Here is a 288358-nt window from a genome sequence, read left to right as displayed (position 1 = left end):
CCTTGCCTGCTGGGTTGAGGATGTGACAATGGTATGCACCCCATTGAGGCAGCACCCGGCACCGGAGATGGTGTTGGATTGACAGTATCCAGGCTCATGGGGACATGGATTGCTGGGAGGGAGTGAGGGCCTGAGATGCATAATCTTACGGACTCTCCCCCCTCCCTCCTTTGGATTGTGTATTAGAGCCAGCAGAGCTGTGAATGCTACACAGAAGATAAATAAAGGAATTCGAAGTTCAACAAAATTTCCACAGAGTCCAGAAAAAGGAAGTAAAGGGGAAGGAAGCCCCAACAGCAAGGAGAGGGAAGAAAGAAAGAGGAATAAAGGCTGTTGCTGTTATAAGATTTGGGTTGACAATGATGGTATAGCAATACAAGAAATACAATGAAAAATGTCTGAGCAGCAGAACAAAGTAATCAATCCTAGGCACTATGCATAAACATTAATTTGTTTACAGAACAACTAAAGCTGACTTAAAATGCCATATTAGATGTGCTTTCACTATTAACTCTATCAATTAAGTATACAAAAGTAGGGAGGTTATACTTCAGTTGTACATGAGCCTTGGTGAGGCCATGTCTTGAGTACTGTGTGCAGTATTGGTGTTTTTATTTAAGGAAAGATGTAATTGCATTGGAAGCAGTTCAGAGAAGGTTTCCTGGACCAATATCAGGAATGGGCAGGTTATCTTACAGGGAAAGGGTGGAGAGGTTAGGTTTGTATCCAGTGGAGTTTAGAAGAGTAAGAGGTGACTTGATCAAAACCTTTAAGACCCTAAGGTGTATTGACAGGGTAGATGTGGAAAGGATCCTTCCGCTTGTCAGAAAATCTAAAATTAGTGGTTGCTCATTTAAGACAGAGATGAGGATTTTTTTTTCTTCCAGAGGGATGTAAGTCTCTGGAACTCTCTTCCACAAAAGACAGGGGAAGCAGAGTTGTTGAACATTTTTAAGACGGAGCTAATAAAATTCTTGATTAACAAGGGGATAAAAGGGAGTAGGGGGTTGGGCAGGAATGTGTGATTGAGGTTACATTCAGATCAGCCATGAATGGCGGAGCAGGCTCGAAGGGTCGAGTAGCCTACTTCTGTTCCTAATTTGTGTGTTTGTACATATGTACACCAAATTGCATTAAGTTATCAGTAACCTGCTACTGTTCCTGGCCAGGTGGTCAAGGTTTCAGTAGGGGAACATGTGGCAAATAGTGACCACAATTCTGTTTACTTTAGGATAGTAATGGAAAAGGGTGAGTGTTGTCCTAAGGGTAGGGTGCTAAATTGGGAAAAGGCTAGCTATAGCCGGATTAGGCAGGAATTGGTGGCCATTGATTGGGAGAGGATGTTCGAGTGTAAGTCCACGTCTGGTATGTGGGAGTCTTTTAAGGGACATCTGATAAGACTGCAGGACAGACATGTGCCTGTAAAAAGGAAGGATAGGAAAGGCAGGGTTAGAGAGCTGTAGATAACCAGGGATATTGAGGACTTGATCAGAAAGAAAAGAGAGGCACACATTAGGTCCAGGCAACTGAGAACAGAGAGAGCTCTGGAGGAATACACAGAGAGTAGGAAAGAACTCAAGCAGGGATTTAGAAGAGCGAAAAGAGGTCATGAAATGGTCTTGGCAGATAAGATTAAGGATAATCCAAAGGCATTTTATTCATATGTTAGGAACAAAAGAGTTGTTTGAGAAAAAATCGGACCTCTCAGGGGCAAAGGAAGGGCATTATGTTTAGAGCCCAAGGGAATAGGGGAGATCCTGAATGAATACTTCATTCACAAAGTCAGTATTCACAAAGGAGAGGGACTTGTTGTCTGGGAGTGTCTTAGAGGGAGTTGTTGACCCATTGGAGAAAATCTCCATTACAAGGGAGGGAGTGTTAGGTTTTTTAGGGAACATTAAAACTGATAAATCCCTGGGGCCTGATGGCATTTATCCCAGACTGCTCAGGGAAACAAGAGATGGAATAGCTGGGCCTCTGATGGAAATCTTTGTCTCTTCTTTGGACACAGGTGAGGTCCCAGACGATTGGAGGATAGCAAATGTGGTACCGTTGTTTAAAAAGGATAGCAGGGATAACCTGGGTAATTATAGGCCGGTGAGCTTGACGTCAGTGGTAGGGTGGTTGTTGGAGAGGATTCTTAGGGATAGATGTATCCGCATTTAGAACAGAACAATCTCATTAGTGACAGGCAACATGGTTTTGTAAGAGGGAGGTTGTGCCTTACAAATCTGGTGGAACTTTTTTGAGGAGGTAACAAAAACGATTGATGAAGGAAGAGCCGTGGATGTCGTCTAAATGGATTTCAGTAAGGCATTTGACAAAGTCCCTCATGGCAGGTTGGTGAAAAAGGTTAAGGCTCATGGAATACTAGGACAGGTGGCTAGATGGGTTGAGAACTGGCTTGGTCACAGGAGACAGAGGGTAGCCATGGAAGGGTCTTTTTCTAGCTGGAGGTCTGTGACTAGTGGTGTTCCGCAGGGCTCTGTACTGGGACCTCTGCTATTTGTGATATATATAAATGATTTGGAAGAGGGAGTAACTGGTGTGATCAGCAAGTTTGCTGATGACTCGAAGATGGCTGGACTTGCTGATAAGTGATGAACAGTGTCGGACAATACAGCATGATATAGACAGGCTTGTAAATTGGGCGGAGAAATAGCAGATGGAATTTAATCCACATAAATGTGAGGCGATGCATTTTGGAAGAAATAATGTAGGGGGGAGTTATAGAATAAATGGTAGGACCATTAAGAGTATAGGAACACAGAGGAACCTAGGTGTGCAAGTTCACAAGTCCTTGAAGATGGCAACAAAGGTGGAGAAGATGGTGAAGAAGACAAATGGTATGCTTGCCTTTATAGGAAGGGGTATAGAGTATAAAAGCTGGCATCTAATGTTGCAGTTGTATAGAACGTTGGTTAGACCACATTTAAAGTACTGCATCCAGTTCTGGTCGCCGCACTACCGGAAGGATGTGGAGGCCTTAGAGAGAGTGCAGAGGAGGTTTACCAGGATGCAGCCTGACATGGAGGGTCTTAGCTATGAGGAGAGATTGGGCAAACTGGGGTTGTTCTCCCTGGAAAGACGGAGAATGAGGAGAGACCTAATAGAGGTGTATAAGATTATGAAGGGTATAGATAGAGTGCGCAGTGGGCAGCTTTTTCCCAGGTTGGATGAGAAAATCATGAGGGGTCATGGGCTCAAGGTGAGAGGGGCGAGGTATAACTCAGATGTTAGAGGAATGTTTTTTTACACAAGGGTTGTGGAGACCTGGAATGCACTGCCAAGTAGGGTGGTGGAGGCAGACACACTAGGGTTGTTTAAGACTTACCTAGATAGGCACATGAGCAGACTGGAGATGGAGGGATACAAAAGAATGTTCTAGTTGAAGATCAAGAGCCTCAGGACGTTCCTGGGAATTAATACATTCCTATCGGCCGTCCAACAAATTTTAAGGCTCACCTTGTCACTTACGTTGGAGCTATTGGGGATCTTCCATTAATGTCTGTATAGCCTGTTGTATGTCTATTGATATTTATTGATGTCTCCTTTTTACATCCACAGATGATTCGGTCCACCATGTTGGCCAACAAGGGGCATACACTTGGTGGATCGTGCAAGGGTTGCTCTTGGATGTTGCTTTGAGAGTTGCCTAGTGCTTCACGTCCATTAGTGTACGCTTAAACTGGACCAATTGACAGGCAACACGACAGCTCAGTGACTATCACTGTCTGCTCTGCAGTTACAGGGACCCGGGTCGGATCTCCAGCTTGGATCAATGTCTGTGGGAGTTTGCACATTCTCCCTGTGCTTGCGTGGGTTTTCTCTGGGTGCTCCGGTTTCCTCCCACATCCCAAAAACATGCTTTTTAGGCTGATTGGTGTCAATAAATTGTCCCTGAATTGGATCTCCCTTAATCTGGCACACATATAATTCCCTAAATTTGCAGCCCTTTATTGTGGAGTCCACTAGAGGTAAACAAAAACGTCGACGATCGATGAAAGACTTGAATAAGGCACTCACTGAGTGTTGAGATGGGCGGTGCGGGCTTGTAGGGCTGAAGGGCCTGTTTCCTGTGCTGTGCTTTGTTCTTTGTTCATACTCGCCATGTCATCCTAAATCTAGTTCCCTTTCCTTTAGGAGCTTCTCAACAGTCAAGGCTCCCGAAAAAGTCATCTAGGAGGAGGAGATCCATCACTCTCAAGCTCCAGAACAGAATTAATAACCTGGCTATGTTCAAGAGTGAGCTAGAAGGGGCTACACATAGTAAAACATCAGTACTGTTGAGTAGCAGCAAGAACTGATGATGAAGATAGCTCAAGACAGCTCCCTACAAGTTGTGTTCCTTTTCCAGCCGTGTTGAGCAAGACTGGAATATGGGATTCAAAGCCCCAACAATGAATATGAAACATGTACATGGCTAAAAGTAGGCAGGATTCTGTTTCTAGTCCATGTGATACTATTTCAAAGGGTATCACTCTGCAGTCACCAATAAGAGATGCTGCTGCTGTATCTTCAAGACAGGAGTCAATGCTCACAACATTTACAGCTTTTATGTTAGTTTGAACATTTGCTATGTAGACTCTTCGCTCAATCATGTGCTCTGCTTTAGAGAGGAAGACACATAAGAACATAAGAACATAAGAAATAGGAGCAGGAGTAGGCCATCCAGCCCTTCGAGCCTGCCCCGCCATTCAATAAGATCATGGCTGATCTGTCGTGGCTCAGTTCCACTTTCCCGCCCTCTCCCCATAACCCTTAATCCCCTTTCTTATCAAGAACCCATCAATCAGCTTCTTAAAAATATTTAGCGAGGCAGCCTCCACCACTTCAACGGGCAGAGAATTCCAGAGATTCACCACCCTTTGAGTGAAGAAGTTCCTCCTCAACTCCGTTCTAAACCGCCTCCCCTTTATCTTGAGGCTGTGCCCCCTAGTCCTACTGTCTTTTTTGAGTGGGAAGAGTCTCTCCACCTCTATCCTATCCATCCCATTCATCATCTTATACGTCTCAATGAGATCTCCCCTCATTCTTCTAAACTCTAACGAGTACAAGCCCAGTTTATTCAGCCTCTCCTCATAGCTCAACCCCCTCAACTCCAGTATCAGCCTAGTAAACCTCCTCTGCACTCCCTCCAAGGCCAAAATATCCTTGCGCAGGTGCGGCGCCCAAAACTGCACACAGTACTCCAGCTGCGGCCTCACCAACGCCCTATACAGCTGCAGCAAGACCTCCCTACTTTTATATTCAATCCCCCTTGCTATGAAGGCCAGCATCCCATTCGCCTTCCTGATCACCTGCTGCACCTGCAAGCTGGGTTTTTGCGACTCATGCACAAGGACCCCGAGGTCCCTCTGCACTGTCGCCTGCTGCAGTTTTTCGCCCCGTAAGTAATAGTCCTTCCTACCATTCTTCCTACCAAAGTGGACCACCTCACACTTGCCAACATTAAATTCCATTTGCCATTTCCTGGCCCATTCGCCCAGCCTATCTAGATCCTTCTGCAGACTCTCCACACCCTCCGCACAATTTGCCTTTCCCCCAATCTTGGTGTCATCAGCAAATTTCGACACCCTACACTTGGTTCCCTCCTCCAGATCATCTATATAAATGGTAAATAGCTGAGGCCCCAGCACCAACCCCTGGGGCACCCCACTAGTCACCAACCGCCAATCCGAATAGCACCCATTGACCCCCACTCTCTGTCTCCTATTTGACGACACCAATCTTGAAGAGGCAGATTGATGGAGAAAATGCATGGGAGCTTACAAGATACCATTCATCTTCTCCAGTTTGCTCTCCTGAAGATGAATGGAAATGCTGAGTGGAACAGCATATTTCCCAACGTTCAGAACATTACACAACTGCTTTTTTGCCAGCTGCTCAACCAATACTAACCATAGTGCCACAAACACAGGCCAGACTGTCCTCACTGTAAACATAGTGCTGGAGTCTGGAGATACAAGTGGGGCTCACTTCCATTGCCACTATAGCCAGGATTCTACTTTTTCATAGGGTTCCATAACCCACTGAATGAATGTTTGTGTCAAGTACTGACACTGAATCCTTTTCTGATCACTAGTAAAATTGACAAAAGTTGCCACAGTTCCAGTTGAAGCCAGCTGCAAAGTACTGCCTTATTTATTGAAACCATCTCTTGTGGTGGGATTTGAACCGGGTTTGTGGTTCATCAATTCCATGACCTAATCCACTAGAATTTTGATGAGCCCAGTAGAATTACCAGTTATTGGTCACCGCCAGTAAAATCCATTCAAAACCAGAATAAAACCAGCTCCTGCAAATTCAGGTCAGTTCAATCTTGAACTGGTCCAAACTGTATTTTCCTTCAGGGAGTGGAATACTAATCCATTGGGGAAGGAGGTCTCATTGACCCTGTTCTCTTTTGATTTCATAGACATTTTATGGGATAGGCAGAAATTCTTTCTGCTTTAAATCTCAGTGAAAACCAGATGCCAATTTTCTTTGGGGCAGTATTCTAGGTCTTGCACAATTTTACTCCCCACAGCATATTGACTGATGTCAATATTGTGTCCCCAGAACCCAAGATATTCTGAGCTATTTGCCAACTAATTAAAATCAAGCAGTTGTATACTTCACTGCATGTCTATCCGCAGAAATTTAGAGTTCAGAAGGACAACATTTAACCCATTGTGCCCATGTTGGCTCTTCACTAGGGCGATTAAAAATTAAACCCACTGACCTATATCTTCCTTCACTTTATGTAAATATAACCTGGGGTGGCACACTGGTTAGCACTGCCGCTTCACAGCCCCCAGGTGCAATTTCAACCTTGAGTGTCTGTGTGGAGTTTGCACATTCTCCCTGCCTGAAAGGGGTTCCTCCAAGTGTTTGGGTTTCCTCCCCAGTCCAAAGATGTGCAGGTTGGTTGGGTTGGCCATGCTAAATTGCCTTTAGTGTCCCAGTATGTGTCGGTTAGAATGGTTAGCCATGGGAAAAGGGGTTATGGGGATAGGGTGGGGGAGAGGGTAAGTTGCTCTGTCAGAGAGTCAGTACAGACTTGATGGACCAAATGGTCTTTTCTGAATTGTTGATAATGATTGCTATTTCTTAAATTCCTTTTTTGAAGTCCTGAAGAGATTAAATGTCTGAGGTTGAGCTGAACTTGGGCAGATAGCCTATACCTTGATGGGATAAATTGTTCTTTCATTTTGAATGCTTAGCTGTTTTCATTACTAAGATTTATCATTGGAAACATATTCTCACAGATTCAAAGAAAAACACAAATATATTGTTCCAGTGAAACTAAACTCTTGTTTTGATGAAAAGTAAAGCCCAAAACATGAATCTGGCAATTCTCTCCACAGTTGTTGCCTGAGTGTTTCCAGTATTTTCTAAGATGGATTCTTCACTCAAGACAATGATTTACTAAGAGGAGAAATTATTGCTGGATGGGGCACAAAATTGGACTACCACACTGCTTCTTTCAGAACAACTCATACTGACAGCAGCACCTGAAAGCAGTCTTGGGAATACAGTACATAATTACTAAATATTTTGATGACTAACAATAATTAACCTGTTTTTGTCAATTAGTCTGATTATCTCAAGCAACACAAGCACAGAATAGCATACATTAATAACTATATGCAGCTGGTTTACATTATCAAACTAACTGTACTGAGCAATAGCTTGTGCCAGTATTATGGAAAAACCCTAATAATACACAATTGGCACAAAATTAAACAGAACACAGGAATTAGGAGTGGGTTTAGCAATTCAACCCTTCGAGCACAGTCCTCCATTTAACATGATCATGGCTGATCTTATCCTGGTCTCAACTCCACTTTCCTGCCTGCTCCCCAAAGTCCTTTATCCTGCTTTTCATCAGAAAACATATCTAGCTGTTTCTTGAACCTGTTGATTGATTCTGGCTCCACTGCACTCTGGGGTAGTGAGTTCCACAGATTCACGATCCTCTGAGAGAGATAGTTTTTCCTCATCTCAGTTATAACCTCTCACTCTATTGGCAGAATTTTCTCAAAAAAAAGTGTCAAACTTTGCAGCGAGGTAAGTAACACGAATATACAGCACTTTGTGCAAAACAGGAGCCATCATGAGGTGTACACAGTATACTGAGAGATTTCCTGTCACTCCCCCTCCCCCCACCCAGCATGGCCCCTATCTGTGCACAAGGTTGATTTCACTGGCAAAACAATGCTGGTAAGATCACTAGAGGCAAGAAACAGGACATGAACCCAAATTTTCCTCTCTCACCCTATCTTACCAGCCTGCCACACTGATCAACCAGCATGGCAAGCCGGTATGATTGTGCTCTATATCTACAACCTCTTAATTTAGACTGTCCCACAAGGGGGAACATCCGTTCAACATCCACTTTATCAATCCCCTTAGCATTTTATATACCTCAATCAAATCCCCCCTCAGTCTTCTGAACTTAAGTGAGAACAAGCCCAAGCTATTCAACTGCTTCTCGTACGATAGCCCTTTCCTTCCTAGAATTAATCCCGTAAACCTCCTCTGAACTGGCTCCAATGCCACCACACCCTTTCTCAAGGAGCCCAAAATTGGACACAGTACTCTAAGTGTGGTCTCGCCAACGTCTATAGAATTGTAACAACACTTCTTTACTTTTAAAATCCAGTTCTTTTGCAATAAATGCTAAGATTCCATTTGCCTTTCCTGTTATATGCTGCATACCCACTTTCTGGAAATGCCTTCAAACAACCTCCATTTTATATATATATATGTATGTTTTTGTATTTGTTTATGAGAATGAAGAGTTTGGACTTTTCGATGCACAACCAAATTATCAGTGTGGAGAGTATCAAAATTATTGGCTAGAAACCAGCAAATTAATTACTTGCTAAATGAGTTGAATTTGGTCAGAAATGTTAACTTAAACACTAATTCAACTGATAACGTAATGCCATGGTGGATGGGTTGGCCAAATTCATAGTGCAAAATTTCATAGTACTATGCTGGTAGGTTTGCAGGTGGGCATGCCAATAATGTTCTTCAGGTGTCCTTCCTAATCTGGCCCTGACCTGTCCACAATTGTACTTGGGGAGGGCGAGGCTTAGTGCAGCATGCCCACTCTTGCACCAGTTGAGAGTCTGAGGTGTCAATTTATGAGGTGCTTCCTGCCTGGCCTCAATTTGAGGTTGGCAGGAGGAATTCTGGGTTGGGATGAGGAGTAAGCCCAGCAGGTGACCGTTCTCAGGACTCGAGCAGAAGTGGGGGGCCTCTCTGAAGGACTCCCTTTGCATATCAGGCACCTTCCCTCTACTGTTCCAACTCAACTCCCAACCCTAGTCTCTCCATCAAGACCCCCAGTCACCTCTCCCCACTCCTCATCTTCCCTCCTCATTGTGTCCCCCCGCCTTTCCTCACCACCACCACCACCTCCCACCAATACTAAACTGGTGCTGGACTCCAGAAACTGGGGATTGTGTGTAACCCTAGACAATAATTTTATGTGCATGGTGGACCAGAAATGGCTGCATTTCATGGACTTACATGAAATCTATCAACCAAAGCAATATTATGTTGGCCGGCCACTTAAAATGCCAGCTAGCAGGAAATGAATCTGAATGTAGTCAGCGAAGCCACGAGCATGGCAGGCGCCAGGTCCAATGCCAGCTTGAGGTTTAAAGGTAGCTGCCAGAAGCCACTGAAAAGAACAGAGGAGGCAAAGGAGGTCTGCATCATGGCAGCAGCAGCACCCGGAAGCCATTCAGGGTGGTATGGTGCGCATAGTGGCACAGTGGTTAGCACGGCTGCCTCACAGCACCAGGGACCCGAGTTCGATTTCTGGCTTGGATCACTGTCTGTGTGGAGTTTGCACATTCTCCCTGTGTCTGCATGGGTTTCCTCCAGGTGCTCCTGTCTCCTCCCACAGTCTGAAAGACGTGCTGGTCAGGTGGATTGACCCGAACAGGTGCCGGAGTGTGGCGACTAGGGGAATTTCACAGTAACTTCATTTCAGTGTTAATGTAAGCCTTACTTGTGACTAATAAAAGAAACTATAAAAACTTTAAACTTGAAGTGCATAACAAGCCCTCAGGCTAACTAATGCACCTATCCAGAGCCAACAAAGAAAACTGCCTTTGACTGGACAAACTGGAAGGACAGCTTTTTTCAAATTTAAAATGACTGGACTAACTGTAGAACCCCTGGATATCTCCTTTAGGATCCCAGTGTTCCATGGAACACAATTCAGGAAACGTTGCTCCACATCAATATATTTGAAACTATGGAAAAGAAAGAGCCTGGAAAGAACTAAAAGCTTGTTATGCGTCCGATAGAAAGGTTAAAAAGAAACCCTTTTAGTTCGTCCATAGAAACAATCCATAAAACAGAGGCAGGAAGAAAAAGAGCAACATTGATGGATGCTTTTGTTACACCAGAAAAAATAAGAGAACTTAAAGTTCACCAAATAAATGATTGATCTTAGAGGGAGAGAAGGCCGCTATAGCCTCCTCTCCCTCCACTGAGAGACCATGGGGTATAAATCTGAGCTGCCTACTGCAGGTTTCCACGTGGAATATTGTACTTTTTGCACAATCCATTCAGTGTCACCACTTTAGAATAGCAAATGCCAGACAATGCACCTGCACAGATCCAAAGACCTTGGGCTGAATTTTATGGCCATCAGCCAGTTAGTAAGGTTTTAGCAAGGAGGTACATAAAATGTGATGGGTGACTGGCTCACCACCTTTCTGTCCGTGCCAATCTATACAGCATAATACAGAATGGTGGGTAAGGTCCTCACTAGTCTGCCTGTCCTATTGAGGCTTTTAATTAGCCAAATATGGAGCTGCTACTGAGGGGCTAATTCTACCACTGCCGCCATCATACAGTAGGCTGCAGAAGGCAGATGAAAGTGGGCAGGCTGTTTTTTCAACAACTCTGGTGAAAACACAGGAAGGAAGTGGGGTTACCTCCTTTGGAGGGTGCCCTTTATGTCTCAGGGGACACACCGTTCCAAGATGATACCCCCGCTTTGTGAATTCTCCTGATTTTCAAAACCCAAACCTTCATCCTTTCCCAACCTTCCTTGAGTGCCTGATCTAGCACTGCCTAATGGACTTCGCTGAGTCCGGTATTTCAAAACAGATTCCTTAAGTTTACCCCTAAATTTGCCTTATAGTTATAGTATGTTCTGGATACAAAATTTTGTCTTGATGTGCTTGCTATCATCAAGTTTATTAACCACAAGCTTGTTCATAAAAGCACTACAGTAAAGTTTCTTGAGTAACTGGAGTATCACAGGTTGAATGCAAAAGTACCTCAGCCATTCAAAGATAAGGGATAATTTTCCAACTTTGCATTGCCAACAAGGAGTTTCACCCTGAAGAGTGCAAATTGGAAGCCGTCTCTATAATGTAATTTTGAACCATGTTTTGTTATTTGCCAGAGACACACATTTATAAAGGTAGAATATATGTAACTGGCCTTAATAATTCATCAAAGAATCATGATTAAACAGCAAGGGCTCCAGCTCTTCAGGCAGATTTCCTAGCTTATGTCAGTCAAATTTATCTTGCGGATAGGCTCATAAGATTAAATATTAATTATTTGTAAATTTGCAACAAATCAAAAGCCTCTAAAATGACAATGGGAGGAAAGTTTGATCCTTAAATGCTTTGACTATGCTGATATCCTGGGAGTAGGCAGCGCCATGGGACACCACTTACATGGTATTCCTCCATGATGTCAATGAGGAGAGTTGTGAGGGCCGTGCAGGTAGAGGCCCTTGGTGCTTTCTGCCTTGGGGAATCAACATAGTCTGAGTGGCGCACTACAAATGAATGTTCCTCCCAATAGAAGACAGATGGTAGCAGGGGAAGGGTGTTTTTCTGAATGAAGATTTGTAACCAGTGGTGTTCTGCAAGGATCAGTGCTGGGACTTCTGTTGTTTGCAATATAGAAAAGAACGTGGAAGGAAAGGTAGCTGGTCTGATTAGCAACTTTGCAGATGATGCAAAACTTTTCCCAGGGCAGAAATGACAATTACAAGGGGGCACAAGTTCAAGGTAAGAAGGGAAAGGTTCAGCAGACATGTGCAGGGTAAGTATTTTACACAGAGGATGGTGGGGGCCTGGAATGCACTGCCAAGTGAGGTGGTTGAGGCAGACAGGCTAGTGACATTTAAGACTTATCTGGATAGACACACAAATGGGGGGGGATAGAGGGCAGTTGTTCGAGATAGGACAATGTGATTGGCACAGGCTCGGTGGGCTGAAGGGCCTATTCCTGTGCCATACTGTTCATTGTTCTTTGTCACATGCTCGAAAATACTATTAGGACCAAGTGAATTTTGAAATTCTGGAACATTCTCTAAAAGCTTATCCATAAAGTGCCATTTTCTTGACCTGCAAAATTAACTTAATTTTCCCACACATTCTGCAATTAATATTGTTTGAATAATATTTGTAGTTGTACATATCAAGCTTAAGGCAGATACTGCTGAGGAATAAAATGCTTTTCAATTTTGGAACTCAGTGGGTGAAATTGGATTTGACCAGTAACACAAAACAAAATGAATCATAGGAGGAGGGGTGGGGACACTCAGAACCATTTCAGGGGGACCTGTGCTAATCACCATATTGTTTAGGGTGAGAGCTGAGTTATTCCATGCCTATTCCATTAATATGTAGAATGGGTAGATTGTGACATCAGTTAGTTGATTTGAGCCCAGCCCACCATTTTGTACTTCACCATTTCTATTAATGCTGTCTCTTAAACACACACAACTGAACATACACACGTTACCACAAAAGCACCCACAAGCATAATTTAAAGGCAACACCAGACCCCTTCCAGGTTAGTTGCTTTTGACTGTCCACTTACTCTTGCAAAATTAGTGCTAGTACCAGGCTGTTGGAGGAGTTGTGAAAAGTCAGTTAATTCAGCAGTTAAGTATTCCAGGATGTTGTGTACTTCTGAAAAGCCACTATTGCTCCCAGTCATGGAGCAAGAGTTGCAGTTCCCCTTAGACTGACATCAGAGGGAGATGCCACAGAAGCAGTAGAGAAGAAAAGCTGCTCTGAGAGGGAGGAAGCGGAAAAGGACACTTGGCAGGAGCCCTTACCCAGCGAGGCTCTTTGGAAAGTACTGCTCCTACCTGCAGTGTGTTGGTGATGTCTTGGTAGGATGTGACATCTTAAAGATGCTCATTCATTATCATTCAAGTGAGATCATCTTGATACCAAATGTAAAGGTGATCAAGCTAGGAAGAAGGTAGAAGCCTACCAAGCAAATCAGGATGTGGAAATGCTGGCATTGGACTGGGGTGGGCATAGTAACAAGTCTCATGATTCCAAATAAGCCTGTTCGACTGGTTAAAATCCAACAGGCTTATTTGGAATCACGAACTTTCGGAGGGCTGCTCCTTCCTCAGGTGAGCGGAGAGTTGGGTTCACAAACACAGCAACTGCAAGATAATGGTTGGAATGCGAAGCTTTATAAGTAATCAAGGTACAACAATGTGAGCGGAGAGAGGGATAATCACAGATTAAAGAGGTGTGAATTGTCTCAAACCAGGACAGTTAGTAGGATTTTGCAAGCCCAAGCCAAATGGTGGAGGTTACATGTAGTGTAAATGCACCCAAGATCCTGGTTGAGGCTGTCCTCATGCGAGCAGAACTTAGCTATCAGTTTTTGCTCGGTGATTCTGCATTGATGTGTGTCCTGAAGGCCACCTTGAAGAACAATTACCCGAAGTTTGGAGGCTGAATGCCCTTGACTGCTGAACTGTTCCCTGATAGTAAGGGAACACTCCTGCCTGGTGATTGCCACGCGGTTTCCATTCATCTGTTGTCATAAAGTCTGTATAGTCTTACCGATGTGCCCACGCCTCAGGACATTCTTTCCTGCAGCTTATGAACTAGACAATGTTGGCCAAGTTGAACGGATATGTACTGTGTACCTGTAGCAAATCAGGCTCAAATTTTCAATCAGCATCATACTGCTCAAGACCTTCCAATTCTGGCAGAAAAGGTTTGGATCAGAGATCAGAACCAGACAGGTATGATAACTGGAAAATACTTCAACTGAGATCTTCCTTGGTCAGAATACCCTCCAGCATCATTCAGCGGAATACATCAGCCCTAGTCTCAATGGACAAAAACTATCAACAACATGGATAGCATTCCCTGAGCCAGAAGAGATTGTCATACCTACTATACCAGAGACAAAAGAAACCAGGAGTGATACCCCTCTCTAACTTGTCTCAAAGCAGCAGGGTTCCCCTCTGCTCCAAAAAGGCTTGTGAAACCACCAAAGAGACTTTCCCTATGAGAAAGAGCCTTTGGGTTCAGAGTGTAGGGGAATTTTTGCAAAATAGTAAGGGGATCTATAGGGCGGAATTTTCAAGTCCCACTTGCCACAGGAATCATAGCGGGCAGGACATGGACCATGCAAAGGTCCATTGACCTTGGGCAGGATTTTTTGGCTTTCAGGTGAGCGTGACAGGAAAATACTGCCCACAGAGTACAAGCATACTGAGCATTGCAAACAAAGCTACATCACAGTGATGTCACTCACAGAGTGTGGATGCAGAGAAGCATCTCAGATAGCAGATCCAGCTGTATGATAATCATATTTAACTTTTGTAAACAGGTTACCTGTAAATATATGTTTTTGAACTAATAGCTCCACCTCTAGCAAGATCTCTTATCGAATAAGGGACAAAAACCCATGATTACAAACCTCTGATCTGAAATTTCCAGAATTCCATTCCAACAGTATAAATGCAACAAAGTGGAATACCTTCAACCCAAAAAATTCATCCCAAACTTCTGGGCCGAGAATATTTGAAAAACTCATCCCAAACTTCTTGGCCAAAAATATTTGAAAAACTGGGCAGACCATCAGCACTCTTCTGAGGTAATTCCAGTACAGTGGTTCTTACATGTGGAGCAAACATCAAAGATCTATGGGATTAATAGGTCATGGCACAACTCTCAACACTGAGTAAATGTTAGGCATGTGATTAGGCATCAAGAGAGAGTGAAATTGACTGTAAACATATGGGTCCTGAGCTTCTACTGGATTTTAGACAGAGTGAATAGGAATTAGGTCAGAACTATGAGATGTGAGTTGGCTAAGATAGATTGGGGAACTTAATTTAAAAACATCCATTCTGACAACTTCCAAACTCTCCCTGTTACCCACCAAGTTCCTCGTACCTTCCTCCAAGCTCACCCCTTCTAATTATTTTATTTTGTTTATTGTGTCCTTATCTGATTTTGGCTCTTGATTTCTCTGCACAGCATTTTCTTAGTTTACTTGCTGTCTTCTTCTCTTGTTCTTGATTCCCCTTGCTCTGAATCCTTACATAGGTTCCGATCCCCCTGCCATATTAGTTTTAACCCTCCCCAGCCATTCTAGGAAGAACCGCCCCCTCACACCCCAAGAACATCAATTCCAATCCTGCCCGGGATAACCTGTCCAGTTTGTACTAGTCCTGCCTCCCCCAGAACCAATCCCAATGCCCCAGGAATCTGAAGCCCTACCTCTCACTATCTTTTCAGCGATGTATTCATCCCATACATCGTGCTGTTTTATTCTGACTGGCACATGGTACTGGTAGTAATCCTAAGGTTGGACCTTTGAGGTCCTACTTTTCAGCTTGCTTCCTAGCTCCCTATATTTATCTCTTTTTTTAACCTACGTCATTTGTACCAACATGTACCACGACAACAGGCTGCTCACCCTCCCCTTCAGAGTGTCCTGTAACCACTCTGAGTCATCCTTGACCCGAGCACCAGGGAGGCAACATACCAGTTTGGAGTCTCTTTTGTGGCCACAAAAATGTCTATCTATTCCCCACACAACTGAATCCTCTATGACTATTGTATTTGTAGGTCTTTTGCTCTTCCCCTGCGCAGCAGAGTTAACCATGATGATACAAATTTGGCCACTGCTGTTATCCCCCAAGAGACCATTCCCCTCAGCAGTATTCATAAATGTACATCTGTTTTGCAGGGATATAGCCACAGGAGATTCCTGCACTGCCTGCTTAGTCCTCCTGCACTGACTGGTGGTCACCTATTCCCTTTCTACCTGTGGAGTCTGAGACTATGGTGTGACCACCTCTCTATATGTACTATGCACCTCGCAGATGTTCCACAGTCTTCCCAGCCACCACTCCAACTCTGATACTCAGGCCTCCAGGAGCTGCAACTGGGGACACTTCCTGCACACATGCTGGTCCTGGGAACTGGAAATGTTCCTGGTCTCCCACATGGATCAAGAGGAACAGACCATGGCTTGGAGCTCTCTTATCCCTTTGACTTATCCCTTTGAGTTAAATTACTCCTTTCAATATCAAAACAATATTAACTAGGGCCCTTCTTTTTTGCTTTTTGTTATTGTAGTATAGAAAAAAGGATTAAAGGTCCTTTCTTGGTTTAAACCTCTCAAGCTTGGAGAGTTATCCCCTGGCAATTTTTTTCATACTTACTTTCTCAACAGTATCATTCATTCAGCTTAGAAAGTGGTGGTGCTGAAGTTCTGCTACCAGACCAACTTCAACCTTCCCGAGTGTGGAAATCCCTCCTATTGTGCTGCAGAAGCATCATGTTCAGATTTCCCTCCCTCCAATCATTCCCCTTCTTTCCCCTCTAATCCTTGGTCACATTGTTATTCACAGTAAGAAGTCTCACAACACCAGGTTAAAGCCCAACCAGTTTAATTGATAGTAAACCCACAAGCTTTCGGGGTATGCCCCTTCGTCTGATGAAAACCGTGTTTACCCCAGTTCAATGCTGGCATCTCCACATCACATTGTTATAGTCATGGATATCTCTCTCCTACCCTTTGATGTTGCTGTCCTGATGAACCATGTAAAGCTGACCCCTCCCCGTTTTGAGATCTATAGTACTGTGACCAACATAGACACCCTCCCCATAAAATCTTTGAAAATGCACCCCTACATTATCTCATTCTCATCTACCATTTGTATGAAACTAGAAACCCCCAGGACCTGCTTGTATCAGTGACTGACCTTGCCTTGTGCACACCATACTGGACATGAATGATGGAATTGACAGGACCTACTGTTCTCTAGACTAGGACAAGGGCAATCACTCTGACCACACCCTTCTAAATTGTGGTGCAGAGGCCCTGTCTACCTCTTGTGCTCTTGCCCTGGACTGCCTGTGTTTTTGGGCCCTGAATAATTCCCCCATCCTAGTCATGTGTCTGTGTGCACTCTTCCCAGTCTGACCCCTCCCCCTCAATAATTTGTCTGTGTGCACCCTTCCCTTGCCTCCCCAGACACAGCTCTAGTCAAGCCTTTAGACTCTAGTACCTTCCCTTGTCACTCAACCTCGCAATCAAGCCTTTGCCCTCCAGCCTCTTCCCTTGCCTCTGTCTTGTCTCACATCACCCCTTGTTAAGCCTTTGCACTCCAACCACCATCTCCCTCCTTACTGTTTATATGGAATGGGGAGCTTTGGCTCTGAACCCTGCTTCTACTCCTGCTGGTCTTGCCTGTGCAGGGTAGCACAGACTCAAAGTGGTTGCAAGCACAGCACATAGAAAGATATGCAAAGATATTGCACAGCCCTGAGTGCAGTGCAGAACGCCATGCAGGTTAATGTCACTTGTATCCTGTTATGAATTATGCCAGTCTAATTAGCTGCTGGTGTGGCCTTTTGATTGGGAGTGGGAATGTGATTTTGATGAGCTGGCTTTTCAAAGAATATTCACGACATTTAAATGCGTGCAAATGTGGCTCTTGACTTGAGTGGTGGCCTACCCAATCTGCCATTAAAGTCAGGAGTGAACAACTGCAATCTATTTCTATGCCAGCGGGAGACTGTTCTTTGCACGACTGCTAAGTTTTCCATCCCACCTATCATGACACCCACCACTGGAACTGCAAAGTGCTGTCCAGACATTTTCCATCACCCCTGCCTGCCATGATTCCCATCACTGAGCAGAAAATTCCATCCGATATTTTTAAACCCATATGAGTAACTTGTAACTACAGCTACAGTCAGATTCAGTTAAGAACAGAGAGCAACTAAAGTGATGCTGAAAAATATAACAGCTCAAAAAACAACACGAGCCATTGTGTCCAATATTACTGCCGGGAGCAAACATGAAATTATTCCTTCTTTGATGTTCGTGACTGTTCTTTTTTGACTTTTGATATGAAGGACAATGTGCTCATGGAACACAACGCCTCCAAGCCAAATACTCTCCTGACTGGGAGCTATATCATCATTCCTTAACTGTCACCGGATCAAAAATCTGAACTGCCTTTCCTAATAGCATTGTGATACACCTACACTGCGTAGACTGAAGTAATTCAAGAAGTTGGCTCACCATCACCTTCTCAAAGACAAATTAGTGATGGACATTGAATACTGGTCTTGCCAGCAGCACACATATCGTGTACTGAATTTTTAAAAATGAACCATGACCGAGCTGGGATTGTTAACAGATTAAAAGTTGCCAAATAATTCAGTTTCTATGCTAATGTAGGGGAAAATAGTGTTCTAGCCAAAAGAACATTGGAAATTAAAATTTTTCGAAATTATTATTTCTTAAAGTACAAAGTAAAAACACAAAGTACAAATTATTACTATTCTCTGAAATCTGAATAACCAATAAATGAAGTCATGTCAGAACATATTTTTTATCTCAATCAGAAATTGGTTAATGTGAATGGAGAAACTGAACACACATATCAGTGAAGGTAGGTATTAATGTTCAGGGACTGCATTCAGACATGTGACTATAGAATGTTTGAAACTTGCAAATTGAAGGGCTGAATTTTAGAACACAGAGTTCATTTAATTCAGCTCCTTAGCACCTAGTTCTTGGAACTACAAATGCAGTTATGGCACCAAGACAGAGTCTGTACACACATATACACTTCTGACACTGGATGCCATTTTGGTGAGTTTGTGCACAGGGATGATAGTGAAATTATGGAAAGTAGATAATGACATCATTCAGTTTGTAATATTGACTTGACATCGAGCTGCCATCTTAGAATTCAACATTGGAGCCTACGCTGTCTCTTAAACATGTACAACTGAACATGCATTTAAGACCAGAAAAGTGCCCACCAGTGCTATTTAAAGAACATAAGAACATAAGAAATAGGAGCAGGAGTAGGCCATCGAGCCCTTCGAGCCTGCCCCGCCATTCAATAAGATCATGGCTGATCTGAAGTGGCTCAGTTCCACTTTCCCGCCTTCTCCCCATAACCCTTAATCCCCTTGCCTATCAAAAACCTATCTACCCGCATCTTAAATATATTTAGCAAGGCAGCCTCCACCATTTCAACGGGCAGAGAATTCCAGAGATTCACCACCCTTTGAGTGAAGAAGTTCCTCCTCAAATCCATTCTAAACTGCCCCCCCCCCTTATCTTGAGGCTGTGCCCTCTAGTCCTACTGTCCTTTCTGAGCAGGAAGAGCCTCTCCACCTCTATCCTATCCATCCCATTCATCATCTTATACGTCTCAATGAGATCTTCCCTCATTCTTCTAAACTCTAACGAGTACAAGCCTAGTTTATTCAGCCTCTCCTCATAGTTCAACCCCCTCAACTCCGGTATCAGCCTAGTGAACCTCCTCTGCACTCCCTCCAAGGCCAAAATATCCTTGCGTAAGTGCGGCGACCAAAACTGCACACAGTACTCCAGCTGTGGCCTCACCAGTGCCCTGTACAGTTGCAGCAAGACCTCCCTACTTTTATATTCAATCCCCCTTGCTATGAAGGCCAGCATCCCATTTGCCTTCCTGATCACCTGCTGCACCTGCAGGCTGGGTTTTTGCGACTCATGCACAAGGACCCCGAGGTCCCTCTGCACCGCAGCATGCTGCAGTTTTTCGCCATGTAAGTAGTAGTCCTTCCTACCATTATTCCTACCAAAGTGGACAACTTCACACTTGCCAACATTAAATTCCATTTGCCAGTTCCTGGCCCATTCGCCCAGCCTATCTAGATCCCTCTGCAGACTTTCCACACCCTCCGCACAATTTGCCGTTCCACCAATCTTGGTGTCATCAGCAAATTTCAACACCATACACTCGGTTCCCTCCTCCAGATCATCTATATAAATGGTAAATCGCTGAGGCCCCAGCACCGACCCCTGGGGCACTCCACTAGTCACCAACCACCAATCCGAATAGCACCCATTGACCCCCACTCTCTGCCTCCTATTTGACAGCCAATCCCCTATCCACGCTAACACCCTACGCCCAACTCCATGCCCCCTAACCTTCTGTAACAACCTCTTGTGCGGCACCTTATCAAACGCCTTCTGAAAATCAAGAAACATCATATCCACCGGTTCTCCTCTATCCACTGCCCTAGACACATCCTCATAGAATTCCAATAAATTCGTCAGACATGACTTCCCCTTAACAAAACCGTGCTGCGTCTGCTCTATCAAACAATTCTCCTCAAGATGCCTCGCTATTTTCTCCTTGATGACCGATTCAAGCATTTTTCCTACAGCAGACGTTAAACTAACCGGCCTATAATTCCCTGCCTTTTGCCTGCTACCCTTCTTAAACAACGGCGTAACATTAGCCGTTTTCCGATCTTCCGGCACTTCCCTGGAATCCAGCGAGGTTTGGAAAATAATCATCAAGGCATCCACTATCACCTCTGCCATTTCTTTCAGAACCCTTGGATGCATTCCATCCGGTCCTGGCGACTTGTCCACAGTCAGTCCCTCCAGTCTGTCGAGCACTGCCTCTCTAGTAACAATAATGTCATTCAGGCCCTCCACTCCTACCATCTTTCCATCGCTAACACCCGGCAAACTATTCACGTCCTCCTCCGTGAAGACCGAAGCAAAAAAGTTATTCAAGGCCTCAGCCATTTCCTCATCCCCCACCACTAAGTCCCCCCTCTCATCCTCTAAGGGTCCAACGTTCACCCTAGCCAGCCTCTTCTTTTTTATATATTTATAAAAACTCTTACTATCCTTTTTTATATTTAGCGCTAGCCTAGCTTCATAGTTTATCCTTCCTTTCTTTATCAACTTCTTCATCATTCTTTGTTGATGTTTGAACCTCTCCCAATCCTCTTCTCGCCCACTACTCTTAGCCACTCTAAATGCATCCGCTTTTAATTTAATACTCTCCTTTACCTCCTTCGTTATCCACGGCTGATTATCTCTCCTCCTACGATCCTTTTTAACCATCGGAATAAATTTCTGCTGAGCACCAAGAAAGATCTCTTTAAAGATCCTCCACTGTTCTTCAGCAGACCTACCTTCCAATGTGCTCCCCCAGTCAACATTCGCCAATTCCTCTTTTATCCTATTGTACTCCCCTCTGTTCAAACAAAGGACACATGTCCGGGAACCCACTTTCTCCTCCTCCATCTGCATCAGAAACTCCACCATACAATGATCACTCTTCCCAAGAGGATCCTTCACCACAAGGTCCCTAATTCTACCTGCCTCATTACATAACACCAGATCCAAAATAGCTCGCTCCCTCGTTGGCTCCAAAAGAACAATCAACTAGTTTCAGGGTTGAAGCTGTTTGATTTTAACAGCTTCTTGCTGCAATTGTAGAAGTGTGTTGTGGTTTCAGGATTGTTTAAAATTATTATATTCTACAAGATATTTACATAAGATGTTGAAAAACCTCTTTCTCACTTCAGCAGATCTCCCAGAAATGAGTGTGATTGTATGTATTCTCCTTGGACTACAGCATGACATGAAGAACACGCAAAGGCCACATAAAACAGGTCAAATTGATGGAAGTGGGAGAAGGTCTCTCAACAGAAGACCATATTCAGCTGGAGTATTCAGGGAGTAATTTTCCCATCTGAACGTCAGTGAAGAACAGTGTGTCAGGCATCAGTGTTTCAGCTGAAATCTGTCATCTTTGTAGTCACAACTGCAATCTCAGAGAAGAGTGAGGACAAAAATACCAATGGCAGTAAAGGTGATCAGGGCCAGTGGCGTAACTAGGAGGGGGGTGCAGGGGGAGTGACCCCTGAGCGCATTTTGCTGAAGTTGTGCCTTATCAATGGGGCATTCCTCACAGGCCCCTGCAGAGACACGAAGCAGAAAAGCAACCACCGTTATGCAGTCAACACCAAGCATCCCTCGCCAATGGACATCACCAGCCAAGATTGGGTAAGTACATTAAATTTTAATTACATTGCAAAGATAAAGTTAGTTTAATTAATCAGATTAGTGAATGGTTTAGTGAATGGTTTAGTGAAAATATTTAGGAATGGTTTGGTGAAAATATTTGATGCGTAATTTATAGTTTTAGTCACCACTCATTCAATACAGTGTTACACAGTATTGAATGAATGGTGACTAAAACTATAAATTACATGCCTGTATATCATCAGAGTTAACTACTCCAAAGCTGAACTAGAATCTGGCACCTTGTATCTCCCTGTTTGCATGAACATTTGATTGATTTGTCCATTTTAAGCACTGGTTATTTTGAGCTAGCTGTGTCTCAAGCATAGCCAATGAATTAATGAGTTTACGGAAGCAACATGATTGCCAGTATTGCCATGATTTCCAGTTTCTGGAGGGTACAAGTGCACACACCCTGCCATGCAGGAGCAAAGTGAGAAAGGCAATATGGATAACGAGGTTGTTCAATTTAATATATGGCATATATATTGCAAAGGCAAGTTTCAGTTGCTTTTTCATTTCATTATGAGGGTACTATATGTCTATTGTTAAGATTGCCTAGGAAGACTATCATTTTTTCTGATAAGGAAATCCATGGAGAAAAACAGTAAGAGGAAGAAACTATCTGGATGGGACAGAAAGAAAATGAAAGAAGTTGCAAATTGAGAAGAAGAATCGTCAAAATGTCAGAGATTGGAGGCCTGCTTTTCATTCGGCAAGCACATGACAGCCAGAGGTGGAACTCTCTGAAGACTTACTAGTACTTACCTTCGTCCTAGGAGCTGGCGACAGCACCCTGGCTGCTGCGGCTGCACAGGTGGTGGAAGTGGAGCCCCTAGAAGACATGACCACTTCAGCAGACTATCGTTCTGGAGACAAAGATGACACAGTAAGACTATGTGCGATCATTGACACACATATGGAATACCCAACAGATTTATACCTGTTTTGTGAAATACCTGTAACACCTGATCTAGTACATGCTCTTCTTAGGCCCTTGTCAGCCAAATCTTAAAGATAATTTTGACAGTTTTCCAAAAGATGAAGCTGGACGTCATTTCAATGCAACTTGGTACAAGAAACAAATCAAAAGTGGTTGTGAAATGGATAGGCACTGACTGATTTACACATCAAGAGCAAACACTATGCTTTGTTTTGCTTGTTGGCTTTTTGCAAATTGGTCAGATAGTTGGAGTGATCCAAAAACTAGTTGCAAGAATTTTGTTAAAGGTACACACAAAATTGAAAAACATGGACAAAATGAAAGACACAAAAAAAGCAGAGAAAATTCTTTTCCTTACCAAATTTCATTTGTTCAACAACAGAACTGTCTTGTAATGGCAAGAAGAAAAGAAAGAAAAATAGGATGATTCTAACCCGAATTATAAATGTGGTTCTTTATTTGGGAAAACAGGGATTGGCATTCCGTGGTCATCGTGAGTATCAAGGTTTAGGTTCCCCAAGTACAAATGAAGGCAGTTTTTTGGAACTTATTAAGGTGTTTGCAAAACTGATACATTACTGGAGCAACATTTATTACTGAGTGATCGAAATGCAACATATCTCAGCCCTGACATACAAAATGATCTGATACAGTCCTTATCAGCCCAGATTCTGTCAAAGATAATAGCTGAAATCAAGGTGGCTAAGTACTTTGCAATAATTGTTGACTCTACTATTGATATCGGCAGAACTGATCAATTTTCTTCATCCTTGCGATATGTAACAGTAAACAGTGATGGAGTGGAACGATTTGTACAATTCAGTGAATTACCTGCAGCAAGAGCTGAAGATCTTTTCAACATTCTTTTTCCAGCAATCAAAAACTTAGGGCTGTCAATGACTCTGTGTTACGGGCAGTCTTACGATGGAGCAAGCACCATGTCGGGTGAAATATCTGGTCTCCAAACAAAGATTAGGGAAGCTGCTCCAAATGCACTCTTTACGCACTGTGTGTACATAATTTAAATTTGGTTCCAATTGATGCAGTAAGCTCCAATATTCAATCCAAGTTGTTTTTTGGAACTCTACAAAGTATCTATACCTTTTTTTCTGGTAGTTTACCTCGTCTTTCAGTACTAAAAGAAGAACAACGCAATCATATCAAATCTTTCGCACTGACTCTAAAGAAACTTTGTGATACTAGATGGGCATCCAGAAAGATAGCAGTAGAGGCAGTCTTGCACTAGCACTAGTAGTTGCTCTTCAAAAAATTCTGGATGGTGAGATAAAAAACTCTGAAACAGCTCACTGAGGCAAATGTGCATTGGAAACGCTCAGTACTTACGAATTCTTAGTTTTTCTTATATTCTGGAGTAAAGTGCTAGATAAGGCTTTCAATTTATCTATATATTTACAAAAAAGTAGTCTAGATCTGGTAACTGTTTCTCATTTGATTCAACTTTTTCAAAAATACATGAAAAACATGCGAATTGAGTATGAATCTCAATTCAAACAGATTGACAATGAAGCAACCGAGTTGGCTCGAAAATATGATATTAATACAGAATACAAGCTGCACAGAGAACGCAAAAGAAAAAGATTCCATGAAGAAATTGCAGAGGATGAAGGAATATTTGATGCCTGAAAGAACTTCATAGTTGAATCCTACTTACTGTCCTTAGATTCTGTTATAAAAAGCATAAGTAAAAGATTTGAGCTTTTTAAAAATGTGGCTTCCAGATTTAGTGGTTTAGATCCAATTTTGACAACGCAGATAATGTGAACATATTAAAATTTTTAGCAGACACATACTCAGAAGTCATCGACAGTCAAACTGAAATCATACAAGAGTTTGTTTCATTCAAAGACACGTACAAAGAGATTATGAGCACCAGCAGTAAGGCAAATTCAAGTGTTGAGAAACTGACCATCAACAATGTACTAAAATTCATGATCTCCAATGACATGTGTTCCATTTATCCTTACCTGTCCACATTGTACCAGATTTTTCTGACCTTACCAATAACTAGCGCAGTTGCGGAATAATCCTTAGCCGGCTCCAACACATAAAGTCCTACCTTTGTTCTACAATAGGCGAGGATAGATTGTCTGGGTTAGCTTTAATCTCCATTAAAAGACAGTTGGCTACTGAGGTAGATTATAATACAGTAATAGATAACTTTGCTAGAATGAAGCCTAGATAAAAGAGGCTATTGCAGTTGCTTCATATTTTCCATATTGCTTCATTTTGTTTTCATTTTATGTTTAAAATGTAAAATAATTAAATAAAACACATGTTTTTATTTTCAGTACAAAGTAAAAACGTATAATGAATTTAAAATTATTTGGTATGTGTCATGGTGGCGGCGCCATGGTGCCTTTTCAATGTGCTTGCTCCCCATAACTTTAGAACCTGGCTATGCCTCTGATCTGGGCATAAATTTTTATACTCCTTTCAGGCTGCAGTAGACAATATTTGCAACATCTCTCAGTTTATTAACAACTACTGCATAGGACATCACAGAGGCTCTGTATTCCAAGAGTTGAATATATTTCATTCTTTCTTGAGAAATGCAGATGGAGGGAACACACGAGAATTGCAGTGTCATGGATTCCAGGCATGTCGCTTTGTAGGTATAATGTGAATATGTGAACATGAGATATACTGTAACCAAAAGGAATCCCAATCCCTGAATGTCCAGTTTATGCCACCACACAGTGAATCACGCAAGCTGATGTCCATTATCCTGGCAGCAGTCACGAGGTCTTTTTTTGATAGGAGAGGGGATTAAGGGTTATGGGGAGAGGGCGGGAAAGTGGAACTGAGCCACGACAGATCAGCCATGATCTTGTTGAATGGCGGGGCAGGCTCGAAGGGCTGGATGGCCTACTCCTGCTCCTATTTCTTATGTTCTTATGTTCTTATGTCTTAATTCTTTGGCAGTTTGCTGTGCCATCTGTATTTGGGTCATGATTACAAACCAGAGGGTGTCTCCAGGGCAATATGGACTGCCCTTTGACGAAATGGTGCATAAATTACATACACATAGACAGTATGTATACAACAAAAACCATGCTGCCAGACAGAACATGATTGAGACCATTGGGCATATAAACAATGTATCTTCAATCTGAACCACTCAGGAGGAGGATTCCAGTATTCAGCAAAGCACATGTTTAGATTCGCAGTGGTCTGCTGCATGCTGTACAATCTCACCAACATTAGGGGACAACCTTGTCACCATTTATAGAGCAACCAACTGAGGAACAGCAAGAGAAAGTAAGAAAGCAACTGACACAGCCCCTTTCTGGCTGGGCTGTCTATGAATGACACATTCACTGCAATGTAAGTACATTCAATCCCGATTTCCCATTAATCAAAAATGCCACATTTTACCTTTTCTGTTACTGAGTGTTACATCTCTACTTGACCATAAAAATACCCACCATGAAATAATATTCCAAACCACATTTCTAAATAAAACCACACCATGTTACATACAAATGTTAATTAACAACACTTTTTGCATTCCATTGTGTCTGTCTTGTTGGTGTCCTTGTTTGTCCTGGTGGCTATTACAATGGCAACAACATGGTTAGTGGATAAATTTCAAAGCTGATAATTTTCAGTGGGGAGGAATGCAGATGCTCTTTTAAGATGACACAGATCACTTCTGGCCCTCTGGGCTGACTGGCTGACATGCAACATTATGGGCACTAGCGGAGCAGCAGTGATAGGAAGACAACTGTGGTGCTCCTGAGACAGGAAAGTGGGTTCGTGGTCTGTGGAGCCTCTGCCTCTTCTCAAGGGTGGCACTTCATTAATCATTGTAATCTACTGGAGGACAGATTACTGGACTAGTGCGACACCCTCCAAGCCCCTTTGAATGCTGGTACCTGTAGCAATGAAAGCAGCATTCTGAGCTTGCACAGCAGTATGCTGGGTTTATATGAAAAGTTAGGAATTTCATGGCAGCATCCTGTTATCTAACAGAACTAAGTCAGACTTTTGATTGAGTAGTCACCATAATTCTGGGTAAGCTCCCCAATTTTGGCACCAGCCACCTAAGGTGGTGAAAACCAACTCTGACCCTCCAGTAAGACTGCATGCATGCATAGAGCTTAAAGCCCATTCCATCCAATGAGTAGTGATTGCAATGGATGCTGAGACATTGGCCATCACATACTACATTATGACGATGGGTCCACAAGTATTCCCATGGAGCTGGCCACCACTTACACATTGGAAGGAATGGGCTCAAAGCTCTTCACAAAAACTTGTACAATATTGGTGTTGTCTCCTCTAAAATGCAGGAAACACCTGTGGGTCAGTCATTTAAATATCCAATTTATTGTGCCTTTTAACGAGAAATCTGGCTTTACCAGCCAGCACACAGGTTTCCTGAGCTGTGTGGAACTCACCAGAACCAACACGATGGGAGCATAACGGAGAGTAATCAATGAAACTGACAAGTCGGAAAGATTTTAAAGACTGAAACTGCAGTCATTGTTTTACCAATGTAAAGGGCAAGTCCTCACAGCCTTGTTCCAAGGCTAATATTTCACTGCATTACGGTTGACCTGCAATTTCCTTAAAGTCACTTCACCTATTTTAGACTTTTTTCCTCTTTCATCTGTCTCTTGTCACTTCCACTCTTGACAGCCTTCACTGCAGCATAGGAGCAGCTTGTGAGTTCAATGAGCAGGCATATCAACACCAACAGCAGTAGTAACAAAACTAAAAGCACCAGCAGCAGCAGAAGCTGTCTCATTAGATAGAATCTTTTCAATGACAGGTGCAGATCAGTGTCATACACACACTTTGTGGTTGATTGGGAGACTTCTCTCTTGGTTGGGAGACCTGAAAGCCATGGCTGAGCACAGGCATGGCAAAGCCCACTGCTGTAGTGAAGGAGTTTCTGACCTGCTGCGCAACCCCTTGTGGAGAGCACATTGGTTCCATTAATGAGATGAAGGAAATTAGTATGAGTAGAGAAATTGTTTTGGGAAATTTAATGGGATTGAATTAGATAAATTTCCAGAGTCTGATAATCTTCATTCCAGACTACTTAAGGAAGTGGTCCTAGAAATAGTAGATCCATTGGTGGTCATTTTCAGAAGTTCTTTGGATTCTGAAATGGTTTTACAGATTGGAGGAGAGCTATTCAAAAAGGGAGGTAGAGAGAAAACAGGAAACTATAGAAGTGAGCCTAACATCGGTTGTAGGGAAGTTGCTAGAGTTCATTATCAAGGATTTCACAGCATAGCATTTGGAAAGCAGTGATATAATCAGACAAAGTCAACATGGATTTATGAAAGGGAAATCATACTAGACAAATCTACTGGAATTCTTTGAGGATGTAACTAGTGCAGTTGACCAGGTACAACCAGAAGATACGATTTATTTAGAATTTCAGAAGGCTTTCAACAAGATCTCATGTAGCAGATTACTATATAAAGTTAAAGCACATGGGATTGCAAGCAAGTCTCGAGATGGGTGGAAAGCTGGTTTGGCAGGCAGTGACTAGTGGGGTACTGCAGGGGCCTGTGCTAAGATCCCAACTGTTCACATTATATGTTAATGATTTGGGACAGGGAAGTAACTATATTATCTCCAAATTTGCAAATAATACAAAGTTGGGTGGGAGGGTAAGCTGTTAGGAAGATGCAAAGATGCTTCAGTGTGATTTGGACAGACTGAGTAAGTGGGCAGATGCATGGCAGATGCAGTATAACGTAGATAAATGTGAGGTTATCCACTTCAGTAACAAAAAGAGGAAGACAGATTACTATTTGAATATGCGTAAATTGAGAGAGGTGGATGCTCAACAGGACTTTGGTGTCCTCATGCATCAGTCGCTGAGAATAAGCATGCAGGTACAGCAGGCAGTAAAGAAGGCAAATAGTGTGTTGAACTTCATAGCAAGAGGATTTGAATATAGAAATAGGAATGTATTACTGCAATTGTATAGGGCATTGGTGAGGCCACACCTGGAGTGCAGTTTTGGTGTCCTTCTCTGAGGAAGAATATTCTTGATATAGAGGGAATGCAGCAAAGATTTACCATGTTGATTCCTGGGATGTTCATTAGACTTTAGAAGAGTGAGAGAGGATTTCACAGAAACTTATAAAATTCTAACAGGATTAGACAGAGTAGATTCAGAAAGAATATTCCTGGCAATGGGGGAGTCCAGAACTAGGGGTCATAGTTTGAGGATAAGGGATAAAACTTAGGACTGAGTTGAGGAGAATTTTTTTCACCCAGAGAGTGGTGAATTTGTGGAATTCAGTAGCACAGAAAGCAGTTGAGGCCAAAACGTTGTATGATTTCAAGAAGCGATTTGATATTGCACTTAGGGTTAACGGGATCAAGGGATATGAAGAGAAGATGCTATCAGAGTATTGAATTTGATGATCAGTCATGATCATTACAAATGACAGAGCAGGCTCGATGGATTAAATGGCTTCCTCCGACTTCTATTTTCTATGTATTAAAATTCTGATCCATAAATTTAAACATTTTTATAAGCAGTGATCAATACAATTTACTAACAGCATACATGCTACAACCATTATAATGGAAAACTGGAACTGATGAGCAAGACTGTATCTAATTAAGAATTCAAATGAACTAAACCAATTATATAATTAGATTAGAGCTTTTATTCACTCTAATTGTTCATAATCTGCATTAGGCTCAAGAAAATGAAAACAGTACTGCTAGTTAGTTTATGTAGCTAAATATACAATGATTGAAGACTTAGAAGCTGTTGTAATATCATCACTGTAAAATACAACAATCCCATAATTCACATCAGAGTATTATAAGGAAATCAGTTTGCATTTAAGTTTAATCATAAGGAAATGAAAAAGTTGGTTTATTTATATATAAGAGGCTTCATTTTGCATCGTTGTTGACCATCATATTTGAGGCATCACACTTCCTGATACTGAACTATCACAATTTATTTCATATAGTGAGAAATCAAGGGACAATTCTCACAAAAAAAATCTAAGTGTCAAATTTGCGTAAAAACTAAATCCCGCTTTTTTTTCAGTAGGCGTTTCAAAATGGATCTTCCACACTTTGTGCACTGCACGGTGCGCTAGCGTGAATCACATGAAAAATCAGTGGCCAATGCCTATTCCCGCCAGAGGGACTGGCAGCATAGTGCTCAGCAGGCCACTATGTATGCACCGATCTGCCAGCTCGATTGCTGGCCAACCCCAAGACCCCGCAACGCTGCTCCACTGATACCCTCCATGGCCTGATCACTGGCCCTGTCTCCCAGCCTGCCTCGAACTCTCCCCACCCGCCCAGCTCCCAATTCCCCAGCAGGCTGATCCTGTCCCTCTTCCCACACCCTGATGACCAACCCAACTGCTGGTGTAATAAGTCTTCAGAGGCAGAAGTCCCTTCACCGAAATCCCTTTATTTATAAACTCTAACTGCAGCACACATTGTGCTAGTAGTTAGCAGTCTATCTCCAGGAGTGCCAGGGAATGACACTCCCAGTTAAGTATAAGGCAAAGACTCCCTGATTGGCCCTTCAATTGGATCCTTCATCAGGGAGTTCATACTCCAATAGGTCAACCTCAATGGTTTGACTGAAGTCATTACAGCTGGCCTCTCTCACTGTCACTGGTCTCAGTGTGGAGTACCAGTGGGACCCCCCACCCCAGAGGCCCCATTCCATTAGGCCCCACCCCCATTAACTTCCATCCCCTCGATGCCCCCTGGGAATTGCCACTTTGTCCCTTGGGTGGTGCCAGAGGCTGAGGCTGACACCCCCCCTTAACCCCACCTCCTGGGGGCCTCAATGGCTCTCCCCCATCACTCCAGTGGGGTCAGGTTGCCAGCTCCACACAAATGACAAACTATTATAAACCCTGCTGGATTGAAACATTCATGGCAGGCGCGGGGGTGGGAGGCTACTGGGCCTGGAGACTTCAGTCCCGGGCCCACTAATTAAATGTATAATATTTTAAAATGCCTATTTGAACAAATTATGCAACTCTGTGCCGATTTCTGGCGTGGCGCTGACGGCACTGGAAATCCAACATTCAGAGACTCGCAGAGGCTGTGGCACCCAGCGGGGAGCGTGCTAAATGGCCTCCGCTTGAGTCTCCCAGCCTGCAGCTGCTAAAGCAGCACAAATGAAAAGGCCAAGACTGAACCAGAAAGTTGCTCAAAATATTTCTTATTTGTAACTTTCCTTTCTCACTAATTCAAAAATTATTTGGGTCCAAAATTAAGTTTTTAACATAATAAAAATAGGGTTTGAACCTATCAGAGTCAAATTGCCACTTCACTCCTAGTTACTTACCTGAAAATCCAACCGCTCCTTTTTTGCTCAATGTTCCCGCTCAGTCCAGGCAAGAACTGTGTAGAGTAGAACATTCCTGAACCCTTCAGTTGAAGGCTGGAGAATCAGAGGTAAATAAGCCATGCTCCCCTTTTTTTAAGCCACCAACTACTTAATGCAGATAGGTTTAAAGGTTCCACCACTTTCAGAGCTCAAAAAGAAGTTAAGCCAAAAGCATCCATCCCTAGGTAAAAAAAAAATCCCCCAATTCACTTAGAACTGCATTCTCAAATTCCCAAGCCTTTAGCCCTCGATTGCCACATCTCTGCAGTTACCAATCTACTCAACCAGACTGCCACAACTACTTTGAATGCTCTAGTTCCTATTAAAACCATTATCTTTCTCACCCTGGCCAATTCCTGTGTACAGCCATCAACACCATTTCCTTTCAGTCCAAGGGTCGCAGTCATGACCAAATATGGCAGACAATTGGTTCAACCCTTCACCATCAGATCATGTTGGACCTGTGAAGGTACTGCATTTTAATCATGTTTCTCTGTAGGATGTTTGTTGGCACCGTGTTGTCTGTAGTCAATGTCCTTTATTGTTACTGAAACAGTATTATTGATATCATGTTTATTTTTAATCTGGACCGATGCAGTGTTCTGTGATTTTAATGGTCCCTTGAGATTGCTGACTACAGCTTGACTTAGGGACAATTGATAGATCATATGGCTAGGGATAGCTATTTTTCACACAGCATTCCAGGTTTTAATTTCACCTTCAGAAGTGACTTGAAGCTGAGAGAGACAGCAGCATTTTTCCTCTGACTGGGGTTGGACTTTCAGTTCTCTGTGTGGCTGTTTTTGGAAGTTACCATAGATTAAGTTTACCTCTCTGAGATTTTGCTGTTTTGAGGATATACCCTTCTCGTGAAACAGCGAGCTTGGGTTTATATCCATTGTTGTTACAAACGAAAAATCCAGTATCACATGAGCATACTTATTTTTGTGCCATGTTTGAAGAAGGGTGTATGTCTGTGGGATGGTGTTTAACTTGAAACAACAAAATTAGCTTGCTATTAGGAGTTATATATACTGTGTTATGTTTAAGTCTTAGAACTGGTAAATTTATGCTATTCCTTTTTGTTATATTTTAACTGTGTTCTTAAATAAACTTTGCTTGATAAAAGCTTCCTTGTGGGTCACACAATTCATAACTGGAGTGAAACACCTTATGCTCACCAGTGCCAAAATCAAATGTAAAACTTAAGGTCTAGGCTAACTTCACAAAACATTTTGGAGACTTTGGCCTGGGTCTTAGCAAATGGCATAAATCCTGCTTGTCTGTGAAAATGACTAACTATTCCAGGATCGTCTTGAAATTCAAAGTTAGCCCCTGTCTTCCTTTCTCTATTGCAAGCTTGACTACTTAAACTCCTCTCCCTGTTATCTGCACCACAAGGAGTTCATGGGTTTCGTCATCACCAAGATCGAGACCATCCAGTCATTTGCCTCTGTCACTTTCCTTCTTTCTCCTAGCCTACCAGGCCAAACTTCCTCTAATTATCCTTTATGTCCTGTCTCTGAACACATTTTCTTTTCTAGTTTCTCTCCTGTCTCAGAAGTTGCCTTATACATGAGACACATGTCTCCTGCCCTCTTGAACCCATTCCTGCTAAACCATTGACCACTCAATTCCCCTTCTTGGCTATGATATTGGTTTACAGTGTTAAAGATTCTCCCTTCTCAGGTTCTGTTCTTCTCTTCTTCAGGTCTGCCATAATCACCCATGTTCTGAAAAAACAACCCTGACCCATTTGCCTTTGCAAACTACTGCCCCATCTCCAACCTCTTTTTCCTCTGCAATTTCTTTGAACATGTTGTCACATGCTAAACTCATGGCCATCTTTCAAGGAATCACATGCTTGAATCCCTCCAATCAGCTTTCCATCCAACTACAGTACTAAAATATTTCTTTATCAAAGTCACAAATGACAACATATGTGATTCTATCAACAGCAAACTATTTATCTCATCCTTCTTGACCTATATGCTACCTTTGACAGTTGATCACATCCTCCTTCTCCAAACATTTTCACCAAACATTCCCAGCTATGTGGGACTTCACTCACCAGGTTCTGTTCTTATGTATCTAATAATAGCCAGAAAATCACTAACAATGGTTCCTCTTCAAATTCCTGCACAAGTACCTCTGGTTTGTGGCAAGGACTTGACAATGACCACCTTCTATTGCTCATTAACTTGCTGCCCCTGAGCAACATCATCTGAAAATATGGCATTAGTTTCCACAAGTACACTGACAACACCCAATTCTAATTGACAGCTACCTCTCTCGACTAGCCCCGTCTCTAAATTGTCTGACTGTTGAGCTAATAACTTTTACTGGATGAACAGCAATTCCCTCCAAATACATATTGGGAAGGCTAAAACCATTGTCCTTGGTCCTGCCAAAACTCCATTCCCTGGAAACTAGTTGCAAATCTCTCCTAGGTTGCTCATTGAGGCTAAACCTGACTGTTCACAACCTGGATGTCATATTTGACCCCAAGGTGAATTTTAACCACATATTTGTGCCATCACCAAAACTCCATATTTTCACTTCTGTAGCATCTCTATCCCTGCTTTAGTTTTTTTGTTGAAATCCTCATTTAGACTTAACAATTCAAACATATTCCTGGTGGGCCTCCCACCTCCAACTCTCCATGAACTTGTGTTGATCCAAGACTCTGCCAACACTTCCCAACTTGCACCAAATCATATTCCACCTATTACCTCTTTGCTCACAGACATACAATGGTTTCCAGTTAAACAGATGTTGATTTTAAAATCCTTATCCTTGTTTTCAAATCCTCCATGGCCTTGTCCATTCCTATCTATGTAATCTTCTCCAGCCCTATAACCCTGTAATACCTGTGCTCCTCTAACTCCAGTCTTGAGAGCATCCCAGATTTTGATTGTTCCATCAATAGTAGCTGTGCCTTCAGCTTCTAAGGTGCTAAGCTCTGGAATTCCCTTAACTTCCCTTAACCCCTGCAACCACTGATATTTTAAATATGTATTGTTTAGTCAGTGAGAAAAACTTTTCTCAGTTTTTACTTTCATTTAGCTATCACTCTATGTCATGGTGGACAAAGCCAACTTCACAGACTAGACTCACATCTACATTGTACTACATACTTGAGCAATGAACAAGTATGGAGGAAGGGAAGGGTGACTGGGTTTCCACACCATTAAACAATATAGGTTGTTGCACAATCAAACCTGTACCAAAGAAAATTTTGTTGCCAATGCAAGTTCAATGGCAAATGATAAGCAAACGATGAAAGTTGGCAATTTCAATTGAGATGAAAATATTCTTATAAACACAGATAATTGCTGTAAGTTGAAACTTACCCTAACCATTCCTGACACAATAAGATGAATTCCTCGTGGCTGTTCACCCTGGTGCACAACGATATCACCATAATCAAAATAAAGCAGCTTTGCTCTGTACTAGAACAAGAATGATAGTTAAAAGTTAAATTTTAAATAAAGATCACCCACAAATAACAACAGTCAAAGATGGATCCAGATTCCATTATCAGTTCTAGTAGACAATAAACTTTCACACTGTATAAAGTCATAGGTGCATTTAAACATGGCACACAAATAGTCTGGGCCTCTGAGCTTGATTCTATTATCCTCCCAGCAATCACCTGAAGTAAAGTTAGGAAATGTAGAATATTGGTGTCAACCCTAAAACTGTTCAAGCCTATAACTAATCTCCACTTTGAGTGAGGTAGCAATATGTAAGATATTTCCCTGGCTCCACATGCAAACAGAGTCATCTGGACACAGCAATTATTATAAAAACAGATGGGGCCTGAGCAGGTATCTAGGCTTTCTGTCAGGCATACTTAATGAGGTTTAGTTTAGAGCCCAGAATCCAGTAAGGTTGTTAAACAGCAGATCCCTCGAGGAAACATTGTTCAGTTGACAGTTTAGGCTCTGGTCTTGCTATCAATTTCACAATGTTTGTTTACATGCATTTGTGTTTTTTGTTACTGATGCTTTAAAGGGCCTGGAGTGTTTGACACTTTTATGAGCTTGTATTAAAAATCTTTTCAATGTGTAGGAGAAAGTTATGGATAGATTTTTTTCAAAGTTTTTTTTAACCCATTCTACTGTTCAATAAGTACAGTGCTCTGCTTAGTTGGTGATATTCCATCTTCCTACTCAATCGCCTGCAGTGAAGGAACAGCTCATCTAGTTCTGTATTTATGCCTGCAGTATATTTGCACTGCTACACAAGCAGCAAAACCAACCACTCTGAGAGCTGCCAATGGGTTGTCAAGTGAAGAAAATGACCTGGAAGGTGATGGTAACATACACTGAGAATGTTCCATAGAGACCCCTGAATGCTGTCAAGAACACCAGGTTTTAATCCAACCGATTTATTTGATAGTAAACGCACAAGCTTTCGGGGTTAGTCCCTTCGTCAGGTGAATGGAGAGTTCTGGCCTCAGACAGAGCATATAAAGCACCAAGGCCGGCATACCCACACGCTGTCAAGAAGGCAGAGGACAGCAAAAACCAAACTATTGAACGGTTGACAAAAAAGTACAAAGCCAAAGTGTAGACCTGCATTAGTATTATTTGGTCATTCACTTCCACTGCGTACAATCGGGTGACAACTACTCTACGTATGTCCTAAGTTGCCATGTGAGAAGGTTTGTACTCTGAATGGCTCTCCATTGCGCAACTCGCAATGGTTTAGCAATTGTGTCAAAATAAAATTTAATTTTCTGCCACTTCATTGTGATTTTTTTTAACTTACACCTGTTGCCATTTCTGGCTTCAGTTGCATTTTTCTTATTGGAAGCAGTTTGCAAATGGTGTGACGTTAGTCTTTGGACTGAACTACTTTGCATGCCTTCAATTGATGTGTTTCTCCAATTGAAGATTGCCTTGTATACACGTGCTAAATTTGCTTGATTTCTTGATGATTGCTTTGGTTATTTTCATTGCCATCTCAACCTTTCCATTTGATGTGTATTAATGAAGAGATGAAGTATAGTGCTGAATTTCCAACCCATTATGAAGTGGCTGAACTCTTCAAACATCTTGGTCACTCACTACAATGAATGGAATGACAAAATGAATGAAGTCCACCTTTAGACATTCTACAATCTTGCTGTAGTTGCTGAGATCAGTTGGTCTAACTCCCTGTAGTTGTAATAATAATCTATGATGACAAGATAATAAGTTCATGCTAGAGTGAAGAGGTCTACTTTCAACTTCATCCATGATCTGTCTGTGATGTCATGCATCATCAGCAGCTCTCTAGCTTGCTTGGCTTCGTACTCACTACAAGCACCGCACCAGCTGATGTACTTCTTAATTTCATTTGCTCACATTTGGCTAGCAGAATATTCCTCTTGCTTTCTTCCAATTCAACTCAATTCCTGAATGGCTTGCACTTTGGTGCATTTAAGCATGTATCCTCTCATCTCCTTAGGGATAATGATCCTATTTCCTTTCTAGAGGATGCCATTGTGGGCTGTCAATTGATCTCTGAATGCCTAATATGCTCTGGTGACCACAGATCTGTCCTTGATGTTCTCAAGCCATCCTTTCATCACTACTTCTTGCAATACTTGGAGAGTAGTAACTTGTTTGGTAGCTCACCAGATCAGAGTAAGGCACTTGTTTGCCCATCAGATATATTGGCCGGAATTTTGAGTGGGCATCTACGATTATGAGCAACATCATGTCCATGAATCGAACGGCATAATCAACGTGCAGCTGAGTCTACCCAGCCATTCCCAAGAGGAGCCGATGGTGTAACTTCTGTTGGTTTTGCTGACATTGACCCACACGCACAGCTATGTCTGTATCCATGCTTGGCCATCAGGCATAGCTTCTTGTAAGCATCTTCAGTTTGGTCACTCCTGGGTAGTCATAGTGAAGTTCAACCAGGATGGGACAGTGGCCCTGGCTTGGAACAGAATATGTCATCTTCTATGGTCAACTGCTCTCTTTAACTCCAGAATGGATGTTATTTAGGCTGTAATTGCATTTTGGTTTCCCTCATCATCACCAGCTGTTTCAATTTAGTGATGACTGGATCTTTTTGTGTTCATAGTTGAATGTTATTTGCTGCCACTGGGAGGGTTCCAAAAATTCATTGTCATTACAGCTTCTTCCATTGGGTGTTGCACTTGTGAGTCTCGGCTAATAGTAGCCAACTCAAAACATCTGCATTAGCACCTCCTGGGTGGTATTCCAATTGGTAATTGTAGGTGGCCAATAATAAAGCCCACCACTGCATTTGAGCCATGCTATGGGTGGCACCGCCTTGTCCAGCTCTAGCAGCCCCAGTAGTGGCTTGTGGTCTGTGATAATGATAAATTTCTGCCCATAACAGTACTGGTGGAATTTGTTTCATATCAACTATCACTGCCAACCCTTCTTCTTTGATGTGGGCATGTTTACGTTTAATGGTAGCCAAGGTCCTGGAAACGTACGCAATTGGGCATTCCTCTCTATTTGGCCACCTATGTATCTCTACCACTCCAATGTCTTAAGGAGATCAATAATAGTTGCAGATCAATAATAGTTTTTTCCTGGGATCAAATATGCCAGAATATTCAATAAGGATACCTGTTGCTTTCCTTTATTGAAAGCCAAGGATTGATTGGAAGAATACTCCCAAGGCTGATCCTTTTTTTATAGTTGGTTTAATGGAGCCAGGGCAGAGACAAGACAAATTGCAAATTGATTGGATGATCCAAGTCGGACGAGGTGGGCTTGAGGAAGAGTTCTTGGAATGCTGTCGGGATAGTTTCCTTGAACAGTATGTGACAGAACCTACGAGGGAGCAAGCTATCTTAGATCTGGTGTTGTGTAATGAGGCAGGTAGAATTAGGGATCGTCTTGTGAGGGATCCTCTTGGGAAGAGTGATCATAGTATGGTTGAATTTTTGATGCAGATGGAGGATGAGAAAGTAGGGTCCTCTGTCCTGTGTCCTCTGTTTGAACAGAGGGGAGTATGATAGGATGAGAGTGGAATTGGCGAATGTAGATTAGGGGCGCAGATTGGTTGGTAGACAGCTGAGGAACAGTGGAGGATTTTTAAGGAGATCTTTTTCGGTACTCACCAGAAATATATTCCGATGGTAAAGAAGGGCTGTAGGAGAAAGGATAACCAGCTGTGGTTATTGAAGGAAATAAAGGAGAGTATTAAATTAAAAGCTGATGCTAAAAATAGTGGGTGATTAGAAGACTGGGAAAGATTTAAAAATCAACAAAGAATGACTAAGAAGGTGATAAAGAAAGGAAAGATAGAGTATGAAGCTAAACTAGCACTAAATATAAAAAATGACGGTAAAAATTTTTACAAATATATAAAGAAGAGGAGGCTGGCTAGAGTGAATGTTGGACCCTTGGAGGATGAGAGGGGGGATTTAGTGGTGGGCGATGAGGAAATGGCGGAGGCTTTAAATAAGTTTTTTGCCTTGGTCTTCACGGAGGAGGACACGAATAGTTTGCCGGATATTAAAGATAGAAGATGGTAGGAGTTGAGAGCCTAAATGCGATTACCGTCACTAGAGAGGTAGTGCTTGATAGACTAATGGGACTGATGGTGGACAAATCCCCAGGACTGGATGGAATGCATCCCAGGGTTCTGAAAGAAATGGCAGAGGTGATAGTGGATGCCTTAGTAATCATTTATCAAAATTCGCTGGACTCCGGGGAAGTGCTGGAAGATTGGAAAACGGCTAATGTTACGCCGCTGTTTAAAAAAGGTAACAGGCAAAAGGCAGGGAATTGTAGGCCGGTTAGTTTAACGTCTGTAGTTGGAAAAATACTAGAATCTGTCATCAAAGAAGAAATAGCGAGGACCTACAAAAGAATGGTTTGATCGAGCGGACGCAGCACGAATTCGTTAAGGGGAAGTCGTATTTGACGAACTTATTGGATTTCTATGAGGATGCGACTCATGCGGTAGACAGAGGGGAACCAGTGGATGTGGTGTTTTTAGATTTCCAAAAGGCGTTTGATAAGGTGCCTCACAAAAGGTTGCTACACAAGGTTAGGGTGCACGGAGTGGGGGTAAGGTATTAGCGTGGATAGAGGATTGGCTGTCTAATAGGAAGCAAAGAGTTGGTATCAATGGGTGCTATTCTGGTTGGCGGTTGGTGACTAGTGGAGTGCCGCAGGGATCGGTGCTGGGGCCTCAACTGTTTACCATTTATAGAGATGATCTGGAGGAGGGGGCTGAGTGTAGGGTGACAAAATTTGCTGATGACACAAAGATGAGTAGAAAAGCAAATTGCGTGGAGGGTGTGGAAAGTCTGCAGAGGGATCTGGATAGGCTGAGCGAGTGGGCGAGGACCTGGCAGATGGAGTATAATGTTAGCAAGTGTGAGGTTATCCACTTTGGCAGAAATAATAGTAGGAGGGATTATTATTTAAAAGGCAGCATGCTACGGTGCAGAGGGACCTGGGGGTCCTTGTGCACGAGTCGCTAAAACCCAGTCTGCAGGTGCAGCAGGTGATCAAGAGGGCAAATGGAATGTTGGCCTTTATAGCGAGGGGGATAGAATATAAAAGTAGGGAAGTCTTGCTGAAACTGTACAAGGTACTGGTGAGGCCGCAGCTGGAATACTGTGTGCAGTTTTGGTCGCCGCACTTGCAGAAGGATATATTGGCCTTGGAGGGAGTGCAGAGAAGGTTCACTAGGCTGATACCGGGGATGAGGGGGTTGGACTATGAAGAGAGACTAAATAGACTGGGTCTGTACTCGTTGGAGTTTAGAAGGGTAAGGGGGGATCTTATAGAGACATATAAGATAATGAAGGGGATGGATAGGGTAGAGGTAGAGAGATTCTTCCCGCTTAGAAAGGATAGCAGGACTAGAGGGCACAGCCTCAAGATAAGGGGGGGGACAGTTTAGATCAGAGTTGAGGAGGAACTTCTTCACTCAAAGGATGGTGAATCTCTGGAATTCTCTGCCTGTTGAAGTGGTGGAGGCTACCTCGCTAAATATATTTAAGTCACGGGTAGATAGGTTTCCGATGGACAAGGGAATTAAGGGTTATGGGGAGAAAGCGGGAAATTGGAATTGATCCACTTCAGATCAGCCATGATCTTATTGAATGGCGGGGCAGGCTCGAAGGGCTAGATGGCCTACTCCTGCTCCTATTTCTTATGTTCTTATGTTCTTAAAACAAGATTAGGTATAAATTTCCAGTAGTAGGTTACCAACCCCAGAAATGTCCTTAACTTCTGGACGGATGTGAGAGCCTTTGATCGCTTGCACCTTGTCCTCCAAGGGATATAGACCAGGCTTGCCTAGTTTGTAGCCCAGATAAGTCACTTAGGGGTGTGTGTGTGTGTGTGTGTGCGCTGAAATATACAATTTCCCCTTCTTAGGTGTACTCCTGCCTTGGAAAATGGATTTAGAACTTCCTCAAGGTTCTCTAGGTGTTCCTTATTTGTTTTTCCTACTATGAAGACCTCATTTAGATAGGTAGCAACCTGAGGTAGACCCTATAAAATGTTTTCCATCATTCACTGGAAGATTCAGTAAGGTGATGATACCCCAAATGGCAGTCTGGTGTACTGGTAAAGGCCATTATGACTATTAATTGTTGAATATCTCTGAATCCTCGTCTAGCTGTAATTGTAAGTAGGCATGACTCTGCAAAAAACAGTTTATCATCTGTTTAAATCCTCACAAAGGTGGGCTGTTCCTTCAGGCTTCACAATTGGTACAACTGGTGCTGCCCATTCTGCAATTGGACTGTTTTGATGATTCTATCCCTGTCGCCACTGAAATATCTCCCCAGAGGCCAGTGGCTCTTCACCAATCTTAGAATTATTTACATAATCAATAACACTTCGAAAGGTGCTTCCTCATACAGAACATAAACTCGGAGTGCCAGTAACTCTGATACTTCATGTTATATACACAGGTAGGAATCCGGGATTGGCCAATCCGTTACTGCTTTAAACAAGGAGCTTATATTCTAAGAGGTCCACCTCATGAGCCTTGTTAAAGTCATTACAGTTGGCATGGAATAGTGAGATCTTTTCAAAGCCTTACTTAACTCCTTGGGTCTGGGCATACTCAAGTTTTTTCAGTTGTTTCACTGCTACTATGCTGATAATCCAGTGTAGGAGCTGTCGTGCCCTTGATTACTCCTTTCTTTTCCAGTTCTTCTATCTTGTCTATTTAAGCTGGACTTGAGGGTAACTGGGACTCCGCTCAGTAGACCTGAATTGGCGTTACACTTTCATCTACTTCAAGATGATATTCACCATAAAGACATCCAAACCCTGTGAACACATCTTTGTACTCCTCTCGAATCCATTCAGTGGTCAATAATTTAGCGTGTTGCAACATATTGTAAATCTCTTTTGCCATGTAAAAACAAAAACAAAGAACAAAGGAAGGTCCAGCACAGAAACAGGTCAACTGGCCCTTCAAGCCTGTGCCAATCATGATGCCCTAACTAAACAAACCAAAACTCCTGCACTTACTGAGTCTGTATCCCTGTATTCCCTTCCTATTCATATACCCGTTCAGATACCTCTTAAATTTGCTGGTGGATCTGTTTCCATCACCTCCTCTGGCAGTGCGTTCTAGGCACCACCGCTCTCTGCGTGGAAAAACTCACCTCGCACATCTCCCCTAATCTTTCCCCTTCTCACATTGAACCTATGCCCGCTTGTAATTGACACTTCCACCCTGGGAAAAAGCCTCTGACTATCCACCCTATCTATGCCTCTCACAACTTTGTAGACCTCTATCAGGTCCCCCCTCAGCCTCCTTCTTTCCAGTGAAAACAATCTTAGCTTATTCAACCTCTTCTCATAGTCAACACCCTCGAGTCCTGGTGGATCTTCTTTGCATTCTCTCCAAAGCTTCTATAGCCTTCTGGTAATGTGGCAACCAGAACTGCAGGCAATACTCCAAATGTGGCCTACCAAGATTTTATATAGCTGCAACATAATTTTCCAACTCTTGTACTCAATGCCTCGACTGATGAAGGCAAGCATGTCATATACCTTCTTAATCACCTTGGCCACCACTTTTAGGCAACTGTGGATCTGCATGCCCAGATCCCTCTGCATGATTCCTCAGGGTTCTGCCATTTACAGTATAATTCACAACTAAATGTATGTGTGACAGTAAATGTGCAGGAGACATGCACACCCAGGCATACGCGCGCACACACACCCGCACACATGCAGTGTGTGAGTGTGAATTTATTGGAGAGAAGCTCAGTTTGAGTGTGAATGTACAGGAGATCCAGCTCTGTGTATGACAGCCAATGTACAGGAGACACAGCTCAGTGTGAGCGTGAACATATGGAAGACAACTCAGTTGTGAGTGTCAATGTACAGGAGACATGGCTCACCGTGTGACAGTGAATGAACAGGAACACCGCTCAGTGTGTGACAGTAAATTTTTAGGTGTCAGTGGCCAATTTACACCTAGTTTTTGGAATCTCCGTTCTCCCTTCACTCAAATTGTGATGCTTTAGTTTTTAAATTGGTTTGCAGTTGTACCCTTATGATCTCACTTGAGCTATTGTTGAATCTATATTGCCTGTGCTCTGATGTGCAGACGTGGCTCTCAATGTGATTGTTGACTCTTTGTTCGCAGACAGTGTAACCTTGGTCACCTCAACCATGGTTTGTGTGTAGGTCAGTGGATAATGATGAGCACATACTGAGATTGATTTCCCCAGTACAGAATATAGGGCTAATGGAAGGACTCAGTAGTGTTGACGAGCAGAGAGATCTCGGGGTACATGTGCATAGCTCCCTGAAAGTTGGCACCCAGGTTGATAAGGTTGTTAAGAAGGCATACGGTGTGTTAGCTTTTATTGGTAGAGGGATTGAATTTCGGAGCCGTAAGGTCATGTTACAACTGTACAAAACTCTGGTGCGGCCGCACTTGGAGTATTGCATACAGTTCTGGTTGCTGCATTGTAAGAAAGATGTGGAGGCATTGGAAAGGGTGCAGAGGAGGTTTACCAGGATGTTGCCTAGTATGGTGGGAAGGTCTTATGAGGAAAGGCTGAGGGACTTGAGGTTATTTTCATTAGAGAGAAGAAGGTTACAAGGTGACCTAATTGAGGCATACAAGATGGTCAGAGGATTGGATTGGGTGGACAGTGAGAGCCTTTTTCCTCGGATGGTGATGGCTAACACGAGGGGACATAGCTTTAAATTAAGGGGTGGTAGTTATAGGACGGATGTCAGAGGTAGGTTCTTTACTCAGAGGGTAGTAAGGTCGTGGAATGCCCTGCCTGCAGCAGTTGTGGACTCGCCAACTTTAAGGGCGTTCAAATGGTCAGTGGATAGGCATATGGATAACATTAGTTTAGGTTAGAGGGTCATTAGATTGGTCCCACTGGTCGGCGCAACATCGAAGGCCGAAGGGCCTGTGCTGCGCTGTAATGTTCTATGTTCTAAATTTGGTCTTCCATAATGCATCACCTCACATTTGTCCGGATTAAACTCCATCTGCCATTTCTGTGCCCAAGTCTCCAATTTATCTACATCCTGTTGTATCCACTGACAATCCCCGCCACGTTCAGCAACTTCACCAATCTTGGTGTCATCTGCAAATTTACTAATGAAACCATCTACATTTTCCTCCAGGTCATTTATATATATGACAAACAATAGGGATCCCTGTGGAACACCACTAACTAAAGATCTCTATTCTGAGAAATATCCTTCCACTGCTACTGTCTTCTTTAAATAAGCCAGTTCTATATTCATCTAGCCAGCCCACCCTGAATCCCATGTGATTTTAGTTTTTGTACCAGTCTGCTATGTGGGACCTTGTAAAACACCTTACTAAAGTCCATATAAACTACACCCCCCCCGCCCTTCCCTCATCAATTACCTTTGTCAAAAAACTCAATCAAGTTAGTGAGATATGGCCATCCCCGTATAAAAACATGCTGCCTGTCACTAACTAGTCAATTTTCTTCCAAATGTGCATATACGCTGTCCCTCAGTTCTTCTCCAAAAGCTTCCCCACCACTGATGTTAGGCTCATAGGGCTATAATTTTGTGGATTATCTCTGCTTCCTTTCTTAAACAAGGAAATAATATTGGCTATTCTCCAGTCCTCTGGAACCTCATCTGTGCTCAAATAGGATGTGAAGATATCTGTTAAGGCCCCAGCTATTTCTCGCCTTCCCTCCTGCAGTAACTTGGAATATATTCTATCTGGCCCTGGGGACTTGTCTATCTTAAAGCAATTTAAGATACCCAATACTTCCTCCTTCAATATATTGACATTCTCTAGAGTGTTCATACACATATCCCTGAGCTTAATATCCATCATGTCCTTCCCCTTGGTGAATACAGATACAAAGTACTCATTAAGGATCTCACCCACTTCCTATAATCCATGCATAATCAATCCAATCCAAGACTTGTTCTGGCTATTGCTATTGCTTACTGTCTATGATCAAACACTTCTGATCTTTAATCTTTAAGCCATTACAGTCCTCTTGGCATGTGTATCGTGCCATCATATAGCCTCAATCTTACTTTTAACAGCTTCAATTTTGGATTGCCAGATTGAGTCATTTCGCACAGATCTGTGAAGGTCACGATGTTGCATGACACACCAGTGTCCATCTGACACCAGGGCAAGAACTATACCACCTTGCATGCCACAGAATTGACGTGGGCGAGGGTCCAACAACGGAAATCTCCGTTGACCTCGGTGGGAATTTCCAGTCTTGCCCAAGTGAGACCATAAAATCCCACCCTTGATGTCTACTGGCTGCTCTCCTTCTGCTGCCATACTCTGAACAGTCACAAGCCATTTATCACCTATAGGCCTTATGGATCCAAACTATTGTATGCTGTACAGTGATTTGTCGGAATCTTTGACTGATATCTATCCAGTAGCCATCTATATAGGTTTGTTTTGCTACTTTCTAGCCAAATACTTGCACGTAAAATGATTTGGCTTCTTGGAGTTCAAACGATCCTATCTTTAATGAGATCATCTTTTAGTGGCCCAAATTCACAGGATTCTATGAGTTGTGTTGCTGCAGTCACATACTGATCGATAGACCCTTTATGCCTTTGACCTCTAATGTTGAATACCTTTTTTAAGTTAAACTCATTTTGTGTTCAAAATGTGTCTTCAAAGCTTTTAAAATATCTGCAGTCTGTGTTTCAGTCTGTGTTTTCTGTTCTTTGGAGAGATTTCAGATCAAATACAATTTGTAGCAGTGTTTCCCCAAAAAGTATTAAACGTGTTGTTATTCGTATTTACACCAGCTTGTTAATTGAATCTTTCACAATCTTGTAGTTTTGCCATTGCAAGTGGAAAATCTACCAGTTCTGCTGCACATCATCTTTCATTACAATAGGAGCTAGGTGAGGAAAATTGACTGCCATTTTAACTCACCCAGTGATCAATTGCTTCTTTTGTTTGTTTTTCCTTTCACGTACTTTCAGTGGTTTAAAACATTGAGCTTCTATGCAGCACATTATTCAATCTTAGCTCCATTTCTGATACCATGTTATGAGCTCAATGAGTATAGTGCTTTCTGTATTCTATTCCCATTAGTAATTAATGTAACAGAGCTGCTTCAAGTCAGTGTCCCATGGCAGAGCTCATCTGACTAAAGCAAGTCAGGTATAGCTTTCAATATATGACTATATTTCAATTCAAACAACCACTATATGTTATAGGGTTCATTGGTTCTAGAAAGTGTACAGTGGGTCAATGGACATGGAAGGACCAAAGCCTGACAAGGGCTATGTGGGGCCATAGGATATGGGTAAAATGGCAGAAATTGGTATGGGGGCACTAGGGACCATGGTGGATTGTGGAATAGCTGAAGATGACATTGGGAGTATGACGTACCATGGCGGGTGTTTGGATGATACAACTTAATATAGGGGACTTGAGGACATTTTGAAATTATCTTTTAAAAAGTACCCTCATGCAGATTCCTCACAGCAGGTGGCATGGTGGCACAGCAGTTAGTATTGCTGTCTCACAAAGCCAGGAATCTGGGTTCAATTCGGGCATTGGGTGACTGTGTGATGTTTTCATACTCTTCTTGTGTATGCATGCGTTTCCTTCGGATTCTCTTCTTTCCTTCCACAGTCCACAGATGTGCAGGTCAGGTGGATTGGCCGTGGTAAATTACTCCTTAGTGTCCGAAGATGTGTGGGTTTGATGGATTAGCCATGGTAAATCTATAGAGTTCCAGGGATAGGGTGGAGGACAGGGCCTGGATAAGATACTTTGTCAAATACATGGTGCAGACACGTTGGCCCAAATGGCCTCTTTCTGCACTACAAAGATTCTATGACTTCTCTGAGAGGCTGGTAACTCTTTAAAAAGAGTCAGCCAAGTCAGAACCATTGGATGTAGGTTTTTGACAGGAAGCAATCTGTATCCTTTACAAGCATTCCCAAAAATGAGACAGCCTGAGAGTGGGGTCATAAATCCCTGAATCAGGACCCGCTTGCCATTTCTAAATGGCACCTGAGTCAGCCTGACTCAGCAAGAAGACAGGCCTAAATGTTACATAGATTACTCATGGGTGGTCTCTTTTACAAGTTTGCCATCTATCCCCTCTACCTTTGGAAATTATACTTACTGAGGTGTGAATGGTTAGCATAATTATTTTACTGAATCAAAAAAAATTAGAACAACTGGCTGGACTAATCATATCGAATATAGTTTGACGTCAATTATACCCAGCAATTTGATATCAGCACAACGTGGGTAAATATTGGTTGAATACCACCAATTCTTTAAATGTCCAACAGGCTTTCTCTACTTTCTGAAGCATTCCTAAATAATTGTTTGATGGAATTGATCACAGTGGAAATTGAAGGATACTATCTTTGAGTATGGTCCACAGATTTATTTTCATGTTTGGCAGAAATTATACTACTTGACACACTTATTGACCTGTGTAATATTAAAAATTATCAGTAAACATGAAATACCTTAATGAATTCAATCTGTTTCTCTGAATTCTGCAGCCATGGCAAATTTTTAAGCAATTCTTCTGCAGTTGGAGGTTGTATGGAAGGCGGGAATTTCAGAAGACGCTTCATCTTTATTTCAATCATCTATTTCCCAAAAAATAGCAGGGAATAAAAAATTAGTCCAAAATTCATTGGACTTATATACGTCTATTGTCTTTCACTTCCTATATTGCTGCCATTAAAAATATTATCATACAATTTAGCATGGTGGCTATTCTTCTATGCTACCTGGTCATTCGACAAGTCAAACCAGTATCAAAATCAAATTTGTGATGGTGAACAGATCAGGAATTTTATAGATGTGTAAGTTACAGTCCTAAGTTTGTATCAGTAATGAGCTAGTCTGTGGTAACTGATATTTTGCATAACATTTTTAAAATTAATTATGATGGTACAAAGGTTACAGCTTACAATTATATACCATCTGACATTTATTATAACATCCTATTCATTTTCAAGGAGAGTGGTTGAAAGCAAACACCACAAACACCAAGTACTGAAGAAAATTGCAAAACTTAAGAATGCTTTTGAAGGTGGAGCAGATAGAATGACAGAAGTGTGAAGGAGAAAACTTCAGAACGCGGAGCTGCACCAAGTGGAAGATTGGTATCACTAATACCAGAGAAGAAGGAAGGGCTGATGAACAAGATGAGCACTAACGTGTCTTCTTAATTTCATGCTGGTGTATACAAATAGCTAGGTTTCAAATGCAAGCTAATCCATCTTCAATAATTTTCAAAATGGAAGCCAAGATTTAGGGCCCAATTTTACCATTTTGATTCTAAGTGCTGAATCTGGGAGTGTTTCAGATCCGAAGTTTAGCCCCATTCTCTGGCACCACCATATGCACTCTGCCTGAAACAAAAGCAGCGATTCTGAATCGTGCTGCAGGAGTCTGTGGGCGGGGCTTATCACGGTTGAATAAGCTCCGATTGGCACTTCCAACTGTGCGTGTGCAGTAAAAAAAATAGAAAATGGCTCCCCGTCACATCCCTCCCAGGCCTGATAATGCTTCCACCTGGCCCCCACAGACATTGCCTCAACCCACAAATAACTGTTCCCCTCATACCCTCACCACCCCGCTACCCAGACTGATCACGGCCCCCTGCCCCCTTCCTTCCCACTGATCACACGCAAAATGGCAGCGGACCCTCACCTTTCCCCCCACCGATCGCACATAGAGTGGCAACGGACCACCCCCACTCTCTCCGCCACTTGCCCACTAGAGAGCCACCTGACCTGCCTCCTTCCGCTTCACCCACCAGAGAGCCATCTGACCTGCTTCTCTCCTAACCAGAGAGCATTCTGATACACTTCCCTTCTTCCCCCTACCAGAGAGCTATCTGACCTGCCTCCCTCCTCCTACCAGAGAGCCATCCGACCTGCCTCCCTCCTCTGACCCCGTACCACAGAGCCATCTGACCTGCTCCCTCCCCTCCATCAGAGAGCGATCTGATCTGCCTCTCTTCCCCCCTCTCCCTATCACCAATCTGAGTTGCTGGAAGCTCTGAACTTACCTCCTCAGAAGCTGGACTGCCCGAATCGGACCTTTGCGGACCATGTTTGTTTCGTGCTGAATCTGAACAGGCAAATGTGGTGATAAAGGGGGAAATGCCGGTAAGTTTGGGCATCCAACTCATTAAGTCAATTTAAATACAAATGCATTTAAATTGTTGTTGCACCCGTTTTGGTCATGGTGCTGTCGGTGGCCACTTTAGGCCCATGGTAAAGGGGGAATGGGCCCAGGTGTGGTCGTGGATTGCGCTACTGACCTCATGCCCAACTTTACCAAGTTTACTTGATGGTAAAATCGGGCCCGTACAGAAAGATTAATGCCTATTGTGCAGGCATCAACTCAGTTAATGGTACTTTGATGATTAGCATTAAAGATGTTGACAAAAATAAATATATCTTCTATGAGGCTTCAGCGATTGGAAATTACCTGCTTCATGTGGAGAGTCCATGAGCAATAGTCAATACATAATGATTTACTATGTTCCAAGGAAAAATACAATTCTTAAGCCATTACCTTCTTGTTTACAACAATGTGTGCCTGCTCAGATACTGTTGCCAAACATAATCTTCAAAGAGACTAAATCAAAGGAAAAGATCGTCTAAGTGGCTTCAGATGTTTTCATGTTTCTACTTGTTTAGTGCAAGTCATTTCTGGGCAGTTTCCCTGCATTATAATGTCTCTAAAACACTCCTTTATTCAACTGTAGAATTATTGTCCTTGGTTTTAGCCTAGAGACCTGTTTTGGTGAAGAGTTGGTGCTGTTTCTGTTTGGGAAATTAGAAGAGCAGGTTGATGGTGATTGGGGGAATTTAATGGTAGGGAACACATAGAGTATATGGGGACGGGGTGCAGGTGGAGGAAATACATCTGCTCTTGCAGACCCACACGTAATACTGCTTAGTACATACCTCATGAATTTAGCCCTTCTCACCTCTTATCACCTGTTAGTTTTCTTAACATTTCAGATGATATGAACCAACAAGAGAACTGTTAAAATTAAGGCACACAGCCTAAATTTAATAACCAACCCACACTGCACGGGATGACTGGTAGCTTGCTTGTTCCCCCTCCAATAAAACTGGACATGCCCACATTTCTGCTTTAGATTTTTTGAATTTTAATCTCTGACCTGCCCCCAATCCACCTGTTTTTTGGAAATTAACATATAGCCCATAGTATCATTTTGTTACAGTCTGATTCTCCTGAAATCCAAACTGAACAATCCCTGATGTAAAAATGTCTTTCTGTTCACTTGTGTAAAAGAAAAAGCAAAGAATAAAAAAAATCTACCATTGCATTTCTAAAACTGTGCCAAGAAGGCTAAAACATTGGCTGATGCCTTGTTTTTAAACAGTCAATCTCGTTTGCAAAGATAGATTATTGCACTGTTAATGTATTTCTTTGTTGATGTATTATTTCTACCGGCAAATAAGTCTGCTTAAGAATTTAATTATAAAGACAGGCTAGTAGAAGTCCTCTTGCCTTTATTAAACTCATTTCCCATATATGAGTCACCTCTGTTCCCCTGACTTCATCCTGCACACTCAACTTCTACTAGACCTTGTGGGGAATCTTATCAAAAAATGGCAAGTTGTTAGGATCTGACTGAAAACTAATGTGTTTCTCTCCAGAGAAACAGGCAAGTTTTCTCTCCAGACCTCATGTCAATTTATCAAAAACAAACAGGGGTGGCAGGGCCCAAACATACCAGTAAAGCTGGGTGCACTGAGATTCAGGCACCATTTTTAATAGGTGCCCTGATCAGGCCAAGAAATAGCTTTTCCCGACACAGAGGTCTCAGGGGCTCCCTGCCCACACCACCCCACGATCAAAACCAGTAACCCCACCTGCAATCAAAGACAGCATCTCCCCACTTCACCCCCCCGCCCATGATCAATGGCAGCATTTTCCCCTCCGTGATCAACAGTGGCATCCCCACCCCCACAATCAAAGTCGGTATCCTGCCCTCCCAGGAATCAATGGCTGCATCTATCCCCTCTGCAATCAACAATGGCATCTCTCACCACCCCTTCCCCCCCTCAGTGATCAATGCCAGCATCACTGTCCTCCTACCCTGCAATCAATGCTAGCATCCCCCACCACCCCATTACCTTGATCAACACTGGCATCCATCTCCCCCACCGCGATCAATGCTGACATCCTCCCCACTGCAATCAAACCCCCAACAAGTCATTGCTGACATTACCTTCTCTCCACCGGCCACCTCCTGCAGGGATCACTTGCACCTACACCCTCCCCTACCCACCCACGAGCATCTAGCATCTCCTTCTCTCTCCACGCCGCTCCTCCATGAGGTTCCCACTAGGATCTGCCCTCGGCAAAGGTTGGCACTGCCCCCTGGCACAAGTTGGCACTGCCAACCACTGACAGGGAGCAGTGTCCAGGCATGTCCCTCACTTCTGGGGTCTATACTCATCTTTATGCCCCTCAAGAAATCCCCACAACAGGGTCACGTCCAGGTAAGCCTGTCGTAACCCTCACCAACATGAAGGGTGCCAGGCAAAAGGCGGGGAATTATAGGCCGGTTAGTTTAACGTCTGTGGTAGGTAAAATGTTAGAATCTGTCATTAAGGAGGAAATTGCGAGGCATCTTGAAGGGAATTGCTTGATAGAGCAGACGCAGCACCGTTTCACTGAAGGGAAGTCGTGTCTGACAAATTTACTGGAGTTCTATGAGGATGTGTCTAGGGCGGTGGATAGAGGAGAGCCGGTGGATGTGGTCTTTCTAGATTTTCAGAAGGCGTTTGACAAAGTGCCTCACAAGAGGTTATTGCAGAAGGTCGAGGGGCATGGAGTTGGGGGTAGGGTGTTAGCGTGGATAGAGGATTGGTTGTCAAATAGGAGGCAGAGAGTTGGGGTCAATGGGTGCTATTTGGATTGGCGGATGGTGACTAGTGGAGTGCCCCAGGGGTCGGTGCTGGGGCGTCAGCTTTTTACCATTTATATAGATGATCTGGAGGAGGGAACCGAGTGTAGAGTGTCGAAATTTGCTGATGACACCAAGATTGGGGGAACGGCAAATTGTGCGGAGGGTGTGGAGAGTCTACAGTAGGATCTAGATAGGCTGGGCGAATGGGCCAGGAAATGGCAAATGGAATTTAATGTTGGCAAGTGTGAGGTGGTCCACTTTGGTAGGAAGAATGGTAGGAAGGACTATTACTTACGGGGCGAAAAACTGCAGCAGGCGACGGTGCAGAGGAACCTCGGGGTCCTTGTGCATGAGTCGCAAAAACCCAGCCTGCAGGTGCAGCAGGTGGTCAGGAAGGCGAATGGGATGCTGGCCTTCATAGCGAGGGGGATTGAATATAAAAGTAGGGAGGTCTTGCTGCAGCTGTATAGGGCATTGGTGAGGCCGCAGCTGGAGTACTGTGTGCAGTTTTGGGCGCCGCACCTGCGCAAAGATATTTTGGCCTTGGAGGGAGTGCAGAGGAGGTTTACTAGGCTGATACCGGAGTTGAGGGGGTTGAGCTATGAGGAGAGGCTGAATAAACTGGGCTTGTACTCGTTAGAGTTTAGAAGAATGAGGGGAGATCTCATTGAGACGTATAAGATGATGAATGGGATGGATAGGATAGAGGTGGAAAGACTCTTCCCGCTCAAAAAAGACAGTAGGACTAGGGGGCACAGCCTCAAGATAAAAGGGGGGCGGTTTAGAACGGAGTTGAGGAGGAACTTCTTCACTCAAAGGGTGGTGAATCTCTGGAATTCTCTGCCCGTTGAAGTGGTGGAGGCTGCCTCGCTAAATATTTTTAAGACGCGGGTTGATGGGTTTTTGATAGGAGAGGGGATTAAGGGTTATGGGGAGAGGGCGGGAAAGTGGAACTGAGCAGCGACAGATCAGCCATGATCTTATTGAATGGCGGGGCAGGCTCGAAGGGCTGGATGGCCTACTCCTGCTCCTATTTCTTATGTTCTTATTATGTTCTTATGATCAATTTATGAACCTCTTGGCATCACTGATGAGTTGGAAAAATCACAGAAGGCGATCTCTATGGGGAGAATCGCATTTCCACAATTTTCTTTGAACTTCCAGCCGGCGATGCTGTTCTGACAGTAAAAATGGGCTGAAAATTGCCCTCTTTGGGTACATAAGCTTCATAAGCCGATTTATACACAATACACCAGTCTCCAACCTTTTCAATTTGCATGGAAGAAGACGAGAAGGAAAACATATACGGCATCTGCAAAAATGCATATGGAGTCAACACAGATATGCCTTGAATATCAATCTGAATGTATATAAGCATTCATAAATTTGGAGAGTGATAGTCATGAGCCTGTACAACAGTAGGTTTATATTTTCATGGGTCCATTCCTCTGTTGTTGGAATAGTAAGTTGATTTTAGCAGCACAAATGCAAGGTGTTATAGCAGGAATGTTGCCTTCCAAGGAACCAAACTCTGAAATGTCAAACGTAAAAATGCCAGTAATGCATCAAACTCTCTATTAAATTTAAGACAAAGATGAGGAGGAATTTCCTCTCTCAGATGGTAATGAATCTGTGGAATTTTTTACCACAGAGGGCTGCAGAGGCTGGGCTGTTAAGTATATTAAGGACTGAGAGAAACAGATTTTAATCAGCAAGGGTTTTGAAGATGGGTCGGGAAAGTGGAGTTGAAATTATCATATCAGATACGGTCTCATCGAATGGCAGAGCGGACTCGATGGGCCAAATGTTTCTTATGATTCTTATGATTTCATTTCAGAGAAATAGCTTTGCTAATGGCACCGAAAGAAAAAATTCAACAGGTTTCATAAGCACCATCTATGATGAAAAAAGCACTGTAATTGGCAAGACAAAGTTAGAGGTAGAGCAGGCCTGGTGCCAGCCACTACAGAATCATGACAACAATGGGCAATTGGGGATGGGCAATAAAAAATGCTAGCCCAGCGAGCTATAGCCGCATCCCATGAAATAATTTTATTTTAAATACTCTGCTTGTTGCTACCTCTCAATTTGAAAATGAAGACTTGTATCTTAGAATCCCGCAATTGCTGTAGCACTAACACCCGTCAGATATTGTGTGCACTTATCAATTTACAGTGAATGCATTAGTATCACAGAATGGTTACAGCACAGAGGAGGTCATTTGGCCCGTCATGTCTGTGTTAGCTTTTCCAAAGAACAACTGATTTCACTTCATTCCTCTATCTTTTCCTTGCAGCCTTGCATGGCTCTCCAAAGGAACAATTCACCTAGTCCTATTTCTCAGTTATCTCCCTCTAGCCATATACGTTTTTCTATTCAGCTCATAATCCCAAGGAGTTTCTGATTGTGAATCATCTTCAATGTGACAGTCATCCAGATGTACATAAGTGAACTTGTGCAGTGCAATGTGTGTAAGGATGCGTACGTTAATGCATACAAAACATGTTGGAATACATGCAATACTGTATGCATTTGTGCGTAAATAAAATTAATTATGAATATAATTGTGCAAATTAGCAGCTAATCAAAGAAGGCATGCTATCATGATGAATACAGAAAATGCTGGAAATACTGAGTAGGTCTGGCAGCATCAATGGAGAGAGAAAGAGTTAATCTGGGGAATATGGGGTGGATTGATTTTACAGACCTTCAAGAGCCAGAGGCTTGGCAGGGAATGTGACTTAATTAGGCAGAAATTGGAATTTAGATATTATGTCACTAGCGTGATCACATGTTGTGGCAGGTCAGGCCTCACACCATCCTGCAGCAGTTTCCTGTTTGTAATTCATTTGCATTTCATAAATATTCATTATATTAAATTTGTAATTATGTAATTAGTTTGTAATTATGCCCTACCTTCATGATAAAGTCAGCGACCCCCGAGGATCTCATGGCACCTGGTTCACGTTGATATAAAGGTGGCCTGCAACAGTTGGCTTTATGCATTTCTGTCTGAGGTTAGTGGTTTTTCTTGTTGAATTCTGCAGCACAAGAGAGCAGGAGAATGATAGCTTGCAAGGAGGCTCATTACTGGCAGGGATGAATCAGCAGTTCAGTAGGGGTATTGTGTGAGTTTGGAGGCGTGGAGGAATGGACTAAGAAGAATCTGGGGTCCTGGGTATGGTGGCAGGTAGTGGGAACAGTCAGTCAAGGTAAGATAATGAGAGCTTGTTACAGAAGTGTCAGTACTGTCCAGATGTGACTCCGTCTCAGGGTACTGGCTGGCTGTGCTTTGAGTTCACCTACAACATTTCAATTTTCCCTGATGAGAGTGAACATGGACATCTGCTTTACAATGTATAAAAGAGAGGCCCATCTGAATCTGCAAGTCCAGCTGTGTCCTAGAGTGGTAAGTACAGCATTGGATACTAATATTTATCTTTTATTGAGATTGAATGAAGAAATACACTTTTTCTTCCACAATAAGGATATGCCCTAACTCCCCTGCAACCATCAATTAATACCAATCATAAATCATGCCAGTACATTTAACTCTCTGACTAAACTAACCTCAACAGAGAACAATGATGCACACATTAATGAAACCAATAGGCAGAATTTTACAAGAAAAATTCTGAGTGTCCAACTAGCATGAAAATGGTAGAGTTGCAGGTCCACTTTTGGATGAGTATTTATGCCCAAACTTGTGTACATAGTACATGAAAAAAATGAGCTAGACTGTTTCTAGCTACTACAGGCAGTGGGTTGGGCTTAATTTCTCAGCCAGCAACAGAGGGAGCTATTGCACATGTGCAGATCTCTGTGTCTGCTAATGTGCAATTTCAACAGCTGACAGAGAGGGAACCAATCACCTTCTCCTGCAATGGCAGTGGTTCACAGCCGATCATGAGCCCCACACCCTGAAAATGTAAGCCTGCGAGTCAAGAGTGATCATGCCCCTCCACCTCCGTCATAGGCATAGCAGCAGCAACTCCCCAACCCCACACTTCCCAAGCCGATCTGAAACAGAGTTCGCAGTGGGCCCCAATTGGGCCATCCAGGCCTGGCCCTGCTCCCATATGCCTACCCCTACAGGCCACACCCTCTTCCAGCCCCTCTCCTATACCTCCTCCAGGCCCACCCCTGTAGGCCCTGACCCCTGACATTGTGAGATGTGGGTCCATCTCAGGACGTTGGCTTGCCGTGCTTTGAGTTCACCTACAACATTTCAATTTTTCCTGCTGAGAGTGATCATGGACATCTCCTTTACAATTTATCGAACAGAGGCCCATCTGAGTCTGCAAGTCCAGTTGTGTCCTAGAGTGGCAAGTACAACATTGGATCTTAACATGTATCTTTTATTAAGGTTGAATGTAAAAATACATCAGTTGGCAGTGGCAAGATGGGCTGGAACTGCCCAAGGGGCACCCCCTTGCCCCTTGGCCTTCCTAAGGGTTCGCAATGGTGTCTGGTTCTACCAGTAAGGCCAACACAACTGTTCGCCGTTCATGTGAAGCAGACGTTTTCCTCGTTGGAGAGAAGCTCTCCCAGTGAGGCCATATTGGGATTGGAAGGATATGGACTCCATAAGTGCATAGAGTTTATGCAGGCATTTACCTAAAGTGGTCAAATTGTCAAAACGAACTATCAACCCATTTAAAATAATCCTAAAGCTTTTTCATGTCTAGAATTCTAGATGTTAAATGGGTTACTGTCCCTATGGTCTGAATTTCCCAAAGGTCAGATGGGTATCTTCTTACGTAGCTGCATGCAGGCAGCCTGCATAGTTAGGAAAGGCCTTGTGCAAGTCTCTTGTCCAAGGTGTCTACTTTTTAATTATTTCACAGTATGAGGGTGTCATTGGCTAAATCAGCATTTATGGCCCATTCCCAACTGTCCTTCAGAAGGTGGTGGTGATTTGAACAACTGCACTCCACTTAGTGTAGGTACACCCACTGTGATGTTTGGGAGGAAATTCCAGAATTTTGACCCAGTGACAGTGAAGGAATAGGGATATATTTCCAAGTAAGGATGGTGAGTGATTTGGAGGGGAACTTGCAGGCGGTGGTGTTCCTATGCAGCTGCTGCTGTTTTTCTTTTAAGTGGTCATGCTTGAAAGGTGCTGCTAAGGAAATACAATTATGTATTTTGCCAGATTTGCTACATGTTTATTTCTTCAGCCTATTTAAAAAAAGACAAGTTTCATGAATCCTATTAAATTGGAGGGTCATGTGCAGAAGTGGCAGGCTCACATTGTGACCATAAGTCCAGCTATTAATTTGTCATTAATTTATTTCAGAAAAGACAGATTCTCAAATTGAGTCTAAAATTGGTAAATTACAGCTTTGAGACTGTAATTTAAAAAAAATGATCCAAATGCATTGTGCTGATTCTTGCTGGGCTGGGTGTGAGAGTGCATAAATAAATTCAATCTCTTACACAGAATGGGTCATAGTAACTAGGAGCAGGAGTGGGCCATTCAGCACTTTGAGCCTGCTCTGCTATTCATTTTGATCATGGCTGATCATTGAATTCAATATCCTGATTCCATTCTCCTTCCCCACCGCCACCGCCCCCCCCCCCCCCCCCCCCCACCCCCCCAAAATATCCCTTTAGCCTCAGGAGCTAATTTCTTCTTCAAATCGGACATTTTGGCCTCAACTACATTCTGTGGTATATTCGCCACCCTCTGGGTAAAGAAATTTCTCCTCACAGTTCTAAAACGATCTTCAAACTATGGTTCCTAGTTCTGGACTTTTCCACCATTGGGAACATTCTTTCTGAATCTACCCTGTCGAACCATGTTAGAATTTTATAAGTTTCTATGAGATCTCCTCTCACTCATCAAAATTCCAGTAAATATAATCCTACCTGACTTGTCTCTCCTCATCTGACAAACCTGCCATCCCAGGAATCAGCCTGATAAACTTTCGCTGCACTCCCTCAATAGCAAGGATATCCTTCCTCAGATAAAGACACCAAAGCTCCGCACATTAGAGTCATAAAAGTTTACAGCATGGAAACAGGCCCTTCAGCCCAACTTGCCCATGCCGCCCTTTTTTTAAAAACCCCTAACCTAGTCCTAATTGCCCATATTTGGCCCATATCCTTCTATACCCATCTTACCCATGTAACTGTCTAAACGTTTTTTAAAAGACAAAATTGTATCTGCCTCTACTACTACTTCTGGCAGCTTGTTCCAGACATTCACCATCCTCTGGACCCTTTTGTATCTCTCCCCTTCCACCTTAAACCTATGCCCTCTATTCCAGATGTGGGCTCACCAATGGCCTATACAAATACAGCAAAACATCACTATCCCTATATTTAAATCCTCTCGCTATGAAGGCCAGCATACTATTTGCCTTTTTACTACCTGCTATGCTTGCGTGTTACTTTCAGCATCTAATGCATGAGCTCTCCAAGGTCTCGTTGAGGGTCCATTCACACATTCTAGCCATGTTCAGAGGCAAGTCCATTAATCCATTTGATCCCTACTTTGGAACTGATTAATGACACTTGGAAATTGCACTAAAGTTTGAAAATTAATATCCTCACAGCTTGCTCTGCCTGTTTCTTACTGGCCGTGTGTCAGATGGAATCATGCAAGAGTTAAGCACCTAGAATTGATAAAGGCATAAAAAAATCAGCTTGCTCCTATTCCACTTAAGGTTCTGTATTCAGATTATAGCTATAGGAGCATTGGCTAAGCTTGTATCTCAAGAATTATTTATCAAAAAAAAATGTTCAAATGAATAAAGAACATTTAGAAATAACTTGTTTAACCTACTTATAAACCAGATCTCTGTTCATAGGGTATTTAATTTTCAACTTTTACTGCAGAATTTAAACTTGATAAAAGTCTTGGACAATTCACTTGTCAAGGAGATCTATATCCAATATAGTCATCATTGTGGATTTGGTCATGCTTTAAACATTTCTGACGCTTTTCACTGGATGCTTATTTACAATGGTGCCCAGCATTGGATGTATTTTGAACTACTCAGCACTCCAGATTTTATTTGCACTCTTTCACTCCCATCTTTAGCTTCCAAATTATCATATTCATGGCTCACCTATGTCATTGTAAAAAGTCTGACAACACCAGGTTTTAGTCCAACTGATTTATTTGATAGTAAATGCACAAGCTTTCGGGTTAGTCCCTTCGTCAGGCGAATGGAGAGTTCTGGCCCCGGACAGAGCATATAAAGCACAGACAGTTTACTGATTACTGATTAGAATGTGAATCTTTACACCTAACCTGCTGTTCAAGTCTTGAAGTGGCCGACAATGTGAGTGGAAGGAGCACTGATCACAGGTTAAAGGATGTGTATTGTCTCCAGACAGCACAGTGAGTGAGGTTTTGCAAACCCAGGCAAGTGTTGGGGGTTACAGATAGTGCGACATGAACCCAAGATCCTTGTTGAGACCGTCCTCATGTGTGTGAAACTTGGCTATCAGTCTCTGCTCAGCGACTCTGCGCTGTCGTGTGTCGTGAAGGCCACCTTGGAGAATGCTTACCCGAAGGTCAGAGGCTGAATGCCCGTGACCACTGAAGTGTTCGCCAACAGGACCTTCGGGTAAGCGTTCTCCAAGGCAGCCTTCACGACACACGACAGCGCAGAGTCGCTGAGCAGAGACTGATAGCCAAGTTTCACACACATGAGGACGGTCTCAACAAGGATCTTGGGTTCATGTCGCACTATCTGTAACCCCCAACACTTGCCTGGGTTTGCAAAACCTCACTCACTGTGCTGTCTGGAGACAATACACATCCTTTAACCTGTGATCAGTGCTCCTTCCACTCACATTGTCGGCCACTTCAAGACTTGAACAGCAGGTTAGGTGTAAAGATTCACATTCTAATCAGTAATCTGTAAACTGTGCTTTATATGCTCTGTCTGAGGCCAGAACTCTCCATTCACCTGATGAAGGGACTAACCCGAAAGCTTGTGCGTTTACTATCAAATAAATCGGTTGGACTAAAACCTGGTGTTGTCAGACTTTTCACTGTGTTTACCCCAGTCCAACGCCGGCACATCCACATCGTCACCTATGTCATCACAGAGGGCGGCATGTTGACACTGTGGTTAGCACTGCTGACTCTCAATGTCAGGGTCCCGGTTTCAAATCCCAGTTTGGGTCACTGTCTGTGTAGAGTTTGCAAATTCTCCTCGTGTCTGTGTGGGTTTCCTCCAGGTGCTCTGCTTTCCTCCAGATGTGTGATTTGGGTGGATTGCCATGTTAAATTGCCCTGGTGTCGGGGGGCTAGCTAGGGTAAGTGCATGGTGTTATAGGGTTAGGGCCTGGGTGGAATTTTGGTCAGTGCAGACTCAATAGGCTGAATGGCCTCCTTCTGCACTGTAGGATTCTATGAAAGAATCATGATCGGCACAGGCTTCGAGGGCGAAGGGCCTGTTGCTGTGCTGTACTTTTCTTTGTTCTCACTGATCTTTGCTAAAGGCAAGTGAGCCCGGATGATTGAGCACTGAGCTTACTAAAGACATGCAAGTGAACATTTATATAAATTTAATTATTCAAGCTCTCACTGAAAATGGGCGAGAGATTGACCTTGCCGGAAATCCGGTTCTGGTAAGACCATGAGAGCCGAGAATTCAGCTGCGATCCTGCTTTTATTGGCTCAGCAGATAAAATTCTGCTCAATGTAATATTTACAAGTGAAATCTAAATCTGTAAAGCATCAATGCCATCTTTATGCTCACAAAATATCTATTTTAAAAGCAATGGAGATAGGCAGGAAATTTGTGGCTGTGATGAAGAGCCTCTTTGTTTGTCCAGGAGGGTCTTTTAAAGCCTACATGTATCTGCTGCATTGTCAGCTGAAAGTGGGTTTCACCAACAAAAGCTTTCCCCAACTATATAATTTCACCTGTCTCCAGTGATCATAGCCAGCACTTTAAATTTTAATTCCAAGAGCAAAAAACAAGACAGCAGAAATGATGCCAATTTCATCAAAATTGAGTAAGTCAGAGATGTAATAGATTTTAAGCAAATGAAAGCAGGGAGGGTGGGAATAAGAACAAATCTGTGAAAGCCTGGAAGGTTGGAGAGATTAAATGACAAAATGTTTTATATTCAAAGACAGTGGAAGTAATAACTGTTGTGATTGCCTTGTGCTTGGGGAAAAGACTATATTTCTTTTTGGGAATGTCTCTTTAATTCCAAAGTGACATTGGTGAGAATTCTGAAAAAGGTGTAATTGGACATTTTGAAATTCTTTAATGGTACGAGTGCACTAGAGGCAAGGCCAACATTTGTTGCCCATTTCTAATTGCTCTTGAAAAGGTGGTGGTGAACCTCCTAGCAAGCATTTTAGTTCAGAGAAATGCCCACATGATATGAGGTTGTTATGGGTATAGAAATTAAAAAGCAAAGGGTAAACATACAGCCGTTCAGGAGATCAAATTACAACTGCTCTCAAAATCTACTGTTGCAGAACACACAGAGATAGAGGGAGCAATTCATATGAAAGTTCACATCCAACTCTCTTGCTAGAGCCTGCAAATTATCCTTTGTTACCTGTTCTAAAGCTCGAAGATATAAACATTAGTGTTGGATGGCTGGGAAAAACTTCTGTTTTACTCTTTTTTGGTGTACTTAGTTGAATGAATCTCTGTGTTCCAAAGGGTGCCTCTGGGAGATTCACACAGTATGGGGGAGGTGTGGCCTTATCCTGCTTGGGGAGGCCAGAATCAGCACACTCAGTGGGCCATTATGCAGGCGCAATCTGTCAGTGTGGAGATCGGTGCGTGTGCACTGGCGCACCCGCGCCCCCCCCCCCCCCCCCGCCCATCACCAGCCTCCCGATTTCTTCCCAGACCCCCTTCTCCTGATCGCTGGCTTTCCAACCCCACTGCCAACCATCGCTGGCCTCCCCGAACCCTACTAGCCCTCCCCCAGGCCAGCCCTAATCACCAGCCCCCCACGGCCAGCCTCAATACCCCCACACAGCCCCGATTGCCCCCTCCCATGTGCAGCCCCGACTGCTCTTCTCCCTCCCTGTCCTAATGATCCTCAATGCAGAGTGCGCAGTGAGCCCCCATCACCAATCAGCCCTGCCTGCCCAGTAGGCCCTGCCCTCTGGTGCACCTCCTGGGCATTGCCCAATGGGCAGTGCCAGGCTGGCACTGTCAAGGTACCAGGATGGCAATGCCAAGTTGGCAATGCCAAAGGGGCACCTACTTGTCTCTGTCCCCACCAGCGGGGTGATCTTTTGATGGAGACCAGCTTTAATCCCCTATGCTGGGTGCATCTTCCAGTTGGGGCAGGGCAGGGGGGTGAGGGAAGATATTAGGGAGCCTGGAGAATATCATTGCGGCCTTGCTAATCATATGGAAAGGTGAACTTTCATATGATAACCAGTCTCGTGCTTATTTTCTAGCATGAGGCTGATTACATAAAAAAGGGCCTGGGAGACTAGTGATCAGTTGGACACTGTCACAAATCCCGCTACAGACTCCGCGCTGATGTCTCTCTGCCACTGTGCTACTCAAGCAGTGCAGCAGGCTGGGAGAATCGCCCCCAGAATGTCAGTTCTGTTCTGTAGCTGGTGGTCCAGAGAAGGCACATTTATATAGAGTGTAATAGTTAAAAAAGGACAGAAAGCTGGAGACATGGAGAGCAAAGATTATGAATTGGAAAAGTTGTTTTAGTTTTTCCAGAGCCAAACAGGGTTAAGATAAACATGACTGGAGAATCTGTATCACTAAAACTGTTGTGAACCTAGCTAACTTTAGATGTGTGCTGCTTGGATGTCAACATTATCTAGGTCTTTGAGTAGAATACAGCGTTCAGTGAAAGTGACCCAAGGGCCAAATCCAGTGAGTGGGAAATACGAGAGCCTATGCTCTGGAAACTGAGTTGAAAAGACTGCACATGGCGCCACATTAGTGCTGGAAGTGATGTAGATGCTTGTGACTTTGTGAGCACATGTATCTTGCATCAACTAATTTTCTTTTAATTTATAACAGCATTAGCCTATAAATAAATGCTGAATTGTGTTGATTTTAGTTGACTTGTTACAGTAACATTTTTAAAAAGTGAAATCGCCCATTAGTTTTCTTTCTGGTGGTGTCGTGGTAATTTTTTCTTTTAAAAAGTTATTGATCTCTATGGAGTTTAATACTTTGTCCAGTATCCAAATCCAAAGACTGTAAAAATAAGTAAAATAGTATTTTCCATAATATAAACGGACAAGATTTCACATTTATGTTTGCAGTATTCAGTAAAAAAAACAAGGCTACCTTCAATGTTCAGACCTTTCTGGAGAGAACAGATTTATATCTTCGAGCTTTAGAACAGGTAACAAAGGATAATTTGCAGGCTGTAGCAAGAGAGTTGGATGTTAAAGTCAGGTGGAAGGCAGAGATCATTTCTGAATTGGCTTAGTACTTTAACGAGAAAGGAGAAAGGGGCTTTCTTGTAGGTGTTTTGATGCAAATAGGAAAAACCAAATTAGAGAAAAAAGGATAAAATTGGAAAGACGGTAAAGAAAGGAAATTAAATTAAACAAACAAGAAAGCGAAATGAAAAGCTTGAATTCAAATTACAGAGAGAAAAGAAACCAAGATGGAGGAAAGCTTAGATCTAGCAAATTGAGGGTGGCAATTAAACTTGAAAAGACTCATGAGCCAACTCCTCACACATCTCAATTGGCAACTATTCACTTAGTGCCTAAATTTATCAAGGTGTAGAAATGTACTGTGCATTATTTGAGAAATTTGCCACAAAATTGAAGTGGATTAAAGGAGATTGCACTATATCCTTGCAAAGTACTTTTGTTGGAAAAACCTGTTAAAAGGCTGAATGTTGGAAGTGGGAAAAGCAAATCTTGAATATTCATACAGCTGCAGTGTCCCCTTAGAAATACTGTCCTAGTGGTGAAACCTATGACAAACTATCCAAGCTGGTTGATGAAGTTGAAACCAACTCACAGAACTTTTCTGACTTTAATTGATTTTGTTCAGTCTGATGGCTCTATTCTCATGCACCCAGGGTGGTTTTCCCAAAAAAATGACGAAAGAGGCAAATTTGAGCTGGCACTCTACGTCTGCAAGAATGGCAGCACATGTTCAAAATCTGGAGAGCAAAATTCACGCTGGCAAGTTTCCGAGTATGATCTTAACTTACCAGCCCCTCGCCAGTGCAGTGGCCTGAAAGCTCATTTTAATACATTGGCATATCATTAGCAAGCACTCTCTTCGGGACTTCTCACCGGAATTCAGCAGGCGCCAGCGAGACATACAACAGGTCTACATAAGCATGGAGCTGGTGTTCTTCATCTCCGAAAGGGATTTCAGAGATGAGTGCTCAAGCAGCCAGCACCCTCCGTGGTATGCACTACTTAGAGGCTACCAGAGAGGACAAAAATAAGATCAATTCAGGGAAGGGGTGGGTTCCCAAAATTGCCGTTTTGGGGAGAGGGGTCAGGAGGGGTTACTGGCAGACTTCACCTTCCTTTCATGTTGGGGCACACCTTGCTTTAAAGGAGCTGTGAAGGCTGGTACGCAAGCAGCGTTTCCAGGGTTCCTGTCCATATCACAGCTGAGGGAGCTGCAAAGATGGTGGGAGGGACATAGCACTGCCATTCTCATACTCCACAAAGATGAGGCACTCAGTGAGTGTGCTGGTTCTCTCAAGCTTGGGGACATGAACAGACAAGATGGAGGCTCTGTGAGTGAATTAAGTGAAACCTAATGCTGAACATTCAAAGCAGTGACCTGGCTACACTAGTGCCTATATTCACTTGTGCCCTCTAAGTGCCTACAGTTTCTTAATCTTCCTGGCCATCCCAGTACATCAAGGTGTATCCCCAGCTGAGGTTGAGGTGGCCTGCTGATTTCTAAGCCCTTCTGCCTGAGAATACTTTGCCAGGCGTCCCCTGGGACCTGAAAGCAAGCCTAGGGGGAAGAGAGGGTCCAGGCTTGCTTTCAGGCAGCATGGATGTTTGACTGCTTTCCTCCTTGGTGTCAGGGGTTGGAGCTGTGTTGCTCAGAGAGGGGATATCAGATGGGCTGGAGATGCCCAGGGTCACCTCGCTGGAGGGCCCTGGGCTGTACACCTGCTGATCTTATTCCCTTCGGGTTCCCGGGAGCCCCTGGCTCCTGCATGGGATGGAAGGGCAGCTGGAGTGAGATCCAAAAAAACCCTGACACTGACACTCGTCGATTTCCACCACTGCCTGCACCATGCAACTGAAGCTCTACAACATGGAGCTCAATCGCTGAGCCTTGGTGTGGACATCTCCTGCCATGGAATGTATGTCCTGCACCAAGGTCTCTGCTGCAGACACTAACCTTACTAACCTTGCAGTGTTGGCCTAGGTGTGCGGCACTGATGGCATCATCTTCTTGGATAGAATGTGATGGGACTCCTCCTGTCAGCCTTGAACTCTGAGGGGAACTGCTGTCATCTCTTACTGATACTCGTGACTCTGCCTTTGCAGCTCCAGTAGCTAAGGGATGACCAGGCCCAGGAGCGTATCATCGGCAAGGGACTCAGCAGATTCCTGGGCTCATTGATTATTCACTTGAGACTTGAGGAATCACAATGTAAGTATTGAAGATTCTCATATTTCTCTGCTGCCTCCACTTCACCAGCAGCACAGGCATGCAATTCCTCCTTCCCAGCCAGGTTCAGGGTTCTCTAGCATGACTCTAGCTGACTGCACCCGCTGTGCCTGTTGTGGTTGAGTTCGTCCTGCAATGGCACAGACTGAATGTAGGTGGGAGTGTTGATATTTAAAGTGTGGCAGGTCAAGGGCTTGGGTGGGAGCTGAAGTGTGAGGAGCACAGCAGCTACTGGGGGAACATGGTGATTGTGGGAGGAAGCGGGAACCTGGTGTTGGCAAATGCCAAGGTGGCTGAGTGAGTGAAAGGGTTGGGAGTGTGAGGGGAGTATGAGGGGGTCCAGAGGAAGACCGGGGGTGGTTCACTTACTTTGACTAAGCAATCAAGGTCATTCATCATATTGTGGCACTGCTGCCCCGTTCTCTTCTGGAATGCACCTGAATTGAGCAAGGCTGTCACTGCATCCCAGGTGACGGTGGTGACTCTGCTGGAAGGCCGTCTCCTGGAGCAGGGTTAGAGTGTGTCCTGTCTCTGCTCCACTCCATCCAGCATCCTTGTGAGGGCCCCCTCCAGAAAATGCAGTGCGACCTTCTTACTTACCATCTCCTGCAGTCGTTGTAGAACAAGTGCTGTGGAGCCACTTATATGGAGCTCCCCAGTGCCTGTAGCATTAAGTTGTTGTGGAGTGGGTGAATCAAGGAAACGTGAAACTTGTGGACATTAAATTTATTGCTAATGAGGCATAATATTCGGCCTGAAAACATGCCAATGCCGTTGGTGGGAAATACTCCATTTTTTGCGCCAGAATCAACATAATCATCCCACACTTAGTGCATTGAAAGAACGCTCATGTGAAACATGCTGCTGGTTTGCAGTCCCTAGGCATGCGGTTTGCCCAAACTGGCTCAGTTGTGCAATGTTAACAAGGGGGAGCTGCATTTAAACACTCCGTCTCCAATCACAGCCAGTCATGCCAGAAGGATGGCAGTGCAGAGACAGTTTCACATTTCATGGAAGTACATCTTGCAGTACAGGAGAGGTGGGCCAGCCCTGCACCTCCAAGTGAGAAGATGATCCAAAATCAGGGAAGCAAATGCAGCTAGGGATGCAGTGACTGTGGCAGTCAGTGCCAAATCCTGACACTGAGGATGGCTGTCCAATGCCAAAAGAAAATGAACAACCTCATTTGAGCTGCAAGGGTGAGTGTCCATCTGTCACATCCTGGCATCAGTCCCATCTGTCACACCTGGAATGTCCACATCAATCCACTACCTGACATTCTGCGGCCTTCCAGCATCCAACCCCCCCCCAGCATCTTTCTCAAATCTGTCTGGCACTCCTCATCACAACACCTTCCTGTCAAGGCATGGTGCCAACAAATGCCATCTGCTTCCCCGCCCCACCCTCCCCCAGCATGCCAGTCATCAGGCTTTCAATTGTCCCGCCGGAGAAGTTAGCCCATAATAAAAGAGAGTAGAAGACTGGTACTAGGCCATCCAAGATTAGCAAGATTAAACAACTACAAGAGCGCACGCGTGGAGGCAGGCACCATAGTTAGGGATAGGGTAATTGGCACTATAAATAATTAGCATTAAAGAATTCTGCATCTCAAAATTGCAACTCCACTGTCTTTGTCCCATTTCCCACAGAGTTTACTTCCCCAACTGTACTCAGAATCTCCTACCTGCCCTCCCAAGCACCCCCAACAGTGAGAGCCATGAGACTCATAGTGACAGGCATCCTGGAATAACAACCTCGTCACTCACTGAATCCTAAGTCCTGCCAACCTAACCCCCAACCCCCAGCCACCCCCCACCCCTGCCACTTATACAGCATTGGGCCAAATGATGATACCACTGACCCTCACTCAGACATGAGCCCGCAGATCTGTGTGCAGTCAGAATACAGTCAGGAGTCAAACTTAGGCATCATCAAAGTTTGCCTCACATGAGTCATCATCACCCTCCCTAAGACCCTAAGAGTGTGTGGACAAGGGTTCTGGAAGGGTAGGCAAGGGTTCTTGGAAGGGGGGGGAATGCTGCTGCTGAAGCTGCTGGACACCAAGCCTCCTAAATCAGAGTATCTGGTGGAAATCAGGGCCTCTATGGTCCTCCTGTGTTGCTAGACCTTTGACGCCACCTGTTTTTCATTCTACGGGTCCTCCTCAGGCTCTCCCTCCACTCCCTCCTGGTCCAGCTCCTCCTCAGAGGTGTAAGCATGGTTCTCCTCCTCCAGAAAGTCTCCCCACTGGTTGTGGAGGACACATTAACAGGCTCTGCAATTGGCATCATAGACAGTCCCTCAAGGACCTCTCAGCAGCCAGTAAGAATACTTGTCACATGACCCCAACCCAGCGCTGGGCCCTGTCCTGTGCACCTCCAGTTCCACTAAACTTCCCACCAAACCCCTGCATCCCTGAAGCCCCCGCTCCATCCTGCACCATGGTAGTGACTGACTTGCCCTTTTGCATCCTGGGGGTAAGTGCTCACTGGCAATCCATGGTGCCTGGTCAAGGGACCAGTAGTGATTTGCACCCATGTGACTTCTTGCTGGAGGGGATTATGAACATTCCAGGACGGGGGGAATTATCACATGCCAAATATGGTAATGAGACTGAAATCAAGTCAAACTCATACCAATCAATCTCAAGCCCTCTCTGGGTGAGATCTGGTTTGCACTTTGGGCCCACATGGAATTTTACCCAGATCAGCGCGATTTTACGCCAGGCACAATGTGTCTGGAAAATTACAACCCCAGTGTTCCAATCACTCTTTTGATTGCAGCAAAAAAATCAATAAACTAAACAAGACTGATAAGGGAGACAAAGCATCAAAAGAAATTTCACTAACTAAATCAAAGTGTCATTACTGGGGATGATGTGCTTCCATCAGTAAATCTCCTATTCTTATGTGGTCAAAGTACTCATCTAAACAAATGCCTTGATCTGTGTATCCTGATAAGATAATTAACATGCTGGTAACAGATAGGTACTCTTGCGTTTACCAATGGAGTTGATGCAAGAAATTATAGATATTGTATATTATAGAATTATATACTGTCTGGTGACGTGGGCAAATCAATTGTTATCCTTAGAGATACAGCAGCAACACAGTTACCAAGGTGGCATGTAATATGAAGCTTTCCAAAACATTTGTTGAATAATGAAGTGTTGATGTGGAGATTTGATGGAAATTATTTACATAGAAACATAGAAAATAGGAGCAAGAATATACTATTTGGCCCTTAGAGCTTGCTCTATCATTCATCATGATCATGGGTGATCATTCAACTCAATAGCCTGATCCCACCCTGTGCATCATATCCTTTGATCCCCTTCGCCCCAAGAGCTATATCTAACCCCTTCTTGAAAACATACAATGTTCTGGCCTCAACAGCTTTCTGTGCTCATGAATTCCACAGGCTTACCACTCTCTGGTTAACGAAATTTCTCATCTTAGTCCTAAAAGATTTACCCCATATCCTGAGGCTATCACCCCTGGTTGTGGATATCCCCACCACCAGGAACATTCTTCCTGCATTTACCCTCTGTAGTCCTGCTAGAATTTTATAGGTTTCTATGAGATCCCCCCTCATTCTTCCAAACCCCAGTGAGTATAATCCTAACCGACTCAATCTTTCCTCATAAGTCAGTCGCGTATCCCAAGAATCAGTCTGGTAAATCTTCTCTACACTCCTCCTATGTCAAAAACATCGTTACTCAGATAAGGAGGCTAAAATTACACACAATATTACAGGTGTGGCCTCACCAAGGCCCTATATAATTGCAGCAAGACATTCCAGCTCCTCGTGATGAAAGCCAATGTATCATTTGTCTCCTTTACCACCTAATAAGCACCTGCATGCTTATCTTCAGCAACTGGCGTACAAGGAAACCCAAGCCTCATTGCACATTCCCCTCTCTTTATTTATAACCATCCAGATAATAATCTACCTTCCTGTTTTTGTTACCAAATACTGCATCTGCCACACATTTGCCCACTCACTCAGCTTATCCAAATCACACTGAAGCATCTTTGAATCCTCCTTACAGTTCATCCTCCAATCCAACTTTGTGTCATCTGCAAATTTGAAGATACTACACTTAGTTCCTTCATCTAAATCATTAACATACATTATAAAGAACTTGGGTCCTCGCACTGATCTCTGAAGGACCCCATTAGTCACTGCATTCAGAAAAAGACCCATTTATTCCTACTCTTTGTTTTCTGTCTGCAAGCTAGTTTTCTATCTGTCTCAACACACTATCCTCAATCTCATGCACTTCCAAGTTGCATGCTAATCTCTTAGCTGGGACTTAGTTGAAAACCTTCTGACCTTCTGAAAGTCCAAATAAACAACATTCACTGGCTTCCCCTCATCAACTCTACAAGTTACATCCTTGAAGAATTCCAGATTTGTCATGCATGATTTCCCTTTCATAAATCCATGCTAACTCTGTCTGATTCTAACACTGTTTACCATCTGTTTAGGATCTTTGAAAATGGACTCTAGAATTTCCCCCACTACTGATGTCAGGTTTACTGGTCTACAATGCCCTGTTTTCTCTTTTCCTCCCTTTTCGAATTGTGGGGTTACATTAGCTACCCTCCAATCGATAGGAATTGTCCCAAAGTCTATATGATCTTGGAAGGTGACCACCAATGCATCCACTGTTTCTAAGATCACTTCCTTGAATAGTCTGGGTGTAGATTATCAGGCCTTGGGATTTATCGGTGTTCATTACCATCAATTCTCCCAACACCATTTCTCTGCTAATTCTGATTTCCTCCATCTCACTATACCCTGTGTTCCCTAACATTTCTGATACGTTATTTGTGTCCTGCTTTGTATTCCTCGGTATATGATGAATTTAAGATGTGGTTTAGTCATTGGACTTTGTGCTGTTGGTATTTTTCCTAATTTGCAATTGAAGAGGTGGATTTTTCATTGAGAAATTACATGGCTAGGGTATGTTTTGGCTTTCTTCAATGGTTCCAGGAAAGGTCGTCAAGGCTGATGAACCTGCACTTTAACAGGAAAAGTTGAATAACTTGGAAAACCAATTACAGTTTGCGAACCTCATGTCAAAATTGATGTTTTGGGGGAAGAATTATGAAAACAGTCAAAAACTCAGCCTGCTAAATTAAAAAGGTAATTGGAGCAGTGGGCTATGGAAGTTAATAGCAGTTGGAGAAGTTTTAAAGTTGTCTGGAATAAAAATGCAAAGAAAATATCAATGTGGCAAAGCAGGTGGTAACTACTCAAAAGCAAAAGGCATGTTTGATGGAAAATGAAAAAACTGGCTGTGATCTTACCTTTTCATCACGTTGACCGATGGGTGGGGTGGGTCAGTAAGATCGTGAGAGAGCTGAGAAATCAGATTTGTGCCTGATTTCTTTCTGCTCATGATCTTACTGGCACTGAATATCTGGCAGGACCAGATCGGATGGGGGGGACTGCCACACCGCAATAGCAATCGGGGGAAGGGGAGGGATGGTAGGAAACGCTGTGCAATCTGCAACAGTGATTGGGGACATGTATGCTGCCACTCAACAACAAATCTTCAGGTGGGCAGCTACCTTGCAATAGTGATTGAAGGGACCATCTCCACTCTGCCGCAGCGATTGGGGAGGGGGGCACTGTATGCTCTGCAACAGGCAATCAGCCGGTTCATGTGTAGCCCCAGCAGGAGGGGGGCTATTTCGGCTGCAGAGCCCCACAATAGCAGGAGATGTAGGCCACGCAAGAGTCGGGGGGGTGGCTATCAGTCCAGGTGGGTGGGAGGAAATCAGCCATGGGGATGGGGGGGGCAACAATAGCATGAGGGGGGTGGGAACGATCGGCCACAGGGGCCAGCAGTAACTGGGGGAGACAATGACTATTAGATCTCTGTGTTTCCAGAACAGAAAGATCTGCACGTGCTCAGTGGCGCATTTAACTGCTATCTGTCAGCTTTCAGAAGCTTAGGCCCCTCTCCCTCTCCCTGCTGGCAAGAGCCAGGTTTGACTTCATTTTTTTGACAGAATTAGGTAAAATTTCATTTTTATCTCACCCAAAATAAAAGCGTGATTCTCTCCCTCCGACTCTCACCAACTTTTACAGATGCACCATAGGAAACATTATTTCTGGTTGTATTGCAGCTTGGTATGGCTCATGCTCTGCCCAAGAATGCAAGAAACTACAAAAGGTCGTGAATGTAGCCCAATCCATCACACAAACCAGCCTCCCATCCATTGACTCTGTTTATACTTCCCCCGCCTCAGCAAAGCAGCTAGCATAATTAAGGACCCCATGCGTCGCAGACATACTCTCTTCCACCTTCTTCCGTTGGGAAAAAGATACAAAAGTCTGTGGTCATGTACCAACTGACTAAAGAACAGCTTTTTCCCTGCTGCCATCTGAATGGACCTACTTCGCATTAGGTTGATCTTTCTCCACATCCTAGCCAAGACTGTAATACTACATTCTGCACTCTTTCATTTCCTTCTCTATGAACAAGAAAACGTCGCTAAGGAAACGACGCTAATAATATGCAATGACAATAATAAATCAAATTAAATCCTGTTTTCATGCTAATTTGGCATTGCAAACTTTCTTTGTAAGATTGCCCTTGTTGAGTCCAATGTTTACATTTATAGAAATAATGTGGATGATTCTCCCAAAAGCGCTGAATTGGTGGGAAAACTGTTCTAAATCCTGATTATTTCTCAGTTCAGTTTCTCACTCAAGTCTCCCACTCTGTGCAATGGAGAGGCGCCCCCCCCCTCCACGACCCCCCCCCCCCCCCCCACCCCCCCAACCATCTCCCCCCACAGACATTGCTAGCTTCATTCCTGGCCTGCACAACCCCCCCCCCCCCCCACCCCCCACCCCGCACCCCCCCCACCCACCACCACCACAGACATCGCTGACCTCATTGCTGGCCTCCCACTGTCTCCCCCTCCACACAAACATGATTGCCCACTTACCTCATGCCCCCATGGATCCAGATAATGCGGGTATCCAGTCCCTCCAGCCCTTGAACATTCTGTCCTCACTGCTGCCCTGCAGAGAACTGGTATTGTGCTCACATGCACTTGTGATCATTTTCCCTCTTGAATGGGAGCCTTGAGTATGGCACCCCTGCTGGACACAGCAGCCTTTTGAATAGTAGCCAATCAGCACCCCGAGGGATGCATGACACTCAACTGAATGCAGCCTTCAAAATCTCTCACAAGTATTTGTTGCCAATGGGCCCTTAACTGGGCCCATTGGCACTCCCCTAATAAGCCAAAGCTGTATATAAGCTGCAGAAATGGACCCACAGCCAGCCATGCCACAAAGATGTCTGTGCGGAAACCTGCTCCGAGATTTACAGGCGCCAACCAGGAGCATCTGCTAAATGCCATGGAGGAGAGGCGTGAGGGGATCTTCCACGGCCAGAGCCCTCACTCAAGAGGTGCAGCTGCTAAGGCATTGTGGGAGGTGTGGTGAATGCCAGGAGTCTGACACTGCGGTCTGGCAGGCAGCGCCACAAAAAAAGTACGATCTTCTGCGAGCAGCAAAGGTGAGTGAGCATCCCACTTGGAACCCCACACATGCTTGGCAACCCTGCTTAGACACCTGAAGGGCATGCATGCAACAAGTGACCCTTCCCCCAGGAACAGAATCTAACCGCTTCCCCTCACCCCTCAATGAGCCCCTTTCAGTGGTGACCCCTTTCCCAAAGTTGTCAGCACAACACCCAAGACAAAGGCATGCATTGTGCATCATGTACTGCAAGATGTTAATGTTTGCTATCCACGTTATGTTCCCACAGGAAAAGAACATCCACAATGCACAGGAAATGACACAGACTGGTAGTGATGTGCCTGACCCGTGGCAACTGACCAGCATGGAGGAGCTTGCCGTGGAGCTGGCAGGGGGTGATTAGTCGCCAACAGTCACACTGGCGTCCAGCATGCAAATGAGCAGAAGCACACCCTCAACCTAGATCCTCTTCCAAGTAAGTGCAATGCTGCATGGTTTGCTTTGCCTCCGTCCTCCTAATGTGTGTTTTTATAGCTCTGGATCCAGAGGAAGCTGATCCTTTGGGTGTTGCTGCCGCCCTTGCTGCTCTGGAGCCCCATGACCGCCAGGATGATACCTCAGAGGCAGGCACTGAGAAATCCTCAGAGGACAGCACCTCTTCACCGTCACAATGCACCAAAACAGAGACGATTGCACAATAGGTACCTTTAGTGTTGAAGCTTCTGGGTCATGAACTGGTGAGCACATCACAGCCGCTGATGCACATCAGGTGGAGGCGGGCACATGCAAGGGCTCGGGCACAAGGACATCTGCCGGAGGTCAGGATTCAGCTGTCCCCCAAGCCAGCTGCTGGGCCTCTGGGTTTGTTCCTCCCAAGGCTAGTGGAGATGCATCAGGAAACCGGGGAGTTATGGAAGGGTTACATAGAACATTACAGCGCAGAACAGGCCCTTCGGCCCACGATGTTGCGCCGACCAATTAAGAAAAAAGCAATTACCCTCTAACCTAAATCAATCCCTTTCCATCCATAGACCTATCCACGGACCTCTTAAACACCCCCAAACTAGGCGCATCTACAACTGCAGCAGGCAGGGCATTCCATTCCCCCACCACCCTCTGGGTAAAGAATCTACCTCTGACATCCGTCCTATAACTACCACCCCTTAATTTAAAGCTATGTCCCCTCGTGCTAGCTTTCTCCATCCGAGGAAAAAGGCTATCACTGTCCACCCTATCTAAACCTCTAATCATCTTGTACGTTTCAATAAGGTCCCCTCTTAGCCACCTTCTTTCCAGCGAAAACAACCCCAAATCCCTCAGTCTCTCCTCATAGGACCTTCCCTCCATACCAGGCAACATCCTGGTAAACCTCCTCTGCACCCTCTCCAATGCCTCCACATCCTTCCTATAATGTGGGGACCAGAACTGTACACAATACTCCAAGTGCGGCCGCACCAGAGTTTTGTGCAGTTGCAACATGACGTTGCGGCTCCTAAATTCAATCCCCCTACCAATAAACGCCAAGACACCGTATGCCTTCCTAACAACCTAATCGACTTGATTTCCAACTTTCAGGGATCTAGAACATAGAACATAGAACATTACAGCGCAGAACAGGCCCTTCGGCCCACGATGTTGCGCCGACCAGTTACAAAAACAATGACCCACTAGCCTATACCAATCCTTTTTCGTCCATAAACCTATCCAGAGATCTCTTAAACGCCCCCAAACTAGACGCATTTACAACTGCAGCAGGCAGGGCATTCCAATCCCTCACCACCCGCTGGGTAAAGAACCTACCCCTGACATCCGTCCTGTAGCTACCCCCCCTTAATTTAAAGCCATGCCCCCTCGTGCTAGCTTTCTCCATCCGAGGAAAAAGGCTATCACTATCCACCCTATCTAAACCTCTAATCATCTTATATGTTTCAATATGTTTCAATAAGATCCCCAATAAGATGCACATATACACCTAGATCCCTCTGTTCGTCAACACTATTCAGAGTCCTACCGTTAGCTCTATACTCTACACATCTGTTGTTCCTGCCAAAGTGAATTACCTCACACTTTTCTGCATTAAACTCCATCTGTCACCTCTCGACCCAGCTCTGCAACTTGTCCAAGTCTCTCTGTAAACTATGATACCCCACTTCACTATCAACCACACCTCCGACTTTGGTGTCATCAGCAAATTTACTAATCCATCCTTCTATACCCTCATCCAGATCATTTATAAAAATTACAATCAGCAGTGGCCCCAAAACAGATCCCTGAGGCACACCACTTGTAACCGAACTCCATGACGAATACTTTCCATCAACCACCACCCTCTGTCTTCTATCAGCTAGCCTATTCCTGATCCAATTAACTAAATCACCCTCAATCCCATACATCTGCATTTTCTGCAGAAGCCTTCCATGGTGAACCTTATCAAACGCCTTACTAAAGTCCATGGGTTGTCAGCAACCATGCTGCGACTGCATGCAAGAAACAATACTTTTCACTGTATCCCAATACATGTGACAATAATAAATCAAATCCTTCTCCCCATGTACTCTATGAACAGTATGCTTTGTCTGTATAGCTGAGAGCCTGGGCCTCCTGTTGTGCACAGCCCACATTGAAATTAATGAACTGTCCTGCCTGGGCATACAGGGCATCTGTGACTTGTTGCAGACATCTGTGCGTGGAGGCTTGGGAGAGCCCAGCTGGGTTACCACTGTGTACCTGGAATGATCTGGAGACATAGAAATTGAGGGCAGCCGTCATCTTCACATCCTGAGGGAGTAGGTGGCCGCCCCTCCCCTGAAGTGCCAGAAGTGAGAGCACAAATGTGTCACACCGGGGTTTTGGACAGGTGCAGTCGGCAATGGCACATCTCCTCTGAGAGGGCCTCGAAGGAATGTACCTTCTTGCCCTCTGCCTTCTGTGAACCCTCTCGGGAGGCTGCTCACCCACCTCCTGGTCCTCAGCGGCAGCCCCTGCCCTCCTTCCTGAAGGTCTGGTGGTGGCTGATCCTGCAGTGGTCTTTTCACTCCCACCATCTCCTCAGTCTCCGCCTCCTCCTCCTCCGCCCCTGCTGCCACCAACATGGCCAGTTCCAGATTGAGCAAACAGACATCCATCTGCACAATGGGGTTTGGAAAGAGCATAGAATGACGAGTTATTGTCATTGGCTGCATAGACCCAGCACCACCCCAATCCCTCATTTGGGCCAGAACTCCCACTTGTGGGAGCTGTAGTCCAATTAGGGTTATATGAGATTCCTATCATGACAAATGCTGGCACAGATTATGCAGGTCAGTGTGCAGCCATGGACAATGCATATCCTTGCGCCATTGCTATGTGTGCAGCTGCAGGATCCATTACAGGCATGTGTTGTTGGTCCGTGCCACATGGCGGAGTCAGATTGCAAATCAGCATCAGATGTGTGCCCAGAGACAACAGATTCCATGCAGTCCATGTCTGAACCTCTCTGCACACTGGCCTGGAGCAGCAGCTGCTAGCTGCTTTATCTGGTTAGACCTCAGTCAGCATATGGTACACTCCTCCCCGACCCCAGAACACCAGCACTCAGTCGAGTCCCTGACCACATCCAGTGGCAAGACAATGCCACTGCAAAGTGCTGTGGAGAGGGAGGGTGAGTGGGAGCCCTCAAAGCTGCCTCCCACTCTGCACTACAATGCTGTCCAGGAGGGGGTTGGGGGGGGGAAGCAGGAGCCCTCGAGGCTGCTTCCCACACTGTACTACAACGCTGCCTGGGGGAGGGAGGGTAGGTGAGTGGGACTCCCTGACGGAACCTCACCAATAGAGCTGTGGGGAAATAGAAACTCCCCGACCCCCACCTCTGCACACTAGATATCACTGGTCCATGAGCCAACACCTGAAGGCAGCAAGAGGAACGCCACCAGGCATCTCCAAGGCTTGTCTGCAACATCCCCCACGCTCCACCAGCAGCACTTATCTCCTCATGCCAGTTCAAGACGGCCACGCCTGGTTGAGACTTTTAAATACCTACTCTGATTCAAGCCAAAGTTACATTATGCCAAAGAAGTGGAAGACGCAGAGCGGAGATTGCCATGTGGATCCCGATTATGGCATGTAAAGGTGTGTAAACTCATGCAAATCAGTGGCTGGCCACTTTTCTGCTTGTTTCTAGGGGTGCTATTTTACTGTGGTTGGGAGATGTGCACAGGTCGTAAAAGCTGGCGGGGAACCCACAAAATGGCCGACACACGCACCTCCTGGCCCGACCCGCCATAAAGTTGTGGGTTGCAATGGGAGAATTGCAGCCAATATTACAGAAATGAATATGTGTTCTTGAGTGTAAATTAGAACTTCAAAAAGATGAAATTGCAACTTTTATCAAAATGTAACTGGACAAAGCTTAAATTTGGTGGGATAGGCAGAATGGGGGATATTATACGTAGCTGTAAAAGGAATATTAAGGATTATTGAACTTCCTTAACTGAGCATCAGCATAAACTCAATGAAGTTCTTAAAGGGGCTAAGAAGACTTTATTCAGCAGAAACGTGAATTGCTTGCATGAAATGAGGTGGCATCAAACATGGTTCTCTTTGAAAAGAATAAAAACTTGTCGCCAAAAGTAATCCTCAATTTATACAGGATGAAGTAAATTCAATTCTCCCTCACAACAATTTGGTTTTCTAAGCTTTCCTCTGTCCAGTTCAAATTTCCTTGTTTCGTTGTCTCTCTGGAATTCTAATTTAGGTTTTTGCATTTCTATTCCTTTCTCCTAATCTTCCACTTCTAATTCAAGTTCATCAATTTCTGTTTCTTCCTCCTTTTCTGCTCTTGGTTGGTTAAAACTTGGCCATTAATAAACTTGCCATCAGCATAGTAAATAGAGATTAGCGCCGGAAATCAACCGCCTCGCATGCCATGGAATTGGAATAGATGAAGGGTGGACAATGGAAATGTTCGTTGATATTGGGTGGGAATTTCTGATCTTGCTCGAGCAAGACCATTAAATCCCACCCAATGAGTTAAGACTTGAGTGTAAATGTTCACAGCCTGTTTTAACAGGTGAAAGTTCTGAAACTAGTCCAAAATAACCAAAGAAAGCCCTAGGGATAGTATGGTGATTGATTTTAAAGAGAAGCAAGAGAATCCAGAGGAAATGTTTTCCTAAGTCCCAGTTCATAACAGCCAGTCCCAAGACCATATGGACTGCCAACAATCAGCAGTGTCATGATAAAAGTTAATCAAACCAAAAAAAAAGCAAAATCCTTTGGAATCATCTCAAACATCATCCCATAGTCCAGATGGTGCAAAATTCTACACAGATTTTTTTCAAAAGCGACCTGTAGGACACAAAGTTCAATCAACATTTTAACCAAGGACATGGAAAAACCATAGACTATGCAGAGTGAAAAAGGAGATCTCCTATGAAGGTTGAAAAAAAGTGAATCGTCCAATCATAAAACAAGCTCTTGTTTGAAAAAGCATAAATTCAATGAAGTTCTTAAAGGGGCTAAGAAGACTTTATTCAGCAGAAACGTGAATTGCTTGCATGAAATGAGGTGGCATCAAACATGGTTCTCTTCGAAACTCTTAATTCACAGAAATTGAACTTTAAAACCTAGTTCTCATATTTGGTTGGCTTTGTTCGTTGACCTCGGGCGGGAATTTCTGACAGTGTTGGCAAAACAATGTATTTAAGTATAAAATGTGACAAAGGGAAAACATAACTTATAAGTGTGTGATAAATGAGTTGTTAAAATACTTACATTATTAAAATATGTTGTATTACAACAAGGATATAAAAAGATCCTTCTTTCAGTAAGTTCTTTTGAAGGAGGAGTGATAGAAGTTGTGCTTTGGGGAAAAGCTTGATTTTTTTATTGATAATGTTCCACCAATTCAAAAGTGTAACATGTAAGTATTTTGAAAAGGGTGTAACTGGATATCTTCAGAAGCATTTTAGTTTAGAGATATGCACGTGACCTGAGGTTGCTTTGGGAATAATAGTTAAAATACAAAAGCTAACTAGATAGCTAATTCAGAGATCAAATTACAACTTTTCTCAAAACCTATTGTTGAAGAACACAGAGACAGAAATCTTGGAGGGGGTTCAGTTCTGCCACTGCAGATTGCAAATTACGTCACATTGTGCAGGAAATGATGCAAGTGCTTGTAACTACATGAAATATATCTTTGTTGTATTGAATATTTAAAGTCAAATTTACCTTTTCATTTAAAACAGCATTAGCCTGTTAACAAATGTTTAAATTGTGTTGATTTCAATTGACACCTTATACATCAGCTTTCCTTTTGTTGGCAAAGTGGGGGTTCCTTTATTTTATAAAGTTCTTGATCTACTTGTCAACCAAAAGGAAAAGGAGAAAATCCAAACCGGCAAAAATGAAGGAAGCAAATGGGGACAGAGGATTTGAGCTAAAATTGTTGAACTCGATATGGAGTATGGAGACTGAAAAGTGAAAATTCTGAGGATCAGATTTGACTCCTTAGGCTTATATTGTGCCTCACTGGAACATTGCAGGAGGCTGAGGACAGACATCACTGACAACAAGTGGCGAATTAGGCCACCGGAAGCTAGGGTCACACATGCAGACTAAAACGAGGTATTTCTCAAGGTGGTCACCCAACCTGTGTTTTATCTCTCAAATGTGGAGGAGACTGCATTGTAAGCAGAGAATACAGTATACTAAGTTGAAAGTAGTACAGCAAAGTTGCTATTTCACTTTGAAGGTGTGTTTGGATCGTTAGGTGATGGGAAGATACAAGGTAGAGAGTGCAACTTCTGCAATTGAATGAAAAGGTGCCATGTGGTGTTTGGGTTGGCTAAGCAGTAAAATAATGTGTCACAGAGTGAAATGTTCCTTCAGAATGTGAAAAGGGCAGTGGAAGATATGTTTGATGGTGATTGGAGATTGTGCAAATTGAAGATTGTGCAAACCCAGGGGTTTTGATATCCTTCTCCCAGGACCCAAACTGCAATGTGTGGAAGCTTCTAATGAGTTGAAGGTCCAGTTTTGTGTGCTCCTCGTGCTGGAAGGTGAGGTCAAATTGAAACTCTAGCATTGTCCTGGGAGAGAGAGAAAGAGGTGAGAGTGAAGTGAAATGGATACTGTCAAGGACCTTTCCATGAAATATGCTCATGATTCTGCCATTCATAACTCCACTAGACACATCTTTTAAGTAATTGTCTTTCTTAGTTCCATTCCATTTAGCTCTGCACTATGAAATCAATCCTTTTGTCATTTAATCTCCTCATGCTACCCACCCTATCACAGACCATTATTTTATTTTTCCTCCTGCATTGCCCCCTTTAAGACCTATTACATTTCCAACTTTCTCCAGTTCAGATGAAATATTATCGTCCTGAAATATTAACTTTCTCTCTTCATAGATGTTGCCAGACTTACTAAGTATTTCCAGCATTTTCTGCTTTAATTTCAGATTTCCAGAACTTGCAGTATTATACTTCTGTATTAGGTGTACAATTTGTATGATTTATTATTAAAATTATCTAAAGATCTATAATTTTGAGTTAATAAGCAACAAGTACCATTTCTAGTTTTGATGCTTCTGCATTATCAAGAAGGCCTCCAGCCATCAAAGCGTGAATTGTGTCCCTGGCACTGTTCAGAACAGTTCGAACTGCCTGTCTAGTCTTTACTGATATTGCTATCTCTGGGTGGTCACGTTGTAGAAGACCTAAACAAATAACAAAACTATTATCTGCATATAGTTTTACAAAACATGTAACAAATAGGAAGACTGACATTTATATAGCACCTTGTATGTTCTTGTAAAGTACTTTACAATCAACTAATTTTTTTTTAAGTATAGTCACTTTCATAATATAGGAAACTTAGCAGTCAAATTGTTCCCCCAGAGATCAAAATGATAATGAAATGATCTGTTCTTTAGTAATCTCGATTGAGAATTAAATATTGGTCAGAATGCCAGGGATAAGTGCCCTATATCTTTTTGAAATTATGTCATAGGATCTTCTGCATCCACCTGAGAGAACATATGGGAACCTCAGTTTAATGACTCATTCAAAAAATGGACAGGATTGTCCCAAAATTGCGGAATGCTGGATCAGGCGAGAAAAGCCGTGCTGCTTCACAGCCCCAGGGACCAGGGTTCGATTCTGAGCTCGGGTCACTGTCTGTGTGGAGTTTGCACATTCTCCTCGTGTCTGCATGGGTTTCCTCTGGGTGCTCTGGTTTCCTCCCACAGTCCAAAGATGTGCGGGTTAGGTTGATTAGCCATGCTAAAATTGCGTCTTAGTGTCCTGAGATGTGTAGGTTAGAGGGATTAGTGGGTAAAATACGTAGGGATTTGGGAGTAGAGCCTGGGTAGGATTGTGTTCAGTGCAGACTCGATGGGCTGAATGGCTTTTTCCTGTACTGTAGGGTTTCTATGATTTCTATGAACTCACTGGTTTCAAAGATTCCTTATCATGCTTGCGCAAACAGCAGTTTGTGCCATTTCGAAGTGCAGGCAAGGATAACACAGTCAGCCGGGGGAGCAGGATCTCAACTCACCGGCAAAGCTGGGGTTCAGAGATCGGTCGCCTCCAATCTCAAAGTCAAAGGGCCCACCACCAACATTGGGATCTCCCTATCCCATGGACACAAAATAGGGAATATCCCAATTTTCATATGTAGAGGAGCAGTTCACCCCCGCCCCACCTACTGAAAGATATACTTAAAAGGGTTGTTTGATTGCTTTAAGAGATCACATGATCTGATGATGTCATTAGGGTGTGTGATGATACTGTACCTTTGAAAAATGTATTTGTGTCATGTTTCTTGTGCAGGATTCTTTTTTAGGCACCAATTTTATTTACCATTGCCACTTTGCCTACAACTAGCAGCTTACATGTCGATGTTGCAGCAGCATAATTGATCCTAACTGCTGGATGTTTGTCTCTATCTGGGCTAATGCAGTGTTGTTATTTTTGTATTTTCTCCTGGGGCTTTTGAGAGTGAGGTTTGATTATGTTGATTGACAGGAAACTTATGTGACTATGTGGGGCTATGCTCATGAAGTGACATCTTGGGATCTTTAGAGAAAAACAGCCCTCTGCCAGTTTCTTGCTTCCTCTGGAGATTGGATACTTGGACCTGCCAAAAAAACAAGTCTCTTTCTCTGAGTTCTGTTGTTTGAAAATAGATCTTTCTCTTGAGGCTGTTGCATGGGATTTAAGACATAGGTATCTTTCTATATCTCTGTCCAGAGGGGTTAAAAAGGTGAAAACCTCTCATTCACGTGAGTCTTTATGTTTTTGTACTAACTGTTTCTGAAGAAGGATGTATGTCAGGGGAGATATTGCTTAAATTGGAACTAGACAGATTGCTAGCTGTTAGGAATTATTTATTGTCATGTTCAAGTATTTCAATCGGTAAAAGTTATGCTAATTCTTTTGTCATATTTTAACTGTGTTGTTAAATAAAGTTTGTTTCAATAAAAGCTTTGTAGTGGGTTAATAGAATCCCACCTGGAGTGAAACACCTTATGCTTGCACTAATGCTAAAATCAAAAAAAGTTGGGGTCTGGGTTAACTTCACAATATACCTTGGAGTTTCTGATCTGGTCCCCAACAGATGTTTGTAGATGCTATTGTTTCACTTTCAGCTTGTACTCTGTGCAAGAAATCTGATTTTGTTATTTGAATCTATGTGTGCAAACCATAGCTTTTACTTTTTGTGTAAAATCTGCAACCCCGAACATAGTTACAAAAAGAAAATTGGAGATGAGTTGGGATTTTGTTTCATCGACGAAATCGTGAAAAGATCCTAAGTTGCAGAAAGTAATTGTTGGTCCTCACACTTTGAACATTAGAAGGCTGAGGAAAAGTCAATAACATGATTAAAGGTTAAGATACTAGTACTAGGAAGACCAAGTAAGAAAAAAAACTGTGATCTTAAAATACATTTTTTTCTGAGAATAAGGTAGTATCTGGCTGAACAGCTGGAGTCCTTTGTAAAAAAGACAACGGTCTCCAGGGTAAAAAGAGAGTACTGGGATGACAGTAATAAATTATATACTGTGGTCTCAAGTCGCTAGTGCCTGCACGAGAAATGCAAGATCCGTGTGTCCTTTCTAGGATTAGTAAATTATAATTATAAACTTGTTCCAAATTCAACTACATTATTGAAGCCATTGCATAACTTACTTTGTGTTAAACAGTTATGGGGCTGGATAACAAACTATGAGAATGCACACAAGGATGTCAAAGGTGCTTTGCAGAAATCTTAAGTTTTGGTTCATTTTAATCTGAAGCTGCTATTATTGCTTCCTTGTGATGCTTCACTTTGTGGAGAAGGGACAGTATAACACATATTATGCCTATGGGAGAAGAATGACCAGTAGGTTTTGCTTTGCATACCCTGGTGCTGAATCTAATTATGTTCAGCGAAAAAAAGAATATTGTAAATAATTTTTGGTGTATGAAGGTTTCATCATTATTTATATAATTGTCATTTCATATTATTGATTGGTCATCAACCCTAAACTACTACTTTTGGTATAAAGGCATTGTTAGCTGCTAGTCAATTGCAAAGATGGTTACTCATCTTATCAACACACTCTTATAATATAAATGATCATCGATCAGGGTACCATTCTGATGCATTATCGTGCTTACTTTTACCTTTTGGGCAGATACCACCAACTAGTTTTGCACTGGTAGATCATTTGCGTGTGGCAACTTCTCACTTGCGTGTGGCAACTTCTCAATTTCAGAGACATGCCAAAAATGATCCCATAATGGTGGAGGTGATGGATATAGTATGGAAAGAAATGAAAACTAGAACACATCATGTATGTTCTAATTTCACACCATACTTGTCAAGAAAGCCTGAGTTGACCATCCAAGGTGGGTGTCTATTGTGGGGAATCTAAGTGATCATTCCTCCTAATCTGCATGGAAGAGTTCTTGAACAACTACATGAAGGAGATCCTGGTATAATACAGATAAAGAAAATAGCATATAATTATTTTTGGTGGCTGGGTCTGAAAACTCAAATTGAAGAAAAATTGGGACAATGTCAATCTTGTGCACGAGAAAGAAGTACACCACCATTGTCTCCTTTACATCCTTGGTAGAGGTCTAAAATTCCATGGAAATGATTGCATGTAGATTTTGCTGGTCCATTTGAAGGTTAAATGTTCTTTGTTCTAATTGAACCCACTCAAAGTAGCCAGAGGTTATTATTGGGATTTACTACATCTGAACAAACCACTGAAAAACTTGACAAAAGTATTGCAAGATTTGGTAAACTGGAACAGATTTTTAACGATTGTGGTTCAGTTTACTTCAAACAAATTTGAGGACTACCTCAAGCTAAAAGATATTCAACATATTATACCTTATAATCCATCAACCAATGGATTAGCTGAAAATTTCATACAATCCTTGAACCAGTCATTAAAAGCTTCAATGCAGCAAGGTTGAGACTACCCAAAGTCCACCTGCATATTACTGTTAAAGAGAAAGTTGAGAATGTTTGATCTGTTATTACGTCCAGAAACTTCAGAGATAGTACAGCTTCAACTACAACCTCAAGTTGCTAAGCAAGAAATGAGGGCAAAGCAACGCTCATTTCAACAAGGAGACCGAGTGTTAGTAAGTAATTATGCCGCGAAACAGAAATGCGTACCAGCCATAGTTTTAGCAAAAACAAATCCAATTTCTTACAGAATTCGAACTGAAGATGAACTAGTTTGGTGACAATATGCTAACCAATTGTTGTCATCTCAAAATGATTTCACTGAATCATCTGCAGAAGTACCAATTTCTTTAATCCACACTGTTGTAAATATAATTGTGAAAGATTTAGTTGTATCTGAGTTGCCTGAAGCTTGCGTCTCTGCTGCTTTACTAAGTAGGAATGATAAAGACTTAGTTCCAATAGAACAAGTGACTACTGAAGTTCTAAGTACAGCCAAATTCCAGAACATCACATACAAAGAGAAATAGATGTCTCCTGATCGACTTTCATACCAACTGCTTATAATGACTCATGAAGCATAGTACTGTGTCTAGAATACTATTGATCCTATGCGTAATATTGTAAAAGGGTTGCATGGTTGCTTTAAGAGTTGATCAAATGATTTGATGATGATGTCATTAGGGTGTTTGCAGAGGCAGCTGTTATCCCTTAAACTTGTTCTCTGTGTAGTGCAGAACTTTCAGTAAATCTGTTGTTGTTGGTTTGAATTTACATGTGTAAACATTTTTTTGTTAAAACCCACAGCCCTCAACATCGTTAGGATAACATGATGGGTATTCATAAAGACACCAGCAAATTAAAGACACCAAAAGTCTGATGGTTAAAACAGCTAACTCTGTATCAGACTAAGGATGGTAGGAACAGCAAAGGACAGGATGCACAGAAATGGAACAAACACAGAAATTGATTGGATAGTGGCTGTTGCTATGCCTTGAACAGTCAGTGATTGAATGCTGATCCCTGTGTTTTGTATTCCTGGGAGCATTACGACCCTCTGACAGAAGCATGGCTCTCAGTATTCATTATCAAAAAGACAGAGATTGAAGCAAGACCTGGACTCAGAGACATCAGAACAAAGTTGATTGAGAGGGAATCTGATCAGTTTGCTTTGCTGGGATACTATATCTAAATCCAAGTCATGTGTTTGGACATCTTGTGAAGTTTTAATACCTTTTAAATACTTGTGTGTACGGAGTAGTTGGCCACAGCATCAGTTGACCTGAGTTTGAGGGCAACAGGAGGACATCTATCATGGCCAGAAGCAATGGCGCTAGGCTATATAATACTAAAATATATTTAAATTCATGGAAATCAGGTTCACACCAAGAAACTGATCGTGTCACGAGCGGGGGAGGGGGGTGCGGGGTTTGGTGCCTTTGGCGAGTTTTATAAGCCATAAAGGGATTTACGCCTGCAACAAACAGGCCTTGAGAATCGCGCTCAGCAATCCTGATAATAGAGCACTTTATCAATAGTCACTGTAAATAAAGTGCAAGCCCAGGTTTGTGTGTTCAAATCTCTGTAATGAAGTGTGATAGCACCTATCTCTGTAATAAGACTCAAATCCAGAACCTTCAAGTTCAGAGAGAAGAATGCTACCAACTGAGCCACAGCTGAGAACAACACATTTAATTCTACATATCTGGATCACTACACATGACAGTTAACATGCAGGAAATTAAGAAACACTGGTTAAATTTCACAAAAGTCAGTGCAAAATATTATGCTTATTTTAAAATTGTGAATCTGATCTGCTCCAAATAGAATAGAAGAGGTAAATTGTCTGGTCTTGCCTACCATGAAAATTGTTGCTGACAGTACAGAAAATTTGATGGACAATTTAAAGGTCCATTGACTTCAGGAGAGATTTTCCAGTCTTGGGACAAGTATGACTGGAAAATCCCGCTCGTAGCATTTGAGTGAATACCGGTTGGCAGTTAGCAAATAGATTTGTTGTTAGAAGACAATGTAGGGTAAGTGTTTGCATCAAAGTAATCTATATTTCGTGTAACATGAAAAATACATGGAGCAATTACATGCATCAAATGCATACATTTATTATATCCTTATTAAAGCACTCAAAATTAAGTTTATTTTTAATATAACATTTTACCAGGCTACCGTGGAAGAGCATTTGAGGAAGAGCTTCAAACTTCTCCTTATCAGCTCAAAGAATGACCTGACAAGACTTTGTGGAGCCAATTCTCCCAGCCCACTGCACTATTCGAGTAGCACAGTGGGCCAGGAGACATCAGGTGGGGCCTTTTTGTGGGCTTCCCACTGGGCATTATGCCCCCCATATGTCTCCAGGACCAAACTTTTTTGCTTGATCAGCTCTATGCCGGTAATCAGGCTGGAGCTGAATACAATATAGAAATCATGATTTCCATATGATTAGTGGGCCCAGGACTGAATTCTCCAGGCCCGCTTGCGTTCCTCCCCAATTCCAGGAGTGGTTCACTCCAGCAGGATTTACTCCTGCTCCCCACTCATGGGGAACAAGTGGCCCAACCGCACTGGAGGGAAGAGAAGTCATTGAGTCTCTCCTAGAGGTTGGCAGTATGGGAGGTGCCCATGGCAGCACCAGTCTGGCACCCTGGCAGTGCCCAAGGGGCACTTTGGAATTGCTCACTGGGCATTGGGCAGTGCCAAAGGAGCAGGGCCAAAGGGGTGGGGCCTACTGAGGTGGAACCTGTTACCATTCTGCAATTGTAGCTTTGGAACAGGGGTCAGGCTGGCCAGGGGTGGGGGACATAGGGGCTAGCATGCGGAGGTTTGAGGAGGCTAGCCATCAGGGGTTGGGAGTGTCAAAACGCCAGCAAGGGGAGAGGTTGTGGGGCTGGCCAGTGAATGCACTGGCCAGAGATCGGTTGTGGCGGCGGGGGGGGGGGGGGCTGCTTGTGGAACGACACTGCGCATGCGCAGATCAGTGCATGCTCACTCAGCTCTACGCTATGAACCTCTTGGGCAGGAATAGGCCCCGCCCCCATATTTCCACATATTCCCTGCTCCTTTGGCACTGCCCAATGCCCAGTGAGCAATTCCAAGGTGCCCCTGGGCACCACCATATTAGGGCACTCTGTGATCCATGACAGCATGGCCATGCCAGAACAAATCTCCTAAAACCTACAGAAGGTTGCAGAATGTGTCAATTCAAGTAGAGACCATCTCCCTGTGCAACTAGTAGCTTGCAGTGCCAAGCAACCTTTCTTTCCATTGACCATACAGAACTTCTGCTTTGTTTGTGAAATTTAGTCATTTGTAGGAAAGTCTGTAATCTGATCTCAAAATGCCTTCCTCTGTCCTCTTCCCTAAAGCAAAAGTTAAATGATTAACCTTGCATTTAGGTAGAAATGCTGATCGCTAAACTTGATCACAACTCTGTTTCATCTTAGAGGTAAATAGATAATTTACAACACAGCTGTTTACATATCGATATATGCAGTACCTATCAGGAAATTTGGGAGACTCAGGCTTTGGTGGCAGTGTCATTTAATCAGCAGGAAAATGGCAAAAGGAGACCTTACTACGTTCCTGCCCCTACCCTGATATGTCATTAGTGGAAAGGCCCTTTTTGCTCCAATAGCAATTAATGCCCAGTTCAGGGGCTCATCCCACCACTGGTATTAACAGAGTCAGGTGGGACCATGCAAGAGATACAAGCAAACCCTAGAATGACTGCATGTGGGTTGGGGATGGGGGAAAGGGTACTTTATTCAAAGTTATTTAATGCTAGACTGAAGCACTCAGTCTCAGGAAGAGAGTGCCACATTTTGCCATCACTCGCCTGTGCTTGGGTCCTTCCTGGACTTTAGGCCTCAGATCCTGGACCTTTGGCCTTATTGCGAGGGGGATGGAATATAAAAGCAGGGAGGTCTTGCTGCAATTGTACAGGGTACTGGTGAGGCCACAACTGGAATACTGTGTGCAATTTTGGTCCCCTTATTTGCAAAAGGATACATTGACCTTGGAGGGGATGCAGAGAAGGTTCACCAGGTTGATACCGGTGATGAGGGGGTTAGCTTATGAGGAGAGATTGAGTAGATTGGGCCTGTACTCGGAGTTTAGAAGGCTGAGGGGTGATCTTATACAGACACAAAAGATAAGGAAGAGGCTAGATAGGGTGGAGGCAGAGAGATTCTTCCACTTAGAAAGGAAACAAGAACTAGAGGACACAGCCTCAAAATAAGGGGGAGTCAGTTTAGAACAGAGTTGAGGAGGAACTTCTTCTCTCAGAGGGTAGTGAATCTCTGGAATTCTCTGCCCATTGAAGCGGTGGAGGCTACCTCGTTGAATATGTTTAAGTCACAGGTAGATAGATTTCTGATCAATAAGGGAATTAAGGGTTATGGGGAGCAGGCAGGTAAGTGGAACTGAACCACTACAAGATCAGCCATGATCTTAGTGAATAGCAGGGCAGGCTCGAGGGCTAGGGGGCCTACTCCTCTTCCTATTTCTTATGTTCTTATCAGTGTAGTGCCAGCAATTCTAGGTGCATGTGTCTTTCCTTTGGGGTCCATTGGAGTGTTAACTGCCTGAGTGACACAAGATAACAAGGAATCATGTGCTTGGGGCAATGGGAAGCAGTGGTTGCGGGGGAGGCTGGTTAATTATACTAAAATGTATTCAAACCATTAAAATGAGGGGGGCCTTCTCAAAAAAAGGGCGAAGCTAGGGTCTCTTGGCTTTCCAGCTGGAGGCTAAGACATTATCTTACATTCTGTCTTCAGGGTCTACTCATGGTGACCTCAGAGACTGCTGCTACTAATCCAAGCATACACACCTTGCATTTTTTTCTCAATAAAACAATCAAAACTTTCCTTTAATCTCAACAATCAAACTACCCAGACTCACTGTCAGGCAATTTCAGCACAGGTCACATGTATCCTTTCATTTAAAATCATAGTCCTAAATTTAAAAGATAGAATAACCTTGTAAACCTCATAGTTTTAACAACTGCACCAGAAAAAGTATGGCATGCATCAAGAAAATAAAAGGCTCAGTGTGGAAAGGAATCAGATTATCCTGGGTAGTCAATTAATCTTCTCAATTCAAAAATTGTATTCACAGTATGTTTCACCAGTGAAACTGTCTGCATAACATACTTGATCAAATTAAATGAATATCTTAGACCAGGAAAAAAAGGCAGTAATATAACTGCCAGTGGGAGGGAGCCTTTGGTATGGGTGCAGGGATAAATCCCTGAAAAGGGGTGTTGGGTCAGGAACCAGACATAATTTGACACCTTGAGTATGACCCAGACAGGGTTGCAGCTATCAAGAACATTATTAAAAAATGTAAACAGGTATGTAACTGTGAATTTAACCCTACATTCTGGCTTCTGCTAGTGGAAGAGTTTCTGGAGCTCTGTACACAATGGCGTTCAGTGAAATTGACAGGCTAGGAAGTCTTTAAACAGTGGAGTTAAAGAATTGTAGCCATGGCTGGGTCACAGGCTGCTGCTTTCAGGGCTTCTTTTAAGCCTATACTGCTAACTGGTGATTTTCCACTTGTTGGAACTCAGTACACCTGTCTTACACTTCACTCACATTGATCTGAACTTTCCTGCTGTCAGTCCTCATTACAGCATAGGACAAGCACATAGAGCTCTACCTCACATGTTTGATGAGGAACAGGACAACTCCAGCCGCTTTCTCAGTCACTTTCCACTTCATAGCACATTGGGGATAGGCACGTGAAGTAGCTTGAAGGTGAGATCTCCAATGTAAAGACCACAGAATATGTGTCTCAGGAGACTTGGATTTTCAGGACCAGAGGATCAGGAGAGCATGCTGTCCACTTGACAGTCACTGGAGGATCCCACCAGTAACACCCACCACTCACCACCCCCGACCCCCTGCACCCCCCCCATCATCCTCTCTTTTTCCTGCCCTCCTGAATAGCTTGCTGCATTTTCTGCAGGTTCCAGGGACCACACTCCAGCTGTTCACTTCCTCTGCCACATCCATGCACACAGTCTTGGACTGGCCAATTAAGGACCTTTTCCCGCTAGTACAGTAATGTTACCAGCCACATGGGGAAATTACCAAGTAAAGTCTGGTGATCTTCCAGCAGGCATGAGAGGAAGCCCTCTTATTCAGACACTCTTTGCCATGGGTGGAAATTTGATTAGACGAAATTGGAAAGAGAATTATGGGAACAGTGGGTATGGTTTGGAAAGGCGACAACGTGTTCAAGAACTTTGGGGAAGAAAGGAAAGTTGGAGATGGTGATTTTGAGCCTGCATTAGCAGTCCCTGGGAATGTTGATGCAGTTGGAAAAGAAGGCTATTCTCAAATCCAAGATTGCTTTTCTTGATTTTCTACGTCCATCACTGGTGAAGTGATGAGGTTTACATCCATAAAGGGTAAGAACCTCATTTTAATTGAATTAGCCAGTCCCCACCACATGATCCCCTATGCCATCAGTGAATATTCAAACCTCACCAACATGCTTACAACAGCTTTTTAAAAACACGATTCAGTTGAGGGGATCTCCTGGGGCATTAAGTATAGCCCCCAGGGAAAAGGGACATGATGAGGCAGTGCCCTGGCACTGTCCTTTGGCATAAGTTGGCACAGTCAGGTTGGCAGTACCAGCCTGTGCCGGGGCAGTGCCAGGAGTGGGCCCCCGGGCAGCCTCATGTGAGGGGCTCCTGTACGTGTTGGGGAGGGCTCGTACTTGTGAGAGGGGAAAGAGTGCCCATGAGACTGCGATGGTCAGAGAGGAGTTTCCCCAATGCCTACAAGATGGAGGGGAGGGGTGTTTGCAAAGAGAGTGTGTCCCAATGTCAGCATTAAGGGTGGCGGTGGGGCGGGGGGGTTGCGGGGGGGGGGGGGGGGGGGGGGTTGCTCCATCTGTCACTTATGCTGTGATGGAGGTGAAAAACTCCTGATGCTTATATGGGGGGATCTTAATGTTTAGGTAGGGAGAGGCATTTTGTTTCTGTGTTGATCAGGCTGTCTGATGAGATGTCAAAAAACATGGCAGGAAAAGCCGGCAGTGGAGCCAGAGGGGTACACCTACTATTCCCACCCAAGTTGACACTTACCCAAAAAAAGACAAAATTCTGCCCAGAATCATTAACAAGGTCAGCTAACATGAGGACCAAGGGGCAAAGTTGTTTTGTGCATGCTCCAAACTAGGAAGACTATATTGCATACGGGAAAATGTTCCACTTCTCTGGGTTATCCTTGGTTTGTCTTCAAAGAGAAGACAACATTTGATACTGACTAAAACGTCAACTATAATACCATTGGGAAGCTGGCATTTTGAAAAAAGGGGGTGCGTTCTAATTAGATGAAAATCATTTGGTTTGACATCACCTAGCATTGAAATTTTTTACAATCAAAAGTCGTGATGATGACAGTGATACTAACTGGTGATGATGTGTCACCGACTTGATAATACTAATTAATACCAGTTTTTGTAAATTGATACTAGTTAAAATTAAGGTCTTTTTAATAGCTTTGGCAGCACCAAGATAAAATTCATACAGATTACCACTGAGTGTGAAAGGATTGGGAATATGCATCAAACTTTTGAATACTTCTTGACAGTCTGGTAACAAAATGTCACTGAAACTACCACAATTTTCTTCCCTTTACCATCGTCACCATATGAAGCAGGACATATGGCTCAGTAATGAATGAATTTCCCTGCATTTCCATTCATGTATTTCCTATGAAAATCATTGCGACTGTAAAGCCTATATGACACTGCACAGCTAAGGAGAGATCAGTAGATGAAAGTTTCCATCACAGTACAATTCTGTAACACATTTTTGGTTGAAGAAATTTCCAAATTGAATTCCACAAAAAGGTGTTTGAAGTTTGACAAGGGGACTCAATTCATCTCACTTGCCTTGATGTAGTATCATGGCTGAACATTTAAGGTATCCTATATCCTCAGAGAATAAACACATTACGGCTAACCTGATAGTGGCATGCATGGACACACACAGTAAGATGGCTAACATCACTACTACCATGTTCAGGGAGTTGAATCCTCTGTTTTAGATTAACTTGATGAGACTTTCAAATGAGATTTTTATAACCATTTGTGTGGCACCAGAGATACATCCCTACTCTGATGAATATGCTCAGTATTAGGAACAGCATTGGAAAGCTGGCATATCACTTGGCATCAGTATTTTTTTGCCCCTAATCGCCTCCTTTCTCACTCTGACAGGAGCCAAAAATTCAGCCCCTTGTCTTGAGAATAATGAGTTAGATTTTACCTACTTGTTGTGCATTCTTTTGGCTTCAACCTTTATTTCTTATAAGTCCTTACCATCCTCCTCGTCAAAGGACAGAAACAATGGAATTCCATGTGCTTGCTATAAATCTGAAGCATGTTTTGCAAAGTAGTTTTATAAATGCTCAGAGATAAAATTCATACAGATTACCACTGAGTGTGAAAGGATTGGGAATCCTTTTTATGGAATTCAAGCACTGAGGACAGAAAGAAACAGGCATAGTAAGGCCATAGGAAGTATCAGGATCATTGCTGAACAGACTATTCGAATTCGTAAGTTCCATTTCTGGTGTGCAGACAATTCAGGCCAACTTCTGCAGTGCAGTTTAAGAGTTTCCAGAACTCTTATGGTTTGTTACATCTTCTATAATTTGGCCATTAGAGATAATTTGGCTTTCTAAGATCAGAAAATAAAAAGGTTCTGAAGGTAACAGTAACCGCCACCACCACCACAACACCCTCTCCCACCTCCCCCCACCGCCACCTCCGATGACAAAAGAGCTCAGGAGAGTGGAACTGTATCCAGTCAACTGTTGCGAACAGCAAATGCCATTACCAATTTCTTCCAAAGAGGGATTATGTTATTTGTATGACATAATAAAACTCTTTACCGTCTCTCTCTCTCTTGGATATCTATTCAGCAAACTGATAATAACTTTAATATCCTCTCTGAGGCGCACTGCATCTATTTGGCAGGTAGTTAACTGGCACTCTCAATCTTGGCATTGGTTCAATATGACATGAATTGTAAACAGGCATAGGTATATTCATCTTTTAATGTTAGTATGTAGCAAACCATGCATTCAATCAAGAATTATAACCCAGCCAGCTCTGTTTATTTTTCAGTCATTTTGTCATCACTCAGTGTATTCCACCAAAATATTTCAATCAATGAATATCAAAATGACAGAATTCAATTATCTTTGACATTTATTGAAAACAGTTTGAGAAAACATGAATTTGTGGCTGCTTTAATTTTTACATGAAAATTACAGCACCACTAGATATCAAATAACAATAGGATTCTTGGATGGAAATCTGCATTTCTGAGATCAAGGGGGCCATTTCCGGAGACAGGCTGAAAAAATTATTTAAATATACGGTGTACTGAATTTAAATGAAATTAGCGAGCGCGGGACGCAAAAGTTGGGGCTCACTTGCCTTTGTGGCCTTGCTGGGAGGGGTTAATTCTAGCAAGGAAAACACCCTGTCTCCATGAATGGTTGTGATGGCGTCAGCAGTGTGGAGGCCATGGAGGCCCACCCAGCAGGTTAAAGGCAAGGGGGGATGGCCCTTGGGCAGTACCAGTTTGTATCCCAGGATGGCCTACGAGGCAGTGTCAGGGGGTAGAGCCTGATGGGACAGGGCCTACAGGGGGATGAGTTGATCAGGTAAGGAGGAGGGCTTGTTGCCACTCTGCACATAATCAGTTGCGGGGGGGGAAGAACCCTGGAACCTTGCAAGCGATCGGTGGTGGGGGGGAAGGGGGTAACTGGTCTGGCCAGTGTTTGGGGGTGAAATATCTGAGGGGGGGGGGTGGACATGTGCGATTGCCCATAGGCCCCCAGACTGCTGGGGGGGTGCAGGGGAGGGGGGTGGAATATTGTGTTGAAGCCGGCAGCAGCAAAAGGGAGCAGGCAGATCTCTCTCGCAGGCTTGTCAGCTCTCTGCCAGTTCCCATTGCGCATGTGCAGCATCAGAGGCCTGCACATGTGCAATGGCTCTGTTCCGTCTGCTGCTGCTGCAGCCTTCCTAGAGAGTTAAGCTCCTCCTCCTCCCTCTAGTGGCTAGAAATAATTTAGTCCATTATTTCCTACTCTGAATGTATAAGAAATTCAATTTGGACTCACCCAAAAAAGGGATCCAAGACTCTCCCATTTTCAGGCTAGCTGGTATTTCAAGTTTTTCTCATAAAATCGCCCCCTAAGTGTGTTAGCAGGTGGTTCCAGCAGTGCCTTTCTACAGGCCAGAATGGCAGTGTCCCGTGTCAGATCCTATACTTGGAATTATGCACAGATGAGTTCCCCTCTTAACCCCTGGCAGGCTGCACAGTGCCGTATTTAAACACCAGTCCAGTGTACTCAAATCACTCTCTCCGGCCGTTCTGTAGTCACCAGGCCATATAGAATGTCAGCAACCCAAAGGAAAAGGCTAGCAGCTTCAAGAAGTCTGTTCCTTAATGAAGGTATCAAGGAGTCCTAGCAAAACTGGAATCAATGGGTATAAAGGGGCAAACTCCTTGCTAGCTGGATTCATACCTGGTACAAAGGACAATAGTTGTGATTGTGGAAGTTCAGTCACCTCAGCTCCAGGACATCTCTGCAGGAGTCTCTCAGGGTAGTATCCTCAGCCCAACAATCTTCAGCTGCTTCATCAATGATCTTCCCCATCATAAGGTCAGAAGTGGTGATATTCGCCGATGATTGCACGATGTTCAGCACTATTCATGACTCCTCAGATACTGAAGCAGTCCATGAGCAATTGCAACAAGATCTGGACAATATCCAGGCTTGGGCTGACAAGTGGCAAGTAACATTCACACCACACAAATACCAGGCAATGAACACAAGAGGCACTCTAACCACTGCCCTTTGACATTCAATGATGTTACCATCACTGGATCCCCCACTGTCAACATTCTTGGGGTCACTACTGACCAGACATTCAACTGGACTCACCATATAAACATACTGGGCTCTATTTTACCGTTTTGATTCTAAGTGCTGGACGGACTTGAAATTGGAAGTGTTTCAGATCTGACCTTCAGGCCCATTCTGAGACTCACCCATATGCACTCTGCGTGCAAAAATATCAGCAATTCCGAATCGCGCTGCACAAGCCTGTGGGTGGAGCTTAACACACCCAAAGCCCCGCAGCTCGAATTAGAGCCTTCAACTTTGTATATGCAAAAAAAAGGTAGAATGCTGTTCCCCTGTCATATCACTCCTGGCCAGATAATACCTCCTTCTGGCCCCCACAGATATTGCCTCACCCTCACATCATTACTAACCCCCTTATTGCCCTACAGCCCCACCACCCAGACTGATAGTGGCAACCCCCCTTCCCTCAATCGATCTCAGCAAGAGTGGCAGTGGACCCCCCTTCCCCTCCACTGATCTCAGGCAGAGCAGCAGTGGACTCCTATTCCCCCCATTGATCTCAGGCAGAGAAGCAGCGGATCCCCATTCCCCTCCACTGATCTCAGGCAGAGCGGTGGTGGACTCGCCTTGCCCCGCACTGATTGCAGGCAAGGTGGCAGCAGACTTCCTTCCCCTCCCACAGATCGCAGACAGAGAGACTGCCCCTCCCCCCACTGATCTCAAGCAGAATGAACCACCTCTTCCCCTCCCCTCTCCCATACCCCAGACCATCCTGCACAAAGCTGCCATCTCTTCTTGACTCCAATGGCTGTATGACACCTCCTTCTTTCTCCCCGTCCCCATTCATAGAGGCACTGATCCACCACCTCCCCTCCAACTGCCATCACCACACCTGCAAGTGCTCACTTGCCTTCCCCTCAATGCTACCAAACAAATTGCATGCAACTTGCTAAAATGCTCTGCCAAAATGCCAATAGCTGATCTGCCCTAATGAGAGGCAGCTTCATAAAAACCCTAAGGATGGACAGGCAAGCAGGCAGTGCAGGAAAAAATGACCACATGATCAGCCCCCCTCTGTTACTGAGGGTGACCTCAGGAAGCTACTGGTTGTGCCAAAGGTGAGGCGGGACATCCTCCCCACTCAAGAGCATGCAGGCTTGGGGTGCTGACGGCAATGCAGACTGGGAGGAAGTCAGTGCTCGGTTAGTACCATGGCACTGACTCCAGAACACGGAAGCAGCGCGACAAGAACGTCAATAAACCTCATCTGGGCACCTAGGGTGAGTGCTTAACCCAATCTAGCATCTTCCCCCAAATCTCCCCCAGATCCTCCCACTCTCAACACCCTGAATCTACCAGCCCCTGATCCCCAAGCAACTCCTTCCTATTCCACCCCCTGGGGCTAGCACTGTGCTTGCCCTCTAAGGGTCACCACCTGGTAGTCTGCAGGAGTCATACCATCATTTCTTTCATGGCTCCTTCTGTCTCCACAGGAGAAGACCGACCATAACACCAGAGAGGGAGAAGACAGGAGGTGGTGAGCCAGACGTCTGGGTCCTCACCCTCTTTCAAAAGTGGGCACTGGAGCTGTCCAGGAAAGAGGGGACTGGGTTGTCAGTGACAGCATGGTCAGGTTGGAGTCAAGAAGTGAATACCTGTCAATCCTCCACTCAATTTGAGGTAACGTCTCGGGGGTATGCATTCTGGGTGCGAGGAGCAAGGTTCAAAGATGTACAAGGCGTGTTTATTTGCACAGAGAGGGTGGTAGGTGCCTGGAACTCTCTGCTGGGGGTGTTGCAGAGGCAAATATGAGAGTAACCTTTAAGGGGTGTCTTTACAGCTATGTGAATGGGATGGGAATAGCGGCATATAGTCCCTGGAACAGCAGGGAGTTACAATTCAGATGGCAGCCTGGTCGCTGCAGACTTGGAGGGCCAAAGGGTCTGTTCCTGTGATCTTCCTTGTGCTTTGTCCCATGGTCAATGGAAAAATATGAATCATGTTTTTTGCATGCCAGATTCCTCTCCCTCTCTTGCACTTAACCTTGTGCCCTAGGTTGCACAGATCCGGATGCTCCAGGGCCATCTGGCATCCTGGCCCCCACTGTGGCAACCGCTCACCCTGCTCCAGACAGCTTGGACGAATTCTCGGAGGAAGCAGGTGAAGGGACCTTCGAGGGTGGCGCCTTTTTGGCATTAGCTTCTACCTGACAACTCACCATCCCAGAAACTGACACATTGGTGGGTCCAGTTAGTGGTGAGACCTCTGGGTCACTCTCTGGTGAGCACGACACATCTGATAACGTACACTGGGTGGAAGAGGGAACTTCCGAGGCCTCTGACGTGCAGGGTCCTGCCGGAGGGAGTACTCAGCTGGCCTCAGGCTACGTGCTGGACCTCTGGAAATCAATTCTCCCTCAGCTCCTGGAGATTTAGAGCCAGAGAATGCAGGATGGGCTGACCGTAACACTGGAATGACTGCGAGGCTGTTGGGAGGAATCCCAAACCTTGCAGATGGACCAGCTATTGTCTGTCTTGCATGGTTCCCAGGCAAACGTTGCGAGTGGTGTCTGCGGTAGAAAGCCTGGGGTAGGGAATCCTCACTATGATCAGTAGTCCAAGTGATGGCCGAGTCATAGGCCACAGCGGAGTCCCAGAGGGCCACAACTAAGTCACAGCGGGCTACAGATGAGGGACTGAACAGGATTCTCGAGGCTCTGTGGCCCATTACTGAGGGATTCAAGAGCTTGCAGGAGATTCAGTGGGACAGCGCTGTGACTCAGCGGGCTATGGCAGCAGCCCTTGAGAATGTAGCCCAGAGGTTCATGGCTGAGGGGCTGCTGAGTATGGCCCACTCTCAAAGGACACTAACTGCGGCCATCGATAGGCAGGCCCTGACTCAGGTCACCATTGCAGAGGGCTTGTTCACCATGGGTAGGACGCAAGTGGTCCTCCAGGATTGGCAGGGCTATGTGGCGCCGGAGCTTGTGGAGTTCACTGCAGAAGCACTGCCATCCCATGGAGAGATCCAGGGCCCACAGGAACCCCTAGGGAAGAGGAAGGGCTCGAGCCCGTGCCTGGGCCTGCCAGCCAGGAGTCTGTGGCTGTGGCTACATCTTCTGACTCCCCCCTTCCTGACACCAGGGCATCTCAGGGGCAGCGGGTTGAAGAGGATGTCATGGAAACGTCTCAGTCACCCTTAAGCTGGCCCGGACCCTCAAGGTCCAGGGCCTCCAGAGGGTGCCTGCCAAGGGTAAGGTAGGCAGCTGGCCCCCTCCACCTTCGATGCACATTCTGGGGAGAGATTGAGACTTAGTGGTAGGCCACGTAAGATTAGGAAGTTGCATTTGTACTAAGAAGGGCTGCACTAGTTACGTAGATCTTTAAGCACCTTAACATTTTCTGTTCACACAATTTTATGCTGGAACTTATTATTTAAACACCTTTATTGTTATCATTAAATGTTTTTCACCACCCACCTGTGACTAATTTGTCTCAGATTTGCCTCGAACAGGAATCCTTTTCCACTGACGATCGCCAAAGGAATGCTTCATGTTGATGTCAATTGGGGGGGCCACTCAATGTGGTGCCATTGAAAAAATGAAACCATTGGTTCTCTAGAACCCATGAGCAATTCCCTTACCTCCCCCAACCCACTTGCCTCAGGGCCCTGTATGGGGGTTTCAGAACCCTTACCCACTACACAGATGTGGGCCCAGGTGCCAGAGTGCACGGGGAGTTCAGGTAGGAGTCAGACTAGTCATCATAATGGTGCTTGGCCTGGGGTAGGGAATCCTCACTATGATTGGTAGTCCTGGCTGAGTCTAGGCAGGCCACAGCGGAGTCCCAGAGGGCCACAACTAAGTCACAGCGGGCTATAGATGAAGGATGGAACAGGTCATCACCCTTCTGCCTGCCAAAGAAACTCGTTAATGCAGCGTACCCAGGCCCACCATTCTGATGTGACGATGTTGCTGGAGATAGAAGGACCTTGAGGGGCAGGGGAAATGGAACCCACAGACATAAGCCCAGCTGAACAGGTGATCAAGGCCTCCCTAGCCACCCTCGAATGCCTCATTCAAGCTGCCAGCCCTCCAGCTCCTGGATGGTGTTGCTCAACGTGCTCTTCCTCTTCTTTCTCCTCCTCTTCCTCCTCCCCAGTGACACCTGGCTAGTCAGCCTCCACGTCTGCCTCTGCCTCCTCTAATAGGTCACCTCTGTGCTGTACCAGTTTGTGCAGCGCATAATACACCACCAAAATACAAGAAGAGATCAAAGGGCTGTATTGTAGGGCCCTGCCAGATTGGTCTAGGCATCTGAATTTTGGGGAGCCCTATGCAACTTTCCACTATCGCGCGGGTAGCTACATGGGCCTCATTATAACAGGTCTCTGCCTCAGTCACAGGACTCCACACAGGCGTCATCAGCCATGTCCAAAGCGGGTAACCCATATCATCCATGAGCCATTCCACAGCCTGGGCTCCTCCTCAAATTCCTCTGGTATGTCAGAGCTCCTGAGAATGAAGCTGTCATGCATGCTGTTAGGGTGTCTCGCGCAGAAGTGCATAATGTTCATATTGTGGTCACACACTAGTTGTACATTCAAGGAGTGGAACACCTTTTTGTTGCCTAACCTTCTTGGATTCCACAGCAGAACCTTGAGGGACACGTGGGTGCAGTCGACATAGTTGTAGGTTAGGCATCTCTGCAATGACTGCAAACTCTGCAGCCCAGGCTTCTTGATGGGCTTGGTCCAAGTTAAATTTGATGTACTGCCCAGGCTGGGCATATACAGGGCTTCCATGACCTGCTTGACACAGGTGTGCACAGCTGACTGGGAAATACCACATACATCTCCGCTAGGGGTCTGGAAGGAGCCAGTTGCCAGAGTGGCCGTCAACTGGACTGTCACTGACTCCCTACCCTGAGGTGCCAGGTGCTGCAACAGGTGGCACAGATGTTGCACTTCTTTCGGAGGAGGAGCTGTTGGCAGCACAGGGTGTCCGTCATTTCTTCAAATGACACCCGTGCACGGAACTGCCAGGGTCTCTGCTCCCTCCTTCCCCTGCAACCCGAACCCCCACCCACCCCAGATGAATGGCAGCTACCTCTTGCCTCTGGTGGTCGTCTCCCTATACCCCTGCAAGTGGTAAGGCTGGGCCTCCTTTGCCTGCAATTCTTCCTTCTGCTCTTCCTCCTCCTTAGCTCCAACAGCAAAAGAATAGCAAGATCAATCAGTTGCCACATGTAGAGGTTAAAGAACCTGTTTGCCCCTAGCCCAGCAACAGTCACTGCCCATACTGCCCATTCCCCACCCACATGTTCCCCAGAATCAAAGACCGCCATCCTGCCCACCCACGTTTCCCAGAATCACAGATGCCCCCCATTCCCCCACTCACATGCTCCCCAGAATCGTAGCTCCTTGAAAAGTTCAGAGGCTGCAACAGTGCAATTTGTAAGGGCTTTGTGCACATCCTTCAGTTGGCAGAGTGCTGAATGCACTAGGGCCCAGCAGCATCCACAAGAACTGAGGTCAGTGCTGAGACTCAGGTCCATGCTGCAAACTGGACATTGGACAGACTGCAGAGCAACAGCCCCCCACCACCCCCCCATTCCCCTCCATACACTCGCAGAGCCCCCACCGACCTGAGAGACAAAATGGCTGCAACAAAAGGACCTCCATAAGCAGTGGAGAGGTAGAGAGCCATCAGACGCTGGGCACTAATCGTCACTGATGAATTGCCCGAATCGGATTTATATGGAGCATGTCTGTTTTGTGCCGATTCCAGATTGGCAAATGCAGTGGTAAAGGGGGAAGCGCTGGTAAATTTGGGCGTACAGCCCATTAAGTCAATTGAAATGCAAGCAAATTCATTTAAATGGCCATCGTTATCATTTTGGGTGCAGCCACAATTTCAGCCATTTTCGGGTTTTGTTGAAGGGGGAACCAGCAGTGGATTGCGCAACTCACCTCACGTCCCATTTTACCAAGTTTTCGCGCCTGAAAACAGGCGCAACTCAATGGTAAAATTGGGCCCAGTGGCTACAACAGCAGGTCTGAGGCTAGGAATACTGCAGCAAGTAACTCATCTCCTGACTTTCCAAAGCCTATCAACCATCTATCTACAAGACACGGCACGGTAGCACAGTGGTTAGCACTGCTGCTTCACAGCTCCAGGGACCTGGGTTCGATTCCCGGCTCGGGTCACTGTCTGTGTGGAGTTTGCACATTCTCCTCGTGTCTGCGTGAGTTTTCTCCTGGTGCTCCGGTTTCCTCCCACAGTCCAAAGATGTGCGGGTTAGGTTGATTGGCCATGCTAAAATTGCCCCTTAGTGTCCTAGGATGCTTAAGTTAGAGGGATTAGCGGGTAAAATGTGTAGGCATATGGGGTTAGGGCCTGGGTGGGATTGTGGTCGGTGCAGATGCGATGGGCCAAAGGGTCTCTGTCTGCACTGTAGGGTTCTATGATTCTAAGACACAAATCAGGAGTGTGATGGAATACTTCCCACTTGCCTGGATGGGTGCAGTTCCAACAATACTCAAGAAGCTTGACACTATCCAGGGCAAAGCAGCCTGCTCGATTGGTTTCACATCTACAAATATCCACTCCCTCCACCACTGACACTCAATGGCAGTAGTGTATACTATCTACAAGATGCACTGCAGCAATTCACCAAAGATCCTTCGACAGCACCTTCCAAACTCACAACAACTTCCATCTATAACGACAAGGCCAGCAGATCCATAGAAACACCACCACAGGCAAGTTCCCCTCCAAGCCACTCACCGGTCTGATTTGGAAATACATTGCCATTCCTTTGCGGTCAGTGGGTCAAAATCCTGGAATTCCCTCCCTAGTGGCATTATGGATCAACCCGCAGTACGTGGACTGCAGCGGTTCAAGAAAGCAACTTGCCACCACCTTCGCAAGGGCAACTAGGGATAGGCAATAAACGCTGCCTACCACATGAATGAATAAAAAAGATTTTCAACCATCCACCCTTAGGTCCATCAGCTGCGAGACATCCATGTCCCAGTTCAACCCTATCTACTACATCTGGTGTCTTTTATGATCCCCTTCCAGTAGTGTGCTATCTCTTTGATCACTTGTTTGTGTCCTATTCATGTAGTTTTCTTGGGGTCCAGCTTCCCTCTCTTTGGTTTTCCCTCTGCCTTGCATTGTTTGTCTTATTGATCCATCTCCTTTCCCCTTTGCCTGCCATTGTGAACCCTCATCCTTCCCCCTAATTGCAAAGCCCTCCTTCCACATTGCACACCTCCCTGCCCCTTGTCTTCATACACGCCACTCTTTATCAACTGAGTTTTAGATCAATGTAATTTCACACTGGCATGACACAAGATTGGAAGGCCTGAGGGGCCAAAAGGTGGACAGCTGTTTTAATAAGCATTCATGAGATGCAAAAATGCAAATAAATGCAAATGGCATTCATGCCATCAGCCAGTGGGAAGACCAACCAACCATTAAGAAAATTGCAATGTGATTTTACACTGAAGGTTTCAGAAATTTTGGCTCTCACTAGATTAGCCACCCCTTGGTTTTGAGACAAAGAGATAACATTCCCTACAATTAAAAATAAAAAAAAGGTGAAATTTGAAAAGCTGACATATTGGACTTATTCCTTTTGGAGCAATAGATTTATTTGTAACATCCTGATTATGACAGACATAGTTGGTGTTCAGAATTAATCTTTAGCCAAGTTGTACAACCCACTGTGAGGAGGCATGTTGTCTAGTTGCTACTAGTTATAATGTTTGCAACACTTCAGCAGATCTGATTACATTTGGTGTTTCATATATGTACTGAGCTCAAATGGTTTCTGACGTGCTTGAGGAAAATGCGCTCAGAGTCCCATTTTATCGGTGTAACCAACTATTTGTCCAGCTTTAATGGACAAAAATAGCTCTCAATTACACAATGAGGTGGTATTGCTGTGGCATGTACCACATCTGTTCTTCACAGTGATAGTACAATAGCACAGTTCCATTTAGCGTTATTATCTGACTTTTATCTCAGTTCTCTCATATCTAATTGTTAGCTTTTAGCAATCAGTTCCCTACTTTCTATGATAGATGGTTAGAGATTATTATTTTAAAAGCAGTAAAATGTGCTTTTTTAACATTGCTGAACTAGCTACCAAAGTAATAGATGAACCAAGTGAATAAAAATATGTTCCAAATTGTGCAATAATCTAACAGGCTGACAGTTAAATTGTGGCCTGAAAATTGAATCCTACGTGTACTTTTATCTTATTAGAGAAATCAAAGCAACAAGGCTCCAAAAGCCAAAAGCCTCTAACACCAACAAAATAATTAAGCCTCCATGTTGGTTGCAGTTGAATTGGACTCTTTTATGAAATTTCAAACACGTGTGATGTTCATTTGATGTGAATTTCTCTGAATTTCAAAATGAAAATGAGGTTTTTTAACCTAATTCTTTAATGCACTGCTAGTGTATGATTTCAAAGGTTTTCAAATGATTTCCCTTATCTTACTTTTTTAAAACATACCATACAAACAAATGGATGATAAGAAACATTTTTAAAAAGTAATATAAAGTATAGCTGCATCAAGAGACAAAGACTTAAATTATTCAGATTTACTGTAGCAATTGCAAGCAGGGTTTTGAGAATTGGGCAAGTGGAATTGGCTACAAGCACGGCTTGTTCTGGACAACAAGTCTTCAGTACTTCATTTAGATGATTATCAGGACCCTGGGTAGTTGTAGTTTCTTCATTATTTGAGTATATCCAAGCTGTAAGTGACTTCATGGACTTTCACAGAACTGGCAGCTCATTTGTCACTGTTGGTACTTGAAGGAACCTCCACAGCTTTGCCACTCTGGCGTCCCCCTCGACACGCTCAGTGTCGTGGGTTTGGTGTAAATGGTCCTCAAAGCATACTGAACAAAATTTCAGTACTTGCCTCCATGTAGACTGGTCAGCTGCACTGTTTTCTCAAGATAGATGGTCTGAATGCAGAAAGTTATAAGGCTAATTTTTAGACTATCTTTTATCACAATGACTCTGATATCATTTGCTCAGAGATAGATCCCCAATGAAGATCTGTTGGGTATTCTATAGTTATCCATGCAGGAGACATGCCCTTCCTATCTAAGCTGAATTTTCAAGAGGTTGTTCTCCATGTTGTTTTGGCAACACAATAAAGGACATAATGGTTTTGTTCTACTATAGAATTCTTAGGCTGGACTTAAAGTTTCGGTGGTGGAAATGTTCCAGAGCTTTGCTGTGCTGCCTATAACAGACCCAGGATTCTAAGTCATGCAGCAGGCTGATAAGGACAACGGCTTGGTAGAGTTTAATGTGAATCATCAAGTTAATGCCATGCCACTTCCAGACATGATCAAGGAGATGGCTATGGTAAAACTTGCTTTCTGGGTAGGTACACAGATATTTTCATTAGTTGTATGAGAAATCAAAGTATGAGAATTTTTCTCCAACCTTGATGCTGGTGACATCAATGTGTGTGTCTATGCCTCTTAGTATATGCCTGGTACCAGCTGACACGTAATCTTGGTCTTAGAGACACTGATTTGGAAACTCAAGTTTTAGGCAAACCACAAATTTGTTCGCCTAGATGCCCTCATTGCTGCAGGCAGCCAGGGCAGTTATCTGCATACAGAAGCTGTCTTATCACTCCCTTTGTGATTGAGGTGGAGGCATGCAATTGGGACTGAAGTGCTTTCCTGTACCAAATGGTGATACCTGAAGGCATGGTCTGGTGACTTCCTTCAGCATTGTCGCAAAAAAGAGATTGATGAGTTGAGGAGCCACAATCCATCCTTGCTTGATTTGACTGTCATTCTCAACTCTTCGGTGAAAGCAGAGGCGAACAGACAAATCCAAAGTCTTTTGCTGTATCCAGTTCCTTCAGCCATTCCTTGATATTGCATGGATTGAATCAAACTGGCTAAAAACTGTTATCTGTGATGCTTGGAACCTCAGGTAAATGAACCACGAACCACAGTTTGGGATGCCCTGGGTGGGATTTTCTGGCCATGATCGACCTGAAACCAGAAGATCTCACCTGAGGTCAATGGACCTTTCCATATTCCACCCTGCACCCGTTATGATTCCCGTGGCCGGCAGGACAGGAAAATCCCCACCTCCACATCCCCTCGCTAAGATCATAACAATTTGAGAATTGAAATGCTTCCGTCAGTTCGAGCTTATAGCTGAGAAGCATCGAGCTTTTTAATGATTATTTCGTGCTTTGCGATACCTGGAATATACATATATAACCATAAAAACATGGCAAAACACAAAGGGACATCTGTCCCACTTCAATATATTAAAAAAAAGAAACATTTAAAGAAACTTGCTCCTGTAGATTTTCCTTCCCATTTAAAGTATTCTTGGGTTCAACCCTACAATATATAATGAATTTCCAGTTTAGCATTCAGTATTGTCAATTTACCCAATACAAAATACATGGGTGGCACGGTAGCACAGTAGTTAATACTGCTGCTTCACAGTGCTAGGGGCCTGGGTTTGATTCCCAGCTTGGGTCACTGTCTGTGCAGAATCTGTACATTCTCCCCATGTCTGTGTCGTGCTCCAGTTTCCTCCCCTCGTCCGAAGGACGTGCTGGTTTAGATACATTGGCCATGCTAAATTCTCCCTCAGTGTACCCAAACAGATGCAGGAGTGTGGCAATTAGGGGATTTTCACAGTAACTTCATAGCAGTGTTAATGTAAGTCTACTTGTGACACTAATAAATAAATATCAACATACTATTCTCCAATAGCAACAAAAAAAATACAGGAAACTATGTAATAAATGTGGGCTCTTAATATTAGAAGACAGATCAGAAAAATAATTAAGCCATAAGCAGTTAATCCAGTTTTAAATTTTGCTTAAAGATACATTGAGGTAAAAGATCTAATTTTGCCAGTAATATATTTTCACATCAAATACTGTTTGAAAGGACCAAAACAAATTATGTTTAAGTTGATTTAAATTAATCTATTTCCTAACTTAGTAAATTGCTGTTTCATTTCCTTTCAGTTTCTCCTTTTACCTGATTCATATATTTTGTTTAACATTAACTAATCTGTTAATCTATCATCATACCTCCTATCCATTAATGTCAGAATCTTATGACTTGTTTACTCACCCAGTTCTTTTATTGCTTCTTGATGATTCCGCTCCACAATACTCCTCAGTTGCTTAAAAAAAACAATTTGGATTCAGTATGTCAAAGTTAGTGATCTTATGATAATTTTCTTCAATGTTCTCAAATCTCCTCTCCTGAAGGTACAGATTCTTGCTGAGGTGAAACTCTCCAGGCACTGACAGCCCTTCAGTACCTCACCAGAATGATAATTCTTTATCCTTGATATTCTATCATGAATAGGAAGGCTGATCCTATCCTCACTGTCCATTTGGCAGTTAAGGCCATCAGAGTGAAACCACCCGATTTTCTCTTGACCTAGCCCAAGTGCCAAAGACAAACTGTACTGCTCCTATTAATGCCCTGGCTAAGACCAGTTAATGTAAACAAAACAAGCTCCTTTTTAACTTTTTGTAATATCACAGAATCATAGAATACAGGAAGCAATTTAATACATTTTGCCAATGCCAGCTCTTTGAAAGAGGTGTCCAACATAGTCCCACCTTTATTCCTGTAGCTCTGCAAATTAATCCACAAATACACACCCTTTGAAAGTTCTTATGGAATCTGACTCCATCTTTCAGATAAAGAACTCCAATGCATAACAAAGTTCCGTGCAGAAAAAAAATCATTTCTTCTCTGTATCTTTTGTCAATTATTTTAAATTTATGGGCAGGATTTTATGAAAAAAATTCTAAATGCCAAACGAGCATGAAAAGGCGAGAGGGAGAGAATCACAACAATTTTTTGGACGAGCTACCAGTCACAATTGTATGGCAATTAGAAAAAAAAGCTCATATATGGTTCTCACCAGTAGGGGGAGATGCAAAGTCTAATCTCGCCAGTAAAGCCTGCTGCTGAGACCTCGGGGTGCCATTGTGCTGGCGCCCTGATCTCCCAACCAAAGAGGGGGGGCAGTACCAGGTTGCCAGGCATGCTCTGCCAGACTGACACTGCCCAAAGGGCACTGACTGGCCTTGCCCTTGAGCGCCCATGGGGCTTTAATGACGTCCGGTCCCACCGGTGAGGGTATAGGGTCATAGAGTCATAGAGGTTTACAGCATGGAAACAGGCCCTTTGGCCCAACTTGCCCGTGCCACCCGTTTTTAATCTCTAAGCTAGTCCCAACTGCCCGCATTTGGTCCATATCCCTCTGTGCTCATCTTACCTATATAACTATCTAAACACTTTTTAAAAGGCAAAATTGTACCCGCCTCTACTACTACCTCTGGCAGCTTGTTTCAGACACTCACCATCCTCGATATGAAATACATTGCCCTTCTGGACCTTTCTGTATCTCTCCCCTTAAACCTATGCCCTTTAGTTTTAGACTCCTCTACCTTTGGGAAAAGATATTGACTATCTACCTGATCTATGCGCCTTAGTATTTTATAGACCTCTATAAGATCACCCCTAAGCCTCCTATGCTCCAGAGAAAAAAATCCCAGTCTATCCTTATAACTCAACCTATCAAGTCCCGATAGCATCCTAGTAAATCTTCTCTGCACTCTTTATAGTTTCATAGTATCTTTTCTATAATAGGGTGACCAGAACTGTTCACAGTATTCCAAGTGTGGTCTTACCAATGTCTTATACAACTTCAACAAGACGTTTCAACTCCTGAACTCAATGTTCTAACCAAAGCAACCAAGTATGCCGAATGCCTTCTTCGCCACTCTGTTTACCTGTGACTCCACTTTCAAAGAGCTATGAACCTATACCCCTAGATCTCTTTGTTCCATACATCTCCCCAGTTCCCTACCATTAACTGAATAAATCCTACCCTGGTTTGATCTACCAAAATGCATCAGCTCGTATTTATCTAAATTAAATGCTGCCTGCCCTTCGTCAGCCCACTGGCCCAATTGATCAAGATTCTGTTACAATCCTAGATAACCTTCTTCACTGTCCACCATGCCACCAATCTTGATGTCATCTGCAAACTTACTAAATATGCCTACTAAATTCTCACTCAAGTCATTAATACAAATGACAAATAACAGTGGATCTAGCACTGATCCCTGAGGCACACTGCTGGTCACAGGCCTCCTGAAAAACAACCTCTACATCCACCTTCTGTCTTCTGTCATCAACTAATGGATGAAATGCGAGTCTTTACAGGTAATCAAGTCTTAAAGGTACAGACAATGTGAGTGGAGATAGGGTTAAGCACATTTTAAAGAGATGTGTATTGTCTCCAGCCAAGATAGTTAGTGAGATTTTGCAAGCCCCAGGCAAGTCGTGTTACAGATAGTGTGACATGAACCCAAGATCCCGGTCGAGGCCATCCTCATCTGTGCGGAACTTGGCTATCAGGCTCTGCTCAGCGACTCTGCGTTGTCGTGTGTCATGAAGGCTGCCTTGGAGAATGCTTACCCGAAGATCAGAGGCTGAATGTCCGTGACCGCTGAAGTGTTCCCCAACAGGAAGAGAACAGTCTTGCCTGGTGATTGTCGAGCGGTGTTCATTCATCTGCTGTCGTAATGTCTGCATGGTCTCCCTAGTGTATCATGCCTCAGGATATCCTTTCCTGCAGTTTATCAGGTAGACAACGTTGGCCAAGTTGCAAGAGTATGTACCGTGTACCTGGTGGATGGTGTTCTCATGTGAGATGATGGCATCCATGTCTATGATCCGGCATGTCTTGCAAAGGTTGCTGTGGCAGGATTGTGTGGTGTTGTGGTCACTGTTCTCCTAAAGGCTGGGTAGTTTGCTGAGGACAATGGTCTGTTTGAAGTTGTGCGGTTGTTTGAAGGAAAGAAGTGGAGGTGTGGGGATGGCCTTGGTGAGATGTTCATCTTCATCAATGACAGGTTGAAGACTCCAGAGAAGATGTCGTAGCTTCTCCGCTCCGGGTAAGTACTGGACGATGCTGGCATCTCCACATCATGAGCCAGGTCCTCCCAGCTGCCGTGCAGTCCTCCCAGCAGTAGCGGCGCCGCTGAGCCTGGTCCTCCCAGCTGCAGTGCAGTCCTCCCAGCAGTAGCTACCTCACCCTAGACGCTGTGAGATTTAACCATATGCAACAATCTACCATGTGGTACCTTGTCAAAGGCCTTACTAAAGTCCATGTAGACAACATCAACTGCACTGCCCTCATCTACCTTTTTGAAACCCATTCAAAAAACTCAATCAAGTTCGTGAGACATGATTGTCCACTCACAAAGCCATGCTGACTGCCCCTAATCAGTACTTGCTTCTCTAAATGCCTGTTTCTCAAAATACCTTCTAACAACTTACACACTATAGATGTGAGATTCACCAGCCTGTAGTTCCCAGGCTTTTACCTGCAGCCTTTCTTAAACAAAGGCATAACATTTGCCACCCTCCAATCTTCAGGCACCTTACCAGTGACTGCAGGTGCAGCAGGTGGTCAGGAAGGCTAATGGGATGCTGGCCTTCATAGCAAGGGGGACTGAATATAAAAGTAGGGAGGTCTTGCTGCAGCTGTATAGGGCATTGGTGAGGCCACAGCTGGAGTACTGTGTGCAGTTTTGGGTGCCGCACTTACACAAGGATATTTTGGCCTTGGAGGGAGTGCAGAGGAGGTTCACTAGGCTGATACCGGAGTTGAGGGGGTTGAGCTATGAGAGGCTGAATAAACTAGGCTTGTACTCGTTAGAGTTTAGAAGAATGAGGGGAGATCTCATTGAGACATATAAGATGATGAATGGGATGGATAAGATAGAGGTGGAGAGACTCTTCCCGGTCAGAAAGGACAGTAGGACTAGGGGGCCCAGCCTCAAGATAAAGGGGGGGCAGTTTAGAACGGAGTTGAGGAGGAACTTCTTCACTCAAAGGGTGGTGAATCTCTGGAATTCTCTGCCTGTTGAAGTGGTGGAGGCTGCCTCGCTAAATATTTTAAAGACATGGGTTGATGGGTTTTTGATAAGCGAGGGGATTAAGGGTTATGGGGAGAGGGCGGGAATGTGGAACTGAGCCACGACAGATCAGCCATGATCTTACTGAATGGCGGGGCAGGCTCAAAGGGCTAGATGGCCTACTCCTGCTCCTATTTCCTATTTCTTATGACTATCGATGATTCAAATATCTCTGCTAGGGGACCCGCAATTTCCTCTCTCGCCTCCCACAACGTCCTGGGATACACTTCATCAGGTCCCAGGGATTTATCTACCTTGATGCACTTTAAGGCTTCAAGCACCTCCTTCTCTGTTATATGTACATTCCTCAAGACATCGCTATTTATTTCCCTAAGTTCCCTAACATCCATGTTTTTCTCAACAGTGAATACTGATGAGAAATGTTCATTTAGGATCTCACTCATTTCTTGTGGATCCACACACAGATGACCTTGTTGATCCTTAAGAGGTCCTACTTTCTTCCTGGTTACTCTTTTGCCCTTTTTGTATTTGTAGAAACTTTTTGGATTCTCCTTTGCTTTATCTGTCAAACAATCTTGGTCCCCTAATTGCCCTCCTGTTTTCTCTCTTTACTCCTGCACTCTCTATACTCTTCAAGGGATCTACAAGATCCCAGCTACCTATGCATGTCATGTGCCTCCTTATTCCTCTTGGCAAGGGCCTCAATATCCTGAATCATCCATGGTTCCCTACTTCTTCCAGCCTTACCCTTCACTTAAAGGAGAACGTGCTTACGCTGAACCAAGGTTAACACACATTTTAAAACCACCCACTTACCAGACATCCCTTTGCCTTCCCACAGACTCCCCAAACTAACTTTTGAAAGTTCCTGCCTGATACCATCAAAATTTGCCTGATCCCAATTCAGAATTTTAACTTTTAGCCAGATCTATCATTCTCCAAAATTACCTTAAAACTAATGGAATTATGATCACTGGTCCCTGGTATCATGTCTGGTCCCCACTGGTGGGGAGCATAAGGGATTCTTGCCAGTGAGGAACTCGACCAGTGAGGGGTTATGTACAATTGAGCCCAGAAGATAGCATCCGGAATTCACTAATGACATTTGTTCAGTTGGGCAGCATGGTCGGTTCAGGCTTGGAGGGCCGAAGGGCCTGTTCCTGTGCTATAATTTTCTTTGTTCTTTTTGCTCTTTTCTCATGAATATCGGCGTGAAGCCATTTCGTCAGCAATCAGCGCCAGCAAGATTGTGAGAAGCACAAAGCTGGGCGCAGTTCTGATTTTTCACCTCTCACCCTATGTTACTGCCTTACCACACTGATCAACCGGCAGGACAAGTAAGCGCAAAGTTTATTTATTAGTGTCACAAGTAAGGCTTACATGAACACTGCAATGACGTTACTGTGAATTTTCCCTAATTGCCACACTCCTGTTCGGGTCAATGCACCTAATTAGCATGTCTTTCATACTGTGGGAGGAAACCGGTGCACCAGGAGGAAACCCAGACACAGGAAAAATGTGCAAACTCCACACAGACAGTGACCCAAGCAGGGAATTAAACCCAAGTCCCTGGCACTGTGAGGCAGCCATGCTAACCACTGTGCCATCATGTTGCCCAAGCAGGTAAGACTGAGGTCAAAGGTCAGCAATCCATTTGCCAAAAGAAACTGTTTTACCTAATTTGCTCCATCAAAACTCCTCGTTATTTGGATACCAGCATTATGTCTTCCCTTAAACCCCTCTTCCCCAAGAAGCACAATCCCAACATTTCTAATTTCTTCACATAACTGAAGTACTTCATTATTATTATCATCCTGGTATATTTCTTCTGTACTCTCTCCAAAACCTCGTAAAATTGTAATGCACACAGCTGAGGCCTAACCACTAATTTGTAAAGATTAGTGATTCTCTAGTTTTTGTATTTAATACACTGAATTACAAAGAAAGTATCCAAAACATTTTCTTCATTACTTTATCAACTTGCCTTGTCCCTTTAAAGTTACGTGTCTATGCATCCTCAAATCCCACTATTATTGCACCCACCTCAAAAAAGTACCACTAAAGATTGATTACAAGTCAAAAGAAAGCCTAGTGGATGGGGATAGTGTTCCTTGATCAAAACAACTCTATTTAAAGCAGGGATTGAAAAGAGGAGAGATGGAGGGATTTAGGGAAGAATACCAGCGCCTGTGGCCCAGAGGATGAGAGGCTAAATGGAAGTGCTGAAGATGTGGAGGATACACAAAAGAGTTGGAGGAATACAAAGTTCTCATAGGATAAAGCTAAAGGAGATAACAGAGGTAAGGAGCAGTAAGAACAGGAAGGAATTTGAACACTACAATAAAATTTCAATCAAATGCTGGAAATCTGAAATAAAAACAGAAGATGCTGGAAATATTCAGCAGGCCATAGCAATATCTGTGGAGAGAAACAGAATTAATGACTGTGATTCTCCCATCGCGATCTGCAACTTTTCTGGCGGGTCACGGTGGGAAAGGCACGTTGCTGCCCTTGTTTTGGGATTTGTGCATGCGCGGGGAATAAGAACATAAGAAATAGGAGCAGGAGTAGGCCATCTAGCCCTTCAAGCCTGCCCCGCCATTCAGTAAGATCATGGCTGATCTGTCGTGGCTCAGTTCCACATTCCCGCCCTCTCCCCATAACCCTTAATCCCCTCGCTTATCAAAAACATGCATGTGCATCTCACAGAGCCAGCTAACAGTCACCGATCAAATCATGCTGGAAGCCGGCAGGAAAGCAGGTAAGTAATTTGAATCAGTTTTTAGTATGTTTTAAATGTATTTTAAATTTTAATTATCAGGAACTTAACAGTCCCGATTGAATCTCGCAGCCTGCCATGAGTACTTCAATCCAGCCGAGCTTCATGGGCACCCTGGCAATGCCAGCCTTTGCCCCCTAAAACACTGTCCAAGGGGCAAAGTGTCCATGCCCTGGGGGCACCTTGACAATGCCCATTGGGAATCGGGCAATGCCAAGGGGGCAAGTCTATTGTGGGCCTAGGGGTGATCGATGGACATGGAGGGTCCCGCTGCCACTCTGCAGACAGGATCAGTCTGGGATGGAGTGAGTGTAGCGATTGGGGTGGGGCAGGGTGGGGGGCAAGGGGGTGGTGGTATGCCGGGGGAAGGGGGGCCTGCCTCCCAAAGTGGGGGAAGGGAGAAGACTGCTGGGGTGAGGGGGAATTGCCATTGTTTGGGGGAGGGAGGGGGGCTGTACATTGGGCACTGGGTCAGGGGAGTCAGGGCTGGCCCGAAAATTTGTTGTGGGGGCTGCAATCAGGCCATGGGGGGGCGGGGAGGTAAGGCAGGACTGCTGGGGTCCTGGGCTGGCCAGCCATCGAGCTGCCAGCAAATGGGAAGACTGACAGATCAGGACCACTGTGCATGCACAGAGTTCCAGAACTGTCAGACTCTGGTGTGACTAGGCCCTGCTCCCCCTGGGTTTTTAATAATATTCACAACTACGACCGCTGCAATGCACAGAGTGGGGAGATTTGGGTGAGAAGCTGAAAACATTAAGGACCTAGAACCGTTTTCCCGCCAATTCAGTGCTTTTGGAAGAATCGCGGCCAATATTTCACGTCTGTGACCTTTAGTCAGAACTGAGAAAAGTTAAGTGATATAATAGGTTTTGAGCAAGGAATGAGTGGGACAGAATGAAAGGAAGATCTGTGATAGGGTGAAAGTCAGAAGAGATTGAATGATAGAAGAGTTAATTTACCAGGACCATAGGGAATGGTGATGTGCAAGAAAAGAAACAAAGAAACATCAGGGGATAATCATAGAAAGAGTTGGCCCATTAGAGACCAAAGTGGCAATCTTTGGGTGGAACCAAAGAATATTGGTAGAGTGTTGAATGAATACTTCACATCCGTCTTCACGCAAGAGAATGAAGATGATGGTACGGAATTCAGGGAGAGAGACAATGAAGTTCTTGAGCAAATTGACATAAGAACAAGGTACTGGAGGCGTGGGCGGCCTTAGAAGTCCATAAATCTCCAGGTCCAAATGAACTGTGCCCTCGGATGCTGTGGGAGGCAAAGGAGGAGATTGCAGGAGGACTGACCCAAATTTTCAATTCCTCTCTGGCCGTGGGAAAGGTGCCAGACAACTGGAGAACAGCTAGTTTGGTTCCACTATTTAAGAAGAGTTGTGGAGATAAACCAGGGAGCTACAGACCAGTGAGTCTCACGTCAGTGGTAGGGTAACTATTAGAGAAACTTCCAAAGGACAGTATCTATCTCCACTTGGAGAGGCAAAGCTTGATTAGGGATAGTCAGCACGGTTTCATCAGAGGGAGGTCAGGCCTAGCAAATTTGATTGAATTTTTTGAGGAGGTGACCAGGTGTATAGACAAAGATAGTTTGTATGGGTTTCAGAAAAACCTTTGACAAGGTCCCACATGGAAGGCTTATAAAGAAGATAAGTTCACATGGGATACAGGGTAATTTGATAAAGTGGAATCAAAATTGGCTCAGGTGTGGGGGACAAAGGGTGATGACAGAAGGCTGCTTTAGTGACTGGAAGCTAGTGGCACACTGCAGGGATCTGTGTTGGACCACCTATTATTCATAATTTATATAAATGGCATTGATAACTGTGTGGGAGGTAGGATTAGTAAATTTGTGGATGACACAAAAATTGGTTGGACGGTCAATAGTGAAGCGGAGTGTCTTGGCTACAAGACGATATAGACAGAATTGTCAAATGGGCAGATAAGTGGCAGATGGAGTTTAAAATGTATGTGAGGTGGTGCACTTTGGAAGGAGTAATTTTACAAGATCGACTCAATGAATGGTAGGACACTAACAAGTTCTCTGGAGCAAAGGGATGTTGGCGTGATTGTTCACAGATCTCTAAAGGCAGAAAGGCATGTTAGGAGGGTGTTGAAATAGGCATATGGGACCCTTGCCTTTATCAATCAAGGCATAGATTACAAAACTAGGGAAGTCATGTTAGAGCTGGAAAGAACTTTGGTGAGGCCACAGCTGGAGTACTGTGTGCAGTTCTAGTCGCCACATTACAGAACGGATGTGATTGCACTGGAGGGGAGCAGAGGAGATTCACCAGTATGCTGCCTGATATTATAAAGTGAGGTTGTGTAAGCTTGGGTTGTTCTCGTTGGAGCAGAGAAGATTGAGGGATGAGCTGATTGAGGCGTACAGCTTATGAGACATAGACAGAGTGGAAAAGGAGCAGTTGTTCCCCTTAGTTGAACTTCAGTCACAAGGGGCATAGGTTCAAGGTGAGGGGCAGAAGATTTAGGAGGGACGTGAGGATAAACTTTTTTACCCAGAGGATGGTGATAGTCTAGAATGCGCTGCCTGAGAGAGTGGTAGGGGCGGGTTGCCTCACATCCTTTAAAAAGTATCTGGATGAACACATGGCATATCATAACATTCAGGGCTCTGGACCAAGTCCTGGCTGATGGGATTAGGTGGGAGTTCAAGAGTGTCAGACTCCAGTCTCCAAGAGGCCGAAGAGCCTCTTCTGCGCTGTGCGGTTCTATGACTCTATGAAAAGATGTGTTTATACAGCAGGTGTGCTATGCTACTGGTGACTGAAAAAAAACTGAAACAAAGAGAACAGAACAAAATGGAGCAGAGGTCATGGTCTGAAATTGCTGAAATTCAACCATGCTGAATCCAGAAGGCAGTATGACGGCACAATGGTTAACACCAATACCTCACAGTACCAGGGACCGAGATTCAATTCTAGCCTTGGATGTCAGTGTGGAGTTTGCACGTTCTCCCCATTCCCACGTAGGTTTCCTGCTTGTGCTCCAATTTCCTCCCACAGCCCAAACATGTGCTGGTTAGATGGACTGGTCACACTAAAGAAGTGTCCCAAGATGTGTAGGCTAGATATGGCAAAGTGTGAAACTGATTAGACCAATTAGGGAGAACAAGCAGGATGACACCTCTAATGCAGCAATGTTAGAAGTCTCACAACACCAGATTAAATTCCACAGGTTTATTTGGAATCACAAGCTTTCAGAGCATTGCTCCTTCATCAGATACAACAATGAAGGATTCCCATTTAAAGGGACCCTGGTTGTAACATAATGGAAGCACTTAGTGGGTTGAAGCAGCATTAGGCAGGAAAGAGGAGAAAAAATGGTTTAAAGACACAGAAAAGATAGGCTGATAGTAAATTTAGACTTTAATTTATTAATTTAAGACTTGTGGACATCACTGGCTAGCATTTATTACCCACCCTTACTTGCCCTTGAGAATGTGTTAGTGAGCTACTTTCTTTAACCACTGCAGTCCCTGAGGTGTAGTAGGTACACCCATAATGCTGTTACAGAGGGAATCCCAGTATTTTGACCAAATACCGCTGTTACTTGACATTGATCACTGATGTTGCATCAGTGTCACCAGCACATTTTCATGAACTGTACCTTACCAAACTGAAGCGCTTATTCACCTACATTTAGCCCCAGCTCCCAGCAGCCCTGCATATTTTCCCTTTTCAGGTAAAAATCCAATCTCCCTCTGGATGCCTCAGGTGAACATGGTTTCACCACACTCTCAAACAGTGCATTCCAGATCCTAAGTATATGCTGCATTAAAAAAATTACCTCGTGTCACCAGTTAGTAAAATCTGTGCCCTCTGGTTCTAAATCCTTCCACCAATGGGGACAGTTTCTCCACCAATCTTTTCTGCTAGTGGGGGAATGTAAAACCAGGGGATATGCTTAAAATTAGAGTAATGTCATTCAGGAGAGAAGCCGGGCAACACGCACTCATGTAAAGAATGGTAAAAGCACAGTCAAAATGCAGTTGCCAGTAATTCAATTAATAATTTAGTATCTGAAGTCAGCAGATAGAAATATAAAAGGTATGAAGGGGTCTGGCACCAAGACAGATGAATGGAGTTAGAATACAGATTAACCATAATCTTACAGATTTCCAGAACAGACTTGAAGGATTGAATAGCCTACTGCAGTTCCTATGTTCCCACATTTCTGATGGCCAAACAGGACTGAAGGAAATCAGAGTCCTTTACTTTTATCTTCCTCAGTAATTCTTTCCTCCTTGAATCAAAATCCTACTCTTGGAATCACCAATTTGCTACTTTCAAACGTACCCTTCTTTTATTCTTTATAACATATTCACATCATGAACTCTAGGCCTTGTCTTTTCATCTTGATTTATGAATACAAAACTGATGTTCTCAATAGGCCCAATTTTACCATTGCATCGCCCCTGTTTTCAGGCATGAAAACATGATAAGGTCTGGCTTGAGGCCATTAACACAATCTGTGGCCATGTCCATGCAGATGCCCACTTTACCAAGGCCAATTTGCATGCATTTAAATTGAATGAATGAACTGCCTGCCTAACTTTATCAGCACTTCCCCTTTAGAACCATGTTCGCCAATCCGGAATCAGGCCAAAATGGACATGCTGAATAAAAGTCTGTTTCGGGGTGCTCCAGCTTCCAATGGCTCTCTGATTCAGATCAGGAAGAGGAGGGAGGTGGGTCAGATCATTCTCTGATGAGGGGGTGGGGGAGGAGGGAGGCCCGATAGTTCTTTGGATGGACGAGGGAGGAGGAGATGGGTCGGGTGTATCTCGGGCGGGGGGGTGGTGGGGGCAGTAAAATCTGACCCAATATATGTCAATCCATTTTTACACTCAGTCTTACTGAATTCTTTGTCAGTAATTTTTATCTGTGCAGAAAAATAAATCATAAACGTAGAAATCTGAATCTACTTAACTTTTGTTATTAATTGATCCAACATTTCAAAGTGATCTCAAATCCTTGGAATTATTTCCTATGTCATTACCTCAGAGATCACTTTTTGGTCAGAAATGTGATCAATAAGATTTCTGACATCCTCTTCTCCCACCACATATCCTTTTCCAATATCATAGCCAAAGCTTAGTTGTTTGTTAATCTGCTTGTTGAGAAGAAGTATGAAGGTTGGTATCATCATCTGAAAAACACAAATTGTGCATGGTAGATATTTTATGGAGTCAGTAATGCTGTCTATGGTGCCTGAAACATCACAATTAATCATCTTAGACAAGATTCTCTGGCCTCCAAGCCTCATGTTTCCCGTCGGTGGGAGGTGGCGTGCAGTTTGCTAGTGGTGGGATTCTGTGTTCTCCTTGCTATCAATGGATATTCCCATTGACATCACCCCACATCGGCAGGAAACTCACGGGCAGGGTTGCACTGCTGGCAGGACTGGAGAACCTTGTCAGTGTGAACAGCCAGAGAATTCTGGCCCATATTTTCAGATGTAAAGGCTTGGGCCTTCTCTATATTGCCTTACTATTGCATGTAAAATATCAATTCTGCTCAAGGTTCATTCAGATGCTAAATATGCAATTCAAGGTGCTTACAATAATGGCACTGCAGAGCCCCAGGAACTGTGCCATTACTGAATACATGTTTCCACTTAATAAACTTCTCATTCTACTCTGCAACGGCCCCCTCCTCAACACTTGGCCACCCTTAAATATCCACATTTTAAGAAGCCTTCAATAGTTAATTCATCAAGGAAAATGTATTGCCACAGCGCTTAGAAGAAAATGCCTCATAGGCAGTCAAAAGTTCTTCATCCATTTGCCCTCAGTTCTCAACGCTCTCCAGCCTTTATGTACTATTTTTCTATCTTTTAGCTAGCCTAAATATTGAAATGACTTGACTTCATATTAACATTTGCTGCAGATACACAAAATTATGTCAGCGTCACATGCATCCAATTATCTGCACCTTCATGTTATTTACTTCAGAAATGGATGTCTTACTTTTTAAGCATTTATGTAACTTCTGGATCCCTTTTTCTGTTGACTCATTTATAATGGTTAGTAATATCACAGGTCAATCGGTACAACCTACTACAAAAGCAAAACACTGTGGATTGCAGTTTGGAGGACACTAGAACCATACTAGGGAAAGTGGCATCTGTACACTGGGACAGTCTACATTCAAAACATACTGGAACTGTTGCTCTTGTGAGCCACATAACTAAGAAACACAGAGTGTTTAAAACTAAATAGTGTGGGCAAGGGATCAAACTTGGCAAGTTGGCAAAAGAGAAAGGTGTTGTTACAGCAAATGAAATAGACACATGTAGCATTCAAAACAATACAGATGAACAGAGAGAGCACATAGAAATAAATAAGTATGCTTTGATAGCCACTGAGGAGACATGGCTGCAGAATGAAATGGATTGGGACCTGAATTTGAAGGGTACAGGATATTCAGGAAGGACAGGAAATAAGGAAAAGGTGGAGACGTTAACAATGGTGCGACCACAATACAGGGGATGATGTAAATTCAGGAAACTAGGGTGTGGAAATGATTTGGGAAGAAATGAGAAATGGCAAAGACAAGAAGTCAATTGTGGAAGTTTTGTACAGGTCCCTTAACAGTAGGTGTTTGGTAGTTTGAGCATAAAGGAAGAAATAATGGAGCTTGTCAGAAAGACACAACGATAATCATGGGAGATTTTAATTTAAATATGTCAGATGCACAAAGGTAGTCTAGATGAGGAATTAATTGAATTTTGGGATAGTTTCTTAGAATAGCATGCTCTGGAACAATCAGAGCGCAGGCTATATTACAACTGGCACTGAACAACAAGAGGGAAGTAATTAATGATCTCATCGTGAAGGTGCCCCAAAGCAATCATAATATGGTTGAATTTTACATTCTGTTTAAGGGAGAGAGGATTGGGTCTGAGACTATGGATGCAATTTTCTCAAACAAATTCTATGGCCATGATCTTACCGGCTTGTCCTGCCAGTTTAATATTCTTGACACTGAATCCCTTGAGTCCCAGACACCAACGAAGGGTAGGGAAGACTGGCACAGATTGAGAATAGCAGTGGGTCCCGATGTCTACTGGGAGTGGGATGGATGACAGATCTCTCAGTACACCGGAAGCTCAGCAGGTGGCTTCACCAGCGAGATTAGGTCCCCCCCACCCCATTTGTGAGAATCGCGTCCTGGCACTTTTAGTGCTGTACTATTACTGTTGATGAATCGCAGACTCTGATCATGCAGAGACTGCAGGGCGATGTGCGTGCCATCTACACCCCTGCACATGGGGCATCCAGGTGATGGTGGCAAAGCCTACAGCCTGGGCTTCCTATTGGGCTTGGCCTATGCTGAAGTTGATGCAGTGGCCAGCCCAGGCATACAGGACTTCTGTCACCTCATGGGTGCACTTATGCATGGAGGACTGAGATGCCGCTGAGGTCTCCATTGACAGCCTGGAAGCACCCAATGACATGCAAGGTGAATGCCTTGTGACCTTCAATTCACTGGAAGTGGGTGTCCTGCTGTCCCATGAGGTCTCAAGGTCTACGAAGACCTGACTCAGGTGCCACACTGATTCATTGTTGAGCCAGAGCCTGCAGCGGCACACAGCACTTGGCAGCCTATCGAAGGACATGCAGATCCCGTACACACAAGGTTTCTGTCTCTTCAGTGTGCCACCGCCGCCACACCCCTATTCTACCGCAGCCTCTGGCCTGGGCTGGCTTTGCAGCGGCAGATGTCTCCTTCCTCTTCAGCAGTCACGGGAATCGGTTCCAATGCAAAATCCATATTTGCTCCGGCAGTTGAGGAGGAAGCAGTGGAGGCGGAGGGAAGAGGACAGATGGAGGCAGTCTGCAAGGTTATTCATCCTGGACCTCTTACTCCCTCTCAGCAACTTATGTCTACATGAATCTGGGTATTGGAAACCTGACACCATCCCCAGAGCCATGTGCCACCTCAATGGGTTGCTGACAGTTGGCACATCACCACAGCGGGCATGGGAAGCACACGGGCAGCTATGAAGGAGTCCCCATTGAGAACCTCTGAACCACAGAAATAAGTGCAGCACTTGGACATCTGGTGCACTGGCTTCCAGGAATAGCCTGCTGTTCAGCTGGACAGTGGAGAAGCATCCTCGTGACTATCGATGGCAGCACTGCAGAGTCCATGCAGCGTGAGGAGTTGTGTTGACACCTGCAGTGGTCCCTTAATTGGGGCAACAGCTGCTAGACCTGCTGCTTGTTACTGTTAGTGGGGCCTGGGAAGGAATGTTCACAATAAACCACAGAGCATGGCCAATGGACAGATGCCAGTGTGACATTTGTTGGATTGGGACTCGACCCCATGTGAAACTCCCCGGAGGTTGTTCAGTGACCTGGGGGATTGCACACAAAAGTGCTGAGCCCTGACCTGAGGACCCCAAGACTGGCATGAACTCCCTCTCCTCCCCCCAAACTGCTGCATCCATTTAGGCTCCCCACCCTGCAATAGTTGAGCCCTCCCCCATCCAAACCAGAAGTGGTTCAAAGTCTATAAAAGCAGACTTTTATACAGCAGAAAGTGATTCGTGCTGGCATGACGTCTTACCAATGTGGTGGAACCATTCAAGGACTGGGGGGGCGGGTAGCAACCATGCTGAGCTCACTAATGATACTGAAATCCAATCAAATGGACACTAATAAGCTTCATGCCCATTTTTGACACGAAGCGGTTCACGCCAAGAGAATGTGACTGGGAAGGCAGCAAACTACTTGATATTGGGAGCAAATCCAACTTTTAGCATCAGGCACTATTTTCCAGCCTCGCCACACTAACTGACAGGCAAGAAGGAGTGATAAGGTAGTGCCCGATGTGTTTAAACTTATTTAAGGAAAATAATAAGGGCATGAAAACTGGTTAAAGTAAACTGGCAAATTAGATTAAGGGATAGGTCAATAGAGATGCAGTGGCAAAATTTAAGGGGATATATCTGAATTCACAGGTTACATTCTAACAAGAAACCAAGAGGCAGACTCATCATCCATGGTTAACTAAGAAAGTTAAAGAAAGCATCAAATTTAAAGAAAAAGCATACAATTGTACAAAGACAGATGGCAGGGCAGAAGATTGTACAGAATACAAGGATCAGCAGAGGACGACTATAAGATCAATAAGGAAGGAAAAATGAGAGTACTAAAGAAAGCCAGCCAGAAATATAAAAACAGAGAGTAAGAGTTTTTATAAATATTTAAAAATGAAATGAGTTAACAAAGTGAGTGTTGGTCTTAAAGAAAGTGAGTTTGGAGAATTGATAATAGAAAACAAGGAGATGGCAGCTGAATTGAATAGGTATTTTGCATCAGTCTTCACTATAGAGGATACAAGTAACATCCCAAAAGCAGCTATAAGCTGCCATGTTGCAGGGTGGGGGGCCTGAATGGGTGCAGGGGTTCAGGCGGAAATTAGTTACCAGAGAAGTGGTACTAAGCAAATTGTGGGAGCCGTGGGCTGACAAGAGCCCAAGTCCTAATCAACTTCATCATAGGGTCTTAAAAGAAATGGCTAGTGAGATAGTTAATGCATTTGTTTTAATTTTCCAAACTCCCTACATTCAGGGAAGGTTCCATTAGATCCAAAGGTAGTCAATGTAACTCCATTATTCAAACATGGGAGACAGAAAGTGGGAAACTACAGGCCAGTTTATTTATTAGTCACAAGTAGGCTTACATTAACACTGCAATGAAGTTATTGTGAAAGTTGGCTTAATTTCTGTCATAGGAAACTTAATGGAATTCTTTGAGGAAGTAACATGTGCTGTGGATAAAGGGGAACCAGTGGATGCACTGTACTTCACTTTCCGAAATACATTTGATAAGGTACCACTGTGGGGATAACATATTGTCATGGATTGAAGATTGGTTGGCTAATAGGAAGCATAGAGTAGGTTGGGGAATCTATAACCAGGGGACACAGTCTCATAATACAGGATAGACCATTTAGGACTCAAATGAGGGAACTCTCTACCACAGTTGGCGGTTGAGGCCAAACCATTGAATGTATTCAAAAAAGAGATAACGTTTTAGATTTTAATGACATCAGGGGGTCTGGGAAGAAAGTGGGAATATGGCATTGAGACACAAGAGCAGCCATGATCATACTGAATGATGCAGCAAGCTAGAAGGGCTGAACGACCTTCTCTTATTCGTAGTTTATATAAATGGATCTTTTACAGGTTGGCAAGATGTAACAAGTAGTGAACTCAACTATTTATAACTGACATAAATGACTTAGACAAAGGGATTAAAGGGATGGTTGCTAAATTTGCTGATGACACAAAGATAGATGGGAAAGAAAGTAAGTTGTCAAGATGACACAAGGAGGTCAGAAAAAATATATAGATAGGTTGAGTAGGCAATGATCTGGAAAATGGAGTATCATGTGGGAACATGTGAAATTATCCATTTTGCAGAAAGAATACATAAAACATAGGGGGAAATTCTCCCAAAAAAATTCTCTTTCGTGTTGAATTCAAAAACTGGAGTAAATCCTGTTGGTTTTATCAACAGGATTTTCAAAATGAATCTCCCATACTCTGTACTGCAGACTGCCTCAGCGTGAATCACACTGAAATTCAGGGAATGGGGCCTATTCCCATTGGAGAGGTTGGAAGCATACTGCTGAACAGGCCCCTGCGCATGCACCAAGTCTGGCGCATTCGCAGTGGCCTTGCACTGCCAGCCTCCCAATTGCTGGCCAGGTCAATCGCTGGCCAGCCCCATGATCCCTCATCACTGGCTGTGTGGCCCTACAACGACCCCTCCACCCCCCTCCACCAAGATAATGGAAATAAAGATTTGCATTCCCTGGTCTGATGCAACTTTCTTAACAGCAAAATTATAAACAATCTGTGCACTTCACTGAACAATTGATCTTCTAAGAACATAACATAAGAACATAAGAAATAGGAGCAGGAGTAGGCCATCTAGCCCTTCGAGCCTGCCCCGCCATTCAGTAAGATCATGGCTGATCTGTCGTGGCTCAGTTCCACATTCCCGCCCTCTCCCCATAACCCTTAATCCCCTTGCCGATCAAAAACCCATCAACCCGCGTCTTAAAAATATTTAGCAAGGTAGCCTCCACCACTTCAACGGGCAGAGAATTCCAGAGATTCACCACCCTTTGAGTGAAGAAGTTCCTCCTCAACTCCGTTCTAAACCGCACCCCCTTTATCTTGAGGCTGTGCCCCCTAGTCCTACTGTCCTTTCTGAGCGGGAAGAGTCTCTCCACCTCTATCCTATCCATCCCATTCATCATTTTATACGTCTCAATGAGATCTCCCCTCATTCTTCTAAACTCTAACGAGTACAAGCCTAATTTATTCAGCCTCTCCTCATAGCTCAACCCCGGCATCAGCCTAGTAAACCTCCTCTGCACTCCCTCCAAGACCAAAATATCCTTGCGTAAGTACGGTGCCCAAAACTGCACACAGTACTCCAGCTGCGGCCTCACCAATGCCCTATACAGCTGCAGCAAGACGTCCCTACTTTTATATTCAATCCCCCTCGCTATGAAGGCCAGCATCCCATTCGCCTTCCTGATCACCTGCTGCACCTGCAAGCTGGGTTTTTGTGACTCATGCACAAGGACCCCGAGGTCCCTCTGCACCGTCGCCTGCTGCAGTTTTTCGCCACCTAAATAATAACCCTTCCTACCATTATTCCTACCAAAGTGGACCACCTCACACTTGCCAACATTAAATTCCATTTGCCATTTCCTGGCCCATTCACCCAGCCTATCTAGATCCTTCTGCAGACTCTCCACACCCTCCGCACAATTTGCCGTTCCACCAATCTTGGTGTCATCAGCAAATTTCGACACCCTACACTCGGTTCCCTCCTCCAGATCATCTATATAAATGGTAAATAGCTGAGGCCCCAGCACCGACCCCTGGGGCACTGTCAAGTATCCTTGCATAATCCTGAGAAACTATTTCCCTGGATGTTGAAAAGGAATTGTCTTTGATGCCTCATTGTTCTTCCAACTGATTGAATCTGAAGTGGCTTACCATCAGAAAATTAGATATTGCTTCATTTACGGTTTTGCTCTGCAACAGAATAAAACACTGGTAAGCTGTAGACAGCTGAGGAAGCAGTGATGGCAAGTTTCTGGCCATAGACAACTGTTCACCTTGCAAGCTTGATGTTATCTTTCGAAAATAGTTATCCCAATCAGATCACTGTTTACATTTGGTGGGATTCTCTAGCCATTCACGCCAGGAGGATTCTTTGCTCTCATTGCAATGGAAGGAAATTTGGCTGAACGCCAAATTCTCTGACCTTGTTGGCAGCAGCTGTGGGGTACAGCTGAGAATTCTGGACTCTGTATCAAACAAACTCACAAACAGCACAAAGGCCACCACTTTCAGATCTGGAAAGTGTCCAATCTACACCAAATTAATCTGGAAAGGCAAAATATCTCAAAAATTTGAACAAGAGATTAAGAAAGCCATTTTAAACTGCTACAATGAGTGGCTACCCAAGCGGTATTTTCCACCAACAGGATGCTGTTGTCAATCTAAAAACACATTCTGCCTGCCATGAAATCATATGAATTTCAATGCTGGTGTAATGCCAGGTGAGCAACCTGTGCGTCCCAGCTATTACTTGATCGGTCCAAACAGCATGTTCCCTCAGTTATTCGTAATAGGCACAACCAGCCTGCACTTGCAAAGCCCAAAACAAAATGTTTATGTTAGATGTGATTCTGTAATTGGCAGCACTCACTGAACAATCTTGAGTGTGCTAATAGTTACATTAATAACCAATTTAAGTTAATCAGTCAAGCTAATAATGTGGTTTATTCACGGTTGCCACAAGTGACATGCATTTACACACACAGACCCATTCTCTGCATATAAAAGGAATATTTGCACCTTTTTTGAATTATCCAGGAGCTTGCAAAGCCTCTAGTCTCTTCTACTTTGTTTATGGCATTGTCTCAGTCAATCACATTTAACTTACAAACCAGTCAGCATCCTTTTCCCCAGCAGTATAAATTGTTGTGATCATTTGCAATTTGGCATTTTTGCGTTTGATCTGAAGAGTGCAAGATGAAAAGCTTTCAGCAACATGCTTTTCTTTTCAGCAATATTCAAGTTCTGTATTACCAAAAGGAAGGAAACCGTGAATGTATTAACCACTTCAGCAAATCAGATTGTGATTGCTCCAAAATATCAATCACATCCGATACCAAAACTGAAATGTAAAATCTACACCTTTTGATCTCCACAACTGATATTTCCCTACTTACAATAACCTACAAGTTATCTCTGCAATATAACATTTCTTACCTTTAAAAGTCGCAGTACCCTAGCAAGACGTATCAATCTGAATATTCGGACAATACGTACTTTGTGCACGCTGTGTTCAAATAACTGGTCTATGACAATGTCAGCTGCTGCTAATATGATGATGAATATGTCAAACTGATTCCAATGGTCAAAAATATAGGCTTTCCGCACAGCAAGGGCCTGAAATCAATAAAAATACTTCTCATTCTTCAGTCATCCTCCAAAATAAACCTGTCCATGAGAAACATATTGGATCTGATTTCATTGGAAGTTCATTAGGAAAGACAAGTTCAGTCTCATCCTCATTTTTATGAAAGGTCAAACTGTACTCACGATACATTACGTAAGATATTCAATTGTGTTGGTAACCATCTGTATTGGAGCAGTTAGATCATATGCTTCAACCCCTCTTCACTTCATTCATCCATTGGTTGCTCAGAAAGCATTTGTGGCTCTGCTGACTCTCCTTCAAAGAATATATAGATATTTGTCCCTGTGCCACAGGGATCAGTGCTGGGTCTACAATTGTTTGTCATCTATATCAATGATCTGGATGATAATGTGGTAAATTGGATTAGCAAATTTGCTGATGGTACAAAGACTGGAAGTGCAGTGGACAGTGAGGAAGGTTTTCAAAGCTTGCAGAGGGATTTGGACCAGCTAGAGAAATGGGCTGAAGAATGGCAGATGGAGTTTAATGCAGACAGGTGTGAAGTATTGCACTTTGGAAGGACAAACCTAGGTAGAACATACAAGGTAAATGTTACGACACTGAAGAGTGCAGTAGAACAGAGGGATCTGGGAATACAGATACATAATTCCCTAAAAGTGGCGTCACAGGTAGATAGAGTCATAAAAAGTGCTTTCTGTACACTCGCCTTTATAAATCAAAGTATTCAATATAAGAGTTGGAATGTTATGGTGAGGTTGTATAAGACATTGGTGAGGCTGAATTTAGAGTATTGTGCGCAGTTTTGGTCACCTAATTACATGAAGGATATTAATAAGGTTGAAAGAGTGCAGAGAAGGTTTACAAGGATGTTGCCGGTTTTGAGAAACTGAGTTTCAGAGGAAGGTTGAATACATTAGGACTTTATTCCCTGAAGCATAGAAGAAGGAGGGGAGATTTGATAGAGGTGTATAAAATTATGATGGGTATAGAAAGAGTGAATGCAAGTAGACTTTTTTCACTGAGGCCAGGGGAGAAAAAAACAAGGATATGGATTAAGAGTGAAGGGGGAAAAGTTTAAAGGGAATATTAGCGGTGGGGGGTGTGCTTCTTCACACAGAGAGTGGTGGGAGTGTGGAATGAGCTGCCAGATGAAGTGGTAAATGCAGGCTCATTTAAGAGAAACTTGGACAGGTACATGGATGAGAGGGGTGTGGAGGGATATGATCCAGGTGCAGGTCAGTGGGACTAGGCAGAAAAATGGTTCGGCACAGCCAAGAAAGGCCAAAAAGGCCTGTTTCTGTGCTGTAATGTTCTATGGTTCTATGGCAGTTGACAGATAAACCCAAATGCCCGAACTGTCTCAGCGCTACTTCCTCAGTGAATTATTCAGTGATTAAGGTGCATTAATAGTTTTGGCTAATTTCTTAATACTGATCACACCGTTTACACCAAAATCCATCTCAAAATGCCTGTGTTGCCATTTCTAGTCAAGTTTGGATCCGTAAGCTAATGCTCTACGAACTCAGTATAAGAACTGGAAATTATGAAAAAGACATAGAACTGCCCAAATCCTGAGATTAGTGTCCCCAATGTAACAAGGATAATTAACAAGTTAAAAGAAGTGTCTTTGCTAATTCTAAAATACTTCACTTTGAAGCTGGAAACCTGGAGAAAATTTAACCAATATTTGGCTAAACACTGTATCTATTACATCTTGCAGTTCTAATTAAATGTCATTACCTTTAAACATTGGCGGGAACTTTTACAGGCAAAGACAACAGAATTGGAGCATTTAATCCTCAAAAGGTAAGGTCAGGTCATGATTCAGACAACCTCTTGTCAACTGCTAGTTTTCCAGGTGTTATCATCTTTTGCCAGATCCCCAAGTGATGGATGAGATCTGGTTAGGGACCAATAACATTTTGCTTAAAGTGGACAAACTTGAGATTCAAGACACTTATGAAGTAAACAAAGCCACAAAGTTTTGGAACAAACAAAAATAAACTCTGAGACTGTTTCTCCTTAACTCAATTACGTCCTATTCCTGTCCCATCTCTAGTTCCTGCCCTAAAATACTTCCTGGCACCTTCTTCCTGCCCTTCTCCATGGTTACTTACCTTTGGGATGCTTAATTGCCTACAATGCTTGTGCTAGTGACCCCTTTACCCGTCATTCTTTTTTCCCCAACTTGAAAGCATGCAAGGGCTCTCCTGGCCATGAAGAACATAAAATATCCAAACTGCGCATGCATAGCTAACTCCCTTTGTCAGGACCTGGGAGTTTCCAAAGTCCAAAGTAAGTATGGATTTCTTAACACAGTTAAGCAGGGAGCCCTGTGCAGTTGACAGCTATCTAATTGCCATATGCAAATACCCCATTAACTATTGTTTTTACCAACAATTTGCCAGAGTCATCTGGGTGAGTTTACAATGGAGAATGCTTCTTCAGGAAAAGTGACAGGCTTTGAACAGTGAAAGAGAAGAGCTCCAAACATGCCCAAGAGGGATGCTGATGCTCATGTAAAAACGTAAGGGAGGAGTAGAAGACCATATGACCGTCCAACCTTCCCCACTAGGAAATCATGTTTTATCTTAGAATCATAGAATCCTACATTGCAGGAGGCCATTTGGCCCATTAAGTCTGCAGGGACCACAATCCCACCCAGGCCCTATTCCCACAACCCCATGCATTTACCCTAGTGAGTCCTCCTGTCACTAAGGGGCAATGTTGCATTGCCAATCCACCTAATCTGCACATCTTTGACCTGTGGGAGGAAACTGGAGCACTCCCCTTCGTTTTGTTGTCAAGATTTCTTACTTGATTGCAGCAGCGGGTTTTACACCAATTCTTTACAGTCTCCCTTCCTTTGCTTGAACAGACATTCGCAACTTTGGCGCTACCGCTGCAGCTGCTTGCAGCCCCTTTCCCCAGCTAGTGGATTTCGCCTTCACGAGTGTTTTGAAATTCTTGAGCTTTTTTTCTGTTGACTCCAGTAGCAACTTATTTTGGATGGATGTGTTACTTATCCCCCACACCAGCCTCTTCCTTAATATATCAGGTATGTTCTTGTTGTGGGGGAATTAAAGTGATGGACACAAAATGGTTGCCTGGCACACAAAATGGTTACCTGAGAAGGGACATTAACAGGCACTGGCTTTTAGCACAGACAGTTACTTAGAAGTTAAAACATGCAGGATGCGAAATGCTGCAGGAAGCTGGTCAGAGCTTGAGGCACTTTGGATAAGGGCAGACCCAGGACATGAGTCTGAGGTCAGCCACAGATGGGGATATAAATACATAAACGTAACAAGATCAGCCACTGATCAGATCGAAACCAGTCATTGATAGACGACATAACTGCATAAATGTATCCATTCTATGAACGACGATATGTTAACTGTCTATGTCCGTACCTGTCTGCTTGTAACAATGTGTTAACTATCGATGTCCGTGTCTGCCTACTCAACTTGTAATGACATGTTAACTACTAATGTCTGTACAGCCTATTGTCTAAAAGGTATAAAAATGATCAACTACCAATATGTAGTTGAGAAAGTAGCTGTCAAGTTCTGCGGAGTACCAGTGCTTTCTCCTGAAGCTTCGTGTCCAAAATAAAACTCTATTGTTGAAACCTCCAAGTCTGACTCTGAAGTGGTAAATTTCCCATAACATTCCAAACTCACAACATTCTGCCAGCTTCTGTGATCTTGCCATGAAATCCATCAGAGCACTGCAAGTGGTTAGCAAGATAATCCTCTGCTTCTCTTCCTTCTCTATGCTTTAAAAAAGTAACGCATACATTTTATGTACTAACTTTGTGGCCTGGGCCTTGGCTCCTCCCTCTGCAACTGGATTCCTAATTCACAGATCACAATCAGTAAAATAGGCAATAACACCTCCTCTACGATCGTCCTCATCACCGGTGCCTCACAGGCTATGTTCTCAGTCCCCTACTATACTCCTTATACGTCCATAACTGCATGGCCAAATTCCCCTCCAATTTTCAAGTTTACTGATGACACCACTGTAGTGGGTCAGATCTCAAACAATGATGAGACAGGGTACAGGAATGAGATAGAGAGTCTGATGAACTGCTGCAACGACAAAAATCTCTCCCTCAATGTCAACAAAATAAAGGAGATTGTCAGTGACTTCAGGAAGAGTAGTGGAGACATGCCCCTGTCTACATCAATGGGGACGAAGTAGAAATAATTGAAAGCTTCAAGTTTTTAGGTGTTCAGATCATCAATAACCTGTCCTGGTCCCTCCATGCTGACACTATGGGCCCTATTTTACCATCGTGTCGTGCCCGACGGAAATGTGGTAAAGTTGGGTGTGACGCCATTAACGCAATCCGCATCCACGCAGATGGCCACTTTACCGAAACCAGGGAATGGCAGCGATCCGATTCACATCCGAAATGGGCACAATAACAATTTAAATGCATCTGCATGCATTTCAATTGAATTAATGAATTGCTCACCCAACTTTATCAGCATTTCCTCCTTTACTGCCGTGTTTGCCAATCCAGGATCATACCAAAATGAACCTGCTGAACAAAAGTCTGAAGCTCCAGCTGCTGAAGAGGCGTGTTCATTGCTTTCAATGGCTCTCTGACTCAAATCAGTGATTGGGGGCAGGAGGGAGGCAGGTCTGATCATTCTCTGGTTGGGGGTGGAGGGTTCAGGGGGTAGGAGGTGGGTCAAATGTTCTTCTGTTGGGGGGGGTATTGGTGAGGCCACACCATTCTCTGGGGGCGCCATGACTGAGTCCTGACTATTGTCTGGGGTGGGGGGGATAAGATGTATCTCTGGTGGGAGGGAGGGGAGGCCCGATCACTCACTGGTGGAGGAAGGGCAGATGGATCTCTGGTAGGAGGGGCAGGGGGGAATCTGCTGCCACTTTGTGGGCAATCAGTGGGGGGAAGGGGGGGCAGGGGTCACAATCAGTCTGTAGTCGGGCGGGGAGAAATAAGGGGGGCAGTGATGTGTGTGTGCACCATCACTCCTGCTTTTCGCTCCCAGGCCGCTTTCTGCAGCCTGGGGGTGATGTGACACAGGCGCACTTTTTCATATCTTTCCTAACTGCGCATGCGCAGTTCAGAGCTCCGATTGTTTCAGTCATGCTAAGCTTCACCCACAGTGCGAATGGGACACGAGATATTTTTTCAGACTGAGTGCGTTTGGGAGCACCTGAAAGCAGATTTTTAAGTCGGATCTGAATTAAGCCCAGATTCAGCACTTAGAATGAAAATGGTAAAATCAGGCCCTATAGTTAAGAAAGCCCACGAATGGCTCCACTTTCTCAGAAGACTTAAGGAAATTTGGCATATCAGCTATGACTTCCACCAACTTTTACAGATGCACTATAGAAAGCATTCTTTCTGGTTGTATCACAGCTTGGTATGGCTTCTGCACTGCCCGAGTCTCCAAGAAACTACAAAACATTGTGAATGTAGCCCAATCCATCACGCAAACCAGCCTCCCATCCATTGACTCTTAGCCTACACTTCCTGCTGCCTCGACAAAGCAGCCAACATAATTAAGGACCCCACACACCCCAGACATATTCTCTTCCACCTTCTTCCATCGGGAAAAAGATACAAAAGTCTGAGGTCACGTACCAACCAACTTAAGAACAGCTTCTTCCCTGTTGCCATCACACTCTTGAATGGGCCTAGCCCACATTAAGTTGATCTTTCTCTACACCCTAGCTGTGACTGTAACACTACATTCTGCACTGTCTTGTTTCCTTCTCTATGAAGGTATGCCTTGTCTGTATAACGTGCAAGAAATAATGCTTTTCACTGAATGCTAATACATGTGACAATAATAAACCCAATCAAATGGTCTTCCTAATCATGCTTCTATATATACGAGCATACACTAAGGATACTTTTATTTGGAGCATCATAGCTAGCTGAAACAAAACAGACAAGCTGCCAGCATTGACCAAAAACTGATTAGGCAGATCACTGCTCAGGGATTCTTGGGGCTTTGGCAGGGGGAGTGAAGGAAGCTGGAGGGGAAGAGAAGAAACTCTGATGGTCCCTCTGCAGAACTGAGTCAGCAAGACAATCTTCAGACAGGAATTATTGGAGGAATTAATAGATGAGGAGGCAGTGGATGAATTCATAGCTGAGCAGGAAGTGGGCAGGATTAATTTTATAGGATCAGGAGCAGCAGTCATGCTTTCTGAGCAGTTCCTTTATGGACCAGTAGACCTGTTAGGATCACTGATTTGGCCGTTCTACATTCAGTTCCACTGAATACGGCTTGGATAATGCATAGACCACCCAAGAAAGCTCAAAATTGCATTCCCGTTCTAAATATTTAAAAGGACCACATTTTACACGAGTATGGCTCTGAACAATTTTTATTGTGGTGCTGGACAGAACAAATTCAAAATCATAGTGGGTGGCTTTTGTGCAATAAGTAATTATTGCAGTGGTAATTAATTAATCTATTAATCTTTTCTCCAATCAACCAGCAGACTCCACAGCCAGGGTTCCTAAGTCCCAGGGAAGATCCAATGTTGGCAAGTTAAGTACTTGACAGGCAGTTAATTTGGTTGGGCTTTCCCCACAACCAGTGGATGACACCCCCTTTACCAACATTAAACCAATATCCTGGCGGGAAGATTTGCTAAGGCTACTGGGGAGACTTTAAGCTAGAATGGTTGGGGGGAGGGAATCAAAATGAAGTGACTGGGAGAGTGCAGGTTAGCTCGCAAATAGAGAGAGATTGTCAACAGTGTAAGCGGGAAAATAAGCAGGTGATGGAGAAGGGGAGTGCTCAGGTCCAAGGTTTGAGATGTGTCTATTTTAACGTTAGGAGTTTTGTGAACAAAGTGGATGAGCTTAGAGCATGGATCGCTGCTTGGAAATGTGATGTGGTGGCCATTACAGAGACTTGGATGACTCAGGGACAGGACTGGATACATCAAGTGCCGGGTTTCAGATGTTTCAGGAGGGACAGGGAGGGAGGCAAAAGAGGTGGGGGAGTGGGACTGTTGATCAGAGATAGTGTCATGGCTGTAGAGAAAGCGGACGCCGTGGAGGGACTGTGCGTGGAAGTTCAGAACAGGAAGGGGTCAATAACTTTACTGGGTGTTTTCTATAGGCCGCCCAATAGTAACAGGGATGTTGAGGGGCAGATAGTGAAACAGATCCTGGAGAGATGTAATAATAAGAGTTGTCGTGATTGGAGACTTTAATTTCCCAAATATCGATTGGAATCTCCCTAGGGTAAGGGGTTTAGATGGGGAAGAGTTCGTTAGGTGTGTTCAGGAGGGTTTCCTGACACAGTATGTGGATAAGCCTACAAGAGGAGAGGCTGTACTTGATTTGGCATTGGGTAATGAACCTGGACGGGTGTCAGATCTCTCAGTGGGAGAACATTTTGGGGTTGTGATCATAACTCTATCTCCTAGCATTGGAGAGAGATAGGATCAGGCAAGCTAGGAAAGTGTTTATCTGGAGTAAGGGAAATTATGAAGCCATCAGGCAGGAAATTAGAGACATAAATTGGAAGGAGGTTTTCTCAGGGAAATGTACAGAAGTAATGTGGCAGATTTTCAAGGAACGTTTGTCTGGAGTTCTGCACGACAACGTTCCAATGAGACAGGGAAGTTTTGGTAGGTTACGGGAACCGTGGTGCATGAAAGTTGTAATGAATCTAGTCAAAAAGAAAAGAAAAGCATACAAAAGGTTCAGGGAGCTCGGTAATGTTAGGGATCTAGGGGAGTCTACAACTTGTAGGAAGGAGCTTAAGAAGGAAATTAGGAGAGCCAGAAAGGGTCATGAGAAGGCGTTGGCAGGTAAGATTAAGGAAAACCCCAAGGCGTTCTACAAGTATGTGAAGATCAAAAGGATGAGGTATGAAGGAAAAGGACCTATCAAATGTGACGGTGGGAAAGTTTGTATAGAACCGGTAGAAATAGCACAGGTGCTCAATGAATACTTTACTTCAGTATTCACGGTGGAAAAGGATCTTGGTGGTTGTAGTGCAGGCTTGCGGCGGGCTGAAAAGTTTGAGTATGTTGACATTAAGAAAGAGGATATGTTGGAGCTTTTGAAAAGTATCAATTTAGATAAATCGCCAGGACCGGATGGGAGGTACCCCAGGTTACTGTGGGAGGCGAGGGAAGAGATTGCAGAGCCTCTGGCGATGATCTTTGCGTCATCGACGGAGACAGGAGAGGTTCTGGAGGATTGGACGATTGCAGACGGGGTTCCTCTATTCAAGAAAGGGAGTAGAGATAGCCCAGGAAATTATCGACTGGTGAGTCTAACCTCAGTGGTTGGTAAGTTGATGGAGAAGATCCTGAGAGACAGGATTTATGAACATTTGGAGAAGTATAGTATGATCAAAAATAGCACGGCTTTGTCAAAGGCAGATCGTGCCTTACGAGCCTGGTTGAGTTTTTTTGACATGTGACTAAACACATTGACGAAGGAAGAGTGATAGATGTGGTTTACATGGACTTCAGCAAGGCGTTCAATAAGGTCCCCCATGCGAGGCTTATTGAGAAAGTGAGGGGGCATGGGATCCAAGGGGACATTGCATTGTGGATCCAGAACTGGCAAAGAATGGTTGTAGATGGGTCTTTTTCTGCATGGAGGTCGGTCACCAGTGGCGTGCCCCAGGGATCTGTTCTGGGACCCTTGTTGTTTGTGATTTTTATAAATGACCTGGATGAGGAAGTGGAGGGATGGGTTGGTAAGTTTGCCGATGACATAAAGGTCGGAGGTGTTGTGGATAGTTTGGAGGGATGTCAGAAGTTGCAGCAAGACATAGATAGGGTGCAAAACTGGGCAGAGAAGCGGCAGATGAACTTCAACCCAGATAAGTGTGTGGCAGTTCATTTTGGCAGGTCAAATGGGATGAAGGAATATAATATTAAGGGTAAGACTCTTAGCAATGTGGAAGATCAGAAGGATCTTGGGGTCTGGGTTCATAGAACTCTCAAATTGCCTTCGCAGGTAGAGGATGTGGTTAAGAAGGCGTATGGTGTACTGGCCTTCATCAATCAAGGAATTGAGTTTAGGAGTCAGGAGATAATGCTGCAGCTGTATAAGACCCTGGTCAGACCCCACTTGGAGTACTGTGCTCAGTTCTGGTCACCTCATTACAGGAAGGACGTGAAAGCCATTGAAAGGGTGCAGAGGAGATTTACGAGGATGTTGCCTGGATTGGGTAGCATGCCTTATGAGCATAGGTTGAGAGAGCTCGGTCTTTTCTCCTTGGAGGGACAAAGGATGAGAGGTGACCTGATAGAGGTGTATAAGATGTTGAACGGTATTGATCGGGTGGATTCTCAGAGGCTTTTTCCCAGTGCTGAAATGGCTGCCACAAGAGGACACAGGTTTAGGGTGCTGGGCAGTAAATAAAGAAGAGATGTCAAGGGTAAGCTTTTCACTCGGGGGGGGCGTGGGTGCATGGAATCGGCTGCTGGCTGAGGTGGTGGAGGCAGATTCGATAGGGTCTTTTAAGAGACTTCTGGATGAGTACATGGGACTTAGTAAGATTGAGGGTTATAGGTAAGCCTAGTAGGTAGAGATATGTTTGGCACAACTCGTGGGCCGAAGGGCCTGTTTGTGCTGTAGTTTTTCCATGTTCTATGTTCTAAATCCAGCCTGTAAGAATCTGGGGGGGCTTAACAGGATAAACATGCTGAGAACATGTTTTCTCTCAATGGGGAATCCAGAACTAGGGGGCAGAGATTAAAAATCAGGTGTTTCCCATTTAAGACAGAGATGAAGAGGAATTTCATCCCTCAGAGGATAATTAATCTTAGAAAGTCTCTATCCCATAGAGCAGTGGCTACTGAGTCATTAGATACATTCAAGGTTGAGTTAGACAGAATTTTGGTCCACAAGGAATTTAAGGGTTATGGGGCAGACAGGAAAGTGAAGTTAAGCCATGATCTTATTGAGTAGCAGAGCAGGCCTGCACCTACTCCTAACGTTCTTATTTTTATGTTCCAAATTTTCATCCCACAATTGATACCTTCATTTTGTAAATTCAAAAGGAAATCACCCCTATTTATGCTAATAACCTTTAATGATTTTTTTTACTCCATTTCTGATTTTGCTATTTAAGTGTACTTCATTCTCCTAGTTTCCCAGTCCCTATCCAACGTTACTTCCTCAACCGCCACCACCAAATACAATCTTATTATCTTCTGCTGCACCTCATTCTGCATAACATGACCATCACAGTTGCCTACAGTGAACTTGGTACATAAAGCAATTTGAAAAGTTTTTAAGATGCATCAAAGTACTATATGAATGTAACATTTTCTTATATTGGCAACACAAAAATAAAAAAAAAATGAACAAAGAGGCAATGCACATTAACAGTGATCTTTTGTCTCTTGGAAAATTACAGTGAATACAAGAATTTAAAATAAATCAGATTTCAAAAATTGTTCTCTGCTAAGATGTAGGTAATGTACAATGGAACATAGTTTCACATACCTTGATAGATGCCTGAGCAACATACATTAGAAAGAAAATATAATTAGTTATCCGCAGCTCTGTCGCATGTTCTACATTCAGGACGGGAATGAGTTCCATCAAGAGTGGAAAGACGTTAAGTAGTATTATCATGTACACAACAAATTCAAATGCATTGTTGAATACCAAGCGGTAGCACAGCTTCGAAATCCGGTTCCTGTAGAAAAAAAATGCCAGATTTTGCACTTTGGGTTACCTCATACAGAATTGTGCTTCATTAGGGTGCACCATCCAATGATATACCACTATTCAAGAAAGGGGAGAGGGGTAAAACAAGAAAGAAACTACAACGTCTATCATCCTAAACGGGGAAGCTTATAGGAAACCCTACGAGGGACAAATAAATTTTTATTTGGAAAGGATTAATTGGGGATAGCCGGCATGAATTCATTAAAGGCAAATCATGTTTGATTAACATGATTAAATCTCTGATCAACAGAGATGACTGATTGAGATAATGAAGTAGATGTTGAAATGGGGCAGAATTTTCCCAGTAAAATTCCACTGTGGAAACGGGAGTCTTCCGCATTGGTCTTTTCAGCGCATCCTGCACCACAATCTTACGACACTTGATGCAATGGAAGGTCCTCCATGAGATTCATGCTGGCATGGAGGCTCCAGACAACTGACTTACCCAAAGCAGCCACAGCTGTGCACGAGTAGTAAGAGGGAGCTGCATTTAAATGCTAACAATGAATGCACAGCCAGTATCAACAGCAAAATGACGCCACATAGAGCAGCTCCATGGTTCATGGAGGAAGAGTTGGGGTGGCTGCTAGATGTTGCGGAGGAGAGGAAGGCCATCTTCTTCCCCCGAGATAGTCAATGACTTGGGGTGGGGCTGACAATGCAGCCTGGAAGTAGTGGCAGTTGCTGTGCACTGGCATGGAGGACTAGCGGCCAGTGCCAGGAGAAAATGAACTACCTCCACTGGGCAGCAAGGGTGAGTGACCATCCCATCCTGGCATCAGTCCAGTCTGTCACGTCTAGAGTGTCCTCATCGATCCATTCCCTGACACTCCACTGTCTTCCAGCACATGACACCCTATCAATTTTCTCCAACTGGGATCCTCCATCACAAGACACGTCGCATCACATGCCACCCAATTGCCCCCACCCCTAACACCATGCCCTTTCCATCCATCATACATTCAATCCCCCCGTTGTTCACACAGAAGTTGGCCCATAATTACCGGTGCAAGAGATCGAAGCTGCATCTCCTCTCTCCATTTGAGGAGCAAGCACTAGAGATTTCAGGAAAGGCTAGGGACAGAGCTGTGACTGACAAACAAGCAGAGGTGGGCTACAGAACTGAGGAACCACAAAACCTTCCTTCATGACCATTGCACTGAACCACTTCCTTTGTTGCAGGAAACGATTCAGATGAGGCCAGGCCATCAGGAGTCATTTCTGGACCCCTCCCCCACCTCGCCATGGCCCTCACTGGACCATTCCTTGGACGAAAGCTCCAAGGAATCCTCCAAGGAAAGAACCAACCAACTGACACAGGCATCACAGGCACCATCCATCAGCACAGGTACAGTCACCACAGTGGAACATGTTAGTGGTGAAGCTTCTGGGTCATGTAGAACACATGATATGTGTGATATACATCAGGTGGTGGCAGGTATGTATGAAGGTTTGAGCAGCCAAAGGTCTCCCAGAGCCAAGGAGAAGTTGGCCCCTAGTCAGGTGTGGGCCACTGGGATCAGTTCTTCTGAAACTGCTTGAAATGTAGGAGCAGTCGCGGGATTGCAGGAAGGGTTGTCAGCAACAATCCAGCAAAAGCGAGGGTGCCTGGAAGTGTCCCACAGCTTCAGGTGCAGGGTGTAGTGCCGTCACTGCATGGCACCTGGGCCAACACTGCAAGGGTGGCATCCGCAGTGGAAAGCCTGGGGAAGGAAATGGTAGCCATGGGTGGCAGGGTCCAAGACATGGTCAAGTCGCTGAAGCCACGGCTGGCAGGATGCAAGGTATGGCCAAGTCATGGAACCAATGACTAAGAGCCCCGGGAGCATGCTCGAGACACAAAGCGTCATGGATACAGGATTCGAGAGTATGGCTCAGTCACAGAAGGCCATCACTGACGGGATCCAGAGCTTGATCCAATCTCAGAAGGACATCACTGAGGACTCGGACACCACAGGGCGGACAAAGTTGGACCTCTAAAACTGGCAGAGCCACGTGACACAGAGGCTTCTGAAGCTCACTCCGGCTGTCCGGCTGTCCCCTAGAGTGTCCCAGTGGCCCACTCACACCCTGAGGAAGGAGGAGGGGCTGGAGCCCGTGCTGGGGCCTTCCACCCAGGAAATCCCGGCCTTCAACAGCCCTTCCGAATCTCCCCTTCCTGACACTGGTGCATCTCCTGGGCAACAGGCAGAACAGGGTGGCATGGCTATATCCACGTCTTTGACAAAATGTTTGCAGAATTTAGGAAAGTGCAGAATATCTTAAGCCAGAAGAGATTGTTAGCAATAATGCTTTACAGTTTATTTCATAAGAGCTTGAGGATTATCTTAAAGTAGATGGTTCCCAGAAATAAAAATCAGAGCTTATCATCCTTAACCAATGGATTCGCTGAAATATTTGGACAGTCCTTGTAGCATTCTTTAGAAGTTCAAGATGGAAAGGTTCATTATCACATTGTGTGAGTAGCTTTTTGGCATCTTAAAGAAACACAACTCATGCAACTACCCAAAGTTCACCTGCATTATTTCTTCTAAAAAGGAAGTTGAGAACTATGTTTGATTTGTTATTAGCTCCAAAAACAGAGAAAGTAGAGCATCAAAAACAATCTCAAGTTGCTGGATGAAAAGTGAGAGCAAAACAACACTCAAAAATGGGTACTAACCATAGTTTTAGCAAAAACAAATCCAATTTCTTACACAGTTCAAACTGAAGATGAATTAGTTTGGCAAAGCCAGGCTGGTCAATTGTTATCATCTCAAAATAATATCTCAGAATCATCTCCGGAAGTAACAACTTCTTTAGTGCCTCACATTGTGACTACTATTACATAAGACTTGGTTGATTCTGAGTTGCCTGATGATTGTTCCTTAGCTATTATATCACTGGAGAATAATGCAAAATTACTTTCAAGAGAAGAAGTAACGACTGAAGTTCCAAATCATACTTCTAGAGTTAAGGACAGCCAAATTCCAGAATGTATACAACCAAAGAGCAATTGATGTCCTTCTGATCGATTTTCATGTTGACTGTGTATAATGGTTAACAATACTGGGTGGGATTTTCTGGCTACCCTCACCCCAAAAACCAGAAAATCCCACCCGAGCTCAGCGCACCTTTGTGGTCTGCCCCCCCACCCCCGCCAACCCCCACCCTGCTATGATTCCTGTGGCAGGTGGGATGGGAAAATTCCCCTTATTGTGTCTGGAGTATAACTGATCCTGTGTATAACATCATAGTGATTTGTTATGACCACAGAAGTAAAGGGGGAGGGATGTTATGCATGTAAGAAGTTGCATGATCGCTTTGGAAGCTGATCATTGATTTGATGGTGATTTCATTAGGGTGTTGTAGAGGCTGCTGTTCCATGTTCAGTTTGTAATTTGTACAGGCAAGAGGTCCAAGAATAAATTGTTGTTAGTTTGAAAACCACATCTTTTCTTTTTGTTAAAACCTCTAACGTAGTTCAGACATTAGAGGATCTTTCAAAGTTAATGGGCAAAAAGTACTCAAGTGAGCGAGGTGAGTGATAGGTAAACAACCATCAAGCTCGATGGGAATAGACACACTCAGGTAAGCAAATTAAACTGAACTCTGGCAAGCCTTCCTCATCCAAAGAACAATTAAGTAAGCAGAAAGTGCTATTAACTGCTTGGACAGGAAATCAATCAGCATAAATAATTATGTTAAATGACAATCCTGAAACATTTTTTCACTCCACCTACCTCAAACTACTTGAAGTCATACATAGTCCAACCAAACTCCTTCCCTCCCTAGCGCAGCCAGTCACTAAGTAAATACGCAAACTGTGCAGCGACTGGTGAGCAAGTACTTATTGAAGAAAACTCTTGCAAGAATTAGCTGGGAATAGGTTGAGAACAATTCTAGTTGAGTTGTCAAGATTCCTTGGACAGATTGGATCACTGAAGAGATGATGGACTAAAAGAGCTGGACCAAACTTAAAGTGGGAGAAATGAACATATTTACAGAAGAAGTGGACGACAAAGCCCAGCCCATAATTGAGGATCCAGCCAATGGGGTTCCAGCTTGGGATGAGGTCTCCCAATGCAGAAGCATGCCAGTCCAAGAAAATGTTCTCCAGGGATTTACACCATATAGGCAACAATGAGTAACAACAAACATTTCATACAGAAGCTTTAATAAAAAGAATTCTGGAATTTTTATCCATATCATGTATTAAAACTTTTCAACTGGGGAAACATCTATGATAGCATTTGAAGTCAAGTTCCCAAACATTTTGGACCAGAGTAATAGATTCACAGAATCCCGACTGTGCAGAAGGAGGCCATTTGGCTCACTGCATCTGCACTGACTGTCTCAGAGCATCCTACTCAGACCTTTGTCCCATAACCCCACATATTTGCTCCACTAATCTACACATCTTTGGACTCTAAGTGACAATTTAGCATCACTAATCTATCTAACCTACACGTCTTTGGACTGTGGAAGGAAACCAACTGAACTAGAGAAAACTCATGCAACACAGGAAGAATGTGCAAACCCACACAGTTACCCAAGACTGGAAGCGAACCCAGGTCCTTGAGGCTGTGAGGCAGCAGTGCAAACCACTATGCCACCATGCCACCCAAATTGTTTTCTATGGGGTTGGTTTAAAAAGTCAGCAAATTGATGCCTTACTTCCCTTCCTACTATAAATTATTCTTCATTGGTAGTTACCACTAGAATTTTATTCACATTTAGTCAACTGGACAAATCAATTCGTGATTATAACACTTCAGCCCTCATTTCAGCTGTCTGCTAATCCTCACCCCCTTAAACATTAAATATTCTGGCATGGCATCTTTTATAAGCAGGACATATTGATTATATAGATATGGGGCCCAATTCTCCCAAATAATTTCCAATTGTGGTCTGGTGGGAAATTCTGGATGGGTCAGCGCGATTCTACTTGGAGTGAGTTGTGTCATGAATGAGATATATAGGACTAAAAACAATAGCAAGGATTGCTCCTTACGGATCTCAGAATAACGCTATAGATTGCACCCCTTCTCACCAGTAAAGACCCTCTTCTCAAATCACTGGCATCAGCCACCCTCACTAAACTCCAACCTGGAGAGCAATATCCCGCTATGGGAACACTAAAGGCCCCACTTTTTCAGGCCCTACCCTTTGACAGTGACAATCCTGGCACAACTCCCTGGCAGCCTCACAGTTCTAATCTGGCACTGCCAAACTTCAGTCAGCCAATGGGCAGTACCAGGGCACAATCCAACCTAGTCCCTGACCACATGGGGCTATAGTAGCCTCCTGGCCCCCTGGTGTGGTCATCACATCTACCCAGAGAATTTAACAGTGACTGCAAGATCCTTATTGAGGAAACCTTGCACTTCAATGCATGAGTGATGCCAACTGCTTGTATTGATTAAAACAGTTCTCCAGTAAAGGCACGCTGTTCAGGCATAAGAGGCAGAAAAAGTTCCTTTTCAAAAAAATGAACTCGTAGCATACACCTGTGCTCTCTAGGAAGCACTTTAGAGTAGAAAAACTTCCCTTTAAAAACAATGAGCTCAAACTGAGCAGCTGTGTTTTGAAGAAGCACTTCAGAGTTAGTGACCCATTATGTGCTTTATAAATAAGCAATCATAATCTGTCCCTTGCAGGGGGTTTTAAAAGTTAATGGGGCTTGATACGGAATGTAAACAAATCAAAGTTTTTGAAAGCTACGGAGAGGAGACTAACACCTACAACCTGACAGCTCCTTGAAACTGACATTGCTGAGAGGTAGTTCAAAGCTTTTAAAAGCTATAGAGAGAAGACGAACCAGACAGTTCCATCCTGGGCAGACCCTGATCTGAACCCCTCCAGCCCAGTCCAAACCTCCCTATGCTCAGCTTCCTTGAAAGACCCCTCTCTGCGCCCCAGCAGCAGATGCTTTGCCCATGAGTACCCTGTAGATGAGTGCTGAGTGATACTCACCTCTTTGCTCCCTCTTGGACTCCGTGGTATCTGGTTCCCGCTTTAGGGACCTGTAGTGATTGACGCCAGGTTGGCTTCCCACTTGGCGAATGCAGGGGAGCACACTGGGAGGCCATGGTATTCAACTTTAATCTTGCTAATGAGATTAAAATGAATGCAAATGAGTTTGGATCAAGTTGGACATGACCCTGGTCACACCAAGTGAAACAGGCTGGGGACATCAGAAACTGTTTAATGTCTGGTGCAAATCCCATTTCAGGCCTCAATCCAAATACACCGGCTCATGGGATTTGCACCTGGAGCTAACAGGGCCAGTGAATTGCCCTATGCCTCAGTTTGTAATGTCCTAAAATCGTTTGATATTCGTAAAAGTTTAACTGCACCTAAAAGGTATTTCTTCACTTACTGACTATAAAAGCATAATCCCAGATGATTTATTATTTATGTATGTTCAAAAATAAGACAAAGGGTGGGATTTTCTGGCCGTGCTTGCCCCATATCTCGCTCGAGGTCAACAGACCTTTGCATGGTCCACCCCCTCACCCCGTGATTCCCGTGGCGGGTGGGACAGGAAACTTCTGCCCAGTGTCCATGACTTCTAAAATTAGACTTAAGCATTAGGCAGAGCTACAGAATGAACATCAAAGGAAGAAAAAATATTATACTTGCTTGGATGGTTTATATTTGTCCACTTTGACATTGTACATCCAGTCTTCAAGCTTCGTTCTTATGATAACAAGAATGCCTCTAATTTCCCATTCTTTCTTGACGTCTATTACAGTCATAAATCTAAATAGAGTAGAGATTGTAACCGTTAAAAGCATTTCTCGATTACATTTTACAAAATGAATCTCAGTAAACAAGACATTTGCTTCCTCCCTGACATCTATTTGTAGAACGAAACAAAACAACAGATTATGACACAAAGATGTATTTTGCATCACATGAACAGGATAAGGAAAAATACTTGTACTTTAAGTGGTATTTTGGTTGACATTTATGTAATTCATCCTAGGTGTGTTTAGATCTGTAATTCATCCTAGGTGTGTTTAGATCAAGGCACTATATTCCTCACACAAGATGACATGTTTCTCTGGAAATATGTCTATCAGGACAATGGACCAGGAGGAAAATAGAATGTCAAGGCTTTCCTCCAAAGAAATGCCCCAAATCACTTCCACTGTGATTATCCCTTTCCTCCACTTCAGAAGGATTTTAGCTGCTGCATCCTTGTCCCAACATATGGGATTTGCTGCAGGTCAGAAATCTCGGCTGCGATTCTCTCAAAGGTGCTGAATTGGTGGGAGAACTGTTCTAACTCACGATTGTTCAGTCAATTCAGCTGCTCACCCAAATTTCCACACTCCGTGCGCTGCAGAGGGCCCAGTCGTGAATATCATTAAAAACTTGGGGATGGGGCCTATTTGCACCAAAGAGCCTGAAATTGGTAGGACGAGTGGGAACCTGCGCATGCGCACATCATTAGGAGATCACGGAAAAGACCTCCCAGCATTCAGATCACTGCCATCCAAACGCCACACACATCACTGGTCTCATCACTGGGCCCACAATCCTCCCCACAGAGATATTGCTGGCCCCACAACTCTCTCACAAACATTGCTGGCCTCATCGGTGGCCCTCACAAGCCCCCCACACACATCGCTGGCCCCCTTCAACCACAACCCCCAGAGACATCGCTGCCCCCACAACACCCCCCCCCCCCCAACAGAGACATCACTGGCCTCATCGCTGGCTCTCACAACCCTCCACAGAGACAACGCTGGCCTCGACGCTGGACCCCACAATCCCTCCACAAAGACGTCGCTGGCTTCATTGCTGGCTCACAGAAACCCCCCCCACCTCAGAAACATCGCTGGCCTCATTACTGTCCCCCCCCATCTCCCTCCACACAAAGACATGGCTACCCACTCACATCATGCCCCCATGGATCCGCATAATGTGGGTACCCAATCCCTCCATCCCTTGAACATACTGTCCTCACCGTTGCCCTGCAGAGAACTGGCACAACCCCAGCTTCTGATCATTCCCTCTCTTGATTGGAAGTCTTGAGTATTGCATCCTCCCTGAATACAGCAGCTAATCGATTAGGAGCCCTAAGTATTGCACCCCCCCCCAGACACAGCAGCAATTGAATGGCATCCAATTAGCACCTGAAAGATGAATGACACTCAACTGAATGCAGCCTTCAAAATTTCTCACAAATATTTGATGCCAATGGGCCCTTGACTGTCCACATTCAATGTATCTGCACTCCCCTAATAAGCTAGAGCTGTATATAAACTGCAGGAATGGACACACAGCCAGTCACGCCGCAAAGATGGCTGCTTGGAAACCGGCTCCCAGATTTTCAAAGGCAGACCAGGAGCACCTGCTAGATGCCGTGGAGGAGAGACGTGATCATCTGTCCCTGGCCAGGGCCCTAATCCAAGAGGTGCATTTGCCACTGCATTGTGGGAGGAGGTGGCAGAAGTGAATGCCAGGAGCCTGACACTGCGCTCTGGCAGGCAGCGCCACAAAAAAAGTACGACCTTCTGTGAGCAGCAAGGGTGAGTCAGCATCCCTCCTGGAACTGCACACATGTTTGGCATGGATCTCCAACTCTGCTTAGATACCTGAAGGGCATGCACCAAGTTATCCTTCCCCCAGGAACAGAATCTAACCCCTTCCCCTCACCTCTCAACGAGCAACCTTCAGTAGTGACCACTTTCGCTGAAACTGTCAGCACAACGCCCGAGACACAGGCACCAACTGCATCCCATGCACTGCAATGTTAATGCTTGCCACCCACCTTATGTTTCACAGGATAAGAAAAGCCGCAAAGCACAGGAGATGATACAGACTTGTGGTGACCTGTAGCAATTGAGTAGCATAGAGGAGCGTGCCATGGAGCTGGCAGGGAGTGATGGGCCATACCGAATGGTCACCGAAAGCCACGTCAGCATACAACATACAAGTGAACAGAAGCGCATCCTCAACCTTGTTCCTCCTCTAAATAAATGCAATGCTGCATGGAATGTTTTGCCTTCTTCCCCCTAATGTGAGTTATTTTTTCAGCTCTGGACCCAGAGAAGCCCAACTCTTCGGGTGTTGCTGTTATCCCTGCTGCACTGGAGTAAACCGCGCATGACCCCCTGGATGACACCTCTGAGGGAGACACTGATGAATCCTCTGAGGGCAGCAGCACTGAAGCGTTGCCAGCATGTACCACACAACCTACCAACACAGAAACAATCACCATGGTGGGTACCTTTAGTGTTGAGGCTTCTGGGTCACGATCTGGTGAGCACATCACAGCCGCTGATGCATATCGGGTGGAGGCTGGCATATCCAAGGGCCCAAGCACACAGAGGTCTGCCGGGGGCCAGGATTCAGCTGTCCCCAAGCCAGCTGCTGGGCGTCTGAATTTGTTCCTTCCAAGGCTGGTGGAAATGTATCAGGAAACCCGGGGAGTTGTGGAAGGGCTGTCAGCAACCGTGCTGCGACTGCAAGGCTGTTTAGGGGTACCGACACAGTGTGAGACCCAGGCCGTCACTGCAAGGCTGGCAACTGCAGTGGGAAGTCTTGTTCAGGAATCGATCCTCATGGGTGACAGGGTCCATCCAGGCTATCCTGGAGACATTACAGGCCACGGGTGAGTGTGTTTCCAGCATCCAGGAGGCAAAGCATTCAATGGGTATCAGAAGCATGTGGGAGACACTGCTGGCTAAGGCTGGGACTCTTGCTGGCATTCTGGGGACGCAGCAGGCCATGGCTGTGAGTTTTACAACTTAGCCCATGCTCAGAGGGCTACTGCTGGGGGACTCCAGAGCCTGGCTTACTCACCGAATGCTGTTGTGGAGGGGCTCCAGAGCTGGTCTGAGTCTCAGAGGGCCAGGGCTAAGTGATCACACATCATGGGGCAGACACATCTAGGCCTCCAGGACTAGCCAGATGACAGCAAAGGTTCAAGAGCTCAGTCCAGCTATACTGGCATCCCATGGAATGCTCCCAGGGCCTCTGGGCACCCCAAGGGAGGAGGAAGAGCTTGAGGCCATGCCAGTGTCTTCCCAAATGCCCAGAGATGTTCCGACTCCATCCTTCCTCAGACCAGGCATGTCAGGGCCAGCAAGATGAACACTGTGGCACCAAAACAGTGCCATCTGCAAGTCAGCCGGTGTCCTCCAGGTCCCAGCCATCCAGGGGACAACCGCCAAGTGTATCACAGGCAATAGGGCATGCATCACAGCTGGACACCTCCACCTCTGATGTGCATCCTGGGATGGCACCTATAAGAAGCAGCAGACAGCACAAAGTTAGAAATTTGCAGTTTAGTAGAGGGCACGGGTGAAGGTCAGCCTTAGTCAGGGTTTGGTAATCATTTACCTTAAGAGCACAATAAACTGTTAATTGCACAGCAAGGTGTAACTAATGTGTCTCTGATTCTTCCCCCCACCCACCCCACCTTGGTGTTCCCGACTCCCAAACATAGAGGTGCTGACTGCTGAGCCTTGCAGACTCAGCCCATGTTTCAGAGTGCCTGCCCTACCTTCCCCAACATCCACCAGGTCCTTGGTGCAAGTGAGCCATTGAGCCATTGCTATATGTGCAACTGCAGCATCTGTTACAGGCATGTGTTACTCGTCCGTGTCACAGAGCAGGGACAGACTGCAAATCAGCACCAGATGTGCGTCCAGTGACAGCAGATTCCAAGCAGTTTATATCTGAATCTTGGCTCCCCGGCCTGGAGCAGCAGCTGCTTCATCTGATTAGGTCTCAGTCAGCACATGGTACACTCCTCTCCCACCCCGGAACACCAGCACTCAGTCGAGTCCCTGCCCACACCCTGCAGCAAGAAATGCCACTGCAAAGTGCTGTGGAGGGGGGAGAGGAAGCGGGAGTCTATGAAGCTGTTTCCTACAGCATGCTTCAATGCTGCTTGGTGGTGGTGGTGGGGGAAGGGGGTTAGCGGGAGGACTCGATGCTGCCTCTTGCAGTGCGCTTCAGTGCTGCCCAGGAGGGCAGGGTGGGTGGGGGAAGTAGAAGCACTCAACGCTGCCTCTCATAGTGCGCTTCAGCGCTGCTCAGGGTGGGGAGAGGAATGGGGGGGGAGCAGGACTCCCAGATGGAACCTCACCAAGGGAGCTGTGAGGAAATAGAAGACCCCCCACCACCACACACACACACACACACACACACACACACACACACACACACACACACATATTACTGGTTCTGATCCAAGGGCCAACATCTGAGGCAGCAGGAGGAAGGTCATCAGGCATCTCCAGGGCCTACCTGCAACATCCCCTGCGCTCTGGTAGCAGCACTTACCACCTCATGCCAGTTCAAGGCTGCCATGCATTTAAATACCTGTTCTGATTCACACCAAAATTACATCATGCCAAAGAGGTGGGAGACACAGACATGGGTGGAGATTGCTGTGTGGATTCCAATAATGGCATGCAAAGGTGTGCAATCAGCAGCCTGCCTGTTTTCTGCGGATTCCAGATGGCGCCATTTTTCTCCGGCTAGGAGATGTGTCTGGGTCGTAGAAGTTGTCAGGGAACCCACAAAGTGGCAGACGTGCACATCTCCCGGCCTGACCTGACAGAAAAGTTGTAGGTCACAATGGGAGAATCTCGGCCCTCCTCACTAACCTTCAGTGGGAAAGAATGCCTTTCTAGAAGAGGCATTGCGGTAGATCAGAGACATTTCACTGCAAAGGTAAGTAAAGTTATCTTTAGGTTCTAGTTAACATAGAATTTTGGTAAAATGTATTTTTACAGTGTTGCTGAAAAGAAAAACCATGTTGCTGAAGCTTTTCATCTTGCACTCAGGAGAAACATAAATACACCGAATTTCAATCAGCACAATAATTTATACAATGCTGAGGCACTGCCGTAGAAAAAGCATTGGGGAACTACAAGCTCAAGTTCCTTGGCAATTTCTTGAACATATTCTTTTTGTTTGTAAAGAACATGTCCCTGCATGTGAATGCATGTCAGTTCCTTGTTATGAATTCAATTGATCATCTTAATTGTAGCTACTGGTGCAGCCAGAATTGCTCAGCAATTGTTGCAAATTACAAAATTCCACCTAACAGAAGATTTTCGTTTTGGGTGTTGCAAAAGAATGGGCTGGTGAAGTACAATCTGTTCTCTGCTTATTATGGACAATCAAAGGAACATTATGTTTGGTTCACAGTCAATTGTTGTAACATCTGACCTACTATGTACCTGGCATCACACTGATACTAAAATCCTTACTTGTTTCACATTAATTTACAGGATGTGAGCATCACAAGCTAGGCCCACACATAATTGCCCTTAAAAAAGTGGTGGTGAGCAGGCTTATTGAACCAGTGCAGTCCATGCATTGTCAGAACACCTAGCATGCTATTTGAAAGGACTTCCAGAACTCTGACCAGCAACATAATTCCAAGTCCCCAGAAGCAGTGCAACTTGGAGGGAAACTTGCAGGTGGGCATTCCCATGTATACGCTGCACTTGTCCTGCTTGGCGGCAACAGTCGCAGGTTTGGAAGCTGCTGTCGAAGAAGCCTTGGTGAGTTGTTGCAATGCATCAGTGGTAGAGAGAGTGAATGTTTATTGTGATGGATGAATTGCCAATTAAGTGGGCTGCTTGATCCTGGATGGTGTTGATGATTCTGAGACAAGTCGCAAATATTCCATCATACTCCTGTTATGTGCCTTGTAGATGCGGACAGGCTTTGGGGAATCAGAAGGTGAGTTACTCTCCACAGAATTCCCAGCCTCTAACCTGCTTTTGAAGCCACTGTATTTGTATGGCTGGTCCAGTTCAGCTTTTGGCCCATGGCAACCCTGAGGACGCTGATAGTGGTGGTTTCAGTGATGGTAATGCCATTGAATGTCATGGGGAGATGGTCTGATTCTCTCTTGTTGCAAATGGTACTTGCCTGGTACTTGTGTGGCATGAATATGACTTGCCATTTAACTGCCCAGGCCTGAATATTTGTTCAGGTCTTGCTGCATACAATCTCTTTCAGAAGCTGATGAGTCACAAATGATGCTGGACATTGTGTAATCATTCTCGAACATCCCCACTTCTGACTTTAAGATGGAGCAGAGGTCAGTGATAAAACAGCTGAAGATGACTGGGCTTAGGGTAGTACCCTGAAGAACTCCTGCAGCGATGTCCTGGGATTGCGACAATTGACCGCCAATAACCACAACTCTCTTCCTTTATTCCAGGCATGACTCCAACCAGTGGAGAGTTCTCTCCCAATTCTTCAGTGACTCCAGTTTTACTACAACTCCTTGATGCCATATCTGGTCAAATGCTGCCTTGATATCAGCAAGTTCCTTTTGCTCTTTTGTCTATGTTTGGACCAAAGCTGTAACGAGATCAAGTGCTGAGAGGCAGTAAGCAAATTATTGCTGAGTGTGTCACTTGTTGGAACCATTGACAACACTTTCCATCACTTTATTTAGTAGACTGATGGGATGGTATTGGTCAGATTGGATTTGTCCTGCTTTGTAAATGCAATACATACATGAATAATTGCTGAGTAGATGCTAGTGTTGTAGATGTACTGAAACAATTTGGCTAGAGGCATGGCTAGTTTTGGAGCACATCTTCAGAAGGCCGGAATGTTGCCAGGGCACATAGACTTTTCAGTATTCCGTGCCTTCAGCAGTTTCATGATGTCATATGGACTGAACCGAATTAACTGAAGGTTGACATTTGAGATGCTGTTCAAAACAATGGAGAGAATCCTCAATGTGAAAACAGATGTATCTGCAACAAGTAGATTGGTGATCCTCTGGAGGCCACTGAGATGGATGATCTACTTTGCATTTCTAGCTGAAGGTGGCTGCAAAGGCATCAATCTTGTTTTCATTTTGAGGTGTTGGGCTCTCCCATCAATGAGGATGGGGATATTCGTGGAACCAACTCCTTCAGTTAGTTGTTAAATTGTCCACTGGTATTCATGACTGGGTGTGGCAAGACTGTAGAGCTTGGATCTGATCTGATGGTCGTGGGATCACTTAACTCCATCTATCACAAGCTGCATCTGTTGTTTGGCATGCAGGTGGTCCTGTGTTGTAGCTTCACCAGGCTGTCATCTCATTTTTAGGCATAGTCCTGCTCCTGGCATGCCCTCTTCATTGAGCCAAGGTTGAACTCCTGATTTAATGCTAATAAAGGAATGGGGGGTTATCCTGGCTCATGAGGTTACAGTTTGTGATTGTATACAATTCTGTTGCTGCAACGAGCATATGGATGCCAAGCTTGGCATTGCTAGACCTGTTTGAAATCTATCCCATAGATGGATGAGATTAGCACAGAGGTAACGCCTTAATGTGAAGACAGATGTTGCTGAAACAAGCAGATTGGTGAGGACAAGTAAGTTGTGTCCTTCATCAGTTCCCAAACCACCTTCCGCAGATCCAGTCTAGGTCCTTTAGGACTTAGCCAACTCAGTCAATAATGGTACTATTGAATCAAACTTGGTGATGGCCACCAATGTACATTCTGTGCCCTTGTTACACTCAGTGCTTCCTCCATGTGGTGTTCATGTGAAAGTTGGAACCAGTTGTTAGCAGGTGAAGGGTCTGCTTCTGTTTTGCAGCATGGGTTAGGTGAAGGGTCTGAGTCTGTTTTGCAGTGTGAGTGTGTCCTTGAGAAAACGCAGAATGTTCCAAGTGCTGATTATGGTTGAAGGGAATCAAGATGTTTATTGCACATTGTCCTCTAAAAATATCAAGGATTCTGCACAACTATGTGTATAGGTGATAAGAATGCAAATGAAGAATTGAAATGATGCTAAATTCTACTGGTTGACAATACACATCAAACTGTAAGGTAATTGGTGCTTTAACTGGCATGTTCCCTGTCATTAGCTAAAAAGTGCAATATCTGACACTGTTCTGTAGAACTCTGTTAGAACAGCATAGTGAAATTCACTGTGTCTGTTCTCCTTGCTAGCAAGTAGTAAAAGCTTAGAAGGTAAGAGTATTCACTGTGCCTAGCTTGCTTAATACTCAACATTCAACATGGATTCATCTATTGAGGTGGGGGGAATGACATGTGGTAACCAGCCGATGCTTCCTTGTCCAAGTTTGACCTGATGCCATGAGACTTTATGGTTCCAGAGTCAAAGTTCAGGACTCCCAGGGCAACTCCCTTGTGACTGTATACCATTGGACCACCATCTCTGGTAGTGGAACAGGTCAAATGCAGGGATGGTGATGGCAGAGTCGGGGGCAACGGCTGTATGGCATGATTCCTTGAGTATGATTATGTCAAGCTGTTAATCAACTAGCTCTCACAATTTTGGCATAAACCCCCAGATGTTAGTAAGAAGGACTTTGCAGGGAAAACAGGGCTGGGGATGTCACTGTCATTCCTGTGCCTAAGTAAATGCCAAGTAGTCAGTCCAGTTTCATTAGTTTTAGACTTCATAGTGGTTTGATACAACTGAGTGACTTGCTTGGCCATGGAATGAAGAGCTTGAGATATGAGGAATGGTTGAGGACTCTGGGTCTGTACTCATTGGAGTTTAGAAGGATGAGGGGGGATCTTATTGAAACTTGCAAGAGACTGCGAGGCCTGGATAGAGTGGACGTGGAGAGGACGTTTCCGCTAGTAGGAAAAACTAGAACCAGAGGGCACAACCTCAGGCTAAAGGGAAAATCCTTTAAAGCAGAGATGAAGAGGAATTTCTTCAGCCAGAGAGTGGTGAATCTGTGGAACTCTTTGCTGCAGAAGGCTGCAGAGGCCAGGTCATTGAGTGTCTTTAAGACAAAAATAGATAGCTCGATTCTTAATTAATAAGGGGATTAGGGGTTATGGGGAAAAGGCAGGAGAATGGGGATGAGAAAAATATCAGCCATGATTGAATGGCAGAGCAGACTCAATGGGCCGAGTGGCCTAATTTTGCAATATGTCTTATGGTCTTATAAGGATTTCCTTCCGAAAGAACAATAGCAAATCAGATGTGTTCCTACAAAATCAAAAATGGTTCTGTAGCCAGCATTAGACTAACTTTTAATCTCAGATCTACTAGTTCAATATAAATTTCATCAGTTGCCATGATGGTATTTGAATCCATGTCTCTAGAGAATTAGCCTGGCACGCTGGATTACCAGTCCAATGAAATTACTGCTATATGATGGTTTGATTGGCAGAACTTTTTTTTTGGACTGAAGCAGCATTCTGTTAGTGGAAAATACCACTCATATAGTCATTGCAGTAGTCACTGCATTGTAGCGCAAAATAGCTTGCTTGCCATATGCTTACCTTGCCATTTGCTTACTCATGCAGAAATAGCATCAAAGCTATCATGTGGGATAATGACTATCCTGATTAGATCATTGTTTTTGCTGCCTGTAGTGCCAACTTCCAAATGGGCAAAAGATTGTTGCCTTCAGATCTGAAAAATGGCCAGTCTACCATTATCCTGAAAAGCAAAGTTTCTCAACATTTTGAAGAACAAGTCAAATAAGCCATGAAAAGTGTATTAGTTTTTGAGACAACACTGGCTTCTGACAATTCACTGCTTTTAGATGACCTAAATTAAAAACAGATTCATAATGAATGATTTTGGTTCACAATATAAACAGAAAATGCTAGAAAATCTCGGATCTGACAGCATCACTGAAGAGAGAACATAGCCAACATTTTGAGTCAGGCAACCTTCTGACTTGAAACATTAATTCTATTCTCTCCACAGATGCTGTCAGACTTGCTGAGATTTTCCAATACTTCATGTTTATGATTCAGATTCCAGCATCCATAGTATTTTGCCTTTAATTTAAAAAAAATTAGTTTCCTCTCTGAAGAATGACAGCTCCATTACAGATGACATAAAGGCGGCAGGAGGGAAAAAAACCCTTAAAGTGAATCCATTACAAGCTAGCAATATCAATTTCATTTGTGGAGTATAATAGAAAAGTAACATAATAGCTGATTAATTGATCATTCTATGTGGGTTTCCTCCAGGTGCTCCACTTTCCTCCCACAGTCCAAAGAATTGCAGGTTAGGTGGATTGGCCACAATAAATTGCCCTTCAATATCCAAAGATGTGCAGGTTAGGTGGATTAGCCATGATCAATGCGCGGGATTATGAGAATGAGGTTGAGGAGTGGGCATAGGTAGAATGTTCTTTCGGTGGCTTTGTACAAACTCGATAGGCCAAATGGCCTCCTTCTGCACAGTAGAGATGCTATGGATATTTTTGTTCAAATTTGTCTCTGAAACAAAGAATAATGCAAAACTAAATATTTCACCAGTACCAAGAATTTCTAGCACCATGCTCTTACCTTCCAGAATCAATAATGTTTTCAGTGATGCTAATCAATGTTCGTGCTGCCTGACGGTTAAGCATTCCAACACTATACTGCCGCCAGTAGCTGGTCTAAATGCATTAACAATTAAGAACAGAAAACCTGTTAAAAATATCTGCAGGCTAATAGTTCTGATTGCAAATATAACTTAATCAATTGATAATGCAATGTTCTCTAATTGTATGGAGAGATGCAAGCTGACACAGGAAGAATCTAGCAACAAAACAAATGACATCATGCAATGTAACCTTTTGTGCTTTTAAAACACGTATCCTGGCTTCTTCCATCATGTCATCTATCTCACGGAGAGAAGGTTCCCAGGGAATACTCTTCTCGCAGTCAGGGCAACGAGCTGTTCTTGTATTTGGCAAAAGATCATCAACATGAACCTGAGAAGTAAAAGGAGAATTTATGTTTAGCACATATTAAGATATGTTATTTACTTACAGAATATTATGGTAAAGACCAGACATTATTTAACTTACTTACATGGAATTCCTTCGCTTCCACTTGATGTCTTTTGGGTTCCGTGACAGTATGGCAGATCAACACTACAATCACTGAACATATGCTGCAACTCCCAGCCAGCACGCCTTAGCTGCAAAAGGTGCTGGAACCTGGTAGCAGTCATCCATTGCTGACAGCAAAAAATAGAGGTAAGGATACCACCAAATCTCAATCTATTCACAGAATGCTTATCCAGGTGCTGCTGGAAGTCTTAAAGCGCATCAAGGTAGATAAATTCCCAGGACCTGATGAAGTATATCCCAGGATATTGTGGGAGGCCAGGGAGGAAATTGCAGGTCCCCTAGCAGAGATATTTGAATCATTGACAGCCACAGGTGAGGTGCCTGAAGATTGGGGAGTGGCAAATGTTGTGCCTTTGTTTAAGAAGGGCTGCAGAGGAAAGCCTGGAACTATCGGCCAGTGAGCTTCACATCTGTAGTGGGTAAGTTGTTGGAAGGTATTCTGAGAGACTACAGGTATTTGGAGAGGCAAGGACTGATTAGGGACAGTCATCATGGCTTTGTGAGTGGAAAATCATGAATCACAAATCTGATTGAGTTTTTTGAAGGGATAATCAAGAAGGTAGATGAGGGCAGTGCAGATGACATTGTCTACATGGACTTTAGCAAGGCCTTTGACAAGGTACTGCATGGTAGGTTGTTGCATAATTTTAAATCTGACCGGATCCAGGGTGAGGTAGCCAAATGGATACAAAATTGGCTTGATGACAGAAGGCAGAGAGTGATTCTAGAGGGTTGTTTTTCAAACTGGAGACCTGTGACCAGTGGTGTGCCTCAGGGATCGGTGCTGGGTCCACTGTTATTTGTCATTTATATTAGTGACTTCAATGAGAATTTAGGAGGCATGGTTAGTAAGTTTGTAGATGACACCAAGATTGGTGACATGGTAGACAGTGGAGAAGGTTACCTCGGATTGCAACAGGATCTTGATCAATTGGGCCAGTAGGCTGACGAATGGCAGATGGAGTTTAATTTAGATAAATACAATGTGATACATTTTGGTAGATCGAACCAGGGCAGACTTACTCAGTTAATGGTAAGACACTGAGAAGAGTTATAGAACAAAGTAATCTAGGGGTACAGGTTCATAACTCCTTGGAAGTGTAGTCACAGGTGAATAGAGTGATGAAGAAGGCATTCGGCATGCTTGGTTCCATTAGACAGAACACTGAATACAGGAGTTGGGATGTCTTGTTTAAGTTGTACAAGACATTGGTAAGGCCATACTTGGAATACTGTGTACAGTTCTGGTCATCCTATTATAAAAGGATATTATTAAACTAGAAATAATGCAGAACAGATGTACTAGGATGCTACAGGGACTCGATGGTTTGGGTTATAAGGACAAGCTGGATAGACTGGGACATTTTTCCTGAAGCACAGAAGGCTTAGGAATGGTCTTATAGAGGTCTATAAAATAATGAGGGGCGTAGGTCAGGTATATAAGAACATAAGAACATAAGAAATAGGAGCAGGAGTAGGCCATCTAGCCCTTCGAGCCTGCCCCGCCATTCAATAAGATCATGGCTGATCTGTCGTGGCTCAGTTCCACTTTCCCGCCCTCTCCCCATAACCCTTAATCCCCTCTCTTATCAACATCTTTTCCCAAAGGTAGGGGAGTCTAAAACTAGACAGCATAGGTTTAAGGTGAGAGAGAAGAGATACAAAAGGTTCCAAAGGAGCAATTTTTTCACAGAAGGTGGTGTGTGTCTGGAACAAGCTGCCAGAGGTAGTCGCAGAGGGGGTACAATTTTATCTTTTTAAAAGCATTTAGACAATTACATGGGTAGGATGGGTATAAAGGGATATGGACTAAACACAGGCATTAGGAACTAGCTTGGTTAAAAAAACAGGGCAGCATGGACAAGTTGGGCCAAAGGGCCTGTTTCCATGCTGTAAACCTCTATGACTCTGCCATAATGGACATTACCATGACCCACAAATTTTTAAAAGTTATTCTTCAGGCAGAATTCAAGCACTTCATTTATTGCCTACTTTTTACTGCCCTCAAGAATGCAGTAATTGCCTTCTTGAATCAATATAGCATGATGCAGGGCGTTGGTTACAGTTCAATAGATTTGAAAAAGTTTTCATAGTCATATATAAGTTAACTGTAAGTCTTTATTGATCCTTACAACTATTTACAAATATACAGTAAAGGTAACAGGAACTGTCTCCATGCTTGCTGGTGCAAGACCCGTGGTTGTTGGTCCTGTGCTCTCTTACTTCACTGTGTAAGTCGCACTGAACTCAGTATCACATTGACCCTATTTGTGCCAGACCATTTTATTACACTTACACTCAAGTCTTTATCCAATGTAGTTTAAGCAATTAAAGTTTGCTTGATGACTTACATTGTTACTGCTGTCATATATTTACGTTATCATTACTATATTAGCACTATCCTATCTCCCCATTTCAAGTCTCTGAGGTTCAAAGGTTCAGACAGATTAGCGGCCTTAACTCTTTCATATCTTGTTCACATTACTGTTGGAGGAGTAAACTCTACACTGCTGTTTCTTTCTGTAGTTTTGGAGGTTGCACTGGCAGCCAGATATGTTCTCATCCATTTTATCTAATCTTTCATGCTGAACCTCACTTGACCAGTTCAATTGTTGTAATGGTGTTTGCTACCCTAATTCATGAACATTGTATTCATCTCTTGTTTCTTTCGCTTCTTACATTGTTGCTTGGGTCACGGCAACGTCCTTTGTGGCAGAGAATGAGCATTCTGTGAATAGAATGAGATACAGTGGTATCTTACCTCTATTTTTTGCTGTCAGCAATGGATGGCTGCAGCCAGGTTCCAGCACCTTTCCAGCTAAGGCATGCTGGCTGGGAGTTGTAGCATATATGTTGAGTGGTTACAGTGTTGATCTGCTGTACCATCATCAGAGCCAGAGGCTGACGGTTATCAAACGGCTAATTCTGCATTCGGATTGGAAGTTAGATGTTCACGAGAGATTCAATTAATTTTTCTGATAAAGTAAGGAATTTTAAATTTACACCGTCAGCTTCCATGCTTTTCTTTGAAACTTTTTCCTGGTGATTGTTCCTCTGCGTCTCTACTTTTGGAGTTTTCTGTTAGGTCAGACAAAATTTATTCTCGATCTTCCTGCATTTTAGTCTCTCTGTGCATTTGCTGCAAGGTCTTGGTTTTCTCTCCAAACTGTTATCATGTTGTATATTGTTGATTATGGTTCAGTAGGTTAAAGAAGTCTTTGTAGTCATAAATAAGTTAACTGCATGTCTTTGTTGACTTTTACAACTATCTACATGTTTACAAGCTAGAAGCTGTCTCTATGCTAGCTGGTACACAAGACTCTATCCAACACTAGACTGGCCCTGGGTGTAGTTCATGCTCTTACATCACTGTGTGGGTGATCTGGTACTCAGTCCCACATTAATCTTATATGTGCCATTATATTATAAAGGTTGTGAAGGTTCTCCCACAAATGCTGATAAAGTATTATTGCAACTGTACAAGGCATTGATGAGGCTGCAGCTGGAGCACTGTGCACAGTTTTGGTCCCCGTATTTGAGGAAAAATGTAGTAGCATTGGAGGCAGTTCAGAGCAGGTTCACTAGATTGATTCCAGAGATGAGGCATTTGTTGTATGAAGAGATTGAACAGTTTTGGTCTATTCTCTCTGGAATTTTGAAGAAGGAGGGGAGATCAAATTGAGGTATTCAAGGTAATAAAAGGTATGGATAAAGTAGACGTGGAGCGGATGCTTCCACTGGTACAGCATTCTCCTGTCCTGGGACAATTCTACATTGTCCTGGGTGTGTTAAGCTTCTTCAGTGGTGCTGTAATCTCCAACTCATGCTGACTTGTGCCTTTAGATGTTGAGTAGCTTTGAAAGTCATAGCATTTGTGTGGATGTTTTATTTGAATTTATCAGCGAGGTCCTCAAGGACTTGACAGTATGGGACTCAACAATGTAATGCCAATGAATGTCCAGGTAGTTGGTTAGGCTCTGTCTTGTTGGTCATGTTGTCCCTTAAAAGCAGTCAGCTGCACATACTAATAATTCCACCCTGCATGTTTAGCACAACCCTAATGCTTCATGCTCTAAATACTGGGATTGCAAGTAGACCATGTAAATACGGTCTTGCGTTACAGGATATGGTCAGTTCATTCATGCACAGCTGGGCAGAACACCGATGCCAGCAACACAACACAGAGACTGCAGGATCAGCCAGGCCTTCTTGCAATTCAAGAGGTAGCAACAAAGTACCAGGAAAGTGCAAACATTTAGCTCAAATTTGTATTGATGCAAAATGCAAGAATATGTGCCGTTTGAAGCCTGCATAAAAATAAATGTTATATTTTGAATATCATCAATTTGTGAAATACATCACGAGTATCAGAATAGTTCTGTAAAGTATAATGCAGTGCATGAGGAACATCCACAGCAAATTAACAGAGCACAGATGGTAGTTTTATAGAGACCTTAGCATGTCTGAATTAACTATGCTGGCAAATCAGATAAACATTCTGACATGGAATTTAAAGAATCTCATGTGTTTGGTGGATACATTGTTTGTAATCTTCCAAAATTCTTTATACTCTAGAAAGATCACAACAGATTACAAAACTGAAAATATAATTCCATTCAACAAAGGAGTGAGACAGAAACAGGAAATGACAGCCCAATTAAAGTATGCCATTAGGAAAATGCTAAAACCCATTATTAGGAGTGTAACAGCTGGGCATTTAGAAAATCACAAAACTATCGGGCAGAGTCAATTACATTTTTGGAAAGGGAAATCGTGTTTGACAGATTTGTTAGAGTTTTCTGAGGATGTGACAAGCAGGGTGGATAAATAGTTTCAGTGGATTTCCAAACTAGATTTGTTAAGATGTCACGTAAGAGATTATTTCACAAGGTTTATAGGACCCTTGTCAGACCCCACTTGGAGTACTGTGCGCAGTTCTGGTCGCCTCACTATAGGAAGGACGTGGAAGCTATTGAAAGGGTGTAGAGGAGATTTACAAGGATGTTGCCTGGATTGGAAGGCATGCCTTATGAAGACAGATTGAGGGAGCTGGGACTCTTCTCCCTGGAGAGACGAAGGTCGAGAGGCGACCTGATAGAGGTTTATAAGTTGTTGACAGGAATAGATAGGGTGGATTCTCAGAGGCTATTTCCCAGGGCTGAAATGGTCGCTACAAGAGGACACAGATTTAAGGTGCAGGGAAGCAAGTACAGAGGAGATGTTAGGGGTAAGTTTTTCACTCAGAGGGTGGTGAGTGGATGGAATCGGCTGCTGTCGGCGGTGGTGGAGGTGAACTCACTGGGGTCTTTTAAAAGACTTCTGGATGAGTATATGAGATCTAATGGGATTGGGGGTTATAGATAGGTCTATGGCTTAGTAGGTATAGAAGTGATCGGCGCAACTTGTGGGCCGAAGGGCCTGTTTGTGCTGTAGTGTTCTATGTTCTATGATACTAGCATGAATAGAGGATTGACGAACTAATAGTAAGCAAAGAGTCAGGATAAAAGGGTTATTTTCAGGTTGGCAAAATGTGACTAGTGGAGTGCTACAGAGATCTGTTTTGAAGCCTCAACTAATTACAAATTATAGATAGGAAAGCAACTTCTGAGAAGGATTTAAAGGCCCTATTTTACCATTTTCATTGGAAGTGGTGGGCGGTCTTGAAACTGGGAGTGTTTCAGATCTGACTTTTAGACCCGTTCTAAGGTGCTCCCATACACATTCTGCCTGCAAAAAATATCTGCGATTGCGAATCATGCTGTAGAAGCCTGTGGGCGGGGCTTAATGCACCCGAAACCCTGCAGCGCCAATCGGACCCTTCAACTGTGCATGTGCAAATAGAAAAGATAGAATGCTGCTCCCCTTCCACATCCCTCCTGGGCAGGATAATAACTGCTCCTGTCTCCCATGGACACTGCCCCACGCCCCCCAACATTACTGATCCCCTTATCCCCCCAACCCCGGCACCCCGACCAATTGCAGCCCCCACTTCCCCCTTCCCATCTGTCTCAGGCAGAGTGGCAGCAACCCTCCCCTTCCCCCTCCCCCCAAACAATCTCAGGCAAAGTGATTCCCCCCCCCCCCCAACCCTGCCACACTAAACTCTCCAGCACAAGGCCCCCATCTCCTCCTGACTCCGATGGCTGTATGACACCTCCCTTTCTCTTCCCTGTCCTCAATAACACAGGCACTGATCCACCACATTCCCTCCTCCCCATCAGCACCTGCAAGTGCTCACTTGCCTCCCCCTCAATACTAACAGGCAAACTGCATGTAACTTGTTGGAATGCTTTGCCAAATTGTCTGCAGCTGATTTGCCCTAATGAGGGGCAGCTCCACAAAAACCTCTAAGAATGGTTATGCAGGCAGGCAGTACAGGAAAAAAAATGAGCGCATGACAACCCCCAGATTCACTGAAGATGACCTTAGGAGGCTGCTAGATGTGTCAGAGATGAGGTGGGACACCATCTTTGCCCCAGAAGGATGCAGACCCAGGGGAGCTGCTGGCAATGCGGCTCGGGAGGCAATTGCTGCTTCCATCAGTGCCATGACCGAAGAATGGGGAATCAGTACTGCAAGAAGATCAATGACTTCACCTGGGCAGTAGGGCAGCACCCTGCATGCTTCCAACCCCTGACCCCCACCCCGCAAGAGTAGCACTGCACTTGCCCTTTAAGGGCTACCACCTCATAATCTGCAGGAGTCACATGCCACAATTTCTTTCATGGCTCCTTCTATCCTCACAAGAGAAGACTGACTCAAACACCTGAGAGAGGGCAAAGACGGGGTGGTCAGCCAAACCTCCCAGTCCTCACCCCCTTTGAAGAGCTAGTATCAGAGCTGTCCAGGAAAGGGTGATGCCGGCTGTTGGCGACCGCACGGTCAGGCTGGAACCAGGAAGTGTTCACCTGTCAATCCTCCACTCAATTGAGACAACTTTTTGGGAGCATGAGTTTTGGGTCAGAGGGGCAGGGTTTAATGGAGATGAACAAGGCATGTTTATTTGCACAGAGAGTGATGGATGCTTGAAATTCACTGCCAGGGAGGTCGTGGAGGTAGATACGAGAGTGACCTTTAAGGGGTGTCTTTACAGGCATATGACTAGAGGCATATGGTCCCTAGAATTCAGACGGGCAGCCTCATCACTGCAGTCTTGGAGGGTTCCTGTGTTCCTGTGATGTAATCTTCTTTGTGCTTTGTTCTATGTTCAATGGAGAAATGTGAATCAAGATTTTTCCATCTGGATTCCTGTCCCTCCTTTGCACTTAACCTTGTGTCCTGTGTTGCAAGAACAGATCCAGATGCCCCGGGGCCATTTATGGCCCCCACTGCGATTCCTGCTCCAGGCAGCTCGGACGAATCCTTGGAGGATATGGCTGAAGGGACCTCCGAGGATGGCACTGTTCTGATGTCAGCTTGCACCTCACAATTCACCATCCAGTTACACTCGCATCAGTGGATCCAGTTACTGGTGAGGCTTCTGGGTCACACTCTGGTGAGCATGACACATCCGATAATGTACATCGGGTGGAGGAGGGAACGTCTGAGGCCGCTGGCATGCGGGGGCCTGCCGGAGGTGAGGACTCAGCTGGCTCCAGGCTATGTGCTGGGCCTCTGAGATTGCTTCTCCTTTAGCTGCTGGAAATGCAGCAATAGAGCCAGGAAATGCAGGTGGGGCTGACAGCCACACTAGACTGACTGCGAGGGTATTGGGAGGAGTCTCAAAGCTTTCAAGTGGACCAGCCACTGCCTATTTTGTGTGGTTCCCAGACCAATGTTGCAAGCTTGGCATCTGGGTGGAAAGCCTGAGGCACTGAGTGGCAGGCTCCAAGCGACGATGGCCAAGTCACAGAAGGCCACAGCTGAGGGATTCAACACAATTCTTGAGGTTCTGTGGTCCATTGCTGAGAGGCTTGAGAGCTTGCGGGAAACTCAATGGAACAGCGCTGAAATACAGCAGGCTACGGCAGCAGCCGTTAAGAATGTGGCCCAGTCACAGACAGTCAAAGCTGAGGGGCTTTAGAGCGTGCCCCAGTCTCAGAGGCAACTTGCTGCGCCCATTGACAGATGGCCCCCAACTCACGTGGACATTGTTGAGGGCTCAACCACCATGGGTAGGATGCAGTTGGTCCTCCAGGATTGGCAGGATCAGATAACACCGGAACTGACTGCAGAAGCACCGCTATCTCATGGAGTGACCCAAGGGCCACAGGAACCCCAAGGGAACCCATGCCAGGGTCTTCCAGCCAGGAGGCTGTGGCTATACCTTCTGACTCCCCCTTTCCTGACACTGGGGCATCTCAGGGGCAGCGGGTTGAAGAGGATGTCATGGAAACATCCCTGACGCCTGGAAGCTGGCCTGGGCTCTCAAGGTCCCCTGCCTTCATAGGACACCCACCAAGTGCATCACAAGCAAGAGTGAAGTAGGCAGCTTATAATTCCGATAAGGTTAGGAATTTATAGTTGCACTGAGATGGCACGGGTGAAGGACTGCACTAGTTAGACAGATCTTTAAGCACCTTAATGTTTTCTGTTCACACATTTCTATGATAGAGCTTATTATTTAAACACCTTTGTTGTCATAATTAAATGTTTCTTCACCACCGACCTGTGACTAATTTGTCCCGAACAGGAATCCTCTTCCATTGAGGGATGCTTCATGTTGATGCTGGTTGAGGGGACGAATCAATCTGCGTCACTAAGGAAATGAAGGCATTGGTTCCCCAGAATGCACAAGCAATTCCCTCCCCAACCCACCTGCCCTGGGGACCTGTATGAGGGTTTCAGATCCCTTGCCCACTACACAGATGTGCGCTCAGGTGCCAGCGTGCATGGGGAATTCAGGCAGGAGTCAGACTAGTTTGCACCAGGACATCATCATCATGGTGCTTAGCTAGTCGTAATTACCCTCCTGGCACAGAGAAAGCAACGTAAAAGGGTGGTTGATAGGGGCCATGGGTTGGCACAAGGCTATAACAGGCAGTTTAAACAAACTTGGAGTCTACAGATTGATTTAAAAGGTTGTTGGCTAGAAAAGTAAGATCTAAGTAAAACAGCAGATGGGTTTACTTAACTGAAGAATTTGAGGCATAATGCTGCAATCCTTGAAATAAGGGCAGTCCAGAGAGATGTTCTTGCTTTGGGATTTAGAGCTAAGTCAATTTAAAAGCATTCAATAAACCCTGAGGGGTTGTAAAATCAATTTACTTTATCAGATCAAAGAAAGAATTTTAAAAGAGCTTCATTTAACCTAAAGGTGTGTGTGAGGACATCCCAAAGTATGACATATCATCAATGAGATGGATTCTCTGGTTTCAATTTATCCAGCTGTTTGCAGCTTGGACATGCTGTCTGCAGTTTAAAGCTTGCTGAGTAAATTACGAAGTAAATTACAGTTAGGCCTAAACTGTAAGTAGAGAAAAGGTTAACTTTATCATTCAACCACATGGAATACAGTTGAGGCTTAATCTCAACTTGAATTCTGTGAGGGAACAAAAGTTTGAAAAATGCCTAGTTTGAAGCTAGTAGAAGAATCTTTAGTGCTCTTTCCAGAGTCTTGAGGCAAAAGAAATAAATCAGCAGAATTAAGAAAGCAATCAAAATAAGTGACTGAGATATCCACACCCAAGAGGTAGCAAATGAAAGTCTTGCCTCTGAGAATAGCCGGCACACTGGAGAGAATTAAAATAAATTTCCAGAGGACCCTAGCATATTTTTGGGTGATCCTACAGAAGCAAATAACTCTCAGATATCAATAAGTTAAAGGAAATCCTTGGGGAAAGTAAAATGGAGTGCATTTCACACATAGCTACAAACCATACTGTTTAGTTAGAAGTGTTTTGCCTCTGTATATAATCTTTATTTGTGTTCATAAAAGCAAAATCTATTGACTTAATCATGGTGTTCAGAATTAAGTTAACAGCCCCTAACTAGATTGTAATATATTTCAAAATTAGTTACAAGTCTCACAATTTGGAATGATTTAGAAACCAGCGATGGGATCACCAAAAAGTTGATAAAAGGCAACAGTATACCAGAGCAATCTAGCCAAAATATAAAAACAGATTGTGAAAACATTTATAAATATATAAAAGGAAAAGAATAGCTAAAGTAATGTTGGTTTCCGAGAAGCGGAGACTGGAGAAACTGATTGACAGCTCAAAAAGATTCTGAAAAGATCAGCAGCCTTTGATGTAGGGTCATTAACAAAAAAGTTCATTTTATAAAGGATTAAGTATTTTTATTTAAATGTATTGAATTGGCTTTCATGAATGGGGCTGAATGATTTATAGTAAAGTCTGCAATAGATATTTAGAACATTATTTCTGCATGGCTCCTAAAGACTGACCATGTTACTTACACAGAAAAGGCAACGTAAAAGAGTGGTTGATAGGGGCCATGGGTTGGCACAACTTGGCATAAGGCTAAATAAGCCAAAAGTGTATGGGGACTTGTGAGTTTACTCTGAACTGGCATTTGGACTATAAGGAGCCTTGGGAGTCCATGCAGGTCATAAGTTGACACAAATTTGTACCAGGTTGACATAGGGGCTATAAGGAGACATGGAAATGAGTGGGTGGGTTGAGTTGGCACTAAGTAGGAATAAGGGCAATAGGAGGCCTATAACCTTAGAGAACCAAGGCAGGCCTTTAAATCAGCCCACCTCAGCACTCATTAGCCCCTGTGGCCATCTCCAGTATGCTTACAGGTTAGGCCTAACTGCCATTTAATTTGGCTATCACAGTGAGCTGTAAACTGCACCCACTAAGTCCAAGCTGCAACTAACAAGAATAGCAAATCTGACTTCATCCCACCCTCACCTCACCAAGATTCCATCAGTTGGGCACCTTTCTCCCCCAAGACATGTGCAGTGAGCCAGGAAATGTCCTGACTCAGTGCACCTGCTTCAAGAGTGGAAATCAAGGCCTTTGTGGCTGTCTTAACTTCAGAAGGCACAAAGTGCCGATACCACAAATAGAAGATAACTTAGGTGTTAAAAAGAGTGACAACAGTAAGCTAATTAATATCAGCAGAGAAAAGGTACCAGAGAAACCTAAGTGACTAAACTCCAACAAAACCCTAAGACCTGATAGCACACATTTCATCTCTAAAAGAGATGGCTGCAGAGATAGTGGATTTGGCTGTGAATTTCCAAGATTTCCTACAGTCTACAAAGGTCCTAACAAATTAAACATAACAAATGTAACATCACTGCTCAAGAAAGAAAGACAAGAGAAAACAGAGAACTACAGGCTGGTTAGCCTGACATCAATCATCAGGAAAGTGCTGGAATCTATTATTGAGGCAGTCTTAACAATTGATTTAGAAAATTACGGTATGGTCAAATAAAGTCAATGTGAAAATCATGTTTGACAAATTTAGTACAGCTTTTTGAGGATATAACTAGTAGTGTAGATAGAGGAGAATGTAGTATATCTGAATACCCAAAAGGCATTCAATTAGATGCCACACAGATGATTAATAGGCTAGGTGAAGACTCAAAGTTGGGGGATAATATATCATAGATAGATGATAGGTTAATAAACAGGAAACAAACAGTGGACATAAAAGGGACATTTTCAAACTGGCAAGTTGTAACTAGCAGAGTACTGTACGGATCAGTGCTGGGGCCTCAACTATTTACAATCTATATTAATGTCTTAGATGAAGCATCAGAGACTAATGTATCTAGGTTTGCTGACAATACAAAGTTAGGTGTAAATGTAATAAAAACAGAAAATGCTGGATAAGTTCAGCATGACTGGCTGCATTGTGGAGAGAAAAACAGAGTTTTGGTGGTCAGTCTATCACCTGAAACAGAGGTCAAGGAAGGGAAGTGTCAGAGATTGATCATGCAAAGGTGAAAGAGGGATGGAAATTGGAAACAAAATTCAATTACTTTTTCCAGGTCCAGGCAACAGCAATAAATGGCACTGATATAGTCATCAACATAATTCAGAGAGAGCTGTGAGAGGGGGCCTTAGCAAAACTGGAACAAGGAATGTTCAACAACCCCACAAAAGACAGGCATAACTAGGGCAGGTACTCATAGCCACACCTTTTATTTGCAGGAAGTGAGACAAGTTATAGGAGAAATTATTTTCAGTGAGGTGGAGGAGGGCGGTCATGGTTGAAGATTGTTCGGGCCTCTGCTCCGGGAAGAAACGGAGAGTCTTGAGACCCTCGTGGATATGGATATGTCAAGAGATTGGCTGTTCATTGTGAAGATGAGGCAGTGAGGGCCAGAAAACTGGCAATTGTTTTTGTGATGGAGGAATCATGCGTGTAGATGGGAAGGGACTGGACAAGGACAGTGAGAATGAAGTCAAGATAGGAAGAAATTAGTTCAGTGGGACAGGCACATGCTAATGATATGGCTGCACATGGACAGTCCTGTTTGTGGATTTTGAGAAGCAGATAGAAGTAGTGTAAGCTGTGAGGAAGACATAGAAACTGCAAAGAAATACAGACAGATTAAGTGAGTGGGCAGATGAAATATAATTTGGGAAGTGGAGGGTAATTCACTGTGATCAGAAGAACAGAAGAGTTTTTTTTAAGAAGAGGTGAAACTTGTAAATGCTGACGTTCAGAAAGATTTGGGTGTGCCTGTACCAGGGCACAAAGTTAGCATGAAGGTACAGCAAGCAGTTACAAAATAAAATGGCATGTTGGTCTTTACTGCAAAGGAACTGGAGTACAAGTCTAGCTACAATTATAGAGGCCTTTGGTGAGATGGAATGCCGTATGCAGTGAAAGAAGATGGAAAGCGAGATTATAGAAATGGAGAAAAAATAAATAAATTAATAAAAATGGATTAATAAGATGAAAAGAAATAAAATAAAGTAAATGGAAATGGCGTGGAGGTGGAGGGGAGAGTTCAAGCTCTGAAGCTGCTGTGATGTTCAGTCTGGAAGGCTGTATAATGCCTACTCAGAGGTTTACGTTCGGTTTCACTAGAATACTGCAGAAGTCCAAGGATGGACATGAGTCCATAAGTATCCATCATAGCCAACGCTACCTTCCCATGCAATCATAGAAGGTGCAACATCTTCCCATTCACCTACCCCCTGCTCACTATCTCAGGCCCAAGCACTCTTTCCAAGTGAAGCAGTATTTCACATGCACCTCCTTTGTATAGTATTGTATTCGCTGCTCCCAATACAATCTATTCTACATCAGTGAGACCAAACACAGACTGGGTGACTACTTTGTAGAACACCTTCGGTCCATCCACAAACAGGACCCAGATCTTCCTGATGCTTGCCATTTCAACACACCACCCTGCTCTCCTGTCCACATGTCCATCCCTGGCCTTTTGCAACATTCCAATGAAGTCCAATATAAACTGAAAGAACAGCACCTCATTTGAATAGGCACTTTACAGCTTTCCAGACTGAACATTGAGTTCAACAGCTTCATAGCATGAACTCTCTCTTCCACCTCCAATCCATTTATTTTGCTTTTTTTCATTTATGAATCCATTTTTATTACTTTATATTCTCATTTTTGTTTTTCCACTTCTATAATGTCACTTTCCATCTTGTTTCACGCACCCGCACTCCTCTCCTCCCGGATCGTCAGCCACATTTCGACACTCTGCACCTTCGTTCTGCCATTTACACATTCCTATCTCTTCATGGACACTCTTGGCACTTCCCTAGCTCTTATCATCACCATTTACATTCCCTTTTGTCTCTCTGTCTATGACATACCTTTCAATTACAGCCCCTTCATCCCCTCTCCTCATCTTACAGTATAAATCTTACTCCCTTTTCCTTGTCTTCAGCTCTTAACAAAGGGTTATCCTGACTTAAAACATTGGTTTTATTCCTTCTCCATAGATGCTGTCAGATCTGCTGAGATTTATTAGCATTTTCTGTTTTTGTTTCAGATTCAGCATCTGCAGTATTTTGCCTTCATCTTAAGATTCTGAACGGGTTTGATAAAGTAGACACAGAGGCTTTTTCCGCAGATTGGGGCATCTAAAATAAGGGGTGATCATTTATGACTGTGATGAGGAGAAATTCTTGCCTTCAAGAGGTTATGAATCTTTTGAATTATCTACCCTTGAGGATTGGAAATGCTCCATCTTCGAATGTATTTAAGGTTGGACAGCTAAGTTTATAGTTTCATGGGGACCATGGGGTTTGGGTAGTGGGCAGGGAAAAGTGGAATTGAAGCCTAAGATCAGCCATTATAATTTTGGAATGCAAAGCAGGAATCAAAGCTATCTGGTCTATTCCTGCTCCTTTCTCATGCCTGTGTCAAAAACTGAAATGGATGATGGATACAATGATGTGGTGGGTAAAATATCAGACTGAAGATGTGTCCTAATTCCACTAATACAGAAATTCAAGTTCAGAATAGTCAGTGAGGGTAAAATGAGTGAAATAAAGTCTTTTGGTTAAAATACCAAAAGTAAAATAACGTAACATATGCAAAGTAAATTGGGATATATAATTGGGATCAACATGGAGAAAAACTGCAGCCAAGATTCGGTAACGCTGACAAGTAATCAATGAAAATGCACAATTATTCATGACTACAGCTGTATCAATAATCTAAGTTTTTCAATTTACTAAAAATGTATAATTAAGGTACTGCTCACATCTCTTTTCTGACTCTTGTATGGGTCATCAAGTTGTACTAATTTTTCTGCCATTACCCAGTTTGCATCTGCAAGAAATCGATCCATTTTCAGCAATGAGAAAGTGTTGGCCTCACTCTCTCTGATACGCTGAAGCGCACTATACATAGCCATCCTTTTGGGAGCTGGAATATCACTAAGACCTTGAAAAAAAAAACCATAAATATTATATGGAATTATAGAATCTAACAGCACAAATCGACTCCCCATACCTGTCCCGGTTCTTTGAAAGAGTTGTTTAATTTAGTCCCATATCCCAAATTTTTTTCATCCCTTTAACATCATATGCTTTTTCTCTCTTCCAATTAAGCATTATGAGATACTTCATCAAATATCTTTTGAAAGTCAATTTATACAATATCCAATATATTGTCTCCATCAACCTCTCTGTTATTTCAACAAAAACCTTAATCAGAAATGATTTACCTTCAACAAATCCATTCCCATTAATCCATGCTTCTTTAAGAGAGTTTATTTTGCCTCTGACAACTTTCCCATTCCTGACATTAGACTGCAGCCATGATGTGGAGATGCCAGTGTTGGACTGGGGTGGACAAGATGAGAGGTCAAACGACACCAAGTTATAGTTCAACAGATTTATTTGAAATCACAAGCTTTCAGACTGCTGCTCCTTCAAAGGTGAAATGGAGAGAGGCACTTACATAAACTACATAGACAGAGTGACGATAGCCCAACACCCACAGATAATCAAGAGTGTCAATGGATAAATATAGACAATGTAACGTAGTATAGACAAGTTGAATAACAAGTCTTTACAGGTAATCATGAGTGCTATTAATTAAGTATAATCAGTATGTGTAAAGTGTCGACAGGCTATATAACAAGTAAAGGGATGGCTTCAGGAACTGATAATTTAAGGCAGAAAGATAATTACAAATAATCAAAGAGTAATATGGTGCTAAACACAAGCAAACTAATTCAGGCAGAGAGATCATTACATGTAATCAAGATGTGCATGATGTCAATCAAACAGGACAGTTAGGAAGATTTTCCCCCCACAGAACAGCATGGTGGGGTCATATGTAGCGCAGCTTGAACTCAAGATCCCAGTTAAGGCTGTCCTCATGAATGCAGAACTTGGCTATCAATTTCTGCTCAGTGATTCTGCGTTGTCGCGCATCTCAAAGTCTGCCTTAGAGAAAGCTTACCCGAAGATCAGAGGCCAAATGCCCTTGGCCACTGAAGTGTTCTCCAACTGGGAGGGAATATTCCTGCCTGGCGATTGTTGTGCAATATCCGTTCATCCATCGTTGTCATGTCTGCATGGTCTCGCCGATGTATCATGCCCTGGGGCACCCTTTCCAACATATGAGATAGGCTCACATTGGCTGGGTCGCACGAGTACATACTGTGTTCCTGGCGGGTGGTGTTCCCCCGTGTGATGGTAGTATCTATGCTGATGATTTGGCATGTCCTGGCACAAGTTATTGTGTTTGCCTGGGCTTGTAAAATCTCACTTACTGTCCTGTCTGGAGATAATACACATCTCTTTAACCTATGCTAATGCTATCTCCACTCACATTGTCTTGATCTTTAAGACTTGAATAGCAGGTTAGCTGCAACGACTTGCATTCTAATCAGTATTCTATAAACTGCGTGTGTCTTTATGTGCCTTTCTCTGATCAGAACCTTCCACACACCTGACGAACGAAAACCATTTCCGAAAGCTGGGGGATTACTATCAAATAAACTGGTTGGACTTAAACCGGTGTTGTGAGACTTCTTACAAGTTACTGTGACAGGTTTGTGTGATGTCATGGTCCATGTTCCTACGAAAGATGATCTGTTTGACATTAGGCAGCTGTTTGAAAGTGAGTAGTGGAGGCACAGAGATGGCCTTGGCAAGATGTTCATCATCATTGATGACATGCTGAAGACTGCAAAAAACCTAACGTAGTATCTCCACTCTGGGGAAGCAGTGGATGATGAAGGGTACTCTGTCGGTTGTATCCCATGTTTGTCTCCTGAGGAGGGCATTGTGGTCTTTCGCAGTAACACACTGGAACTGTCGATCAATGAGCTATACAACATATCCTGTTTTTACGAGGGTGTCTTTCAGCATGCATGGAATCTGCTATCACTGGGCACCAATCTAGTGATGATTTGCAGTCTGTCCCTGCCCTGTGACACAGACCAGTAACACATACCTGTAACAGATGTTGTAGTTGCACACATGGCAATAGCTCAAGGGTGTGCAGCGTCCACAGCTGCACACCGACCTGCATAATCCATGCCAGCATTTGTCATGATGGGGAATTTCACACAACCTAATCAGGTCACGCATGGCACCATGGATTTTGTGGTGTTGCCAGCACACACAGATGGGTGTACTGTCCCAAGTGAGGAATTGGGGTGGTGCTGGATCTATGCAGCTATTGACATTAATCTGTCATTCTTTGCTTTTTCCAAACTCCGCTGTACAAATGAATCTTGGACTGATAGATTTGGAGTTGGCCATTGTGGTGGCAGAGGAGGAGGGGGCGGCTCAGGAGGTGGGGGTCATGGAGAGACCACTGCAGGAGCCATTACCAGTCCCTCAGGAAGGAGGGCAGGGGGCTGCCGCTGAGGTCCAGGAGGTGAGTGAGTAGTGCATCTGGGTCACTTCAGGCACCCAGTGGCAACCTCAGTGTGATCTCCCAGGCCTCCCAGGTAGCTCAATGGTTACTACTGTTGCCTCACAGTGGCACGTCACAGATGCCCTGTATGGACGGGCAGGACAGTACATAAACTTTAATGTGGGTTGTATACAGCAAGAGGCCTGGGCTGTATGCTAGGATGCCAAATGTACAGGGAGCAGTGGATGGGACACATCGCCTTGTGGGTCCTACATGCAGCATTGCAGTCATTTGTCAACAGGTAAGGGTTCCACTCCCTGAATTGTATGTGACCATCTCACGTAGATCATGCATGCCATCCAGGGAGTGTCCATGACAGGGGAATATTCAGGGCTCCTAATCAATAAGCTGCTGTGTCCAGGCAGTGCAATACTCAGGACTTCCATTCAATAGAGGGAATGCTTGCAAGCTGGGGTTGTGCACAGCAGCATAGCGCATGTTCTCTGCAAGGCAGCAGTGAGGTCAGTATGTTGAAGGGATGGAAGGATTGGTATCAGCATTATCTGGATCTGTGGGGGCATGGGGTGAGTGAGCAGCCGTGTCTGTATGTGGGGGGGCAGCAATGTCTGTGTGCAGGTTGTGGGGGACAGTGATGAGGCCAGTGATGTTTGTTTGGGGGCTAGCAATGAAACCAGTGATGTCTGTGGGGCTGGAGGGCAGTGATCCCGATGCTGGGAGGTCTTTTCAGTGATCTCCCAGCGATGTGCGCGTGCATGGGTTCCCGCTCATCCTGCCGATTTCAGCTCTTTGGGTGAGCTTTTAATGGTATTCACGATTGTGACCTCTGCATTGCACAGAGTGCAGAGATTCGGGTCTGAAGTTGCACTGAAAAAACAATCATGAATTACGCAATTTTTCCCGCCAATTCAGCGAATTCTTTGGGGAGAATCACCCAAAATCGTGATCTCTTTATGCATTTTCATTCTTTTCATAGAATCACAGAATCGCTACAGTGCAGAAGTAGTCCATTCAACCATCAGACCCACACTGACAACAATCCCAACCAAGCCTTATCCCCATAATCCCACAGATGTACCCTGCTAATAAGCCCTTTACACTTAAGGTTAATTTACCATGGCCAATCCATCTAGCCCGCACATTTTTGGCATGTGAGATGAAACCAGAGCACGTGGAGGAAACCACCACAAACACGGAGAGAATGTGCAAGCTCCGCACTGACAGTCAACCGAGACCAGAATTGAACCTGGGTGTCTGCCGCTGTGAGGCAACAGTGGTAACCGTTGCACTACCCTTTTGGTATCTAGCTACTAGTTTTTACTCAGTTTGTAGATGGACCTCTAAATCTCTCTTTTCCTTTACCACTCCATTTAAAACATACGCTGTTCGATCTCTTTTAGGTGCTGTGTGTATGAAGTCAGACTTCCCAACAACGAAAATCCATATGCCAGTCGTACCCACTCATAATCTCTCAACTCTTGCTCGAATTCACAATGCAATAACATGTCAGCCTGAGTAATGTGCTCATGTTCCCAGAGTGGAACTTGAACCCACTGCCTTTTGAGTCAGCAGCCAGAACACGATCACTGAGCCAAAGTTGACATTCTTGGAATTATTAAAGGAAAAAAATATATTCCTCTGCAGAATAACAGAAATACATGTACAAGGAGGCTGAATGAAAAAATGAGATAGAATTTTACTGCTTCAGTTTGCAGATTTCCAAGTTCAGCAATTCTTCCATTAAGCTTCCTCAAAATGTCATCAATACAACGCAAACAAAACTTCTTAAAAGAAAAAAATTGAAATAGCCAGCTATAAAGATAAAAACTAACATATAAATAATAATAATAACAAAAACTAGTTTAAAAACTAATCAAAAGTTTTGAAATTGTGCGAATATTAAGAACAAAACAAAGACTAGCACAAGCATTTTTGGTTCTCACTGCAAAAGTGTCTTGCTATCCATGAAACACAGATTAGTAAATCATAATTTAGTATACAGTATCAATTGGTGCTTACCCAGGGTATTGACAATCCATCCCATAGTTGTACCATTGATTAGTAGTGACAATACCACTGTCCCTGATACATGCAGCAGTATCTGAAAACAGAAATGATACGATAAATAAATGAAAAGATAATATAAAGTGCAATATTCAATATATAAATTTGCCATCGTAAGGATCAGCACAAGACTTGACAGAAAAAAGTACTACAGAAAGGAAGAGCACACAGGAGGTCAAGCTGAAGAAGGATTACCCAGCAGAGCTTTCAGGCAGCTGCTCACTACAAGACTACTCAATACACCAACAGTCACATATCCCTTATTATCATGCTTAGTACTACAGTCCAATTTACCTTCCTTCAGCCCAGCCATATGCATCATTCCATGAAATCCAAACATCACATCCAAAACAATAACCAAATTTGTAAAACAACTCAATTCAGCAATTCTTCCATTAAGCTTCCTCAAATTGTCATTAATACAATGCAAACAGTATTATTTAAAAGAAAAAAATTAAAGTAGCAATAAAAAGTGTGTAAAAACTAATCAAAAGTTTTGAAATTGTGTGCGCATTAAACACAGAACAAAGACCAGTACAAGCATTGTAAGTGGGTAAAACTGTGGCATGTGGATAATATCACTAGGCCATTGCCTCCCTAGTGGTACTATCACTGGACTATTAATCCAGAAACTCAGCTAATGTTCTGGGAACCCGGGTTCAACTCCCGCCATGGCAGACAGTGGAACTTGAATTCAATTTTTAAAAATCTGGAATTAAGAGACTACTGATGATCATTGTCGATTGATGGAAAAATCCATCTAGTTCACTCATGTCCTTTAGGGAATGAAATCTGACAAACCTACCAGGCCTCCATGTGACTCAGGGCCACAGCAATGTGGTTGACTCTCAACTGCCCTCTGAAATGGCCTAATAAGCCACTCAGTTGTATCAATTGCTAAAAAGTCTCAACAAAGAAATAAAACCAGATAGACTACCTGGCATCAACCTAGGCACTGGAGAAGACAGTGGCAAAACAAACAGTCCTGTCGACACTGCAAAGTCCTCCTTACTAACATCTGGGGGCTAGTATCAAAATTGGGAGAGCTGTCCAGTCAAGCAACAACCGGGCATTGTCATTTTTACGGAATCATTCCCTACAGATAATGTCATATCTTACAGACGGCATCATCACCATCCCTGGATATGTCCTGTGCCACCAGCAGGACAGACCCAGCAGAGGTGGCGGCTCAGTGGCATACAGTCGGGAGGAAGTTCCCCTGGGAGTCCTTAACATCGGCTCCAGACCCCATGAAGTCACTTGGCTCCAAGTTAAACATGGGCAAGGAAACCTCTTACAGGGTTATTGGGTACAATTCTCCTTCGGCTGATGAATCAGTACTCCTCCATGTTACACAACGCTTGGAGGAAGCACTGAGGGTGATAAGGGCGCAAAATGTACTCTGAGTGGGGGATTTCAATGTCCACCATCAAGAGTGGCTCAGCAGCAACATTACTAATCGAGCTGGTCAAATCCTAAAGGATATAACTGCTAAACTGGAACTGCAGCAGGTGATGAAGGAACTAACAAGAGGATCAACTTGGTTCAATGGAGACTGTAGGATGGCATGGCAGGAGTAATACCAGGCATACCTAAAAATGAGGTGTCAACCTGGTGAAGCTACCAAACAGCACTACTTGCATGCCAAACGGCATAAATAGCAAGTGGCAGACAGAGCCGAATGATCCCACAACCAAGTTCTGAATCCTGCCACACCCGGTAGTAAATGGTGGTGAACAATTTAATTTGATTTGATTTGATTTATTATTGTCACATGTATTAACATACAGTGAAAAGTATTGTTTCTTACACACTATATAGACAAAACATACCACTCATAGAGAAGGATCAAGAGCATGCAGAATGTAATGTTACAGTCATAGCTAGGGTGTAGAGAAATACCAACTTAATGCAAGGGAAGTCCATTCAAAAGTCTGACAGCTGCAGGAAAGAAGCTGTTCTTGAGTCAGTAGGTACGTGGCCTCAGGCTTTGTATCATTTCTCCGACGGAAGAAGTGAAAGAGAGAATGTCCGTGGTGCGTAGGGTCCTTAATTATGCTGGCTGCTTTGCTGAGGCAACGGGAAGCTTAGACAGAGTCAATGGATGGGAGGCTAGTTTGCATGATGGATTGGGCTACATTCACGACCTTTTGTCATTCCTTGTGATCTTGCGCAGAGCAAAGCCATACCAAGCTGCGATACAACCAGAAGGAATGCTTTCTATATGGTGCATATAAAAGTTGTAAAAGTTGGTGAGAGTTGTAGCTGATATGGCAAATTTCCTTAGTCTTCTGAGAAAATAGAGGCGTTGGTGGGCTTTCTTAACTATAGTGTCAGCATGGGGGACCAGGACAGGTTGTTGGTGATCTGGACAGCTAAAAACCTCTCAACCCTTTCTACTTTGTCCCCATCAACGTAGACACGGGCATGCTCTCCTTTACACTTCCCAAAGTCAATGACAATCTCCATCATTTTGTTGACATTGAGGGAGGGATTATTGTTGCCATACCAGTTCACCAGATTCTCTATCTCATACCTGTACTCTGTTTTGTCATTGTTTGAGATCCGACCCACTACGGGTAGCGTCGTCAGCAAACTTGAAAATCGAATTGGTGGGGAATTTGGCTACACAGTCATAGGTGTATAAGGAGTATAGTAGGGGGCTGAGAACACAGCCTTGTGGGGCACTAGTGTTGAGGATGATCGTGGAGGAAGTGTTGCTGCCTATCCTTACTCATTGTGGTCTGTGAGTTAGGAAGTTCAGGATCCAGTCACACACAGAGGTGCTGAAGCCCAGGCCATGGAGTTTGGAGATGAGTTTCGTGGGAATAATAGTGTCAAAGGCTGAGCTGTAGTTAGTAAACAGGAGTCTGACATAACTGTCCTTGTTATCTAGGTGTTCCAGGGTTGAGTGCAGGGCCAGGGAGATGGCATCTGCTGCGGACCTGTTGCAGCAGTAGGCAAACTGTAGTGGATCCAGGTAATCCGGGAGGCTGGAATTGATTCATGCCATGACTAACTTTTTGAAGCACTCCATAGTGATGGATGTCAGAGCCAACGGCCAATAGTCATTAAGGCATTGTGCTTGGTTTTTCTTAGGTATTGAGATGATGGTCGTCTTCTTGAAACAGATAGGGACTTCAGATCGTTGTAAAGAGAGGTTGAAGATGTCTGTGAATACCTCTGCCAGCTGATCTGCGCAGGGTCTGAGGGCACGTCTGGGTACTCCATCCAGGCCAGTTGCTTTCTGTGGGTTGGTCTTCAAGAAAGTGGCTCTGACGTCTGCAATGGTGACCCCAGATACAGAGTCATCCAGGGCTTCCAGGATGGAGGGCATGCCCACACTGACCTCTTGCGCAAAGTGGTCAGAGAATGCATTGAGCTCATCAGGAAGGGGTGCGTTGGGGCCGGTGATTTTACATGCCTTCATCTTGTAGCCTGTTATGGCCTTCCCTCCATCATAAGGTTAGAAGTGGCTATGTTTGCCAATGGTTGCACGACGTTCAGCACCATTCACAACTCCTCAGGTGCTGAAACAGTCCATGTTCAAATGCAACAAGATCTGGGTAATATCTAGACTTGGGCTGATAAGTAGCAAGTAACATTTGCACCACACAAATGCCAGGCAATGACCATTACCAATAAGAGACACTCTACCCCACCACTCCTTGACATTCAATGGTGTTACCATCACTGAATCCCCCACTGTCAACATTCTTGGGGTTTCCATTGATCAGAAACTCAAGTCAGGAGTGTAATGGAATACTCCCCGCTTGCCTGGATTGGTGCAGCTCCAACAACACTCAAGAAGCTTGATGTCATCCAAGACAAAGAAGCCCGCTTGATTGGCACCACATCTACAAAGATCCACACCCTCCACCACCAATGCTCAATAGCAGCAATTCACCAAAGGTCCTTAGACAGTACCATCCAAACCCATGACGACTTTCACCTAGAAGGACAAGCGCAGCAGTTCCAGGGGGACACCACTACCTGCAAGTTCCCCTCCAAACCACTCATCATCCTGACTTGGAAATATATCGCCAATCCTGCGTGGTTGTTGAGTCAAAATCCTGGAATTTCCTCCCTAACAGCATTGTGGGTTAATCCACAGCAAATGGACTGCAGCAATTCAAGAAGGCGGCTCAGCACCACCTTCTCAAGGGCAACTAGGGATGGGCAATAAATGCTGGCCAGCCAGCGATGCCTATGCCCATGAATAAAAATAAAATTTCATTACCTATCCAGCAGTTAGCAGAAATTCAAAGAAATCACCTTGTATTCATTCCACTTTCTGAGAACTCCAATCAAGTGTTTCCACTTTTGCTAAATCTTAGGAGGCTCTTGAGTTTCCGTACAAGACATATCTCACGTTCATGGTGGGTAACCTCAAACAATACTAGCTTGAGGATCTGGCTGTAGAAGCTAAGATCTGGTGTGGACTGCAGCAATGTAGCCTGCTGGTCAAGTTGCAGCCGCCACAACAGGTCCACAGCAGATGCCATCTCACTGGCTCTAAACTCAACCCTGGAACACGTAGACAACAAATATACCTGTCAGACTCCTATTTATATACTACAGCTCAGCCTTCAACATCATTATTCCTACAAAACTCATCTCCAAACTCTTCAGCTGCAGCTCCTGGGAACCTGAGTTTCCAAGAGCTGGGGTGGCCTCTGGGGGCACTGTGCAACATCCGTGAGGCAGAGAGTATAGTGGATAACACATAAAAGAGGTGCTCACACCGCAGACTCAGATTCCATAGGCAGAAAGGGAATGGGTGACCACCAGGCAGAGCAATAGGACTAGACAGGCAGTGCAGGGATCTCCTGTGGCTATTCCCCTGCAAAACAGATACACCACTTTGAATACCGTTGAAGAGAATGACTCTCAGGGGATAATAGCAGCAGGCAAATTCATAGCACCATGGTTATTCTGCTGCACAGGAGACGAGCAAAAGTAAAAACTGAATAGTCATAGGGGGTTCAATTGTGAGGGCAATAGACAGACTTTCTGTGGCTGCAAAAGAGACTCCAGGACAGTATGTTGCCTCCTTCATGCTAACGTCAAGGATATCTCAGTGCAGTTGCAGGACATTCTGAAAGGGGAAGGCAAACAGCAAGTTATTGTGGTACACATTGGCGCAAATGACACATGTTCAAAAAAGAGATGAGGTCCTAAAAGCAAAATATAGGGAGCTAGGAAGCAAGTTGAAAAGTAGGGCCTCAGAAGTAGCTATTTCAGGATTATTACCAGTGCCACGTGCTAGTCAGAGTAGAAAGAGTAAGATATATAGGATGAGTACGTGGCGGAAAGAATAAATGGACTGAAGGGAAGGTTTCGGATTCCTGGGCACTGGGATCAGTTCTGGGGAGAAGGGACCAGTACCAACTGGATGGGTTACACCTGGCAGGACAAGGACTGACATCCTTATGGGGATACTTGCTAGAGTGGTTGGGGAGGGTTTAAATTAATATGGCAGGGGAATGAGAACCTATGTAATGATTCAGAAGAGGAGGAGTCAAGAGCAAGAGGAAAAGACAGCAAGGAGAATAAGAACAGTGATAAGCAGAGAAATCAAGGGCCAAAATCCAATAAGGACACAGTAAAAAATTGTACGAATGGGACAAGGAACACTAAAAGGACTAGCCTTAAGGTTTTCTATCTAAACATTCAGAGTATTTGAAACAAAATAGATGAATTTGTTACGCAGATAGATGTAAAGGAGTATGATAAAGTTAGGATTGCGGAGACATGGCTCCATGGTGACCAAGGATGGGAACTATTCAGTGTTTAGGAAGGACAGACAGAAAGAAAAAGGTGGTGGAGTTGCATTGTTGATTAAAGAAGATATTGATACAATGTTGAGGAAAGATATTAGCACAAACAATGCTGAATCTGTATGGGTCACATTAAGAAATACCTAAGAGCAAAAAACATTTGTGCGGGTGGTTTGCAGACCACTAAACTGTTGTATTAATGTTGAGAATAGCATTAGACAGTAAATCAGACATGCATGTGATAAAGGAACGTCTCTGATTATAAGTGATTTTTATCTGTGTATAGATTGGATGTATCAAATTAGTCGCAATATAATAAAGGAGGAATTCTGGTGCGTATAATGGATAGTTTTCTGGACTAATATAGAACATAGAACATTACAGCGCAGAACAGGCCCTTCGGCCCACGACGTTGCGCCGACCAGTTAAAAAACAATGACCCTCTAACCTAAACCAAACCCTTACCATCCATAAACCTATCCACGGATCTCTTAAACGCCCCCAAACTAGGCGCATTTACAACTGCAGCAGGCAGGGCATTCCAATCCCTCACCACCCTCTGGGTAAAGAACCTACCCCTGACATCCGTCCTATAACTACCACCCCTTAATTTAAAGCTAATATGTTGATGAATCAACAAGGGAAAAAGCCATCTTGGACTTATCAATGTGGACAGTAACTAATTGATTCTAGACCAGGATCCTGAATCTAAATAAAGGTAACTATGATGGTATGAGGCATGAGTTGACTATGACAAACTGGGAAACATTGCTGAAAGGAAGGACAGTGGACAGACAACGGCAGGCATTCAAGGAACAAATAGGTGAACTTCAAAAGTTATTTAGTCCTATTTGGCGCAAGAGTGGAAAGGGAACTGTGGCCCACCCATAACATGAAAGGGAAATAGAGACAGTATTAGATTCAAAGAAGAGGTGTGCAAATTGGCATGAAAAAACAATAGACCTGAGGATTAGGAATAGCTTAAAGTTCAGCAATGATGGACCAAGGGACTAATTAAAAAGGGGAAAATAGAGTATGAAAGTAAATTAGCAGGGAACATAAAAACCAACTGTAAAAGTTTTATAGGTACGTAAAGAGAAAACGTTTGGCAAAAACTAATGTAGGCCCCTAACAGTCAGAACAAAGAAATGGCTGAGAAACTAAAGTTGTACTTTGCTTTTGTCTTCAGAAAGGAAGACATAAATAATGTACCAAGAGTTCTGAGAAGCACAACTTTTAGTGAGGAGTTGAAGGAAATCTGTATCAGTAGAGAAATGGTTTTGAGGAAATTAATGGGATTGAAGGTGGACAAATCTCCTTGGCCTGATAATCTTCATTTCAGAATTCTTGAGGAAGTTGCGAGTCAGGATGAGAATTGCAACCAATATCACTGTATGTGAGATACATGTGACAATATCAAATCAAAGTACTTAGCGGACTTGCAGCACAAGTCAAGTGGTCCTCATTATTCACCCACCTCCTGTATCAGGCGGACAAAAGAGAAATGGCTGCGTTGTATCCCGAAGGTTGAGGATGCATCGCTAATCACTGAGAGGTATCCTTCCCCCCCTACACAATGCAGCATGAGGTTAATCCGAGTTGAACCCCCACTGCACACCGCCCCCCCCAGGCCCTTTTCCACCTCAGACCCTCCACTCACGCCCTTCAACATAAGAACATAAGAAATAGGAGCAGGAGTAGGCCATCTAGCCCTTCGAGCCTGCCCCGCCATTCAATAAGATCATGGCTGATCTGAAGTAGCTCAGTTCCACTTTCCCGCTTTTTCCCCATAACCCTTAATTCCTTTGTCTGTCAAAAACCTATCTACCTGTGTCTTAAATATATTTAGCAAGATAGCCTCCACCACTTCAACAGGCAGAGAATTCCAGAGATTCCTCAACTCCGTTCTAAACTGCCCCCCCCCCCCCCTCCGAGGCTGTGCCCTCTAGTCCTGCTGTCCTTTCTGAGCAGGAAGAATCTCTCTACCTCTACCCTATCCATCCCTTTCATTATCTTGTACGTCTCTATAAGATCCCCCCTCATCCTTCTAAACTCCAACGAGTATAGACCCAGTCTATTTAGTCTCTCTTCATAGTCTAACCCCCTCATCTCCCATATCAGCCTAGTGAACCTCCTCTGCAGTCCCTCCAAGGCCAAAATATCCTTGCGCAAGTGCGGTGACCAAACCTGCATGCAGTACTCCAGCTGCGGCCTCACCAGTGCCCTGTACAGTTGCAGCAAGACGTCCCTGCTTTTATATTCTATCCTCCTCGCTATAAAGGCCAGCATCCCATTCGCCTTCTTGATCACCTGCTGCACCTGCAGACTGGGTTTTTGCGACTCATGCACAAGGACCCCCAGGTCCCTCTGCACCGTACAATGCTGCAGCTTTTCGCCCTTTAAATAGTAATCCCTCCTACTATTATTCCTGCCAAAGTGGATAACCTCACACTTGCTAACATTGTATTCCATCTGCCAGGTCCTTGCCCACTCACTCAGCCTATCCAGATCCCTCTGCAGACTTTCCACACCCTCTGCACAATTTGCTTTTCCACACATTCTTGTGTCATCAGCAAATTTCGTCACCCTACACTCAGCCCCCTCCTCCAGATCATCTATATAAATGGTAAATAGCTGAGGCCCCAGCACTGATCCTTGCGGCACTCCACGAGTCACCAACCACCAATCAGAATAGCATCCATTGATACCAATTCTCTGCCTCCTATTAGACAACCAATCCTCTATCCACGCTAACACCTTACCCCCAACTCCATGCCCCCTAACCTTCTGAAGCAAACTTTTGTGCGGCACCTTATCAAACGCCTTTTGAAAATCGAGAAACACTACATCCACCGGTTCCCCTCTGTCTACCGCATTAGTCACATCCTCATAGAAATCCAATAAATTCGTCAAACACGACTGCCCCTTAACGAATCCGTGCTGCATCTGTTCTATCAAACCATTCCTTTCCAGGTGCCTCGCTATTTCTTCTTTGATGACGGATTCAAGCATTTTTCCAACAACAGACATTAAACTAACCGGCCTATAATTCCCTGCCTTTTGACTGCTACCTTTTTTAAACAGCGGTGTAACATTAGCCGTTTTCCAATCTTCCGGCACTTCCCCGGAATCCAGCGAAGTTTGGTAAATAATCACTAAGGCATCTACTATCACCTCTGCCATTTCCTTCAGAACCCTGGGATGCATTCCATCCGGTCCTGGGGACTTGTCCACCATCAGTCCCGTTAGTCTATCAAGCACTACCTCTCTAGTGACAGTAATCGCATTCAGGCCCTCAACTCCTACCATCCATCTATCTTTAATATCCGGCAAACTATTCACGTCCTCCTCCATGAAGACTGAGGCAAAAAACTTATTTAAGGCCTCAGCCATTTCCTCACCTCCTACCACTAAATCTCATCCTCTAAGGGTCCAACATTCATTCTAGCCAGCCTCCTCCTCTTTATATATTTGTAAAAACTCTTACTGTCCTTTTTTACATTTAGTGCTAGTATAGCTTCATAGCCTATCCTTCATTTCTTTATCAACTTCTTAGTCATTCTTTGTTGATTTTTGAACCTCTCCCAATCTTCTGCTCGCCCACTACTTTTAGCCACTCTAAACGCATCAGCTTTTAATTTAATATTCTCCTTTATTTCCTTCGATAACCACGGCTGATTATCCCTTCTCCTACATTCCTTCTTTGCCATTGGAATATATTTCTACTGAGCACCGAAGAAGATCTCCTTAAAGGTCCTCCACTGTTCCTCAGTCGTCCTACCGATCAATCTGCGCCCCCAATCTACATTAGCCAATTCCTCTCTCATCCTATCGTACTCCCCTCTGTTCAAACAGAGGACACAGGTTCGGGACCCTACTTTCTCATCCTCCATCTGCATCAAAAACTCAACCATACAATGATCGCTCGCCCCAAGAGGATCCCTCACAACAAGATCCCTAATTCTTCCTGCCTCGTTACACAACAACAGATCTAAGACAGCTCGCTCCCTCATCGGTTCCGTCACACAAGGAAACTACCCCTACAGCATTCCAAGAACTCTTCCTCAAGCCCACTGTGTCCGACTTGGGTCAACCAATCAATATGCAGATTGAAATCCCCCATAATTATCGCCGTTCCATTTCTGCACGCATCATTTATTTGCTTGTTTATAGCCCGCCCCACCTCCAAGTTATTATTTGGGGGCCTATAGACCACACCTACCAGCGTCTTCCTCCCCTTACTGTTCCTTATCTCCACCCACAACGATTCCATGTTCTGCTCTTTGGAGCCTATATCTTCCCTTACTACCGCCTTGATATTATCCTTAATCAGCAGAGCTACCCCCCCCAACCTTTTTCCTCCCTTCTATCCTTCCTAAACACTTGATACCCCTGGACATTCAGCTCCCTGTCCCTGTCACCCTGCAACCAAGTGACACAGCTTGGCAGTGCCAACAGTGCATTGCCCCATGACATCCTGGCAATGACATCTTGGCACAGCACTCCGGGCCCCTTAGGGGTCTAATGATCATTTGCCCTTATGCTGCAGCCAGGCTGCAGAGGATGGGTCTCTCAAGGATACTAGGGTTTGGTAGGCTTGGAGAAGGGGGCAATAGGTTGTCCTTGCCACTCTCTGCCGGGATGGGGGTGGCTGGACTGGCCCTTTAGCCCTGGCAGACTATTATCCTGAAGATGATCCCTGGTGATTTCAGGCAGCCCTGTCATCAATCTCTGCATTCCTCCTGTCAGCTGGGTCAGTGGACCCAAGGCACCAGGCCATGGTGTCAGTGCCAGGGTGCAGGGGCAGTGCACTGTTAGCACTGCCAATATGCATGCCTGAAGGGAGGTTGAATGGGCGGAGAGGGACCTAAGCAGGTGGTCTGAGAGGGGAGGTCTGAACAGAGGGATCTTGGAGGCAGGAGGAGGCATGAGTGGGGAATCAGAGTGGGGGTGGCCTGAGTGAGAGGTCTGAGGGAAGATGAATGGGGTGACCAAAGGTTGAAGGGGGGGGTCACCCTCATGCTCGCATGGTGTGGGGTGGGGTTATGGATGTGGATTCGGGTGCATGCCCTCGTTGATGAAGAGTTGGTGGTGCTCCCTTGCTCAGTGTGGGGGGCATCATTTACGTTTTTGTGGGGGAAGACTTTCTGAGCGCGGAGATAGGTTGCCATTTAAAAATGGCGGCCTGGTGTCAGAACAACGGGATTGACTGGCGGGTTTCACGTTATAAATAGATTAGCGTCAACTGGTTGAGGGATTCCCAGCTACTAGATATTACTAACATCTGCAGGATACCTAGAGAGTTTCCCACTGGCATGGCCAATTTGGAAGAATCGTGGCCCTGGAGTATTGTGTGTAGTTCCAGTGTTCTTACATGAGGAAAGATTCTTGCTATAGAGGGAGTGCAGAAAGGAACTATCCCTGCATTATTTTCCAGCTGTTCACACCGTCAGAATTCTCTGGTCGCACTGGAGTGAATGGAGATTTTCCTGAGCACCAAATTCTCTGTCCTCACTTGCAGTGGCAGCAGGGCATGAACGGTCAGAAAATTCCGACCTACATCAACTGCACAGCCCTCATCTACATACCGAATCACCTCTTCAAAAATTGAATCAAATTTGTTAGACATGATCTCCCATGTCTTCTGGCTCCAAACAGATATTGCCACTTTGGTCCATAATGGGCTATACTCTTTCCCTGGTTACTCTTCTGTGCTTAACATACTTAGAAAACATGTTGACGTTTTCCTTTATCTTGGCCGCCAGTGTTTATCGTGCCCCCTCTTCATAGGAACACAGGAATTAGGAGCAAATTCAGCCCTTCGAGCCTGCTCTGCCATTCAACAGATCACAGCTGATCTTTCCCTGGTCTCAAATCCATGTGCTCCCCAAATCCTTTTAACCTGTTTTTATTAGAAATATGTCTTCTCCTTCTTGAAACTTACTGATTCAGACTCCAGTGCGCTATGGGGCAGCGAGTTCCACATGTTCATCTTCCGCTGCGAGAAGCTGTTCCTCCTCATCTCAGTGTTAAGTCTACTGCCTCTCAACCTATATCTATGACCCTTCTTTCAGATTGCCCCAGAAGAGAAAACATTTTGTCTACATTTACTCTATCAATCCCTGTTAGAATTTTATATACCTCGATCACATTCCTAATTTAATCCCGCAATCTCTTCGCTCTCCTAATTTCTCTTTTGAGTACCCCTCTGCAGTTTCTTTGTTTCTCTAGGGTTTTCACTGTTTTCATAGAATCATAGCACCCTACAGTGCAGAAAGAGGCCCTTCGGCCCATCGAGTCTGCACTGAACACAGTCCCACCCAGGCCCTACCCCCATATCCCTACATATTATACCCACTAATCCCTCTAACCTATGCATCCCTAGACATTAAGGGGCAATTTCTTAGCACGGCCAATCAACCTAATCCACACATCTTTGGACTGTGGGAGGAAACTGGAGTACCTGGAGGAAACCCACGCAGACACGAGGAGAATGTGCAAACTCCACACAGACAGTGATCCAAGCTGGGAATCGAACTCAGGACCTTGGACCGGTGAAGCAGCAGTGCTAACCACTGTGCTACTGTGCCACCTGTATTCATTTGTGGCACATGGGCATTGCTGGCTGGCCAACATTTATTGCCCATTCCTAGTTGCCCTTGAGAAAGTGGTGGTGAGCTGTCTTCTTGAATCGCTGCAGTCCACGTGCTGTGGGTTGAGGGAATTCCAAAATTTTGACTCAGCAACTGTGAAGGAAGAGCAATATATTTCCAAATCAGGAAGGTGAGTGGCTTGGAGAGGAACTTGCAGGTCGTGGAGTTCCCATGGATCTGCTGCCCTTGTCCTTCTAGATGAAAGTGATTGTGGGTTTGGAAAGTGCTGTCCAAGGATCTTTAGTGAATTGCTGCAGTGCATCTCATAGATAGTGCACACTGCTGCTACTGAGCGTCAGTGGTGGAGAGATTGAATGTTTGTAGATGTAGTGCCAATCATGTGGGCTGCTTTGTCCTGAATGCTGTCAAGCTTCTCGAGTGTTGCTGGCGTTGCACCCATCAAGGCAAGCGGGGAGCATTCCATTATACCCCTGACTTGTGCCTTAAGCCTCCCTTTTTTTCCTAATCAATCCTATATATCCATTGACACTCAAGGTTCTCTGGACTTGTTGGGGTCCCATCCTTTACCTTTGCGGGTACATGTTGGCCCTGTACAGTCTCTATTTTGTTTCTGAATGACCCCCGCTATTCTGATGTGGGTTTTCCAAAAGTGGCTGCACCCAGTACCTATCTTAACATATTAAAATCAGCCTCCCCCCAGTTCAGAACTTTTATTTCCTATCCATATTTGACCTTTTCCCATAACTACCTTCAATCTTACTGAGTTATATCATCATCAACAAAGTGCCCCCCCCACTGAATCATCTACCATTCAGCTTCATTCCCTAAAATTAAGTCCAATACTGTTCCCTTCTTTGTAGAACTTTCTATGTACTGGCTCAAAAATCCTCCTGGATGCACTTTAAGAATTCCACCCCCTCAACGACTTTCACATTTAATTATCCCAATGAATGTTGGGGAAATTGCAATCCCTACTATTATTACACTATTATTTTTATACTTTGTAAAAATTTGCTTCCATATTTCTTTTCTGTCTTTCCCTAAGTGTCTGGGGCCTTATTGTACACTCCCAGCAATGTGATTGGCCCATCTATGTTTTCTGTTCTACCCATATAGCCTCAAATGAGGAGCCTACTAAGATATATATCATCCCTGCTCACTGCAGCAATTGACTCCTTGATCAATAGTGCTTATATTCAAAAATATTAAGTGTGATGGAATCTGTGGGCAAAGTTTGTGTCTTTTGAAACAAACACCAAGTGAAAATGCAGCTTGAGGACATTCATCTCATTAGAGAGAATGAAGACATAATTGATAGGAGCTATCAGCAAGTGGTCACACCAGGGTAACGGGAAGAAGGCACGTGGGTAACTATTAGGAAGGGGAAACCTCAGGTGATGGAGGGCACGCTGGTGGATATCCCCCTTCAAAATAAGTACTCCTGCCTGAGTACCACTGAGGGGGGACAGCTCATCTGGAGGACGAAGCAGTGGCCAGCTCTCTGGAGCTGAGCCAGCACTTCAAAAAACTAAGAAAGAGAGCAGCAAGGCAGTACTAATAGGGGACTCCATAGTGAGGGGATCAGACAGGCGTTTTTGCGGACGCAGACGGGAGTCGCGGATGGTGGTTTGTCTCCCTGGAGCTGGGATCTGGGATGTCTCTGGACGCGTCCCAGACATCCTGAAAGGGAGGGGTGAGGAACCGCAGGTTGTGGTTCATATAAGTACTGCTGACATAGGCAGGAAGGGGGAAGCAGTCATGACAAGGGATTATAGGGAACTGGGTAGGCAGCTGAGCAAGAGGAATGCGAAGGTAGTAATCTCAGGATTGCTGCCTGCGCCGCGGGAGAATGAGAGCAGGAATGGAATGAGGTGGAGGGTGAATGCGTGGCTGAGGGACTTGAGCAGGGGGCAGGGATTCCGGTTCCTGGATCATTGGGATCTCTTTAGGGGCAGGTGTGACCTGTACAGTAAAGACGGGTGGCACTTGAATCCCAGGGGGACCAATAACTTGGCGGGAAGACTGGCTAGGGCTACTGGGGGGACTTTAAACTAGAAAGGTTGAGGGGAGGGAACAGAGATGAGGAGACTGAGACCGAGGAGGTTAGCTCCCGGGTAGGGAAGGACTGTAGACAGTATGAGAGGGAAGTTAGACAGGTGGTGGAGAAGAGAAATGTCCAGACTGAGGGGCTGAGGTGTGTCTATTTTAACGCCAGGAGTGTAGTAAATAAGGTAGATGAGCTTAGGGCGTGGATTGCTGCTTGGGAATGTGATGTGGTGGCCATTACAGAGACTTGGATATGTCAGGGACAGGACTGGGTACTTCAGGTGCCAGGATTCAGATGCTTCAGGAAGGACAGGGTTGGGGGCAAAAGAGGTGGTGGAGTGGCACTGTTGATCAGGGACAGTGTCATGGCTGCAGAGAAGGAGGATGCCTTGGAGGGACTGTCTACAGAGTCTCTGTGGGTGGAAGTTAAGAACAGCAAAGGGTTGATAACTTTGCTGGGTGTTTTCTATAGGCCACCCAATAGTGACAAGGAAGTTGAGGTGCAGATAGGGAAACAGATCCTAGAGAGATGTAGCAATAACAGAGTTGTCGTGATGGGAGACTTTAATTTCCCAAACATCAACTGGAATATCCCAAGGGTAAGGGGTTTGGATGGGGAGGAGTTTGTTAGGTGTGTTCAGGAGGGTTTCCTGACACAGTACGTGGATAAGCCTACGAGAGGAGAGGCTGTACTTGACCTGGTGCTGGCTAATGAACCAGGACAGGTGTCGGATCTCTCGGTAGGAGAGCATATTGGGGATGGAGATCATAATTCTATCTCCTTCACGATAACATTTGAAAGAGATAGGATCAGGCAGGCTAGGAAGGTATTTGGAGTAAGGGGAAATATGAAGACATCAGGCAGATAATTGGACGAATAAACTGGAAGGAGATGTTCTTGGGGAAAAGTACAGAAGGAAGGTGGCGGATATTCAAGGAATGTTTGACTGGAGCTCTGCACAATAACATTCCAATGAGACAAGGAGGTTTTGGTAGGGCGCGGGAATCGTGGTGCATGAAGGTTGTGGTGAACCTAGTCAGGAAGAAAGGAAAAGTGTATGAAAGGTTCAGAGAGCTAGGAGATGTTAAGGATCTAGAGGAGTATAAGGCTTGTAGAAAGGAGCTTAAAAAGGAAATTAGGAGAGCCAGAAGGGGTCATGAGAAGGCCTTGGCAGGTAAGATTAAGGAGAATCCCAAGGCCTTCTACAAATACGTGAAAAGTAAAAGGATGAGAAGAGAAGGGATAGGACCTATAAAAGGTGAAGGGGGAAAAGTCTGTGTGGAACCGGAAGAAATGGCAGAGGTGCTTAATGAGTACTTTGCCTCGGTATTCACGGTGGAAAGTGATCTGGGAGGTTGTACTACAGGTTTGCGGCAGTCTGAAAATATGTGGATATTAAGGAAGAGGATGTGTTAGAACTTTTAAACTCTGTCAAGATAGACAAGTCGCCGGGACTGGATGGGATGTACCCCAGGTTACTGTGGGAGGTGAGGGAAGTGATCTTTGAGTCGTCGATGGAGACGGAGAGGTTCCGGAGGATTGGAGGATTGCGGATGTGGTTCCTATTTTCAAGAAAGGGAACAGGGATAGCCCGGGAAATTACCGACTGGTGAGTCTGACCTCAGTGGTTGGTAAGTTGATGGAGAGGCTTCTGAGGGACAAGATTTATGAGCATTTGGAGAAGTTTAGAATGATCAGGAACAGTCAACATGGTTTTGTCAAGGGCGGATCGTGCCTTACGAGCCTAGTTGAGTTCTTTGAGAATGTGACTGAACACATTGATGAAGGAAGAGCGGTAGATGTGGTTTACATGGACTTCAGAAAAGCATTTGATAAAGTCCCCCATGCAAGGCTTCTTGAGAAGGCGAAAGGGCATGGGATCCAGGGGGCTTTGGCCTTGTGGATCCAGAACTGGCTTGCCTGCAGAAGGCAGAGAGTGGTTGTGGATGGGTCTTTTTCTGCATGGAAGTCGGTCACCAGTGGAGTGTCCCAGGGATCTGTTCTAGGACCCTTGCTGTTTGTCATTTTCATAAATGACCTGGATGAGGGAGTGGAGGGATGGGTTAGTAAGTTCGCCGAAGATACGAAGGTTGGTGGTGTTGTGGATGGTCTGGAGGGATGTCAGAAGTTGCAGCGGGACATAGATAGGTTGCAAGACTGGGCGGAGAAGAGGCAGATGGACTTCAATGCAGATAAATGTGTAGTGGTCCATTTTGGCAGGACCAATGGGATGAAGGAATACAATATCAAGGGTAGGAGACGTAGCTGTGTTGAAGAGCAGAAGGATCTTGGGGTCCGGGTCCATAGGACTCTTAAATCGGCCTTGCAGGTGGAGGATGTGGTCAAGAAGGCGTATGGTGTACTGGCCTTCATTAATCGAGGGATTGAGTTTAGGAGTCGGGAGGTAATGCTGCAACTTTATAAGACCCTTGTCAGACCCCACTTGGAGTACTGTGCGCAGTTCTGGTCGCCTCACTATAGGAAGGACGTGGAAGCTATTGAAAGGGTGCAGAAGAGATTTTCCAGGATGTTGCCTGGATTGGGAGGCATGCCTTATGAAGATAGGTTGAGGGAGCTGGGACTCTTCTCCCTGGAGAGACGAAGGTTCAGAGGCAACCTGATAGAGGTTTATAAGATGTTGAGAGGAATAGATAGGGTGGATTCTCAGAGGCTATTTCCCAGGGCTGAAATGGTCGCTACGAGAGGAGACAGATTTAAGGTGCAGGGAAGCAAGTACAGAGGAGATGTTAGACGTAAGTTTTTCACTCAGAGGGTGGTGAGTGAATGGAATCGGCTGCCATCGGTGGTGGTGGAGGCGAACTCACTGGGGTCTTTTAAAAGACTTCTGGATGAGTATATGGGATCTAATGGAATTGGGGGTTATAGATAGGTCTGTGGCTTAGTAGGTATAGAACATAGAACATAGAACATAGAACATTACAGCGCAGAACAGGCCCTTCGGCCCACGATGTTGCGCCGACCAGTTACAAAAACAATGACCCACTAGCCTATACCAATCCCTTTTCGTCCATAAACCTATCCAGAGATCTCTTAAACGCCCCCAAACTAGACGCATTTATATATTTATAGAAGTGATCGGCGCAACTTGTGGGCCAAAAGGCCTGTTTGTGCTGTAGTGTTCTATGTTCTATGAAAAGAAAGAACAATTATCCTCCTGGTTGCTAATGAAACTAGGAACGAGATTAGGAATCAAAATATCTAGTTGAGATACAGTCAACAGAGCTCAATACAATGATGAGTCCAGTGGTGCAGTACCGGAAGACTAAAGAAGATAGAGGGTAGATCCAGCAAATGAGAAAAAGCAAAAATATAGCTGCTGCACCTTTTCTGTTACTTAAAGATAACACTGCTGGAACAATACCATCCAGGTTGCAGTAAACAAATGGAGGACATTCTGCAAACCTGTGCTATTTTTAACAAAGACCATACCCATGGATCTCAGACTGGTTGCGCGCTACGGTCAGCTAGGCATCAGGCTAAATCCTCAAAGAAGAGGAGCAGAAATATTTTGTGAGGAAGACAAAATTTTGAAGAAATTTATGTCAAAGATTGATGGCATATATGCTGAGTGACTGCCAATCCAATTCCCAAGAACCGTTTTATTTGTTTGTGCCATTTAATGTGTAATTTATAGTTATATGATAGAATTGTTTTCTCTCAGAAGGCTGAGAGTCTCTGGAATTCTCTTCAAAAGGCAGTGAAAGTAAAGTCCTTAAGTATTTTAAAGGCTGAGCTAGATACATTCTTGATTAACAAAAGGGTAAAAGGTTATCGAGGATAGGCAGGAATGCAGAGTTAAAGTTTCAATCAGATCAGCCTTGGTCATATTGAATAGAGGTGCAGGCTCAAGGGGCCAAGTGGACTATTCCTGCTCCTAATCTATGTTTGCATAATCAATCGCAATTTGCTTATTGATTCGTGTTTAACTTATGTTGATTCTGGGTTTTAAAGTATAGGTGAATACTTAACATAGTATTTAGCGTTTGCTTTGTTTGACTCTTGCATAGTAAAAATTATTTTGTTTCAAACCATGGAATCTTGTGGCTTTCGTCTTTCTGTAAATAAGTGAGATTTTGGTTTCCCTTTTAAAAATATAATTACTCATCTCGATTGAGATCATAAGTATCTTCAGTTAACTCTTCAAGGGTGCAAAAATAGTTTGTTCTCGACTTACAGGTTCTTTTTGCCAAAGGTTCTTTGTGCCAAAATGGAATTACATAATAATCTGAATTGCGTACACTGCATAATTACATATTATATTCTAGTATGTTACCTCGTCAACATCCTCTTCACCATAGACAAATTCCAAAATTCGTTGAAAATTCCATGTCCATATCCTATACCAAACTAAGCCTCACTCACATCAATGCTGTTGTAACTCATGTCCGCAAGTTATTATATTTTCTAAGACACTGAAGTCAAAATCCTAAACTTTGTTTTATCAATCCTTCCATGGCTCAACTCCACCCTAGTTCTCTAACACGAGTCCCACCCCACACCCAATCTTTCTCCTATTCTGGTCTTATATGAATCCTACATTCCCTCATATTCCTGAATTGATGGAAAAACGGCTAGTCATTTTGATGCCACCTTCTGCAACTCCTTCCCCAAGATTCTTCACATTACCATATAAACTTCCTCTAAACCAAAGTTTGTGATTGTGCTCCAGCTAAGTCTCTCCTTACTCCCCTGCTGTTTAGGGCATTTTCCTAAAATATATATCTTAAGTTGGCTGTCTCTAGATCACTAGTTTTTGAAAACTTATTCATCCTGTGTGCCTGGTGTTTACTGCTCCATATTACCACACTGCACCAATTAAGTTTATCAGCACTCCCATCTACAGCTGGATTCTGTTCATAACATACTGAATTCTAGGGCAGCTTTTTTTTCAGGTAAATAATGTGTAATCTATGGACAAATGACAGCATCTTACCTTGTTTCTGACATTGATTTCATCAAGTCCTTCCAACTGATAAGCCATAAGAGCCAAACTCAAGGTGAAAGCTCCTTTTGTGCCACTCCAGATGCAAACAGCGGCCCAGCGCCAATTGAAACCATAGCCCAATCGTGATAGTAGTGGTGACAAGCCTACAATAAGCACCAACCTATGGAAAAGCATAGTAAAGATATTCAATCGTCATCACTCAGGGAAGACCTGGTTTAGTAACAAAATTAGACAGTTAATTTAACATAACCTGTCTATTGGGATGGTAAAATACTGGATTTACATAGTGCCCAATTTTATTTTTCATTGTCAATAATGCTCCAATTACTTCACCAGGGATCATTGTTCGGTTTATTGCTGCTCTGATTGGGTCGGCCTTTAAACACATTCCAATCTCAATGCAGCTGGGGTTTGCCAGCATGATGAGGTCCTGTCTCCCTGTATCTCAACATGATTGTTTTGGCAGTGTCATAAGATCTGGAGAGGAAACTGACCTGTTTCTTTGGAGAGAAACATGCCAGTTTTCTCCCAGAAACAACGCTGCCATATTTTGGTAAGATTTCAACGTTCCAGATTTTGTAAACAGTTGTACTTTAAATTCTCTATTTAATTTCAATCTCGAATAAAATTAGGGGAATACAGGATAGCTAATTAGCATTTATACCTCGAAACAAAGCCCATGTGATCCTAACTGCCATGGAGATGAGCTTTGAAAGATGAGTGCATAGGAAGCCATTGTAGGACTGAGTTGCAGGTTTTCTTAAAATATCATCGAACTTATAATTTGTTATGGCAAAAGTCTTAAAACCTGTAATTTTTTCCTGTGATCTTCTCACTACTGTGCGCAGTTCTGGTCGCCTCACTACAGGAAGGACGTAGAAGCTATTGAAAGGGTACAGAGGAAATTTACAAGGATGTTGCCTGGACTGGGAGGCATGCCTTATGAAGTTAGGTTGAGGGAGCTGGGACTCTTTTCCCTGGAGAGACGAAGGTTGAGAGGCAACCTGATAGAAGTTTACAAAATGTTGAGAGGAATACATAGGGTGGACTCTCAGAGGCTATTTCCCCGGGTTGAAATGGTCACTACGAGAGGACACAGATTTAAGGTGCGGGGAGGAAAGTACAGAAGTGATGTTAGGGGTAAGTTTTTCACTCAGAGGGTGGTGAGTGAATGGAATCGGCTGCCGTCAGTGGTGGTGGAGGCGAACTCGCTGGGGTCTTTTAAAAGACTTCTGGATGAGTATATGGGGTTTAATGGGATTGGGGGTTATAGATAGGTCTATAGATTGGTAGGTGTTGATGAGATCGGCGCAACTCGTGGGCCGAAGGGCCTGTTTGTGCTGTAGTGTTCTATGTTCTATGTTCTATGTCACTCACAGGATCTTCAAATTTCTCTTTAAAAGTTATCAGTTTCCAAAAGGATCTTGCTGGTTGTCCCTTATTTTTGCCCTCTATTTTTTCAGTCATCTTTTGCTGACCTTCTGGCCTTTTTGCAATTTTCTGGCCTACGACTATAACCTTATACAACTAAGCATTGCACACCTTTCTTTAAATCTGATACCACCCTTCATTTTCTGAGTTAACCACAGATTCATTCTTCTTGTAAAATTAAATATCTCCTCAAATGTCTGTCACTAAGCTACCATTTTACTTTTTAATCTATCTTCCCACTTACTTTAGCCAATTCTATTTTCAAGGATATTACTTGAGCGAAGGGTGTTAAATGGGCACCAGAATTCCCTGCATTTATTCCAGTGCCTTGATGGAATTTCCAATATCCAGCAGAACAAATGGAACAGGCTGAGAAGGGCCTTGGTTTCACATCTTAGCAGAAGGATGACATTTTCACTGTTGCTTCACTCTGTGTTCCATTAAACTTCAAACTAGATTATATGTTCAAATTCTGTCGAGGAACATCAACCTACAATATTCCACAGAATACTACTTGATGCTCTCAGTGTAGCACTAGATCAAGGTGCAAATAGCACTAGATCAAGATGACTGCATGTCTCAGGACATTGTATGGCTGCACTATAAAGCCAGTCAATGCCAGGTCTCATTCTCATGGGGCACTAATGATGTTGAGACAAATATCATTGCAGGGTAGAATGAGAGTACTGACTATATTGTTTGTTTGTATATGAGATTCTTACTGAACAGTAGAAGAATCAGCAAATCACACTGATCACATCCCTGGCATCAAAACATCTTAAAAATCCTTTTACAATTTTCCCCAATGCCCATACCAATCCATTGAATAGTGTGTGGAAGATGTCTGAGAATGAAGAATAGCTTGTGTATATCTAAAAGAAAATAAGTCATACTGAAAGCAAATGCTCAAATTAATGTACTCTAAATTCAACCAGCACACCAATTTTAGTGTACGAATGAGAAAATGCAGAAAACACAACACTCCATGGAACTGCTGTAAAAGGCAAGTCTTTTTTAAGAACAGCTGAGACACTTCTAAGCATTCAGAAATTCATTGAGTCTTGCCCTTTAATTCACATAAAGCCATAATTATTAGCTATTTAAAACACCAAATAGTGTTACTGAAAGAAAACTTACCGAATAGTATTTAGTCCAAAGTAAAGCACAATGATGAAAAATCCATCATGGATGGACATATGTTCCAATGACTTCTGTGATATCACAACTCCAACGATCATGAAGATAAGAGTATTGCCTAGATACGTTAGCATTTCCCAGAAGCTAAAATCAGATATTTGAAATTTAAATATTTCACATTAGGACCACATTCTTGATGCAATTAATCAATTTGACATTAATCAAGCTAGTACTAATAGGTGACACCAATTTCTTCTTATAGTTAACACAAAACAGAGCATAACACTGCAAGTATATCACTCTTTAAATAAGAGACCAAAATTTATGTAGTATACTAACTGTGATCTCAGCAATGTCTTGTACAATTGCAATAGGAAAATTTAACAATTGTAACCATAGTTTTATATTCCATCTTTCTTACAGTAAAGGCTAACATCCATTTATGTTTCTAAGTACATTCACATCACACAGCTTGGAAATACTTCCAGCTATTCATCTATGACAGGCACATCAGCCAAACAAATTACATCACACTTGCGAACATACATTCTCTGTCTTACATGACAAGATGTTTCATAACAACAGGGAGCAGCAAAGCATCAAGGAGAGCATCTATCTCCACTTGGAGTGATAAAGCTTGATCAGGGATTGTCAGCATGGCTTCATCAGAGGGGGGTCATGCCATACAAATTCGATTGTATTTTTGAGGAGGCAATCAGGTGTGTAGGCGAGGGTAGTGCAGTCGATATGGTTTATATGGATTTCAGCAAAACCTTTCACGAGGTCCCACGTGGGAGACTTGTAAAGAAGGTGAATTCACATGTGATACATGGTAATTTGACAAAGTGGATTCAAAATTGGCTCAATTGTAGGAGACAGACGGTGATGACAGAAGGCTGCTTTAGTGACTGGAAGCCAGTGCCCAGTGGCATACCACTGGGATCTGTTTTGGGCCCCCTATTATTCGTCATTTATATAAATGGCATTGATGACTATGTGGGGGTAAGACTAGTAAGTTTGCGGATGACACAAAGATTGGACGAGTGGCCAACGTTGAGGTGGAGTGGCTTGGGTTACAAGAAGATGGAATGGTCAAACGGGCAGATAGTTGACAGATGGAATTTAACCCTGAAAAGTATGAGGTGATACACTTTGGAAGAAGTAATTTGACAAAAAAGTACTCAATGAATGGTAGAACACTAGGAAGTTCTGTGGAACAAAGGGACTTTGGCGTGATTGTCCACAGATCTTTGAAAGCAGATGGATATATTAGTCAGGTAGTGAAAAGGGCATTTGGGATGCTTGCCTTTATCAACTGAGGCATAGATTACAAGAGCAGAGAAGTCATGTTGGAGTTGTATAGAACTTTGGTGCGGCCACAGCTAAAGAGCTATGTGCAGTTGTGGTCACCACATTATAGGGAGGATGTGATTGCACAAGAGGGGCTGCAAAGGAGATTCACCAGGACGCTGCCTGGAATAGAACATCTATGTTATGAAAAGAGATTGCGTAAGTTTGAGTTGTTTTCGTTGCAGCAGAGAAGACTGAGGGGCGACCTGATTGAAGTGTACAAGGTTCTGAGACAGATGGACAGAGTGGATGAGGAGCAGTTGTTCATTGTTGTCACAAGCCTATGCAACTATAAGTTTGTTAATTATGAATTCTATTCAATATGTGAGTACTCCTTCTGCTCGATAACTAGAAATATTGCATCAAATTTGGTACTTTGCATTCATAGCCCATTAACGAGATTAGTATTTCTATTTGTTGAGTGTTCAGTCATATCAATTTACGATTATAATATCCAGAGTTGGGGTAAGTTATGAATTAAAATTCGCTGTTATAAAGATAATTATAAGGGGATGTGGAATGGAATGCTGAAACTGTTTAGACAAGTGTTTTTTGAATGCCTAAGGATGAACTGGGGAAAAGACGTGGGGGTTGGGAATCTCACCAATTTATCCTGCCAATCGATCAGCGTGACAAGCCAGTAAGATCGTGAGAAAGGCGTAAAATCAGGCTCGGGCTTGGTTTATTGCCTCTTGTGATCTTACCGGCCCTGGATTGCTGGTGTGATCAGTCTCACGTTCTTGAGGCAGATTTTAAATATTCATAACTTGATTTCAATGTGATTATCCATATGCAATCATCCAGGCTCACTTGCCTTAGTGGCCTTGATGTTAGAGGTCCTGATCGATGGGGAGCTGACATGATGGCTCGCCAGTGGAACCGAAGACTATTGAGGTTCCTGAGGGTGGCAGGGCTCCTTGAGCACTGGCACTGCCAGCCTGGCACCATGGCAGTGCCAGCCTGGCAACTTGGCACAGCCAGCTTGGCACTGTCCACCGGGTACCCTGGCATTGCCCACCAGGCACCAGATAGTACCAAGGGGAAGAGCTTAAGGGGAGGGGCCATAATGGGGGAGGCGCCTAAGGGAAGTTCATAGAATCACAGAATCCTACAGTGCAGAGGAAGCCCTTCAGCCCATTGAGCAAGCACCAATGCAAGAAAGGCCCTGACCTGCCTACCTAATTCCACTTGCCAGCACTTGGCCCGTAGCTTTGAATGTTATGGTGTGCCAAGTATTCATTCAGGTACTTTTTAAACAATGTGAGATATCCCGCCTCCAACACCCTCCCAGGCAGTGCATTCCAGACTGTCACCACCCTCCAAGTTAGTAAGTTTTTCCTCAAATCCCCCCTAAACCTCCCACTCTCACTTTTAATTTCTGTCCCTTCGTAACTGACCATTCAATTAACGGGAATAGCTGCTCCCTATCCACCCTGTCTACGCCCCTCATAAACCTGAACACCTCAATTAGGTTGTCCCTCAGTCTTCTCTGCTCCAGAGAAAACAATCCAAGCCTATCCAACCTTGCTTTATAACTTAAATGTTCCATCCCAAGCAACATCCTGTGAATCTACTCTGCACCCCATCCAGTGCATTCACGGCCTTCCTATAATGTGGTGACCAGAACTGTACACAGTACTCCAGCTGTGGCCTCACTGAAGTTCTATACAATTCCATCATGACTTCTCTGCTTTTGTAATCCGCACCCTGATTGATCAAGGCGAGTGTGTCCTATGCCTTTTTCACCACCCTATTAACCTGTCTTTCCACCTTCAGAGAGCTATGGACAAAAACACCAAAGTCCTTTTGTTCTTCGGAACTTCCCTGGGTCAGACCTTTCACAGTACACATCCTTATCAAATTACTCCTTCCAAAGTGCATCACCTCACACTTTTCAGGGTTAAATTCCATCTGCTACTTACCCGCCCATTTGACCATCTCGTCCACATCTTCCTGTAACCCAAGACACTCAACTTCACTGTTAACCAGCCAGCCAATCATTGTGCCATCAGCAAACTTACTGATCCTACCCCCCACATAGTCATCTATGTCAGTTAATGATGAACAATAGGGGGCCCAACATGAATCCCTGTGGTGCACCACTGACCTCCAGTCACAAAAGCAGCCATCTGTCACCACCCTCTGTCTCCTACTCCTAAAAATTGTACATGCTGCAATCAGGAGTCCGCCATGGGTGGGGCAAATAGGTTGGGGAGGCCAGTCATCAAGGGGGCAATATCCCGGGGGAGAGGGGAGGGTTGAGTGACAGTTCTCTCAGTGTTAGAGAGATTTGCTCATGCTCGATAGCGATTCCTAGCTACGAGTAGCCAGATTTTAGCAAGCATACACTTCATCCACTCCCTCTACTGGCATGAATCACACTTTGCCTCTTTCTTTGCACCAAGTGCCTTAAAGCTCTGTGTCTTAAAACTCGCTGATAATATAGCATGACTCTCTCCCGTTTTCACTCTCATTCAATAGTTAGACTTTTTTTGGTAAGATCACCCCCATGGACTCTTGACTGGATTTTGAGTGTTTCCTTCCTCCTACATAACCAAGAAGGTAGATGAAGGCAGTTGATGTTTCTACATGGACTTCAGCAAGACTTTTGACAAGGTACCGCATGGTAGGTTGTTGCATAAAGTTAAATCTCATGGGACCCAAGGTGGGGTATCTAAGTGGATACAAAATTGGCTTTTTGGCAGAAGCCAGAAGGTGGTTGTAGAGAATTGTTTTTCAAACTGGAGGCCTGTGTGCCTCAGGGATCAGTGCTGGGCCCACTGTTATTTGTCATGTATATTAATGGTTTGGATGAGAATATAGGAGGCATGGTTAGTAAGTTTGCAGATGACACCAGGATTGGTGGCATGGTGGACAGTGAAGGAAGTTATCTCCAATCGCAATGGGATCTTGATCAATTGGGCCAGTGGGCTGACGAATGGCAGATGGAGTTTAATATAGACAAATGCGAGGTGATGCATTTTGGTAGATTGAATCAGGGCAGGACTTACTCAGTTAACGGTAGGGCGTTGGGGAGAGTTACAGAACATACAGATCTAGGGGTACATGTTCTTAACTCTTGAAAGTAGAGTCACAGGTGGACAGATTGGTGAAGAAGGCATTCGGCATGCTTGGTTTCATCAGTCAGAACATTGAATACAGGAGTTGGGACGTCTTGTTAAAGTTGTACACGACATTGGTAAGGCCATACTTGGAATACTGTGTGCAATTTTAGTCGCCCTATTATAGAAAGGATATTATTAAACTAGAAGGAGTGCAAAAAACATGCTAGGATGCTATCGGGACTTGATGGATTGAGTTTTAAGGACAGGCTGAATAGACTGGGACATTTTTCTCTGGAGCGTAGAAGGCTGCGGGGTGACCTTAAAGAGGTCTATAAAATAATGGGGGACATAAACAAGGTAGATAGTCAATATCTTTTCCCAAAAGTAGGTGAATATAAAACTACAGGGCAAAGGTTTTAAGGTGAGAGGGAAGAGATATAAAGTGTCCAGAGGGGCAATTTTTTCACACAGAGGGTAATGAGTGTCTGGAACAAGCTGCCCGAGGTAGTAGTAGAGGAGGGTACAATTTTATCTTTTAAAAAGCATTTAGACAGTTACATGGGTGTGATGAGTATAGAGGGATAGGGGCCAAATGCGGGCAATTGGGATTAGCTTAGGGGTTTTAAAAAAAAGACAGAACGGACAAGTTGGGCCAAAGGGCCTGTTTCCATGCTATTAACCTCTATGACTCTATGACATTGTTACCCCTCTCCCATATACCAGGGAAAACTATGTAGAAGCTTATAAACTGTGGGAGCATGTTAGATGCCATTATTAAAGTTGTTACATCAGGGCATTTGGAAAAAATCAAAACAATCATGCAGAGTCAACATTGTCTTGGGAAAGGGAAATCATGTTTAACCAAGTTATTGAAGTTCTTTGAAGAAGTCACATGTGCTGTGGATAAAGGGTGGATGTACTATGCTCAGATTTCCAGAAGGTATTTGATAAGGTACCACACCAAAGATTACCAGAGAAAATAAAAGCTCATGGTGGAGGTGTAACTTATCTACATGGTTTGACGATTGGCAGGCTAACAGGAGGAAACAGAGAGTTAGCGTATATGGGTATTTTTCTGGTTGGCAGGATGTGACAAGTGATGTGCCATAGGGATTAGTGTTGGGGCCTCAATGCTAGTAAGCCTCAAAGGCTAGTATACAGGGACAGCAAGTAATTAGGAAAGTTAATAGAATGTTATCCTTTATTGCAAGGGGACAATTGATTACAAAAGTGGGGAGCTTATATTTAAGTTGTACAGGGCATTGATGAGACCACATCTTAAGTACTGTGTATAGAATTGGTCTTCTTATTAAAGACAATTTATATAAATTACTTGGATGAAGGGACTAAAGGTGTGGTTGTTAAATTTGCTGATGACACAAAAATAGATAGGAAAGTAAATTGTGAAGATGACATAACGAGGCTATAAAGGGGCATAGATAGCTTAAGTTAGTGGGCAAAAATCTTGCAAATGGAACATAATGTGGACAAATGTTAATCTGTCTACTTTGCCAGAAAGAATAAAAAAGCTTATCTCAACAGTGAGAGATTGCAGAGCTCTGAGGTGCAGAGGGATCTGGGTGTCCTCATGCATGTATCACAAAGGCTAGTATCCAGGTACAGCAAGCAATTAGGAAAGTTAATAGAATGTTATCCTTTATTGCAAGGGGACAATTGATTACAAAAGTAGGAGCTTATACTTAAGTTGTACAGGCACTGATGAGACCACATCTTAAGTACTGTGTATAGAATTGGCCTTCTTATTAAAGGCAAGGTGTAAATGCATTTGAAGCAATTCAGAGGAGGTTTACAAGACTAATACCAGAAATGTTTTATGAGGAAAAGTTGGACAGGTTAGGTTTGTGTCCACTGGAGATGAGAAGATTAAGAAGCAACTTGATCGAAGCTTTTAACATTGTGAGGGGAACTGACATGGTGAACACGGAGATGATGTTTCCTCTTCTTGGAGGGTCTAGAACTAGGAGTCATGGTTCAGAATAAGGGGTCACTAAGGAGTTTAGGATCATGAGCCTCTGGAACCCTCTTCCTCAAAAGACAATGGAAGCAGAATCTTTGAATATATTTAATACTCAGTAAGAAGTCTCACAACACCAGGTTAAAGTCCAACAGGTTTATTTGGAATCACGATTTTCAGAGTGCTGCTCCTTCATCAAGTAGTGAATGTGCCGGATTATCAATACGGATAACACCATCACACATAAGGGCACCTCCCCACCAGGTACATGGTACATACTCATGCAACTTGGTCAACATTGTCTACCTCATACGTTGCAGGAAAAGATATCCTGAGGCATGGTACATCGGCAAGACCATGCAAACGCTATGACAACGAATGAATGGACACCACACAACAATTGCCAGGCAGGAGTGTTCCCTTCCAATTGGGGAACACTTCAGCAGTCAAGGGCATTCAGCCTCTGATCTTTGGGCGAGCATTCTCCAAGGGGGCCTTCAAGAGCATGACAATGCAGAATCACCAAGCAGAAACTGACAGCCAAGACCCGCATGCATGAGGTCAGCCTCAACTGAGATCTTGGGTTCACGTCAAACTACTGTAACCCTCACCATACTGCCTGGGTTTGTAAAATCATATTAACTATCCTGGCTTGAGACAATTCACACTGTGATTATCCCTCTCTCCACTGTTTGTACCTGTAAAGACTTGATTACCTATAAAGACTCACATTCCAACAATTCTTCACATTCCAATCTGTAATTATCTTGCAATTGTATCTCTGCCTATAAATGCCGTGTTTGTGAACCTACTTCCACTCACCTAATGAAGGAACAGTGCTCCAAAAGCTCGTAATTCCAAATAAACATGTTGGACTTTAATCTGTGGTGTTGTCAGCCTTCTTACTGTGCCATCCCAGTCTAATTCCAGCATCTCCATCTCATATTTAATGCAATGCTAGATAGATTCTTGACTAACAAGGATGTGAAAGATTATCGGGGATTGAGATTACAATCAAAACAACCATGATCTTATTCAATGGTTGAAAATGCTCGAGGGGTTGAGTAACCTACTCCTGCACCAAGTTCATATGCTCGCATGTTCATAAACTCCACCTTCTAACACTTTTTGTAAAGAATATTGAAAGTTTTAGTTGAAGTTTATTTACTAATCACAAGGAAGACGTATATTAACACTGCAATGAAGTTACTGTGAAATTACCCTAGTCGTTACAGTCCGACACGTGTTCAGGTCAATGCATCTAACCAGCATGACTTTCAGAATGTGAGAAGAAACCGGAGCACCCAGAGGAAACCGACACAGACGTGGAGAGAATGTGTAGACTCTACAAAGACAGTGACCCAAGTCTGGAATCGAACCCGGGTCCCTGGCACTGCGCTGCCCTATTGCAAAAGTTAACTTTTTCTTCGGTTATATTCAGTGTTATTACCGGAATCTGAAAGCTACCTAAGGAAAAATACCATGCACAGATTTTTGTAAACCTGCGTGTATGTTCCTGTGTCCTTGGGTGTGGCGCTGCCTTATTTTTCAAGCTGTGTTGTGCTTAATTTTAAAATATTGATTTGAATAAGTTTTCTAAATTATTAAGGCTGACTAACCTATTTAATGGCAAAAAAACAGACTTATTATAAACAATTAAATTCTGGATGTTGTAAACTGTTTGGAAGTTTTTAGTCCCAGATGTTGTAAGAGGGAATATTAAAGGGTTTGACAACCCTGAAAACAGATGAATCGCCAGCCCCCTCAGGATTTTAAAAGAAGCAAAGGAGGAAATTGTAGAGGCTCTATCTTTTATTTAACCACCTCACCATGACCCCAGGAATTGTACCAGAGGTTTGGAGCACTGTCAACATTGTAGTGTTGTTTTGAAAAAGGAAAGAAAACCCAAAAGATCACCTAAATGAAAAGGGTAACCATGTTTTGTGCAATTGGATGCCTGTTACTGTGCTGCAGCGCTCAATATTCAGTTCCTAGCTTTGTTTATAGTTATTATACATTAACTAATTAGATTCAAACATAGGGGCATGATAAAGAAATTGGCAGATAATAATAAAATTGATGATAAGCTTGACAGGAGGATCTTTTTAGAGTACAGGAAGATATAGATAGTCTGGCCAATTGGCCAGAAAAGTGGAAAATGGAATTCAATCCAGAGAAGTGTAACGTGATGCATTTTGAGAGCTGCAACAAGGCAAAGAAATACGCAATGAATAGGAGTGTGTGAGTAGTCTGGAGAAGCGGAGGGATCTTGAAGATTTATGAGGATGTTACCAAAACTGGAAATGTTTAAGTTAGGAGAAAATGCTGGATAGGTTGGGGCTGTTTTCTTCAGAATAGAGGAGATTGAGGGATGATTTAATTGAGTTTTATGAAGTAATGACAGGCCTATTTATAACCCATTTTCTTTAGCAAAGGAATCAGAAATCAGGGGACAGAGATTTAAAGTAATCATCCCTAAGGGACCTGGAACTCTGCCTGAAAGGATGGTGGAGACAGAAACTCTCAACCCATTTGAAAATGTACTTGGAAGTCTACTCAAACAGCCAGAATTGTTTGCAATAGAATTGCAAACATTGTCAAAAATGGGGGAAGGACTCCCAGAAATGGGCCCCACCTGCTATTTTGGAAGGTCATCAGATCTTCCAATGCCGGTAATTCCACATTTTGGAAGGTCATCAGAGGCTGCATGACTCCGAAAAAATCCAGACCATAGTTTCAAAGTCTAACAAGGTTAGTCATACTGCATGAAATTTGACATCTCCCTTGTACAGTTTTCTGTTAACTTAAATATGACCAGTAATTTAAAAGAAAACATTTGTCAACCACTGCAAATGCAAAACTATGGCTGTAGATTTCAATTTTGCATATACAATCTATATTTGCAATCAATCTCCTTCAAAGGACTTTAACTTATAATGTTCAGAAAAACTGTGTGGAAGTATAAATTAAATCCACGTGTACATTTTATACATACAGTATAAAAATCAGTACCAAACCTCATTAAATATAAAGTTGTTAAATATTGAAATAATTTGCAAATATTATTGTTATGTATCTTCTTCTAGGCATACTTAGAACATAGACATAGAACAGTACAGCACAGTACAGGACCTTCGGCCCTCAATGTTGTGCTGAGCTATGTCCGAATCCAAGATCAATCTATCCCACCCTCTATCATTCTGGTGTGTTCCATGTGCCTATCCAATAACCGCTGGAAAGTTCCTAAAGTGTCCGATTCCACTATCACAGCAGGATAGTGCATTAAGAGTTTGAGACTTAAGGCGGACATTATGAGCTCCAGGGCAGTTCAACTGTAGGGGTATTCCAGAGTTGCGCTGTGGAATTCCCTTGGATTCTCCAGGCAAAGATGTCATGATATCCCCTACAGGATGTTCCCCCCTTCCCCAGCCCTCCCCAGGCCAGGCCGCACAACACCCCACTCCCACAATGCTCAATGCCACTCGCCAGCACACGCTTGCAACAGACAGACACCTTATTTATCAATAATTCTCTTTTCTTCATTTTCGTTGCTCTAATTCATTGGGGTTTTCTTCCCACATAAATTATTTCCATTCTGCACCATGGCTGTCTAATAGTGTGTTGTGGTCAGCTTCTAAAGCTATTTCCATCACACCAGAATTTAGAGATTCTTGATTAATTTAGGAAAATGAGCTTCACATGTCTTCTCATCCATTCCACTGCTCTTGGGTTGAATTTCTATCTGCCATGAATTCCATCTCTGACCTAGTCCCATTTTCTATGGTTAAATACTCACAGCTTCGGAAGGAAACTCAGGCATCTTTTCATAGCATAAATGGGATGACATTCTAGCCAATCAGTTGCAAGTAATTCACCCAATCAGTTGCATTTGACTGTAATAGAGAAACTGATCCTGCAGAAAATCTACGTCTGTCTACCCAAATTATGACATTGTTACACAGTACCTCGTCTCAAATCTGGCTGTCCAAAAGTCTGTCCAAATAAACATAACAATAAGAGTTAATATTTAAAGTGCTATCATACTCACCGCAATAGAAATACCTCAATCTCTGGACTAAAACTCACTGTATCCATAAACAGCCCCATAAAGGTCACCGCTATGACACCTGATGTTCCAACCCATTCACCTGAAAATAAAATAATTGAAGTGTTGTAAGTTCATTTTTAGCTTTAAGCCATTATTTTTCAATACTTGATTCATGTAACTTAAAACTGGGAAAAACATGAAGCACATCTGTTCCTCTTATGTCTTTGATATCCTATAATTTGCATGCTGATTTTAAATTCACATAGCATAAATGTGAGGGGAGTAAATAGTAATAAAAACCAGCCAAAAATCATTTGTTCAACTACTTCAGCTTCATCAAGTTTCCTGAAATAAGTCCTCAGATGCTGGAAAAATAACTCCAGAATTTGAATGTGTTATGACATTTTAATAACTTACTGTTATCAACAGAAGTTCAACGTTAAAATATTATAATAAAATGTGCTTCCTCTCAGTGGAACTGGCTGCAGATATAAGCAGTCACCAACTCAATGATGCAGATGAAATGACAGGTGGCAGAGATTCGGCAGTCACTCAGCAAACTAGAGCAAATGGTGAAAGAGTCCATCCATATGCTCTGCCATCATGGCTTCAACTTGCGAACACCACAAGGTCAGCACAGGAAGTTTGGTGGCCGCCACGGAGACCTCAGTCCAGCAGGACTTGTCAATTTATGCTTGTCCTTGCATTCCATGACCTCACACACTGGTGGACACCATTAGGATGAAGGTAACATGGGGACAAGGCATCTTGAATTCCTTCTAGGTGCACCATCTCCTGCAAGAGACAGGCTGGGGCTTCCAGAAAAAAGAAGAGTGAAGGGGCTGCCCACGCACAGCACGGGGGACAGAGGACCCACTGTTCACGGTGTGGGGCAGTGAGGGGCCCACCAGTACACAGTGCAGGGGAGAGATGAAGAGATGAAGGGATGAGGAAGCCTGTATACCATACAGGGAAGAGGGGGATCCACCTGCATGCAATGCAGAGTGGGGCAGGGGGGCACCTGCAAGCAGTGTGAGGGAGAGGGGGCCCACTTGTGGTGTGAGGGGAGGAGAAAGAGATTACATGTGGAAGAAAGGGGCTGAGGGTTACAGTGAGAAAGATGGCGCAGGGAGGGCATGTGACACAGGAGAGACAGTGAGGCGCAAGGAAGAGGGTGCTCAGAGGAGAGGGGGGGATGTGGGGAGGGGGGATGTGGGATGTATGGGGAAAGAGGGAACGCAGGAAAGGGAGGGTGTGGGAGAGACAGAGGACACACGAGAGGGGGGTGGTGCAAGATAGAGAAGAGGCATGGGAGAGAGGGGAGCACAGGGAAGAGAGGAGATACACGCAAGAGAGAGGGGATGCAAGGAAGAGAGAGGGGATGCAGGGAAGAGAGGTGATTTTTGGGGTGGAGAGCACGTGCAGGGATTGGGTGGAAAGTACGCCCAGGGAGGAGAGCATGCGCGAGTGGGAGCAAGAGATTGAGCATACACGTGTGCAAGGGACAGCACACACACGTGCTTGAAGGAGATAGTATGTAAATGGAGGGGAATGATCGAATGGGTACCCTGAGATATTGGGTATGAGCTGGACAAACACACTTACCATCTCACACACTAATGGTTATCTTTATTTATGACCTTTTTTTTAAATGATCAATCAAGTTATCTTTCTAAAATTTGCTCATCAACCCCTTGAATAAGAAAAAGAATGTGGAAATGTGACTCCCCATGCAATGATAGGTGTGTAAAACAATGCCACCTGCACACTTTCCTCCAAGTCACACAGCATCCTGACTTGGGTATGTATCAGTGTTACTTCACTGTCGCTGGATCAAAATCCTTAAACCCGATACCTAACAGCATGATGGAGTTATCTACACAACAGGAATAGCAGCGCTTTAAGAAGGCAGCTCACTACCACCTTCTTAAGGACAATAAATGTTGGCCGTGCCTGTGACGCCTATATTCCACAAATGACTTTCTAAAAATGGGAAGTGGTGACAATGCTGTTACACATTTTATGAAAAAATATGCTGTATACTAAACTGTGGAAATTCAATCTTTGATACCTGCTGTCTTTCCAGTAAATATTCCAATCAGCAATTAGCAACCCCCCTCACTCTCTTCATGAAAGTTAAGCACAATCAACAAAAGCAAGATGATATAGTTTTTAACAAAAGTTCTGAAACTGAGACAACTCTCTGTAGCAGACTCAGTAATCTATGGGCCACCCACATTATAGTAATCCAGGATGACTGACCAGACAGTCTAGTTTATTAATGAGTTTTGGAGGCATTGACATATAACCAGAAGCTAAGATTCTTCTCACTCAGCTGCAGATAATACTGAAAATCAATGTCTAAATCAATAATTTGGCCTGTCTAGACAAGATCAAGTATTGTGTCATTGTGGACTGCACAATTTAACCCAATCAAGCCCCAATGATGAAACAATACTCCAACACACTCCTAAGTGCTTTTTTTTTATATCAGTACCTAAACTCTCTGAAATTAGATACATGGAGTGTGTCTTTAGCGGATTAACAGAGTCTACATGTGGGCAGAGAAGAACTCTACCTCTGTGGATTCTCAATTTGGAGTCCTTAATCATTGTATTGGGTCTGTGCATGCATCAGATAGCCAGGTAATCAGACAAGAATATATCTATAAACATTAGTCCCAGTTCTCTGACTGCCTAAAATGTAGAAACAATAGATCATAGAATATGAAATCTATCCCACCAAACTTGGTAAGAAAATTGCTATACTTACCGACATAGAATGTGATGTAAGTGATTGCTAAACTCATTGTTATCTCCGTCAAACCATCATTAAAAATATAAGACAGGCAAAACATGGTAATTTTGGCCATTGCATATCCAAATACTGGACTACCAATCACTTTCAGTATCAGTTTTACAGCAAGTTCAGTCGCTATACAGAAAAAGAAAACATTGGTTTAAAATCTGGGTTGCATGCAAAATTAAACAACAAAAAATCCAAAAATTATGATTTGAAAACACTTTAAATGATTATGTTGCTAGACATGACCAATATACAACAATACCACAAAACCACATGTATAGGGTGCATTTCTAAATACTCTAGCAAAAGACAGGGAAGTAAAAATATAAGATTATCAAACAGATATTGCTATATCATTCCTCAGAAGTTCAAACCTCATTTACAAATCAAATTTTCTCATATTATTTATCATTTTATCGTGGGTAGTACGATGGCTAGCACTGCTGCCTCACAGTGCCAGGCATCCAGGTTTGAATCCAGCCTTGGATGATGGTCTGTGTGGAGTTTGTACATTTTCCTCATGTCTTCGTGGTTTCCCTTCCACAGTCCAAAGACGGCGGCACTGTGGTTAACACTACTGCCTCACAGCACCAGGGATCTGGGTTCGATTCCCAGCTTGGGTCACCTTGTGCAGTCTGTGCATTCGCCCAGTGTCTGCGTGGGTTTCCTTCAGGTGTTCCAGTTTCCTCCCACAGTCCAAAAGACATGCTGTTTAAGTGCATTGCCCATGCTAAATTCTCCCTCAGTGTATCCAAACAAGGGGTTTTCACAATAATTTCATTGCAGTGTTAATGTAAGCCTACTTGTGACTAATAAATAAACCTTAACTTTAAAATATGCAGGTTAGATGGATTGGCCAGGAGCAATGTGCGGGGTTGCAGGGATAAGATGTGGGATTGGGCCTTGATAAGGTGCTCTTTCAGAGAGTTGGTGCAGGCTCAATGGGCCAAATGGTACTGTAGGAATTCAATGATACTAATTCAAACTCTTATGTCAACATCCAATTAGGGTATTACTTTCATCTCAACAGAAAGGTTGTGTGCAAAATATGAAATATAGGCACTGTGTTTTTAGAAAACCTATGTCTTAAGTAGTCAGATGTTTGTCTTCATTCTTGGATCTGAGCTCTCATTCTGTGGGCGGTTAAGTTTGATTACTAAGACTATCACCCATTTTACATTCCTACATATGTTATCCCACAGCTTTAGTTCTACTTCTCCTTTAATTAATAATAGTGCTAAGTGTCCTTCACATCAAAATAACATTCATTAATCAAATTATCTTTTTTGTTTTAATACATTTCTACTCAATACATCCACAGGTATCATAGGAGAACTCTTTCAAAGTTTTAATAGGTTCTTGACTTTAATTTGTAGTTTGTAATTTTTCACACCTTATTTTCAATACTAGAATGTTACAGTTTATATATTAAATTTGATCCACATTTCAAATAAACCAACAAACTAGAACTAATTTTGATCTATTCAAGCTCCATCAATGTTTAACATTGCTTTTTATTTTGCACTCTACTTCCATACAGAAAAATTCCTCCACTCCCAAGTCAGTTCAGAATCCAATACAGGCAGAAAATAAGAAGCACTGTCACTTGATCAAACATTTGCAACCATTAGCTCAGACACCTGCACAAAGCTGGATTGGAGCAACTAGTGAGTGACCAGGCATGGGTTACCTAAGGAAAGACAGGTGGGATAGGCCAGCTCGTATGCAAACCCCCGATGGGCAAAATTACACAACAGTTCTGCTACAGAAGATTCACATGATACTTCTTTGGTTAGCAAAATGCTGATGGAGATGCACACCAAGAAGTTCGGCAAGCCTGCCCAAAGCCTCCAATTCCTCGATGGAGCATGGGGAAGTCTGTTGGAGCCCAATCTTTCCACATGTCAGAATGAATCATGATGTACAGACAGTGGCCTATTAGTAGTTAGTAAAGGCTAGGAAATCCTGGCTGTTGGCATGCAGCCTCAGACTGCTGTCATCCAGACACAGAACAGTATGATTATTGCGGATCTCAATGCTCAACTGGGAATGCAGGCATTCACAGCACACCATTAAACGTTCCATTATATCAGAGAGATTACTGAGGTGTCACTCAGTAACCTTAATATCTTCAAATAGAGCCAAAGCAATTGTGTTTTCACTGGTGTCACTTCAACTGTGCCCATGCTATTGTTGCCTCTCAACCAGCCAGCCACGACTGTTGCTACACACATTGAGATGGCATAGTCTGAACCTGAGCCTTCAAGGGCCACAGATACTCAAGAGTGTCCTCCGAACATCCGCAGTCTCCACCAGTGAAAGTCAACAGCCTTCCACCAGTCATGCTGCAGCCACTGGGATAGCACGGCATAGGAATAAGAAGGACAGGCAAAGGCATTCTCAATTTAGGTTTAATGAGGGAATGCACAAGGATGATTAGCTCTGTTTTTAATTGATATGTGCATGGATACAGTTGTTGTCTGAAGGTTTTGCTGGTGATCTTTAGTGAGTAATTTAGGCCATGAGGACTTTATCATGAAGAGTTAGAAATGAGTGTACCCTAAGGGAAAGGTGGGTCCATGTTGAAGATGGTAAAGTTCCTCAGAACTGATGACAAGTCTCAACTGCAGCCCCTCATGGTCCGTCCAGTTCTCCCAGATGCAAGTAGTTTCCTCCCTTCCTCCTCCTCTGGAAGTAGCCTCTGGATCCCAAGAGCTGGTGACTGGGCTTGGTAATTGCGAGGTTCAGAAGGGCACAACACATACCATAAACATGGACAAACCTTCTGTAGCGACTTCCCCAAGTACTCTATGAAACAACATTTCTGCTTTTGGATGCTCTTTGTTTGTTCCACAGTGCTGTGAGTGGCTTCACAGTTTTTAACTAAAGAATTTCTGACCTGGTTGCGAACAGGATAACAGGAGAAAGATGCATTTTCATAGCATAGTTAAACAATAACTGCACATTGACAGAAGCAGTATCACTTCCCATCCAGGTGGGATGTCCACAGAGCCATGTGTGTGTAGCCTGCTATCCTGGCAAACCCACCAAACCCATGTTTTGTTTCACCACAGTATTCACTGCTCAGGGAAGTCTCCTCTCCTCTTAAGCGAGCATTTATCAACTCCAAGATGCTTCTGTGGCCTGCAAATTGTTGAGGCCACTAGGTGCCACTTCAAAGGATCCCCAGAGTAAAAACAAAGGATGGAAGTGATTTTCACAGTCACTTGGAGGGCTCTCCTCACCGTAATTTGAGACTCTAGCTCTTCATCCGTCACTTTCTCCTCAGTGAGATGAAACATCCTTAAACATTGTTCTCTGCCTAGTAGGAATAGTGCTCTTGGAAGACCCTGCAGGATAATGGCTTCCAAGGAAAACCTTCATTCTCCTCCCTTATCAGAGGTTCTCTTCTCTGCCACCTTCCCCTTTATATGTCCTGTTCCCGTTGCAGAGACTGCCCCATACCTATGCATGGCAATGTTATTTTCTGTCTTTCTGTGGTCAGGAGAAACCCTCAAGTTACTCTAACAACTTACCACAATGCTTCCACAACAGAAGGAAATCAAAAGCATCTCAACTGCAACTTAATTAATGGCCCATTTTGCTCGCAAACACTTATTGTTTCAGAAGTGAAAAAGGAAGGCATTGCCTGCACATTAATTTGCCAATTTTAGTGTTCTTTCATTGAATCAGGCCATTATGTTCAATAATGCCACAATTAGCAACTTTGGACACATGTGTGGTACACACTTGCATACACCACTCCTATTAACTCATGCCATCAAGGTTGCATGGCAACAGCCAATGGCACCTCTACATTACAAATCTTTAGATAGGCCTAAGTGTTACCACTAGATCTGCCTTTGTGCGAGTGAATGGGTCTGAAACGAAGATTGAAGCAACAATCAAAAGGCTTAAACAACATTTCCTTACTATCCCTTGAGGAACTAAAATAAAGGATTTCAAAAATGCTAAGCAGCAAATAACACTAATAAATAATGAAACCAATTCTTTGGCATGCATTACAACAGATGAAACATACTGGGGTGAATTTTACCGTTCCATCCACCAGGGGAAGCGATGCGGGCACGGGATGGACCATGGAAAAGTCTGTCGACCTCAGGCAGGATTTTATAGTTTTGAGACATGCAGGGCCAAAAAATCCCACCCACTGCATGTGATGGGAGAAAAATAAGTTAAAGCCTACTTGCGAACAGAAAACACAGCCATCTCCAAACAGTACCATATCATTGTGGCACAGGTTGTTCCTATCCAAATGTGACAGCCCCAATGATTTCTATGGGGAAAATCAGTAATTGATCTACCTGTGGGGTTTGTTGAATATGAGTTCCCTTGGTAACAGGCAATGGCCTGCCCAGATGGAAGTCCTCACCTGAGCCCTTTATAAGGCAGATACTAGGAAGGTGTTTAACAATGCATATCATTCTTTTCCAGTCAGACTTCCTGTATTATTACACTGGCGACAATGAACAGGATAAGTTTTGGATAACTTTGAATGAACCTGGTCAGACAGTAACAGGGAGATAGTGAAAATGCCACTGTTCGAGAAATTAGAATATGATGCGAGTGTGAAAGATTGACCCCATATAGTGAATAGATACTTCTATCAGAAAAACGGGATAGAAGGGAATGCCTAGCAAAAAGTCATCCTGCTAACCACTTGTGGAGTTCCAACTTTTAGCATCACAAAAAGTTTAACCTACCTCACAGTCCCAGATTCAGAACCTCTGATAAGAGAGGAGAATGAAGGTTTTCCTTGGAAGCCATTATCCTGCAGGGTCTTCCAAGAGCACTATTCCTACTAGGAAATTGATAGTTATTGTAGCAAACCACAATGACCCCAAACTGTTTGTTGCAGTGCTACAGGTTTAAAACAGCAAACAGACTTTATGAGGAACTAGTTTCCCATTTCCTGAAGAGACGGTGGAAATTTGTGGAATATGGAATACAGGCTGGCATTTCGGAAAATGTTGAGGGACCACTTAGCTGGAATAAATAGCATAGCCACCCCAAGGCAGCCATTGTCTGAGCCAAATCTTGACCTTAAGAAAGTTACAGAACTGGCCCTTTCTCATGAAAACGTGGAAAAGGAGCCCAGGAGTTCAGAGTTCCCTAGATGGTACTGTCCTCAGCCTTTTGCATACTCTATACCACAAAACCAAGCCCCCAGCAGTTAACACTCAGGTCTCCCATTTCTTGCCAAGGGAGGGCGATTGGATGAGGAGGCCACGGAATTCCAAAACTGGACTGGAAGTTTCTCCACAGTATAGTGAGGAGCAAGCACATCCATGCTGCACTTGTCATCATAGGGTCTGCCCCAGACAAGGTTACCGAAACAGACAAAATACATATCACCCAGGCTGAAGGGTGAAGCCACCTCAAGAGTGGGCTTTGCAAATAAATCAGTTCGAAGATGAGGAATTGATGCAACTAATTTACATCACTACATGCACAGCCTGTGAGGGGGCATGGTGGCACAGTGGTTAGTGCTGCTGCCTCACAGCACCAGGGACCCGGGTTCAATTCCAGCCTTGGGTCACTGTCAGTGCAGAGTTTGCACGTTCTCCCTGTATCTGGCTTTTTCTGGGTGCTCCAGTTTCTTCTCACAGTCCAAAGATGTGCAGGTTAGGTTGATTGGCCATGGTAAATTGACCCTAGTGTGAGGGGATTAGCAGGGTAAATATATGGGGTTATGGAAATAGGGCCTGGGTGGGATTGTGGTCACTGTAGACTCAGTGGGCTGAATGACCTCATTCTGCACTGTAGGGATTCTATGGGACATCGAGGCTAGATTGGCCACATACACCAGGAGCCCTTTCGTATTATTGGGACCACTGTAGCTCCAGTTACACATGGGAAACAGACCGTCCACCTCCCCCTAATAGTGGTGCAAAGGACCAGAGCCCAGCCTTTTGGGAAGGGACTCACTATAGAAAATCTGCCTGGAATGACAACAGATCTTCAAAATGGGTACTGGCCATCTATATGAAGTCATTAGGAAGTATCCTGAAATGTTCCAAGAAGGCCTCAGGAAGATTAACAGTGCTAGGGCCAAGATCTACGTAGACCCAGAGGCTCAATCTAAATTTTTTAGAGGAATGACCAGTCCCATTGCTCTGCTTGCCAAAGTAGAGGCTGAATTGGAACATCTAGAGGAACTTGGCATTATATGCCCAGTTCAATTTGCCAGATGGACTATACCAGTAGTTCCAGTTTTAAAACTAAACATCTCAGTTGGCTCTGTGGAGATTATAAGTTGATGGTCAACAGAGCTTCTCGCTTAGCCAGATACCCTATGCCATGCATAGAAGACTTGAATGCAAAACTGGCTAGAAGGTCACATATTTTGCAAAGTGGACATGAGTCATGCCTACCTCCAACTGGAGCTTGAAGTGTCATCCAGGAAGTACATTACTATAAGCACTCACAAAGGACTGTATGAGTACACTCATCTTGCCTTTTGCGGTGTCTTCATCTTGAGCCATTTTTCAATCTATCTATTTGCTATGCCTCAGTGGGTAGCACCCTTGCTTCCAAATCAGAAAGTTATTGTTTCAAATCCCACTCCAGGACTTAAGCACAAAAATCAAGCTGACATTCTAATGCAGTACTGAGGAAATTTGCAATCTTGAGATTTTGGACGAGACACCAAATGAAAGCTCCATCTGCCCTCTCAGGTGGATATATCAATCAAATAGCGCTATGTCAAAGAAAAGCAGAAGTATTACCCCTAATGTACTGGCCTAATTTATCCCACAATCAAAATCATAACAACAGATTATCTGGTCATTATCATCTTGCTGTTTTTTGGAACTTGTTATTCTCAAATTGGCTGCCATGATCCTACTTTACAATGGAGACTACACTTTAAAAGCACTTCAGTGCCTGTTGAGACATCCAGTGACCATGAAAGGTGCAAGCAAATCAAGACTTTTGTTTTATTCCTCATTTCTGTTCATTATACTATATGATGTTGTAAGATAGACTGTGGTTTATCAAAGATTGAAAACTATTATAAAGTTCTTACCATCAACGTCATGTGGATCCACAGAAAGATCGCGAAAGACTTCAAACACAACAATAGAAGTGCCATCATTCAGCAACGATTCCCCTTCAATTATTAGAGTAAGAGCTTTAGATGCACCTATATGTAATATAAAATATCTACTGGTAAAATTTCACTTCTACTTTCATTTCACTATTTTACTGATATAAGCTACGTTTGTGCCTGTTGCGTGAATGAATTAATACAGTGAAATCTGAGTTCAAAGTGGCTATTTAAAGAGCAAGAAAAAAATTAATGCATTTACTTATTCTTCAAATTGCATGGTATTTTACAGAAGAAGAAAATAATGAAACTAACTTATGTTTATATAGCTTTTGTTTGAAAATATACCTTTCCTGCTGGCTTTGTGAAGCTGAGTAGGTTTGCCTTTCAGTGATGTCAATTATGGAGCAACCCAGAGTGTACTATTCCAAATATCTGCTTATGATATCAAACCAGCCTGAAAACCTTCTTTGGAGGCTTCTGCGCCTGACTGGGAACGAATATTTCACTGCCCCATTTTTGCAATAGCTTCATTCTTATGACTCAGAAGTTCCTTGTCCAATTAAGATTGGTAGATGGGATGTTAAAGTTAGGGAACCAATCAGAACTAACCCCTAAGTAAGAGGGCCTTTTCAACTACTTTACAAAACGTTTATTAAAAAGTAAAAACAGCCAGGCCACCAGGAGGGATGGGGTGTCCCCTACAAGATATCACAGTTGGCATCCTTTACCTAACTTTAACAATGCTCTCAAGGAGCCCAATTACCTTCCTGTATGGCTCATAGGGGTGGCTAGCCTTCTCCAGTCCCAAACCCACGTCAGCCTAAATAGCCCATGCCAGGAACAGTATCAGGAAGCCGTGACAATATGCTCCTACCTAGTTATCCCCCAACCACCATCCACCACCACCTTCCCCTGCCCTCCCCCCACAACCACCCCTGCCAAAAAACTTCATTCCTAACCAAGGATTAGGGTGGGAGCTGTCACTCAATGCAGAAAGTATGCCCCTAGACTTTGCTTTCTCTTGTAAGTATTGTGCAACTTGGGCAGAGCCTTAGACAGTGCCTTGGGGACAGCACAGTGGCACAGTGGTTAGCACTGCTGCCTCATAGTGCCGGGGACCCAGTTCGATTCCCCTGAGCCACAGTCTGTGTGGAGTCTGCACATCTCTCCGAGTGCTCTGGTTTCCTCCCGCAGTCCGAAAGACAAAGAACAAAGAAGAATGAAAATTACAGCACAGGAACAGGCCCTTCAGCCCTCCAAGCCTGCACCAACCATGCTGCCCAACTGAACTAAAATCTCCTACCCTTCCGGGTACCATATCCCTATTTACCCATCCTATTCATGTATTTGTCAAGACATCCCTTAAAAGTCACTACTGTATCTGCTTCCACTACCTCCCCAGACAAAGAGTTCCAGGCACCCACTACTCTCTGTGTAAAAAATCTGCCTTGTACCTGTCCTTTAAACTTTGCCCCTCACAACTTAAACCTATGCCCCCTAATAATTGACTCTTCCAACTTGGGAAAAAGCTTTTGACTATCCACTCTGTCCATGCCCCTCATAATCTTGTAGACTTCTATCAGCTCACCCCTCAACCTCCTTTGTTCCAGTGAGAACCAAGTTTCTCCAACCTCTCCTCATAGCTAATGCCCTCCATAACAGGCAACATCCTGGTAAATTCTTTCTGTACCCTCTCCAACACCTCCACATCCATCTAACAGTGTGGCGACCAGAATTGAACACTATATTCCAAGTGTGGCCTAACTAAGGTTCTATAAAGCTGCAACATGACTTCCCAATTTTTAAACTTAATTCCCCGGCCGATGAAGGCAAGCATGCCATATGCCTTTTTGATTACCTTTTCCACCTGCGTTGCCACTTTGTGACCTGTGTACCTGTACACCCAGATCCTTTTGCCTATCAATACTCTTAAGGGTTCTGCCATTGACTGTACATTTGCTATGTGTATTAGGCCTTCCAAAATGCATTACCTCACATTTGTTGGGATTAAACTCCATCTGCCATCTCTCCGCCTAAGTCTCCAACCAATCTATATTCTGCTGTATCCTCTGATGGTCGTCATCACTATCCGCAAATCTTCCAATCTTTGTGTCATCCGCGAACTTACTAATCAAACTAGTTACAGTTTCCTCCACATCATTTATATATATTACAAACAGCAAAGGTCCCAGCACTGGTCCCTGAGGAACGTCATTTGTCACAGCCATTCAGAAACGCACCAGTCCACTGCTATCCTCTGTCTTCTTTGACTAAGCCAGTTTTGTATTCACCTTGTCAGCTCAACTTCACCTTCTGCATCAGTCTGCCATTAGGGACCTTGTCAAAGACCTTACTGAAGTCCATGTAGACAACACCCACTGCCCTACCCTCATCAGTTATCTTTGTCATTTCCTCGAAAAGCTCAATCAAGTTTGTGAGACACGACCTCCCCTTTACAAAATCATGTTGCCTTTCACTAATACGTTCACTTATTTCCAAGTGGGAATAAATCCTGTCTCAAAGACAGGCTGGGTAGGTGCATTGGCCAAGCTAAATTCTCCCTGAACCGGCACTGGAGTGTGGTTACAAAGGGATTTTCAGAGTAACTTCATTGCAGTGTTAATGTAAGCCTATCTGTGACTAATAAATAAACTTTTACTTTTTTTACTGCTGAAGGAGAATAAAACTGACTCCATATGCCCTCCAACGAGGGGGCATAGCTTTAAATACGAGGGGGCATAGCTTTAAATTAAGGGGTGGTAGTTATAGGACGGATGTCAGGAGTAGGTTCTTTACCCAGAGGGTGGTGAGGGATTGGAATGCCCTGCCTGCTGCAGTTGTGGTTGCGCCTAGTTCGGGGGCGTTTAAGAGATCCATGGATAGGTTTATAAGAACATAAGAACATAAGAAATAGGAGCAGGAGTAGGCCATCTAGCCCTTCGAGCCTGCCCCGCCATTCAATAAGATCATGGCTGATCTGTTGTGGCTCAGTTCCACTTTCCCGCCCTCTCCCCATAACCCTTAATCCCCTCTCTTATCAAGAACCAATCAACCCGCTTCTTAAAAATATTTAGCGAGGCAGCCTCCACCACTTCAACGGGCAGAGAATTCCAGAGATTCACCACCCTTTGAGTGAAGAAGTTCCTCCTCAACTCCGTTCTAAACCGCCTCCCCTTTATCTTGAGGCTGTGCCCCCTAGTCCTACTGTCTTTTTTGAGCGGGAAGAGTCTCTCCACCTCTATCCTATCCATCCCATTCATCATCTTATACGTCTCAATGAGATCTCCCCTCATTCTTCTAAACTCTAACGAGTACAAGCCTAGTTTATTCAGCCTCTCCTCATAGCTCAATCCCCTCAACTCCGGTATCAGCCTAGTAAACCTCCTCTGCACTCCCTCCAGGGCCAAAATATCCTTGCGCAGGTGCGGCGCCCAAAACTGCACACAGTACTCCAGCTGCGGCCTCACCAATGCCCTATACAGCTGCAGCAAGACCTCCCTACTTTTATATTCAATCCCCCTCGCTATGAAGGCCAGCATCCCATTCGCCTTCCTGACCACCTGCTGCACCTGCAAGCTGGGTTTTTGCGACTCATGCACAAGGACCCCGAGGTCCCTCTGCACCGTCGCCTGCTGCAGTTTTTCGCCACGTAAGTAATAGTCCTTCCTACCATTCTTCCTACCAAAGTGGACCACCTCACACTTGCCAACATTAAATTCCATTTGCCATTTCCTGGCCCATTCGCCCAGCCTATCTAGATCCTTCTGCAGACTCTCCACACCCTCCGCACAATTTGCCTTTCCCCCAATCTTGGTGTCATCAGCAAATTTCGACACCCTGCACTCGGTTCCCTCCTCCAGATCATCTATATAAATGGATGGAAAGGGTTTGGTTTAGGTTAGAGGGTCATTGTTTTTTAACTGGTCGGCGCAACATCATGGGCCGAAGGGCCTGTTCTGCGCTGTAATGTTCTATGTTCTATACCCAATGCAGAATATTCATGTTAATGTAAACAGGAAGGGCTTGGCCACAATTCAAATATTAAAAGCTATACAAATGCACATAATTGAAATATTATCCAGGAGCTCCTTAAAGTAGTATTTTTGAAAAGAATACTCATTTTCTACAGTCTTTCTGCACCAACAATAATTTTCTGCAATACTGAGGATAATTGATGGTGATTTTTTTCTTAGTTTTGCTGCTTATACACAACTGGCTAGATTCTTCTCCACTATCAGGCAGTAAAGTCACAAAAAATTAAGGAAAATCTAACATCACACACCCTCACCTAACCCAGATTATCTTTTCTGCCCACATCACCACCCCCACCATATGTAAATAGTAAATGGAAACAAGCCCAATAAAACCACCAAAGTAGTCCCCTTTCTGCAAACCTATTCCCAACACCACAGCAATGGATGAGGATAGATATTGAACAGCAGTGCAAGGCCCACTGTGGAATTTATTGGAGGGAAAATGTCTAGTATGCTTCACGGACACCCTAAAAAAAAGATTCTGGACTTTTCTGCATTGTTTTCCATCAGGTGCTGCGGCATATGTCTTACTGTAACACTGCATTAATTGTCCCCTTTGCCAGGGGCTTCCTCTAAGGTGTAAGTTCCTTTAGAAGTCAATCCAGTATAAGTAACAACTGCAAAATCAGGAATCCAGAGGCAATAGGAGAAGGTTGTATTCCAAACCTTCTTCTTGGAAGTAAGAAATTTCATTGTAAGTGTTGAAAACCATCTGCAATCAGCTTTTACAACTGCACACCATTCATGAAGTCCCATGTTTTGCCTTGAGACATTTGACTCTGTGAGAAGTATACTGCAATTCCCTTGATAATTTCTTCATGTTTACAGCTTACAGGAGGAACAGAGGAGAAAAACAAGCAACTCCAATTGCGTTGTTTGTATTTGTTTACAATCTGCTTATAAAGCAATAAAAGGCTGGACATTCATCAAAGGTCAAATGACGATTTTGAAGACAATTCACCCATTATCAGAGGAGTAGGCAAAGTTCACCAGCAAGACCAGCATACTGCTTTTCATAGAATGACAGAGCCTTCAACTTTAACTGTACAGAATCCTTGGATGAATCACCATATGTATTGATTCCATGGAGTGTTAATGTTGAATTATTGAACCTATCGGTTCCCTCCAAATCCTTTGGGTTAGCTGCTAAAGGAGCCTCAAAGTTGCCTTGGCATGGAATAATCATCTGCTTCATTGAAATCTGCCCATGCATTTCTTCATTTGTGCTGTGTTTTACCGAATGCTTCCCTTGAAACTGACTAACTAATCACTCTCTGCTCCCATTTCCCTCCCTCCCTTAAGAGTAGTGTTAACCACAATCAGATTGGGTTATGCAAGGTGCAGGGTTTGGACTGCAACACGTTTCTTGTTGTACACCTAGAGGAAGAAGGTATTTCATAATGTTACTTATAATTCACAACTAGAAATAGAGCTTTACAGAAGGCAATGGGTTGGCTAGTTGTGACGCAATCTATCCCTGTATTAAAGAGTGAATACATTAGTGAATGAATGTAAGAAATATGAAAAGCAAATCCTAATACTAGTCAAAATCGCAGTGTTCTATTATTTCCATATCCAATTAACAGATCTGTCTCTAGGTCAAATTTCACACCTTGTCAACATGTACAACTTCCAGACATAAGAGACAGATATGCTAGAAAGGAGAACGTGATTGGAAATAGTGGTGCTTAAGTACTCATACCATCAGATGGAAACTTTAAGGAAATTTTATTAACCACATGGTTTTAATATTTTTCACTTAACAAGTTTTAAACATTCTATGGTCAACATTAGAATAAGGCAACACTACACTGTGCCAGAGAAGAATGATAATTCTTGTGCATTTTAATCGGAAACATATAACACCTTCTCCATCTGAGATGGCACACCAGAAATCCTTACATTACCAAGAAGACTACTCTTCAAACGTACAAAATTAGCTACAGAGTATTTGGTATAACCTGAACTCAAGGAAGGCCATTTATAAATGCAAACTTTCTTCTTCTTTAGATCATTATTCCTTACAATCCAAAGTGTAACTGCTCATTTACATTAGCTTCTTCCATACTGCTGAAAATATCTTCCTCATCTACTCCCCAAGTTTATGAGGGTGACCTTACAATCACACCCTGCCAGCCAATGGGCGGGCAAACTGCTAAGATCGCAAGAGAGCTGAGAAATCAGGTTCGCGTCAGATTTTGTGCCTCTCATGATCTTACCAGCAGATATCTGGCGTGAGACTGAATGAATTATTTAAAAGTCATTTACATATTATTTCAGTGAAATTAGCGTGTCCGGAGCTCAATCGTCCGGGCTGACCTGGCTGTGTGGCTTTGCTGAGGGAGTTCTCTCTGGCAAAAATCACAACTAGTCCCCAGTAACGGGGACCAGACATGATGGCCTCACTGGTGGACCCAGAGGCCATTGAGGCCCCCCGGGAGATCGGGGGCAAGGGGAGTGGTGCCCTTTGGGGCACTGTCTGGCACTATCCACCCAGCACTGGGCTGTGCTAAGAGGTGGGCCTGAGGGGGTGAGACGTACTGGGGGTAGGGTCAGGCCAATCCAAGGGAGCAGTGGGGGGACAGCTGCACATTCTGCACAGCATTCAGTGAGGTGGAGAGGTATGAAGGTCGATCAGTCCAGCTGGGCAGCGGGGGCGAGCTCAGAATCATCAGTGCCATATTTAGGCCACGGAGGCCAGTTGAAAGTAGCAGAGGCTGTGAGAGGTCTCTCCGCTGCTCTGAGCAGAGAGATCACCAAATGCGCATTGGTGCCCTCTGCTGCTATCAGTCAACTGTTGGAAGATTTAAGTTCCGCCCACTCCCCAACAGGCGGAAACCTGATCTGAGCATTTCTTCATGCATTAAGTACACAAGATACCAAAGTCACCAAAAAAAAAATCCAAAACTCTTCCATTTTCACACTTGTTTGGAATTAGAATTTTTTTCATAATATCGCCCCCCCCCGCCAAATGTTTGTTAATTTATTCATGAGATGTGAGCATCTTTGATAAAATCAGCATTCATTTCCCATTCCAAATTACAAATTATGGGAAACCAATGAACTAAGGAAAGTGAGTGAAAATCTTTAATGTTAGTAAAGTTTAAGTACTGAAGAAATGAATTGGTCTAAAAGTTAACAAATCATGGATCTGATGGCCAACACCTCAGGATTTTAAAATGGTGGCTGCAGTGTTCGTGGATACATTGATTTTGATCTTCCAGAATTTCCTGAATTCTGGAATGGCCCCTGATAAGCCAGTTAGATCGATATCAATGGTAGGGAAATGCTTCAGTTATTAATGACACGATAATTGGTAATTTGGAAAGTCACAATATAATTAGGCACAGTCAACACCGTTTTGCATTAGGGAAATCGTGTTTGACAAATCTATTTTTTGAAGGTGTAAATGGTAGGATAGATAAAGGCCTGTGGGTGTAGTATATCTGAATTTTCAGAAGGCATTTGATAAAGTACTGCTTAAGAAGATTAAAGCTCATGGGATTGAGAATAACATATACCATTAGAAAGAGGATTGGTTGATGGACAGAAAGCAGAAAGTAAGAACTAAAAGGTCATTTTCCAAGATAGCGGGGCATAACTAGTGGAGTGCTTCAAGGATTCGTGCTGGGCCTCAACTATTTATCATCTACATCAATGACTTATGTGAGTGGAAGTGAAATGTTACCAAGTTTCCTGACAATACAAATCTAGATAGGAAAGTAAGCTGAAAGGGGCTGCAAAGGGATATGGACCAGTTAAGTGATTGGGCAAGAAGATCTTGTCCAAAGTTAGGAAAAACTGAAATATACTTAAAAAGATGAAACACTTGCAAATAGTGCTGAAAAGAGCAAGCTTCAAAGTTTTTAGGCTTCAGCAACTTTATTCCACTGTGGTAGTTCTGATTAAGAGTTCATGATTCTTGCAGTGAACTTATTTTAGCTATTTCATACTTTTTCATTGTTATTTTATTGTTGCTGCAGGTTTTAGCATCACATTTCCGTGACAATCATTCTTCCAAACTATTTATTCTAAATTCAGTGCTCCTCTTCTTTCCTTTTAACAGTCAGCATTACTATGTTGAAATGTTTGCTGATATTGTACATTACTCACTAAAGGTTGATGACCAAAAACACAGATCTTTATCTAAAGCAAACAGCATCCTAGATTTTATTCAAAAGTTAATTAATTATAAAAAAGTGCATTCACTACCTTATTTAACACTCACTTAGAATACTGGTGTTGAAAGTTCCATCCCAGTTCCCCCAGGGGTAGAAAGGCCTTCAGACATCTGATAAGATAAGAGATCAATGCCAAGTGCTTAACTCAGAGGACATGATAACAATACTGGAAAAAGGAACAATTCCCAGAGCACCAATGTTTCCTCTAAGTTATGTTGCCAACTCGAATATTCCCATGCAGAAGTTGGCCTCTAAGTTAATGGGCAAGCACAACCATATGAAAAAGATTTGAAGTGTCATGCACTTAGACAAATTGGTCACATACAACAAAAAAATGATGCATTAGAGTAATGTTCTCTTACTTCCGGTTCACACTTCCATCATCTCCTGTCCTATAAGTCACAATATTCCCCCTCCCTCATTTCCCTTGACTCTTTGCACCTCTTTCTCCTCATACTCACATATTCAATAGCATTAAACCCTCACTTCCCCACACCTTTCATCTTGGATGTTGCATACAACAAATCCACCCAGACCGGCACATTCTCGAACTGGGATAGAACTTTCAACTCCAGTATTCTACTAAGTGAGTGTTAAATAAGGTAGTGAATGCACTTTTTTTTATAATTAATTAACTCCTGAATAAAATCCAGGACCCTGTTTGCTTTAGGTAAAGGTCTATGGTTTTGGTCATCAACCTTCAGTGAATGATGTACAATATCGGCAACATTATCACTGATACACACCTTCATTCATGCACAAGGTCTTGCACAACTTAAGACAAGAGACAACCACTGGAGGACACCAAACCCTTCATCCATATGCTCAGTCACATATATGAAAATGTGCTGTCCATCATAGATAGGATGATGGTCAAAGCTACGAGAACTGAAAATATGGAAATGTTATTCATGGTTTCTTCACACTTCATCATTCTTCTCTTAGTTCTATGTCACCTTACATATAATGCATGAGAAATTGCAACTGCTTTCAGCAGCCATTCAACTATTCTTGCTCTTCCCACCTTGTCCATTTATTTTAAGCGCTAAAAATCAGGAGATACTACTGATGTTTCAGGAGGAGGCTAGGCATCAACTTGATGATGCGCTGTCACTCAATTTGACATTCTTGAGAACAAGTTTCTAAATTATCACTATACATATTTTACATATAAGACTGAGAGGCAGGTTTGAATGTGGGGAATCACCAAGCATGTGTGCAAGAGTAAAAGCAGGTGGGCAGGATATCACAAGGTGCCACTGTATACCAGCTCCACTGCAGAGGATCCAAATGCTCATTTCAAGGGTCTACTGCCAAAGAAGGCTCAGACTACATCAGGAAATGCTGGTGCACTGTGCAATCTTGTCAGCAAATTTGAGCAGACAGTCAGAGAGAATGGGAAATTCAGCTTCAACTTCAGTCAAGGCTTTAAGCAAGCTTGGAGACTATTGTATTCATCTGGAATGAGCAGCCAACTCCATGGACTTAACAATGAAATCCACCATGATGGAACTCTTCCAACAGCTCTGATAACTTAGGACTGTGCTAATGAAGTTCAGACAGCTGCCATTTTGGCTTTGGGGCCAGTGTTGACAGGGTCCTCCACAGCAACACATCTCCTCTCTATGAGGGACATAGGAATGCTGAGCTTGTGTCCTGAGACACAATCCTAGAAAAGTGGTTTTGGCTCTGTAAGGAAGGTACATGCTATCCCCTATCAGTTTGGCATCATGCCTGTCCCTAACACCATTCACCCATTGCTTGTGTTAGTGTCACACAATCTATTACTCTTGTTAGTGTCAATCAGTTTGACCTGACTTCTCCAGCCCATGCTTATGATGTTGCAGTCTGCAGTAGGGTCATCAAAGGCCTAGAACCAGTAAATATCATCCACTATGGTCATCTGAAACATCCTCAATGTAAGTACAACAGCCTTCCACCTTCCAAGCTGTAACCACTAAGGACACACTATAAAGGAGCACTAGGACGGGGAAGTAAATACACAAGAAAATACTAAGGGCTAGCAGAAGGATGATTTCCAACTAATTCTGTTAATTACAAGATACAGGTGAATTTGAATTATTCATTTGTTTTGTTCTGAATGTAAAGTTAGTGCTCATTTTGTAGTGGGATGAGAACAAGACACAGAAAGCTGGATAGAAGGAAAGCAATCAGATGGTGGTAGTAAAGACAGTGACAATAAGATTTGTGGACCTGTTGGTGTACTAGAGAAGAGAAAGAAGGGAAGAATCAATCACTGGAAATATTAGTCACAGCTGTTCCCTGAGAGGTCTGGTAGCTATGAGCACTGGTGACTGATATCACAACCTGTTCCTCTTCCTGCTACACTTCTTGTTTCTCAAGTGGCGACAAGGTTTGGTCCACATGATAGCAAAGTTATGGAGCATACAGCAGATGACTACGAATATGGATATCTGTTCAGGACTGTGGTGCAAAGCTGCATCTGCATACCCCATGCTACACTGGGACGGGCAAAATGAAATATGCCTGTTGACAGAAAAGCAAGCACAGACTTACATGATGTATTGCCTATGATCTCAAATCAACTGGACTTTGAGAGACTGGAATCATTTTACATTTGTAAAGATAGCTAGCTAATGGCTAAGAATATGCAACACAATTTGAACCAACTTGAACCCTGGGGAAGCCTGCCATACATGCAAAGCTAGTGCTCTCATGCTGCTTTGCATATCTATTGGAAAATGATGTAGCCATTCTTCCTGGTGAACGGTCTTGGTAACCCTCCTAAAACAATTATGGACTGCAAACAGATAGATGTTGCTCTTGTAATCTGCTATAATCTGCTATGATCTGCAAAAAAGCCTGTGGCATTTCTAAACTATTACATCTTGAAGTCTTCACTTCTCACATGATGAACCACTACCATGGAATCAAACCAAACCAGTTTCTGTACTGGCTGAATACTATAGACTGAATTCAGGATAGGCTCACCCTAAATTATTTCAGATCCCTTCAGCATATACTGAAAATTGCTTTTTCCTGAACTATGTCCAATGTGAAGTGTTTTTAATTAATTACTTAGTTGAAATTAGTTGAAATTTCTATCATAACTTTAAAGTTTCATTCACCTTGGCAGTGAAGTCTTTTACAGGTTTAACCAAAACCATTTTTTGTTTATATACAGAAGGGCCACAAACTAATTCACGTGCGATTCCCCATTGCCATCTACGCACTTTAAATTTTCTCCAGTTATCAAAGAACTAACATCAAACAATATACATACTGTTGCGAGAACTATGAGAGTCAGTCGATAATGCATTTTGGCACATTATGGAGGAACAATAAAGGAGCTAGGTTTGTTCTTACAGCAGAGAAAATTAAGGAAAGATTTATGAACGTGTTCAAAATTATGAAATGTTTCAATAAAGCAGATAAGGAGCATTTTCACTGACTGGAGGATCAGTAACCAGAAGACACAGCAAAGGATAACTGGCAAACAAGCCAGAGAGGACTTGAAATTTGTTTTATGCATTGCAATATGATCTAGAATTCAATGCCTGCAAGAGTGCTGGAAACAAATTCAATGGCAGATGGCAAAAGGGAATTCAATATATAAACTGAAACCAAAAAATGGCAGCACTACTGGAACTGAATAGGGGAATGGGACTAATTTTACAGTTATTTCAAGAGAGCCAGGTTAGTCATCTATAATGTTGCACTATAAATTTGAGCTTCTATTAGATTCAATACTAAAGAGGTCGTAAATATATATGCTCTTTAAAGAGTCAAATCTTCAGCCTCAACGCTGTGATTTAATAATAAATTTGCCAGGCTATTGAGAAACAGTAGTGGAGTGGGACTAATTAGACAGCTCTTTCTAAAGAGCTGGCACATGCATAATGGGTCAAATGACATTCATCTGTGCTGTATGACTCTATAGTTATTTTTCCCTTTACAAAAGCCCCTTGCATACAAGCTCAATATCTCACTTGTTAAGAGCCTGAATTCTGGAATAATAAAGTTTGGCAGCAGCCTGTATATTCCAGTGATTTTATAGAAAATTTAGTGTTAAAAGATGATTGCATGTGGTTCTCATTTCAAACAAATCTAAAACTGATGTGAAGAACTCTTACTATACCTAGATTCCTAAGCAGGGCGACGGCTGTAATGGGATCAGTGCAGCCAAGAATTGACCCAAACATCATGCCAACGTACCAATCCCAGTTGAATGTGTAAACTTTAACAGCCGTAAGAGCAATCATTGCACTACTCAGGATCAAACCGGGACCAGCCAAAATCACCACCTGTTAAATTCAGCCAGTGGGAGATTAAATATTAGAGACTGTTTTCAGTACATGCATTATCTTTTCTATCTTAAAACATATTTTGTGATATTCTTACTTTAAATGTAATATATAAAATTCCCTGATGGCTCAGTGTGTTTATCTGGTGAATAGGTGAATGATACATAACAATAAAATCACAGGTTTAATCCCAGAATTATGTTGTTAGTCAGTCTCACCTATACATGAGGTTGTTAAAACTTGTTTCAAAATTCTAGTTTGCTAGGTTCATTTTGAAACAGTCTTTGTTAGGAATAAGATGTGTTGCCATCAGATAGGAATAAAATTGGGCTTGGCATGTTGTATTCTTTTGTCCATCTCTCCTCAAATGTCAAGCTTGCTAAAACTCTCTCACATGTGTAACAAACAGTTGAGCCAGCCACCAGAGTATAATTAATACCTGTGGAGCCATACATAGCAAAAACGCTCAACATCTTCATGACAAGAGGAAGACTAAATTAGCTAGATAAATATGCAAGGTTCTCTATATCTTTACCAAAGATATGTGCCTTCAACAGCGCCTTCCAGGCCTGCAAACTCTCACATTTAGAAGGACAAGGCCAGCAGATGCTTGTGAACATCACCATTATCTGCAAGTTCCCTTCCACATACCATGCTGACTCAGAAGTATATCACTGTTCTTTCACTGAGTCAAAATTCCGAAACGCCCTGCTGAATAGCACTTGTGGGTGCACCTACACTACATAGATTGTGGTGATACAAGAAGGCAACTCATCATCACCTTCTCAAGGGCAGTTAGCGATGAGTAACAAATGCTGGCCTGGACAGCAACACCCACATCCTGTGAAAGAATAAGAAAAAATTCAATCCAAAAACACTGTAGATTATTTTTGCTGCCGTTGAGTAAGGAATTCTAGATTTTGACCCAGCAATAATGAGAAACAGTGGGGCAGCACAGTGGCTAGCACTGCTGTCACACAGCTCTCGGGATCTGGGCTTGATTCCCAGCTTGGGTCATGGTCTGTGTGAAACTTGCACACTCTGTGTCTGCATGGGTTTCCTCTGAGTGCTCCAGATTCCTCCCACAGTCCAAAGATGCGCAGGTTAGGTTAATTGGCTATGCTAAATTGCCCCTTAGTGACCCAGGATGCATAGACTAGACGGATTAGCAGGGTAAATATTTGGGGTTATGGGGAAAAGGCCTGGGTGGAATTTTTGTCAGTGCAGACTCGATGAGCCGAATGGCCTTCTTCTGCACTGTAAGGGTTCTATGATTGTATGATATTCAAGGCAGGATAATGCTTGACTCCGAAGGGCCTTGGACATGATGTTATTCTCATGCTGTTTTTGTCCTAACCACTGAGTGTCACATGATTACAAAGTGCTGCAGGGAGCCTTGAAAACTTGCTGCAGTGCATCCAGTAGACTGTACACACCACAGCCACAGTACAACAATAGTAGAGGGAGCAGATATTTCAGCTAGTAGATGTTTTGTCCCAAATGGTTTCAAACTTGAGGAGTGCTGTTTCAGATACACCCATGCAGGCATCATATTCCTGCCCTGTGCCACATAAATAGTTGAGTCTTTGAGGAGTCAGGGACTGAGTGACCCAATTACCAAGATTGCAGATGGGAATAAGTTAGAAGACACAGTTAAGTTGTGTGGCTGAGAATAGAAAGGTACCAATGGACATAGATGACTGAGCGGTATAATCAATGGCAGATGTAGTTCAATTTGGGGGAAGTTTAGGATCTCCCATTTTGGACCAGAAAACCTCAGATCAGACTATTTTCACAATAGAAATAAAAGTAAAGTTGCAGAGAAGCAAAGGGATTTAAGTGTGCATGTAAACAAATCTCCAAGAGTTGGTGCAAAGGTACAAAAAATAATCAAATGAAATGTTGGCTTTTATCTAACAAAATGAGATTTCAAATGATATGAAATTATGCTTCTATTTTGCACAGCATTGTACACCAGTGCTGCATTACATTTTTGAGCATCAAACCTCAGTTAAAAAAAAGGCCATGCAAGGGGCATAGATCAGATTAACCAGGTTATCAGGGCTCAAATGTATCAAATTTAGTCTGTATTCCCTTACGTTTAGAAACTTGAGTGGTGATTTAATCCAGTTGTTCGCAAACTAGGGTCCACAAAATAACGTGGAAGAATGAAGGGAAGGAGGAAGCAGTGTCCTGCCACATGGACAGCACATAATGGATGGCTACAATGCGGCGAGGATTAGTGGAAAGTCAGGAGATTGGGAAACCTTTAAAGACCAATAAAGGACAACTAAAAAAGAAATAAAGGGGGAGAAGATGAAATATGAGGGTAAGCTAGCCAGTAATACAAAAGAAGATTGCAAGAGTTTTTTTCGATATATATGAGCAAGAGAGGGAGAAGAGTGGACACTGGATTGCTGGAAAGTGATACCGGAAAAGTAGTAATGAGGAACAAAGAAATGTTGGAAGAACTGAATAAGTACTTTGCATCAGTCTTCACAGTGGAAGACACCAAAAATTTAAGAGAGTTAGGGGGCAGAGGTGAGTATGGTGGCCATTACAAAGGAGAAGGTGCTAGGGAAGCTGAAATGTCTGAAGGTGAATAAATCACATGGACCGGATAGACTACACCCTAGAGTTCTGAAGGAGATAGTTGAAGAGATGGTGGAGGCATTTGTGGTGATCTTTCAGGAATCATGAGAGTAAGGGAGGCTCCCAGACAACTGGAAAATTGCTAATGTAACAACCCTGTTTAAGAAGGATTGGAGGCAAACAATGGAAATTACAGGCCAATTAGTATGAGCTCGGTCTAAGAATAAAGAAAATTACAGCATTGGAGCATGCCCTTTGGGCCTCCAAGCCTGCACCGACCATGCTGCCTGACTGAACTAAAACCCCCTACCCTCCCGTATCCCTCTATTCCCATCCTATTCATGTATTTGTCAAGACGTCCCTTAAATGTCACTATCGTATCTGCTTCCATTACCTCCCCCGGCAACAAGTTCCAGGCACCCACCACCCTCTGTGTAAAAAACTTGCCTCATACATCTCTGTTAAACTTTGCTCCTCGCACCTTAAACCTATGCTCCCTAGTAATTGATTCTTACACCTTGGAAAATGCTTCTAACATGCTTCGAAACAAAGAGAATGAGTTGATGGCACAAATCAGTACAAATGGGTATGATCTAGTGGCCGCTACAGAAACGAGGTTGCAGGGTGACCGGGACTGGGAACTGAATATCCAGGGGTATCAGACATTTTGGAAGGATAGACAGGAAGGAAAAGGAGGCGGGGTAGCTCTGTTAATTAAGAATAACATCAGGGTAGTAGTGAGAGACGATATAGGCTCTAAGGAGCAAAATGTGGAATCGATGTGGTTCGAGATAAGGAATAATAAGGGGAGAAAGTCACTGGTGAGCGTGGTCTATTGGCCCCCAAATAATAACTTCGAGGTGGGGCGGGCTATAAGTAAGCAAATAATGGATGAGTGCAAAAACGGAACAGCAATAATCATGGGGAATTTTAACCTGCATATTGATTGGTTGGCTCAAGTCAGACGCGGTGGACTTGAGGAAGAGTTCTTAGAATGCTGACGGGATAGTTTCCTTGAACAGTATGTTACAGAACTTACAAGGGAGTGAGCTATCTTGGATCTGGTCCTGTGTAATGAGACAGGTAAGATTAAAGATCTTCTTGAGAGGGATCCTCTTGGAATGAGTGATCACAACATGGTTGAATTTCTAATACAGATGGAGGGTGAGAAAGTAGGGTCCCAAACCAGTGTCCTCTGCTTGAACAAAGGGGAGTACGATAAGATGAGGGCGGAATTGGCTAATGTAGACTGGGAGTGCAGACTAGTTGGTAGGACAGCTGAGGAACAGTGGAGGATTTTTAAGGAGATTTTTCTCAGTACTCAGCAAAAATATATTCCGGTGATAAAGAAGGAATGTAAGAAAAGGGATAACCAGCCGTGGATAACTAAGAAAATAAAGGAGAGTATCAAATTAAGAACCAATGTGTACAGAGTAGCCAAAACTAGTGGGGAACTAGAAGATTGGGAAAGCTTTAAAAAACAACTAAGAATTACGAAGAAAGTGATAAAGAAAGGAAAGATAGATTATGAAACTGAACTAGCACAAAAAACAAAAACTGATAGTAAAAGTTTTTATACACATATAAAAAGGAAAAGAGTGGCTAAAGTAAATGTTGGACCCTTAGAAGACGAGAAGGGGCGTTTAATAATGGGAAACGAGAAAATAGCCGAGGCCTTAAACAAGTTTCTTGTGTCGGTCTTCACGGTAGAGGACACAAATAGCTTACCAAAAATTGATGGTTGTGGGACTGTAGGGAGTGAGGACCTTAAAACGATTACTATTACTAAACAGGTAGTGCTTGGTAGGCTAGTGGGACTAAAGGTAGACAAGTCCCCGGATCCAGATGGAATGCATCCCAGGGTACGAAAAGAAATGGCAGAAGTAATAGCAAATGCATTAGTTGTAATTTATCAAATGTCACTGGACTCTGGAGAGGTGCCAGCTGATTGGAAAACAGCTAATGTGATGCCACTGTTTAAAAAAGGAGGTAGACAAAAGGCAGGTAACTACAGGCCAGTTAGCTTAATGTCTGTAGTTGGGAAAATGCTAGAATGAAAGAAGAAATAGCAGGACACCTGGAAAAGAATGGTTCAATCAAGCTGACACAGCATGGATTCATGAAGGGAAAGACGTGTTCCACGAATTTACTGGATTTTTATGAAGATGTAACGAGTGCGGTTGACACAGAGGAATGTGGTGTTTTTAGATTTCCAGAAGGCATTCGATAAGGTGCCACACAAAAGGTTGCTGCATAAGATTAAGGTACACGAAGTTGGGGGTAAATAGTTAGCGTGGGTTGAGGATTGGCTATCTAACAGGAAGCAGAGAGTTGGAATAAATGGGTGCTTTTCCGGTTGGCAGTTGGTGACTAGTGGCATGTCACAAGGATCGGTGCTGGGGCCTCAACTGTTTATCATATACACTGACGATTTGGAGGAGGGGACCAAGGTAGGGTAACAAAGTTTGTGGATGACACAAAGATGAGTGGGAAAGCGAATTGCGTGGAGGAGGTGGCAAGTCTGCAGAGGGATTTGGACAGGCTAAGTGAGTGGGTGAGGATCTGGCAGATGGAGTATAACGTTGGCAAGTGTGAGGTTATCCACTTTGGAAGGAATAATAGTAAAATGGACTATTATTTAAATGGTGAAAGATTACAACATGCTACTGTGCAGAGGGACCTGGGGGTCCTTGTGCATGAATCGCAAAAACTCAGTTTGCAGGTGCAGCAGGTGATCAAGAAGGCAAATGGAATGTTGGCCTTTATCGCGAGGGGGATGGAGTATAAAAGCAGGGAGGTCTTGCTGCAATTGTACAAGGTATTGGTGAGGCCGCAACTAGAGTACTGTGTGCAATTTTGGTCCCCTTATTTGCGAAAGGATATATTGGCCTTGGAGGGAGTACAGAGAGGGTTCACCAGGTTGATCCCGGAGATGAGAGGATTAGCTTATGAGGAGAGATTGAGTAGATTGGGCCTCTACTCGTTGGAGTTTAAAATGCTGAAGGGAGATCTTATAGAGACATATAAGATAATGAAGGGGCTAGACAGGGTAGAGGCAGAGAGATTATTTCCGCTTAGAAAGGAAACAAGAACTAGAGGGCACAGCCTCAAGATAAGGGGTAGTCAATTTTGAACAGAGTTGAGGAGGAACTTCTCCTCCCAGAGGGTATTGAATCTTTGGAATTCTTTATTTGCGAAAGGATATATTGGCCTTGGAGGGAGTACACAGAAGGTTCACCAGGTTGATCCTGGAGATGAGAGGATTAGCTTATGAGGAGAGATTGAGTAGATTGGGCCTCTACTCGTTGGAGTTTAAAATGCTGAGGGGAGATCTTATAGTGACATATAAGATAATGAAAGGGCTAGACAGGGTAGAGGCAGAGAGATTATTTCCGCTTAGAAAGGAAACAAGAACTAGAAGGCACAGCCTCAAAATAAGGGGTAGTCAATTTTGAACAGAGTTGAGGAGGAACTTCTCCTCCCAGAGGGTAGTGAATCTTTGGAATTCTTTGCCCATTGAAGCAGTGGAGTTTACCTCATTAAATGCGTTTAAGTCACAGGTAGATAGATCTCTAACCAATAAAGGAATTAAGGGTTATGGGGAGCAGGCGGGTAAGTGGAACTGAACCACTATCAGATCAGCCATGATCTTATTGAATGGCAGGGCAGACTTGAGGGGCTAGATGGCCTATTCCAGCTCCTATTTCTTATGTTTTTATGTTCTTTTGACTAGCCATTCACTCCATGCCCCACACAATCTTGTAGACTTCTGTCAGCTCGCCCCTCAACCTCCGTCATTCCAGTGAGAACAAAGTTTCTCCAACCTCTCCTCATGGCTAACTGCCTCCATGCCAGGCAACATCCTGGTAAATCTTTTCTGTACCCACTCCAAAGCCTCCACATCCTCTGGTACAGTGGCGACCAGAATTGAACACTATATTCCAAGTGCGGCCTAAGGTTTTATAAAGCTACAACATGATTTGCTAATTTTTAAACTCAATGCCCTGGCCGCAAGCGTGCCGTATGCCTTCGTGACTATCTTCTCCACCTGCATTGCCAATTTCAGTGACCTGTGTAGCTGTACACATAGATCCCTCTGCCTATCAATATCCTTAAGGGTTCTGCTATTTACTGTACATTTCCCATCTGTATTAGATCTTCCAAATGCATTACCTCACATTTGTCCGGATTAAACTCCATCTGCCATCTCTCTATCCAAGTTTCCAACTGATCTGTGTCCTGCTGTATTCTCTGATGGTCCTCATCGCTATCTAAAAATCCACCAACCTTTGTGTCATCCGCAAACTTACTAATCAAACCAGTTACATTTTCCTCCAAATCATTTACCTTTATTACAGCAGCAAAGGTCCCAGCACTGATCCCTGAGGAACGCCACTTGTCACAACCATCCATTCAGGAATGTACCCTTCCACTGCTATCCTCTGTCTTCTATGATCGAGCCAGTTCTGTATCTGCCTTGCCAGCTCACCTCTGATCCCAAGTGACTTGACCTTCTGCACCAGTCTACCATGACGGACACTGTCAAAGCCCTTACTGAAGTCCATGAAGAAAAACTCAATCAAATTAGTGAGGCACAACCTCCCCATCACAAAACTATGTTGCCTCTCACTAATACCAACCTGTAATTACCTGGATTATTCTTGCTACCCTTCTTAAACAAAGAAATAACATTGGCTATTCTCCAATCCTCTGAGGCCTCCCCTGTAGCCAGTGAGGATATAAAGATTTCTCGCAAAGCCCCAGCAATTTCCTCCCTTGCTTCTTTCAGTATTCTGGGGTATATTCTATCAGGCCCTGGGGACTTGTCTACTTCAATGTTCCTTAAGAACTCCAATACCTCCTCCTTTTTGATCTCAACATGACTCAAACTATCTATACACCCTTTCCTAGACTCATCATCCACTTTGGTGGATACTGATGCGAAGTACTTATTCAATACCTTGCCCATTTCCTCTGGCTCTACACATATATTCCTTCCCTGTCCTTGAGAAGTGGGCCAACCCTCTCCCTGGCTACCCCCTTGCTCTTTATATATGATTTTCCTTAATCCTGCTGGTCAATGACTTTTTATGATTCCTTTTAGTCCTCCTTACTGCTTGCTTAAGTTGCTTCCTACTTTCCTTGTATTCCACACTTCATTCATGTGTTCCCAGTCTCCCAGCTTTGACAGATGCTTCCTTTTCCTCTTTGACTAGGCTCACAATATCTCTCATTATCCAAGGTTCCTAAAACTTGCTTTCTTCTTTACGGGAATGTGCTGGTCCTGAATCCCTATCAGCTTACACTTGAAAGCCTCCCACATGCCAGATGTTGATTTGCCCTGAAACATCTGGCCCCAATCTACAGTCTTCAGTTCCTGCCTAATGGTGTTGTAATTAACCTTGCCCCAATTTAGCACCTTCACTTGAGGACTACACTTATCTTTATCCACCAGTACCTTAAAGCTTACTGAGTTGTTGTCACTGTTCCCAAACTGCTCCCCTACTGAAACGTCGACCATTTGGCCGGGCTCATTCTCCAATACCTGTCCAGTGTGGCCCCTTCCCTAGTTGGACTATCTACATACAGCTTCAAGAAGCCCTCCTGTATGCTCCTTACAAACTCTGCCCCATCCACATCCCTAGTCTCAGTCAACATAGGGCAAGTTAAAATTTCCCATCATAACAACCCTGTTATTTTTACACCTTGCCAAAATCTGCCTACATATCTGTTCCTCTATTTCCTGCTGGTTGTTGGGAGGCCTATAGTAAACCCCCAACATTGTGACTACACCCTTTCTATTCCTGAGCTCTACCCATATTGCCTCACTGTACGAGTTCTCCAAGATGTCCTCTCACAGTACAGCTGTGATGTTCTCCTTAACCAGTCATGCAACTCCCCCACCTCTTTTACATCCTTCTCTATCCTGTCTGAAACATCTGTATCCTAGAACATTGCCAATCCTGTCCTTCCCTTAACCAAGTCTCTGTAACAGCAACAACATCATAGTTCCAAGTACTAATCCAAGCTCAAGTTCATCTGCCTTACCTGTTACATTTCTTGCATTGAAACAAATGCACTTCAATCCACCAGGCCCTCTTTGATCAGCAACCACGCCCTGTCTGCTCTTTCTCTGAGTCCTACTGGTCCTACTCTCTAGTTCCCCTTCTGTTAATTTATCTTTGCTTTAGTTCCCACCCCTGTCAAACTAGTTTAAATCCTCCCATGTGACACTAGCAAACCTTCTGGCCAGAATATTTATGCCCTTCCAGTTCAGATGCAACCCATCCTTCTTGTACAGATCCCACCAGCCTCATAAGAGATCCCAATGGTCCAGAAATCTGAAACCCTCCCTCCTACACCAGCTGTTTAGCCATGTATTGAGCTGTACTAACTTCCTATAATTAGCCTCACTGGCACATGGTGCAGGGAGTAATCCTGAGACAAACCCTAGAGGTCCTGCTTTTTAACATTCTATCTAACTCCCTAAACTGCTGCTGCAGGACCTCATCACTCTTCCTATCTATGTCATTGGTACCAATATGTACCATAACCCCTGGCTGCTCACCCTCTCCCTTCATTGGTAAGATTTTAGAGTCCATGAGTTATTAATGATGTTATAGATGATGTTATTAATGATGTTTCAGAGTTATTAATGATGAGATTTTGAAATACTTGGAACTGCATGGTAAAATAGGATGAAGTCAGCAAGGGGAGGTCATGCCTGACAAACCTGTTAAAATTCTTTTAAGAGGTAACGAGCAGGTTAGATAAAAGAGAGACAGTGAATGTTATCTACCTGGATTTTCAGGCCTTTGACAAGGTGATGCACAGGAGGCTGCTGAGAAAGATAAGAGCCCATGGTGTTAAAGACAAGGTACTAGCATGGATAAAAGATTTGTTACCCGGAAGATAGCAGCCAGTGATTCATGAAGTTCCGCAGGGGTCAGTGTTGGCACCATAACTTTTCACTTTATTCATCAATAATCTAGGTGAAGGAACTGAGGGCAGTGGCAAGGTTTGCAGATGATATAAAGATATGTAGAGGTACAAGTAGTATTAAGGGCATGGGCAGGCTGCAGAAGGACTTGGACAGGTTAGGACAGTGGGCAAAGAAGTGGCAGATGGAATACAATGTGTAAAAGTGTAAGGTTATGCACTTTGGTAGGAAGAAGAAGCATAAACTATTTTCTAACTCTGGAGAGAATTCAGAAATTGGAAGCGCAAAGGGAGAAGTCCCAGTTCAGGATTCTCTTAAGATTAACTTGCAGGTTGAGTTGGTAGTTAGGAAGGCAAATGCAGTGTTAGCATTCATTTTGAGAGGACTAATATACAAAAGCTGGGATCTACTTTTGAGGCTTTATAAGGCTCTGGTCAAACCATATTTGAAGTAGAGTGAACAATTTTGGGCCCCATATCTAAGGAAGGATGTGCTGGCCCTGGAGAGGGTCCAGAGGAGGTTCACAAGAATGGTCTAAGAAGGAAAAACTTGACCTACGAGAAGTGTTTGAGGACTCTGCGTCTGTACTCAATGGAGCTTAGAGGGATTTCAACGAAACTTACAGAATACTGAAAGGTCTGGGTAAGTTTTGATTTGATTTATTATTGTCACATGTATGAGTATAGAATGAAAAGTATTCTTATGCACTAAACAAAGTATATCTTTCATAGAGCAGGAAAGGACAGAGTGCAGAATGTAGTAAATGTAGTGTAGCTAGGGTGTAGAAAAGGATCAAGATGCGAAATAGGTCCATTCAAAAGTCTGATGGCAGCAGGGAAGAAGCTATTCTTGAATCGATTGGTATGTGTCCTCAGACTTTGCATCTTTTTCCTGATGGAAGAAGGTGGAAGAGAGTATGTCCAGGTGTGTGTGGTCCTTAATTATGCTGGCTGCTTTGCGAGGCAGTGGGAAGTGTAGACAGTGTCAGTGGATGGGAGGCTGATTTGAGTGATGGACTGAGCTTCGTTCACAACCCTTTGTAGTTTCTTGCAGTTTTGGATAGAGCAGGAGCCATACAGCTCTGATACCTAGAAAGAATGCTTTCTATGGTGCAAAAAAAGTTGGTGAGGGTCGTAGTGAACAATCCAAATTTCATTTGTCTTCTGAGAAAGTAGAGGCATTGGTGAGCTTTCTTAACTCTAGCATTGGCGTGGAGGGAACATAACAGGTTGTTGGTCACCTGAACACCTAGAAACTTGAAGCTCTCGACCATTTCTACTTTGCCCCATTGCTGTAGATAGGGGCATGTCCTCCACAACACTTCCTGAAGTTGATGACAATCTCCTTCGTTTTGTTGACATTGAAGGAGAGTTGCACCAGTTCACCAGATTCTCTACCTCCTTCCTGTACACCGTTTCGTCATTGTCTGAGATCCAACCCCCTACGGCGGTGTCATCAGCAAACTTGAAAATCGAGTTGTAAGGGAATTTGGCCATACAGTCATAGGTGCATGAGGAGTATAGCAAGGAGCTGAGGACAAAGCCTTATGGTGATGAAGTAGAAATGGTCAAGTTTCAAGTTTGCAGGTGTCAGATCACCAACAATCTGTCATGGTCCCTCTACACTGATGCTATAATTAAGAGAGCCCACCAACTCTCTACTTTCTCAGAAGACTAATGAAATTTGGTATGTCCACTATGACCCTCATCAACTTTTTTTGCACCACAGAAAGCATTCTTTCTGGTTGTATCGCAGCTTGGTATGGCTCCTGCTCTATCCAAGACTGCAAGAAGCTACAAAGGAATGAAGCCCAGCCCATCACTCAAATCAGCCTGCCACCCATTGACACTGCCTACACTTTCTGCTGCCTTGCAGTCTACACTGTCAACACATCCTGCTGCCTCCCGCTGCCTGATGCCTATCAGTAAGGATAGGCTATAACACCTCCTCCATGATCATCCTCAACACCGATGCCCCACAAGGCTGTGTTCTCAGCCCCCTACTATACTTCTCATATACCTATGAATGTGTGGCCAAATTCCCCTCCATTTCAATTTTCAAGTTTGCTGACCGCACCACCATAATGGGTCAGATCTCAAACAATGATAAGACAGAGTACAGGGATGAGATAGAGAACCTGTTGAACTGGTCCCTCAATAAATGTCAACAAAACGATGGAGATTGTCATTGACTTCAGGAAGCATAAAGAAGAACATGCCCCTGTCTACATCAATGGGGATGAAGTAGAAAGGGTTGAGAGTTTCAAGTTTTTAGGTGTCCAGATCACCAGCAACCTATCCTAGTTCCCCCATGCCAACACTATACTTAAGAAAGCCCACCAACATCTCTACTTCTTCAGAAGACTGAAGAAATTTGGCATCTCACCACCTTCTACAGATGCACCATAGAAAGCATTCTTTCTGGTTGTATCACAGCTTGGTATGGCTCCTGCTCTGCCCAAGACCGCAAGAAACTACAAAAGGTCATGAATGTAGCTCAATCCACCATGCAAACCAGGCTCCCATCCATTGACTCTGTCTACACTTCCCACTGCCTCGGCAAAGCAGCCAGCATAACTAAGGGCCCCATGCACCCAGGACATTCTCTCTTCCACCTTCTTCCATCCGGAAAAAGGTACAAAGGTCTCAGGCCACATACCAACTGACTCAAGAACAGCTTCTTCCCTGCTGCCGTCAGACTTTGGAATGGACATATCTTGCATCAAGTTGATCTTTCCCTATACCCTAGCTATGACTGTAACACTACATTCTGCACTCCCTCATTTCCTTCTTTATGAATGGTATGTTTTATCTGTACAGCACGCAAGATACAATACTTTTCACTACATGTTAATACATGTGACAATAATAAATCAAACCAAATCAAAAGCAGCCAGCATAATTAAGGACTGCACACATCCGAACATTCTCTCTTCCACCTTCTTCCGTCAGGAAAAAGATACAAAAGTTTGAGTCAAGAACAGTTTTTTCCCTGCTGCCATCAGACTTCTGAATGGGCCTACCTCGCACTAAGTCGATCTAAGCCAGGGAGCGGGTTTGATTCCCGGCTTGGGTCACTATCTATGTGGAGTTTGCACAATCTCATTGTGTCTTCATGGTTTCCACGGGCGCTCCAGTTTCCTCCCACAGTCCAAAGATGTGTGGGTTAGGTTTACTGGCATGCTAAATTGCCCCTTAGTGTCAAGGGGACTTGCTAGGGTAAATGCATGGGGTTGTGGGAGTAGGGTTTGGGTGGGATTGCGGTCGGTGCAGACTCGTTGGGCCAAATGGCCTCCTTCTGCACTGTAGGATTCTATGATCCTATGACATCTTCAATGGTGACCTCAGGTACAGTTTCATCTAAAGTTTCCAGCATGGAGAGTGTGCTCTCGCTGACCTCTTGCTCAAAACGGGCATAGAATGCATGTGCCCATTAGGGAGGGGTGCATCGATGCCAGCGATTTTATCTGCCTTCATCTTGTAGCCTGTTATGTCCTGCAGACCTTGCTATAGTCAGCAGGGGTCTGTGTGGCAAGCCTGGGACTCTACTTGGACCAGTATTGTCTTTTGGCATCTTTGATGGATCTCATTAGATCATATCTGGCCCCCTTGTATAGGTCAGGCTCAACAGACTTGAATGCACCATACCTAGATTTCAGTTGGGAAACACACGGACTTGCTTCTTTGGCATTTACTAATGGAGTCAGTTACTGTAATGGCATACTTGTTCAGACCGATCGCAGAGTTTTTAAATACTGACCAGTATACTGACTCTAAGCAGTCCCATAGGAGATCATCTGATTCCTGTACCAAAATTGCACGACTTTCCTTGATGGATTCTCCTGTTTCAGTTTTTGCTTGTAAGCCGGGAGCAGGAGCACAGCCTTGTGGTCTGACTTGCCAAAGCGTGGGAGGGCAAACAGAGTGGTAAGCATATTTGATATTTGCATAACGGTGGTCTACGATGTTTAGGGCCTCTGGTGGAACAGGAGAGATGTTGGTGATATCTTGGGAGGATGCTCTTGAGCTTGGCCTGATTGAAGTCCCTGGCACAGTGAACAAGGTCTCACGATGTTTCGTCTCAAGGCTAATTGCAATTTCATTCAATGCAATCTTCACATCTGCATGTGATGGGATGTAAACTGTCAGGATAACAGTGAGCTCTCGCAGAAGGTAGTAGGGGCAACATTTTAGCATCAGTTTTCCAGGTCCAGGGAGCAGAATCTGGACATGGGAAAGATGTTTCCATTAGTCGATGAGACTAGAATCTGAGGGCACAGCCTCAGAATAAAAGGACGACCCTTTAGAACCGAGATGAGGAGGAATTTCTTCAGCCAGAGGGTAGTGAACTTATGGAATTCATTGCCACAGGAGGAGGCCAGGTCATTGCATATTTTTAAGACAGAGATGGATGAGGGGATCAAAGGTTATAGGGAAAAGGCGGAGAATGGGTTGAGAAACTTATCAGCCATGATTGAATGGCAGAGCAGACTCGGTGGGCCAAATGGCCTAATTCTGCTCATATATCTTATGATCTTGTGACTGCCTCACCTCGGAGAGGGTGCAAAATGGAGAAAACGCAAAGAACGGGAATGAATGTGAACACCCGTTTTCTCAGAAGCTAGATTAAAACATTCCTTACATTTCTTTTATTCTTTCATGGGATGTGAGCATCACTGGCAAAGATGCCATTTGTACCTCGAGAAGGTGATGGTGAACACCTTTTTGGTGGCCTTTTTGAACAGCTATGCAGCACTTCACTATTATTTGCATTATACATTTAGGTATCAGAGGCACATTGTTATTAATCCATTTGAAAAGAGACTTGTTCAGCAAGACATTTTGGGAACCACTCATCTAATTAATGTAGCTTCCTGAACTTGCTATGCCATTCAATAAAGTCCCTTCAAGTTATGTGCTACCAGATCCATGGGCCAAAGATCCAGAGACAAGTTTAAATCCCAAGGCTATCTAAATTTATTCAAACAAACAAATCTGGAATGAAAAGTTGATACCAGTAATGTTACCCATGAAATTACCAGATTATTGGAAAAACCCATCTTTTGAAAAGAATCTTACATCCTTACTCTGCTGGCACATAGAAGGCTCCTGGTCCACTGCAATGTCGTTGACACTAAACTGCTCCCTGAAATGGCCTAGCAAGCCATTTAGCTGCATGCAAAAGGTGATTCACCACCACATTTTCAAAGACAAAGTGCCACTCTTGCCAGGAAGACCCATATTCTGCAAATTATTTTTTTAAAATGAACTGAAACTGTGTTCTCTGACAGGAGAATCCGGAAAAAGAGGGCACAATACTACAAGAGTTATTAAGTCATGAAATCAAGAAGTAATCAGTTTAGTATTCTAAAATTCATTTCCCCAAAATGATGTGGATGCTGGGTGAAATCAAAAATGTCTCAACTTAGATCAACAAATTTTAGCTTAGGAAACATTTTGAGGGATATGGAATATAGGTGAGTAAATGGAGTTGAAGTACATGGTCCAATTGATTGGCAGAAATCATTTCAAAGGTTAAATGCAGGCCTCCTGTTGCTACAAAAGGAATTGAGATTCAAGGAGAATTGAGAAAAGGCCTAAAAAAGAAATGTCTGCCTCCATGTAAAGATCAGGCAACTCATAGCAATGCTGGTTTCTATATGCTCCAGCAGCATTAACAGGATATATGAAATATAACAAATGATAATTTCTTCTTGATTCTAACAGATCAAAAAGATTAGTTTTACCTCTCTATAACCCTAGTTAAATTTGGTGTATAATCAGGAATTTAGTAATCAACTTGTTTGATTTACTGGTTTTATTCCAGGGTGTCCTTGTTTGTAAGGAATGTAACAAAAAAACACAGGCTTTTAACTGGCAAAATAATCTGTCAGATAATAAAATAATAAATAAGTAGCAGTATTAACATAACAAAAGGCACCAATTTTCTCAGCACTAGAACTCTTGAAGTCCCTGACTGGAAGACCCCATTTAATAGAAATATGGAGAGAGATCCACAACACTGGGGGTGGGATTTTCTGGCCCTACCCACTGACAGGGTCTTCCAGTCCCACTGACAGATGAATCCCTCTGATGTGTGTATTCCCCAGCAACACAGCCTGCAAGCCATGCAAATGCCATTGACTTTGGAAGATCCTGCCAGTGGCCAATGAGTCACCACTTCTGCGGTGGGAAAAGCCACCCATGGAGTGGTGCTGAAAATCCTGGCCTGCTTCTTCATTTGCAGTGCTGCCTTTAAATTTCCCATTGCATTTTTAGTAGGCACTTGTATTGAAATTAATTACTTATAATTGTAATTTTTAGCACACTGAGGATTATTCAGCAAATGTTGTCCAAAAGCAGGATCACATCTAATGTTGGACACTGTTTTTGAGTTTTGCAAGCACAGATTGAGAAGAGACATGCAGTTTGATATAATCTGCCTTTGGGATACAAGCCCTACATACCTAGTAAAAATTATAGCCAATTTAAGATCAACAGTTAGGTTTGCAGTGTGACACATTTTCATGCACTGTAAGCTACGTATATATTAATACACAGGGCTCTGTATTTTGCAGACAGAAAGAATATGTATACAAATCGCATCTGTTTCAGCTAAACAAAGCAAGCAATAGCCACTCACTGGTTCATTCTTCATGGCAATGCCTTGACCAATCAGAATCAAGCTGCCTGATTTAAATATTCAAACAACACTTGGCAGTTAACTGTCAGTAACCATTAACAAGTGCAAACTCCATGGCAATGCCTCTACCAATCACAGTCCACTTGCCAACCAATCAGCATTCTCTTCTCATATAATATAAAGTTATTTTCCTTGACATTGGTATTCTTGTAATCATCCTCATGAGTTCAAGATGAAAATCTTCAACAAAATGTATCTTTTTAGCAATGCTAAAGATTCCAGCATGGAAGTTCATATTCAGCATGACTTTTAAGGTAGAATAACTTCACAATTTTAATTTATATTTTACGTTTGTTGTGAGAACATTTGATGGTATTGCATCATTAGAATTTCATTTTCAATCGTCTTTAGATACCAGGTAACTATTGGATATGGGTCAGTTGTGTGAGGTCGAATTGCTAACCTGAAGAATAAGTAGCTGAACAAGTATATACACCTTAACAGTCAAATGTTCATAAACCTAAATGAGAAGCAATGCCTCCAGAAGCTCTGGCTTAGGGAGGAGTTAGCAAAAGAGTTATGTCATCAGTTGGAAAAAACCTGCAGCACCATTTGTACTAGTCAAGATCACCACTATATCCAATTTCAATGGCAACTTAGAGTCTCAGCATGCCATAGAACACTTGATGGTGTGTCAGTTCATCTAATAAAGTACTGTCTAAATTTCTGCAGCAAACTGACAGACAGGCTTCCCTATGAATGCCAGCCTGTAGCAAACAGGCATCCTTGGCTTTTACCAACTTACCAGTTAGTCCAAGATGCAGACCATGATCAATAAGTCATATAAGTCTATGAGCTTCTAGTGAAAGCATAAAAACATTCCATGGATCAAAAGGAATATGATAATATGCGTATGGATACTGTGCTCCATGATTGCTTAATCTTTAAATAAGCCATCATTCACCCTTATTTGAACAGCAAGGATCAAAAATCTGATTGCTTGAGGACTCTGGCCACCCACTGTTATTACGGTAAATGACAAACCTGAGGAGTCCGTTTAATGCAGCTGAGCAACAATATAACAAAACTCATGGGTGTATGAAAACACTATTGGCATTCTAAGGCAGAGGCTTCCAACTAATGGAACATTCTGTTAATGTTCTTAATAATCCAGGTTGGGCAGCATGGTGGCACAGTGGTTAGTACTGCTGCCTCACAGTGCCAGGAATCCGGGTTCAATTTCAGCCTCGAGTGACTGTCTGTGTGGAATTTGCACATTCTCTCCATGCCTGCACGTGTTTCCTCCGAGTGCTCCGGTTTCCTCCCACAGCCTAAAAATGTGAGAGTTAGGATGATTGGCCATGCTAACTTGACCCAAGTGTCAGGAGGATTAGTTGGGGTTGTGGGGTTACAAGAATAGGGCTTGGGTGGGATTGAGGTCAGTGCAGAATTGATGGGCCAAATGGCCTCTACTGCACTGTAGGGATTCTATGAAAGTGTCCTCCTTTCAAATGCTCCTTAAAACTTGTCGCTTGGACCAAGGTTTTGGTCATCAGTGTCAAATTGTGACACCGTCAAACTGATAAGACTCCTTTGAAATACTTTGGAACATTTCACTATATATGCTATATATAAAAGCTTTTTGTTTGTAGAATCATAGTGGTATGTTGTAAGTTCTATAACATAGCAATTCATAGGAGCATCTGACTGCAGAATCATGCAGTGGTGGAACCAATGCAGAGTAGAAGGATTTCCAAAAAGATATATAGCCCCCGAGACACCACAAGACAGTTCAGCTCCAACTGGCCACAACACTTGAAGAAATCTAATTCAAGAAAATTTCTCTTCAACATGTAATGCAACATATAGGCCAGGATTCTCCCAGCCCACAGCGCTGCTCAAGTAGTGCACCAGGCCAGGAGACATCAGTGGCAGCTGTTTCGTGGGATTCATGCTGGGTGCCCAGCCTCCGCGAGTCTCCTAGGCTATGTTTTTCAGCGCAAACAGATTTCCAAGGGCTGGAAAGTTGCTGGTTGGGGTGGGGGAGTTCATTGAGTGCTGGAATTGCTGTCCCCAGGCACAAGGTTGTTCTATTTTTCAGGGGTGGGGTGAGGGACTTTACTGAGTGCTGGGGTTTTAAGGAGGTGGAAGGACGCCATATGCTGCTTAAGGACTCATCAAGTTAGGCAGCTGGTGCTCCAAGCAGTGGAGCTCATATTAACACGAACATTCAAACTGCATGGACTCTGCAGTGAATGAGAACCCATATTGATAATAATCAGAAGGCTGCCTTTGCCCTGTATACCTGACCTGCAATACATGCCTGGAAGTCAATGCAGTAGTAGCACCCATGGCATTGGCTCAAAGATGCACAATTGCCATGCCTGCTGTGGCCACAATGCCAATGGCGGTCAACCTATTCAGGTGACGTATGGCATCCTGGATTATGTTGTGCTGCCAGCATCCACAAGCAGTAACACTGAAGGAGTGTGGGTCCTGGGATTATAAAAAAGAAAGACATGTATCTATCTCTCTCTCTTTCTCTCTGTAATCCCAGCCGTACAATGGATTTCAGACTCAGAGTCATAGATATGGCCATCATTGTGGCAGCTGCTGAGGAAGAAGAGGCTGAGGAGGTGGAGGGAGTCTAACGGCCACTGCAAGGTCAGCTAGCTTCAGAACCTGCACGAGGGTAAGGGGCTGCCGGGGAAGCCAGAGGAAGGAGTATGAGGGAACGAAGGTCGGTATAAGACAAGGAGGTCCTTTAAGAGCTTGCCTGAAGCCATGTGTTGATGTTGGCTGTGCCTGCGCAAGGAGACGGTGCAGCATCGTGTCAGGTCCTCACAGATTTGGCATCTCAGAGGAGTGGAGGGCGCCCACTCCCAATGGAAGTGAGGGTTACAGCGGCCCCGAATTTCATTCCAGGCAACTACTGGGAGCATCTACGTTATATCACAGGCATTTGTGCAAAGGTGTGTGTGTCAGGTCATAGATGCCTTATATGCCTGGCCAGTACATCAACTTTGTTGCTGGCCAGACGCACGGGAGGCTGCAGCCTTCACTGCCATCACTGGCGTGCCCCATGTACAGGGGGTAGTGAAAGGGACTCACATCGCCCTGCAATCTGTCTGGCCAGTGAGACGGGACAGATCAGACTCAGAGATGGTGATGGAAGAGCCTGGGACATTGACTGTAAAGTATGATTTGGTGAGTATGGATAAGTCAGGCTGCTGCTTGACTAATCTGTACGGTAGCTCTTTTAATTTTGGCACAAGTCTGGATGTAAATGGAAAGAATGTGCAGGATTGACCACACACTGGCATGAGCCCTGATACTGCTGCAGTAATTAAGTTACCGACCTTATATTTGAAAGCAAATAGTCCACACCTACTCTGTTAAACTATGATGTAAGTAACTTTGAAGAGGAATTCTTTTCCATTCCTTAAATGGAAATGTCAATCAACTTTACCTGCTGCCTTAAAAAGATGCAGGCAGCCTTGGATTCAAAAAGAAGGTTAATAAGTACTTTCAGAAACATATTCAAGATGAAATCATTGGCTGTTGAATTCACAAAGAGTTGCTAACCTAAAATCTATCTCAACAAGTAGAACAAGGATGTATGAATTTAATGCCCATTTTTCAGGATGCCTGTGATATAACATAGATGCTCCCGCTAGTTGCCTGGAATGAAATTCCGGGCCGCTGTAACCCTCACTTCCATTAGGAGCGGGCACCCTCCACTCCTCTAAAATGCCAAATCTGTGAGGACCTGACACGATGCTGCACCATCTCAGTAGAACAAGGATGTATGAATTTAATGCCCATTTTTCAAGCATGAATGGCCTCCAATATGGCAGCAGGAAGCAGTTGCACATTAAGAGCAAGACATGCAACAATCACCATTTGATAAAGACCCCAACAATCAGTAAAACTTAAGACCTATTTGAGGTTCCACCGTAGGAATGGTTTGCTCTGAGGTAGCTGATACCTGTTAAGAACCACCTATTAAGCCTCAATTAAAGATGGAGGGGCCAATCAACTGCATTGTTAGCCCTAGGTGTAAATCCCTCTGGGTTAGTGAATTTGACAAGAGGCCCAACATAGTACTTGCACTGTTAGTGTTCCAGGCGCAGTGCCAAGGGACTGTCCAGCCAAGTCCCTGACCGCCCAGGGGTCTCCAAGCCCCCTGGTGTGGTCATCACATTTAACCAGATAATTTCAACAGTGGTTGCAAGAAGGACCTTATTGAGGAACCTTTGGGCTTTAATATCTGAGCTGTGCCAGCTGCTTGTATTGGTTAAAACCAATCTCCAGTGAAGAAATGCTGCTAAAGCATAAGCATTAGAAAAACATCCTCCTTTAAAAATGAATTCAGACGGTATACCTGCACTTTCTAGAAAGCACTTCAGAGTTAATGGACCAAAAGTTGTATTAATAAACAATCAGAATCCATCCTTTGAAACAGCCAGGAGCTGCCATCAAGGTGGGTTGTAAAAACTAATGGATCATGAAATGGAATGTGAACAAAGCACTTCAAAGCTTTTAGAAGCAACAGAGACAAAACAAGTCCCTGTAATCTCATAGTTCTTTGAAACTGACATGTTGAGAGATACTTCAAAATTTTTACAAGGGAGCAGACCAGCCACTGCAACCTCACAGATCTGTGAAATTGATATGTTGAGAGATAGTTCAAAACTCTTAAAAGGCAATAGAGAGAAGACTAACCACTCAACCCCAACCAAAGAGAGCCCCCTGACCTGAAACCCCACCCCAGCCCAGCTCGAGCCCCACCAACCCCAAGCTCCTTTGAAGATCCGTCTCTATACCCTGACTACAGATGCTTTGCCCTTGGACACACTGGAGATAAAGTGAAGAGCGGTACTCATTTCTTTGACCTGCCTCGGAGTCCATGAGGTCTGTTACCACTTTTAATGATTTGTTGTGATTTGCATCTGCTTATCTTTCTACTGGGGGAGGCATGAGCATACCAGGAAATCGCTGCATTCAACTTTAATCTCACTAATGAGATTAACATGAATGCAAATTAGTTCTGATCAGGTTCTTGCTCTTTCTTCATTGCAGTGTAACTGTAAACCTACTTACATGGCAAGGTGTTACAGTAACACAGTGGTTAGCATTGCTGCTTCACAGCGCCAGAGACCCGGGTTTGATTCCCAGCTTGAGTCACTGTGTGAAGTTTGCATGTTCTCCCTGTGTCTGTGAGGGCTTCCTCTGGGTTCTCTGGTTTTCTTCCACATTCTGAAAGATGTGCTGGTTAGTTGCACTGACTCAAACAGTGCCGGACTGTGGCGAGTCGGGGAATTTCACGGTAATTTCATTGCAGTGTTAATATAAGCCTTATTTGTGACTAATAAATAAACTTTACTTTTACTTATGACACTAATAAATAAACTTTAAACAACTCTCACCAACTTTTACAGATGCACCATAGAAAACATTCTTACTGGATATATTACAGCCTGGTAAGGTTCCTGCTCTGTCCAAAATCGCGAGAAAATTCAAAGTGTCATGAACAAAGCACAGTCCATTACTCAAACCAGCCTCCCATCCACTGACCCTGTTGACACTTCCTGCTGCCTTGAAAAAGCAGCCAGCAAAATCAAGAACCCCATGCACCCCGGATGTACTTTCTTCCACCTTCTTCCATTGGGAAAAAGATACAAAAGTCTGAGGTCACATACTATAAAAAGTCTTCAGAGGCAGAAGACCCTTCGCCAAAATTCCTTTATTTACAAGATCCAACAACACTATACAGAGTGCTCTCAGCATGAAGTCTACATCTGGAGGTACTGACAGTCCTGTTTAAGTACAGTGCATGGAGCTCCCGGACTGGACTATCAATTTGACCCAATCTTTTTGACCAACCAAATAAACTAGATCAAATTAACAAGGGGACAAATTAAAATGGGCAGCTCCCAAAAGGAGGGGAACAGCCCGAAACTAAGGACAAAGTGGAAAGGAAATTTAAAACATCAAATCAAAATGTGATTAAAGGGGTTAATAATGCACCCCAGTCCCTGCGGTGCCTAGCAGGCATGGAAGACGTTAACGGTACCCTTGGACACTGCATGCTCCCTCTCCAAGGACACCCGGCTGCGAATACACCCGCGGGAGAGGGGCAGACAGTGAGGTCGGATGACACCCTCGGTCACCCATTGCCTGGAGCTGTTTATGGCAAGCTTTGCCAGGCCCAAGAGCAGGTTCACGAGGAGGTCCTCCTCCTTATCCCCCTCCACATCGGACGTCCACAGATCAGAAGCGTGGGACTGAAGTGCAAACAAAACATCAACAGAAGATTTTTGAGGAAACGATAAACGGTGTGTAGTCTATAATATTGAACAGAGACATGTCCACGGACTCTACAAGGTTGTAGTTTGATCCTTAATTAGGGAGTTCATATTCAAGCAGGCCAACATCAGTTGCCTCATTAAAGTCATTACACATACCAACTGGCTCAAAAACAGCTTCTTCCCTGCTGCCGTCAGACTTTTGAATGGACCTACCTCATATTAAGCTGATCTTTTTCAACACCCTAGCTATGACTGTTACACTACATCTGCACCCTCTCCTTTCCTTCTCTATGAATGGTACGCTTTGTCTGTATAGTACGCAAGAAACAATACTTTTCACTGTATAATAATATATGTGACAATAATGAATCAAATCAAATAATCAAATCAAAGGAATCCCATCAGGGTCCACATGAGATCACTGGCTAAAAGTAAAATGTATGAAATTGAATGCAAAAAATTGACCTCATTAGGGGATTGGTTAAGCAGTAAAATACAGACTATTTATGGGCATTCACTCAAACTGGAAGGAAGTGCCCAGTGGTATGACACAAGGATCTGCGATGGGCCTCAACCATTCGTTATATTTATCAATGACTTGGATAACACCAAAGGGCAACAAAACAGTAACAAATGTATTTCAATGCAGTAAAGTGTGAGGTTATCTATTTTTAAACGTCAGAGATGCAGATCATGTGGGATCCACTGAGAATTAGGGGCACGTACAAAGATCATTAAAATGTAGTCAGCTGCAAAAATAATCAAAAAAGCTAATGGAATATTTACCTTTACAACCAGAGGGGTAGGGTACAAAGATCATGGCTGATCTGAAGTGGATCAGTTCCACTTTCCCACTTTCTCCCCATAACCCTTAATTCCCCTGTCCAGCAAAAACCTATCTATCCGTGACTTAAATATATTTAGCAAGGTAGCCTCCACCACTTCAACGGGCAGAGAATTCCAGAGATTCACCACCCTTTGAGTGAAGAAGTTCCTCCTCAACTCTGATCTAAACTGCCCTCCCCCCTTATCTTGAGGCTGTGCCCTCTAGTCCTGCTATCCTTGTACTATGGCAACTTCTCTGCATTGTACATTAGAAAGAAGAGTTGATGCTGGAAGGACTGCAGCTTGGGTTCAATGGAAAGACTCCAAAGCATAAATAATGAAGAGCAATTACATAAGCTGGCCTTGTACTTTCTGGTTAAGGGGTGATAGAACTGAGGCTTTGAAACAAATCAATATGGTAGGTATGAATAGTTGGTTTCTGCTGGTAAGGAAGTCTAGGAGCAGGCGACGTAATCTTAAAATCAGAGTCAACACATTCAAGTGAGAAGTTAGGAAACAGTTCTTCACGTCAGATGATTGGAACTCTTTCCCACAAAAAAAGCAGCAGATATTAGTTCAACTAATAATTCTAAATCTAGGATTGAAGAATTTTTACTCCACAAAGATAATAAACCTAAATAGATGGATGGAGTTTGGATATAAATCAGTTGGCAGAACAGGCTTGAGGGGCTGAAAAGCCTACTGTTCCAACTTGGGGCCTTAGTTCATAGCTTTGAAAGCTTCCATGGCAGCTAAGGCAGGTTCTTAGACAGCTGTCATCTAAGCTCTGGCGATCAATATTAACAGGGGCTTCCATGCTCTTGCACTCTATTCTTGTGGAGAGCCATGAGTGCTGAACTATGGTCCAAGAGAATGGTCTTAGATCCATGGGAGAGGAAACAGTGGCCTTCTCAGGTGAACAGTCCATCCGCTCCCACATCTACTAGTGCTCTAATGAATAGCAGACAGCTCACGTAAGTTACTACAGTCTGAAGCCTGTCCTCCAGAGCTGTTTAAGGTCATTCTCATGCACATTTGAAGTATATTCAATGGAAATTCCGCACGCGCCAAACTAAAGCTATCAGAGTAATCTTTCGTAGGTACAGGATAGTAAACAATTAATCAATTAGGGAACACAAGAAATAGGAGTTGCACAAGGATGATTCTTAATTATTCCTGTTAAATATTATACACAGAAAGAATTTAATTGTTTGAGCACACATTCCATTTGCTTGAATATATTTCTGGTGGGAGTCAAACTAGTGACGTTATACTTTAGATGGATAAGGCCTGTACAGAAGCCAGGATGAATGGTGCCAAGAAACTAGACATAGTTTTGAATCAAGTTCCAAAGAGGAATCATATTGGACTCAAAACGTTAACTCTTTCTCTCTCCACAGATGCTGCCAGACTTACGGGTTCTTTCAGCATTTTGTTTTTATTTCAGATCGCCAGCATTTGCAGCATGTATTTTAGCTATGTAGCAGTTAGCCTGTTTTATTTAATTTCCTTCAAAATTCAGTAATCTTCAATCCATCCTGCACAGCTGGCGGAAGTTAGACCTAATGGCTGAGAAAAGGCCAGGAATCATTATGTGCTAGGTTTCAGCAGGAATTCTCACAAAGGGATGTTAGATGTTGTGTCTTACCTGTACAGAGTCTTACATCGAGGGACAGGGACTCCTATTTTGGGAGTGCATGCTGTTGTTTCATAGAAGCTTCACAGATCTTTGGAGAGTGATAAGCCAACAAGGATACAATATACTGTCCTATTCAAGGGTGCGTCTGGAGACCACTGACAGCTGAGGTTTAGGGTGCAGTATAGAGCCTCAAAGATATCAGAAACTTGGAATCTTTCCCTCAATTCTTTTATAAAAAACAGCAAATGGATACTGGATGTTTCTGGTTGGAGCCTTGGAACCCCTTCAAATTTGACTTTGCCATGCTTTGGAGAGTCCTAGGCAAGCCTGGGGTAAATCCCTACTTTGCAGGCATCTGTAATCCCTATTTAAATGAAGTGTTCTCTCACTAATGCAACATATTCCTCTCCCTTGTACTCCAACCTCCTTCCCTTCCTCTCATTTAGTCATTGCCTCCTGCCACATCTTTAGTTGCAGGGTGTTTGATATCGTTTAGTTGGTCTTAATGAAGTCTTTGTAGTCTTAGATAGGTTAACTGTATTTATTTATTAATTGCAAGAACTAGGTACATATATAAAGAGTTCAAGCTAGGAGCTGTCTCCATGTTTGCTTGTGCACATGGCTCTGTCCAACAGTAAACTAACCCCTCAGTGCTGCTCATGTATTTTCTTATATCACTGTCTGGGCAGTACTGTACTCAGTCCCACATTAACTCTTTATGTGCCAGATCCTTATAAGAACATAAGAACATAAGAAATAGGAGCAGGAGTAGGCCATCTAGCCCTTCGAGCCTGCCCCGCCATTCAATAAGATCATGGCTGATCTGTCGTGGCTCAGTTCCACTTTCCCACCCTCTCCCCATAACCCTTAATCCCCTCTCTTATCAAGAACCCATCAACCCGCTTCTTAAAAATATTTAGCGAGGCAGCCTCCACCACTTCAACGGGCAGAGAATTCCAGAGATTCACCACCCTTTGAGTGAAGAAGTTCCTCCTCAACTCCATTCTAAACCGCCTCCCCTTTATCTTGAGGCTGTGCCCCCTAGTCCTACTGTCTTTTTTGAGTGGGAAGAGTCTCTCCACCTCTATCCTATCCATCCCATTCATTATCTTATACGTCTCAATGAGACCTCCCCTCATTCTTCTAAACTCTAACGAGTACAAGCCTAGTTTATTCAGCCTCTCCTCATAGCTCAACCCCCTCAACTCCGGTATCAGCCTAGTAAACCTCCTCTGCACTCCCTCCAAGGCCAAAATATCCTTGCGCAGGTGCGGCGCCCAAAACTGCACACAGTACTCCAGCTGCGGCCTCACCAATGCCCTATACAGCTGCAGCAAGACCTCCCTACTTTTATATTCAATCCCCCTCGCTATGAAGGCCAGCATCCCATTTGCCTTCCTGACCACCTGCTGCACCTGCAAGCTGGGTTTTTGCGACTCATGCACAAGGACCTCGAGGTCCCTCTGCACCATCGCCTGCTGCAGTTTTACGCCACGTAAGTAATAGTCCTTCCTACCATTCTTCCTACCAAAGTGGACCACCTCACACTTGCCAACATTAAATTCCATTTGCCATTTCCTGGCCCATTCGCCCAGCCTATCTAGATCCTTCTGCAGACTCTCCACACCCTCCGCACAATTTGCCTTTCCACCAATCTTGGTGTCATCAGCAAATTTCGACACCCTACACTCGGTTCCCTCCTCCAGATCATCTATATAAATGGTAAATAGCTGAGGCCCCAGCACCGACCCCTGGGGCACCCCACTAGTCACCAACCGCCAATCCGAATAGCACCCATTGACCCCCACTCTCTGCCTCCTATTTGACAACCAATCCTCTATCCACGCTAACACCCTACCCCCAACTCCATGTCCCCTGACCTTCTGCAATAACCTCTTGTATACAATAATCTCATCAACAGTTGCCAGCACCAGAGGTTCAGGCTTGTCTAGTGTTGGTTACTCTTCTGTCTACCCTCCACTGCAGGCATCATGGTAATGATCTGAGTGATTGACTTGTCTGATGAATAACAGCTCTCCAGCATCTGTAATAAAAAAATCCTGCTTTGCAAAAAGAAGACAGTTCAGAATTTAAGTTCTAGTCAAATACTCTTTCTTGTTTGAGCTCTTGGGAACTTGCAATTCTACATAATTTATAACAGTAATTGTCTTGACATCTTCTGCAGCTTAAAGAAGATTCAGGGCTATAAAGGCATCTCTGCTCAAGAGAGGAGAAGACAGGTTATGGATAACTTACATCAGCACGAAGATTTGTTTGCCGCCATACCTTAGTGGTTCCAGAATCATGCCTAAGGCCGGAAATCAATTCTTCCAGGCTCTTATAATGGTGTGTCTATTGTTCAAAGCCAGAGGTCTCACAAGCACCGTTCCTTGTTCGACACTGACACTGGTCTCGTGTCCAATTTAAAGTATGTGAAATGGCAGTTAAGCAAAATTTCCACGTTCCAAAACAAAAATATCTTTGACCTCTCCAAAAAGCAACTACCTGAATCATCGCTGGGTCTTCTGTGCATTTAGATGTTTTAGCCTTGCACAGTTTGCCAGTATCCAATCTTGTTATTTTGAAAGTGTTGGGCTGAAATTGCAGGACACCTATGGAGGCACCAGGTTCCACACCACTGCCATGGTCACTCCACTGGTCAGCTAGGATGTTGCTAGCTTTGGCCTGGAGCTTCCCTGTTTCTGTGTTGTTTAACTAACAGGACTGAAGGGTTTCCTCTGGAATACGGTTACTTTCTCCTCTTAAAATGGACCTGTGCTACACATGGAGTTCAGATTGCCTGGCCATCTGGATAACTTTGTTGAGGGTTAGATCTTGTTTCACTTGCAATATGTCTGAAGACTGCATAGTCCATTACTCCTACTATTCTTTCCCCAATAAGTTCAGACTTTATGTCTCCATATTCACAGCCTTCAGCCATTTATACTGCTAAGCATGCTTATTAAATTTAGTCTTGAGGATTTTGTTGCTTCTTTGTTTCATTAAACAGCTAATGATTTTAGTACTTCTTCAAATTTAGTAGTTTATTCATTGACTCCTTACATAGTAACAATGCTATCTGCTATTGGGCCTACTGAGTAAAGCAATGCATTAACTTGGTCAGCTTCTATTTATTCAAACCTGAAGCAATCATGTATCTAAGAAATCTTTTTCTCCAAAGTCCCCAATTATATGATTGACCTGAATCTTGAATGTTAGGTTAAAAAAAATTTAACATGCAAGTTAAGATGTTGCTGAAATTCAAGATGATGCTGCCATTCGTTTGAATACAAAAGGCTTACCAGCACTTGCTGGTTTTGGCAGGCTCCTGCTGCAATGGCAATCATGCTCAGCCTGGAAAATTGTTAAACAAAGGCTGCATAGATTAACTTGCTGCAGACTTCTCCATTTCAGCACTATGCTTTATGGTCACAAAAGTGACAAATACTGGTCTGGAAATGTGATGACTTCAGCCAGGCTAATGAGGTTGGCTTGCTAAAGTACGAACTGATGAATCATAATTGATCGTTAAATTGGGGAGTCTCATGCTTTCTATTTAAAGCAGGTATGTCAGCCTCCCAACTTGTATTCAACAGGCAGCAACTGGAGAGCTAGCTGTGTACAGATGTATGGTGTAAATAAAGTAACTTGGTGATGGGACTTTGGCTTCCATGGTGTTATTACAGTGGTGACAAGGAAAAATGAGTTACCTGAAGGAACTTGTTGAATCACCACACATATTATGGGTAAGCCACTGTTGAGAAAATATGCTGCTGTTTGGGAAGTTGGACTCTTTTGACCCCGCAGTGGAGGACTGGGCCCAATATGTGGGAAGGATGAAGTATTTCTTCAGGGCAAATGTCATAACCTCAGATAAGAAGCAAAGGATTATCCTGCTGATTGCGTGTGGATCAACAACTTTTCCAATTATGCACAGTTTAACTTCCCCGGAAGCACCGGACACAAAACCTTCCCGAGAGTTGTCAAACTTAGTTCAAGAGTATTATGACCCTAAGCTAACCCTGATCCTGCGAAGGTACCATTTTTACTCCACATTTAGAGAAGCGGGGGAGTCAATCACCAGTTTCCTAACAAGGCTACGATGTCTGGCAGAGCTTGCAAATCTGGGGAGACACTAAATGAGATGCACTGAGACCAATTGGTGTGCGGAATTAATGATATGACTATACAGAAATGCTGGTGGGCAGAAGCCCAGCTGGATGTAAACAGGCATTACAGCTGGCCTTGTCACTAGAAAATGCGGCAAGCAGACTGCATGAGTTCCAAGGTATCCCGATGAAGGTAGAGGCCAACACCAGGGAGACGGGGTTAGGAGACTACCAGTATGGGCGGGCCACTACATAGCAGCCCTCTGGAAAGATTCAGATATGTGGAAGCCCAAGTCTGCTTATATAATTGCACCTAGACAAGATGAGGTTAAGCCCAGAATGACAACACTTCCTGTAGAGCCCTGCCTAACATGACATAGGGAGGGTTGGCAGTGTCAGGATGCACAGAGGAGACGCAAGTCTCCTAAGCCAACATGGCCAAAAAGAACACATAAGCCGAGGGTCAGAAGAATGCACAACCTGGAAGCTCTGCCTACCTGACGAGGACAGCTACTGTGCATAGCGATGATAAATCAGAATCAAATTGTCAGTGAGACTGAATGGACCTCCAATTTTAATGGAGGTCGACACAGGCACAGCCGTATCAGTCATTGGGGAGACAGTGTTTAATAAGATGTGCACTGGACTCCAACCCTTAGCCCTGATCAAAACTTCGGCAAGGCTGGAGAACCACTGAAAGTGATGGGTACAACCCATGTAAGAACATAAGAAATAGGAGCAGGAGTAGGCCAACTAGCCCTTCGAGTCTGCCCCGCCATTCAATAAGATCATGGCTGATCTGTCATGGCTCACTTCCACATTCCCGCCCTCTCCCCATAACCCTTAATCCCCTCTCTTATCAAAAACCCATCAACCCGCGTCTTAAAAATATTTAGCGATGTAGCCTCCACCACTTCAACGGGCAGAGAATTCCAGAGATTCACCACCCTTTGAGTGAAGAAGTTCCTCCTCAACTCCGTTCTAAACCGCCCCCCCTTTATCTTGAGGCTGTGCCCCCTAGTCCTACTATCCTTTCTGAGCGGGAAGAGTCTCTCCACCTCTATCCTATCCATCCCATTCATCATCTTATACGTCTCAATGAGATCTCCCCTCATTCTTCTAAACTCTAACGAGTACAAGCCTAGTTTATTCAGCCTCTCCTCACAGCTCAACCCCCTCAACTCCGGCATCATCCTAGTAAACCTCCTCTGCACTCCCTCCAAGGCCAAAATATCCTTGCGTAAGTATGGCACCCAAAACTGCACACAGTACTCCAGCTGCAGCCTCACCAATGCCCTATACAGCTGCAGCAAGACCTCCCTACTTTTATATTCAATCCCCCTCACGATGAAGGCCAGCATCCCATTCGCCTTCCTGACCACCTGCTGCACCTGCAAGCTGGGTTTTTGCGACTCATGCACAAGGACCCCGAGGTCCCTCTGCACCGTCGCCTGCTGCAGTTTTTCTCCACGCAAGTAATAATCCTTCCTACCATTATTCCTACCAAAGTGGACCACCTCGCACTTGCCAACATTAAATTCCATTTGCCATTTCCTGGCCCATTCGCCCAGCCTATCTAGATCCTTCTGTAGACTTTCCACACCCTCCGCACAATTTGCCTTTCCACCAATCTTGGTGTCATCAGCAAATTTCGACACCCTACACTCGGTTTCCTCCTCCAGATCATCTATATAAATGGTAAATAGCTGAGGCCCCAGCACCGACCCCTGGGGCACTCCACTAGTCACCATCCGCCAATCTGAATAGCACCCATTGACCCCTACTCTCTGCCTCCTATTTGACAACCAGTCCTCTATCCACGCTAACACCCTACCCCCAATTCCATGCCCCCTGACCTTCTGCAATGACCTCTTGTGAGGTACCTTGTCAAATGCCTTCTGAAAATCAAGAAAGACCACATCCACCGGCTCTCCTCTATCCACCGCCCTAGACACATCCTCATAGAATTCCAGTAAATTTGTCAGACACGACTTCCCTTTCACGAAACTGTGCTGCGTCTGCTCTATCAAGCAGTTCCCCTCAAGATGCCTCGCTATTTCCTCCTTGATGACGGATTCTAACATTTTACCTACAACAGACGTTAAACTAACCGGCCTATAATTCCCTGCCTTTTGCCTGGCACCCTTCTTAAACAACGGCGTAACAGGCACTTCCCCGGAATCCAGCGACGTCTGGAAAATAACCACCAAGGCATCCACTATCACCTCCGCCATTTCTTTCAGAACCCTCGGATGCATTCCATCCAGTCCTGGGGACTTGTCCACAATCAACCCCTCCAGTCTGTCGAGCACCGCCTCTCTAGTAACCGTAATGTCATCGAGACCCTCCAGTCCTACCACCTTTCCATCCCTAACATCCGGCAAATTATTCACGTCCTCCTCCGTGAAGACCGAAACAAAAAAGTTGTTCAAGACCTCAGCCATATCCCCATCCCCTACCACTAAGTCCCCCTTCTCATCCTCTAAGGGACCAACGTTCACCCTAGCCAGCTTCTTCCTTTTTATATACTTATAAAAACTCTTGCTATCCTTTTTTATATTAAGCGCTAGCCCAGCTTCATAGTTTCTCTTACCCTTCTTTATCAACTTCTTTGTCAATCTTTGTTGACATTTAAACCTCTCCCAATCCTCTTCTCGCCCACTACTCTTAGCTACTCTAAACGCCTCCGCTTTTAATTTAACACTTTCCTTCACCTCCTCCGTTATCCATGGCTTATTACCTCTCCTCCTACAGTCCTTTTTGACCATCGGAATAAATTTCAGCTGAGCACCAAGAAAGATCTCCTTAAAGATCCTCCACTGCTCCTCAGCAGACCTACCTTCCAACGCGCTCCCCCAGTCCACATTCGCCAATTCTTCTCTCATCCTACCGTACTCCCCTCTGTTCAAACAAAGGACGCGTGTCCGGGAGCCCACTTTCTCCTCCTCCATCTGCACCAGATGCTTACGGGAAACAATTAGTTAGGCCCCCATTAATGGTAGTGGAAGGTTCGGGACCAAGCCTATTAGGGCGAAATTGGCTAAAAAAGATCTAGCTAGACTGGACAAATATCTTCCAGCTGGAAAATGGTCATCTGAGTGAGACCCTGAGCAAATATCTGGAGGTTTTTGGGCAGGCGTAGGGATAATCAAAGGAGTTACGGCAAAATTGCATGTCCACCTGGAGGCTGTTCTGAAGTTTTGTAAAGCCTGACTGGTACCATTTGCAGAAGAGAAAAGGTTGGTGCAGAAATCAAAAGATTACTGCACGAAGGGATAATAAAACTGGTCCAGTTCAAGGAATGGGCAGCAACCGTGGTTCCTATCTTGAAGCCAGATGGTTCAGTGCATCTTTGTGGCGATTTCAAACAAACACCGAATTCCCAGGATTGAGGACCTGTATGCAAAGTTGGCAGGAGGGCTCCTATTCACAAAACTGGACAAGGATTCGCAAACATTTGCCAAAATAAATATACTGAAAGGCCTCTTCCAGTATAAAAGATTGCCTTTCAGGGTTTCGCCAGCTTGTGCCATATTCCATAGGACTATGAAGAGCATCCCACAGGGATTACCACAGGCTGCAATTTACCTAGACAATGGCCTCATTACAGGTAAAACAGGGGCAGAACATCTGCAGAATCTGGAGGAAATTTTCAGAAGATTTGCAGCAGCGAGAGTGTGTCTGAAAAGGGAGAAATGCATCTTTTTAGCACCATAAGTAATCTATCTCAGGTATAAGGTGGATAAGTCAGGCCTACATCTTCTGGAGGATCGGGTTCAAGCAATAAAAGACGCCTGGGCTCCCACACCCATCCAGGAACTACATTGTTTTTAGGGCTGGTAACATACTAAGGGAAATTCATACAGAATAGGGCCTTCATTCTGGATCCCCTCCACCAGTTACTTAAAAAAGGGACAAACTTGGGAATGGTCAACCCACCAGGACAGGGTCTTCAAGAAAATTAATTCTCATCTGAAAATGTATTGGAATATTATGACTGCAAGAAGGAATTGGTACTCACCTGTGATGCGTCCCCATATGGAGTTGGTGCAGTCCTGGCACACAGGTAGCAGAACAGACAAGAGTGGCCAACAGCGTATGCCTCCAGGACTCTAACAATGGCAGAGTGAATATATGCCCAGATTGAAAAGGAAGGACTGGCAGTAATCTTCACAGTTAAAAAATTTCACCAGTATTTATATGGGCAAAAATTTATGACCTTAACAGATCATAAACCTTGCTGGGCCTATTGAAGGAAGACAAGACAAAGCAATGCCGCCAATAGCATCAGCCCAGATCCAGAGTTGGGCATTATTGCTGGCGGCATATCAGTATCGATTGGAGCACCGATCAAGGACTAGCATAGCAAATGCCAATGCCTTAAGCCAGCTACCATTACCAGACACCCCACCATTGGTACCCAGAATGGAGAAGACGTGATGACATTAAACTTTCTGGATACCCTCCCAGTGAATGCGTGCAATGTACACCAGTGGACGCAGAAAGACCCTGTATTGGCTAAGGTAAAGCACCTGGTGCTAACAGGGCACCTGGAAAGACTGGACCACCTGCGGCTCCACCCATACTGGAGCAGAAGGGAGCAAATCATGGTGAAAGCTGGGATCCTGCTGTGGGAAGCATGGGTCATCGTCCCAAGTCAGGGCCATCGGCCCATACTGGCCAAACAACACCACAGTCACCCTGGAGTATCAAAAATGAAGATGCTGGCCAGGAGTTACCTCTGGTAGCCTGATCTGGACACAGACATAGCGAAACTGGTAGGACAATGCCAGAAGTGCTAACAGGGACAGAAGACACCACTGGTAGCCCCGCAGCACCCATGGGAATGGCTAGGCAGACCAGGGTCGCAACTCCATGTCGATTTTGCAGGCCCATTTATGGGGTCCATGCTTCTGGTGATAACAACAGATGCCCATTCCAAGTGGTTAGACATCTATAATCTAAACTTAGCAAACACAACGGCAACCGTTGAGAAGCTGCACACCTGGTTTGCAACATATGAGATCCCAGATGTATTAGTTTCCGATTAATGGTTCACTGTTCACCAACCTGGAGTTCACAAAATTTATGAAATCAAATGGGATCTTGCACATCAAGACGTCACCTTACCACCCAGCGGAGACAGCAATCTAAGCATTAAAGGACGGGTTGAAAAAACAGCCAGTGGCCTCATTAGAGATAAAACTCTCAAGTTGGTTATTTGACTATAAGACCACTCTACACACCACCATGGGAACTGCGCCAGCAGAGTTGCTGATGGGCAGATGGCCCTGTGCCAGACTGAGCCTGTTGTTGCTAAACCTGGGAGGAAAGATGGAAAGACACCTGGAAGCCCAAAGCAGGGGTCATAACAGCACCCACTGAGAGAGGCACTTTGAAGCGTGGAGAGAGTTTGGGTCAGAAATTAAGCAAATGGACCCACCTGGATAACTGGAACAGTCAAGTCCAGGACTGGACCAGTATCCTACCGAATATGCACAGATGAGGCAGTGGTAAGGAAACACCTGGACCAGGTCCCGGCCTCAAGCTCTCCACCCGTTCCAGAGCCGAGTCTGCCCTGCAGCCCTAAGGACAAGCAGAGTTCCCCTCGACAAGCCAGTACCACCTCTCCTATAATCTTGATGGAGACCTCAGAGTCCGAAATGGACACAGGACAAAGCTGCAGCAATTCCCCTACAAGGAACCAGACCTCCGGCGTTTAACATAAGAACATAAGAAATAGGAGCAGGAGTAGGCCATCTAGCCCTTCGAGCCTGCCCCGCCATTCAATAAGATCATGGCTGATCTGTCGTGGCTCAGTTCCACATTCCCGAAGAGACAGGCGCCCAACCATTACACACCGCCATCATCAGAGGCCAAGGTGGAGGATCCTGACCCAGAGCTCAAGCAGCAGAAAAGAGTCCTGAGGGAAGCAAATGGAGGGGATTCCTTGGACTTTGGGTGGGGGGGAGGAATCCAATAACTTCAGCCAAGCTAATGAGGTTGGCTTGCTAGAGTATGAACTACCTGATGAAACTTGATTGATGGTTAAAGTGGGTGTATCGGCCTCCCAGCCTGCATTCAGCAGGTCACACCTGGTGAACTGGCCACGTGTGTGTGGACGCCCGCTCCTTGTCGAGAAAGGAGGAGGAGAATGAATGGAGGATTCCAATCAGGAACAGCCATCCAGCCACTGGAAAGTGCTCTCCCTGAGGGGGAGGAGAGGGAGAGAGAAAAAGAGAGAATCTCATCTACAGGAGGGAGGAAGAATACATACCATCAAAGGACTGAGCGGTTGGGCTGGTGCCCCCAGTTATCAGAAGTCTGTGCTTAAAAGGAGGGGGAAGAATACAAGACTATTGTTGTTCTCCATCTACAGGGATGGGGGATGAAGACATCCTGGACTTTTTCATTGCTGGCCCACAGGCCTGAAGATCAGAAGTACCCCCAGCCACTGCTGCTGCCCCCAACACCAGCAGCCCCCTCCTTCCTCCTGACTGGGGCTCCAGCCCTCCTTAGTGCCCAGTACCCCCATCCTCCCTCCTGCTCCTCCATTCCCCTCTCTCCCACTCTAACACGGGGAGAGAGCACATTGACCCCCACCCACCCCACCCTCCCTCATTCCCTCTCTGTCCCCCAATACCAGGGCAGAGCCACAGACCCCACTGCCCCCACCGCCCCTCCCCCCCACACCTACGACACCCATGATCTCTTCGCTCTCTACCCCCCCTTTTTGCGCCTGACCGCAAAGGCCAGACAGGCCCCTCAGGCAACCCTTCCTGCACCCCTCCCCACACAGAACAAAACGGCCAATACGCCCAGCCTTACATCTGGGCAGTCTCAGGGTGGGCGCAGCACCTATTGTCTGGAGTTCGCGAGGGGGTCGACAAGAAGGTGGAAATCCAGACTCGAGGAGTTGGAGAAGGAGGTGTTCGACCTGGAGGCACGCAGCAGTCAGCCTAACGTGGACCCAGCCCTGCGGCTGGAGTACAGGGAGAAGAAGGGCAATGCTCCGGGACCTGCAACTCGTCGGGTCCCATAGTGTGTACATGAGGTCACGGCTCCAGTTCCGAGTGGACCTGGACCGCGACTCCCCCTTCTCCTACTCGCTGGAAAAAGGGCAGACTAACCGTCAGCAGCTTCTTTTGCTGCTGACCGACAACAGTTCACCCGAATCAGATCTGGAGGGCATCCAGGCCATTGCCCGGAATTACTACACCTCCCTCTTCTCTCCGAACCCAGAGAGAACCGCAGAGTTCTGTGTAGGAGGACCTCCCGCAGGTCAACCAGGAGGGCATTGCAGGCTTGAGGCCCCTATCACCATGGCTGAGCTGACCAGCGCCCTCAACAGCCTCCAACGAGGCAAGGCCCTGGGGCTGGACAAGCTAACTGTAGCGTTCTTCAGGGCGCTCTGGGACGTCCTGGGGAACGACTACGCGGGGGTTCTGGAGGAGAGCATAGCCACCAGGGAGATGCCCCTTTCATGACCCAGGGCAATTATAGTCCTACTGCCGAAGAAGAGGAATCTCGAGGACCTTAAAAACTGCCACCCGGTCTCCCTCCTCAGCACGGATTATAAAACCTTTACCAGGGCATTGGCTTCATGCCTTGGATCTGTGCTGGACCACATGATCCACCCTGACCAGTCCTACACACTCCCGGGCCGTTCAATCTATGATAACATCCATCTGGTCCGGGACCTGATCCACCACTCCCAGAGGGCTGGCCTGTCAAGCGCCTTCTTATCACTCAATCAAGAGAAGGCATTCGACACAGTGGAGCACGAGTATTTACTCGGAACTCTGCGGGCATTTGGGTTCAGGACGCATTTTATCGTCCAGATCCGATTACTGTACTCTGCCGCAGAGTGTCTGATTTAAGGTTAACGGGTCGCTGATGGTGCCCCTTCGCTTTGGGAGAGGAATACGGCAGGGCTGCCCCTTGTCCGGCCAACTGTATTCTATATGCGTGGAGCCACTCCTGTGCCTCTTGCGGAGGAGGTTGTCGGGGTTGACTTTGCGTGGCCCAGACGTAGGGGTGGTCTTCTTGGCTTACACCGATGACGTGCTCCTTACGTTCACGGACCCAGCTGACCTGCGGAGGATGTGAGAATGCCAGGCGGTGTACTCCGACAGGTTCAACTGGGCCAAGTGTTCCAAACTCCTGGTCAGTCTGTGGGAGACGGGCTCCCTTCTGGAGGAGCTCAGGTCTTTCACCTGGAGCAGGACCAACCTCCTCTACCTGGGAGTCCATCTCTGCCCAGCCGAGGAATCCTGGCCAGTGAACTGGCAGGAGATGGAGGCCAAAGTCACCACCCGCCTGGGTCACTGGACAGGACTGCTCCGAGCGCTGTCCTACAGGGCCCAAGTTCTCGTCATAAACCAGCTGGTTGCCTCCATGCTGTGGTACCGGCTGGTCGCTTTGACCCCTCCGCCTGGCTTTGTCACAAATATGCAGAAGACCCTCGTGCGGTTCTTCTGGGACAATCAACTGCATTGGGTCTATGCCGAGGCTCTGCACCTCCCGCTTGAGGAGGGCGGCCAAGGTCTGGTGTGCCTCCACACACAGGTAGTGACCTTCCGCCTCCAGAACCTGCAGAGGTACCTTTACGTCGAGCCTCCTCCACGATGGCGTGCTCTGGCGACATATTTCTTCCGCCAGTTGCACGGCCTCAATTATGACGTGCAGTTTCTGCACATCACTCTGGGGCATATTCTGACTTCATTGCGGAGTTGCCCGTCTTTTACCAGGACCTCCTCACTGTCTGGAACGCAGTCGCCTCGTGACGCAACTCTCCCTCGTCAGGAGTAGCTGCTGTTCAGGAATCTGCACCTCTAGTCTTACAACTTCAGGTGGCTGGCGGAGATGAAGGCCGTGGACGCCTGGGTGACCAGGATCGAGGACGTGCTGGATGGCGGAAGAGTGGGCTGGATGAGCCCCCACATGCTGGCTGAGCCCCCACGTGCTGGGTCAGCGCGCAGGGGTGGCCGTCTGACGTGCGGCCAAAGCCATCCAAGATCTTAGGACGGTCGTACTCAGCCCTGAGAGCGTACGCGGTCTCGAGGCGGCGCAGGCGTGTGGTGGGATCCTGTCCAAGCGTTCCCCTGCTCTGCCGGAATTTCACACTGGCCCAAAACCAAGAGCTCCGCCCCCCGCCCACACCACCCCCCCACCCCCCACCCCCCACCACCACCTGGGTCTGGCACCCACTGCACATGCTGCCTTGCGGAAATGTCCTCCTTGCCCTTTTCTACCGTGCGGAGGTGTTTCCTGCTGCTGCACACATTCCACTACCGTATCCTTGCCTGTCGCCCGGATACACCTTGGCGGGCCTTGTTGCCACTGGGCAGCGGAGGTCCCGAGCGGAGGTCCCTCTACAGAGGGCTGTCCCCCAATTACCTTGGGAACCTGGGGTGGAGGGTGCTGCACGTGGTGAGACTGCCCTTTCTGTGGCCTTGTGGAGTCCGTGGACCATGTCTACGTCTTCTGTTATAGACTGCCTACCCTTTTTGGTTTCCTTGAGCACCTTTTGCTGATGTTTTGTTTGCACTTCAGTCCCACGCTCCTGATCTGCGGGCACCTGGTTACTCAAGGAGGGATGGGTAGGGATGCCGAACTCCTTGTGAACCTGCTCCTGGATCTGGTGGGACATGCCATCAATAGATCCAGGCAGCAGGCGATTGATGGGGCTGTCCATCCCGATTATCTGCCCCTCTACCGTGGCTACATTTGCGGCCAGGTGTTCCAGAGAGGGAGCATGCAGTGTCCACGGGCGCAGTTGTCACCTTCCGTGCCCGCTAGGCACTGCAGGAGCTGGGGTGCATTATAGATCCCAATAATCACCTTTTGATTTAATGTTTTAAGTTTCCTTTGGACTTTGTTTTTTGTTTGGGCTGTTCCCCCCCCTTCCTTTTTGGGGGGCTGTCCCTTTTAATCTGTCCTTAAGTTAATTTGAGTTTGTTTTACTTGCTGGGTACGTGAAAAGAACTACCTGATGAATCTTGATTGATGGTTAAAGCAGATGTGTCAGCCTCCTAGCCTGCATTCAGCAGGGGGCAACTGAAGAGCTGGCTGTGTACAGATGTATGGTATAAATAAAGTAACATGCTGACTTATTAGCCTCCATAGAGTTACTACACAAAAGATGATTCTTTAGTTGCTGTTCCAAATTAATTATAATTTTCTCTTTTCAGAGCCAACTCAGAAGTGTTCAGACATCAACTCAGAAATCTGGTTTCTAAATGGCAATTTCTGATCACTGAACTATTTAGAAGTTCTTAGGACTTGCTTTCTGAAATTTAAAAGTTTTAGCTCACCCCCTGCTGTGTCTGCTGACTGCACTCTGGGAATTGAAGCTGGACTTCCACGAGATCCAATGGATCTTCTGCTGTAATGAGGAATTTTAAATCACTGCCTTCAATTTCCAAGCTCTTCTTTGGAGTTTGTCTGGTGATTTTCCTCTACACATCTGCTTCCCGAATTTTTCTTTAGGTCAGAATGTTTCTTCAAATTTTTCTGTGGTCTTGAGCAATTTTAATTTTTCTCTCCATTTTTTGTGAGGTTATGGATTTTTCCATTTGTTACCGTTATGTCTTAGGACAGTGGATACCAGTAACCAGGTTATTGTAGGCTTAAGTAGGCTCATTGTATGTATTTATTAACTAAAAGAACTCAATTTATGTACACACTAAAGCATTCAAGCTTGGAACCATCTCCATACTTGCTTGTGCATACAGTTCTGACCAACACTAGACTAATTGCTAGGTGCATCAGTATTCTCTTATACCACTGTGTGGGTGGATCTGTACTCAGTCCCAAGTTAACACTTTATGTGCCAGCCTCTAATACTACACCTCTTCTCTACCTCTCAGCAAGAATCCTCTTCTTTCCTCTTCAACAATATTTCAAACTCTTTCCATCTCTGATCAAATCCTCTGATCTACAGATGTGTATACAACACTGTTTTCCAGGGTTTGTGAAAATCAGGTTTCTCTCACTTCACCCAACTCTTGTTAAGTGGTTTCTTAATCAATCCCTGCTGCAAATTAATCTTTAAAAAAGTTTACATTTACACTGCAATGAAGTTACTATGAAAATCTCCTCGTCGCCACACTCCAACGCCTGTTCAGGTACCCTGAGGGAGAAGTTAGTATGGCCAATGCACGTAACCAGCATGTCTTTCAGGCTGTGGGAGAAAACTGGAGCACTCTGGAGGAAACCCATGCAGACATAGGGAAAACATGAAGACTCCACACAGACAGAGACCCAAGCTGGGAATCGAACGCGGTCCCTAGCACTGTGAGGCAGCAGTGCTAACCACTATGCCACCATGCTTACTATAAGTATCAGTGGCATTCCCCATACACTCACTTTTCCTTGCTTCATTCTCTCACCACTTCCACGGTGCCTGCCAAATACTGGTGGATCATCCCCTTGTTATTTCTCTTTCTGCCAAGCAACAGTCCTGTTTCCTACTTGCCACTTACCATTCTTCTCTCCTTCCAAAAATTCACTAGTCCATTTCACCTCTCCTCATTCATAACAACAACTGAGAAAATGACAATAGGGTCTTTATTGGAGCTGGGATAGTAATCATAAGTGATTTTTCCTACTCCATACCAGAAGCCATGTTTTTGTTGTTTGTAGATAGTACTGCATAAATTACAAATGATGAGTATATGTAAAATATAGTTGCTCTTAAGTGCTAACAAAATAAATTTCAAATGTCCAAAAATGAAGATTTATGCAATTAGTTCCAGGAATAAATTTTAAGTAATTCAGAAAAATGCACAACACAAATTAGAGAGTGTGGAATATAACCATTATACTCAAGACTTGCCTGTGAGAGTGACTTCAAAAATATATGAGATTCAATTTCAAAAGCACTGCTAAAAATTAGCACTGGCATGAATGCATGAATAAGCAACACTGGGTCGATGTTTGCCATAATCTCACTGTACTGGCGTACCTAAAAATAATCAGATAGAAAAATCATCCAGTGATCTAAAATCTTTGAGTCAAAACAATGTGCATTTAATACAAGAGTGGCATTGATTATTTTACGCAACTGATAAATTCTTAATCATCCAATTGGCAATAACATATACACAACAGAAACATGGAAACACACATGCTTACTGGGGGATGGAGAGAGAGAGACAGATCATCATTGTATTGTATTGTTGGTCCGTTCCATGTCACTTTTTGAAAACAAATATAAGAACTTTTAAAAAGAGAAGCATAGAAAATAGAAGAAGTAAGCTATTCTTCTTCCCTTCTCTGTCATACATTACTAATCTATTCCCGCCTTCCTCCACATCCTATGATCCATTTAGCCTCCAAAGCTATATCTAACTCATTCTTGAAAACATACAATGTTTTGACCTCAACTGCTTTCGTGGTAGCAAACTCCAGGCTTACCACTCTCTGGGTGAAGAAAGTTTTCCTCATCTCAGTCCTAAATGGTTTACCCCATATCCTTAGACTGTGACCCCTAGTTCTGGACTCGCCTGCCAGCAGGAACATCAATAAGAAGTCTCCCAACACCAGGTTAAAGTCCATCAAGTTTATCTGGGCTTTTAGAGTGCTAATCCTTCATCAGGTAAATGGGAACATCCTTCCTGCATTTACCCTCTGTTGACCTGTTAGAATTTTATAGCTTTTTATGAGATCTCCCCTCATTCATCTGAACTCCATATAATCCTAACCGACTAATCTCTCCTCAAACGTCAGTGCCGCCATCCCAAGAATCAGTTTGGTAAACCTTCACTGCACTTGCTCTATAGCAAGAACATCCTTCCTCAGATAAGGAGACCAGAACAGCACATAATATTCCAGGTGTAGTATCACCAAGGCCCAGTATAATTGCAGCAAAACATCCCTGCTCTTGTACTCAAATACCCTTGCTAAGAAGGCCAACATTCATCTGCCTTTTTTATCGTTTGCTGCACCTGCATGCTTACTTTCTGTGATTGGTGTACAAGAATACCCAGGTCTTATTGCATATTCCCCTCTTTCTATCTATAGTCATTCAGGTAATAATTTCTCTTCCTGTTTTGGCAACCAAAGTAGATAACCTCACATTTACCCACATTATACTGCAATGCCATGCATTTGCCCAATCACTCAACTTGTCCAAATCACACTAAGCATTTCGGCATCCTCCTCACAGCTCACCCTCCCATCCAGCTTTGTCATCTGAAAATTTGGAGATATTGCATTTAGTTCCCCCATCTAAATCATTAATAAATATTGTGAATAGCCTAGGACTGAGCCATGTGGTACCCCACTAGCCACTGTCTGTCATGCGAAAAAAAAAAGTTTATGCTTACTTTTTGTTTCCTGTCTGCCAACCAGTTTTCTATCCATCTCAATACACTTAGCCAATCCAATGTATTTTCATTTTACACAGTAATCTCTAATGTGGGACACTGTCAAAAGCTTTCTGAAAATCTGAATACACCACATCCACTAGCTCTACCTCATCAACTTTATTAATTGCATCCTCAAAGAATTCCAGTAGATTTGTCAAGCGTGATTTCCCTTTCATAATTTCATGCTGACTGTCCAAACCTGCCACTATTTTCCAAGTTCTTTGCTATTAAATATTTTACAATGAACGCTAGCATTTTCCCTACTATTGATGTCAGGCCAACTGGCCTATAACTCCCTGCTTTCTCTCTCCCTCCCTTAGTAAATAGTGGGGTTACATTAGCTGCAGTCCGATCTGTAGGAATTGGATCAGAGTCTACAGCATCTTGGAAGATGGCCACCAATGCATCCACTATTTCTAGAGCCACTTCCTTAAGTACTCAGGGATGTAATGGCAACCTGCATGCAGCACATATGACACAGCAATTAGTCCAATTTGTAGTTCCGCCAAAAGGTCACAGAGATAAAATGTTGAGCCAGATATTCCCTCCCAGAAGGGTAGCTTGTAATGGGACATTTCCTGACTCGACACATCTATTACAAGGAAAAAGTGTCCCAGGTGGCACAATTTACACTTCAGGCCCACCAGTCCTAGATGTAAATCGCAGGAGGCCACAGGATCTGAGTCCTGAGATGGGCTGGATAAAAGGCCTATCTCAGTTCCCTGAGATTTGATCCCACTTGTTTTATTAAATATTAGGCTGTCTAGCCCTGACCCCTCCACTTACTCCCCACCTGTGCCATCCTACGCTTTCCTCTCACATGCCCTAATGGCCCTTTCAAGCCTTTATGCCAACTCATGGTCCCACTTATTAACATGGCTCTGTTTGGCCCCTTGCCAACTTAGTATTAATGCGTGCCACCCCATGTGCCCCATCCACTGCTTCTGGCTCTTACATCCTCCATGCTAAATCACTCAATATCTAACATAGGCAGATACCAGAAGACTTGCTGAGATGAAATAAAAAGAAATTCTATATATCTAATACAGATGTCACTATATAAAAAAACCATTCATGAAAGCCCATTTAGTGCATTTAAATATCTTCAAGTACATAATCCCTTATAAAATTATACATTTGTTTTCTTTACCCAGTATCAAAGGCAGCTAATTCTTTAATAACTTCTTTGAGCTGTCAATCAAACTGTGAACCTACAATCCACCACAGTGATAACGATAGGCTGTTGTAAAACAATCAAGCATTAATAATGTTATAATAATAACACTTAGGATTATGGCAACAAATATTGAAATTGCTAGAACAAAGTCCTTACATTCTCACAGACAGACAGGCAATTTTTTTAATTTCTAAAGGACAAATGACTTAAATAACTCAACAGCTTGACAGTTCTACATATCTTGTTCACCCTTCAAGAGCATTCACACATCCACCATAAAACTGTGGAGCACTCACTGTGGTTGAGGCCATTCCTGGGGCAAAAATCCAGTTTGCTCATCCTGTGTTTCAGTGGTTCAGCCAATTGATTATTTGCACCTGTGTGCATCACACCAGCCCCCTTTTCCCTAGCAGAAAATGGGATATGCTGGAAAAGGAGGCCGGGCTTCCAAATCTGAGTTACATCCACCATTTTCTAAAGGCCCACAGAGTGTCCATTACTTCACAAAACCCAGTCCCTTAACTCTACTTCACTCTCCACTGATGCTACCCGATCTGTTGAGTATTTCCAGCATTTACTGTTTAGGAATAGGCAATAAATGCTCGTCAAGCCATTGACACCCATGCCCCATGAAAGAATTTTTTAAATCACCAATGGCTGGAATGTCAGGCAGATGAGATGAACAGTTATATAGGTTAGGCCTCTTCAAAAGCCAAGCTACTAAACTCAATTGATAGCATCTGTTATGACTGGTGTAACTGTTCATCCCTGTCAGGCTACTCTAGGAAATCAAAATGTGTCAAATGGTGCTTAGTCTCATCAGATCTGTTAACTTCTCCATCAACACCTTGAGATTGATCTGAGCTATGATTAGGGAAATTAAAGAAAGGCATGGAGGAAACTGTCCTGCCAGTGGGATTGGCAAGTTGTCCAGACTAATGTCCAACTTCCCCAAGCCTGAAACATCATTCCAGTTGTCTAGAATGGAGGATAACCCTCCAAATAGCCCTGCTGAAGGTATCACTAACTATCTCTAAACAGATGGCCCATCTGTACAACTGTACTTTTTTCCCTTATGAACTGCTGGGAAACTCTGGAGTTTAGTTTAATTCAGTTTGCAAGCTTATTTATTCAAAGGATCATAGTTATGTTTACAGCCTTGGAGATGCATATCCAATACTATTAACAAATAAGTATTTTGGGTGGTAACAGCAGGTCACTGGTCCAATTGGTCAATCCTAAAAAATCTTTCTTAATAGAAAGTCATCCAATTTTTAAAACAACCTACCACGGTTTTCTGTTCTGCCATCCTAACAAAAATCTGTTGCATCATTTTATTATTCACAATATTACTTAAAATTTACAATTTTCTTTTGATACCATTAACTGCAATTGTATCCCCAAATCCATAGGAATCAGCCATTTATTCCATTGAGCCTATCTGCCATTCACTAAGATTATGGCTGATCTGCAACGTAGCTCCATGTGCCTCCCTGTGCCTTAATACCCAATGTTCACAAAAATTTATCAATCTCAGTTTTAAATTTAACAAGTAAACTAGCATCAACTGCTGTTTACAGAAGAGAGCTCCAAACTTATAATGCTCTTGCATAAAGAAATGTTTTCCAATTTCATTCTTGAAAGGTCTAGCTCTATTTTTAATCTATGCCCCTACACTGGATTTTCCAATTGGTAAAAATAGTTTCTTCCTAATTGGTGAGAATACTTTCTCCCTATCTACTCCCTGCAACATCTTGAAGATTTCGATCAAAGCACACCTTAATCCATCGTGTCCCTTATCTTCCTCTTGGCCAAAGAATAAATTGCTATTGTAGATGAACTTCCCTCATAACTCAGGTCTACACTGGACTTGTCCATCCTCGTACTGCCAATGATATAAGAATGGAATTTGACATATTCAATCACCATAAATCAATGGCCTGATAATTACAATACGTATTACAGGCCCTGTTATAAAACAGCATATCATGTAATTAACTGTAAGCTATATCATGGGACCACCAGCATTATAAAATGGTACATCTAACATGCATTCTGATTTCTCGCAGAGTTTAATGAAATCAAGAAATCCTCAAGAGATGCAAAATGCCACATGGAAATACTTGCAGTCTTTTAATTGATCTTTTTTATATGATCCTTTTGTTTAGTTAAAAATAATTCAAATTTGCGGTCTGAACGGGCATGTTACAATTTACATGGTATATTATTAATGTTACAAAACAACACATCTACAGATTTATCACAAGCAGCACAACAGAAGATTTGCTAGCTATTACAGAAACTGCTACAAAAAAGCTTTTTCTAAAATATGATCAGTCACTTTGGTATCTGTCGTCTGACCGAAATTCAAACTCCACATTCTATTCATCATCAATAGTGACTATTTACATTTCCTTAAAATCGACGTCCTCTCGGAACTATCTCATCCACACCATTGCCACTGCCATCACAAGGCACAGTTTTCTAATGCTCTTCTCAATATGTTATTGTTTGTCCATCGTCATCGATGAGGACCTCGGCACCATTAGTCATTTTGAGGCTGGTTGCAGTGTGTCGGAAGATGACTGATCAGGCCAATTTGGGCACGGAATGTCCTAGCACATATTGGACAGACTTGTGTAGACACTGTGGTTGTTGCGCTGGTGGCTCTGGACTTGCGCAGCTCGTGTTTAAGTTGTGCTTCAGCAATACACCTTGCTTCGTGAGCTTGACAGCCTTTGTGGATGAACTTCGACCAATACCACTGCATCTCTCATCAAACTTACTCTGCAAAAGCACATTCCACAAGGAGGTTTGCGACCATCTTTCCAAACCCCCCACTCCCCCTCACCCCCTTTCGAGGGCAGTGTGCAGTGGCACAGAGACTTCACGGGTGCTTGACAAATGGTTGATGAATATTAAACTTGAGTTAGGAGAAGACCTCTAGTCCCTAAGAGTCAATGTGTAGATTGAAGATTCATTTTAAGGTAGAGAGAAATGTAGAAATGGAGATGGAGAACTTTGGAATGAGAATTCTTGAGTATTGACAATGGAACATTTTACCTGTTAAAGATGCTATACGAGTAGTAATTGTTGCTGAAAAGGTGAGCAGAATTTAGTGAGAAATAAAATGCAGAGACTTGATGTTTAGATATAGTGGAGCTTGATATTATTGAGAACCCATAATCACAATCAAAGGGCAGAAACTACAGGCAGTGGACCAGTTCATTTATCTTGGCAGCACCCTCTCCCAAGCAGTGAATATTGATGCAGAAGTTAACTGCAGAATAGCAAAGGCAAGTTCTGCTTTTGGTAGACTGCGCTCCAGTGTATGGGAATGTCGAGGAGTCAGCCAAGCAACAAAACTGAAGGTCTACAGCGCCATGGTACTCACTACCCTCCTGTATGCCTGTGAACCGTGGACTGTGTACTGAAGGCATGCAAGACAGCTCAATACCAGGTAGGGTGGTTTTGGGCCAGCGTTTCCCAGGTGGTCGTGTCAATGTCAAGCGACTTCAGGGAGACTTTGAGTGTGTCTTTGAAACGTTTCTTCTGTCCTCCATGCGAGCGTTTTCCAGCAGAGAGTTCCCCAAAAAGGAGCTGCTTGGGTATGCACTCATCTGACATACAGATGACATGACCTGTCCACCGGGTCTGCGCTCTCATCAGCAGCGTGTGGACTGATGGTAGACTTGCTCTAGAGAGAACTTCAGTGTCTGGTACTTTGTCTTGCCATCGGATGCGTAATATTCTGCAAAGACAAGTCACGTGGAAATGATTGAGCTGTCTTACTCTGTGCCACTGCACACTGCCCTCGAAAGGGGGTGAGGGGGAGTGGGGGGTTTGGAAAGATGGTCGCAAACCTCCTTGTGGAATGTGCTTTTGCAGAGTAAGTTTGAAGAAAGGTGCAGTGGTATTGGTCGAAGTTCATCACAAGCAGTTCTTTGATGCAGGACTCTGTGTTCTACAGGCTTTTCCAGGAAGGCACACCGAGAACATCAACTGTTGCTGGAGGATCATCAACTCATTAAAAGACGATCTTTGATCTGCCCAAAATATGTTGATCTGCCAGTACAAAGAATTGTCCTCAACTCAGTATTGCAGACTGGCATATTCCAAGGTCCAGGACTATGTGCTGAGGGACATATTCAAGCTTTGGGAGCCGCCGCCATGACACAATGGGGAAAGGCCACTGCATAAGACCTTTCAACCAATGTTCATTGAGGAGCTGTTTACAGTGAAAAACACCTTGAACTGCGTAATTTATTCGTAACTCTTTGCAACTGTTCAACTATACTGAAGCACCACAGAGTGCAACATGACTGTTTTGTGTAGTTTGAAAAAAACTACACTCTATGTAATGAAAATATTGAAATGTTTGCAGTGTACTCATTATTGAACTGGAGTACCTCAGCATGCATCATGATCCCTGAAGAAAATGTGAATATTACTGCACTTTACTGTTATAACAATTGAAATGTTTTGTAATGTCTCTTTATATTTTATACAAGCAAAGTATAATTTTTGCAAAAAAAAGTCAAACACTCTCGATCAATTTTCTAAATTAAAATGTACAATGTGAATAATAGTTGTTGAATAACTAATCAAAAATGAATCTACAGAGATGATTCTGAGATGTGATTATTCATTTGTCTCTTTAACTAATGAGACCTGAGACTATCAGTGAGATTCTCGCCAAAGATCTAAAATGTGATTTATTTCCACAATCTGATTACCAAAGGGACTTAAAAAAACACAACAGCTTGGCATTCACATGAGCAAAAGAATGTTAATGATATGTATTAGTTTTAAGCTTTGACTTTTATTAAGTTTAAGATATTTCAGTAAAATTATGATTCATACCTGTGGATATTTCACACTTAATGCTCCAAAAGCAACACCAGCCATGCAGACAATTACAGTGTATGGAAGCTTTATTCTCTTTATCAAAGTTCTGATCACAGCTGAAAAATAAAAGCCAAAGTATGCTTTCAATTTTCATAATACAAGAGCTAAGTAAATAAAAATACATCAAGGGGGTGATCTTATCAAAACTATTCTAAGTGCTGAATCAGTGTGAAAAACAGGAGAGGATCGTGTTGATTTTTTGGGCAAGTTCTCAGTTCCAATCAAACATCAGTTAGGAAAAAACCCCAGATGTGATTCTCACCAATAGGGAACGGGGTGGAGCCAATTCTCACCTGGAAGCTGGCTGCTGAGCTCTAGGGGTGCCATTGCGCAGGCGCCCCTATCTCCCAGTGTACTGCGAGATCTCTTATCACCTCACCTCACCAACCCCCCCACCCCCAAAGTCACCACCCCGGACATCCCCCCCACCCCTCAATATCACTGAACCCCAACCCCCAATCACCCTCAGGCTGATATGCCCCTCCCCTCCCCCTGGCCGAACTACCCATCCCCTTCCGTTGGCCACAGGTTTCATGCAAACTGATGCTGATTCTTAATGCCCCCAATCCCATTTCCACCCTCGCCAACCCCGATGGTCACCATGTCCAATGCTGATCTCCACACCCCATCACCAACCTGGCCTATTCTCCCCCCCCCCCCCCCCCCCGCAAAAGCTGATGCCAAGGGGTACAGCCCGGCCCTGCCCCCAACCACCAATGGAATTGTTGGTCTCCAATCCACCAGCGAGGATATCACATCTAGTTCACATTACGGACACCATACATGATCCTTGTCTGTGAGGAAATCGACTGGTGAGCAGCTAAATGCAAATAAGCCCGGACAATATCATTCAAGGCTAATGATATTTAAGTGAACTAATAATTATAGGCTGCAAAGCCGATTTTGCTGATAAATCAGTACCATTAACATCGTGAGGGACAAAAAACTGGGCATAAACCCCATTTTCACCTCTCACCCATTCCTACCAGCTCATCACGTCAATCGACCAGCAGGATGAGCTGGCAAGATTGCCACCAATGTCTATATCAAAAAAGTTCAAATCAAGTCTTACTTTTAACAGTGAACCACATAAAAGATTTCCTGGCTTGTAATCGTTCTAGCCATTTCACTTCCTGAACTATTAAGATTTATTGAAAGAGGTTACTTCAATAGGAAACTTTTTTTAATAGTGCTTTCCACTATCACTGCTTAAAGTGATAGTTGGAACAAGAGATGGTTGATTAAAACCGTTAGTTAACTCATTTCAATTGTCTGATACCAAGTTTCAGTGGTGCAAATATTTACAGCAGAACCAGCTGGCATTGTGTTTGATTGCTTGCTTTAAATCTTGCAAAGAAATATTCAAAATCTTCACACTCAGTCCCATCACTCCTGAGCCAGACAGCAAAAATGGAGCTCTAAAAATTCCTGCAGCTTAGCTCCTCCCATGAACCATAAGTATTTGTTCAACTTCCTTTTTAAGGTATTTATAGAATCAGCTTCCAATATTTTTTCAGTTAGAGTTTTCCAAATCCTGACAACTGAGCAAAAAAAATTTCTCCATCGCATTTCCCCTCTAGTTTTTTTGTCACTAATTTTAAATCTATGATCTCTGGTTGTTGACCCAATCACTAGACAGAATCTGCTCAAAGCATCCCATCGTCTTGAAACATCTCATCGTCTTGAAAACTTCTATTAGGTCATTGCTTAATCTTCTCTGTTCCAAGGATGACAATCCCAACTTCTTCAACCTCTCCCCACAACTGAATCCCTCATATTAGGTAATATCTGGTAATAACGTCCTTCTGTACACTTTAAAGTCTTTACATCTTTTCTGAAGTGTGATGCCTGGAATTGTCCACAATAATTCAGTTGAGCCTAACCAATTATTTATAAAATTCCAGCACGTCACCCAACTGCTTGTTCAAGTGAATGTAAAAGATCTTATGGCACTATTTCAAAGAAGAGTGGGGAGTTATACCTTGTTTCCTGGCCAATATTTATCCCTCAATCAACATCACAAAAATAAATTACCTGGTCATTGGCACATTGTTGTTTATGAGAGTTTGTTGTGCACATTTTGGCTGCTGCGTTACAACACTGACAATACTTCAAAAGTATTTCACTGGCTATAAAGTAATTTGAGATGTCCAGTGGATGTGAAAACAACTATATAAATGGAAGTCTTTCTTTCTTCTGCAACCCATTCCTCTATTCATGAACCCATATGATCCATCTTCTTAAAACAATCTTATCAATGTTAGGCTACAAGATCAGGAACCCCAAGGTATATTGTGAAGCCTGAGTAGGCCCCAACAATTTTCTATTTCAACACTAGAGTGAGAATAAAATGTTTCATTCCAGGCGCAATTCTCATGGCAAATTAGGATTTTTTTAACAAAACAAACTTTATTTAGTAATGGTTTAATTATAACAAATGAATTAGCTTAGCTTCTAACAATTGAACATTGCTTAAACATGACACGACACAATTCTAACTATATCACAATGAGCTCCAATCAAGCAACATTTATCTTAAAGACTTAAACCGCTCTTTAAAATCAGTTAGCAAAACACAGGTATATTTCTTTGACTTAGCTCCAAACCTGGCGAGAGAGAGAGAGACAGAGTCTGTTTTCTTCTGGCAGGTCCAGGCAGCAACTATTTGTATTTTAAAAATGAAAATGAAACCATTTCTCTCATGCAGCTTAGCTCCTCCCATGAACCACATGAATCTGTATACTTGGTCTAAAATCTTAGGAGAAGCTAAATAAACAAAAGGTTCATTAATGTACAAAATAACACATTCCTAGCTAAAATCAATTATTAACTTGCATTCTTAGCATCAGCTGCATGTTTACCAGACAGATTGTAACAAAACACTGCCTCTTAAAGCAACCCCATCTTAAACACAAAATGTAGCAAAATAACACAATATCATCACACCTCCCCCTTAAAAAATGAACCAATGTGAAAAGATGGCAACATTTTCCAAATCTCTATTTTTCACATTATTAGTATTCTATAAGTGATGTATACATTTTATACATATGTATACACCTAAGAATGCAAATATAACAGTAGTATAGCCCAGTTCATGCCTTCACTTCCAACACTGAACATTTCCATCGTTCTTTCATCAAAATCACAATAAGGTTCTTCCTTCCTGCTTTTCTCGACAAAGTCCTGTTGTTCAGTTGCTTCCTCTTTCTTCTGAGAAGTATCTTCTGTTCTTGATCCTGCTTTGATTCTGATTTTGATTCCCAGCCCTGTTGTCATGATTATAAATTAGTCCTGATAATGTCCTCAAAGAGCTGGACAGGTTCAGGAAGGTAAAATTTTACAGTGAATGTAAACTGGGCACAAATCACTTCAGATTTGCCTTTGCTGAGTCCAACCAGTTCTTTTGATTTTCAGAGTCCCAAAATGTCAAACTGAAGTAATCCTTTTTAGAAAATACAGCTAATCACAGACTTTGTCAAAGAGAACCTCTTCTTTTGCACGCCTTCTCAATTTCACATGTGTGTTCGGGGCCCTACAGAAGGGTCACTTTATTTCTGTCCCCTTTCTTGTTAACTGGCCTTGGATCCTCTGTCAGATAGCCCAACTCCACCTTCTGTTGTGAAATGATAAGCTCAAAATTATTTCCAAAGGTTCCAATTGTATATCTTTCTGTTCCAATGTAGCTTATTAATTCCTTTGTTTATTCTTCATCAACATTTTCTGCATATTCTTTGGTAAAATTATATAGCAGGTTGGCTTCTTTGGTGTCAGGATTTAAGAACATAATAAGAACATAAGAACATAAGAAATAGGAGCAGGAGTAGGCCATCTAGCCCTTCGAGCCTGCCCCGCCATTCAATAAGATCATGGCTGATCTGTCGTGGCTCAGTTCCACATTCCCGCCCTCTCCCCATAACCCTTAATCCCCTCGCTTATCAAAAACCCATCAACCCGCGTCTTAAAAATATTTAGTGAGGCAGCCTCCACCACCTCAACGGGCAGAGAATTCCAGAGATTCACCACCCTTTGAGTGAAGAAGTTCCTCCTCAACTCCGTTCTAAACCGCCCCCCTTTATCTTGAGGCTGTGCCCCCTAGTCCTACTGTCCTTTCTGAGCGGGAAGAGTCTCTCCACCTCTATCCTATCCATCCCATTCATCATCTTATACGTCTCAATGAGATCTCCCCTCATTCTTCTAAACTCTAACGAGTACAAGCCTAGTTTATTCAGCCTCTCTTCATAGCTCAAGCCCCTCAACTTGCAATTCGTTTTAGCGATCATTGCGATAGTTATGCTGTTGCAAAAACCATCATAATTCGAACATTAGTTATGAACAGTGCTGTTTCTCTGGGTATCCATCGCTGTGCAAGCTGTATAGATTCATTATCCTGGCAGTTCATTTGGAATGATGGTCCAAATTCATCAAATAGTCTTAGTTCACGTTGTTGCCCTTTTCTTCTGACTGCAGTAGTAAAATACTTCTGCTCCTCAATCACCATCTTGAGATCATATATGACTGCTGATTGATCTACATTTTCTTCTCATAGCTGATGGGCTTTTGTTTACAGTACTGCAGTTTATGCTCAGTTAATTTTAACAACTCAGGAACAGGCTCCAAATCAGTCAGCGATTTTTGCAACTGTTCACAATTGCTCACTTTCGCTATCCACATCATTGTCCAGTAATCCATTCTCCATTTCTGTCTAAACCAATTTTACATTGCTCTCATTTGCACCCATTCATGCCTTCAATAAGATTTGTAACTATCCACCAGCCTTTCGTAGTGTTTGATCGAGACTTTCTACAGCTGTGTCTCAGACTGATCAAACATCAACTTCTTCTGAATTCAATAATTTATCCTAATTTCTGATCACTTCCTCATTATTCAATCTAATTTGAGGAATGTCAAAGTTAGAAGCATCTGAATTTGTTTTTCCACTCTGGTAACAACTAACACATCCCACTTCTGCTTTCCATCCCCATCAAAATATTGTTTGCACATATTAACATGTCACACTCTTGTGAGTATCTGGTGTTCATATCAAATAATTCACCTCATTCAATTTTCTTTTGATTTGATAAGGCCTGCTAAATCTTGCTTTTAATGGTTCACCTACTACTAGTAATAGCACTAATACTTTATCCCCATGAGTAAAATTACAAATTTTTGATTTCTCATCCACTTTTTTCATCATGTACTCTGCCACTTTTAAATACTACCTAGCCAACTCACCATCCCTTGTCAATCTCCCCTTACAGTTTGACACATAGTCCATCAATGTAGTCTCAGAATGCTGATGACCAATTACTCCTTGATCAATTTAAGTGGTCCTCTTACCTCATGACAAAAAATCAATTCAGAGGGACTGAATTTTGTTAATTTGTTAGGCACATTGCAAAAAGTATCAATGGAATTCCTTTATTCCAATCATATGGATAATCCCGACTCTAGGTCATGGAGGCCTTGGAGAGAGTGCAGAGGAGGTTTATCAGGATGCTGCCTGACATGGAGGGTCTTAGCTGTGAGGAAAGATTGGGCAAATTGGGGTTGTTCTCCCTGGAAAGACGGAGAATGAGGGGAGACCTAATAGAGGTGTATAAGATTATGAAGGGTATAGATAAAGTGAACAGTGGGAAGCTTTTTCCCAGGTTGGATGCAAAAATCATGAGGGGTCACAGGCTCAAGGTAAGAGGGTCAAGATATAACTCAGATGTTAGAGGGATGTTTTAGAGGGTTGTGGGGGCCTGGAATGCACTGCCAAGTATGGTGGTAGAGGCAGACACGCTAGGGTTGTTTAACACTTACCTAGATGAGCAGACTGGAGATGGAGGGATACAAAAGAATGTTCTAGTTGAAGATCAAGAGCCTCAGGACATTCCTGGGAATTAATAGATTCCCATCAGCCGTCCAACAAATTTTAAGGCTCACCTGTCTCTTACATTGGAGCTATTGGGGATCTTCCATTAACGTCTGTATAGTCTGTTGTATGTTTTATTGATGTCTCCTTTTTACATCCACAGGCAATTCGGTCCGCTTGTTGACGAACAAGGAGCATACACGCGGTGGGTCGTGCAAGGGCTGCTCTTGGATGTCGCTTCGAGAGTTGCCTAGTGCTTCACGTCCGTTAGTGTACGCTTAATCTGGACCAATTGATGGGCAACACGACAGCTCAGTGACTATCACTGTTTGCTGTGCAGTTACAGGGACCCAGGTCGGATCTCCGGCTTGGGTCAATTTCTGTGGGAGTTTGCACATTCTCCCCGCGGTTGCATGGGTTTACTCCGGGTGCTCCGGTTTCCTCCCACACCCCAAAAGCGTGCTTTTAGGCTGATTGGTGTCAATAAATTGTCCCTAAATTGGATCTCCCTTAATCTGACGCACACATAATTCCCTAAATTTGCACCCCTTTATTGTGGAGTCCACTAGAGGTAGACAAAAGTCGTAGGTAGAAGAAAGACTTGAATAAAGCACTCACTGAGTGTTAAAATAGGCAGCATGGGCTTGTAGGGCCGAAGGGTCTGTTTCCTGCACTGTGCTGTTCTTTGTTCTCGGTTTGCAACATGGTCTTTAAAGTTTGATGCCATTGTTCTAACACTCCCTGTGCTTCTGGATGGTATATGGTTGATTTAAGTTGCTTTATTCCTAAGCTATCCATAACTCCCCTGAATAACTTTAATGTAAAACTTGATCTGATTGGATTTCTGTGGATAGTCCATATCTGGTCATAAAATTAGATAATTCCTCCAGAATCCTTTTAGCTATATTACTACCTAATGAAATTGCCTGTGGAAATCTAGTAGACATATTCATTGTGAGCAACAAATACTGATTCACACTTTTTGTTTTAGAGAGGGGTCCAACACAACCAACTTGGACCCTCGTAAAAGGTTCCTCAAATGCTGGAAAGGATATTAAGGGTGCAGGTTTGATTACCAATTGAGGTCATCCTATTACCTGACATATGCGGCATGTACAGCAAAATTCTGCTGTATCTTTATGTAGTTTGGGCCAATAAAAATGTTCTTGTATTTTTACTTGTGTTTTCCTTACTTCTAAATGAACCTTCCACTGGAACCTCATGTGCTCCCTGCGATACTTCCTTTCCATCTGTCCATTTTTCATCTGCTTGACTACGTAAAGGTTTCCACGTCCTCAGTGAGATGTCAATTTAATTATAACAAATGAATTAGCTTACATTTTAACAACGAATAATACTTAAACTAAAGGAAGCAACTTGATAGAAGACTATTCTGTATTTCTGAAGAGGTCAGGATTGGAAGACCTGGCCAGAAGTGCAGAGCTCTTTTGTCACATAGTAAGCAAGAGAGAGCAGCAATCCAACAGTGATTACCACTTCACGAAAACTTCAGGCCGATGCCCCTTAGAAAAGCGGGTTTGAAGGTTGCAACCACTACTGTTTCCGATATACAGCATACAATAAATTATTCTGAATATGCTATTAGCTTTATCATACCATAAGAATCAATAATTGAAATAATGTCTTAATTCTATGCATCTTAACTAAAATTTGTTTCAAAACATATCTGCTGACCAATACGTAGTGTAAGAACACTTTTCAGAGCCTCTGTATTTCATGTAGGGGATTTTCCCTCTTAATTACGACTCAGCTAACACAAAGACTTGCAGAGACAATGCTCTGGTAAAAGACATTCTTTATTTTCCGAGCTTAGTCAACGTATGAGGAAGAGTGGTTTGGAGCAATTCCAAATCAACTCTGAAATTACATTACTCTTAGTTCTGCAATTATACAATTTTCAAAAGCTATTTGCCCACCCCAACGGGGTATGAGCCAATCATTATAAGTATATATTCTATACCTTGGCCAATAACATTCACTCTTGGGCACTGCGTGATCAGCTCATGGACCTTAAAAATTTTACACATAGTCTCCTGATGTTTACTAGGCATGCTTATCCAGTGACCTTGGTTCAATGTGTGTCCCACTCATAAGGGTTGTCTGGAGATCACAGATGAGAATTGTTCTTCCTTTTGCTCTGCATCAGCATTGTTTTAAGGAATGTGGTTCTTTTTACTTAATTACTCTCTATCGTGCCTTCTGAGCATTATGCTGTTAACAAAGGTATATGTTTTTAATACAGAATATGTTTTCAAACATATATGTCTAAATCTCTAACAATGGTTATATGTACCTCTATGCAAGCAGTATATTTTGTGTGCTTTATAACTCTTTCTGTATCTTATCTACTCTGATTTGCTGATCTTTGGTCCCAAGTCATTCTGAATCCCCTCTTACATATAGAAAATAAAGTTAAATGATGTGATAATTCAGTTAGGTCTATTTTGAATTTTTCTATTGCCTCATGAATTCAATACTTACATTTTATCAATTATATTTGCAAATCATGCATTCTGGACACTTGGCAATTTAACAACTATTTGGTTTAGAAATATCAAATTTTCATTTTGAGGCAGCTAATAGTTTTCATTTTAGGATTTTTACTTTTTACAAAGGTTTTTTGGATAAAAATATTGCTGACAACTGGTCCAGGTCATTTATTAAAAAAAAATTAACAGATTCAGAGCTGACCTTAGTTCTGGAAACAGCTTTGCAATTTATGCTATCATTCTGAAAAATATCCACCCACCACCTTCTGTCAGTTTCAGATCCATACCACCGCTTTTCATTAATTCCATGGACTTCCATCTTCTTAATAAACTTCATGTGGCTCTTTGTCAAACGCCTTACTAAACTCCATCTGTATCTACGCTATCAAACTCCTTCACAATTTCAAAGACCTCTATCAGGTCACCTCTTAAATTTCTCTCCTCTGGAGGAAAGAATTCCTACCTGATAGTTGCACCTTCTCAGTTCTTGTGTCATCCCTGTAAATCATTTTTGTACATTTTTCAATACTTATATTTAATTCTGTATTATGGGGACCAGAACTTTGCACAGTATTCCAAGTGTGATCTAATTAAGGCTTTATATCAATTTAAGGTAAATCTGATGTATCAAATTCTATCATTCTAGAAAAGGTCAGTGCTTTGCTAGCATTTTATTGATTTATTAAGCTGTAGTTATTTATTTATTTGTAAGAACATAAGAACATAAGAAATAGGAGCAGGAGTAGGCCATCTGGCCCTTCGAGCCTGCCCCGCCATTCAGTAAGATCATGGCTGATCTGTCGTGGCTCAGTTCCACATTCCCGCCCTCTCCCCATAACCCTTAATCCCCTCTCTTATCAAAAACCCATCAACCCTCTTCTTAAAAATATTTAACGAGGTAGCCTCCACCACTTCAACAGGCAGAGGATTCCAGAGATTCACCACCCTTTGAGTGAAGAAGTTCTTCCTCAACTCCGTCCTAAACCGCCCCCCCTTTATCTTGAGGCTGTGCCCCCTAGTCCTACTGTCCTTTCTGAGCGGGAAGAGTCTCTCCACCTCTATCCCATCCATCCCATTCATCATCTTATACGTCTCAATGAGATCTCCCCTCATTCTTCTAAACTCTAACGAGTACAAGCCTAGTTTATTCAGCCTCTCCTCATAGCTCAACCCTCCTCTACCCCAAGTTCTCTTTACTCTTCTTACCTAATTTAGTGTCTTATTTTCCCAGCAATACGTGGCTTCCTTATTCCTATCAAAATGCCCCATCTCACACTTAATCATATCAAAATGAATTTGCCACTTACACATTCTGCAAGTTTATAAATGTCTTCTAGTATTTTGTCATAATCCTCCTCAGTATTAATTATACCTATAACTTAGTGTCCTCCATAAATTTTGATGTCATATTTCAGATTGAAGTCCAGCTAATTTCTTTAAATGATGAACAGTGGTTCCAGCTATGATACCTACAGAACACCACTTCCACCAGTCTCAATAACTAAATGTTAACCTCCACTGTTTGTTATCTGTTTACAGTCAGTTTGCTTGCCATCCTGTACTCATCCCCTGACAACCTTAGTCATGAGTGTACTAGGTGCCTTATCAAAAGTCCTTTGAAGGCCCATGTATATCACCAATTGCATTATCATTGCTTTCTTGCAGCGCCATGTTTAAACCTTTCCAATCAAATCTCACTCTTGCCACAGCATTGAATTATTCTTAATCAAAATCACTGCAGTCATGGGGCACCATCCCAATTCATCCTTTGATACAATACACCAATCTTCCTACAATACCTTTCCAACCCTGCCCAGTTTTAGATACTGTCCAGTTTTGAGTGGAACTTGCCTTGGCTTGGTTTTGTTCTTATCTAACTGAGCAAAGTTAGGGCATCTCCATCAATGGCTCTCTTATCCCACTAAGGCCACAAAGATCTCAGTCTGGTCCCATATTCTGTACTACCCTTCAACATCATGTAAAGACATGGCATCAGATTTCAAATGTTCACTCATGACACTTAGATCTACCTAGTTCATTGTTTTCACAAACACTTGTTTGTGTAACATCCAGTCTTAAACGAGTCACAATTTCTTCCACTTAAACCCTGACGCCGTTGGTACCATCCATCTCTGTCACAAAGACTCTACTCTCACCAGCGTGGGGGCTGTTTGAATCAACCTGACACCTGCCTCCGGTTAACAACAGGCGCTCA

At 43.7% G+C, this 288358-nt stretch overlaps 1 protein-coding gene across 1 annotated transcript; it reads right to left on the bottom strand.

Annotated features, from left to right (window-relative positions):
• Positions 1-67613: 67613 nt before the first annotated feature.
• Positions 67614-257553, bottom strand: LOC145343964 (sperm-specific sodium:proton exchanger-like). Its single transcript, XM_080190542.1, has 16 exons — positions 257509-257553; positions 251508-251718; positions 209652-209813; positions 206880-206979; positions 196442-196585; positions 193862-194033; positions 154880-155020; positions 154608-154702; positions 137119-137314; positions 126467-126646; positions 118151-118300; positions 106497-106548; positions 80525-80673; positions 75926-76096; positions 75699-75776; positions 67614-67709 (listed from the first exon to the last, which is right to left on the bottom strand). Exons 1-16 carry the CDS (start codon positions 257551-257553, stop codon positions 67614-67616), a joined length of 2142 nt encoding a protein of 713 aa, XP_080046668.1.
• Positions 257554-288358: the final 30805 nt, after the last annotated feature.

This window comes from Carcharhinus amblyrhynchos, chromosome 6 (assembly GCF_965287045.1).
Source record: "Carcharhinus amblyrhynchos chromosome 6, sCarAmb.v2.hapA, whole genome shotgun sequence".
In the NCBI taxonomy this organism is placed as follows: Eukaryota; Metazoa; Chordata; class Chondrichthyes; order Carcharhiniformes; family Carcharhinidae; genus Carcharhinus; species Carcharhinus amblyrhynchos.
The sequence above is the reverse complement of the archived record's forward strand: the minus strand, read 5'-3'. Positions and strand labels throughout refer to the sequence as shown.

Bases quoted from the DNA above. Each gene is read 5' to 3' on its own strand.
- LOC145343964 (XM_080190542.1), bottom strand. From the start codon at position 257,553: ATGATTGCCATTGCAGCAGGAGCCTGCCAAAACCAGCAAGTGCTG. The intron at 194,034-196,441 runs GTAAGTTTTCTT...GCTTTTCCATAG, and splicing joins TTTGGACTAAATACTATTCG to GTTGGTGCTTATTGTAGGCT. The intron at 75,777-75,925 runs GTGAGCAGCCTC...CTGGCACTTCAG, and splicing joins CGCTGAGGACCAGGAGGTGG to GGGAGGGGCGGCCACCTACT.